The 233,321-nt window shown below is 34.8% G+C and overlaps 9 protein-coding genes and 1 long non-coding RNA gene across 18 annotated transcripts; 5 read left to right on the forward strand and 5 right to left on the reverse strand.

Annotated features, from left to right (window-relative positions):
* Positions 1-7,744: 7,744 nt before the first annotated feature.
* Positions 7,745-14,914, reverse strand: LOC128200704 (uncharacterized). Its single transcript, XM_052894959.1, has 5 exons — positions 14,683-14,914; positions 12,873-12,899; positions 11,889-12,020; positions 11,130-11,329; positions 7,745-10,435 (listed from the first exon to the last, which is right to left on the reverse strand). The coding sequence occupies exons 1-5, from the start codon at positions 14,759-14,761 to the stop codon at positions 10,067-10,069; spliced, it is 807 nt and encodes a 268-aa protein (XP_052750919.1). The 5' UTR covers positions 14,762-14,914; the 3' UTR covers positions 7,745-10,066.
* A 2,615-nt stretch (positions 14,915-17,529) lies between these two features.
* On the forward strand, positions 17,530-23,356 carry LOC128200705 (uncharacterized). The gene is made up of 2 exons (XR_008252847.1): positions 17,530-17,802; positions 22,335-23,356. It is a non-coding gene; the product is annotated as an uncharacterized LOC128200705 (long non-coding RNA).
* LOC113514587 (protein C19orf12 homolog) lies at positions 18,087-23,377 on the reverse strand. Its single transcript, XM_026898685.3, has 4 exons — positions 23,166-23,377; positions 22,384-22,542; positions 20,916-21,144; positions 18,087-20,792 (listed from the first exon to the last, which is right to left on the reverse strand). Exons 1-3 carry the CDS (start codon positions 23,251-23,253, stop codon positions 20,918-20,920), a joined length of 474 nt encoding a protein of 157 aa, XP_026754486.1. The 5' UTR covers positions 23,254-23,377; the 3' UTR covers positions 18,087-20,792; positions 20,916-20,917.
* A 450-nt stretch (positions 23,378-23,827) lies between these two features.
* LOC113514588 (uncharacterized) lies at positions 23,828-26,869 on the forward strand. Its single transcript, XM_026898686.3, has 3 exons — positions 23,828-24,204; positions 25,005-25,245; positions 25,737-26,869. The coding sequence occupies exons 1-3, from the start codon at positions 24,079-24,081 to the stop codon at positions 25,844-25,846; spliced, it is 477 nt and encodes a 158-aa protein (XP_026754487.1). The 5' UTR covers positions 23,828-24,078; the 3' UTR covers positions 25,847-26,869.
* Positions 26,870-27,697: 828 nt separating this feature from the next.
* LOC113519293 (synapse-associated protein of 47 kDa) lies at positions 27,698-134,723 on the reverse strand. 6 transcript variants are annotated; one of them, XM_052894951.1, is made up of 10 exons: positions 134,295-134,720; positions 133,248-133,448; positions 125,999-126,078; positions 125,360-125,416; positions 123,886-124,007; positions 38,010-38,150; positions 37,529-37,668; positions 36,823-36,935; positions 35,065-35,181; positions 27,698-30,308 (listed from the first exon to the last, which is right to left on the reverse strand). In XM_052894951.1, the coding sequence occupies exons 1-10, from the start codon at positions 134,429-134,431 to the stop codon at positions 30,184-30,186; spliced, it is 1,233 nt and encodes a 410-aa protein (XP_052750911.1). In that variant the 5' UTR covers positions 134,432-134,720; the 3' UTR covers positions 27,698-30,183. The 6 variants fall into 6 exon arrangements, with proteins under 6 accessions (XP_052750911.1, XP_052750913.1, XP_052750916.1 ...); XM_052894953.1 differs by having other exon boundaries at positions 133,257-133,448; positions 134,295-134,712; XM_052894956.1 differs by lacking the exon at positions 35,065-35,181 and having other exon boundaries at positions 134,295-134,723.
* Positions 42,059-69,407, forward strand: LOC113512377 (organic cation transporter protein-like). 2 transcript variants are annotated; one of them, XM_052894949.1, is made up of 6 exons: positions 42,059-42,139; positions 44,386-44,951; positions 62,993-63,400; positions 64,469-64,724; positions 66,051-66,235; positions 66,452-69,407. In XM_052894949.1, the coding sequence occupies exons 2-6, from the start codon at positions 44,494-44,496 to the stop codon at positions 66,684-66,686; spliced, it is 1,542 nt and encodes a 513-aa protein (XP_052750909.1). In that variant the 5' UTR covers positions 42,059-42,139; positions 44,386-44,493; the 3' UTR covers positions 66,687-69,407. The 2 variants fall into 2 exon arrangements, with proteins under 2 accessions (XP_052750909.1, XP_052750910.1); XM_052894950.1 differs by having other exon boundaries at positions 42,082-42,139; positions 44,447-44,951.
* A 1,277-nt stretch (positions 134,724-136,000) lies between the features above and the next one.
* LOC113510305 (ubiquitin carboxyl-terminal hydrolase 8) lies at positions 136,001-185,916 on the forward strand. Of its 3 annotated transcripts, none has more exons than XM_052894936.1 (19): positions 136,001-136,316; positions 136,973-137,203; positions 137,697-137,836; positions 139,227-139,389; positions 143,380-143,536; positions 151,665-151,806; positions 155,253-155,362; positions 156,335-156,451; positions 157,676-157,801; positions 158,364-158,481; positions 161,006-161,175; positions 166,506-166,598; positions 167,829-167,948; positions 178,137-178,267; positions 179,408-179,507; positions 179,882-180,010; positions 181,709-181,903; positions 182,656-183,035; positions 184,242-185,916. In XM_052894936.1, exons 1-19 carry the CDS (start codon positions 136,216-136,218, stop codon positions 184,351-184,353), a joined length of 2,835 nt encoding a protein of 944 aa, XP_052750896.1. In that variant the 5' UTR covers positions 136,001-136,215; the 3' UTR covers positions 184,354-185,916. The 3 variants fall into 3 exon arrangements, with proteins under 3 accessions (XP_052750896.1, XP_052750897.1, XP_052750898.1); XM_052894937.1 differs by having other exon boundaries at positions 166,509-166,598; XM_052894938.1 differs by lacking the exon at positions 166,506-166,598.
* A 1,713-nt stretch (positions 185,917-187,629) lies between these two features.
* On the reverse strand, positions 187,630-193,525 carry LOC128200708 (uncharacterized). Its single transcript, XM_052894963.1, has 5 exons — positions 193,502-193,525; positions 189,951-190,106; positions 188,776-188,922; positions 188,465-188,469; positions 187,630-188,190 (listed from the first exon to the last, which is right to left on the reverse strand). The coding sequence occupies exons 1-5, from the start codon at positions 193,523-193,525 to the stop codon at positions 187,986-187,988; spliced, it is 537 nt and encodes a 178-aa protein (XP_052750923.1). The 3' UTR covers positions 187,630-187,985.
* A 3,094-nt stretch (positions 193,526-196,619) lies between these two features.
* On the forward strand, positions 196,620-206,548 carry LOC113513842 (pancreatic lipase-related protein 2-like). The gene is made up of 9 exons (XM_052894940.1): positions 196,620-196,777; positions 198,301-198,384; positions 199,827-199,878; positions 201,661-201,765; positions 203,193-203,334; positions 203,814-203,962; positions 204,224-204,438; positions 205,457-205,610; positions 206,145-206,548. The coding sequence occupies exons 1-9, from the start codon at positions 196,732-196,734 to the stop codon at positions 206,215-206,217; spliced, it is 1,020 nt and encodes a 339-aa protein (XP_052750900.1). The 5' UTR covers positions 196,620-196,731; the 3' UTR covers positions 206,218-206,548.
* Positions 206,549-206,599: 51 nt separating this feature from the next.
* LOC113513841 (organic cation transporter protein-like) lies at positions 206,600-228,179 on the reverse strand. The gene is made up of 5 exons (XM_052894939.1): positions 228,004-228,179; positions 218,533-219,153; positions 210,263-210,670; positions 208,106-208,349; positions 206,600-207,427 (listed from the first exon to the last, which is right to left on the reverse strand). The coding sequence occupies exons 2-5, from the start codon at positions 218,940-218,942 to the stop codon at positions 206,999-207,001; spliced, it is 1,491 nt and encodes a 496-aa protein (XP_052750899.1). The 5' UTR covers positions 218,943-219,153; positions 228,004-228,179; the 3' UTR covers positions 206,600-206,998.
* Positions 228,180-233,321: the final 5,142 nt, after the last annotated feature.

The following is a 233,321-nucleotide window of genomic DNA, read 5'->3' on the forward strand; positions in this document are numbered from 1 at the left end:
AAAATCATCACTACTAGTATTGTCTCAAATTCCTACGCCTCGAGAAATGACAAACGAAGCTCATTATAGAAACGTTTACGCTACCACATCCACACACATGAGGTAGAACGAGACGGCAACATTTGGCGTCTCGTTCTGTCAACAAACAGTTTCATTTGTCATTTGATTAGCTTGGGAGATATGTCATATATGTATTGCAAACGATTCTAACTTTAAAATTATGTATTATAAATTTTGTTGATGCAGCGCCATCTGTTTTTTGTTCGAGGAAATACCAAATAAATTTGGGAGTGGTATAATGTTTATTGCTAAAATAATACATTTAAATAAATAGTTATTAGATATCTGATGTAACGGAAACAAATCGTGCGGACAATAGAAAAATAATAAATAATTCAAATGTTCCTACAACAGTGGCTGTTCGCGGTTCCGTGCGCGTGCGCGTGTGAAAATATTGCATTTATTTTTAACGTTTAGTGATTTAATTTTAACGTTTACTTTATTAATATAATTGACAGATTATTATGTAGGTTATTTTTTACTGGATGATAATGGAATGGTAACCCCGCGCGCTAACGGTATACGCTAGCGGGCAACCAGTGAGGGATGATGCTCATCGTGAAGAATTCTACTGGAATTCACGTGGAGGTCGACCTGATTGGGTATATTGCTAGCAATGGGGTTGGTAATTCGCATTACTAACAATCCCCCCCCCCCCCCTCCTTACTAGGATATTAGAACGCCAGTGTTACATCAACCATATGAATTAGTTTACATAACTCGTCGAGTTTAATAGGTTTCTTTTGGGGGAGAAGCAATTGTTTGTTAATAAAGAGGATTAATAGTCCATTGCTAACAGTATACCTTGTCAGGTCGACCTCCTCGTGGTTCCCCCTGGAGATCATCGTGATTGATCTATTATTAGATTCTTTACGGTGGGCGCACTGACTTGCTTCATCCTCACCTATCATCCCTCACTGATGCCCCGCCAGTGTACACCGATAGCGCGGGTGGGGTTCTTTTATCGCCTATTAAAAAAAATGGGTTTTTTCGCGGTACGGTCTTAATATTAACAGATGGATATATCATGGGTTTCATCGATGGATTATATGCAATTTGTTAAGATGATTTGTTAATTAAGGTTTCCTAAACCTTCTAGGAGAGATAGGAGGCCTCGGGCGTACCACTTTGTCAAAACATCAACTCTGGGGCAACTACCGGGTCACTGGGTCCAAACCTCTTCTGATGGTGAGGCGTGAATTCTGGTCCATTTTTGTGTGTTGGTGGTATGGTAACGGGAGCTCATCTTCTCTCTTGTGGATTTTTTAAGGTGATGGTCACTAAACGAAATCGGACACGTAATACTAGATGGCGTTGGAGTCGAGATTTGTGGTTTGTTGTTTAATTTGTAATTACAGATAATTTCAAGGAAATTTTTAAATTGGCGAGTATTTTTATTTATTTTTTACCGATACAGTAATAATTTATCATCATTTTTGTCTTTATTTAATTGTATTCTACAATTTTGTAAAAAAAAACTGCAAGAAACATTGCGATTGTCTGAGTTATAATTTATTTAGGAAAAGATCGCGTATTCATGCATACATATCACTTCACATACATACATAATAATAAAATACGTCCGCCAATTTACAAATTTTACTTCAAATTAACTTTAATTACAAAATAATCGACAAAAGTCACATGTCTCGATTCCAACGCCATCTAGTGTTCCTTGTCTAATTTTGTTTCATGAACAACCACCACCAAAATCGATTTTTTTTTCACTGTATCAATTTATCAATTCCTTTTAAATTGATACAGAAGTTCGTACATTTTTTTTTAAATATTTATGTATAAAACTAAAAATCTGTGGAATCCACAGGTAACATTTAGATTTATAAAACATTATATATGTGTAATTATTGATAACATATCAGTATTCAATGTGTCGACGTAACCGCCAACAGTTACAAACCTTATGTACGGTCAGCATCAAAAGTCTATGGACACGTTAAACTTTCAATCCTACAATTTTATACATTCTTAAAAAAAAAAACTAGATATTTGTCTAGTTTGTTTCTACCAGTTATTTATAGCTTGTGTCCAAATATTGCGAGCTCATAATTTGAATTTACTTACTATTTACTGAATTTACTGGTTACAGAGGAATAACACCTGAGTCCTCAGGAATTGATTTATGCGAACAAAGCCTTATGAAACAAACTAGTATTCAACTAATTTTGAACCTCATCTGACCGAGCCTCGCAGTCAGGTTCGTGCTCTCATCCCAGCCGCTCATGATTAAGGGTCACGAATTGATCACAAAACCAGTCGAGCTTTTCGATCTAATTACACGTAAGGAAAACCAGTAAATATTACATTAAAATATAATTTTGTACCTGTACAATGTTCAGCCAATTCTGGTTGCTTATAGAAATTTTAAGGTGCTTGTCGACTTTTGATGCTGACTGTACAAAATAAGTACTTAATCGAGCCTGTATAATATAATTTTTAATGTTGTGACCAGTGAATTTTATTTATAGAAAGTTATTTACTTTTTTTTTTCTTTTTTTTTTTGTTTTTACTTTACTTATCTGTTGTAATATTGTTTTGTTTTACAATGTATGTACAATTCTTAAGATTACGTACATAGATCATCGAGTATAGAGTTGTCAAAATTTAGTCAGCAAAAGTGACGTTTGGCTGACTACATGTCTCCCATATATTGTGTAATAAATGTACATTATGGGAAACTTGGGAAACTCATACATGGGTTGAAAGTCGACCTGTTTTTTGCGAAGCATTTGTAAGAAGGTATTTCTAAGATACAAATTTCCATTCCCGAATGTAAAGTGCTGCCACAGTGTAATGAACTACCAGCTGACCAACGCAGCGATATATCCTAACGTCCTCAAATATTCATATAAACTGATTTAATAATAAAATTCTTTTACAAATCCTACTTTAACTATTACACTGTTTTGTCACTATCATTCAAATTGAGAATTTAGTACACAAGAAAGAGACAAAACAGTTCAATAGTTTAAACTGGTTTATGAGAGAAGTTTGACGTTCTTATGAATAAGACTTTGTACAAAAGTCGATTGCTTGGGTACCTCTGTCCCATTCGTGTTTCAACCGTGAAGCAGTTGTGTTTGCACGGCTGTGTTTCGGTTTGAAGGGTGGGATATAGCGTGAATTTACTAGGTACAGAGGAATAACACCTCACCTTTAGAATGGCAAATAAGCTGATGGAAAGTGGTAACCGTCGCCTATAGACATGAGCAGTACCATGGACATAACAGAGTATACTGTTTCGCCCATGATACCCCTCATGCGTTGCCATTCCTGAGGACTCGGGTGTTATTTCTCTGTACCCAGTAAATTCACTGTCACATCCCACCCTTCAAACCGAAACACAGCCATGTGAACGAACACTAATTGTCATGTAATCGTTAGTGCTTAGACTACTGGTTGTACCTTACACTGTGGTGGAACTTTTAAATAATATTGTTTTTTTTTTTCTGGAAAATGGTGTTTTATTGTTTTAGATAGTAGTATTTTATTTTTATCCATTTTGACAAGTGTTGTTTTATTTTATTTTTTTATAATGTTTTTTTTTTTATTGGTTCTAGTAAATGATAGTGTTTATTATTAAATTATTTAACCAATACGTTCCTTTTTGTAACAGAAGTAATCTCAGTTTATATATCATGACATTTTACAATATATACAAAATATGTATATACAATTAAATTGTTGTGATCGAATCCAGTTTTAGTAATGTATTAGTTGATCACGGGTAAACGGTAGAGATGTTTAGTTCTAAGCAAAACTTAATTAAGCATATAAATTATTTATTAAATAAATATAAGTGCTTATTTACAAGAGGATTTTAAATATCTTTATGACACTAGTATATAGGGTTGGAATGTCAAGCTTGTTTATATGTAATTAAGACTTAAATTGTAATGTACACGATTAACAATATTTCACAGTAAAAATAAGTACACAAATTGAATTAAACACAGCGTAACTTAGTCTGCCACATATATGTACATACATACACACACATACATACACACACATACATACACACACACATATACATACACACACATACATACACACACATACATACATACATATACATACATACACATACATATATACATATACATTCTATAGAATCATATATCCTATTATAATATAATAAATGCGAAAATTTGTAACGGTGGATGTATGAATGTTTGAATTTTTACTCTTTTCATCGAAAAAAACAATCAAAAACTTGATTTTTTTGTTCGTGGTTCCCCGGATGTCTTATCGAATTAGATCGGCAAAAACGGATTCTTGCCGAGTTTCGAGAGAAAACACGGGCTCCATGCCGACGGGGTTTCGTTAAGAGGTAACTTCACAGATGGCGTGACAAGCCAGTTCGCACCGCACGGCGGTCAGACCAGAACTGAAGCATTGTTAGGGACATAAGGAAGGGGTCCTGCGCTTACCTGGCCTCCCCACTCCTCTTTCTCGCATTCCAGAACACTTTTATTCGTATACATATACATTCTATAGAATCATATATCCTATTATAATATAATAAATGCGAAAATTTGTAACGGTGGATGTATGAATGTTTGTTACTCTTTCACGCAAAAACTACTAAACACATTCGAATGAAATTTGGTACACGGGTAGGTTATATTCTAATTTAGTAACATAAGATATTTTATGCAATTATTCACGTAGACGGTGTCGCGGGATACAACTAGTGATTACATAAAAATAAGACAGTGGCGAGATTGATTTTGGTATGGAAGATATAAATTATAGATGTTTATTTAATTTATTTATTTATGGCAACAAACAGTCATTTACAAAATAATTAACAACAATATACATTACAGTTTTAGAACAGTGGCAATAACAGTATTTTAAAAACATAGAGATATTATTCATGAAGTCCCATGGAAACACGCGTGAAATTTAGCAACAAATTCAAGGTACTAATATATATGTTATGTTATGTTTCTTGGGAAAAGAATAATAATGTAAATTTTTGAAGTAAATATATTTTAAGCATATTCAATCGACTTCAATAACTCGACGTTTTAGTCGAACATTCTTAATTCGATCGTATTTTTTTTTCTGTTTGTTTCACAACTCCGTTATTTGTAAACCGATTTGGTATTTTTTTTTTTTCACTAACTTGCATTACAACCAATCCCTCACCATGTGTTACTTTTTAAAATAACTGTTTAATCAAATCATCATCGGATATCATCACATGCACATATAAGAAAAGATGGATGACTTGTATGAAAGGTCATATGCATGGGTAATGACAAAACATGGTTGATGAAGGGGAAATCGCTGAAAAAGATGTTCTGCGTGCACCGTGAATAATACGATAAATGTAAGATACAACATTCACGATAACAACACATAAGATTTTTTTTTCTTTTTTACGATATTGTTGCCCATATATACATATACATATACATACATATATATATATATATATATATATAATTTTTTTGTAAAAGTTTGTAAAATCTGCATATACACTACACTTTACAAATATACCTCTCTACACACTTAGACATTCCCACTAAATTTAGAATGTAAATTAAGGCCAGCAGAGCACACCTGCAATGCCGTAGGTGTTGTTGGTGATCATGGGCGGCGGTAGTCACTTACCATCAGGTGAGCCGCACGCTCGTTTGCCCGCTGTGTTGTAAAAAAACCAACTCCCCTTATTCACAAGAACGTCACACGTCTTTCATAAATCTTATTTTAGTTGTTAGTGTTTTGTCTCTTTTCTTTCTTTCTTCTGTGCTAATATATAAATTTGAAAGACAATGATAAAGCACTGTAATTTTAGTTTTGATTTTCATCAATAAGGGGGGTGGGGTGAGGGGGGGGTTAGAATTTATTGTATTTATTTAAAAATTGTTTATTGTACGAAAATACTTGACGTCTGTGACAATTCTGATTATGTTCTGTTGGATTATTATGTATAATAACTGGACGGGTAAAGCAATAGTTTGTTTCAATAGAAATTTATAAAAAAAAAGCCGGTCAAGTGAGAATCGGACTCGCGCGACGAGGGTTCCGTACACAGTCATCAAGAAGCAATAAACTGAGTTGTGGCCATTTTGTATTGCTATGGCTGTTTTTGTTCAAATTATCACAGAAATAGACCTTGAATGATATTTGTGACAAATGGAAACGTTGACTTATAGCCACTCCCCTCCATCCAAAGGTTGCCTGGAAGAGATCGTTTTTAAGCGATAAGGTCGCCCATTGTTTTCTCACTGTGATTATTTCTTGTAATTGTTTATATTTATAAATTTATAATAAGTTTACTACTGTAATCTTTTAGAGGAAACAATAAAGAATATCTATCTATCGATTTGATTAATCTTTTTTTTTTATATTAATACTGATATTTGACGTCAGCAGACAGTCGCATTGTAGGAAGAATTATTGCATTACACTTTCATTAAGATAGATAGATAGATAGATAATTTATTTGCATTACTTACTTACAGCACACAAATTACAACATACATATACAAAAAAAAAGCGAGATAACATAAATGATTAAAAAGAAAAAAAATACACAAAGCTAAATACAATTTTCGTTTGTGAGTGTGCCATAGCAATACAAGAAAAAAAGATCTATTGAAACCGACTATTATATGAGTCTACTACTCATAGCTTAACTTAGCAACAAGTTTTTATTTATTAATTTATTTATCTATTGTATAAATGGTAGGGATACCGTTTAATATTATTTCCAAATTGATTCAAGTAATGTAACGAGACATACATAAAAACACTATCGGGACTTAAAGCGATGAAAAAATTACTATTACAACTAAATACTAACTCTATACTTGCTTCTTCATTGGCGACGTTCCGACGTGGATATCACCACGTCGTGGTCACGACACGACTGAAGTGAGCGACGTGGTGCAATCCACGTCGAAATGTCGACAATAAAGAGGCAGGTATGTAGGTAATATTTGCCTGCAAAAATATTTATTTATACTTCATTGTACACAAAAAATACTTTGTTATAATTTATTTCAAATGAAGATTTTGATTTTTAGACTTTGTACAAAAGTCGATTGCTTGGGTACCTCTGTCCCATTCGTGTTTCTACCGTGAAGCAGTTGTGTTTGCATGGCTGTGTTTCGGTTTGAAGGGTGGGATATGGCAGTGAATTTACTGGGTACAGAGGAATAACACCTGAGTCCTCAGGAATGGCAACGCTTGGACGGTATCATGGGTGAAACAGTATACTCTGTTATGTCCATGCTACTGCTCATGTGTATAGGCGACGGTGACCACTTTCCATCAGGTGGGCCGTCAGCTTGTTTGCCATTCTAAGTTGTAAAAAATAAAGATGTACAACAGGCGAACTTAACTCTGTAAGAGTTCTCTACCAGCAAACACTGAGTGGAATAGAGCGTTAATTATTAAATTTTTCATCGTAATAAAATCCTGATAGTGTATTTAAATATGTGTAAAGTTTAAAATTAACTAATGCAATGAGATACCCAAATAATTGTGATAGAATAATATTCGCCTTGTGGTCTGATTAGCCGAACACAGTATAGCGTGAAAATGTTCCTTCTTTAACTGTGCACGTGAATAAAAATATATTTTACGTCATTACTGCCTTTTATTTTCTATACTTCAAAAACTTGCGCAGACGAACTGTTTTTGTCCGCGCAAAATAATTCCCTATTTTGTTTTTTTTTTTTTTTTAATGGGTGTTTGATATAACATTAATAAATAATCCGGTTGGTGCAGTAATAGTCTTTAATAATAGTCTTTAGTATTAAAGATGCTGGCCACTCAGCTTTTAAGATAATCGGTAAATCAACTTATAATAGTCTGACAACTGATTGACGACATAAACAGAAAAAAATAATAATTTAAGATTAAAAAATAAATTCATTTCATACTAAAAATAACTTTATTCATCTGTTACAAATTACCGACAGAATACAGAGCTTTGTTTCGATCCGGAAAAAAAAAAACTATTTAAATATTACAATAAAAAAGTTATTAAAAAATGGCTCCGGAAAAAAGGAACAGGATTAATACGTGGTTTTATTTTATAAAATTTCCCGAAGTAATATTATCCAACTAAAAACCTACGGAGAAAAATTAACTTTCTTCTCGAACTGTCCAGTAGATTTTGGTCCTTCGACTGACAGACAAAAAATATAATGAGAAACTTAACAATTAGCTTACTAAGAAATGTCTCTATTCACTCGACACTTTCCATTCCAAGCCTTTTTTCTTTTTATTCCACCAGCTCCACGCTAAAATTGTGTTCTTTAACTTTTAGGGGTTTTTTCGTATTTTGTAAATAAAATTGTATTTTTTCTTATATGATAAACTTTATTTTAAGAGTAATTACAGGATAATATATTATAATTCTTAATTCTAATCTTTATAATCCCTTTTGGTATGGTAAAAGAAGTATTACACTATGTCGAGTGTCACTCGACAGTGGAGCTGGTGGAATAAAACTAATGTCGAGTGTCACTCGACAGTGGAGCTGGTGGAATAAAACTAATGTCGAGTGTCACTCGACAGTGGAGCTGGTGGAATAAAACTAATGTCGAGTGTCACTCGACAGTGGAGCTGGTGGAATAAAACATGTTGAGTGACACTCGATAGTGGAGTGGAAAGGGTTAAAGACTATTTTAATGTACCACATAAAAGAATATTGATTAAATTAATTAAGAGTCATTAAAAAAAAAAAGAGAAAAAAAATAGTAATTATATACTTGACATTAACACAATGTTAACCTTACCAGAGGGAGACTTTGTACAAAAGTCGATTGCTTGGGTACCTCTGTTCCATTCGTGTTTCAACCGTGAAGCAGTTGTGTTTGCATGGCTGTGTTTCGGTTTGAAGGGCGGCATATGGCGTGAATTTACTGGGTACAGAGGAATAACACCTGAGCCCTAAGGAATGGCAACGCATTGGGGGTTATCATGGGCGAAACAGTATGTGTGTGTACTGTTATGTCCATGGTACTGCTCATGTCTATAAGCGACGGTTACCACTTTCCATCAGGTGGGCCGTTAGCTTGTTTGCCATTCTAAGTTGTATAAAAAAAAAATACAATATACAAATCTCAAAAAATTCATATCTCATAATGTAAATTTTTGTGAACGGTATGTTCATTTATTTATTAATTCTTTATTTCACAATAAAACTTTGTAAAAATGGCGAGCTTAATGCCATATGGCATTCTCTACCAGCTAACCGTTGGGTAAAAACGGAAAGCGTATGAAGAGCAGATGTGGTGAGAAATATGTGACAATCGTAGCAACACATTGAAATAATCATACGTTAACCCTTAAATACCTGAAGTTTCAAATTTAATACCGGGGTTATAAATCACATTGGGCACCTACAAACGATTTTATTTTAATATTTGGCTGTTTACATGTTACCAAATGTTTTTTTCAAAATAAATATATAAAAATATCGTTTTGATTTTTTTTTACTATTTTTCCCCATTAGTAAACTCAGTAAAGGGTACACTTATATATTTTTTAATTTGATTAAAAAAATCAGGCTTTTAAGAGTTAATACATAAGAAATGCTCATATCTTATATATAAAATTCTCGTGTCGCGGTGTTTGTTACCAAACTTCTCCGAAACGGCTTTACCGATTTTTATGAAATTTGGTGTGCATATCGGGTAGGTCTGAGAATCGGCCAACATCTATTTTTCATAACTCTCAATGATAAGGGTGACCCTCCCCAAAAACAATTTGTTTTATTTTTTTAACAAATTTTTCCATTTTTATTTTATTATGATTTAGCATTGAAAAATACACACAACTTTAAATTTTCACCGTTTTACGATCAACCGCTGTATTTTAATCGCGATTTTTATATTTCTCAATAAGTGGTAAAACAACGTTTACGGGGTCAGCTAGTATTTAAATAAAAATCTGATTAGGGGAATGTTCTTAGATCTTGACCTTAGTAATTAAGACGTTATTGAAGCTTATATCCGTACTACTGAGTTGGTATTGTACTATTTACTGTATTTGCAGTACTTGGCGATTCGTCGAACAAACCCATGTCGGCTTCAAACAAAATGTTATGTATCCTATGTTCTACTATAGCTTTAGTTCGAGGCGAGTACTGTTTATATTTAACAGCGACAAGGGCCAAAAATGGCTCCGTTTTATCATTTAATGATTGCGTTTCACGAGTGTTTTTTAAACTGGACGCGTCTGGTGCATGACTCCCTTTCAATTTATCCTTTTCTGTCGACCCTGGCGCCCTCTGTGGCTTAACTTTATGGATTGGTTTCGCGTTTGACTGTGTTGCCTGATCTTCACCGGAACCCAAATCATTTATATCTGGCATCTTAATACAAGTCTGTAAGCAGAATTAACATTTATTGGAAATAATTTTCAGAGAAGGCAACAGTTTACTAAGTTTTCGGCCAGGAAGTAGATGTGGCAGTTAATTTACAGGGTAGAAGAATAACACCTGAATCCTCAGGAATGGCAACGCATGGGGGGTATCATGAGCGAAAAAGTATATATATATATATATATATATATATATATATATATACTTAGAATATCAAGCTGACGGCTCACCTGATGGAAAGTGGTAACCGTCGCCTATAGACATGAGCAGTACCATAGACATAACAGAGTATACTGTTTCGCCCATGATACCCCCATGCGTTGCCATTCCTTGAGGACTCGGGTGTTATTCATTCGTACCTTGTAAATTCACAAATCTAATCGTATTATATGTATGTAGATAGTCGGTTCTTTAATCTAATCTAAATTATCTTAAATCTTAAATATAATCTAAATAATTTATTTATATTACTTACAGCACACAAATTACAATACAAACATACACATAATACACAGCAAAAGAGACAAAAGAATGAAAATAAAAAAGCACAAATAAAAAAAACAAAATGTATAAAATAACAATCTCCCTTCTTTCCCTTCCTTCATGCGTGTGCCATAGTAACACAAAATGGTCACAGCTCAGTTTATTGCTTTGCCCTTAAAACAGTAAAACACTGATATTCTACTGTGTACATTACCTTGCGTCTTAATATATGAGCAATGAAGTCAATTACTAAGTAAACACACTGCTGTCGACTTTCTGTGCACGCCATTACAAGTTTGAATGCTTGTATGTAGTCATCAGGGTGCAACTCACGCAGGTAGTTGTATACTATGTATAGTAAAGCTTTTAACTCCTCCTTCACGGTCTCCCAGATCTCTCTCAGCGGTATTAATGCTGTAATTGGTTAATTACAATCTATTTCAATAAAACTTAATGATAAAGGAACGAAGTTCTTGTTTATTTTTTTTTTTTATACAACTTAGAATGGCAAACAAGCTGACGGCCCACTCGATGGGAAGTGGTAACCGTCGCCTATAGACATGAGCACTGCCATGGACATAACAGAGTATACTGTTTCGCCCATGATACCCCCCATGCTTTGCCAAGACTATTGTACCTTTTAATATGTGGATAAATCTTTAAAATCGGTTAAGTATTTTTTATTTTATTTATTTTAAACAAAAAATTAAATCTTTCTTATTACTAGATCTACACTTTGGAAATCACGATAACCCGAGTATCATGGGCGAAACAGTATACTCTGTTATGTTCATGGTACTGCTCATGTCTATAGGCGACGGTTACCACTTTCCATCAGGTGGACAACGCTTGTTTACCATTCTAAGTTGCATAAAAAAAACATAATTATATTTTATTAATATTATTAATTTTAATAAAAAAATTGTGCGAACCCGGGACTGGTCGCTAGCAAATAAAGAAGCAACAAAGTCACTGTAGGCGGCAAAGCCAGCGGCGCCTCCAACGCCGGCGCCGAGAACTCCAGCCATCGTCCCCCCTGCATACGCACCGATGACTCCTCCAACTATTGTGCATACTGTAGTTACTATTGCAGCGTTCTTGTCCCATACTTTTACCTTTACCTAAATGCCGTCTGCACAAAATCAGTAATTCATTCTATGGTAATTGCATAAGATTTTATAATAAACTGCCGGAATCTGCATTAAATCTGACAGAGAGGCAATTCAAATCTTATATTAAACAATTTTTATGTAAGAAAGCCTATTACAGGATAGACGAATTCATAGATGACAACATATCAAGTAAATAATTAGTTTATTAGCATACAACGTTATAATTTTATTTTCTCATTGCTTTCTTGATTTAATTGATTAATTTTAGAAATATGAAAGCGTAGCGGTTTTTTGTATTAATTGCCGCATGCATTCTTATGTAAAATGTGAATACTATAACTATCAGATGGCAATTGTGAGTAGCTTTGACGTGGTCTAGTGTTTTGAGTAGTCATGCTCACTAAAATGTCCAGACTTGTGGCGGCGTGGTGGGCCGGGTCATTGGGCTCCCTAAAATATGGTCGAGCGCAGTGATGGCTGGCTCATCCGTCATACTCGTGAACGGGTGCTGCTTGTAGGGACTGGTCTGCTCTAATCACTATGACTGATTTCCTCTTATTAATTGTTTAACCAGTTGGTTATGTATTCAATTTTTTTTTTTCTTTTTGAGTATTTAATTGAATTAGTGCTAATTGGTGGTTTGTATTCACACAATTAAACTTAAAAATGTAAAATAATAATAAAATTATTTAAAAGAGCATCACGCAAGTTTCTTGCTCGTTCTTCTTGTGATGAGACAGCTTTCCGAACGAGCGGTAAATTAAAAAAAATGTAATGACTTTTCAAAAGTGCTTCAATGTAAGTTTATTTGAATAAATGATAAAAAAAAAAAAAAAAAAAAAAAAATACTATGCGGATATCAAAGAATTCCGCTGAAAGTAATATTTTATTATCGTTTTTGTTTATAAGTAAACTTTAAATATTACACCTGCACCGTCTTCACTGGGTAATTTAGGGCAACAGATCGCAGAATGAAAATTTAATGCCAGGATTGCTTTATGCAGTAGCAGCAACATTATTTGTTTGTTAATGCATATTAGCAAATAGGAAACATGTAAAAAATGGTATCATGACTATTTCCTTATATTCCTAGTAATTCTAGTTCCTAAAAAAGAGAAAAATAAAATAAAAGACAAAGTTAATTAAATTATTTAACTTAAATTACCAAATTAATTCAATTAAATAACTAAGTCATTTAAATTAAATAACTAAATTAATTAAATTATTTTTCTATTATTATATATATATATATATATATATATATATATATATATATATATATATATATATATATATATATATATATATATATATATATGGCAGATGTGGCAGTTAATTTACAGGGTAGAAGATATATATATATATATATATATATATATATATATATATATATATATATATATATTTAAACTTTAATACACAGTTTGTCGGACTTATCACTGGGCGGTGTTCTCTACCAGTCAACCATTGGGCAAACTAAGAAATATGTGGGTGGTGCATTTTTGAATAGAGGGAAAATAAAGCAACACTTTTATCAAGTATTATTATTCATATAATATAAACATACACATAATATATTACATAAAAAAGTAAATATATACATACATACATAAACAAATACATAAAATATTACTATATAAAACAAATAAATAAAACAACTGCGTGGTGTGATAAAGTAATAAATATCTATGTACATATAGATATAGTTTTAAATGTTATTTACTTATGCTGTGCTTATATTTAGTGCGTGTGAGTTTGTTTGTTACCTCTTATCACCTTAATGGCTTAACTAGTTGCTATAAGTACTTACATCTTAGACTATATAGATAGAGAATCGAGCCTCAAAAAAGAGTCAACTTTTTGTCAGCTAATTGTTAAAATTGCTGACTCCGTTTTTTTTTAAGAGTTCTATATACATACGCACATAATATATCTTGATGTATATTTAAATATTTAATAAAAAAAAAATTACATATTAAAAATATGCAATAATTATAACACAAAATAAATAAAGAAGTTATAAAGGACATACTCATAACTATTTATCACACAAAATTGTATGAATAAGTTGACCCCCATTTCTAGAAGCATTTGTATGGAAGCACTCTATATAATCTAAGACTTACACATAGTACAGGGCACGGAAGGGAACGTAGGCTACCGATCAATGATAATATCCAAGTCATATAGATCAAGTTGCGGTTAAAAGTTAGTAAAATACATACACACTAGTAAATAGAAAATGCCCAAAACAAATTCATTAAAAACATGTATAATTACATCCGTCAGTTTGGAGAGGCGACCATTTTGAATTTAATGTAATATCACTAACTTTGTTTGATGATACATCGATACCAATATCAATAGGGTTGAAACAAATAGAGTTGGTCCGCAAAGAAAAGAAAACAATTGTTTTAACTTAAAAATTAATCTACTAAACCGATTTTGATAAACATTTATAAAGGGCCAATCTGAATATTCTTACAGATCAAAAAATCCTTCAAATCGGTAGGTATATAAATGACATGAAGTTCTGAGGTAACATACGTAAAAAAAAATACAAGCGAATTGTGAACCTAATTCAGATTCAGCAAGCAAATTTTGATATAATCGAAACAAACTAACTAAATATGTATATTAAAAATAAATACATACCCAATTCCAGTATCATTTTCTCGATCGTCAGCAAGTCAAAGGGACAATTAGAAGCAACGCTTTGGTTTTGGAAAGTCATATTAATTATTTATTTTAATATAAACAATAAAAACAGATATAGATTCGGATTTATTTTCTATTCCAGAATATGAATGAAATAACAAGCAAAATAAAATAAGAAAACACACTGAGACAGACCAAACCGCCACACTCGTTGCCACACCTTTGATATAATTTTACAATCTTCACTAGTGTTGTGCCGAGTGAGATGTAGCTCAATACCTAATTTATATTTATAACTTCAATGCCTGGTATTTTAAAACATGTTTTTGAGTACAGGCGTATTCAAAAGAGGAAGGAGCGAAGATAGGGGGGGGGGGGGGGGTTTGAAAATTTAAATCCTTGATCATTTATCTTCTTTATTAGAAGTAAGTTTCAGAAACCATCGAAAGAATATTCTAGTCAAATAGAGTAATTGTATACCCATACAAGTACTCAAGTACTTATCCGAGTCCTAAGACTCGATTCGATTATTTTTAACGATTAAGGAAATACTCGAATACGAAAAAAACACATTTCCTACCCTGCAGTATTACTTCAAACTGGTTAAACTAACCACACAATAACTTATTTATATTTTTTACTATCTTTTGTGAAAAGTAAAATAAATCATTCATACACATTTACTATTTACATAACAAATGTGATCGTAATTATCTAAATTATCTCACTAAATACACAATATTATGTACCAATGATAAGCTGAGACAGAATGACTCAAATACCTGACAAATACTCGAGTACTCAACATACAGAATTGGGATAAACAACATTAAAATACAGGTGTCCAAATACTAATCACGTATTTATTGTAAGATTTTATATTTCTATTTCATCATACATATTTTTTTTTCTTAATTAGCAAAGTAAAGTTTATTAAAATGATTAAACTTGAATCTCAAGCCAGGATTCGACTTTTTTTAGTAGTACCAATATACATGAATATAATTAAGGATCGACTCGGTACATCACTATCGTATATGGCTTACTCACTATGGGAAAGAACCCGAAACAATAGCCGATGTTGCCACATGTGAATTCTTTTTTCTCCTAAACTTTTTTTCATAATCTTACAATTTTTGTATTGCCGAACCGTTTTAAATATATTTTTTTGTTAAGTAATTACTACAATGACGATGGGACAAAACATACTCCCTATCTAATGTTAACTCACACTATGTCTGCATTATATTAAACGATTTACAACTGTCAAGACTTTCGAATAAATTGTCCACAAACAACATATATAGGTTGTTTTTCTTTAATTTTTTTCCAACTATCCCATAATACATCTCTATGGAACAAATTTTTATTCCTACTTACAAAAAATACTAAAATGATAATACACTGACAATAGGACGATTATTTTTTTGTAGTAGGTTTTACGGCTCTGGATACTGATTTGCAGAATGTAAAAAAATGGCACCATAGATAATAATACAATCCCTACTACCTCTTCTCCTATTACTAATATATATAATTTTTTTTTGATGGATGATAATGGAATGGTGACCCCACCCGCACTATCGGTATACACCGGCGGGGCAACAGTGAAAGATGATAGGTGAAGAGATGAAGTAGGTCAGTTAGCCCATCGTGACGAATTCAACAAGAATTGTTCACGATGGTTTCCAGGGGGAACCACGTGGAGGTCGACCTAATAAGGCATTTTGCTAGCAATGGGGCTGTCAAACTCCATTACTAATAATCCCTTCCCCGCCCCCTATTACTAATATTATGTGAACTTGTTACTTCTTAGAGCCGTAACAGACTGTTATGGTCAACTGTTACTAACAGTTGACCAATCACTATGAAATTTGGTACATACATATATACTATATAGGATTAAAGATATAAGCCACTTTTTATCTCAATCAGTGAGCATATCATGCTCAAGTTGTGATATACTACATTAATTCTAACAAAATCCTAACAATGATATTTCCAGGCTTTTTAATAAATGAACTGCATTGTAGAATTTTTATATGGATATTTCTTCAAGATTTAGTATACAAACGAACGTATCGAGTGCGAGGATTTCCCCCCATAAACGCCAAGGCTGTGAAATGAACTCCCTGCTGAGTATTTACCTAGAGAGTATGTATTAGTATGTGGTTCTTCAGAGACGGCAGCGACCATGTGACACGCCTAGCGTCACAGGCGTCCATGCTTGTTTGCGAGACACCACGCCGGCATACACAGACCATGCCGGCTGAAGAACCCAGTGTATTCCGGCTGAAGAACCCAGCGATCCGGAGGTCGTCGCCTCCGGAGTTGAAGCCGGGGTAGTGGGGTATACCCCGAGGCCCCTACCTCGCCCGCCCACACATCATCTGGCCGGCATGAGATGTCCCTATTGATTAATTGTTTGCTACCTTCGTGGTATAAAAAAAAAAAACTTTTTTTTGTCTATGGAGAATAATAAAATTTCCCTTAAAAATTGTAATTCTACTATTATAAACATGTAAGTTTTATTGTTACACGAGTAGATCATATAGATGAAGAATGTAAATAAAAAAAATAGGATTTTCCATTTGAATAGACCTTTAATGATGGACATGATAAAAAAAATAATCAATAAAATAGATATTTTATTTAACAAAAAAATCCAACACATGACTTAGCTACTATGAAATACTAAAATTACAAAAATAAAACTTTTTTTTAATTTTTTTTATATATATCACACAACTTACATCTTAGATTATGGATATAGAGGATCGAGTTACAAAAACAGGTCAACTTTTTGTCAGCTAATTGTCAAATTAGCTGACTCGTATTTTTTATCAGTGTTCTATATATTTAGGCATACAATGTATCTTGATGTATTATTTAATAAATAAAAGAAGTGTTTACACATTAGAAACATGCAGAAATTATAAGACAAAATAAATATAGACGTTATAAAGGAATCACTCATAACGATTTATCACGCAAAATTGTATGAAAAAGTTGAGCCGTTTTTCTCGAAGTATTTCTGTGGAGACTGTCTATCTAATAATCTGAGCTCTATACCTACATTTAAAACTTCAATATCACAGCGAAATCTATTATTATATTGTAAGTACCAATATTAACTATTTCTCTGATTAAGTAAACAAATATTATATTTTTTTTTTATGACGGTTCATAAAACAGTAATTAGCCCAAATTATCAGTTTAAACTATTAATAGGTTAAAAGTTCATTTTTTTTTATTTCTTGGCAATATACTTTGTACAACATTATTAATTAATAACACCTGAGTCCTCAAGAATGGCAACGCATATATATATATATATATATATATATATATATATATATATATATATATTGATGGCGAAAACAAAAAAAACCGAATTAGAAGCCAAAACCGATCAGAAACCTGTATTCATTTTGACCAGGTTCTTCATTTAGATAATAAGAGAACAATCAGTATTTAATATATTCGTTTTTGTACCAATACATAGATATTGTAATTACAGACAATATATATAGATATATTTATCATATATTTACTCTTTACACTAAACAGAAATTGTCTGTGCAAGAGAGGAGTGGATTCAGCCGCTTAATCTAACATTAGATCAATTGCATCGTCGTACAAATCGGTGACAATTTTAAATTAATTTTATTACAACAAATATTTACATTGAGCAATTAATTTATAGTGTTATAGCGGGCGCGCATAGTAAGACAACGGTAGGTGCCTATCGCTCCCCGCATACTTCTTCGCCCGCGCCTCGACACTCCCAGCGCAGGGCCAGACGCGAGCAGTCGGCACTAACCACCGTCCCGTACTTACGCGTGTCGAGGTCGCGAGCGAGACCGCCGTTACGATATACCTAACCTATAGTGTAGTTCTTAGAGAAGGATCACATAAATTCCTATTATATGTTAAAACCAATAGTTGAATCTATATTGGATTGGACGCTAGTTCATTATTCATGGGGCCGGCGGACACCGCCATGTTCGGGGTTCACATGAAAGAGGATTGCGTCGTGTAAACTTACATTTTGACGCGGTTTCGTGCGCTTCATGCCTACTGATTGTTACATAAATAATTGTCGAATTGTCGAGTCATTTATCAGACGTTTCAAGGCATATCCTGAACATCATTTATAACATTGGTGAATTTGAGATTAAATATAAAAAAAAAAACTAAATTAAAAAAATAAACGGCCAGTCTTTAAATTTTGCAATTAAATGGGATACTGTCAGACTTGATATTATTCCTAGCTGTATTTATATATGTAGATATTTACATAAGATCCTTATTAAAACATTATGAACGCATTCCCTGTAAAATTTTATCAACTACGTTACATTTTAAAATCACAAATAAGTTAGGTGAATAAATATCACACAGAGAAAAATATCTATTTTATAAATAGTCACAAACCTTATTTCGCTATTTGATATGTATTAAACATTAACTACCTACTTATTGTTAAGTTTCATAAGCACACATTATGTTTTAATGTAACCCACTACCAGTTTAACTTACGTGTAATTAGATCGAGAAATCTCGACTAGTTTCGGTATCGATTCGCGACCCTTAATCATGAGCGACTGTAATGCGCGCCTCGGCCTGCTAAACGCGAGATAAACCGGTATTAGTAAATTAAACCGTTAGTTATTACATGAAAACACTAACTACCTAATTTATTTACTAATTAAAACCCATTGTATGGTGCGTTGTGACGACAGAATTAGCGTGAATATAATTTTAATAATAGAGCAGTAGTGTTACTCTGTAAATTCACCTTCTTTTTTTTTTAATTAAAAAAACAAAAACGTGAATGTCGACTTAGAATTTTATTAGCCGATCCGCGAGTGATAAAAAAGTAAAATTGATTACAGCACTACTTTTTAGAAAATAAATAGTAAATAAGTGGATGTTTACAGAATAGCACAGCGGATAAGAATAAGAAATATATATTTATATTATTACATGTATCACATCTCCATATTTAGAACTAACAGAATTTTTCATCGTGCCTCCCACCAAATTATTTATAATTACTCCTCTCCATCCAAAGGTTGCCTGCAAGAGATCGCTCTTAGCGATAATTGCCACTGTGATTATTTCTTGTAATTGTTTATATTTATAATAAGTTTACTATTGTAATAAAGAGTAAACAATAAAGAGTATCTATCTATCTATAAGTGACAGTTACAATTAGCATAAAACATTTATTATTTTACTGGTGCATTTGGACAGCATTCAGACAAAACTTGTGACGTACTGCTTCTTAATATGTAAAAAATATTCTACGATAGTGATTTATCCAGTTGCCATTTATAAAATCTAGTTATGTCAAAGGGTTATTTTTTTTTTTAATTTTAAAAATCTCCTACCACAGTTACTAAGTATGATCACACAATACTATTTGAAACACTGGTTTCCCGTCAAAGATGTACCTTGTCCATTTTATTATTTTCTAGATATATTAAGTGGTACATTATTTACTAACAAATAAATATATAAATGATATTTATTTATTAATATAACAACTGTTAATTGTCCACAGCTGGACATAGGCACTTGGCAGGTGGGTTGGCAACCCCAGATGGGTTTTAATGATGTTTTAAAAGGGATTCTGCTGTCCATTCTTCAACCATTACATTGTCTTAGTCGCCTCTTACAACAGCAATGGGACAGAAATGGATAGCACATCCAATGCAGGGACCACACAGCACAAGTGACATAGTTCACCAGAATTAATAGTAAACATATAATTAGACCGTCATGTAGTCATGGCACAGAATGGGTCACTTTTTTTTTAATACCACTTAGGTGGCAATCAAGCATACAGCCCACTTGATGGTAAGTGGTAAAATTTTACTTTCTCGACGTAAGAAGCAATCAAAGGAACTTAACAGTCGAGGAATGAGCAGCAGCTACCCTCTTAAAATATCTCTAAAGCCTTACTACAGTTGCCAGTCCGCCTGCCAACCGTGGCTACTACTGGCCAAACCCCCCAGAGGGGGAGGCTTATGTTCAGCAGTGGATGATGATGTATTTGAAGTTGCCATTTTATAAGAATCTACATCGCGTGAAAGTTCTGCCTGTAAAAAAAATACAGTCATTTGATTATTTATGTTCACTTACATACTTATGTAGATTTAAAATTATGAAAAAATAATAAAATAGACAACGTTGAGAAGAGCAATAATTAAATTTCCCTGTACCTTTACGCTGCAGTTATGCTTGAAATTACTTCGCGTCCTAACTTATCTGTGATAAAATCAAGAATTGTGATGACCAGCTCTCGTCGACTTGATGTGCACGCCATTAGAATTTCGAATGCCCGAACGTAGTCCACAGGGTCCAGCCGACGTAGGTAGTTGTATACTATGTAGAGTAACTCCTTTAGTTTCTCCTTCACCGTCTCCCAAATCTCTCTCAGTGATACTAATGCTGGAATTTGGACAGTATTGATTTTAAACAGAAATATGATATGTAAGGTGGTGAAACAGTTAAAATGAAGATCCTGTTGCATCCATTTTAGTTCTAAACAGAAACCAGTTCCACTGCCCCGTTCTAAAATAACATAATGTTATATCAAAAACCCATTTCAACATAGTCGATTGCTTGGGTACCTCTGTCCCATTCGTGTTTCAACCGTGAAGCAGTTGTGTTTGCATGGCTGTGTTTCGGTTTGAAGGGTGGGATATGGCGTGAATTTACTGGGTACAGAGGAATAACACCTGAGTCCTCAGGAATGGCAACGCATGGGGGGTATCATGGGCGAAACAGTATACTCTGTTATGTCCATGGTACTGCTCATGTCTATAGGCGACGGTTACCACTTTCCATCAGGTGGGCCGTCAGCTTGTTTGCCATTCTAAGTTTTATAAAAAAAAAAAAAATACTTTTCTAGAGCTGAGAACTGATGCTATCTCTTTCTAACATAGGATAACTTCATAAGTTAGATACGAGAAAAGCATGTTACGTCTAATACATCAGGTAGGGGGGAAGGGATTGTTAGTAATCGGGAGGTTAGTCCCCATTGCTATAAATATACCTTATCAGGTCGACCTTCATGCAGTTCCCCCTGGAAACCATCGTGACTAATTTATCGTTAAATTCGTCATGATGGGCTAATTGACCTGCCTTTTCATCCTTACCAATCATCTATCACTGGTGCCCCGCTAGTGTATACCGATAGCACAGGCAGGGATACCCTTCCATTATCACCCATTAAAAAAATGTACATCATTTAGAGAATAGCTGCTATCCCTTTCTTATACAGGTTAACACCATATCTGTTGTGTAATGTAAACGCGAGGTCAAGATGGCAACTGCATTATTTATCGAAGTACCGTCAACATAGTAATAAGCACACTACCCACAACAACATCGATCTGGCATACCATAAACACCATGTCGATGTCATGTGTTGTAGAACTGGAAGAGGTATTACGGTTTCAATTTAACAACACTGAGTTGTTATTACTTTAACCTATTTTGTTTGACTGTTCAGATATATATGCCTCACCACTAATGCAAGTAGAGCAATTCCTCGAGATAAAATTAATAAGTGAAACAGAGAGATATTATAAATCATAAACTAGTCAAGATAAAAATAAATAAAAAAATTCATTCAGCATACAATCCTTAATAAAGCAGAAATGTTTATACGATAAAAGCACTCACTGTAGACTCCGAGGCCAGTGGCGCCCCCAATGCCGGCACCAAGGGCCGCCCCCAGTCTTCCTCCTGCATATCCACCAATGACTCCTCCAGCTAATGTGCAGACTGCTGTCACTACTGCAGTATCCTTGTCCCATACTATGCGGATATCAAAGTGATCAGCTAAAAATAACAATTGCATATTATTGTTTTTATTTAATACTATACTTAATATTGTACTACAGGCTAATTTTGTTTAAGTAAATAAAGTTATTATTTTTTTTTTTAAATTTTACAAAAATTCTCATCTCCCCTCTTAAGGAGAGGAGTTGGCAACTAACCCCCGGCAGAAGCACAGTCAGCCGGGGTTCAGGGCCCCAGGGAGAGAAACCGGCGTACAATGCGGGCAGAATCTAAGAGCACCGCTTTCTGCAGCTTTCGCGGGAGTGAGCTGACGTCAGATAGACAATCAAAAACCTTGGGGGTATTACGTACAAAAATATATCATGCAAACGTCAAAATTTATACAATTGGGATAAAGGCAGGAAGGTGATAATTAATACTATACTATTGCATGCAAAAACTACTGAACAGATTTAAATGGAATTTAATACACAGGTTACATCCTATCGCAGGACTAGTCAGTTTATATACTGATTTACTCTAGTGAGGCAGCGAGGCATAGGTAAATAGATAATCTCAATAAAAACCATTACAAATAAACAATCTTATAGCTGTTACTATTTGTCTACGTATTAGCACAGTGTTACTAAATAACACAATAATTAAATACAAAATAATCAAACCAAGTTCCAGTAGAATTTGCTCAATCCAATTTGAGTTGAAGCCAAGTTCATGGCCTACATATGATTGTTCCTGCAAAGCTATCTCCATTAGGTATTTTATTGAATTTCAAATAAAAACAATTTATTCCAATTTCAGACGAATAATGAAATAATAATAAAGCAAAGTTCAATTTCAGAAAACACAACAAAAACAGATAATTATTTTTTTAAATCAGAGTTACCAGATGCGATATTTAATGTTTACCCAAATGTCAAATATTTTTTCTACAATTCTACCCGATTCCTTCACCTTTACCCAGTTTATATACTTGTTTGTACTAATTTTTAGTGCATTTTGCTGTATACTCCAAAGCAAACGAAGAAACAAAACCCTTCACTGTGTTCATACGTTTATATTCTTTTAGGCACAACTTGCTGTTACCTTTATCGATATATTTTATTGTATTTATGTACGATACACAAATACCAATACTTTAAAAAATAATTGTGTAATTTTTTCCAAATGCATTTTACTTTTCATCATATATTTCATTTTTTAAAAATTTTGTGAATAGAATTTTTTTACCCAAAAATACGAAAAAGGCTAATTTGACAACACCACAGAAATGTCTAGTATTTGCGCCATAAAATCAAAGTAAAATCTACTAGAAAAAAAAATTGGCACTGGCAACCATATTCCTCCTACTGTTAAGTACTGTTAGTGACGATTACAATTTGGAATTGGTACTGTTGGCGAATTTTTCCTATTACTACTATTATATTTATAACTAATTTTACATTTGATAATTTAAAATACAACGAAGGTTATTGAGTACGTGTATATATCTATAAATATCGGTTATTTCGTTTTTTAGTTATTTCATTTCTTCCTTAATTATTTCATTTTATATATGCAATTACGATTTTAATAACAATGAGTCGTTTATATACAACACCGACATTGCGAGTTCGTATCGCTAGAGAGGCTCAACTGTATGCCGAAAAGAAATGGATTCTTGAGGCTCTGAAGAAAATTAAAACTCAAAGGAATTCTCTGCAGGTCCGTTAGTTTATATTATTACTTTTACTCGTAACTCCAGAGATGTCTCCTCCCACGAACGTTCAGGTTATGGAATTAGCTCCCTTTAGAGGTTTTTTCAGGGTCGGCAACGCCCGTGCAATGTCTCTGGTATTGCAGGCGTTCATAGGCTACGATAATCGCTTACGATCAGGTGGGTCGTGAGCTTCTTTGCCATCTCGGTGGTATAAAAAGAAACAGTCTATGTGACCGGAATGTTTACTTACAGGGTTAAGAAGGAGCTTATATTCTATTCCATTCCATGTAATATGTATATACAAAGTTTCTTAGGGTTAAGCACTGTAAGAAATTCACTTTCACATTTATAGAATTAATGTAAGGATTAATATTAGTAAGTATTAATATTCTGAGAGATATTTTACTAAGTGTGCCAAGTGAAGAAAAACAGTTTTTAAAACAATGTTTTCTAGACATGATTTACATTTAATAATAATAGAGTAGTTTTTGACTTTATAAATTAGAGACAAACAATCAATTAAAAAATAGCACATTATTAAATTATTATAGATTGTGTTTATTGAAACATTCATGTTTTTGCAGTAGCTGTATGATTTTGATTACATTACAGTAAATCATCATTTGTATTTATAAATTTTTTTTCCATGATTATGGGGACTCATAGATATGTCTTTATAAAGCTTCACTCCCGTCTTGAGATGGGCAACTGACAGTTCAGTATCCAAGTGTATGGACAGACTATACCATTTTCCATTAATGCTAATTCATGTTACAATAACCATTTATAATATTGTATATTTCAGATAGAACGTCTACAACTTGAGGGTATGAAAGTGAGTTTGAAACAAGAGATTCAAATGGAGAAGCAGAAAGGGAAAAAAGTGGAAACAGGCGAGTCCAGCTCATCAGCCACATTGCTGCAGAAGACTCCGAATATAACGAGTACACAGATAATAGAGTATGAGCACACACAAAACATTGAGGACTTAGAAGCACTGTGCAACGAAGAGGAGCTCAATTTAGTTGTGCACGGTACTGGTTCAAGTAAGTCCTTAATAATTCATTCATTCATTAATATCACCAGAGGGAGACTACAAAAGTCGATTGCTTGGGTACCTCTGTCCCATTCGTGTTTCAACCGTAAAGCAGTTGTGTTTGCATAGCTGTGTTTCGGTTTGAAGGGTGGGATATGGTGTGAATTTACTGGGTACAGAGGAATAACACCTGAGTCCTCAGGAATGGCAACGCATGGGGGATATCATGGGCGAAACAGTATACTCTGTTATGTCCATGGTACAGCTCATGTCTATAGGCGACGGTTACCACTTTCCATCAGCTGGGCCGTGTACCTTGTTTTCCATTCTAAATTGTATAAAATAAAATATTTTTTATTTTTCTTTAAATTTTGCATGCATAATTATGGTGAAATATGTGGACTTGAATTGTTAACATGTATATACTTAACATGTCTCTTGCAAATAAATATTCATTCATTCATTCGTAAATATTCATTCATTCATTCTTTATATTTTCAGGTAACATTAACAATTCAGATTTCTGCATAGAGGAGGATGAGGAGGATAACGAAGACAATTGTGACGATGTCCTCATTGATATGAATATGTTTATGAACGGCCAGTTATGAAATTGTCACAAATAGACAATAATGTGATTATAAATACTGAAATGTATATGAAATTTCAGATTTCGCTCGATGATAATCATCAGGCCATGTACGAATCAGTTTATTCTTACGTGAACCGCACCGTGACAACATGGAATGCCTTACCTGTGAAATGGCAACTCATGGGGGGTATCATGGGCGAAACAGTATACTCTGTTATGTCCATGATACTGCTTATGTCTATAGGCGACGGTTACCACTTTCCATCAGGTGGGGCGTCAGCTTGTTTGCCATTCTAGTTGTATTAATAAAAAGGTGTTTCATTCGTACTATAACCTTGGAACCTTCAAACGCAATGTGTAGCAAGCCAACATAATGCGGTCTACTATTGAGAGCAAATCATTCTCTTCTCGATTGACCGTATTTATGGACCATATTGTCTTTGGATTCTCTCACGACGTTGTGGTCACGTCGTGTTATAATAAAAAAAAATGTTGACAAAAACTAAGAATTCTTATGAAACTGCTCTAGCCGTATCTTGATCTACTAATAGGTGCATTATTGGGAATTTTTAAATTTTTAAATTGGTATATTCTCTTGGTGTAAGATAGCCTATTCCAAATTTGAAATCATAAAAAAGTTTAAAATATTATTATAAAATAATATTATTATAATAGTTGAAATCATAAAAAAATATCTTAGAAACAATGTTAAAAGTAAAATTAGTTTCTGAAAACTTGTAATATTAAATAACAGGATTCTGTATGTCTGTCTGATATATTAATGTAAAGAATTGATTGCTTGCAATGCATTGTATTGTGTTTGGATTTGAAGATACGGCCTCGTTTCAAGTGGATTCTCATCAATCATCCATCAGTCAAGATCCTTCAATCAACTCGAAGATCTTTGTCACAGAGTTGGCAACACTCCATTGCCTCTGGTGTTGCAACTACATGGACTATGGTGTTTTATATGAATACCATCATATAAAAAATATGAGAATTGTATTGCCATGAGAGTAATAAAATATTTTTAAATTTATAATTTGTCAATTTCATTTAAATATGTAGGTATATATTTTTATTGAGAGAGAATTTTCTGCGCAAAAACTAATTATTCCATCTTTAGTTACAAAAATTTTGTACGCAAAATTATCTATCTATTATATTTTTTTTTTTTTTTTTTTTTTTTTTTTTTTTTTTTTTTTTTTTTATAGAACTTAGAATGGCAAACAAGCTGACGGCCCACCTGATGGAAAGTGGTAACCGTCGCCTATAGACATGAGCAGTACCATGGACATAACAGAGTATACTGTTTCGCCCATGATACCCCCCATGCGTTGCCATTCCTGAGGACTCAGGTGTTATTCCTCTGTACCCAGTAAATTCACGCCATATCCCATCCTTCAAACCGAAACGCAGCCATGCAAACACAACTGCTTCACGGTTGAAACACGAATGGGACAGAGGTACCCAAGCAATCGACTTTTGTACAAAGTCTCCCTCTGGTAGGTATTATATACGAACAAAAACAGGCCAAGTGCAATTCGGAATATTGCATCGAGGATTCCGTACAATTTAAAAAAGGAATTGGAAAGGAATACTCCCGTTTCTTACATTCTTCTTACTCTGGCAATTTACTATTAACGGAAATTTACCAGTAGTCGCCACGTTTGGCAGGCAGATTGGCAACCGCTGTTTGGCTTTGGTGATGTTCTAAAAGGGACGCTGCTGCCCATTCCTCGACCATCAAGTTTCCTTGGTCGCCTCTTACGACACTCACGGGAAAGGAAGGTATGGCTCATTCTATGCCGGGACCGACACGGCAATTGGCATATTATAATAGCTTACTTTGTAGAATAAAAGACAAAGAACAAGGATCAACTTTTATTAATGACAATAATACAGGAATGTTACAGAACTTATCTACATTACGCTATTTAATAATAAAAATGTAGTATAGACTGAATGAGATGTGATCCCAAGGTTTTATTAGTAAGTATATTACGTATTTGCCTTTAACTTGCTGGAGTTACGTCTAATGACCACAGAGTATTTATGTACAGATATTAAAAAAGAAAATTGTTATGTAGTTATATTTTTTTAAATTTAAGTTGTAAAGTATACGTTATTATACTGATGCTTTCCTGTGTGAGTGTGTCAGGATACTCACAAGATTAGGATACACAGTTGATCAAATAATTAATAGACAATAATAAAAAAAAATCTGAGAGAGATCAATTCGCAGGTAAAAACATTTCTGCCAAGTATTTTGGCGTCGAATTTTAGTTCAATTTCGAATATTTAAAAACAAAATGTCTACCATGAAATGAAATGTCAAATTTCCGACTCAATTTCATGTTTTTGTTCATAGCGAAATCGGCCCAGTAAATGGTGCTTAACACATCGTTCACCATAAATTCTACCATAATAGTCCAAAGGAACGATATTTTAATATTTTTAGACGGTATGTGTTATGTAATTTTAACATGAAAATTGTTTAAATGCAATCGTATTTTTTGAAAAATATTTCATGGTAGGCCCTCTGATTGCTGGGGTCTCGCGGCCCTATCATTACCAATATACCGTCAGGTTGACCTGCCCATAGCTCCCTCTGGAAACCATCGTGGTTAATTCTTGCAATATTTCTCGCGATGGGTTATCAGACTTCATCCTCACCTATCATCCCTTATTGGTGCCCCGCCAGCGTATAGTGACACACACATAGGTCGAGTTACCGTTATATTTTAAAAAATGTTATGTCTCATTCAGTCCAAAGAAAACAGTAAATAGGTATAAGAGTGTACACATTCGGAAAACATTTTGAAATTATATCCAAAACGTAAAATAACGTTCGGGATACATCTACATTTTTTTTTTTAATACCACGAATGTGGCAAATAAGCATACAGCCTGATGGTAAACGGTCAGGGTAGCCTATAGACGGCTGCAACACTAGGGTTGTCACGTGCGCGTTGCCGACCCTGAGGAAACCTTAATACAGCCTTTTATATATAAATAATTTATACGCATAACTTATAAATATGTATATCTTACATGTATTTACAAAGCAATAATATTAAAAATATTATTATTCACTAGATTAATACAAGAAAAACAAATGTCCTTTTAAAATAAAAAAAGCACTTTTTCATATAACTACCTTTTTAAAAAATGCACCGCGTGACGCGAATAACTATTGAATCTTGCATTTAAATTTAGGCCTTTTATGGGCATATTTCTGATATGAGACGTTTTAAGCATTATTAATGTATAAATAATCTTAATATGGTTTCCACAAATGCAACGAAGTATATCTAAACATTGCTCCCTCGTAACAGCATCCAGTTTGCTTTGCTAGTGTACTGTAACGATCAAATTGATCAGTCAAGTTACATCATTATTAATCAACCCCCCCCCCCCTTTCTATCCATATATAACGAACCTCTCTTATTTGTATTTTATTTCTGAATCTATAATTGTTCTTTTTTTTTTAATGTGAAAACATTCCTCGTTTTTCTAATATTAAATTACTTATATAAAAGTTTCAAATCAGAAATTGTCAGCGTGTAACGAGAAAACTTAAATTTCGAAAGCTATATAACGGATTTATAATTTTCATAAAACTAATTAAGCCTCGCTGGCACAAATATTTTATTACTGTTTGCAGGGATTTGCAGGGACCTTATTTTACAAGTACCCACAGACAGAACAAAAAAAAAATATACAAAACTATAATTTGGCAAATTAAAAGACTAACTATATTTCATTACAAATCTAATGAAGTCTGCCTTATCTATCACTTTTCAGAGACAATCAATAATAAAATAAAATAAAAAAAAACTAAAACATTAATATTAGAAGAAATTGCACATAAATTTACCTTAATTTTTTTCCAACCACTATACATTTGAAATATCTAGACTTGACCCATTTGTTACAACTTTTAAAAAATTACGCGGCAAACAACTTAAACAAACCACAGATAATATTGTCTCGAGTTTTGTTTAAATTGTTAATTCAAGTTTGCGCAATGTATCTATTTGACCACAATTGCTGCTCAAGTTATTGGCCAGTATATTTATACCATAAAATGTAAATAGAAATTAAGTTTATGATCTACAGAAAGAAGGATATTTTATTATAAAATCTTTTGTTTTTAATTATATATTAAAATTAATACATATGTATTTCATTAAATTTTTGACTCTCAATTATATATGAACAAAGAATTGTTTACGGAAAGACAGAAGAACAAAGATAAGCATGTTGGCATACTTCTTACCGTAAATAGGTTATCTTAACATAATTTTTTATTATCAATGAGAATGGATTAAAAAGTTTCTGGGTTACTCTGGTCTACTTGAGGTCCACGTCTTCTCCTAACAGATCCTCGCATTCTTTCTCCCATTTGTCATCACCAGTCTTCTCGGCTACCACTTCGTACTCCTTCAGTTCAGCTTCTAGTTCTTTCTCCCATTGCTCTGAAAATGTTCAAGTGTAAGTATTTACCAGAGGGACACTTTGTATTAGTCATCTGGATGAGTAGTACCTTTATTCTATTCAAGTTTTGCCGCCAAGAGGGTGTGCTTGCATGACAGTGTTTCGGTTTTTCTTTTATGCAACTTAGAATGGCATAACAAGCTGACGGCTCACTTCATGGAAAGTGGTAACCGTCGCCTATAGACATGAGCAGTACCATGGACATAACAGAGTATACTGTTTTGTCCATGATACCCCCCATGCGTTGCCATTCCTGAAAACTCAGGTGTTATTCCTCTGTACCCAGTAAATTCACTGCCATATCCCATCCTTCAAATCATAATGTATAGTGACAATGAAATTTCACCCACACTGTCACTGTGACAGTGATCTTACAGGGTACAGAGAAATAAAACATGATGAGGAGTAGCTTATAAAATTGCTTCTGGTAGATGCCCATTTTTAGATAGCACTGTTCATGTCTATAGGTGACGATATATAACATACACCTTTTCTATTGATAATTGTTTTTTTTATACAACTTAGAATGGCAAACAAGCTGACGGCCCACTTGATGGAAAGTGGTAACCGTCGCCTATACACATGAGCAGTATCATGGACGTAACAGAGTATATTGTTTCGATTATTTATTTACTAAATTGTATAGAAATATCATTCTGATAGGCATTTATTCAAAGTACTCGTAAAATTTTTAATTTGAGATTAAATACGACCAAGTAGTCATATGTATATGGGCACTAACTTAATCGTTTTACTTATAGAGAGAACTTACAGTATTCTTTCGCAAGTAATTATAAATCAATTATAACAATAACATAATATTGTTTACTTGCAACAAACAATTGAACACTTAGAACGAACAAGGTCTTCTAACACTAGTGAAATAACAACGCTAATGTTATTTTAGAATAATATAATTATTTCAATTCATAATAACTAACTATAAATGCCAATTCATTTAATAACCATACGTTGTAATTCGCTAAACAATGTTTCAAATATTGACAATGAATGTGAATACAGCCAGTGAGACGCGAGGCGCGTACGTCACCGTTAGAAACCAAAGAGGTCTACTTTTTGTCTTGTAGTTAATTTTGAAAACAGTACAGAATATATGATAAATCTTTATGAACTTGGAAATAAAACATGCGATGGAGTAAAAGCCAGCCAAACATTAGGACACACTATAGCCAAATTATTTAGTTTAAAATGATCAAGACACATCGTTACATATTCGTTCTATTCATTATCAGGACACAAATAGTAAGTGGGGCCATTCAGCCAGATTCAGAAACAATCACACGTCCAATTATTGCTGCGTTACGGTCCAAGCTAAATATATTTAACAAAATATCTGTGACTAACGCAATGTGGTAATCAGCGAGTGTGCTAGGCCTGTTTATATCACTTGTCGTTACAACTCACCCAAATATCTATATGTGTTTACGTCATTACCAACTATAAGTCTACACAACTTTATAACATTGGATTACTTTTCCTCAGATTATAATATTAACTCTCTAATCTAATTGTAAATAATTACAAAAGAAACGGGAAGATTGTGTTGCCAGCGTAAATATTCCAAATTTCCCCTGAGTTACCAGACGGCAGTTGTCTATTTAATTGACTGACACCCATAAGTGATATGTCGCGGCTATTCGTTATTGGAAACATGTTACATTCCAGACAATACGGGAGGCGATTTAAAATAACCTTCAAGGAAGGCTTTTAGAAAATCTGACAACACGTTTATGTACAAAAGGGAAGTTTCAACATTGCTACGCGACGGAATCGATACATAGACAGTTCGAAGAGAACACCGTGGGTAATAATAACCAACTTTGAGAAATATGCAAGCCAAGAAGGTAAAGTAAACGCACGGACGCTGCAAGCAAATAACACAAGAACCAAAGCGGAAGGAGAAAAGTTCGAAATCGTAGTAGCAATGTCAAAACCTGAACAATAGATACTTACATTTAAACTACTGAGCCGAATCGTAATGAACTGTGTGACGTTATAGCTATATAACCTTAATTAATACTTAGACATTTATATAACATTCAGTAGACATTAAAATAGGTTCCATTGAGAAAAATTGATCAAAGATAAGTAAGTATACAGTTCAACCTTAGTGGACTATTCTTCAATAGCGAGTGATATTATTTTTATTAATATCGTAAGATCTAATATTGAATATAGAGACAAAGTATTCTTGTCTCAGAATGATAAGGTACATAAAAATGCTATTGAATTACAGACCGATGGATTATTATCAGTGGCAGACAACAGGTCAAACAAGGAGGCGATATATACAATTCATATTATATACTTCCATTTCGGGACAAAAAAGCTATATTGTCATAACATTCAATGTATTTATATACGACACACGATATAACAACAAGGAGGAAGATATGATATAGTGATATATATATATATATATATATATTATAAACTTTCAAGTTAAATAAACAAGTAACGAACAGCAATAAACTTTTATATATTATAACGCTCAAAATGATAAGATGTGTGGAGGATTAACAGTGACATAGTGATATTGCTTGACGAAATAATATCATCGATGTATGTTACCGTATATGTTACCATAACATAAATAAACACAAAAAAATGGACAACACATCTATATATAAGAATACAAACAATATAAAACCAAAATATTCAATAAATTTAATTGTAAATACATTACATTTAATTAATTGCCAATTAAACATATATATAATGCTTAACTGGAATATGCCAATATGTATTAATAATATCCAATGACATTATCTCATCAAGCAAGAAACAATACCGCCTGAGATTCCTTAAATAGCGTAACACATACTGCTGAACGCAAGCTTTGTATTGAATATATATTTATTATAATCCTATACACTATCCACGTTTCATAAAATCGTATTTCAATATCCTCGAACAATTATAACTATTTCTATATATGCGTTACCAAGATGAAACTTCTAAGTTTTTCTAAATTGTATACTTTTGCTGAGAAATGATCCGTGTCATTTAGAAATTAGAACTCATGTTTGATTATAAAATGTGGATAATGTTTAGATATGTAGAACCATGGTGTTATCGTAATGATAGCAGATGCCCTCGGTTGTCCGTGCGTCTTGCTTAAGCTGCATTCCGGAAGGAAAACATTTACATTTAGCAATATTATCACTAATTGAATAATCGAGTGAATCCAAAGGACTAATAACATTCACAGTTGGCCCATTACGTCCTTCTATTACTGTTGGTTTGTACGCAATATTAACTTTAATTAACCTTTCATTAACCTGAATCAGTTGGACCCTCTTTATGGGCAGGCAAACAGCCTAAATTAGAAATTGCAATGAAATAAAGATATATATCATCAATACGAGTTATCATTGCTAGAAAATGATTAAATATTAAACTCTATATAGCTATTTTTATTTATCGTATGTTCATTTAATATGTTTATTTAATAAACAGAATATCTATTTCGACTTAAATAATGTGCCATATGCTGACATTGCGGAATTTTTTGAATATTTTATAGAAAAATATTACTAAAATTAAAATATGTAAATTTTATTCAAGAATTATTCGTATGCTTGAAAGAATTTTGAAGTGGACGGGTTGAGTTTATTATGTTTATTAACTAGTTACTTTCTGATACGACTAGTACAGTCAATTAGCAACACTTTATAGACAGAGAACTGTGGTTAGAGTTTCAAGTTTATTATAAATTTATTTTCAATAATTTCGCCTCTTGATTTTAATTAAAATGAATCCGGCTCTAGTTAACTCAAATCAAACTGTGTTAACTCAACTTTATTAATAATCTAAACAACATGCAAAACAAAACTGATATTCCTCAAAGTTGGTTAGGTATTTGTGATGGAAATTTACATTGGCGTGTGTGACATTTCTGCGTTACTATATTGTGTGAGAAATGAAGCGAATAACAAACAAAACGAAATAATATGGCTATGTGTACAAAGCTAAACGATAATGAAAACATCACCACGGTCAGTTAAACTTAACCAAAACGTAAACTAAATATTTTAATTCCATTAAACAATTCCACCATACTGTCTTAATGATGATAATATGGAACGTATTAGTTTGTGAAATATATCATCAATCATTTCCTATTTACCAACCCTTTTTAATAATAAAAAGAAGTGTTTTTGCTTCATCAAAATGGGTTATTTAAAAATTAGAGAGACAAAAGTGAAATCAGTGTCGTAGCTTCAGATTTGAAACTGCGATATATGCTGAGTTAGGTCCTTTGCATAAAAACTCCTCCATTTATTTTGTTTTTTATACGTTTTTCTTTTTATTCTAAATTAAAAAAAAAAATTGAAAAGTTATAATTTATAAATAAGACATAATCTGTTCATATAAATATCTTCTAGTGATTTATTCATTGTATGAACTGTTAATTCAATAAAAAGAGATGCTGGAAGATCTTACATAAGATATGATATCCGAGTAAGAAAAAAAAAAATTAGGCCTAATAATATTTTATGCCTATTTTTACATCAACTTATATACTGCAAAGACTGTGTTAATACGAGTATAAATTGGAAAATACCATGTGTTCACCCTTTGACAGTTTGAAACCAAATATGCTCGGTGGTATGAAGGCATGCCTATTGTTACGTTCACCATAACGATGGAAAGAAGCAATTTCTTTCCCCATAAGCAACTAAAGCCGTGATCATTAACATGTTACATTCTTACCGTCGTCGTTCTCTCTATCGACTTTCAATGACTTTATTCGCTTCTTGACGTCATCAATTGAGTCCTGTGACGCTTTCTCTTTGGTTACCACACCCTGGTTTCCCGATTTATCATCATCTGATTGAGGTTCGAAACAAAAATAAAACTTAAAAAAAAAAACAAAATAAAAATGATTATGCAAAAAAAAAATTAAATTGCATGTAAATGTTACATTATCAAAGAGTTGTTTACACTATCAAATAATATAAATCAATATTCGAAGTAATATGACGTACTTTAAACGTCATAAAAAGTACCTACCTATAAGTTCGAAAATAATCACCAAGAGAGATCTTTTCAGTGGCGTTACAGGGGTGTCTGTAGTATGAAACTGCTATGATTATAAACTTATATTACCATATGTCCTAAAGAGACTTCAGTAATATAAAAAATTTACAAGGCTTTTGTTACAAGATAATTATTTAAAAAAAATGTTTTTAGTATATGATGTGAAAGATATAACTCTAGTTTGGACTTTATTAGTAAAATTTTGAGGGATGCCTTTAAACAAAAAAAACCTACTTCCATTGCAGTAAACTCAATTATTTTGATTTCAAAACAAAACTATTAAACCGATCTTGATAGAATTTCTATGGAACTAATCTGTAAGTATATCCTTTCAGATGAAAAAAGAATTTTTCAAATCAGTTTACAACTGACGGAGTAATGAAGTAACAAACATAAAAAAAAATACAACCGAATTGACAATTTAATTTTTTAAGTCAACTGAATCTTCAAAATCATCAAAAGACATATTATTTTTATACTATCTTGTTACATAAGTTTATAATAATAGTAGTTCATGCCACAATCCATAACATGTATTTATGACTATGTCAGAAAGTATAATTATATTAATACAATAAGTGGGTAGAAGAAAAAACTTCCGCCTCGGAAGCGGAGACATGAGAGCGCTACATCAGTCTACTCGTGACCGCGGCCGGTGTAATATGTTCGAAATGTCAAGATAACCTATACGTTGAAATAAATTATATATAATTTATTTCGCGTTAATACCCGTATTATAATCCATAAAATGCACAGTGCGTAAAATTTAAAATATGTTTATTATTTCTATTTGATAGTGCAATATATCTCATAATGTAACATTACTGAGATGGGAATGATTAATGAAATGCCGGGAGCAAAGATATCCGATAAATGATACTCCAATGTGGATCATCATCATCATCATCATATGAATGTCTGCTAAATATAGCCACAGGAGAGTTTTGCCAGTACATGTCACGCTTGGCGTGCGGGTTGGCAACCGCAGTTAGGCTTTGATGGTGTTTTAAGAGGGACGCTGCTGCCCATCCTTCGTCTCTTACGATACCCATGGGAATGGATTGGTGTGAATGTGTAGCATATTATTTTATTATTATGGATGTTTGATTTTTTTTTTTACTTTTAAAGGGTTTGCTAGTAGCTGCAGAAAAGAAAATTTCTTTACAAGAATTATGAAAAAAGACGAAAAAGTCTTTTGGTAAGAAGAAGAGATGTGTTTAAAGACAGAGGCCTTTATCGCTAAGCAAAATTAGCGTAAATATGAATGTGCCTTTGGCACTTAGACCTTACTCAGTTAACGGTTCTCCTTGAAGATAAACATATCGGATAATTACGAATTATATTTTTAGCGCGGGCGGCCTTATCTTTGCTCCCAGGACCGTGGCCTGGCGCGTACTACATGATGCGAGGAGGGGTCAATAGTTATCGTACCCTGCGAATCGTCAGCGCTCTGCTGGCGGCTGGCGGCCGCGTCGGCCTCGTTGGCTTGGCAGATCAGCGACAGGCGGTAGAAGTAGTTTCGCCAGAAGTTCTCCTCTGTGATACTGGAATTGTGATGCGATGCAAAATATTAATAAGAGTATTTGTGTTGCATGGTTGTGTTAGTTTCTCTTTTCTTATTTAGGTAATATAGTTCTTCGTCTAATTTAGGTAATATTTTGCTATTTTAATCTTTACGATATATTGGGCATATCGCACGCACGCACTTTAATTTATAATAATTGAAACAAGCCAGTACGAAGTGACGTTTTATTTTATTATATTGGTATATAGGTTATACATTAAAATACATGAAATAAGAATAGAAATATTTTTTTTTTACAAACAATAATTTTTATTTATTTTATCGTTGTCTACTATCTCTTTCTCCTTCATATTTAGAGTGTGGATAAAATAAATATTATCCGCCATCTTGAGCGGCGGCCATTTTGGGAATAATACAATATTGAATATTGCATATTGTATTGTCAACAGACCAAACGGTATTTAAAATTGCAAAAAAAAAATGGTTAGAAATATTTTAAAAGAGATAGTTTGCAAGGTTTGGTACCTTGCAAACTAACTCTCTCCTAAAATATTTTCCAAGGTTTGGTTTAATCAATTATTATATGTTAAATAAAAGCTTTCAAAAACTTACACTTTTGGCACGAGATCGAAGCGCATCTTCTCGAGGTTGGGGTCCTCGGCCATGATCGCGACTGCCACCGGGTACATTTTGTCGTAGTCGAAGTCGAATTCCACGCCGGCAGGGGGCGCGCGCACGAAGTTCCGTCGGTCCTACGAGCACATCACCGAGCAATCATATAAACAACAAGTTGATCCGACACGTTGTTTTGTCATTTGCCGGGTCCATTTGCGAGAAGAGAGGAATTGTCAGTAATGGGAGGTTAGTCCTTATTGCTAGCAATTTATCAGATCGACCTCCACGCGATTTTGATTAATTCGTTATGATGGGGCAAGTGGCATGCTTTCACCGTCACATATCATCCTTCACTCACCATGTATTTGGGATTATATTAAATTAAAAAAAAAAAATATGGATCTTCATAAAACACAATGCAAAAATATATAAAACTACAAATAAAAAATGGAAATATCTGTGACTGCTGTGTACTCACAGTGGAAAGTGAGAGGCACTCGTCCTTCAGGGCCGCCTCGTTGGGGGCGCCGATCCAGGGCGCGACGGCGGCCGCGCCACCGCGCCCCTCCTGGCCCTTGATGAAAGCGTCCTGCTCGCGGTTGAACTCGCCCAGGATGCTCTGTGGACAATGTTTACTATTAGAAATAACATATATTTACTAATTTTGTATGACAATCGTTACATCCGATTACTTTCTTTTGTTTTTATACCACTGAGGTGACAAGCATACGGCTTACTTGATTATAAGCGGTTACCGTAGCCTATGAACGCCTGCAATACCAGGGGTATATCGCGCGCATTGCCGACCCTCGCAACTTCACCCTTGTTTTAAGAAGCCTTTGCTATAGTCTCTTAGAAAAACCTCGACAGGGAGCTCATTCCATAACCTGAGCGTTCGTGGGAGGAAACATCTCCGAAACCGCGCTGTAAAAGAAGGGGTGGCCTATTCTATTCTGGGACCATACTCCAATTATTATGTAGTTAATTAATACCAACATAAGAGATCAGATGGAAATGTACGGAGCAAATTACAAGTGAACTTCATAGCACATAAATATAATTAGATTTTGCAAATTTATCATTCCCTTTGTTAATTCGGAAATGATTTTCTTAAATAGAAAACCTTTTGATATCATTTCACGGTATTCTCATTTATTATGTAATTTTTGGTAAAATTAATATTCATACAGCATATTTCAGTTTAAATATCAATTAGTCCTGAAGAATGAACGAGAAAAGAACATTAATTAAAATAACAGAGAATAGAAGAGGCAAAATGCTGGGCCACCTTATACGACATGACGATTTTTTTAAGAATATAGTAAAAGGAAAAATAGAGGGCAAAAGAGAAAGAGGAAGACCGAGGAATAACTACATGGAACAGATAAAAGAAACACTAGGTGTCATGTCGTATAGGGAGGTCAAAGATATGGCCCGGTATAGAGCTGGCTGGAAGAAGATGCATGAATTAGTTGCACCGACAAGAGAAAACTCTTAAATGAAAAAGAAGAATCAATTTGGAATGGCAAAGTCCTGATATACCCGCAAGAAAAAAAGGTATAGATTGTCTACAATAAAATGTCACGCCCTTCCAAAATCCCAAGAATTAAAAATGTGTGAGTAAAAATGTTTACAAGGTTTCAATCAAGGAACAATACTCTTAAGGCCGGACCGCTCCTGAAGACGTTACCTTACAAACACAGACAGAGCACCACGTCTGTATATAGGCACACGCATTGAAGTATGAAGTTGGAGGGGCATCCCGAGTTAAATTAGACAGCTAGATAGTTAAATTAGATAGCTCTTTATCGTTTCCTCCGTAAGATTACAATAGTAAACTTATTATAAATACAAACAATTACAAGGAAATATTACACTGAGAAAACAATGGGCGGCCTTATCGTTAAGAGCGATCTCCTCCAGGCAACCTTTGGACGGAGAAGAGTAATTATAAACAGTTTGACCGGAGGCACGGAACTCTGTTCATTTTATAAATACATATAGAGATACGTATAATAATGTGAATATATAAATGTATATTCATATATGAGTTAGTTGGGTTCCTAAGAACATTGATGGCAGAAAAAATGGTCATCAGTTACGTGCTTCACCTTTAAACGAGGCATCTTCAGGTAAACAATTAGATCGCTGATCGGATCCTAGTGTTGATCGCGTCTAAACTGCGAAATAACTTTCGCAATGACATTTGTCGCAAAAGTTGCGTGAACATAATGGCAGTCGGAGATTGATGGCCAATATGGAAGGTTTTTGAACATCTGTTAGTAATAGTGGTGGTCCCCTGGAAATTATCGTGACTAATTTATCATTGCATTCGTTACGATGGGCTAATTGACTTGCCTTTCCATTCTCACCTATCAGCTCTCACTGGTGCCCCGCCAGTGTATACCATTTCATTTTCACCCATAAAAAAAAGGTCTTCCACAAGACAACACTTAGTACAGTAAAATATTCTGTGAAATAGGTCCGTCCTCACCATGAATATACCATGCCATCAATTCTGAGTTAGTATCCATTAAAACAATAAAAGATTACTTGGCGCGCTGCTTAGCGCGGGGCGTTGGCTTCCATCCAAGGTGGATTACTAACCTGATATAACCTACTGACGGTGTCCCTGCATTGCGCTTTATTCATCACTGACTATACACCGCGGATTCACAAGCGTAAAACAAGATATAAAGCATCCTATATGCTAAGTAAGGGGGGGGGGGGGGATTTTTAGTAATTGAGCCTACCAGTCCCACTGCTAGCAATATATTCAATCAGGTCGACCTCCAGGCTTCCCTCCCTGGAAACCTTCTCGCTTAATTCCAGTAGAATTTGTCACGATGGGCAATGACTTGCCTTTTCGTTCCCACCTGTCCTCCCTCACTGGTGACTCGCTAGCGTATTCCGTTAACACAGGCGTAGTTACCATTCCATTATCAACTATTAAAAAAAAAAAACAGGATATAATCTACCCGTGTACCAAATTTTATTCAAATCCGTTCAGTAGATTTTGAGTAAAAGAGTAATAAACATCTATCCAATTTTACTATCCTTTACTCGTTTTACTGACCGGGATAAAAATCTTCCAACTCATATAATACGTATATACCAAATATTTTAGTAATTGGTTAAGCCGTTAACGAGTTGGTTATTTTGATCACATCATTTTAGCTTTTAACTGTCTACTGCTGGACACAAGTCCGGGTTAGAGGGTTTTGCCAGTAGTAGTAACGTTTGGAGATATTTTAAGCGGAACGCTGCTGCCCATCCCTCGCCCTCCCTTAGTCGTCTCTTAAGACACCCAGGGGAAAGGAAGGGGGTGGCCTATTCTATGCTGGGATCACACGGTCATGTGTAGATAGTAGATAGTTAGATTTAGTAGTTTTGGTGCGTTTGATAGTCAGTCAAACTTTAAGGTGGCTCAGGACCGTTCTTTATGGCAGTCTATGGGGGAGGCTTATGTCCAGCAGTGGACGGGTAATGGCTGAATTGATGATGATGATGAGACACTAATGATTTTATAGATTAGTAAAATAATCGTGTAACTTGCAAAAAAAAAAAAACATAGATGAATGGTAAAACATGGAAATTTATTTTTAAAATTGTGTAAAATAGAGTCTCACATTTGTGCCAAAGCTGTCTAGTCAGATAGACATTTGTTTGCCAGATATGAACACCTAATATGTAAACGAAATGCTCTCTCGTTCCATTTAGAAATTAGACTTGTAAAACCGCGGCGCAAAGTCAGAGAAACTAACAAAGGGCACGGAGGACGAAAGTTTTTGTATCTGTGTTGTGGGCTTTTAAGCTTGAAAGCTTTTTGGGGACAAACAAACATGTTTTTAGTTTTAATTGGCATCTGCTTATAAAACAAGTACATTTTGCATCGTCAAATGGTGATATATTAGTTTAAAAATATTTCAATTTAAAACCAAAATCCTAAGTAGATTTTGACATTTTTAGGGTTCCGTGTCTCCAAAGGAAAAAAACGGAACCCTTATAGGATCACTTCGTTGTCCGTCCTTCTGTCCGTCTGTCAAGAATCTTTTTCTTAGGAACGCGTGGTTGAAATTAATACCATATACTCAGGTCTACAATAACATAAAGTAGTAAAAAAAATTGGCAAACATCCGCAATTTTTTAGATAATACATAGAAAATTCTTTCACCAATAATTTTTTTTTAAATCGTTAAAATAGTTTTTGCGTTTATCTATCACAAATAAACAAACAAATCTTTCCTCTGTATAACATTAGCATGTAGCTTTAAGTCATAATAGATTGGAAAATTTAGAATTATATTTATTCCAAAAATACTAGTGTTTCTTATACAAACTCAAGGATTTATGAATTCTCACAATAAGACAGGGGCTGCTTTGTGGACGGTTCACGCCACTTACTGTTTCTATTGCGTGCGTCATCCACTTCTATTATCCGCAAATCTGTTGCTTACAATGAAAATAAGTCACGAAATGTACATTTACAGTTAAAATAATTACTGCAACAACATTTCACATAACAATCGTAAGTAAAAATCAGTTTGTACAAGAATACAGTTGGATATTGACGTGTATAAAGCCAAATATTACAACGTTTCAAAACAGGTGAAGAACTTTATCCTATAAAATAAAACGGGCTATGTTTATTTAACTAGAAAATAGACTTATTTTTCTTACGTTATCTTAGCGATTTTGTGATAAATTGTACATATATATTAGTGCTGTTTAAGACTCCTATAATCGTTTTATTAGATAGGTGTTAAGTATAATATATGTCATACAATCTTTAGGCAAATTTACTATTAAAAGTCGTGTTTAAATAAAACCTTCCGCAATGTGGTTTAGCTTACATAGGTCAATTTTTTTTTTGTTTAATGTAATTTAGAATGGCAAACAAGTTAATGGCTGGTTAATTGCTGGAAAATTGATGTATTTTTTTAACATTTTTGTTATCTCGCTTTTTTTTTTGTATATGTATGTTGTAATTTGTGTGCTGTAAGTAAATTATCTATCTAACAGAGTATTTTGTATCGCCCATGATACCCCTCATGCGTTGCCATTCCAGAGGACTAACGTATTATGCTTCTATGGCCTGTAATTTCACTGTCAAATCCCACCCTTCAAACCGAAACACAGCCATGCAAACACATCTGCTTCACGGTTGAAACACGAATGGGACAGAGGTAATCAAGCAAACGACTTTTATACAAAGTTTCCCTCTGGTTAGAATCATCCGTATCTTTATACAAGTGAAACTGAGTATTTTCCAATGAAACAGGGATAGCAAAATAAAAATTAAAAAAAATAATTAGCCTCTCATCACACAAATGGCGCGTCTAGCTGCGAAGGTTGTGCAAAAGATTTAAAATTGTTTATTACTGTTAATCCCGTCTTTTTTTTGGAAAAACTCAACCTGAGTTTTACTTTTTTTTTACACAACTTAGAATGGCAAACAAGCTGACGGCCCACCTGATGGAAAGTGGTAACCGTCGCCTATACACATGAGCAGTACCATGGACATAACAGAGTATACTGTTTCGCCCATGATACCCTCCATGAGTTGCCATTCCTGAGGACTCAGGTGTTATTCCTCTGTACCCTGTAAATTCACGCCATATCCCACCCTTCAAACCGAAACACAGCCATGCAAACACAACTGCTTCACGGTTGAAACACGAATGGAACAGATTTTTCAAGCAATCGACTTTTGTACAAAGTCTCCCTCTGGTACTTATCAGTAATACTCAACCTTACCAGGAGTACTCCAAGGAGTACCTTATCAGGTACTCCTTATAATCAAGATTGTGTTACCCAAAAAACCGACTTCATCACTACATAGTATAAAACAAAGTCGCTGTCGCTGTCTATCCGTCCCTATGTATGCTTAAATCTTTTAAATTGGAGTAACTTCTCCCGTTTCCCCAACATTTCCCTTCACTGCTCTACTCCTATTGATCGTAGCGTGATGGAAAGTATACTATAACCTGCCCAGGAGTATGAAGAATTATTGTATCAAGTTTCGTTAAAATCCATCGTGTAGTTTTTGTTTCTATAACGAACATACAGACAGACAGACAAAAATTTTACTGATTGAATTTTTGGCATCAGTATCGATCACTAATCACCCCCTGATAGTTATTTTGGAAATATATTTCATGTACAGAATTGACCTCTCTACAGATTTATTATAAGTATAGATTACTCATTTAATGATCTTCTTTTGATTTCACCTCGGAAAGAAGCTGTGTTAAAATGAGCTCTCATTTACGTCAATTGCGCCTTAGATAAACCGACAAGTTATATTGGGAGGCTGAACAATTTTTTATACTGTTTCTGTGACGCTATACAATGATACACGACGTATCTGATACGTTTTTTCTGTACAAGCAATTCTATACTTAATTATCAATTTAATAAAATACAATAAATATTATGTGTGTATGTGAATATAGATATAATGAGTAGGAATATATATTTACATTATTACATGTAATACGTTTCCATATTTAGAAATAATATGATCTTCATCGTGCCTCCGATCAAACTGTTTATTACTCCCTCTCCATCCAAAGGTTGCCTGCAAGAGATCGCTTTTAGCGATAAGGTCGCCCATTGTTTTCTCACTGTGATTATTTCTTGTAATTGTTTATATTTATAATAAGTTTACTATTGTAATCTTTTAAAGGAAACAATAAAGAGTATCTATCTATTTATACTAAAATGAGCTTTCTCTGTACAAGACTTAATGATCAATTATAATAATAATGTAATACAATGAAATGATGTAAACGTGTAGATATTGCATGATGACGTATCACACATGTGTATATACTTGTATATTCCATTTACAGTAAATACATTATCAAAAGAGATAACAGCGTATAGTATAGTTCCCGTTTAATTATTTTAAAGTGAGAATTACTGAGTACAACACGCGTCACACAACAAGAGAACCAAATATGGACAATAGCAACGATAATGTTAAAGTATACACTGTGAATAACAGATTTAACGTGACAAAACACGAGAGCAATGCTGATGAACCGGAAAAAACGGTGGACGAGGGCGACAAGCTGGCTAAAGCGATAGGAAGCTTCGGATTATGGCAAATATTGATATTCTTGTTGGCAACTGTACCGTCCAAGATATCGGGAATTTGGGCACAACTCAGCATCATATATCTGGCGCCGAAGACGACTTTCGTTTGCGTCGAACGAGGGAACACCACGGAGGGTATATTGAACTCGACGTGTTACGATGACTGTGTCAAATATGAGTATTTCTCGATTTTCGAGAGTAGCATAATCTCGGAATGGGGTTTAATTTGCGAGAGGGCCTGGCTCGCGAATTTCACACAAACTATGTACATGTTTGGTGTCCTCGTTGGCAGTGTTATGTTTGGATTTATCGCTGACCGGTAAGCTTGTTTTTTATTCACATGTTTTTTTCTAAATCGTAGTATTTGTATTATAATCTAGTCTAGAGATTATTCAGTAATTTTTTTTTATACAACTTAGAATGGCAAACAAGCTGACGGCCCACCTGATGGAAAGTGGTAACCGTCGCCTATAGACATGAGCAGTACCATGGACATAACAGAGTATACTGTTTCGCCCATGATACCCCCTATGCGTTGCCATTCCTGAGGACTCAGGTGTTATTCCACTGTACCCAGTAAATTCACGCCATATCCCACCCTTCAAACCGAAACACAGCCATGCAAACATAACTGCTTCACGGTTGAAACACTAATGGGGCAGAGGTACCCAAGCAATCGACTTCTGTACAAAGTCTCCCTCTGATAACTGTGTTATGTTCTTCTTACAGTTGAAAATCTTAAGATACTAACTCGACAGCTAGACCGTCTGTGTTAGAGTGGGAGGCTCATTTTTTTTTTTATTTTTGCCTTTAGAACAAGTCAAACAATATGTCCAATAACAAAATCAAGGTTTGCTGGTAGAGAACTCTTACAGAGTTAAGCTCGCCTGTTTTACATCATCATTTAATGTAAATTATAATAATTTGTGTACAATTTGTGTACAAAGTATAAATACAATAAAATGTACTATCGTTTTCAACATGAAACGGTGTTAGTGCAGTGGTAGTAACACCATACACCATAGAGAACATAAAATAATAATGAAATTAAAACAATACATGAATTATTTTCAGTAATTCAGTATATTTAAAACGTAAACAAAGATTTTTTAATTTTATTTCTCTAATTGTGTCTTTTGGGTTTTATACTAGTGTTTCACGTAAGAAATAATTGTGACAAAATATTAAAACTGGGTCTAAAGGTTACAATAGGTCATGAAAAGTTAAAAAAATTAATCAAAAGGACTTAAATTGTTCTTTTTAGGCCAAGTATTGTGTCTCTATTAGACAATGTGTAAAAAGTAAATATAATTTTGATTTCATGTTGTTATATTAGTCGTTAACTGTCTACACATAGGTGTCCCCCATTATGGGGGCCCCATAAGAGGGGGTTTTGCCAGTAGTTGCTAGTAATTGTATTTGATTTTATGTATGTTAAAATAAAGTATAAGTAAACGTGAAGTAAAAACCGAGTCACAGGCGAAGCTGGTAGTGTAAAATATTATTTGCACAATTCAAAACGTTTTATTTTGTCTTCCTACTTATTAAAACATCTATTGTTATGTTGATGCATGAAATTGTTAATGGCGACGTGTTTTTCAGAAATGAAGCTGTTGTCATTTTTAAATGCTGCTTCATGTCTAATTTTGATTCGTTTTGTCTCGACTAGAACTAAGAATATATTATTATTCTGCTAACATATCAAAGCATGTTATTGTATAAATTTATTTTTAACTGACTTTGTGATGGTCCCCCCCTTGCCTATGTGTCACCCCTTATATAAAATAACTACCTTCTAAACTAACCTACACATGGAAAACCTACAAAGCCTAAGAAAAGCCTACGAAGGCTTAACCTAATGAAATCTATGAAAATCTAATGAAAACCTACCCTAAAGAATGGCCTAACACTCTCAATATAACCCCATACCTATATTGTCTTATACACCCCAAACAACCTATGAATCATATAAACCCTTACAATAAATACATAATATTGAACAGATCTTATAATAGAACACTTGATCATTTGGCCAAATAAATAAATGTGTGATCGTCTAGTAATGTAGGACCCGTTGTGTGTGTAATAACCAAAAGGTTCTTTAATTGGTATATGATAGGAGTTAAAAAATGAAGATGATTGATAAGTCTTTAAGGATTAAGAATAATTAATGAATTATACTCATAATTCATGTAACTAGGAAGTTATGTTAATTTAATAGTAAATTACAGAATAACTGTAATAATAAAAAAAATGGGGGAGCGGTCGGGCCCCTCACACGCCCGGACCAGTGGAAGACTTTCCAACTATCTATAACTCTTCCTCCTAAAAGGTAGGGAAGGGTATTACTATTTATTAATGCACTCTGATGGTAATAAGGGCATGAGTATTCTCAGTTCCAAACCAAACATAAGTACATTTACTTCAACATTACAGTGGCTCCACCAGCCCCACGATGCTTCCAGTATAAATTGGTGTTTGCCAGAGGCAAAAGGATCGGAACTGAAATCCCAGGATCACTCCGACACGAGAGCTTACTCATGGGCGATGACCCTTTCAGTCCTATATGGCGACATAGAGATCACCCACTAACAGTACGAAACTGTTTCCCAGCGTCACCCTGTTACGAGCTTACTCAATGGGGGTTTCCCTTCGGCTCCACAAGAGATCAGACCAAGAAGCGAGATCACCCAGACACCAGAACTTACTTTGTTGGGACATAACCCTTCGGCCCTATAATGTGACATTAGAGATCACCTGTGAAGACAGTCCGATAGAGATGAAGATTTGTGTGATAGGGGATACCTTCCACACCCTGGAATTGGCCAAGCCATATAATGTTGATAATTGCTATATCATAACATAGCATTGTCAATTTAATATTATTTACTTAATACCAAGAATACTCAAGGTTCAAGTTAAATCTGTTGATTAGGCCGGAGCCTAAGAACGAGTAGTCCAACCCATAGGTCGAGAGCTACTAAAAGTAATGAGTGCTATTGAATGAACTATAAGTCCAGTCAATTATATATAATATTATTGTTGATTAACCACATTGTGAATTAACCAATTATTTATTCAGAGAGATATATCTAAAGGAACTATAAGTCCTTTAAAAGACACTGATTAATCACAAGTTAACAACGTCTCGTGAAATAACCAGTTGGGTTTTCTATAAGTTTGAGGACACTAAGTCCAACAAGCTATTATTGTGTTGATAGTAATAGAGATCTTTTGTAATATTTGTAGAGGTTTGATTAATCACATTGTGAAATAATCAGATTAAATAATTATGTAGCTTTATAGAGAGGACTATAAGTCCTAATTGGTTATTGTCATAAGTACTGATAAATTACACATTAAAGTGCCAGGTCAATTATTATATATAGGTATATAGGAAGGACAATAAGTCCTATTTGTGTATGTTGTAGTAGTAGAGGCAATATATTGCATAATTATAATGTGAAAGATATAGATTAAATATATATTTGTATAGAAAGGACAGTAAGTCCCATACAATTATTGTAGCTGTACTATAGTTATACTATATCTACTTCCTTTTAGTGTCTTAGTAAACCTATTTACTAAGAGGATTTCTCAGATAAACAAGTGTTTTAGTGTTTAAATCATCATGATTAAATCCCTAAGAAATTAGGTCTTTAAATAATTATCATATCATTTAAGTGAAATTTCTCATATAAATAATTCCAATATTTCCCCTACAGTTATTATAAAATAACAGAAAATTATATAAATTTTCTATAGACTTAGATATAGAATCATAACGTGTATAATCTCCTTTTGTTTGACATCTGTCATATTAATGACGTATTGAATGACGTATTGATGTATTGAATTGAATTTTGATTATTCCAGACAAATTATCTTTTTGAAGACTAGGCAGCATGGTCTCCGACCTTAGCCTGTTCCAAACGGAACAAACGTACTAAAAAAAAAATGAATTTTGATTATCTATCACAACTGTCAACGTAACAAATACTAGCAAGTTTGTTTATTTGTATTTGTTTAATATAATTAAATATAAAATCATCATATATCAACCGTAATATACAACTAAATTATCAGTGACATAAATAATCATGGTTTACACCAGAAATAATTAATAGTATCCAGTAATGCTGCAGTTTTATATTCATATCAGTAGCCAAGCTTACTTTCCAATTCAAGAATGAACAGAAGATTAGAAGTTTAACATTCCCATTGCAATTGTACTTGCAATAATATATACATACAGTACTAATTATCAAGAACATTCCTCAAATACAAGTGTGATGAACATTTCCCAATATGCTATCTATTTGATTCCTAACCTCTAATGTAAATTTATTAAAGAAGTGAATAATCAGTGTTAGTGTTTGCTTTATTAATATTTAAAGTAATTGTCCTAACTTGATATTAATAGGTTCATATCTCCTTGGGTACGGCCCAACATATACAACTAACTCGATAATGAAATTTATAAAATACTAATATTACATTTTACTACTTGCATATCTCCATTCTATTCCCATAAATATTCAAAATATGTATATTAAATATAAATCCAATAAAGATTCACTAATTTTAACCCTGTCTGAACTTGTCTAGTCAATATAGCATGAACAAACAACACACATACAAACCTTATCGACATGACAACTTTCTTCCTAAATATGAGTAAAATAATATAATAAATAATAAATAACTCACACTTGTCATTTAGTACTAATTTTATACTGTACCTCATACCTAGTTAAGAGTAACTATAGTCAGAGAATCCTTTAGTACATTTATTACCATTAGGAAATAATCCACACCTATAATATCAATATAATTAAATATTATTAAAAGCAGTAATATACAAAGAGTTGTTATTGTCAGCTTGCTCACTACAATAAAATCAATATTAAAGTTTATAATAAATCAAGACAAAATATCTATTTAAACAATACAGGCTTGTTTACCATAAACACCCCACAGTCACATAAATTTATCTAATAACACAATTAATAATGTATTAAAAGTATTACATTCACATAATATCACTTGCAACAGTTAAGCTGTCTCTTTGTACATCTGGTATAAAACAAATCCCCACATGTAGTCATGGATAATCAAATATAGACTAAGAATCATTAATCTGGTCGACCGAGTAATGGTATAAAAACACTTCACCATGAAGCGTTAAGTATGAACAGATATTCTAAACCAACACTGTAGTAGTGTAATAAATACAAATATTTCATCATCATCATCGTCTCAACCATCACCAACCCACGACTGAACACAGGCAATTTCCACCGACTGACACAAGGAACGGCCCCACAATACACATAAAACAGTCACTCCAAACAATGGAGGTAGCCCACACCGCTCTTGCATCCACAGGGTCGCCACTCAACAACCCCTCTCCCTCATCAATGGCTGTTTCCCCAGCAATGAGACCAGACCATAGTCACTTTAGTCTATTATCCTCAATAAATAAATACTTTATAATAACTAGATATGAAACTAGTTCAATAGTTGATTCAATAAGAATTTTCCAAACTAGACAATTAGAACATTGAATCAAATTAATGAAGTTCTATCAAACGACCATATAATTGGATTTTGTATATGAGTAGAATAACGTAAGTACGTAAATTATATTGATGTAAACTTTGTTCAAATGTGATTGCATTTAACGATATACGCATTACCTAAAGGTATATGGACTCGACTAAATACGTATTTTAATAGTTGTTGGGAAAAATATTAAGTATAGACTTTGCCTGCGATCACAGTCAAAAATCTAACTACGTAGTAATAAATGGAACAAGCTCACCGGATTCTCCAGTCTTCTATTGATTAATTTCACACACTTAATCGATAGTGATACACTAAGATCTCAAACCCCTTCATCGATCCAGTCCCTCCTAGATGTATATCCCAGTTATTTTTTTATTTTATTGCGCAATCCCTAAAACACGACTCCCGCGCCATTTGCCGTCCTTTCTTTTTCTTTTCTTTCTTTTTCTTTCATTGCGCAATTCCTAAAAAGCGACTCCCGCGCGCCCGCCGATCTGCCGTCTCTCTTTTTTTCTTTATTTCTTTCTATTCTTTCTCTAATAACGTCATAGATTATGTCACCGAAGGGTAGATATTTCAATAATCAGATTTAGCCTATTATTCGAACTGTACTTTTCTTCAAATTCAATTTAATTATATGTTAACGTATTTTGGTATTTTCTATTAATTTTATTATCGAATTTATAAAACTTTAAAGGCTCTCATAAACCTTATTAAACTGTGTTGTATGCATCCTTTTTACACTTGATGATAAAAGGTAAACTATAATTTGGTTATATATAAAATATAATATATTTTTGTTTAATTTATTTAATTTTCTTGTGACATCTACTACACTTTGGAAACACATCAAAAGGAGTTTCCCTTCTGTGTCAATATTTCATATATGGTAACGTCTTCTCTGTACACTATTGTGAACCTTGACTTTAAAGTTTGTTTATATTAAATAGCTCAGCTTTCGCAGCGGTCACCCATAGGAACCCCTGTTTCTTTTCTATGTACTTATGGTATTAAACCTATTGTACTATAGGCGAACCGTCACATCCGGCCCCCTAATTATCAAGGAGTTTACCGGATTGATAATTACAACAAGATAAGTTTATTGTTACAATTTTTTTTTTCCACCCCTAAAAATGTACTTCACATATGTGTATATAATTTAACTTTACAGAGCTTAAGATCATCATTTAAATTTTTCATTGATTCATCGATACTAGCATAACACTCTGACATTCTTAAGACTCAAAACAATAAAAGTATCAAAAGGATCTTTAAAACCGAAGTTATGTGTTGTTGAATATTATGTGTATGAATAGCCTTAAAATTTCTACTCAATATATTAATAATTAAGCATAATATTTATTTATGAATAGATTTGTAAATAATTATTTATAATTAATTTGCATACGCTGTAATGATAGAGTGAATCCATTAAATTTTATAATTAAAATTTTTATACTCGTTTATTTATATGTAATAAATTCAATGCATGTAATTACAATGTCATAAACAGCATAAATGAATACAATCCTAAATGTGTGTAAAGGAATCTATAAAACCTAAATGTATGAAAAGCCTAAGTATGTGAGGAGTCTAAATGTATAAAACCTAAATATGTGAAGAGCTTCAAGTAAAAAACCTAATAAGTACGTTATTTGTATCAGTAAATTTAGATAAAGTATCTATTTAAAAGATACGAGTTAAAACATCTAAATGGAAGTTCATAATTAAAAGCTTAAATGTATGAGTATAACATATCAACAAGCGAAAGAGCCTAAGTAAAAAACCTAAAGCGAAATGAAGTGAAATAATTTAAGCATTAAAATGTAATAAATGCAAAAAGGAATCCTAAAATAATTGTCTAAGTGTAAATAAATGATTAGATAAAATCCCAAGTTAATTAAATATTAAAATGAAGATGTTCAAATAAATTTGTTAAAATAAATTTAAATAATACGAATAAAACTTTATGAAGCGTCTAAGTAACCACAAATACATATTTCATCTAAGAAATAACATAGTGTTCATTGAATAAAAAATAATAGTCCCTAACAAAATTCAAATAAATTTAATTTTTATTTATTAATTTTAATCATAGAAGTAAAGCTTATATAAATATTAATTTATCACCACCGGCCCCCCTGTCTGACAAATTTTGCACGGCCCCCCAATTTTAAGACTCCTATAAATATGTTGCATAAAATAATACAAACGGCCCCCATAGTTAAAACTCTTATTATAAGAAATTCCTTTAATATACTTAAATTACCAATGACTATTTCTTAATACTCTCAGAAATAACATGATCAATAAGTTTTATAATAAAATATTATGTAACCCCATTAAATAGGTAGATAGACACCCCCTATCGCCCCCTCCAAAAGATCACAACAGCAAACCCAACATAAATACAACCAACTATATTAGATACATCAATTAATTTATTTTGTACAATAAATTATCATTTAAAAAGATACAAATGTCTTGTGTTATGTGCAATTACAAAGAGCAAAATAAACTAAGTGTGCGCAACATCTAAGTATGTAAAATGCTTAGGCATGTAAAGAGTGTATATGTATAAATAACACAAAATCTCCCTCTGATATAAGTATAAAGTTTTTTTTTTTTTTTTTTTTTTTTTATAATAAGTGTCTAAGTCAAAATAAGCGAATAATCAAATAAAATCTGAAATATAATTGTAAAGTGGAATAAAGAAATTATGTATAGAACCATAAATAAATATTATAATAGCATCCTAATAAATTGTTGGGATTAAATTTAACAACATGAAAACACCTAATTAAATTTTCAAATTTAGGTAATCAAATAAAGTAACTAAAGGCCCTAACTAACCTTAATGATATTTTATGAAACGTCTAACTTTCAATTTGAAACCCCCTATAAAACATTATATAAGCTATTTAAACATCTTAGGATGATCAAAATCAAATCATAATTATTTAATATTTTTTTTTTTTTATATATACTCGTATAATCAATGTCACTGCATCATAAAAGTTTATGAAATAAAAGTCAATTGGATATTTCCTCAGAAATAAATAATGTCATTAATTCATCTTAAATCATTTCTTTCACAATAAAAGAATTTAATAAATTTTATGTATAAGTCATTATAGCATAATTATTGTTTATAAAATTTATATAATGTTAAATTAATAGTTCAGTAAGTATTGAGAATTAATGAAGCAAAAGAATAATAAATGTGTCCTATAGCATAAAATTAGATCAATGTGAACTGAATATAACCTAGTAAGCTATCCTCACTACTATTGTTATGTACCTATTAGTGTAATACTTAATATTATTTACTCAATTGATATAGAGTAAAATAAAATATAAACCAAATCATGTAAATTTGTTATATAATTGACTCCAATAGGTAACCACTGCATGAATTTGATAAATTAAATCCTAAGAACATGAGATAACAGTAAAATAGGCTATTTACCTATAGACATAGAGCTCATGAAATTAGGTCCAAATCCTAGATCTATATTAAATATAAATGAATGGATTTCCCTATACCTAACCTAATAAGATAATTAAATAATTCAGAGTAAAAGAATTATTAATATATGATTATTTACCATAAGGTAAGCCCCATAAATCTTTAATTTTATAATAATTATGACAGTATATTTATTTAGTCATAATCATCAAAGTTGATTTTGATTTTGACTATTAGCAGATATTACTGTTTAACTTTATAACTCCTTCATATTTCAATAACCAATCCCTAAGTCACAAGCTCCAATTGTGACCAAGTGTTTTTATTGATCTGATATGTAAATAGCCATGAACCAATTATATCCTGGTCACGGCACCAATTGTGATGGTCCCCCCCTTGCCTATGTGTCACCCCTTATATAAAATAACTACCTTCTAAACTAACCTACACATGGAAAACCTACAAAGCCTAAGAAAAGCCTACGAAGGCTTAACCTAATGAAATCTATGAAAATCTAATGAAAACCTACCCTAAAGAATGGCCTAACACTCTCAATATAACCCCATACCTATATTGTCTTATACACCCCAAACAACCTATGAATCATATAAACCCTTACAATAAATACATAATATTGAACAGATCTTATAATAGAACACTTGATCATTTGGCCAAATAAATAAATGTGTGATCGTCTAGTAATGTAGGACCCGTTGTGTGTGTAATAACCAAAAGGTTCTTTAATTGGTATATGATAGGAGTTAAAAAATGAAGATGATTGATAAGTCTTTAAGGATTAAGAATAATTAATGAATTATACTCATAATTCATGTAACTAGGAAGTTATGTTAATTTAATAGTAAATTACAGAATAACTGTAATAATAAAAAAAATGGGGGAGCGGTCGGGCCCCTCACACGCCCGGACCAGTGGAAGACTTTCCAACTATCTATAACTCTTCCTCCTAAAAGGTAGGGAAGGGTATTACTATTTATTAATGCACTCTGATGGTAATAAGGGCATGAGTATTCTCAGTTCCAAACCAAACATAAGTACATTTACTTCAACATTACAGTGGCTCCACCAGCCCCACGATGCTTCCAGTATAAATTGGTGTTTGCCAGAGGCAAAAGGATCGGAACTGAAATCCCAGGATCACTCCGACACGAGAGCTTACTCATGGGCGATGACCCTTTCAGTCCTATATGGCGACATAGAGATCACCCACTAACAGTACGAAACTGTTTCCCAGCGTCACCCTGTTACGAGCTTACTCAATGGGGGTTTCCCTTCGGCTCCACAAGAGATCAGACCAAGAAGCGAGATCACCCAGACACCAGAACTTACTTTGTTGGGACATAACCCTTCGGCCCTATAATGTGACATTAGAGATCACCTGTGAAGACAGTCCGATAGAGATGAAGATTTGTGTGATAGGGGATACCTTCCACACCCTGGAATTGGCCAAGCCATATAATGTTGATAATTGCTATATCATAACATAGCATTGTCAATTTAATATTATTTACTTAATACCAAGAATACTCAAGGTTCAAGTTAAATCTGTTGATTAGGCCGGAGCCTAAGAACGAGTAGTCCAACCCATAGGTCGAGAGCTACTAAAAGTAATGAGTGCTATTGAATGAACTATAAGTCCAGTCAATTATATATAATATTATTGTTGATTAACCACATTGTGAATTAACCAATTATTTATTCAGAGAGATATATCTAAAGGAACTATAAGTCCTTTAAAAGACACTGATTAATCACAAGTTAACAACGTCTCGTGAAATAACCAGTTGGGTTTTCTATAAGTTTGAGGACACTAAGTCCAACAAGCTATTATTGTGTTGATAGTAATAGAGATCTTTTGTAATATTTGTAGAGGTTTGATTAATCACATTGTGAAATAATCAGATTAAATAATTATGTAGCTTTATAGAGAGGACTATAAGTCCTAATTGGTTATTGTCATAAGTACTGATAAATTACACATTAAAGTGCCAGGTCAATTATTATATATAGGTATATAGGAAGGACAATAAGTCCTATTTGTGTATGTTGTAGTAGTAGAGGCAATATATTGCATAATTATAATGTGAAAGATATAGATTAAATATATATTTGTATAGAAAGGACAGTAAGTCCCATACAATTATTGTAGCTGTACTATAGTTATACTATATCTACTTCCTTTTAGTGTCTTAGTAAACCTATTTACTAAGAGGATTTCTCAGATAAACAAGTGTTTTAGTGTTTAAATCATCATGATTAAATCCCTAAGAAATTAGGTCTTTAAATAATTATCATATCATTTAAGTGAAATTTCTCATATAAATAATTCCAATATTTCCCCTACAGTTATTATAAAATAACAGAAAATTATATAAATTTTCTATAGACTTAGATATAGAATCATAACGTGTATAATCTCCTTTTGTTTGACATCTGTCATATTAATGACGTATTGAATGACGTATTGATGTATTGAATTGAATTTTGATTATTCCAGACAAATTATCTTTTTGAAGACTAGGCAGCATGGTCTCCGACCTTAGCCTGTTCCAAACGGAACAAACGTACTAAAAAAAAAATGAATTTTGATTATCTATCACAACTGTCAACGTAACAAATACTAGCAAGTTTGTTTATTTGTATTTGTTTAATATAATTAAATATAAAATCATCATATATCAACCGTAATATACAACTAAATTATCAGTGACATAAATAATCATGGTTTACACCAGAAATAATTAATAGTATCCAGTAATGCTGCAGTTTTATATTCATATCAGTAGCCAAGCTTACTTTCCAATTCAAGAATGAACAGAAGATTAGAAGTTTAACATTCCCATTGCAATTGTACTTGCAATAATATATACATACAGTACTAATTATCAAGAACATTCCTCAAATACAAGTGTGATGAACATTTCCCAATATGCTATCTATTTGATTCCTAACCTCTAATGTAAATTTATTAAAGAAGTGAATAATCAGTGTTAGTGTTTGCTTTATTAATATTTAAAGTAATTGTCCTAACTTGATATTAATAGGTTCATATCTCCTTGGGTACGGCCCAACATATACAACTAACTCGATAATGAAATTTATAAAATACTAATATTACATTTTACTACTTGCATATCTCCATTCTATTCCCATAAATATTCAAAATATGTATATTAAATATAAATCCAATAAAGATTCACTAATTTTAACCCTGTCTGAACTTGTCTAGTCAATATAGCATGAACAAACAACACACATACAAACCTTATCGACATGACAACTTTCTTCCTAAATATGAGTAAAATAATATAATAAATAATAAATAACTCACACTTGTCATTTAGTACTAATTTTATACTGTACCTCATACCTAGTTAAGAGTAACTATAGTCAGAGAATCCTTTAGTACATTTATTACCATTAGGAAATAATCCACACCTATAATATCAATATAATTAAATATTATTAAAAGCAGTAATATACAAAGAGTTGTTATTGTCAGCTTGCTCACTACAATAAAATCAATATTAAAGTTTATAATAAATCAAGACAAAATATCTATTTAAACAATACAGGCTTGTTTACCATAAACACCCCACAGTCACATAAATTTATCTAATAACACAATTAATAATGTATTAAAAGTATTACATTCACATAATATCACTTGCAACAGTTAAGCTGTCTCTTTGTACATCTGGTATAAAACAAATCCCCACATGTAGTCATGGATAATCAAATATAGACTAAGAATCATTAATCTGGTCGACCGAGTAATGGTATAAAAACACTTCACCATGAAGCGTTAAGTATGAACAGATATTCTAAACCAACACTGTAGTAGTGTAATAAATACAAATATTTCATCATCATCATCGTCTCAACCATCACCAACCCACGACTGAACACAGGCAATTTCCACCGACTGACACAAGGAACGGCCCCACAATACACATAAAACAGTCACTCCAAACAATGGAGGTAGCCCACACCGCTCTTGCATCCACAGGGTCGCCACTCAACAACCCCTCTCCCTCATCAATGGCTGTTTCCCCAGCAATGAGACCAGACCATAGTCACTTTAGTCTATTATCCTCAATAAATAAATACTTTATAATAACTAGATATGAAACTAGTTCAATAGTTGATTCAATAAGAATTTTCCAAACTAGACAATTAGAACATTGAATCAAATTAATGAAGTTCTATCAAACGACCATATAATTGGATTTTGTATATGAGTAGAATAACGTAAGTACGTAAATTATATTGATGTAAACTTTGTTCAAATGTGATTGCATTTAACGATATACGCATTACCTAAAGGTATATGGACTCGACTAAATACGTATTTTAATAGTTGTTGGGAAAAATATTAAGTATAGACTTTGCCTGCGATCACAGTCAAAAATCTAACTACGTAGTAATAAATGGAACAAGCTCACCGGATTCTCCAGTCTTCTATTGATTAATTTCACACACTTAATCGATAGTGATACACTAAGATCTCAAACCCCTTCATCGATCCAGTCCCTCCTAGATGTATATCCCAGTTATTTTTTTATTTTATTGCGCAATCCCTAAAACACGACTCCCGCGCCATTTGCCGTCCTTTCTTTTTCTTTTCTTTCTTTTTCTTTCATTGCGCAATTCCTAAAAAGCGACTCCCGCGCGCCCGCCGATCTGCCGTCTCTCTTTTTTTTTTTATTTCTTTCTATTCTTTCTCTAATAACGTCATAGATTATGTCACCGAAGGGTAGATATTTCAATAATCAGATTTAGCCTATTATTCGAACTGTACTTTTCTTCAAATTCAATTTAATTATATGTTAACGTATTTTGGTATTTTCTATTAATTTTATTATCGAATTTATAAAACTTTAAAGGCTCTCATAAACCTTATTAAACTGTGTTGTATGCATCCTTTTTACACTTGATGATAAAAGGTAAACTATAATTTGGTTATATATAAAATATAATATATTTTTGTTTAATTTATTTAATTTTCTTGTGACATCTACTACACTTTGGAAACACATCAAAAGGAGTTTCCCTTCTGTGTCAATATTTCATATATGGTAACGTCTTCTCTGTACACTATTGTGAACCTTGACTTTAAAGTTTGTTTATATTAAATAGCTCAGCTTTCGCAGCGGTCACCCATAGGAACCCCTGTTTCTTTTCTATGTACTTATGGTATTAAACCTATTGTACTATAGGCGAACCGTCACAACTTGAAATAGAAGGAGGCCCCCAGTTTGGTTGTATTTCCTTATGTTTGTTACCTCATAACTCCGTCAGTTGTAAATCGATTTGGAAAATTCTTTTTTTTTATCTGAAAGGATGTACTTACAGATTGATCTCATAGAAATTTTATTAAAATCGGTTCAGTAGTTTAGTTTTTAAATCAAAATAACTGGATTTACTAAAATTTAAGTAGGTTTTTTCTTGTTACTAATTAATAGTAATTTAACCATATATATATATATGGTTAAATTACTATATATATATATACATAATCGAATTATCTAAAGTTTATTTACTAGTTAACCCAAAATACATTCTTTTGCCCCTTATTGCTACCTACCGAGACAATTTTTTCTTATCTGGATACATAGTTACTGGACTACATATACACATAGGTACTACACTAGTTTTCAAATTGCAACAAACATAGCTTTATAAATTTTTTTATTAAATTCAGGTATCAGAGATTAGCATGACTGTACATTACGACACGCGATTTTTATATATTTTTTTATTTTTATTTTTTTATACCACTAAGGTGGTAAACAAGCATACGGTACCCACCTGACGGTAAGTGGTTACCGTAGTCACTTTACGAATTAAAGCAAACAAACAGTTATGTCGCTGTATAATAATCATAAAATTCCATACCAGTATTACACTAATAAAGTTTACACAGATGTTTAATAATAACGAGTTATGAAAGAAAATAGGAGTATACAAAAAGAAAAAAAACAGACACAAGTTAATTATACCAGAAGGAGACTTTGTGCAAAAGTTGTTTGCTTGGGCACATCTGTCCCATTCGTGTTTCTACCGTGAAGCAGTTGTGTTTGCATGGCTGTGTTTCGGTTTGAAGGGTGGGATATGGCGTGAATTTACTGGGTACAGAGGAATAACACCTGAGTCCTCAGGAATGGCCGTCAGTTTGTTTGCCATTCTAAATTGCATAAAAAAAGTGCATTCGTAGGATTGCTATCTCTAAAATTTGGCAACAAGGACAAGACGCGAGAAAACCCCGGATTTTAGAGCCCAGAACATGGTTATATCAACAGGTTTTTTAAACATAGTCAGTATATAAAAAACAGTTGAAAATGTCACAAATAACATTTTTATTTATTTCCAGACCTTAAAATTAAATTTAGTCATCTTTTATCATCATTTTAAATGTACCTAATAAAAAAAATTTTATTACAGTTTACTACAAATTATTTTAATAAACAATTAGAATTTTTTGTCATGAAAACAAAACCTTATTAAAATATTAAACGTATGCGTGTCGCGAGCGGTACAAGACTTTAAATTTTCAAACCCGGAATAGCCCCGTCAAGATGCTTCCCGGAAGCCCTTTAAACTAGGACAAATCCGGGAAAACCCGGACGGACATACCTCTGGTATGGCAGGCGTTCATAGGCTACGGTAACCGCTTACCATCAGGTGGGCCGTATGCTTGTTTGCCACCTCAGTGGTATAAAAAAAAAAGAAACGGACAACCCTATGCATTTGATAGGAGGGAAAAGTACTGTTAGCAATGGAGTTTGACAGCCCCATTGCTAGCAATATGCCTTATTAGGTCGACCTCGACGTGGTTCTCCCCGGAAACCATCACTTCACGTGCTTCATCCTCACCTATCATTCTTCACTGGTGCCCCGCCGGTGTATACCGATAGTGCGGGCGGGGTTACCATTCCATTATCACCCACATGCATTTGATACATATCGAGAAAACAAACATTTTGATATTGCCAAACGAACCGGAATATAGCAGTAAGAAATCTAACGCCACGACCTTTAGCACCGGGATAAGTAACAGGTCATTCCTCTTACGACGGAAAATTTCAAACAATAGATAGTAGTCGCACTGCTGAAATACGAGTACATTGTTTATTGAACAATTATAATAATATGTTTTGTGATAATAATAATTGGCCGACATGTTATCAACTCATTAAGAAGTACAAGTCTCCGGTTTACCAGTGCAAATGGGTTCCAAGAGATACTGTATCAATATATAAACAAACTAACTCTCCAATATATAAACAAACTAACTCTCCAATATATAAACAAAACTATACTCTGTTATGTCCATGGTACTGCTCATGTCTATAGGCGACGGTTACCACTTTTCATCAAATGGCCCGTCAGCTTGTTTCCCATTCTAAGTTGTATAAAAAAAAATACTTCCTATTTTATAAAATCCTTGTCAATAAGAAGGCTTCTTATCACTCGAATAATAAAATTCTGTGTGCACGCATCACCACTAAGCCATGTCATTAAAATCTGTCTTGTAAGTTCATTAAATGGCTTAATGTATTTTTTTTAATGTATAAAAATAGAATGGTAACCCCGCCTGCACTATTGGTTTACGCTGGCAGGGCTGGAAGGATGACAGGTGACGATGAAGCAGGTCAGTTGGCCCATCATGACAAATTTAACAATTATTAACCACGATGGTCTCCAGGGGAAACCGTGTGGAGGTCCACCTGATAGAGTATATTGCTGTTTTATATGAACGTTACGTTTTATTCAAAGAAAAATGGATCAAGGAACGGCAAAATATGATGATTTCCGATATTAACACGACGCGTTCAGGTGCCGAGTTAGTATTGATAGCTCTATATTGTTTGTCGTAATCCGTAGTACAGTAAAATATCGATTATCCGAAAATCCATTATCCGAATATTCGATTATCCGGACAAGACACGACTAATCCAATCCCATACAGTTGGTACAACTGAAGCGCATCAGAGACTTGGCCGCAATAAAAAGATGTGATTCTAGACGTCAAAGATTAATAACCAATTATTTCCAAATAAAATTTTAAATTATATAGGTATTAAATAATCCATTATCTTTATAGTTTATATTTTTTTTTATACTGCTTTGTCTAAATAACGTATGTAGGAACCCTTTACATAATAAAAAAATATTAAGTTTCAATTATTGTTTAATTTTACTTTGAAATCGATTATCCGGAATAATCGAAAATCCGGATAATCAATTAGTTTTATTTGATTCGGATAATCAAAATTAACTGTACTTGTATTATAAACTAGATATTCCCCGCCGCATTGTCCGCGTAAATCATATAAACCATATGTTAAGTCACTAGGTTATAACCTAGTTGTGTACCATATTTTATACAATCCATCCGGACTTTTTTTTTTACTTTTAATTAGCAAACAAATATCTAAACATTCAAACATACAACATTTACACAAACTTTAACGATTATAATATTGGTAGGAATTTGTGTTAACAATGTAAATAGGAGGGTAATTGCAGTTGTTTATTTAATATTCACATGATTACTCTTATCATACAAATTGCATACAAGTACATTACAAAGCACGTGTTACGTCGTAGGAACTATATTTGCCTGGCAACATTTCCATTCACTTATCTTTTATTCCAGTAGTGAACGTGGAATGATAACACTGTTTGCGCTAATGATTTACGCTGGCGGAGTACCAGTGAAGAATGATAGGTGATGATAAAGATGGAGGAAATATGTGAGATGAAAATCCACTCTTACCTCCCAGTGGGAAAACGTTAGTAGAGTTAAGTGAAATTGGTCGATTAATTGGCCCATTACGATGATGACACTGGGAACAAACCACGATGGTTCCTACAGGAGAAGGTTAAGACGACCTTATAGCAAAGATTTTATTACAATTATTTCTGTATTTTAAAGAATATTTCTCTATGAACTACTAGCTTTTATCCGCTTCTCCGTACACGTGATTTTAGAAGTAGGAACATCAATGAAATATACTACTTTTAGATGGCGTATCAATAGGAAACATAACATTAGATAGATTTTAAATTAGACTTTTAGGAAGACAACTGTAAAAACCGCCTCCAATTTGGTGCAGTTTTTGCATGATTCCGGAAAATACAGACGAATTTCTAAAAATTTTTTTAAGGACCACTATTAGTCTTATTAAGACACTCATATTATTATTTTTTCTTAAACATTATACACGTACAGACATGATCTAGTTACAATTTTATTATATAAGTAAATTTTTATAAGAATACTATATATTACATTACAGATATGGTCGACGTCCAGGCATAACAACTGCCGCGTTACTCCAGCTTTGCTGCAGCGCTGCTGTACCTTTCTGCCCCAACTATTGGACCTTCACTGCGATCAGATTTATCTTGGGCACCGCTACAGCAGGCCTTCTGGTTATCTCATTTGTCCTTGTGGTAGAAATAGTCGGGCCCAGTAAGAGGGAATTGGTGGCTTCTGTGTACCACATACCGTTATCGATTGGAGAAATGTTAATGCCAGTATTCGCTTACTATTTAAGACGATGGAACACATACAGCATTGGATTAGCTATACCCAATTGTATTTTCCTGACGTATATATTCTTGATGCCAGAGTCACCGAAATGGCTAATATCCGTGGGCAGGTACGATGAAGCGAGCGAAACCATGATCAAAGCAGCTGCAAGGTGAGTTCTTGTAGTAAATATCATAGGTATATGAATAGAAGCATCTACTTTCTCATATCTCATGTCGCGATAATGAGGATTTAAAGATGAATGAAGGAAATATGTATATCTTAGGCCAGTTTCATACTTTTTAATAATTGCTATGTAATATTTGGCCGTGTAGTCCCGGCATAGAATAGGCCACCCCTTCTTTTCCTGTGGGTGTCGTAAGAGGTGACCAAGCGAGGTCGAGAGATTGGAAACAGCGTCCCTCTTAAAACATCTCTAAAGCCTGACTGTGATTAGCAATCCGCCTGCCAAGCGTAACAACTACTGGCATAACCCTTCAAGGGAAGGCTTATGTTTAGCAGACAATTAAATCTGAAATACCTTTGGTCGGAGGAAAGAAGACAATCATATAGATAGACGCAATGAGAGGATGTAAGTCTCTGATATAGATAAAAATGCAGACAAAGATAATGCCCGAATAGAACTACTTTAGTATACTGTGAAGGAACATACATAGGTTTACGCGAAAGACTAAATAAATATCTGCTAAGCATTATAATGAAATACGATTATAAGTTTTTTGTATCTCATAAAATCCATGGCCTTCATATGTAATATAATGGTATTAATTTCTTATGAATCACATACTGAGATGTAATTTACAGCACGTAGTAAGACAAACTAACTTGACAGATGACATAAAAGAATGAAAATTGAAATTAACTTAGATTCTTTCCCAATAAATTTTGATGATTGTTTATAAATACTTCTCTTTATCCAAAGGTCGACTGGAAGATGTCACTTTTAGCGATAAGGTCGCCCATTCTCAATGTAATCTTTTAATTGCTTGTATTTATAATGAGTTTACTATTGTAATCTTTTGCAGGAAACGAAAAAGAGTATGTTTTTCGTTTTGTTTATTGGTATTTTGGTGGAATTTGGAATTCATCTCGATAATTGAGAATGTTTAATTAATATTAGAGTTATTAATAAAAATCATGAACCCCTGTAGTAACTAAGAGAAGCTTTTGTCCAATAACAGGATATAATAGAAAATGAATCAAATATTTTTCCTTTTAGAAATAAACTACCAACAGAGGGCATGAGAGACGTAGTTGACAGTATAGACTACGAATGTAACGTAGACCGAGCGAGGAGGGAGGAGGAGAAAGCATCATACTGGGATTTGATCAGTGTGGCGTCTTTGAGGATGAAGAACATTTACTCTTGTGTCTCCTGGTTCATCCTGGGAGTGAGCTTCTATGGCGGTAATCAGTACGTGGGCCAGACCAGTTCTGATCCATTTCTGAGTGTCGGCCTGGCGGCTGGGTTTCAAGTAAGAATATTCATACATTCATATGTGTTATGATGTTTGATAGAATAAAACTCTATAAGTCATGTGCATGGATGCCTATTTTTCTCTGGAAACATTATAGGTGAATTTTTAATATGTTTATTGTAATATTTCAACTGTAATCTGGCTAGGATTGACTTACGTATATTTTAATCGAGAATATTCGACTAGTTTCGGGCCCATCCGGGGACTTCATCTTAAAATACACGTAAGTCAATCCGGTTAGAATTACAGCTCAAATATTATAATATAATTATAGATTTAGCGATGATGAAGTAATACAATATGTAATAAATATAAGTACATTTGAACCGACTTCAAATAATTTTAAGATGTGTTTCATAAAAATATCCGACTTCAATTGTAACCAAAGCAGTTACTTTAATAAATAAACTATAGAATCAATATAATAAAATTTCTATGGAACCAATCTGTAAGTATATCCTTCTTCGTTCTTCGTTCGTAAAAAAACTATAAACCGAATTGAGAATCTCCTTCTTGAAGTCGGTTCAAAAGGTTACTTATAACACAGTTATATCAGCTGTTAACTGTCCACTGTTATATATATATATATATATATATATATATATATATATATATATATATATATATATATATATATATATATATATATATATATATATATATATATATATATAAATATTGACTATTATACTTAATACTTATAATTATTTTCCTTAATGTTTTATTCTGTTAAATTTTTTAATTATACAATACCTACTTGTACAATAATTAGTCCATTACCCTAAGGTTGTCTTGTAAAGATTGCTCTCAGCAATAAGACCGCCTTACTGTACTTATACAATTGTATCGTTATATTTATTGTCTTATTTTTTTCCCTATATTGTACAATGCAAATAAAGTATACCCATTCATTCATTCATATAGGCCTTTTCCATAAGGGGAGTTTTGTCAGTAGTTGCCACGCTTGGCAGGCGGTTGATAACCGTTTTAGGCTATGTTGATATTTTAAAAGGAACGCTGTTGCCCATTGACCATTGAGTTCCAATAGGTGCCTCTTACACACCTACAGGAAGAGAAAGAATGGCCCATTCTATGCCGGGACCACACGGCAAGTACAAGTGTAATAGATTTAATACTATGTGATCAATGCGATTTGCGAAGCAAAAAACTTCTGGATGTGAAACATAATTTGTATGTAAACACGCAATATTTAGGATGGGGCGTATTCTAACAAACATCTCATTGTTTATCAATGCGTTCATGATTGACACGGGCCCTTTCAACTTTGCTTGTTTACAAATTACATTTTCTTTGTTGTTCCAGATACCAGGAATAATAATAAGTGGTTACAGCTACAAGAGATTCGGTAGACGCAGCACGTCTATTGTTTTCTTCTGCGTGTGCGCTCTCAGCAACGCTGTGCTGGCGCTGCCCGAGAGCTGGCATTACGTAAAGCTGGTCTGCGGTGCTATAGCCGTAGCCTGCGCCGCTGGCGCTTTTAGTACCATGTAAGTACAAAAATACATATAATTGTATGTATTTATTATTATATTATTGAAAGACGGGCTTTTTCAGGCAGAAGAACCTGTGACACTGCAACCTTTCCATGATCTTTTGTCTTTTTTTCCGTCCCTTCTAATTCCTATCAGTAACAGGAATTTTAAGATTTTTTAAATTGTTGTATTTTTTTTTGCAAGAATATCAAATTATTATTTTGTCCCCAGGTACATATTCACATCGGAATTATTCCCGACTGTGGCGCGCAACATGGCTATGGGTGCATCGTCCACTTGTTCCAGACTCGGCTCTATGATCGCTCCGTTCATCGCTGGTTACCGGGGCGCCGTCTGGCTCCCCCCCACTGTCTTCAGCCTTGCACCGCTGCTGGCCGTTGTAGCATGCATATGCCTCCCAGAAACAAAGGGGAGGAAAATGGCCGACCATATAGATCAATGCTAGCGTTTATTCTTGTCTGTGCTAGTTTTAATATTTTTTTTTTACCCAACTGACAAAGAAACGTGGGTAATGTTGTTCGAGCCTATGTATGTATGGTTCACATGTAGTTTACATGGTTTAATGTATTTTATTTAATAATTGCGACACGATTTGTTATGAGTATGGAAGTACTATAGGCTACATGACGATATTATAGTTTATGAATGTTCCATACAAATGTATTCGTTAGGAAAAAACTCATCAAAATTTGTGGATTGGCGTGTATGTTTCCTAATTCGTAATACACCTAAGCCTTCGAATTGAAAAGATTTTATTTTGAAAATTTGGTGGTTATGCGTTATAAAAGAAAAAAGCGGAAAATGTAACAGAAATTAAATGTTCAGTACACATTGCGTAGAGGCTCTGTACCTCCACATTCCAATATAAAAACCTTCCTCTTTATAATTTTACTTTGATATCTGGCACAAAATTAATTTAGAATTCATATTTTCAACGTTGAGAGTACGTGGCAAGATCGCTAAATAACTGTCAAACATGTTCGATTTCCCAATTGTATTGCTTTCGTTTACACGCGTACTTCATACAATTTATTGATAAACGTCTCAACCTAAGAGCAAGGAATTACATAGAAGGAATGATAAAATAAAAACTGTAAATAATATAATTGCCTCCTTTCTTCTTATGCAAATATAATTAGTAAAAAGAGAACGAAAAATACACCATCAGTTGCTATTTTGTTTGCTAAAATGTTTGATAAGTCAATAATTTGTTAATGACAAATTTTACATTACTAGATTATATATTCGACACAGTTTATGTAGAAAGTATGCAAGCAGATTGTATCTAAATTTGGTAGGGTTATACGGCCGTATAACATTTTCTATACACTAGCCTGCTATGAATTGACAATTTTATCACTCCTTCTATGGAATTCCTTGTTCTTAAATCTTAAAAATCACTATGAATGGTAATTTCTTATTTTACAGCTTTTGCAGTATTTTACACACTTTTACACCGTTTTTTCATGCTCGTTTTTACATTTACGTCACGTGTGATGATGTAACGTGACACGTAAAGGAGAACCGAAAACATTTTTGCGCCAATAAAATACTTTTATATTCGCATTATTTCTTCTTCTATTTTAACACAATCTTTTATATTGTCTTTTTCCATTTTTTTTTAAACAAAACTTAACAGCATCTCGCAGTCATGTTGAATGAATCTAAAAATTTTTGTCGCTTTTTGACCCATATTTTTCGTTGTGAAAAATGTTCAGTTTCTTTAATAAAAGACTTCCTTTAAAAAAAAAAGTTAATTACCCGTATTCCCATTTCAGCGTGTAGTGCTCGAGGCATTTACAAGTGCTGCTGGCACAATGGGTGCTTCACTTGCTTTATACGGTACCGAGTTATAAATTTTGTTTTGATTCATGTGGTTGTGTTTTATTATTTGTGGTGCAATGGTGGACACATTGTCTTGTATAAAGGAGGTTTCGGGTTCGATTCCCGGTCTAATTTAGGAAATGAACTTTCTGAATTTGTACGAGTGTGGGTATTCTGAGTTGTGGCCTCAGTTTTTGTTGTCCGATTCCCCATAACACAAAGTATCCTGGCTTGAGGAGCAGGTGATTGGTGAAGTTGTTTGGTACTGATTGATGAGCAAGAGGTCATAGCCTCTTGCTTTTTATAAGGTTTGGAGTCATACATTTTATTTTGAACCATATGGTTGTGTTTTGTGATATAGTAATTTACGCCAATCTTTTTACAAATTTTCAAAAACTTGACAGGATTGTGTCATATGATTACACCGGTCTATTTTGTCTATGCTTTTAATGCCAAATTACAGGGCAGCTCAATTTAATGTGTAAAATTGTCAGGTTTTAAACCATTATAATCAATCTCCAGTTGGACGATTGGATTCGAATGTTCCCAAAAAAATCCTTAAAAAGGTTTGAAATTCTAGAACTATATTGACTACTGATCTTCTACAGGACAGGTGACTGGTTAAAAACCAGTGAATTTTTTTGTAATCTCCATTATATATATAGAGAGAGATGTTTCTCATAACACAGGGTATCAAGATACGAACTGTTCGTATTTTCTATACTTTTTTAAAATGGCGTCACTGTATTGCATTATTTTATATGACTATAAATCTAGCAATTCTGTCTTTCAATAAATTGGAAAGAAATTTTGGGTTTTTTTTTTTATTATGATTGTATTTAAACATAAAAAAATAGTTACGTTTACTTAATGGTCCTTCGAGCCGGATTTATAGTGATATTTTATAAAATAACGCAACACAGTTATTAATATAATAAGAAAAAATATATTAAGATATTATCTAAGTATTTAACGCACGGTTGTCTAGTTTAAAGGCCAATAGTGCAATTGTGTGAAGTAGCGAGGAAGGGTGAACACGTCCTTCTCATAGGAAGGATCCTGCCTTAGCAATGTATTTGCGTCTTATTTCTTAGCACTGGTCTCTTCCCATAGGAGTAGGGTATTAGTCCTTAATAAAAGATAATTGTCCTTATTCAATTATAGTTAATAAAAAATAGCATAATTAATAAAAAAAATAAAATAACGAAAGAGCACCATATATGTATGTTACTGTGAGTTCTGAAGAATGATAATTATACGCAATCAACTTGTTCATGCCCAAAAACAAGATGAATCCCAAAAACAATGTATAATAAGACGAATAAAATAATTATTTTACAAATGTATTTTCTTTTTAATATAGGAAATGGATGGAAAAACTCATTTTAACATTTACGTTATTAGTAAGAATTGTGATCATTTTTATGGCTCCAGGTAGTAAACCGCTACCTCACTTCCATAATTACTAATAGTGATTTGCAGCCATGACAACAAACACACACATACACACATAATACACATTCACAAACGTTCATAAACACAGACATACTGATACACACTGGCACAAAATGGTGTCTTCTGAAGAGCGATTAACTTGTTTTTATGTTCATATATTTTAGAGTGACACATAAATAGGGCTAAACATAAACTAAGGCAATAAAGTCACCTGGAAAAGTAATTAATTGGACTTATAAGGAAACGTTCATTATGAGATTTGATAGGCGATAAACTGGACTGAATAGCTGCTAGTGTGGGTGTGAAGGACTCAGGAGATGGTCGTAATGTTTTACAGCTGCGGTAATTTCTATTGCTGAGGATAACTATAGGCAGGTAAATTAGTTACCAACTCTTAGACTAGAAGATTCTGTTTCACACAAACAAACACTAACTTCAATTGTGCCATAACAAGTATTAAATACCTCAGTATTCTTATTTCAAATTGAATAAAACGCACAGATGGAGGATAAATGTTGGACGAATAGAAACGCGATGTTTCGTTGACAAATTAAAAAAAAAAATTGAATTTAGAACGTGGAGTTATATAATTCCGCGTTCTGAATTCGAATTCGTAGAAAAGCTACTTTTAAGTCTAAGTTCTGTAACAAGCAAGATTTTATTTCGCAACGAAAAAACTGGCATCCATAAATCATCGACCTAAGTCAGTATTAGCAACAATGCGTTATCATGATCACCATTTCAGCCGTTAACTGTCCACTGCTGAATATAGGCCTCCCTCTTGAGGGTATTGGCAGTAGTGGTAGAAATATATACATACATACACAAAATATACAACACAATTCTGCTACATCAAACTATCTTAAGAATCCATTAACGAAGGTCCCAAATAGCTAAATAAATTCAGTCCCAGTTGGCCCAGTTTGAGTCTCTGGTCATGCGAATCCAAGCTTAGGAAGCTTGGATTTGTCACGATGAGTCAATTGGCCTGACTTCATCTTCACCTATCACCTGCAAGTATCCCTCAAGTGTGTAACGATAACACATTAAAAGATTGTACATTTACAATCGGACATTAAATAAAGTACAAACAATTTCAAAATCCAATGTTATAAGCAACAGAATAAAAGTCGACCACTTTATACATGATTTCAGACAATAAAGTGTCGGGCAAATATTTACGTAACAAACACAACCCCATTTGGACCCTTTTAGCAACGGGATCAATTGCTGAAGTTTGGCCGGAACCGGCAAACGAGGTTATTGCCTTGGCCTGACTTAATGCAAGTTTTAAATTGTAAACGGAAAAACATCGCTTGACATAACATACTGCTATATATATTGTGCCAAGCTTTTATGGCACAATAACAATGGTTAATAGGCATTTTTATATCCCACATAAATTGAGCGAAGATACAACAATTTAAGAGCTGTATACCGAAGTATGGCTACGTGTGTATTATCTATTAATCCCCAAAAACAACTGAACAATTTTAATTATTTTATTAAAAAAAAAAGTTCTATGTTAGGGAACAGAAATACAACAAATTGTGCAAATGTATCACTAAAAATGTCTCCCATACTTCACATTAGAAAATTGATTAGTGGTTTTCCAAAACTGACATTATTTGTCAGTTTTTGAAACGAAGTTACGAAGGTGTTACAGTTCTGTATATACTTGTAGTTTGTTAGTACAGGCAAAGTGCTTAGGGATAAAGAGAATGTATCACGTAAATGTATAATAATGTGAACGGATAAAAGAGTAAAGGAATAGAATATTTATTTGCTTTGAATAGGCGATAAGAGGTTCTTGTTCAATAGGTGAACAACTCCAGCTGTATATTCAGCTAAAAACATATATTGATGTGTGGACTACATGAAAGATAAAACAACAAGGAAAGTAACTAAAATAAATAAAAATATAAATATACATATTATTTATATTTTTATAAATAAAAATATACATATTACATTTACCCTAAATAATATAGGCTAAGGGTAGGAAATGATTTACGTGAGGGAAGCTACAGGTGTATTAATAAAAAGATAAAACAAAATTGACGATACGTTAGTTGGTAGCATGCTAAAAAAAGAAAGATAATACGACGAAATTCCAATTTTTCCCAAAGCACAAGTATTAGAAATAATATTATATAATAACAATTAACGCAGTTTCATCAAGAACTTAAGTTTGTATTTTGATTTGCCCATAATAACAAGTTGCTTTAGAAAAATAAATCCGTTTCAATAGTAGAACTCTTCAAAAGGATAGAAACGATTTGGATTTGGATCTTGAATAAACATTTATAGATCTTAGTATACACTATCGTCTGCCTTTTGTAGTATTTGTATCTACGTATGAGACACTAGAGCACCTACACAAATTATCTAGTGAATAGATAATGGCTTCTGTAGAGCATATCCAAATGTTCACATACTTGAACTGCGGGGATCGGAATTATTCAGCAGCTATTGGAACAAGTGTCAGTAGTCTTTATGCAGTGAAGAAAGAAACGTTTAAATTCAAGGGAATTGCAGTTAAAGTAGTAATAATTATGAGTGATATTTGGAATTCTGATATTAGAACAAATTTATGGAGCAGGGCAAAATCCTACTTATTACGGAGTAAATCTTTTTGTAGACACATGATTGTGCTCCGTTCTAAGATCAGATCAGCTCTAAGATTTAAATCACAACTAACCTTAATAATGATGACAGAGTAGCAAGTAGTGCTCGTAGGATTGATAAAAAAATAAACTGTGTATTAATGGAATATATTACTGAATATAAAAGTTAACTTCCGATTATGATTACAAAACTCATAAACGACGAGATGTTTGTTAGACATCTACAAGATTATACCGAAAATATTTTAACTTATAACGCAAAATCGCGGGTTCACAAATAGATTTGGCTTCGTAACAAAAAATTTTTGCTCCTCAAAGAAAAAACGCTTCAATCATAAAAATATTAGAAAGTCGATACAGAATTGGCAACGTAATCGAGTAATAGTGTTTATATTATGCGACTTGTCCTGGCTTTACACGATAAAAAGATAAATTTGAATTTTATATTAAACTTAATATTTCGTAGGTATCTCTTATTTTTATTTTAAAAATAATATGTAGCCCATGTTGCTAATAATATGGCTTTCTATAAGTGAAATAATTTTATAAATCAGTTAAGTAGGTTTTGAGGTTATTCATTACAAACAAACAAATATACAAGGAAACAAACCCTTTATGATGATGAGTCAATTATTTAAAATACATTCGTAAATTTTAGAATGAATACTAAGATGAAGAGAATGTCTATGGAAGTATATCTTTAAAGTTCCCACTTGGCAGTGCTTGGAAGGTCGATGACCCGAGTTGTGAGATTCGCGAGCTGAAGTTAGTTCGATAAAATCCGTTTCTTCGTAAATGGGTCACAGGAGACGGCGACGTCTCGCCGGCTCGCCGCCGGCGGTGATTGCCAGAGACACATTACGTTACTTTGTCTCAGAAACTGCTTCAATGGCAAACTAGAGCATGGGATATAAAAAGTATAGATAAGTAATATCGGTGCCAGTCCGATATCTACATATTGGGTCCGCATGTCAGAGACATGCGGTGGATGGCGGAAAAAAGGTCATCACCCATTTTGATATCGCCCATACCGATTGGATATATATATTCATTTCCATACTTTTTTTTTACAACACAGGGGGCAAACGAGCATGCGGCCCACCTGATGGTAAGTGACTACCGCCGCCCATGAGCACCCACAACACCTACGGCATTGCAGGTGTGCTGCCGGCCTTTTAAAAAGGAATATACTCTTTTCTTGAGGTTTTTCTTTTAGGTTGTCGTATCGGTTCGGAAATACTGCTGCTGGAAGTTGATTCCAAAGAATGGTTGTGCGAGGAAGAAAGTGCCTTGAAAATCGCACGGTGGAAGACCGCCACTCGTCCAGATGATTGGGATGAAACTATAGTTTGTGGCGGGTTGTACGGTGGTACTACTTATTAGATTACAGATATTTAATATATTCGTTATTATTTACATGACGGATATAGGTATAGTAATTCCAATACATAGATATTAAAGTACCTCAATGGTGAACCTAATAACACCTATGGGATGTGACATATCAGTTTACATAGAGGTGATTTTTCGATAGGTTTTTTAAGTGATTTAAAAAAGGGAATTCTAAAATACTCCGTATATTTATCGTATCTATTTTACGCGATTACGTTACCAATTTTATATCAATTTTCACAATTCGTTTTGTAATTGAATGGGTTTACTCCCAAATTATCGCCTTGTGGTCCCAGCATAGAATGAACCACCCCTTCCTTTCCCGTGGGCGTCGTAAGAGGCGACTAAGGGAACTTAGTGCTCGAGAGAGAGGCCGCAGCGTCCCTCTTAAAGCATCACCAAAGCCTAACCGCAGTTGCCAACCAGCTTGCCAAGTGTAACTAAAACCTCCCAAGGAGGCTTATGTCCAGCAGTGGGCAATTAACGGCTGATATGTTCATATGATGACTCTCATATTAGATTCATTTTTTTTTCTGTTCACCAAAATCCTTGTTATTGCAAAATGTACCTTGTATTGTAAACATATGATTATGTTTTCAATTCAAATATTTTCACACTTTTTATGTGTTTATATTAAACGCTACAGAAGCGAATTTTGTATATATTTTAAGAAGTTTAAATAAATTTAATTTAGGTAAATACAATATTAATTAATTAAATTATTTATAGTTACTCTTCTCCATCTAAACGTTGCCTGGAAGAGATCGCTCTTAACGATAAGGTCGCCCATTGTTTTCTCACTGTGATTATTTCTTGTAATTGTTTGTATCTATAATAAGTTTACTATTGTAATCTTTTGGAGGAAACAATGGAACATATATCTATCTATTAATGAAAATATACTACATACTTACAAATCTTGAGCAGTTTTGAGAGTTGAGACATTTTATGATTTAGGTATTACTTACCTGAAAAAAAAAACAAAATAATTATTAGACATGAATCGACATAAAAATATATTACCAGTGGGAAACTTTGTACAAATGTCGTTTGCTTGGGTACCTCTGTCCCATTCGTGTTTCAACCGTAAAGCAGTTGTGTCTGCATGGCTGTGTTTCAGTCTGAGGGTGGGATATTATATTTGAGGTGGGAATTTACAGGGTACAGAGGAATAACAACTGAGTCCTCAGGAATAGCAACGCATGGGGGGGTATCATGGGCGAAACAGTATACTATGTTATGTGCATGGTACTGCTCATGTCTATAGGCGACAGTTAACACTTTCCATCAAGTGGGCCGTCAGCTTGTTTGCCATTCTAAGTTGTATAAAAAAAAATCACAGTTGTTTACAACTTTGCAAATTTTATAAACGTGATCTTCACCATGATTATATTGTATTTTTGAGCTTCCAATATTTCGATGCTATATATAGAATACACTCATATAATATATAATAATGGGCCGTCAGCTTGTTTGCCATTCTAAGTTGTATAAAAAAAAAAAAAAAATATCAGAATTATATTGTTAGAATATAATGTTTTCAGGGTTTATTTATTTTTATTATTTTTTATTTTTTTATGCAACTTAGAATGGCAAACAAGCTGACGGTCCACCTGATGGAAAGTGGTAACCGTCGTCTATAGACATGAGCAGTACCATGCACATAACATAGTATACTGTTTCGTGCATGATACCCCCCATGCGTTGCCATTCCTGAGGACTCGGGTGTCATTCCTCTGTACCCAATAAATTCACGTCATATCCTACCCTTCAAACCGAAACACAGCCATGAAAACACAACTGCTTTACGGTTCAAACACGAATGGGACAGAGGTACCCAAGCAATCGACTTTTATACAAAGTCTCCCACTTTAGTTGTTTGACAGAAGGATATATTTATAGAGTGGTCCTATAGATTTTTTTTTATATTGTTTCAGTAGTTTAGTTCAATTTTAAATTAAAATAACTGTTTTTATCACAATTGAAGTCGGTCTTAATTATTCTTAAATATATGAATAGACATACACAATACATTTACAATTTTATATATATGTAATCTATATAAATATTAATTATTGTAATTACATCCATTTTGTGCGCAATAAAGAGTTTACGTTATTACTAAGGACAGCATTGTAACAGATACCGGTATTAATCCAGAGAGATCCCTTTTAAAGAATCTATTATAGCTTTACAAAAAAACTGAATCAGCGATTCCATTGAAGATCTACCGACGGCGTATTCAGAGATCTTATAAAGCGACGTCTGATGGATTTACCTCATAATACCTATATTGAAAGACCTCCCCACTCATCCCAATCCGAGGGGTAATGTGGGACAGTGTTATGGGATGGGAGACTTGTATGGATGTCGTTTTAATGACGAATATAGATATTTTTTTTATTTATTTCAAGTAAACAGTTACATAGACAGTATATATACTTAGTGCTGCGAAACTGCATTGCAGTTTGTCTGCAGCTTTGCGCTCATTGTACATACAGCTTTTTAATGTAATAATATTTTATCTGAACCATTTCGTTCGTGTGGACATTATGATTATTCTGAATTTATTAGTTATTAATAGTAAAAATATAAATTTAATTTACGTGAATTTACAGGGTACAGAGGCATAACACCTAAGTCTTCAGGAATAACAACGTATGGGGGGTATCATGGGCGAAACAGTATACTCTGTCATGTCTATAGGCGACGGTTACCACTTTCCATCAGGTGGACTGTCAGCTTGTTTGCCATTCTAAGCTGTATAAAAAAAATACATCGCAAAGTGTTGAAGAGGTAATTAAAAAAAAAAGATTAATTCATAGTAAACAACTCCATTTCATTCAATATTAAGAAAAAAATATTTTTATTCAAGTAAAGTTAGATTTAACCCTTTGCATAATGGTAGAAATTTCCACCATAACATTGAATGCCCGAAAATTATATAAAACACCAAGTTCACTTTAAGTTGATCGTGCCTGGATACCTTTTTAATGTCCATTGCAGAAAAAAAAACATAGCTGTCAACTTTACTTTTTTTAACCATTTTTCCTTTAATTTTGAACATGAGTATTGAGAATCACCTTGATGTATGACACCAATAAAATCATGCAAAGGGTTTTTGAATAGCAATATTTTCATTACCGCCCATTAGAAATTCATTCGCCATTTCAGCCAAGAGGAACGGGCAAAAAACTCAACTGTTGCTTTTTTCAAAAAGTTTAATTATATTATTAGACAATTGCTGATAAAATGGACTGTCCCATCCTAAAATATTGGGTGGGACAGGTTATCAATGTAAGAGCGTTATCACCGCTCATTTACTAACATAGGTTAAGTCAATTTGTAACTAACAAAATGGGCCTTATGTAGTCTAATTAAATAAATATTATTATTATTATTATATAAATAATTAATTTGTGTGAATACAAACTAAGCAGTATCAGATCGTTATTACAAATCCAACTGACTTCAAAAAAGCAAAACGTTCTCAGTTCGGCTTTATTTACGTTTGTTACCTCATAACTCCATCATTTATAAACCGATTTGGGTAATTCATTACACTAGTAAACTAGTAAAAAAGTCGTCCGCTTAGGTACCTCTATCGCACCCGTTTTTTTGCTATAAAGCAGCTATGCTTGTATGATTGTGCTTTGGTTTAAAATCTGGGATAAGGCAGAGAAATTATACGGTACCTAAGCAAAAGACCATGACCGTCAACGAAGGAATGGCAATGCTGTTTTTTTTTATACCAATGAGTTGGCAAACAAGCATACGGCCCACCTGATGGTAAGTGGTTACCATAGCCTATGAACACCTGCAATACCAGAGGTATTACGCGTGTGTTGCCGACCCTGAAGAAACCTTTTTGCTTGAGGGTTCATTGTAACCATGGCCAGGGTTCACAGCTATCGACCATCACAGTGCATTCTATCTGTGATAACCATGGAGCTGCAACGGTTTTTTTTAATAGGTAAAGATGAAATGGTAACCCCGCCTGCGCTATCGGTACACACTGGCGGGACACCAGTGAAAGATGACAGGTGCGGATGAAAGCAGGTCGTTAGCACATTCTGACGAATTCCACAAGAATTAATTACGATAGTTTCCAGGGGGAACCGCGTGGAGTTCGACCTGATAGCGTATATCGCTAGCAATGGAGCTGTTACATCCACATTACTCACTATCCCTTTTCCAGGATGAAAGCAGGTCATGACGGACTGCACAAGAATTAATTACGATGGTTTCCAGGGGGAACCGCATAGAGGTCGACCTGATAGCTCATTACTAACAATCCCTTCCCTATAAGCTACGATTACCATTTTCCATCATGTGGATCATTATTTTATATGCTAATCTAGGACAGAATAAAAATAGATGTTCTTGCCTCACCTCTACGAGGATTTTGTCCAAATTTAAACAAACATAAAGTATTAATTACGTAAATATAGCAGGTACTTACACATCCAACGAAATACCGATAAAAGCTTTATAAACCATTAAATATGGGGACCGTTGTTAATCAATTATGTAATCTACTGTTTGAAATAAAGATTATTATTATTATTATTATTATTATTAAATATTAATTCAGGACAATCGATTTAATGTGTTATCTGTGGGTAATTGTCAATATTTAATGTGGCTATGTGACGGGCTTTGGGTATGTCGTTTACAAATATATATGAACGGGAATCGAACCTACGATCTCATTTAAGCAAAGCGACCGATTTTCGCAGTTCCTATAAATTCTCAAAATCGCTTAAAAATTGTCGTAGTTACCAACTAACATAAAATACAGGTGAATTTTGTCGAAAATAATAAGCTCAGTTCGATAGTAAAATGTCTGTATTTTTTTTAATTTTAGAAGAGAATAGAAAACTGTCAGGTAAATTATTATATTGTTATATTTCTGTATTTTATATTTTGATTATATAACATTAATAAAAATGACTATTGAATTTTTACAACAAATTTACGATCCGATACGAATCCGAAATGAAGAGATCAGACGAGAGAACCAAAGTACTCGACGAATCCTCAAAGTCTGCAAGCTAAAGTGGCAATGGGCCAGTCACATCTGTCGAAGGGACGGAGACAATGGAGATCACCTACCGAAAAACGCCCCTTGGGTCAACCTACCTCCAGATGGACTGATGATCTAAGCACGATACGGGGAAGAAAATGTATGCAAATTGCAGAAAACTCCATTCGTTGAAGGCATTGAAGACAGACGATATTCAGCAGCGGAAACACGTGAATTTAGAATCTACTTCTGGAAAGTACTTGATAATTTAAGACTTTATTAAAAATAATATAAATCTTATAAGGAATAAATCTTACCTTTGCAAAAATGTAATTGATGGCAAAAAGAATCATAGACAATACAACTGAATTAAAGTCAATTAAAAATTGTTTGCGTTTCCAAGAATATTACAAATCAAAATGGCGGGCGTGGCGCCATCTTGTCGAAAGTTGAAAGTCATCGACCTATTGTGCTAAAATGTCTTCATAATAATTTATTTACGGGCTTCGTGCTATAGCGTCATTCACTTGATTACACTAACTACAAAGAATACTGAGTTTTTTATAACATTACATATTTTTTTTATTATGGTAGATCTTATAAGTTACGATACTGAATTCCTTAATACATTTTATCTTGCACTCATTTTAAGACGTTAATAACTTAAAAGAAATCCGTAAAACTATAAAAATTTACAGTTGGAGTACAGTATTATATGGGTATGAAAAATGAACGAAGATACAAAAGGAAAATAAGATACTTGAAGTAGAGGAATAGAGATATGAGGAGGAGGAGAATGGAAAAGATAAATAGTACTAAAAAAGTAATGAACAAGTAAATCTTGAATGAAGGAAACGAGAGAAGAACATTAATTAAAACAATAGAGGATAGATAAGGTAGAATACAGAGCTACCTTATAATATATGACAAAATCATATAGACATATTGGAAAGAAAAACAGAAGCTGGAAGAGTGCGTATGGAAGTTACATATTTTTTTTCTGTTGCGAATTCCCAAGACTTATTGAATATTTCAATCTTTTACCACATAATACATTCATCTGAACATGTTTATTATTTTTTAAGTTACAAAGCAATTGCTGTTAACAAATTTCATACATCAAACAGTCTATATCAAAAACAATCTTCGTAACTAATCTATTTCATGTCAAGAACACGCGTACCGATCAACTATAATAGCGCTATATGAAATAGTATAAAACCCTTTTATTCTAGCTGACATAAAGAAAATTATTTCGCATATTAAAATCGTGGCCGACTGTACATAATACGGACTGTCCCAAGGCAGCCGACTCGGGTGTTACGTAACTAGACGCGTATTGATCGCGGGCGCGGCGCGCGTCACCGCACCCCCTCCCCCCGGCTCCTCGATGTTCCACGGCCAATCACGCTACGAGGTTTAATTTTAATTTGATAGCCGTTTCGAACAACCGCCCTTCTGATTTGTCAAACTGTTACGTCAAACTTCAAGTATTCCAAACATAGCACGTGTCTTTGCTCTTCTAGTGGTTTTAGCGTCAATCCTTGTTGATCCTGACAGACTGTACGTCGAAAATATGTAGGAAATATAAGTGCAAGAGATATTTTAGAAGAAATTACAATGATTTCGGAATTGTCTGCTTGCATGCAAATTTATTATAGGCCGTGTGCTCCCGGGATAGAAAAGGCTACCCCTTCCTTTCCCGTGGATGTCGTAAGAGGCGACTAAGGGAGGGCGAGGGATAGGCATCAGCGTCTCTCATAAAACATTTCCAAAGCCTGACTGCGGTTGACAATTCGCCTGCCAAGCGTGGCAACTACTGGCAAAATCCCTCAACAGGGGGAGGCTTACGTTCAGCAGTGGACAGTTAAAGGCCGATATGATGATAATGCTAATTTATTCAAGACTCTATAAAATTGCACCCAATTTTCCTAAAAAAACTGATGAATGTTGCATTGTACTAGATTACGTAGAAAGGGCGTTCTCTAGCGCTATTACTACTATAATTCTAACGAAGGTATCGCCCTCTAGTGTCATTAGTTTCTAGGCCACCTTCTTTATACACATGGAAGATATCACGCCGGCATACACAGACTATCAGAGTATGCCGGCTGAAGAAACCCAGTGACCCGGAGGTCGTCGCCTCCGGAGTAGAAGCTGGGGTGGTGGGGTACACCCCGAGGCCCCTACCTCGCCCGCCCACACATCATCCGGCGGGCAAGAGATGCCCATGTTGTTGTTGTATACATATGGCTCACTTCGGACGAGAGTTATACATGCCCTTTGAAGTACAAAGCAAGAGACAATCTATCAACTAATTTATAATCATAATTCATTACCATTTAAAGGTTAAGGCTGGGATTCGATCTTGGACGTCCTCTCATGGCCTTGTTAAGCGTTATCAGCTCGTGATAAAATAGTACTTAGAAATATATTGATTCTAGTATTCAGTAGTGTCGACTGCTTAACATAGGCCTCCCCTAAAGACGACTATAAGAAACGGTCGCGAGCTAAAGGACTTAGAGCCATTTCCTCCTGGTATTTGCCATTGGGGATTTTGCCAATAGTTGCCACGCTTGGTAGGCAGGTTGGCAACCGCAGTTAGGCTTTAGAGATATTTTAAGATGAACGCTGCTGCCCAATACCCGACCATTAAATTTACTTAATCGCCTCTTATGACTTCCACGGAAAAGGAAGAAATGGGTCTTTCTGTGTCGAGACCATACGGGAATTTAGTAATCATACCGGTTGACAGTTAATAAAATTGTAAAGAAAATCTCGTTCGAAGTCGCGGGCAGACGCTAGTCGGCTTTATAAATGAGTTTATAAACCAAGAGCCTCGGTGGAATTCGCCCCAATTGAATTGTAAGCTTGGCGCCCCTTAGTCTTCCGTCGCCTGTTGGTAGGCACTTAGAGAGTCTCATAGCTGTGATACGAATGCAATAATAATATCATATTCCCCTATAATTTTCAATGTATTGGAGAGATTGGAAAGAGAGATTTATATTTGTCATTCATTATATATATACATATGTATATATATTTTGACGTGTGGTCCCCAGCACAGAATAGGCCACCCCTTCTTTTCCCGTGAGTATCTTAAGAAGCGACAAATGAAGAGCGATGGATGGGCAGCAGCGTCCCTCTTAAAATATTTTTAAATCCTAGCTGCGGTTGCCAATCCGCCTGCCAAGCGTGGCAACTACTGGCAAACTCGCCCTAGGAGGAGTCTTATGTTCAGCAGTGGACAGTTAAAGGCTGGTATGAGGATAATATAATATATATTTTTATACAACTTAGAATGACCAACAAGCTGAGGGCCTACCTGATGGATAGTGATAACCATTGCCTATAGACATAAATAGTACCCATTATATACCATCATGTGTTGCCATTCCTGAGGACTATAGTATTATGCTCTCTCTGTAATTTTTTTGTCATATCCCATCCTTCAAAGCTAAGCACAGCTATGTAAAAAGAATTGCTTCACAGTATAAACACGAATGGAACAGAGATACCCAAGCAGAAGACTTTTGCACAAAGTCATCCTGTGGTAAATGAATGATAAATATAAATATTCCTCTCCAATGTCTAAAGTGTCTACATTGAAATATATCGTAGAATATCAAAATATTATTACAGTCTTTGGCAAAAAGGAACATTAATCAATAAATTAGATTTGCATGCCTACAATATTAAGGCAATTAAACAGATGCCAAAAAGTTTTGTCACAAGGCCCTTATAATGTCAAATGTATGTTTAAAGCAAATAAATATTTCATTTCATTAAAATAATGGTAATGATTTCAATTCAATTTTGTATAAAAATAAAATACACAATGTATTGAACATTTTCTGTTGCAAACATGGAGTGTGCACTTTGAAATTGCAAATATATGCAACCACTTAGCGGGTTGCATTCATCATGGCGTGTACTTCCTCTAGTTCTATGTTAATTTTATGCACATAAAATACATTTAAACCCTTCTGATTCAACGAAAAGCCATAATTGTTACAAGAAATATCAATAATACTACTATTATTAATGCGATTGTTAGTGCAGATGGAAGGATGTTTGTTGTTCTTTGACGTTTAAACGACTAAATGGATATAAATGAAATTTAATTGGTACACGGGTAGCTTATATCCTAACTTACAACATGGGCTATTTATACTCTTTCACAAGAAAAGGAGCCGGAGGATAAAGCTAGTACTAGGTAACATAAAGAATATTGTAAATTGGAAAATGTTTGGACTTTATAATTGTAATATAATGTAGACTAAACACAGTTTAACATTTGCATAGCTCTGCGGGGTGCTACATGTTATGTTCCTGTATATGTAACTTCTTATTGTACCATGTAGCAAGCGAATAAATATGATTTGATTTGATTTGATTTGATAACTTGACAATTGACAACTATTAGTTTGTAAATCATTCACTTACAAAATTGGCATGTTTGGTGTTAGTTGATTGTGGACGGGATTTGAAATGTTTAATTTACATGTTGAACATATTTCAATAAATGCATATAATGTTAACAGAGATTTACAAACTGTGACCATTAACGTCTCTTCACAACAGACAACAATTTTTTGATATTACATTAGAATCATGATAAAAAATGACGACTTAAAAGTGTTCTTGTATAAACCTACTTAAAGTTTATTTTGACTTTGACTTTAGGATAAGCGTCTAAAAAAATATAGCTCCATAATTCGCTAAAAAATAAACTTATAGGCTATAAGGAATTTAATATCGGGAACACTAGCAATTCGGGATTAGTGCGGTAGACTGAGGTCGTCAGAGATCAATACAGATCAATCGCGTGTGATCGCACAACTGGGTCTTGGCTTAATGAGATACCTTGTTATAAAGAAAAATGTAAGAACGGCCATACATTTCATAGTTATTGGCGTACTATATCATATATGTTAGTATCTGTAGCTATAACGTTTTGTAAGGATAAGTTCATTATGTATAAGATTATTATCTGGTATACTCTTAAATGTATTTTTTATACCACTGAGGTGGAAAACAAGCACACGGTAAGCTACCCACCTGATGGTAAGCTATAACCGTAGCCTATAAACCTCTTTATCCCCCATTTGAAGAACCATATGCTGTAGTATCGTGGGAAAACTTCGTCAGGTAGCTCATTCAAAACATCTCTGAAATCGCGCCGTACTCGATCATTTAGGCTGTAGGGTATCTAACAGTGATATCAGTCTAATCTATCGCCAATAATAATTTTGTACTAAATTCATGAAACAACAATTAGAAATTAAATATTCTGCGGAAGTCCATATCACTGGTTATTTGATTAGAATTATTTTGTTTAATTCCGTTACCAACAAAATCATCATCATCGTATTAGCAATGAACAACTGCACAACCTAGACCTCCCCCATACAAGCGATTATGACAGTAGTTGCTACGGTTGGCAGATAGATAGACATATGAGTTTATCCAGCCATTTGGCTTTGATGACATTTTAAGTGGAACGCGAAACAAACTAATGAAATAACCAGTAATTACGACAAAATTAGAGTCAATTTGCAATAGTTTGTATTGGCAACAGTAACCCTACAGTACCCCCATTAATCAGCGCTTTTTGCATGCAAATATGAGATTAGTTTAATACTGGTAGATTCATACAATCCAATTTTGAACGGTAACCCACTGTCAAGGCTTTTTAATGCAACTTTGAAACCCACAAACTAAACCCAATCTCCATACACTGAATCACAACGCGCTCAAAGTTATATTGGCAAAGATACGCGTGAATATACTCATAAAAACAGTAGAATAAAAATTTTCTTTTGAGGAAAGCTGATTAAAAAGAGAGGTTGTGGGCAACAAAGGAAATCAAGAACGGAAATTGGATATACATGTATATTAATCAAAGAAGCTTAGAAAACTAAGGCCGTGAAGGGGAAGCAAAAGGGAACAATAGAAAGATGTCTCAATTTTGAATTTAGTAGATGATAATATTGAAATTATAGTCAATATAATGACCACAGATATATGTGAGTTTCCCACAGAGTATTATAAAATAAGTAATCTGTATTTTCAGCATTTTTGAATAGTCCCATTTCCTGTAAAATAATTATAACAGACTCTCTTAATAATGAACAATGCATATCAGAAATGAGACGCATAGAAACCATAGAACACCTGGTATTTGATGTCAGTGTTTACATAAAATACAAATAAACATTTTAATATTGTCACAAAAAGATGCAAATCAGAATAAAAATAACCGAAAAACATTATACAAATGAATAATGTAACGGACCCTCTGTCATATAGGAAGATGTACACCATGAAATCGAAATTTACGATCGAGAGCATCATAAGTACACAGTAAACACGGATCCGGAGATGTAACTGTGTCGTAAGTTGAAATTGACAATTCTTCAGGCGAAAGTTCATAAGGTTACGAGGTGACGACTTCGGTAGCATTGAGGTTGAATATTGCTTCTCGGAAAACGGTCCCGGCTTCGCTGATTTTGGCTTTGAATTTTTTCTTTGAACTTTCCTTTGACCAGAGTTTTAATCCCCGACGCAAAAGAGATTATAAGTTTGAAGTTTTTGTATATGTTTGCGTATATACATACACACAGTACATACAGTATTTTAGATAGAGGACATATAAGTTACTTTTTATTCTGGCCAATCACAAGGATGCAAGATCGTTGACGATTGATTTTAAATATTCACACCGTAACGGATCTGGTGTAGACATGAAGTTCCAAAGTCTCAAAGTATATTGTATAACGGTAAACGGTGTTTTGTCATTAAATCCAATATTCACGAAGTAAACGACTCGGGGTTTTATCTTGCAAACTTTGAAGCTTCATCACTTTGTATTTTGAAGTAATTAATATCGCCAGGGGACCGGGCTTGTTTCGGAACTCTCTCGATTACAAAAACCTTAATTTCAGCACTGAACTTGTGTATTTAACAAACATCCCGGGGTAAGCCGCAGTCATAAAGTGCTAGTATAATTTATTTATCTACACTTTTAATTACAGTAGCTTCAACAAAGAGGTTTACTGCCGCCATTGGACTCACATTAATTTAGTCCCAATCGAAACAGCTTTTTTTTTCTTTTCGGATCAATATCCGTTTACTGGTTGTTACACATGATTCTGCGCTCTTAATTCAAATGTTTTAAATACAGTCTATAGAACGTTTCATTTGAAAAAAAAAAGAAACTTCTAAAAACGTGTGTGCATGCGCGTGTTTGCGTATGCATATGTGAGCGTGTCTTGGCCAGTTAGTCTCATCAGATAGTCGGATTTTGATGTATCTTCTTTGGTTTTTTCCTTTCTACTTCGTATTTTTACTACCATTATTTTAGTATTAATAGTATTTGTACTATCATTACCAATTTTCAGATTTTTATCGTTAACAGTAAACCAATATGGGACACTAAGCATATATTACTTAATAGTTACTATGTAAACATTAACCTTAATTGTGTGACCTGACAGTGCGGAATCACTATCATTATTCAAGGCACGGCCTGGAAGATATCATCTGATTAATATTTGATTTACGAGCTTGTATACAGTAAATTAATGATCTTATTTATTTCGCAGTACACGATAAAACACCTTGTTTTAATGGTTTGACAGGAATGGTTGGAAAATTAGAAGCTATTTAAACAGATTTTGCGACTTTGTATTCGATTAGAAATAAGTACATTTTACTTGGCAAACAACGGCAATAAATATTTTTCTTCACAATAAGCAGAATTTTATTTCAAAAAGAGTAACGACTGCCCAAACTGTTGCAAAATGAATATGGTCTCATATTTATAATGAGTAAATCCTATCAATTGTAAAAATAATTTTTCAAAATCGGTTCAGAACTGGAGATGTTTTAACACAAAAACCAAGCTTTTATTTTAGAAAATCGCTTAATAACGGACAAAGAACTCTTCAATTCTCAGCAATAGTGATTTAATGAGGAGACCATAGGCGTGACAGTATTAAAACTGTTTTTATTGGCGTCGGTTACTCCTTCTCGTCAGTTTGTCAACTTGTCAGTCAGTCATTTGTCAACTTGTTCGTGAATACCAATTTTGACCTATATTATACAAATAGACTTTATTTAAACAAATAAGTCATTAATAGTCTATATATATATATATATATATATATATATATATATATATATATATATATATATATATATATATATATATATAATAACAATAATTAAATACATGAATGTATGGACAATTATTGCTTCCATAATGAATTTACTATTAATGACTTATTTGTTTACAGTTCCAGTGATTTAAATCATTACCATCATCATCTTCATTATATCAGTCGTTAATTGTCCACCGCTGAACAGAACCGAGCCTCCACCATTAGGGAGGTTTAGCTCCAAAATACAATTACAAAGATGAAAAATATTTTTTTTTTTATAAAAACGACCTGCAAAAGTTTGAGAGCCACTGTCACACGCATTACATCTGAGCCGTACTAGTGCAAGGGGATTGTCGGAATATTTTCCGCGCAAATGTACTCCATTCATCCTTTTATCGTATTCCTCTTTCATTCATATTTATTGAGTTAACATCGGGTCACGGCGTTTTCCGAGAGGCCTTTCGTTTCCTTCGTTACATTTCCATACAATATTAAATTATTATTGTACAGACATTTATAGGATATATATACAGAAACACTAGGTGTCCTGTCGTATATCAAGGATCGTCGTCGGAGATCAAGGATATGGCCTGGGATAGAGCTGGCTGGAAGAAGATGCATGAATTAGTTGCACCGACAAGAGGAAACTCTTAAATGAAAAGAGAGAGATATTTATAACAAAACTAGCTGACTCGGCAAACGTTGTTTTACCATATATATTATTTTTAGAAATATACATGAAAATTTATCGTATTAGAATTATTATATTCGATTGACATCTTGCAGCCCTATTGCGGAATATAAAAATCGCACTTAAAAAACAGGGGTTGATCGTAAAAAGTTGAAAATTTGAAGTCGTATGTATTTTTCAATGCTAAATCATATTTAAATAAAAATAAAAAAAATTGTCAAAAAAATAAAAAATAAAATTTTAGAGGTGAGTCACCCTTATCATTGAGGGGTATAAAAAATAGATGTTGGCCGATTCTCAGACCTACCGAATATGCACACAAAAATTCATGAAAATCGGTAAAGCTGTTTCGGAGGAGTTTGGTAACAAACACCGTGACACGAGAATTTTATATATTAGATAATATTTACGAGCGCTTTATATAAAGCTTTATAAAAACAAAATTTCAAATTATTCTCTCTAATCTCTCTAGAGAATAATTTGAAATTTTGTTTTTATCGTCTTAACGCAAACAAATAGATTTTGTTCTACGGAAAAAAAACCTATTGGCGGAAAGACTAGATATTTTGATTTAAAATATAAATTACTAGCGACCCGCCCCGGCTTCGCACGGGCGCAATGCTAATATTAAATAGCGCCGCCGGGTCTATATTACATTAGAAACCTCTAAAATTATCAGTGTTCTTCTACTATATTATGCATGTATTATACATATAAACCTTCCTCTTGAATCGCTCTATCTATTAAAGAAAACCGCTTCAAAATCTGTTGCGTAGTTTTAAAGATTTAAGCATACATAGGGACGTACAGACAGCGACAGCGACTTTGTTTTATACTATGTAGTGATTGAACCAATTATGACAATATTTCTATGAAACTAATTCGAAAGTATATTTTATTAGATAAATAAATATTTTTCCAAATTGGTTTATACTTAACGGCATTATAAGTGATTTGAGAATCCCCTTTTTTGAAGTCAATCGAAAAACATCATTATATCAGCCTTTAAATGTCCACTGCTGAACATAAGACTCCCCTTTGGGGGGTTTTACCAGTAGTTGCCACGCTTGGCAGCCGGATTGGCAACCGCAGTTAGGCTTATACAGATATTTTAAGAGGGACGCTGCTGTCCATTCCTCGCTCTCCCTTAGTCGCCTCTCACGACACCCACGGGAAAGGAATAGGTGGCCTATGTCGGGACCACACGGTGTTATAGTCGAAAAACATAACAGCGACTTTTTAATTGCCTGAAGATGTCTCTTTTAAAGCTGAAACACGTGCCGCAACATGTGCGTGGACAGAATAACGGTCAGGGATTGATGACTAATAGGAAAGGTCGTAGAGCCTTTGCTAATACTAGTTAATCTTCAAATGTCAGTCTCATGCATACAAACATTAATTATTATTACAATTTACATAATACAGAAGAAGGGCCAAATTAAAAGTACCCGTAACCGGCGAGCGTGTATGAAAAGATTGATGAATGTGGAGGAAGCGAAAGAGGTTTGTTTGAATCGAAGCATTTGGCGTTCCATTGTTTCTGCCTACCCTAATGGGAGACAGGCGTGACAGATATGTATGTATGAATGTATTTACATAATACATTTATTTATTTTTTAAATTTGAATTATACATTTATTTTTGTATCGTTCCATATTTTCTCTGAACTGTAGCAAAGGCGTACGAGTATAAATACAAGTAAGTAAATGTTTTATAATGTTTTCGCGTGTTCAGTACACAACAGCTGCCATACAAACATCCGATGCATTTTATGCAAGCGTGGAACTATTTTCAGAACTTTGAAATTCTATTGCGCTAGAAATGTATGCAGGCGGCATTTTATAATCTATTATACGTTAATAATAACTTGAATAAGCGATGCCGTGTAACCTATATTAGTATAATTAATTTAATGATAATAAATAAGAGGTAGACTGTACAAAAGTCGATTGCTTGGGTACCTCTGTCCCATTCGTGTTTCTACCGTGAAGCAGTTGTGATTGCATGGCTGTGTTTCGGTTTGAAGGGTGGGATATGGCGTGAATTTACTGGGTACAGAGGAGTAACACCTGAGTCCTCAGGAATGGCAACGCATGGGGGGTATCATGGGCGAAACAGTATACTCTGTCATGTCCACGGTACTGCTCATGTCTATAGGCGACGGTTACCACTTTCCATCAGGTGGACCGTCAGCTTGTTTGCCATTCCAAGCTGTATAAAAAAAATTGACTTTTTTGTAGTCCTAATAAAGATGGACAATTCCATCATACATTGTTTTGTTATATTTCAGCTCGACGAAAGCTCTCAGTCGGCTTGATTTCTACTGACATTTTGAACAATTATCAATAACACAAAATAATATTAAACTATATTATGTATAAACCTTCCTCTTGAGTCTCTCTATCTATTGATGGAAACCGCATTAAAATCCGTTGCGTAGTTTAAAAGATCTAAGCGTACAGACGGCGGAAAGAGACTTTATTTCATATACTTTTTATTGTTTCCTCCAAAAGGCTTCAATAGTAAACTTATTATAGATATAAACAATTACAAGAAATAATCACAATGAGAAAACAATGGGCGACCTTATGGCTAAAAGTGATATATCTTTCAGGTATGTAGAGAGATCTACCTGATTTGAATTTGTTTTGTCACATTTATATAAACGTTTTGTTAAGTAGAGCTCGTGAAAAAGCTAATATAAATAACCCGTGGTAACTTGAAATTGCTTTTGGTTACCAACTAATGTTAAACGGTCTCATTCCGATGGCACAAACGCAATAAATTCTTCATTAACCACCCGCTCGCCGTCGGCTGCCAATTACGCACGGTTGATGTTAATTTAAAAATAATTTAGATTCTAATTTTAAAAATAATTTAAATTCTAATTTTAAAAATAATTTAAATTCTAATTTTAAAAATAATTTAGAATCTAATTTTAAAAATAATTATTGAACCTTAAATTTTACTAGCACATAAATAATAAAACGAAATGTTTTTCAAAAATTCTTATGGCTAAGATTACTTGATAAAACATATTTTTTATTTATAATAATAATAATACCCGTGCTACGCCAGGATGAATCACTAGTTTTATATAAATCTGTTAATAAAATAAATACAATCAAACAAATGAGGGGGGGAAAGGGATTGTTAGCAATGGAGTTCGACATTGCTAGCAATATACCCTATTAGGTCGACCTCCACGTGGTTCCCCCTGGAAACCATCGTGAACAATTCTTATTGAATTCGTCACGATGGGCTAACTGACCTGCTTCATCCTCACCTATCATTCTTCACTGGTGCCCCGCCGGTGTATACCAATAGCGCGGGTGGGGTTACCATTCCATTATCACCCATTAAGAAAAAAATCAAACAAATGAAAACTATAAAAAAAAAATTGTATTAGAAAATTTATTAACGGTTAGTTTGTTGCAGTTTCTTTCCTGCAGAATAACGTAACAGACGTAAAAACATAATAAAAATAATAATAATACATCAGAGTGCATTTTAATATTAACTGCAACTTAATTGAAATAATTTGTTTTGACTTGAGTTATTCAGGCAGATCGTAACATCAGAAGTACTCATATAAGAATCAAAAGTGTATGATAAACGTTGATTTATTGTTCCGCTGGAGTTCTAGTAACAAAACGTGTGATGTGTTGTGTTGTGTGTGTAGTGAATTTCCAAGTCTGTCTATTTAAATGATTTATTGTATTTGTACCTCTATATATTTACATCTAGACAACAACAAATGGACCAACTTATCCCGTTTACGAAACAGAACTTCTAACGTTCCGAAGGAGTCAAGAACTATCCACGTACAAAGTAAGGTCTGGCTGTAGCATTAACATATAAATATCATGTTCAAGCCTGATTTACATTGTGAAAGCTCGATGCATCATGCCTGAAACTAGTTTCATAGATTAAATTAACTTTGTGAAACTAGTTTTGAAAGTTAGTTAATCTTTAGTTAAATCTACAATATCGCTGCAATCTTGGCTACGTCAGCGTTTAAAGCTTTCTTTATGCTGGAATTGCATATATATATATATATATATATATATATATATATATATATATATATATCATATATATATATATATATATGTACCATAGACATAACCGAGTATACTGTTTCGCCCATGATACCCCCCATGTGTTGCCGTTCCTAAGGACTCGGGTGTTATTCCTCTGTACCCAGTAAATTCACGCCATATCCCACCCTTCAAACCGAAACACAGCCATGCAAACACAACTGCTTTACGGTTGATACATGAATGGGACAGAGGTACCCAAGCAATCGACTTTTGTACAAAGTGTCCCTCTGGCAATATATGTACATATATATTGCCAGAGGGCAGAGGCTATAGCAATATATGTAGATATTGCTATATATTATTCACTCCTACCAATATGGGTACCGTCACAAAAAACGGTCCCAATTCACTTGCATCCAATGATTCGCTATGACACATTTTAGCGAGTTTGTCTTACGCCGCATTTATTTATGCGGAGTCCCCATTCGAAAACCTCTGCTTCATATCGTTTATCGATTTATCAATGGTCGAAATCGTATTTACAATAGAAATATAATTTAATGTACAGACAAATAAATATCTAAGTACCATCAGTAATTCAGACGAAAAAGTATCATTAGTAATTCGAGCTTCCGTTATAATAAAATGACAAATACATATTATCTACTCTACGTCTCTTCAAATAAAAAAAAGTAATAAAAGACGAAGCATCCGAAGACTTATAAGTATTGATTTCTCTGTCCGCTGTCCAATCTAGTTGAAACTTCCCTACAAAGAGATTGATTAGTTTTCCTATCGGCTTTAAAAGAGGTTTTCCTTCCGAATTTTATTTCAGAACTTCGATAAAAGATTAAAGTCCGGCGAGAGAGAGTGGACCTCGCGTAATCCGTAAAAAAATGTTAGTTTAAAAGGGGTAGGGTACGTAGGAAGTTTACTTTTGCTAACTATAAATATAAACTTTGATTTACTATGCACGTTACATCTTGTAGCATATATTGGAGTTTTACAACTGATTATAAATTATCCTTGGCTAAAAACTTTTAAGACTTTTAAGACATTATCAGCGTGTCTACCATGAAGTAAAATTCCGAAATTGCGGATTCAATTTCGTGTTTTTGTTTATACCAAAATCGGACCAATAAATGGAGTTTAACATTTCGTTCGTCATACATCCTATCACAAATGTGCAAAGGAACAATATTTTAACATTTTCAATATTTCCAAACGGCATGTATTATGTAATTTTAACATCAAATTTCTATTTCGTTTGGCTCCAAAATTTCGGAAAACATTTCATGGTAGGCCCTCTGGTGTCGAGTTTTTTTATTCGATTTTCGAAAAAAGGGGACAATGTTTGTTTGACAAAATCCTGTCTCATTTCAACATTTAATTGTCTACTGTTATTTATCTCTCGCATACTTTCCACAGACAGCCATAAAGGTGTCATAAGCCAACTGTATCCACTGATTCTGCAACACATTTGACAGGTTTCAATCTATCTAGTTAGGGGTATAAGCAGTGTAAGGAAAAATCAGTGGTCCCAAAAACACCTCTAGTATGTCTCGAATAATTATATGCCAATTCGGGACGCATAACTTAATCTGCTTTTGACCGAGTGGTCCAACGCCTCTGGCATGTCCCAAATGATTACATAACATTTCGGGGCGCATTGCTCTGTCTAGATGTCTAGATAATTACAAGACCATTTGGGACGCATTGCTCTGTGTAAATGTATCAGATAGATTCAACTCTTCTGGCCCGTATCGAACAATCACGTAACTATTCGGGACACATTGCTCTGTCTAAATTTGTCCGATGGATGTATGGCAGTGAAGAATTCCTTATACTGTGATTATAAATTTGCAGGGATATGTAGCGCACCCCAAACAGTGTGACGGATTAAACAAATGGGATAGATGGGGTGGGAGGTCGTTAGATACGTCTTAATAGTGGGTGTGCTAGTGTCATCAAACGCACGGTGCGATGTTGTTTGTATTCTTAGAAGCGTGACCTTTTAAGGTAGGTATTTTCATACCTAAACACGCTAAAAAGGAAATCAAGTTCAAGTAAAGAAAAGGGTCCTCGCCTCAATATAGCGCGAAAATACTTTGTTCCTAATCTCAGCGGTAAGAGCGCTCTAAAGATGAAGGGAAACGGGTCGGTTCAACCTTTCCTGAAGGGCATCCTGATGTGACGTGTTGATTCAGACGAATTGCTCTTCTATTGAAAATCAGGATCGTTCGAAAGTGAAAGGTTATCTAATGTCGGCAGACACTATTATGTTTCGGGTTCCGTGCATTCGGTGTCCGTAAAAATAAAGAAATGACAAGGGAACACATTAAAAAACAAGTAAAACATAACAAGAGGGTTCTTACCGCAGTTATTTAGTTTGAACGCACTGATATTTTAACTTTGTTGGTTATAGTTAGGGTCGAAATATCATTGCACTTAAAACAAATAAATAATCGTGGTTAGAATTCATTAATTATACACATCAAGTGTAAAGACAAAATATCTCAAAAAATAATACGTAATTCATATTATCGGCCATCTTGATGTCAACACAAAATGGCTGCCAGCAAAGGTTCTTTTCAAGATATTTAATCAAAAAATCACTCGGATGAATAATTGCATTTATCCAATATATCTGAAGAAATACATTGAAATTCGAAATAAAAGAAATATAGAAAAGGATTAAAACAGATTATGATTCTAAAAACAGAATTAATTTATCTGACAATTTTTAATTCAATACTAAAAACAATGTTGCATCAAAACACCGGAGAAGACTAAAACGGTAATGTAAAAAGAGTTTAAGATGTATGGTATGATAATACAAGCTGCCAGTACGACAGAAACAGGCACCAAAGAATTTAACTGCATTTATAAACTCTCGATACAATATCAAAAACAATATCACAATTTAATATAAATGATAACAATGTAATTTTTGTGTACAGTAAAGTATTAATAAATAAATATCAAAACGCCGGTAACGAACACAAAGGTAACCTGGCAAACCAAATAGTGAGTTCAACGTAGGTTCTAAAGTCGAGACGTGGTAAAAGACAATTGAGAGCAACAAAGGACGTTTATTGCTGCTAGCCGAGTTTACGAGTAATTGGATCGGCGACTTGGGAGCCCAACGCCTCGTTAGTAGCTTTCTTTTAGAATAACGCCTTTGGAAATACTAAAGTTGAATTGTCTCGCACTAGGTAAATGTTACAGTCTTATATGTTGTGATACTGTTCTACATAAAAACTAAGCTTTTCGCCCTACTTCATACGTGTATTTCGGAAATAGAAAACCCAATGAAATAAACTACTTCTAGATGGTGTATCACGACAAAACATATATCAATTTTACTTGAAAATGTCTCGTTTAGGTGAAATACGTATCACAAAATGTGCGTGGACGAAATGGCTGTCAGAGTTTGTTAATATGGAAGGTTGTTGAACTTCTGGCAGTAATCATAGTAGTTAATCTTCGAGTGTTAGTAGTCGCACACATACTATGGTAACGAAATAAAATAATCCTAATTTAATAACCAGAGTAGGTATACTGTGTTGCCCATGATACCCTTTATGCCATGCCATCCCTTAGGGCTAAGGTGTTAAACTTCTGCACCTTGTCATAAAATAATTTCATAAATTCAATTTTATTAGACATATCTTTTACAAGGGGAGCAGATAATAATAATAATAATAATAATAAAGATTTATTGCACATAAAAAATATACAGTCATGGGCTTACAGAAATTTCAACTTTAGCTATATGTATATAAAGAGTAGCATTATGCCCAGCACATTAGTGTCTAAACTAGGCCTAGCCTGTATCTTAGACACTAATGCCTTCTATTAGATACATATTTTCGTGGAGTTTCGCTAAATTAAAATAGTACATGATTCAGTAAACAACATGTATATATTACTAAAATAGGGTATCTGAAAATAAACTACAATGTTGCATCAAGAAATGTGCCATTATAAGTAAAAATAGTTGTCATGCTCTGCATTGTTCAGCTGGTCATTAGTGCGATGAAAAAATGAGTCAGGTGAGACCATACAAACTATGAACATTTGCAATTATGAATGGATTTCAATTTATTATTTTTTTTTTTCTTTTTCTTTTTTTCTTTTTTCCTTCCTTCTTCCCTTATTCTTTCCCCTTGTTTATTTTTCTCTGCCCCGTAAATGATCCTTTTAAAAAATACGCATTATGTACTCTCAAACATATATTTTCGGATAGCTGAAACTTCTGCCCGGATCCCGAAAAGGGTACCAGACAATACTGTGAATTCATGAATTTAATAACTGCCTATATAAATTATATAATAATATATAATTTATATAGGCAGTTGTACCTTATTAATGGACGATAATGGCATAGGTAACCCCATTGGTTTTTTTTTCTTTTTATTGTTGATTTTTTATTATATTATACCTGGTAATAAAGATTATCTATCTATATATCTGCTATATCGGTACACGCTAGTGGAATGAGTGTTAATAGGTGAGGACGAAGTTATGTTATTTAACCCATTAAGACGAATTCTTAAAGAATTAACTACGATGGTTTCTAGACAGCTTGAAGATTAATCCAACAGGTTTATTACCAGCAATGGGACCTGTAGTCCCCGTTATTAATCATTCCCTCCCTATCCGGTTATTTAGTACCATTTTATTCGTCACCGTTCGTAACGTAATCTAAGGCCTCGTGCTAAGCCGTAAAGCAATTACGGCCGGGGTGCGCTATAGCAACTAATATGCTTTTAGAAGGAAAATAAGATTTTCACATTGATTTTTCGATGTGGAATGTATTCTTGAGCTTTCTGAGATTTAACAAGTACATTTCAATTCATAAAAAGCAATCTGTAGTAACTGAACGCACTGATCAACTACGAGATGTTTCGTAATATAATAATATAACTACAGCATGGGGTTCTTCAAAAGGGGGGTAAAGAGGTTTCTTCAGGGTCGGCAACGCGCGCGTAATACCTCTGGTATTGCAGGTTTTCATAGGCTATGGTAACCACTTACCATCAGGTGGGCCGTATGCTTGTTTGCCACCTCAGTGCCACCAATGGTTTGGTCCTCGAGCTAGAATACATTGTATTATGTCCTTATAATATGTTGGATTGTTATTTTCCTCAGATGTTCATTGTCTGACTCCTGTTATGTTACAGATATAACCCAGAACATCCGGGGGGAAAGGGATTTTTAGTAATGGAGACTGAGAATCCCATTGCTAGCAATATACCCAAGCAGGTCGACCTCCTAGCGGTTCAAACAAGGTAGTAAATATAAACCGTAAACAGTTTCGACTGCAAAAAGAGTTAAGAGAATCGGTTCAGAATTCAATTTAATTTATTCATAGTAATGTTACGTCATCTTGAAGGTTTTTTTATGGTAGAATTTATAAAATGACATCATAAAAAAATTTTACTGTACACAGAAAAAATAGGAAGGAATAAAATAATAAAAAAATAATTGGCACAGTATATACAGTACATATTATTCTGGACTGAAAGACGATGTAGTGACAAAAATCGAAAAAGGAATGTTGCGTTGGTGTGGTCATTTGGAGAGGATGGATGAAAGAAGAATTACGAAAGAGATTTATCAAGCAAGAATGAATGGAGATGTCGGTAGGGGCCGCCCTAGACGGACGTATGTTGACCAAATAGGCGACGTGCTGAACAAGGGCCAAATTAAAAGTATCCGTAACCGGCGAGCGTGTATGAAAAGATTGGGGAATGTTGAAGAAGCGAAAGAGGTTTGTTTGAATCGAAGCACTTGGCGTTCCATTTTTTCTGCCTACCCTAATGAGAGATAGGCGTGACAGATATGTATGTATGTATGTATTTGGTAACGTAAAACAATTTTCAATCTCAATTAACTAGAAACTCAAATGTATAATGCAAATGGTATAACATGCATCTTAATCTACGGACTGTAATTACTTCGCAAACGGATTAACATTTGCCGTTGTGAGGCGCAATTTGTGCATAGCCTGTCATTTGTCAGCGATAAATTATTTGTAACGACTGTATATAAATTAATGCGGCCATATGATGCCAATAATTATATCAACCATAAAAAAATATCATGTTTCATAAGAAAAATGCGACTTAATTTATGGCAAAACAAGTTATTTTAGTTTTTAAAACAAAAGTATTGAACTGCTTTTGAATAAATTTCTATGGGGCCAATCTGCAAGTACTCGAATATACTTTGAGATAAAAAAAAAAAAAATTTGAAACTGGTGGAGTTATTAAGTAGCAAACATAAAAAAATATATATCCGAATGAAAATATCCTTCTTTTTGAAGACGGTTGAAAGTTACGTTTTATTTTTAAAACCGAATTTGACCCGAAGTTATAAAATATGGCGACAAATATAGAGAAACCCTTATTTTGTCCAAAGCTTTTAAAACGATAAAAGAATAATGTAGACCTTTAAATAATTAGTACCGACGCGTCTCGGTATCGCATGGATTTTTTGAATATAGAATACAGCCCATATCACTCTCTAATAATATAGTTTCCTATAAGTGAAAGAGTTTGGAAAACCGGGTAAGTATTTTTGAGTTTATCCATCACAGACAAAAAAAGTCGAAACCTTCCTCATTATACTAATTATGAACAAAGATGAACTATTGACTTTTATTGTAAGACAATTTATATATATCTTAAGTATAGCTTCATGCAACTGTCGAACGGGAAGCCAAAGCCGAAACATCCATATTTTTAATATGTCAGTAGAATAAATGACAGATTTGGAAAAAAGGCGGGAAACTCGAATAAGAACAAGCGGGTTTTTTAAATTTTTTTTATTAATTTATAAAAACTATCTCTATCAATTCTTATTATTGAATAAAATATTATATTTTCACTAAATTCAGTGACAGTAATATAATTAGCATTCATGGGGAAGCGCAGTTGTAGGAAAAGGAAAAAAAAAAGATGACGATTCAGGTGATGTAGACCATGAACCTTGTAATGACAAGGATATATATTCGGAAGATACTTCTACTGACTCAGAATCTGAAATTGATAAGGCCGATAAGTATAAACCTTACTACGTCACAGATTATATTAGAAGATATCCCGAGGAATCCCCTGGGACAGAATTTGTTGTCTTTGTAGAATCCTCAGATAGTCAGAAAACCATTGGATCCAGAGACTTGCTCTCACTCTCCTCCTGTTTAAAACGTTTTAATAAAGGGGTAACTTATCTTAGATCTATAAATAAATTCAAAATCGGAGTATACTTTCAAAAGCCAGACTTAGCCAATGCTTTTTTAAATAATAAAACTTTTTTAAATGACTACCATTTTAAGGCCAGTATTCCTGCTTCTTCAACAGAAGTTACAGGCGTTATTAGAAATGTACCTACAAATATATCTAATAAAAAAATATATACTATGATATCGAGTTCTAAGAAAATTATTGCTATTAAAAGAATTTTAAGAAAAAATACCTTGACTCATGGATATGTGTTACAGCCAACTCTAACCGTGACAATTACTTTTGCTGCATCTGTATTACCTGAATATCTGGATATTGGAGGTTGGCGCCACAATGTCACTCCATATATACCACCAGTTAAACAATGCTACCGGTGCTTGAGGTATGGACATTTAGCTAAATTCTGTAAGAATTCTGAGCGTTGCAGCATCTGCAAAGGTGAGCATAATTATAAAACTTGTACAACTGGAATGGAAAACGCTATTTGTGTACACTGCAATGGAAATCACACAAGTGTATCACCGCAATGCCCTGTTAAACAAAAGAAAATTGCTGAAAATAGATCTAAATTCAGACCTGCTTCTTTTGGAGATATACTTAGCACTGAAATATTTCCTAAACTGGGTAACAAACCTAAAAAAAATGTAGACCTAATTTCAATTCTAAATTCTGATAACAAGAGTTTATCACTTTTAATAGAAAGCATAATCAAACTTATTTCACTACATAACACAAAGAACACATCTATTAACACTAAAAGTGTTTTGAATGTGTTATATGATACTTTTGGTAATACACCTATTTCACAAAATTCAATCGAGACCAATTAACTATCATACAGTGGAACGCTCAGAGCCTACTGAGCAATCGACTTATTTTTACACAATTTTTAAATGAACATCATATTCACATTGCTCTCATCTCAGAAACTTGGCTAAAACCACATTACAAATTAAAAATTAAAGATTATTGTATAGAACGAAATGATTGTGGTAATAACCACAATGGAGTAGCGATTATTATACATAATAGTATTAGATATAAAAAACTTCACTCTTTTTTCGACAATTCTTTGCAAACTATAGCTATTAGTATTGAAGTTAATAATTCTTGGTATTCAGTTGCCAGTATTTACTGTCCTACCAATAGTACACCTAGTTTTACTAAAGCCAAATTTAAGTTCTTTTTGGAGTCTCTTCCTAAACCCACTATCATATCTGGAGATTTAAATGCACATCATACTATGTGGGGTTGTACCTCCACTAATACAAGAGGTAAAGACATTCTTGATTGTTTAGATGAATGTAATTTGGTACTATTAAATGATAAGCAAGTTACTACTGTTGGCTCTCATATTTGGAGACCCAATGGCCTTGATTTAACTATGGTATCCCCATCCATATCATTAAAATGCGAGTGGTCGGTTCATGATGATCCGTTAGGAAGTTATCACCTGCCGACTTTTACTAAAATAAACACAAAGAACTCTTCATCAACTCCGTCAGGTGAACAACATGCTCCTATAGATGAAGTTAATAAACTTTTGTTAAATCGTATAAACCTACGTCTCGTTAATTGGGATCTTTATTCTGAAACTGTTAATCAATTACTTTTGGATTTCGAGTATGATGTCAATGAACCCTTAAACAATTACAATAGGTTCTGTAAAATTATTTTGACAGCTGTGGAACGTTCCGTTCCACGTAGGAACTTATCAAATAGCGGTGCAAATACTTCAAAGAGGCACAAACATATTGCAGTACCTTGGTGGAATAACAGGTGTGCGACAGCTGTCAATGATAGTAAAGCGGCTTACCTTAGGTTTAAACAAAATCCAACTCTCGATAATTACATAAATTTTAAAAGAGTTCAAGCTGTTAAAAAGTTAGTAATTAAGCAAGTAAGACAACAGGGGTGGCAGGAATTTTGTTCCAAATTTAATAGATTAACACCAATTTCCACTGTTTGGCAAAATATGAGAAAACTAAATTCAAAACATCGTCAAAATCATTTTAAAGATATATCATGGGTCAATGATTTTTTACGCAAATATACTCCTGATTTTGTACACTCACCTTTTGATGACAAACAGTTTAATTCTGTTAATTCATGCCCAAAATTTCTCACTGACCCATTCTCAATTGATGAAATATCCAGTGCAGTAAAATCTAGAAAAGATACAGCTAGTGGCCTTGATCGCTTAACATACAATATGTTTCGATTGCTGAATAAAATAAACCTTACTAAACTCTTACAAATTTTTAACGATTTATGGAAGGACTGTATTATCCCACCAGAATGGAAAATGGATTGTTTGATTCCAGTAATTAAACCCGGTAAAGATCCTACAAATTTCGACTCCTATAGACCTATAACATTGACGTCCTGTGCAGGCAAATTATTCGAACAATTAATTAAACAGCGTTTAGAGTTCTTTATTGAAAGTAATAGTATATTACCATCGAATCAATTTGGTTTTCGCCGTGGATATTCAGCGCGCGAAAGTTTAGCGAACTTCTATGTCGACCTTAGTACTGCTTTGAATAACGATGAATATGTTCTATCTGTTTTTTTAGATGTCGTAGGAGCTTTTAACAATGTAAATTTAACAGTTCTATCTTCGATTCTATCCTCATTTCTTCCAATGAAACTTATCGAATGGATTTATAATTTTCTTAGTAATAGAGAAGTGTATGTTAAAGTAAATAGTAAATTAATAGGACCTAGGTTAAGCTCTAAAGGAGTATGTCAAGGTGGTATTTTAAGCCCGCTACTATATATTTTATATATCTATAAACTTAATTTAGTTTTAGGAAACAGTGTGAACAACTTGCAATTTGCCGATGATTTATTAATTTATATAAAAGGAAAGAATATTATTGATATGCAATTAGTGTTAAATGAGTCATTAAAAAGACTTGAGAAATATTTTTCTCTTCTTTCCCTCGATATTAGTTTAACCAAAAGTAAAGTAGTTGTTTTTCATCAAGTTCATAAATATGTTCCATTAATGAATATTATATATAATAATCAAACTCTTCCAACAGACTGTAGCGTTAAATTTCTGGGGGTAATTATTCATCAAAATTTAAAATGGGATCTATACGTTGATTGCTTAGTAGATCGTGCTTTAAGAGCCACTAATATAATAAGATCTGTAATTGGTCGTAACTGGGGAGCTGATCCTAAAATTATCCTTTTACTTTACAAATCTCTTGTTAGAAGTAATTTTGATTACGCTTTCTTTTGTTATGCCTCAGAACATAAATTAGTAGAAAAACTCGAAAAAATTCAAAATATGAATTTAAGACTTATTTTAGGTGCTATGTATACTTCTCCAATTATCTCAATGCAAGTAGAATGTAATTTGCCTCCTATCCTTCTTCGTTTCGAATACCTAAAACTCAAATTTCTCTTCAAAGTTTTTTCAGTTTCCAATAACCCACTCATACTCAAATTATTAAATTGCCCCATTTCTATGTTTTTGAATAAAACTATTGTCAATGATTTGAATTTACGAGATGAATATAACATCTATAGTAGTAAGATACTTCCTTGTTATAATGGCCTTTATGAGAGTAAGTTCTGTAAGATCAAAATTGTTATACGTAAAGACATAAAAGAAAAGCACGATATGTATGAGACTTTATCAGAATTTATTGACTACAGGCAGATATATACAGATGGTTCCAAAAATGCACTTAGCACTTCAGTGGCTTTTTACGATTTGTCAAATAGATTTGGTCACGGTTATAAAATTTCAACTTTGGCTAGTATTTACACAGCAGAAGCAAAAGCTATATTTTTAGCATTAGAATACATAGAAAAACAGGTACTATATTCGAAATGGATTATAATTACAGATAGTATGAGTGTTCTTATGGCATTAAAAAATAACACATTCATTTCATCATCAAACTACTTAATTCAAGAAATTCGTAATAAATATTATCATCTCTGTACTATATATGGAAAAGATATTATCTTCATCTGGACCCCTTCACATATTGGAGTGTTTGGGAATGAACAAGTAGACACTTTGGCTAAAATTATTAATTCAAGTGCTGCTCGTGTTCAAGATTTACCCCTTTGTTACTCAGATTGTAGTATTGGAATACATAAAATCGTTACAACTAAATGGGAGGAGCATTGGACTCAAATATTACAGACTAAAGGCAAATGGTACCGCAAAATTAATTGGCGTATTGGAAAACCGTGGTACTGCAAAGGAAAGGACACAAACAGAAAATTTTACACCAATATTTGTAGATTACGAATCGGCCACGGACATTTCAACGAACACCTGCACCGAATGGGCATGATCGCTTCCCCATCATGCACATGGTGTAACTCAAATACAGCCCAATCTCTACATCACCTTTTTTTGATTGCTCTGAATTTGTCATTCAAAGACACATTATGTTTGACGAACTTAGGATTATCTTCAAAAAACCCGAAAATATCCCGCACTCAATCCCGCTTCTCTTAAGATTTCCTTCTTGTTTCAAAGCTATTTTCACTTATATTATTACAACATTCAAGGAGCTATAAGAATACTTTTATTGAATTGCAAGACAATGATTTTTTATAATTATTTATTTTTAATTTGATAAATCCACTGGTTTAAGAAAACTCAAGAAAAGATATTTATGAAAATGTACTTACCGGATTTGACAAATGAAATATTGAAGATTATGACAATAATTGAAGCGACATTAGAAAAATAAAATTCCAGACAAATTATCTTTTTGAAGACTAGGCAGCATGGTCTCCGACCTTAGCCTGTTCCAAACGGAACAAACGTACTAAAAAAAAAAAAAATGACAGATTTGACAGCTGTCATTAGTTCGATGACAATCGAATTGCTACTGATTATTGTTATCGATGTTTCCTTGACAAATTGTTTTCGCGGTATTTTATAGTAGATAAAGTATTTTATTATCTTATTATTAAAGTATTAAAGTTGTAAATAGTGTTGGCGCATTTTACTTGTGACCCCATTAAAAATACTGACAACTGGAAGACTTTCATTGACTAATACGAGTATTTTTATTACGAAACGAAGAGATTGTGAATCTCTTATCTTCATCCGACTTCGAAAAAGGAGGAGGTTCCAATTCGGCTGTTTTTTTTATGTTTAATACCTCAGAACTTGGATATTGAAAATCATTTTTTTATCTGAAAGGATATACGAGTACTCATATTGGAATTTTATCAGGATCAGGTTAACAGTTTAATTTTTAAATCAAAATAATTGATTCCGCCATGATTAATATCGATTTTTTTTTGACAAAAATTAAAAATAATCCTTAAATTATACAATTTAAAATGGCGAACAAGCTGACGGTACACCTGATGTAAAGTGGTAATCGTCGCCTATAGACATGAGCAGTACAATGCACATAACACAATATACTGTGTCGTTTACAATTAGCCTTAAGTAATAGATATCTTAGGTAGACATTTATCAAACTCTTCCTTTCCCTGTGGTCCCGGCATAGAATGGGCCACCCCTTCCTTTCCCGTTGGTATCGTAAGTGCCGACTAAAGGAACTTAATGGACGAGGGATGAGAAGCAGCGTCTCTGTTAAAATATTACAAAAGCTAACAAAAGGCGGTTGTCAATCCGCCTGCCAAGCGTGGCAACTATTAGCAAAACCCCCTCTTTATGGAGTAGGCCTACGTTCAGCAGTGTACAGTTTTTTTTATACCACTGAGGTGGCAAATAAGCATACGGCCCACCTGATGGTAAGCGGTTACCGTAGTCAATGAACGCCTGCAGTCCCAGAGGTATTACGCGCGCGTTGCCGACCCTGAAGGAAACTTCTTTACCCCCTTTTGAAGAACCCCATGCTTTAGTCTCTTGGGAAAACCTCGGAGCTCATTCCACAACCTGAGTGTTCGTGGGAGGAAACGCCTAATATAACGATTTTGATGATAAAACAGTAAATATAGCCTATTAATCCTTAGACTCACTGCTGATTTCAAAGCTTTATCGATTTCATTCTTGGAAGTACGAATAATGTTATTGCAGGCAATGAGAAAACTGTCTTCCAATACAATCCACAATCTAAATTTAGCAACGTTACCCTAACGCAACTCGTTACGTTTTGCCCAATTAAATTGACTTCTGAGTCGTTTTATTCCGAAACGGGTAACGAATCAAGGAACGGTCCATAAAAGATTTTATTTTCAGCAAAAATCATTCGTGTGTGGTGAAGGAATTAATTGAAATACCAAAGTGCGTAATAAATGGACTCTAAAACAAGTTTGCCAGGGCCCGGAGGGCGGTCGATATTTACGTTTCCTAAATAATTACTTTTGCAAAATAGGAAAGGCAACGTCCTATTTAATTATGTTCAATCAACTTGTAAAATTATATCTTTTTTTACTTATTTCTCACTGTACGATTTTTTCCAGTTTTTAATCATATTTGTTCTTTTTTTTTCTTGAAGCTACGATACGCGACGTGATTACGTTTCGAGATCCAAACCTATTTTGGTATATCTTTTTGAAATCACTAACCTAGCGTTTATTTCCGCGTCGATTTGTTGATCTCATACAATTTTCTCGTCAAATTGGACGTTTTTTGTTTGTTACCTCGTAACTCCGTCATTTTTAAACCGAATTGGATTTGTTTTTTATTTGAATGGATATACTTTCAGATTGTTAGAACAAAATCTTAAATTACTTACATTTGAAGGCGCCGTTGTTTGTTCACGAACCGAAAAATTGCTAGTGGCGAAGCAAAATTTACTCTACTTATACGTAGACACGATTCCGTGTTCTAAATTGAAATATTTATAATCTAATTAGCTGACCCCGTAAACGTTTTACCACTTATTGCGAAATATAAAAATCGCAATTAAAATACAGGGGTTGATCGTAAAACGATGAAAATTTAAAGTTGTATGTATTTTTCAATGCTAAATCATAATAAAGAAAAAATGGACCTATCCAATATGCACACAAAATTTCATAAAAATCGGTAAAGCCGTTTCGGAACAAACACCGTTTTGGTAACAAACACCGTGACACGAGAATTTTATATATAAGATGTATCTATCAAACATATCGTCGTTTATCGGAGTGATTTGTCACGTTCATAGACGTAGTGTAACGTACTACGCACTGGCAGACTGGCAATGCAATAAAAAAAAAATGAGACGTAAACAGTTACACTAGTGTGCGTATACTGTAAATGTGTGCACATGACAATTCAAAAGTGTATATGAAATTGAAGTTGAAAATAGTAAAAATTTTGGGTTAAATTTGATATGTTTTTCATTAATTTTTGTACAATAATACATTTCTGATTGTTCTATAATATTACATTTAAGGAGATAAATGTTTAAAATGTTATTATTTGAATAATGTGCAATTTTATCCATTTTTTTTTAAATTTCTGTTTAATTCAGGTACAACACAGTTAATTTTAACCAACTACCATCATTTAAAACTAATTTCACTTCAAAACATAAAAATATTTAGAACTTGTTTAGTTCATACTCATGACAAATCAGCTTCGAGCTTATATTGCGTAGGTGAGTGTCCTACTCGTCTGTCTTGCTTTAACATATATTTGTCTTTTTCATTACCAATATAATCACCGTGTAGTTTTCGGCATAGAATCGGTCACCCTTTTCTTTCCTGTGGATGTCGTAAGAGACGACTATGGGAGCTTATGATCAAGGGCTCGGCAGTAGCGTCTCTCTTAAAGAACTGCGGTTGTCAACCCGCCTGTCAAGCGTGGCAACTATTGGCAAAACCCCCTTTATGGGGGAGGCTATGTTTAGTAATGGATAGTTAACAGCTAATACAACAACATTCCTAGTATATATACTTATTGGAATCACCACTTTTTGCGTGACAATTGCAAATGTCGCCATTGTTAGAAAGAGATAGAACAAAAGTCAATTTCTAAATGTTCCTCGAAGGCGGAGGCGTTTACTGTTACAAGTATTTTTGTACGATTGAAACGAGAAATAGATCCCGTATCGAAAGCTTTTAAGATCCCCTCACGTTCGAGCGTGACAGATTTCGCTGACGCAACAGGGAATATGGCACTGAATTATATATAAAGTATATTGAAATATCAAATTATTTTGTACCCGCGACTCGGTCCGATTTCGTATTTTTTTTTAATTAAGATTGTGGAAGTTTTTATAGAAAAACGACAAATATATGAAATATATATATATATATATATATATATATATATATATATATATATATATATATATATATATATATATATATATATATATATATATAAGCCATATATATAATTTATACTAACACAGCAAATAAAAACTTGTTCTCTTTCTTATGTTCAACAGTTACGTTAGTGTGGAAAGCTGTATATATTTTGCACTTTTTCGAGCCTTGAAAAAAAAAACATTTTTAAGAGGATGACATTAGTTCCAATTTCAATTTGTACAATTTTTTTTTTCGAATATGTTAATTAACAAAATTTCCGGTTAAAAAGTTACTTTATAAACGAATATTGCCAGAAAGTAAGGGGAAAGAATGAGCCACCTTTAAGATAAGATACCCCAACGATAGGGAAAAGTTAAAGAGGCGGATTATAGAGGAATCGTACATAAGGAAAACAAAGACCGCCTACCGGCCACTATTGTAGACGATAATAGACCGAGGATAAGCAAGTGTTTACAGTAAATGTCGTTTATCCGAATAGGGGATTCTTTTTAGGCCTTATTTACTTTCCGCTTACCAGGGGACTTATATATAAAAATCCCGTGTCACGATGTTTGTTCACGATAATCTCCGAGATCGCTAAACCGTTTTTAATAAAATTTCGTAAACGTATCATCATATAGGTATACTGTTTGCTCCAACTTGAGGTTTTTTCCATTTATTAAGTGTATAAATAGAATGGTAGAAACGGCTCACCTGATGGTAAGTGACTACCGCCGCCCATGATCACAAACAACACCAGCAGCATTGCAGATGTGCTGGCGGTTTTTTAAAAAATAATATACTCTTTTCTTGAAGGTTATGATAACGTATCGATTCGGAAAACCCAAAACAATGTAACAAAACTCCGTTTTGGAGTTTAAAGTCACTGTCCGAACAAATATATCTCGCACAGTCCTGACATAATATGGGCCACCTCTTTCTTTCTCGTTAGAGTCGTAAGAGGCGACTAAGGGAACTCAATAGTCGAGGGATAGGTAGCAGTGTCCCTTACCAAACATCACCAAAATCTAACTGCGGTTGCCAGTCTGCCAGCCGAGCGTGGCAACTATTGGCAAAACCTCCCAATAGGAAGAAGGCATATGTTCATCAGTGGACAGTTATTAGCTGATATGAAGATAATGTATATAGGCGACGGTGACCACTTTCCATCAGGTGGGCCGTCAGCTTGTTTGCCATTCTAAGTTGTATAAAAAAAAAAAATCTGATATTTTTGTGCATTATAGGTTTTTGTATTTTATGCATGAAAAAATATTAATTCACTCTTGCGCCACCTGCCCACTTCTATCTGCTCTCCTTTAACCAAAGATTGTCTGTAAGAGATTGCCCTAGCGATACGACCGCCTTTTGTACCTTTATGTGTATATTTCAATCTGTATTTATGTTACTGTATTTCACTTGAATTATTCACTTGTCATTGTATATTTTTGTTTATGGTGCAATAAAGAGTTAAATAAATAAATAAATTAATGAATGGTAGGTGGCGATATTAGGGGGGGGGGGGACAACGTTTATAACAATTATTTATTTATCCTTACTAATGTTACATTACGATGAAACTGAGTTTGTTTGTTTGTAACCTTATAGCGCCTTACTGGCTTAGCCAATTACTATAAAATTTGGTACACACGTACTACTCGTATGTGGGATAGGGATGGATATAGACCTTACTTTATATTGGTCACTTACGGGACAAAGTCGCGGAAAAAAGCAAGTACTTATAGTAACCTATTGTAGTAATCTAGGTTCAAAATTGCACAGATTTTCCAATACATGCATTTGAAGAACAGGACGCAAAAGATACGAGCAAAGCAATGGGTTAAAGCTACTATACTATTATCTATTTATTGTGCAGTGCCTTTAGTATTGTAGGCGTTCAGAAGCAACGGTAACCACTTACCATTAGGTGAGTCGTATGCTTGTTTGCCACAACAGTAGTATAAAAAAAAATGTTTAGTAACAATAATACTTCAACCTTTACAAAATAGAATAACACAAGTTGAATTGATTCAATACGAAAGTTCCGAATTACCATGTACGGTAGCTTTATATTGCAAAGTAATACAAAATCCGGGATGTTATTTTGTAGCCGTGTATCAAAAACTTTTGCAATATGTAGTTAAGTGATTGAGCAGTTCCAACCGATGTCGACAAAGAGTCCGTTTTTAACTTTAAATGGTTCTGAAAAGTGTTATTTATTTTATTTCTCTTTCATGAAACTTAACTATAGCAAACAAACTAATTGCCCCCCTTATGAAATTGCTTGGGTACCTCTGTCCTATTCGTGGTCCAACTGTAAAGCAGTTGTGTTTGCATGGCTTTGTTTAGGTTTGAAGGGTGGGATATGGCGTGAATTTACAGGGTACAGAGGAATAACACCTGAGTCCTCAGGAATGGCAACGCATGGGGGGTATCATGGGTGAAACAGTATACTCTGTTATGTCCATGGTACTGCTCATGTCTATAGGCGACGGTTACCACTTTCCATCAGGTTTATAATGATAAGGTTATCATTATCATTATTAATTTTGCCACAACTTAAATTAAGTTTTTGCTGGGCAAAATCTAATTTGTAAACTAATGAAGACATACAACCTTATTTCTGACAGCACAAAATATTCCAGCTAGCAACGTGGCATTTTAAAAATTCAGCCAGTCTGTCCCTAGAGTACACAACCCTCCGACACATGTACTCAGCCATTGTCGAGCACTTCTATTTTAACACACCGGGCCCTAGGCCGGTACTTAACCCGGTTTCCACTTTAATCCCCGGCACACAAAGAATATTTAAAACAGAGTTTGCACAATTAGCAACGACAGACAGTTTAAGAGCATTTATATCTAAGCATTGTATCTTTCTTTGAGGGGAATGATAAAGAGTTTTTATTCATTCATAGCAAGTCTTATTGATTTATTTACTTTTTTTTCAACATTGAATGGCTAACAAGCTAACTACTTAGTAACAGGATTACCACTTTCCATCTGAAGGCCCTCTTAAGGTAACCGTGGCCTATAAACGTGATCAGTACCAAAAAATCACAGGATACATTGTGATGTCTTAAACATAGCTATTCCACTGATATATTACATTTTTCAAACCTTATTTCACGGTAAAAAGGGCGATAATCCAGTGATTGTATACAATCTCCAAAAAGTAATATATGTTCCTTAATCTGGATTAAATATATATTTTTTAAATATCCATACCTCCGATTATATTAATATTATAAAGAGGAAAGATTAGATTTTTTCTTTGTACTATTACAATTATCTATATAATCCCAAAAATTACTCAAACAATTTCAAAAATTCTTTCATCTATAGAAAGTCAAATTATTAGCGAGTAAAATAAGCCATATATGTGTAGATACGTGTACATAATTAAAAAAAAAACAGATCTTTAAGAAAATTAAAATAATGTAACCCAACATCCTAAACCTTTGCCCATTTTTGTTCATAAGAGATGTTTTGTCAATTGTTGCCACGTTTGACAAACAAGTTGGCTACCGCAGTTTGGCTTTTGATGATGTATTAAAAGGACACTGCTGCTCAACACTCGACCATAATCTTTGTCCATTAAAGCTAATATAAAATACTACACTAGGTATCCATCCGTACAAAGACGGGTGAATTTTTTTATTTTTATTTTATTTTTTATTGGCACATAAAACAGATTACAACCATAAGAAACTTAAGTAATAATTACATTTGTGATTCGGCTAGGTTATAATCCGATTATATTATGTGCACAGCTTGAGTAATTCATTAAAAGCAAACACATAATATAAAAAGAAATAATTAAAATGTTATATAAATATATAAAAGATAAAACTATATATATAAAAAAAAAAACATATTTTCAATCGTGTTCTACATAATAGAAATCAAGTTCTTCCTAAATATCAAATATTTTGTACCGAATATGTCGATGGATTTGTGGTCGAGCAGTAAGTCATTATAATGACGACACAGTCTTACCACAGGATTGTAATAAGAGGTGTTATTTTTGTAGACTTGCAATGTAAACAATTTATGAGTAGGATTACGTGCTTTGTACCTCGTATTAAAATTTAAATTAAGCAGTAGAGATGGAGAATCTATGACGTTATGGATGATTTTGTACAGATACAGTATGTCACTACGCTGACGACGCCTCTCTAAAGATGTAATATGAAAGTGTTCAAGCTTGTTTTCATAAGAGCTCAGTTTGCGAAGCAAGCCCGTTCGAAACGCGAGTATATTAAGGCATTTTCGCTGAACACTCTCAATACGATCACAATGTACTTTATAAAATGGAGACCAGATAACCGAGCCATACTCTAGAATACTTCTCACCAGTGATTGATATAGAAAAAGAAAACTGCTAGGATTTTTAAAATTTTTAGTTAATCTAGTAATAAATCCCAGCAGTTGGTTGCTTCTGTTTATAATACATTCATAGTGTGGTTTAAAAGAAAGTTGGTCGTCAAAAATAATACCCAGATCATTAGCGACATTTCTGCGTTCTAATATTTGTCCATTAATAGTGTAATTATAAATTAATTTTTGTGATCTGCGAGTGAAAGACAACACAAAACATTTACGTACATTTAGACCCATTAAATTATTAATGCACCACTCGGATATTGTATCTAAATCGTATTGAAGCAATTGTGAATCATTGAAATCTCTTATAGTACAAAAAACCTTTAAATCATCGGCATATAATAGCGATGGACACCTTAGTTTTTCTACGAGGTCATTAATGAAGATAATAAATAAGAGAGGACCAATATGAGAACCTTGAGGAATTCCTGAGGTTACAGGAACAGGTGAGGATAAGTGTCCATTGAGCGTAACTAATTGGCTTCTGTTAGCGAGGTATGACTCGAACCATCGAAGAAGACTACCATGAATACCGAAGTGTCTAAGTTTATTACAGAGAGTCAAATGGTGAACCCTGTCAAATGCCTTGGAGAAGTCCGTGTAGATAGAGTCAACTTGAGTTCGGGTAGCAAATGCTCTACAAAGGAAATCTTTATATTCAAGGAGATTGCTTATTGTAGACTTTTTTGGTATAAAACCGTGCTGGTTAGGTGTTATAAATTGTGAGACGTGATAGTAGAGTTCATCGTAAATTAGACTTTCAAATAGTTTGGCAAAGCTACACAATTTACTAATCGGTCTATAATTCTCACACATAGTAATATCACCAGACTTGTGAATCGGTACAATGTGTGCAATTTTCCAACAAGTAGGAAAAGTACCAGATTCTAATGATTTATTAAAAATAATACAAAGGGGTACAGCAAGTTCTTTAAAGCAGGAGATAATGAAGAAAGGTGGTATGCGGTCTGGTCCAGCTCCCTTGTTGGGATCTAGTTTTTTTATTGTACTCCTTATATCAGATTCAGTGAAAGAAATTATGTGAATTGGGTAGTTCGGTACAGTAGCTTTATAAGAGTTCGAGTTCGTTACGCTATAAGGATTGACAAATACAGAGCTGAAATAACTGGAAAATAATTCACTAGCTTCATTATAATTAGTAGATGTAGAACCGTTAAATTTAAGTGTAGGCGGTACGGCATAATAAGATTTTCTATTATGAACATATCTCCAAAAGTGCTTGACATCAGACATAAGAGATTCCTCTACTGATGATAAATAGTTCTTATGACACTCATTAATAAGTCTTTTGCATCGAGTTCTAAGAAGAGCGAAAGAATCATAGTCCCGGGGATTGCCAAATTTTTTATATCGTTTATGGTACTTATGTTTTTCAGACAGACACTTCCTTAACGAGCGACTAAACCAACAAGGGTACGAATGTGAACCAACTACTGTTAACGGTATATGTTTACTTATTAAATTTTCAAGTATTTTATAAAATGTCTCAGTTGCACTATTAACGTCTGCATATGACAGTACATTTGACCATTCGATGCACCCAAGCTCAGCTCTAATTTTTTCATAGTTACCTTTACGGAAATTCGGACGCTGGCATATTTTAGATTTGGGATGATTGAAACTATTTGAAGTGTGTATATCTATACAAAGACAGGGATGGTGTTCATCGATTCGAATAAGAGGACTCGCTGCATAAACCTGTAGGGTTGGCAAATTAGAAAGTACAAGATCTAAGTAACGGTTGTTTTTATTTGGTATATTATTGAATTGGTTTAGGCCACACAAAGATATAATATCAATAAGAAGGCTAGCTTTACGATCTTGGGGATCACTCGGTGTCATTGCCGCGTAATTAGGTGATCCAGACCATACGATACCGGGCGTATTAAAATCACCAATACACAAAAAATCACTCAATTCGTTAGAGCGTAACATTATATTCTGAATGTTATTATAAAATTCTTGCAACATTGTTGTTATTAAGTCAGGAGGTAAATAGCACAGACATAAATTTATCACCTTATTTTTTGAATTATTAGGAAAAATACTTAACCACAAATCCTCGACTCCACTTTCCCAACAAACCTGACGGACACATCTGAGATTCTTTTTTACTGCAATTGCGATTCCACCCCCTTCAGTTTTATTGATAAGAGTTGTGGAACGATCTCTGCGAAAGACATTGTACCGAGTATCGAGAAATTCAGCATCAAATACAGAGCTATTCAGATTAGTCTCCGTCAAGCAGATAACATCATAATTAGAATTTAAAATATTAATATACAATTCGTCCAGCTTAGATCTAATCCTATTGACATTTTGGTAGTACACAAACATAGATAATTAAAATAAGAAATAAAACAGAATTACAATATGCTAATATGACAAAAAAAAAAATACAAAAGTTTATAAAAAATAACGATATAATAATTATAGAATAAACGTGGAGGAGTGACCGAATTACAACCTGGCCAATGAATCTTCGTTTTTAATCGAAATACAGTTTGAGTTGTCGTCTTTACGCACATAAATGCGACCGTATTTCACCCAGACATACTTATATTTCTTTTCCTTTGCGACGTTTCTAGTTTTAGTATGCAGAGACTTGCATTCAGGCGACAGGTGTTCAGCGATATATATTCTACGTGTCTCACCAGAAACTCCTAAGTGAGTAGAGCTAAGCGGCTCATTTGCGTTGGTCTTATTAAATCGTGATACCGAGGATAGTATGATGTCTCGCAGGCGGGGTGTGGAGAGGGTTAATAATATATTTCTCGGGCGATTCGATGATGAGCTAATCTTAGCGACCCTTCGACAAGCAACAATACTCGACTCAATGAGCGGAACTTTTATTGTGTCGCATAAGTTTTTCGCAATATTTAAAACGTTTTCGTTTGGGGATTCAGGGACACACTGAAGCTCAACATTATGGCTGCGTGAAATCCTTTCTATAACTGAAACTCGGCCGCCCAGAATGCGTATTTCATTTTTTAATTTTAAATTATCAGTCTCCAGCGCTTTAATAACACTACATTTTTCTTCTAGTTGAATTTTCAAAGTATTATGCTCCTTATTTACAAACTCAAAAGAAGTATTAAAGTCACATTTCAACTCTTGTACTACGGTTTTCATTTCAGATCTGACCATTTTGTTTACATCATCCCTTAGTGCGGCACGAAAATCATTCATGAAACTCGATAAGGAAGATTGCAACTTGCTATCAAGAAGGTCACTAATTTTCTTCATTGTGACGGATTCTGATTGAATTATAGTGGGGTCAGATGATTCGGCTAGGGAATTTGAATATGTAGTGCTATTACGCTCAAAATTATCCAGAGACATGTTCATAGAAATGTCTGGAGATGGTACGTGATGCTGCCTAACGGGTGTGTTTGAATTAGATTTCTTACGTCGAGAAACATTACTGCATGAAGGGCACAACCAAGAAGTCAAATAGTCAAGACTCAGTGACAAAAAATGATCTTTGTTTATATTGAGACACTGGTGGTGGTATTTACCTTTGCACTGATGACATTGCATAAGACTGTCTCTTGTAATTTTCGTGTTACATGCATTGCAAATCATTATGAGATATTTACAAAAAAAAAAAAAAAAAATGTAAATAAATATATACGCAATGTTCTCTATCAAAGACCTCCGTGCAATATCTTAATTATGATATCTTTCAGCCAACCGCCCAAGCCGCAACATCAATATGCGTAAACGCAATCCAGGTTGATGGCTTAATCAATCTTATAGCTCCCGGATGACGCTGTATATATTTCTAATAATGTTCACAGTTATTTATATACTGTATATATATTGAAATGAGACTCGGCAACAAGGAGCAAGCACACACAGTTGCAATCCGGTCACTATTAACAACTTTCAACACATTTTAATGTTGAATAAAATTTTATTTATTTGGTTCACTACCCTACACATTTGAAATGACACTGCACTTACACTAGATATCTAAGTTTCCACTCAATTCGAGTTTACAGTCACTGTTTTATATTAAATTTTATATGAACAATATTATAGTTATAACTTAATACACTTTAAATAGAACGAGAGTTATGAAAACTAATTAAAAATAAATATTACTTAGAGAGCAAAAATACTGAATTACTAGTTAATAAACAAATTCAATGATAATGTACGAGGGCTACACTGAAAATGTTTAGAACTAGCTACTTGAAAGCAACATGATAAAAAAAATTGTTAAAATTTTGAAAATAAATAGAAATTGCAATCGCAAATAAAAGAAAACTTAGAGGAAAACATTTTATGGACGCCGAGGAATTGTGGCTACGTTTCAGAAGGCCGTCGAAGAGATCCCTAAGGACGAGTGGACAAAGTGCTTTTCTCAGTGGTTCTATCGGATGCAGCGATGTATTGACGTGAATGGACACTATTTTGAAAAGATAAAATCAACGTAAAAACTTGCTAATTTAATCAGTTTTTGATTTTCTAAGGACATTAAGTTTGACCCTCGTTGTACAAAATTGATTAGAATTTAAATACCATTTCGTTTACATGGAAATTTATAGATGGTATCATGAAACTTGAAAATATTAAGGAACAAAGAGAATGGAACACCATCTATTTTGTATTGACAATAACAAAGTTCAAGGTAAATGTATTATTATACGGTAGGTTTACAGGAAACTCTCTAAATGAAGGTGATGAACGCTCGAAAGCGCTGGAGCGCTGAAAGGTCAGCGGTTGGGGGTCGCCTGAACTGGGTCATACATGTGGGTCATTTATTGTAAAGCGAAATATTGAGCTCCATTCATCGGTTTTTAATTTATTAACGCTGCCTCGTATGTTGTTGAATTAATTAACATCCGATATTGATGTGCGTACCTGACAGTAGGGGTAAGTATTTTATAGCAATATTTATATATTTTAGTTACTATATACTGTCCCATGTAGTTAATCCTCGGTCTTCCTCTTCCTCTTTTGCCCTCTATCTTTCCTTCTATTATGCTCTTAAAAAAATCGTCATGTCGTATAAGGTGGCCGGCAAGGCAGATAAAGGAAACACTAGGCGTCATGTCGTATAGGGAGATAAAGGATATGGCCTGGGATAGAGCTGGCTGGAGGAAGATGCATGAATTAGTTGCACCGACAAGAGGAAACTCTTAAATGAAAATGAACTATATACTGATCCCAAGCGTATGCCCCACCTAAGCTTATGCCATAAGGGTTTGTACTGCCATAAAGTTTTGTCAGAATGAGGAAGAAACGCCGCAGCACTTAATTTGTAGCTGTAGCCCACTCATACATAAATGATATATCTCTATTGGAAAATACACTCTATATCCTAAAGAGATAAGAAACATCGCTACAAAAAACATCTTAAAATTCCTATCACTGATAGGAATTAGCAGTGACCTTAAAAAAAAAGGGCGAGCACAAAAGATCATGGAAAGGTCGCAGTGTCACAGGTTTGCCTGATAAAGCCCGTCTTTCAATAACATTAATAATCTTTACTATGATGTTTGTAGGTACTCGACACGAGTGTTTTTTTTTAATGGATGATAATGGAATGGTAACCCCACCTGTGCTATCGGTATACACCGGCGGGGCACCAGTACGAGATGATAGGTGAGGATGAAAGCAAGTTAGTTAGCCCTTCGTGGAGAATTCCAAGAGAAATAACCACGATGGTTTCCAGGGGGAACCGCGTGGAGCTCGACCTCATAGGGTACATTGCTAGCAATGAAGTTGCTAGATCCCATTACTAACAATCCCCCCCCCTCCCCCCTCCCCGACACGAGTGTGTAATTGTTATTGGAAACGTGTAGCTACCTCTTAAATATTATTATCAGTATATTGCTGACATTAAAGACGTAAAGTGATAATCCTATTTTATTTATTTATTCATTAGTACAAATATGTGTACATGGCGGACTTAATGCTAAAAGCATTCTCTCCCAGTCAACCATAGGGAAGTGTCGGAATACTCGAATGCGGTACTAGTAATTATTGATATACGTACATACTAAAATTACATATATAAACGAATATATATATATATATATATATATAATTAACAAATATACTTACACATATATAATATACACATTATTGAAACAACGTTTCTAACCAGGATATTTAGATTCGCCAGTCTGTCTATATAAAACGGAAATAGAAGACCGGAAGTGCCGTTGGCGGGGCGGAAGCCCTCATCTTAGTTCAATCAAACCCCATTAGGGTGTATATTACCACCCTTGAAGGCGAAGGTATGGTATTTACTTTGGGGAGACTGCACATTATATAATGAAGCGATGGACTAGGAAACGAAATTATAATATTATCAATGTAAGAGCGTCATGACCGCTCATTTACTATTATATACTATTATACCGTCGCCTATAGACATGAGCAGTGCCATGGACATAACAGAGTATACTGTTTCGCCCATGATACCCCCCCATGCGTTGCCATTCCTGAGGACTCAGGTGTTATTCCTCTGTACCCAGTAAATTCACGCCATATCCCACCCTTCAAACCGAAACACAGCCATGCAAACACAACTGCTTCACGGTTGAAACACGAATGAGACGGAGGTACCCAAGCAATCGACTTTTGTACAGAGTCTCCCTCTGGTAAATATTATATAATAATATTTATATATATATATATATATATATATATATATATATATATATATAGCCTATTTCACTCGCTGATAATGTAAATTTCTATACGTAAAAGAATTTTTGAAATCGGTCGAGTAGTTTTTGAGTTTCAATTTTTCAATTCAAATCAAATAAAGAAATCTTTTTTTTTCTCTAGTGGCACACAACCCGATATTTTTTTTTAATTGTTGATAATAGAATGTAAAATAGAATGGAGGATAAAAAGCCAGTTAGCCCAACGTGACGAATTCAACGATAAATTGGTCACGATATTTTCCAGGAGGAATCGCGTTGAGGTCGACCCGATAAGGTACATTATTATCGATGGTGACTTACCTGCCCATCAGTAACAATCTCTTCCCCCCACCCCGATATTAGGGTATATTTCCAAAAATCAAATCGAACAGACACGACAGTAATAATCAAAATACCTCTTTTCTCGTTTTATTTAAGAGCTTCAGTTAATTCATGCATTCTCTTCCAGCCAGCTCTATCCCAGGCCATATTTTTGACCTCCCCATATGACATTACACCTAGTGTTTCCTTTATCTGTCCCATGTAGTTATTTCTCAGTCTTTCCCTTCCTCTTTTGGCCTCTACTTTCCCTTCTACTATGCTCTGTATAAAATCTGCATATAAAAAAGTGAGTGCGACAAAAGACAATAGGGAATCTTCAAAAATATTAACAGAATTGACAAATAAGGGAATCTTTGGTAATAATTTGATAACACCTGTGCGAATCCGGGACGAATACTAGTAAACTTTAACATAAACATATAAAAAGAAGTTCTTAGCTGCCAGTCGCCACCAGTCAGTGTAGAAATGGGATCGAGAGAAGAAAATTGTTAATAACAGGACTAGCAACCCGAATACTAACAACAAATACCAAGTCGGTCTCGACGCGGATACCCTGGAAACCATCGTGATTAATTCCTGGTGAATTCACCACGATGTCCCAACTGACTTAACTTCATTGTTACCTATCATCCTTCACTAGTATACCAGTGCAACTCAGAAGCAGAGTTACTAATCCATTTACATTAAGAAAAAAACTTCCTACCTATTAGCTCTACTTAATCTAGGTATCACATTTTTGGTTCTAAAATGAACGCAATATTCCGGATACAATTCGGAACGTACACATACAGAAGATGCGAGTTTCAACGGGTTTCCTAGTTACAAGAGATAATTGCCCGTTGCCAAGGGGACTTCGTGAACAATGGGGCCCCCTGATAAATTTTCAGTGTAGTTATCCGAAACGATCTTATTCCATACTGAGCCTCTAATCTTGGAGAACGTGAATGTAATCTACAATTATAGTGATTGTACGGCACTTGTTATTTATTATTTTAATTAATTTTTTTTGCTTTTCAAAAAAAAAAGCTTGGATTCCAATAGTTATATAATTAATATGAGGTCAACACAAGTGTGCTGAACGTTGGCCTCCCCTGTTCAGGGGTTTTGCCAGTAGTTGTCACGCTTCAAAGGTGGGTTGGCAACTTCAGTTAGGATTTAGAGATGTTTTAAGAGGGACGCTGCTGCCCATCCCTCTACTATTAAATTCCCTTAGTCGCTTCGTACGACACCCAAGGGAAAAGATGGGGTGGTCCATTCTATACCGGGAGCACACGGGGACACAAGAGTAAACCCTATTAATTGCAACATAGAATTGTAAAAATCTGTTCAGAATTAGTAACATAATTGCAAAAAATATTAAAAAAATTCAAACGAATTGAGAATCTTTATTTCTTTTGGATGTTGCTTAAAAATTAATTACTTTATTTCCATAAAAAAAAAAAAAAAAAAAAACAAAAATTGCACCAAACAGATAAGAACCAAAAACAAAAAAAGATACTTATTCTATGTAATACACTACTGGAGTAAGGGGTGGCGCCCTCTTCAGCAAATGTTTGGGATCTAAGATACATCTACGAGTATATACACAAAGGCTTTTAACTTATAACATACCTGGTTTCATTGAATTCGAAAAACGAAGCACATGTGATTTAAAAAAAAAAAAATATTTCAGCTCTGCAAAATGCAAAAGCAATATTCCATTTGGTAAATTGAAAATGTCCCGTTATCTGGCACTCAGCCAGAAATAAGCCAGACATGCCACTGCAGGTGTGAGTAGTCAGATTACTGCAGCCATTTTAATACGTAGGATTTCATGTTTCTAGAACGTGAGGCTTATTATTTAGATTTTTTGGATCATAATGAAATGGCAACCCCACCTGAGTTGGTGATACCAATAATAAATAGATGAGGATGAAATTAGGTCAATTTCTTCGTGATGAATTCACAAGGAATTAACTACGATAGTTACTAGAGGAGTGGGCGTGGAGGTTGACCCAACAAGGTACATATATTGCAAGCAATGAGTCTACTAGTGTCCGTTACTAACAAAACCCAATACCCCATTCTGGTTGTACTTAGTCGGTATTGCTTATATAACGCCAATTAATTTTATCAGTAAACAAAACTGCAACTCTTCGAAACTGCAGTATCCCTTCATTCTTTTTCTACCGAATTCCTCACTCACTCTTTACTCACTCTCAAATCCTCCCTCCCTTTTCTTAGACACTTGTAAAACTAAAAGCCAATACCTTGGGTAATATGGATAAAAAACATATTAAGCTGATCCCAAATAATTGGGATAAGGGCAAGAAGATGATGATGAATTCTATAAGTAAAATATGTTGAAATTAAAACAAAAGCAATCTCACATTTGGTAAATAGAAACATTCCGTTATCTGGCACTCAGTCAGAAATAAGCCAGGCACGTCATTGTAGAATTGAGAAGTGGGGTTACTATAGCAATGGATATAAGCCAGCTTTTACATTTCAAGCCCCTATCAGATTCATCTCTCAGGTTCCTTAAAAACTTTCTAAATTAAGGAGAACTTTTATATTAAATAATCATGTCTGCATTTAATTTCACAAAGTTTCTCTCGGATTTGCTTTTTACGACTTCAAATAAACTGAAGTTCTAAATTTGCTCATAATTTTTTTCCATATGTTACTCGATATCCTCGCCAATGCAAAACCGATTTAATAATTCGTTTTACAAGCAATATTGTTTACTTCTATATTAAACCCATAATAATTTAGTAACTATTTAAATGGCCGTATTTTTACATTTTGTTAAAATAATCCTGTCTTTTGATTTACATCTTAACGCCTATGTTTTCTACATGTAATTAAGGGCAAAAAATATTTTTCTTCTTCTACTTGTTTGCTATTCGAAATCATAAATATAATCATAACATCCTGGCATCGATATCCATTCGAGTGCCTTTTAATTATGCTTAAGCACGTCGTAGGAACTTTTTGCATGTTCCGTTGAGAAGAACAGAGCTAGCAAAACACTTCCTCTTCCACTGGCATTGATTCCATTCAATGGTGTCAAAAGTCAATACCTGGACTAGGGGGTAAAACGGATTGTTAGTAATGGGGATTAGCAGCCTTATTGCTAACAAAAAAACCCTATCAGGTCGACCTGCTCTCGATTCTCCCTGGAAACCATGATGATAAATCAATCACGATGGTTTTCAAGGGGAACTGTTGATTTTTCACTATGGGCTAATTGACCTGTTTCATCCGCACCTATCATCCCTCACTGGTACCCAGGCAGTGTATACCGATAGCGTAGGCGTGGTTACCATTTCATTATTGTCAAGTAAAAAAAAGTATCCGGACTTGCATATATTGACTTATAAACTTGTCGAGTTTCACAGAATGGTAATAAATTATTTAGAAAGTGTCCAGCAATTAAATTTAATTGTTTCGTACATTGTTAAGCGAGCGAATTAGGAAACTGTGAAGCACCCTTCGATACGAGATACTCTCACTGCACTGTCCTCAATAAAACTGTATAGGTTAAAGGTAAATGTACTATATACTGTATAAAGTTACATTTTATATACTTCCATTAGCCCTCACAATGGCGCTAATGAAACGGACGCGTCAAAGTATACATCATTAGTCGAATTGCCCGGGGTATGTTTGATCGTTACATTTTATGGTCGCAGCTTTACCAGAGTATCGGTACGTGACCGTAGTCCTAAAGTGCCTCGGATGATTGGTATCCTTGTATTATTAAAAGAAATAGGGTTTTACGCTTTGGTCTGGTCCTGATTGAAACTTTGCAATTGATTTGGCAGGAAAAACAAATTGGCTGAATATCTTTTATTATGACGAAATGGTTAACAAGCAGACGGTCCAACTGATGGTAAGTGGTAACCATCTTTTTTTTAAGTTAGAGATGCATTTATTTAGGCATCTTGGCCTCGCTATTTGATACGGATTGAGAGATGCCCATCATATTCACTAGCAGAGCACTTTTTAAATAATCATTTAGAAACATTGAAAAAATTTATTTGTTTTTTTTATTGTCAAATAATTGCGACTTTGAACACTTCGGAAAGCAAAGTTTCAAAGATACAGCTTGATGCAATGCAAAATATAGTTGTAAACACGATTACAGGTTTGAAATCCAAAAAAATATTTTTTTCTAATGTCTTCTAAACATTTCAAAGTTCATTAATATGATTTGTCACGACATTTCTTCAGTATATTTATGAAAATCTACTCGGTCTGTTTACGAAAATATACTTGTATTATTTATTTTTGTGTAAGGGGAAAAGAGAAAATTGATATTTATTCGTTTTCAACAGGATTATATCGTGAGTGACGATGAATAATCGGTTTTGTTTCGCGCGAACACCGTCGCGCGCCCTCTTTTACGGCTCTGGCCTAAATCTATAGCAATACCCGCTCTAATCCTTTTCATTCATAACAGTTCAAAGCGGTTTAATCCATTTACCGTGCCAGGAATACATTAGACATAAATTATAGAACATCATAATCGTGGGTCACGCCGCGAAACGTGACGGGTCGGGGATATATCGGGACTGATATTTTTGGGTACGATATTTAATTAATGTTCAAGCGACACCCGATTTTTTCGGTTTTCCATTCGTCTGAATTGTTTTTATATATTTATCACGCAGTACATTGTTAATTCTGAATCTGTTTTAGATTTTTAAAATCTATAATGTTTCCTGGGTAGGAGTTACTCATCATATTTTCAATCACTGACTCTAAAACGATTTAAAACTGACGTCCTATTTGAGTCGCAGACGTCACTATGCTACCTGGTCTATCGCCATGTTTGCTCCACATCAATTCGTTTACCTCATTATTTGTTCATTACAAAACCAGTTTTTGAAATAATAAATCAGAAATAATAAAAATTGTTCAATTTCGGTACCGCACACGTGATATCCATAGGGCAAACGGCCATAGGCTACGGTAACCCCGTTAACGATCATTCGGTTCATATGCTTATCTGCCACCATAGTAGTAAATTCTAATCTTCTTTATTCAATAGACTTGTTTACAAGCACATTTAAATTGTCTTTTTTTTATGAATACAAGGTTATAAAAAAAATGTTTTTGGAAACCAACAGATAATTGCGACTTCATCACACTTCGATAAGCTAAAGTACTCGTATGAGAGATTTTAAGGGTAAATAAGGGTGCCCTAATAGTAAAACTTTTTTTTTATACCACTGAGGTGGCAAACAAGCATACGGCCCACCTGATGGTAAGTGGTTACCGTAGCCTATGAACACCTGCAATACTAGAGGTATTACGCGTGCGTTGCCGACCCTGAAGAAACCTCTTTACCCCCCTTTTGAAGAATCCCATACTGTAGTCTCTTGGGAAAATCTCGGCAGGGAACTCATTCCACAACCTGAGTGTTCGTGGGAGGAAACATCTCTGAAACCGCGCAGTACGCGACCATTGAGGCTGTAACTTAATCAATACATTCCATTGCTTCTCTATAGAACGGATAAGTTATATTGAGTGAAGACAACCGGATTTACAAGAGCTAAGTTCAAGAATGTACTCACGTTCTCCTCGACGGTCTTCTTGATCTTGGCGCTCGCCTCGCTGACCTTGGCGCCGGCCTTGTTCACCGCCGAGTATAGGAAGTTGCCCAGCGACTTGGCGCCGGCCACAGCTTTCGTGGTCACTGTAACAATACCATATATAAACGTAAGGATAGACAAACTTGGGCAGGAGAAGTACTCGTATACTTTCCTTTGTACATGCGGCAATGCTGTTAAATGTAGCCTGCTTCCCTTATATAAGTTGGTAGGGTTGTCACAAACTTATTCGCATTTAAATTGATAAGTCATTAAACAAAATTAGACAAGAAATACTAGATGGCGCTGCAATCGAGACTTATGGTTTTTGTTGATTATTTTGTAATTAAAATTAATTTGAAGTAAAATTTCTAAATTCGTGAGTGATCTGTATTATTATGTACGAATGTGAAGTGCCAAATAATACGCAATATTTTCCTGAATGAATTATAATTTACATAAACGCTGTCTCAGGCTAGTATGTATTTTTTTACAAAGTTGTACAATACAAGAGAATAATGACAAAAGTTATAATAAACTATTACTATATCGGTAAAAAATAAGTAACACCATTCGCCAATTTGAAAATTTTACCTCAAATTATATTTACTTACAAAATAATCAACAAAAATCACAAGTTTCGATTCCAGCGCCATCTAGTATTTCGTGTCCAAACTTGTTTAGTGATCAACCACCATAACAAATAATTTTAGATATAACCCACAACACATGTATGAATGAGTGTCTGTTGCTTAAAAGACTTGACTGGTTAAGCTCTTAAAATGAGATTAGGTTCTTTATACAGGGTGAAATCAAAATCGTTAGCAGGAGGTTAAACTAAGAATCTACACATATTACATCATATACTATATCAGCCGTTAACTGTCCACTGCTGAACATTGATCTTCCCCAAAAGAGCAGTTTTGCCAGTAGTTGCCACGCTTAGCAGGTAAGTTGGCAATCGCAGTTAGGCTTGGTGATTTTTAAAGAGAGACTACTGCTCATTTCTCGACCATTAAATTTCCTTAGTCGCCTCTTATAAGACCCACGGGAAAGGAAGGGGTGGCCCATTCTATGCCGGAACCATATAGCGTCTATTGTACATATACTATAGGACATAATAAGATAAAAATTTCGGGAATCGAACATTCAAAAACGTCAAATATTTTGAGTGTTCCATACAAATTTAACAACACGCCGTGTTACTATGAGAGACTCAACATCTCTTGTATTTTTTTTTTGTTATTTTTTAATAAAAATATTCCATTTCGCTGGTAGAAAACCGCTTTCAAAGGATGCTAATGATTTAGATTTTATCCTGATGATGATGATTTAAACAAAGTAGATAGATACCTTCCAGGACACAAGCAAAGATTTAAAAAAATAAGTAATTGGGAAATAATAGAAAAAAAAAACAAAATATTAGAAAAGAAGAAAAAATAAAAACAAAAATACTAACGTTCTTGCATATCCGGAACCTCAATAGCGTCTACTGAGAATATTCTACTCTGATGACCTGGAATTTGGGGAAAAATAAAAAAATAATATCTAGCAAGCATATAACAAACACATAATAAAGAGAAAATAAAGGACTAGGTAAAAGAAAAAAAAAGCTAAGGAAATGAAAGGAACCGATTCGACTATGTAAATCCTTAAAAAACATATTTAAGAGGAAATTTGGTTCATCAAGCTACATATTTTATATACATATTTGTAAAATTTTTCAAATTGACTTAGTAGATTTTAAAATACAATTTTGCACAAATCCGACAATAATAACAACAAAAAAATTTTATAATAAATATTTAACTAAAGTACATACTAAGTAGCAATAATATGATCGAGGGCGGGAAAAAAAAACAACTCGAGTTCACTTCTCCATACAAAGGTATTAAAACTCCTAGAGTTAGTACCTGTTTAAGATCGAAGAGTTATCCAGACTGCTTCCAACAGCAGATCAGTATCAGATAGGGGAGACAGCACCATTTCATCTACCGTCCAGTTTGTTAACTCTTTTTCCTAATTCGCCTAATAATATTAGGCGAATCTAATAGCCTAGTTATGAGTTCAACAAAGCGGTACATACAAATGTCCTTACCATTGCCAACGCCAGCAGGCTGGTCCTCGGTCGGGGTCCCGCCGGTGGATGCTGGTCTGCTGTCCGCACCACCAGTTGCGCTACACACATACCGAAGCATTGATAAGGTTCATGAAGTCACAGAGAGATGTCCAGTGACATCTCTTATATCATAATATAAACATTATGTAAAAAAATTTTTGGTGGTTTCGACAGTTTGTTACCGTATTAAGTATTACCCACTTAGACAAGTGTCAAATGATAGGTAATTTTTTGTTAGAATTAGGCATGGGTATTGATACCGCTCCAATATCTATACAGGGTGAAAGGAACAGGTTTTTTTTTAATGGATAATAATGGAATGGTAACCCCACCCGCGCTATCGGTATACACTAGCGAGGCACCAGTGAAGGATGTTAGGTGAGAATGAAACAGGTCAGTCAGCCTGTCGTGACGAGTTCAACAAGAATTGTTCACGATGGTTTCCAGGGGGAACCACGTGGAGGTCGACCTAATAAGGCATATTGCTAGCAATGGGGCTGTCAAACTCTGTTGCTAACAATCCCTTCCCCCCACCCCCGAAAGGAACAGATTGGCCAAAACGAAAACACCTGTATCAGATGAATGGTCTGAATAAGATGCCGCGCTTCTTCAAAGGTACTTTTCGTACGCTTGTGGCTTTGACCTCAAACAGCTGATTCCACGCGTCGCAGTAGAATTTTAATACGAATACATTACTGTTTTTTACTATTTCATAGTATTTCACTATAAAATGTTATTATTTCTTTATGACATAATATCATCAGATTACATGATTTTAAATGAAAAAAAATTTGATATTTTCCGGAAAGAATTTTGACTGGTTTTCAATTCAGAATCAAAATCGGAATTTACTGTTTTAGTTTTACCAAACTTTCGCTTACAGGGTATTTTTTTTATACAACTTAGAATGGCAAACAAGCTGACGGCCCACCTGATGGAAAGTGGTAACCGTCGCCTATATATATAGACATGAGCAGTACATAACAGAGTATACTGTTTCGCCCATGATACCTCCCATGCGTTGCCATTCCTGAGGACTCAGATGTTATTCCTCTGTACCCTGTAAATTCACGCCATATCCTACCCTTCAAACCGAAACACAGCCAAACACAGCTGCTTCACGGTTGAAACACGAATGGCACAGAGGTACCCAAGCGATCGACTTTTGTATAAAGTCTCCCTCTGGTATATTGGGTTCTTTTGGACATTGATGACCGAATGAATGGATGACATTTCTATAATAATTTCGATCGGATTCTTAATTTCTACATTAGGTATAGAATAACAGATATCTAACATATTCGTTGTTGGAGACGTACATAGATATTGCAACTAAAATACATAGATATTAGTGTATATTACCGACCCCTAGTTAGTACAGAATTTTATTGCTAACTGTGTATAAATATTGCATTGGATTTAACCATAGTATTAACTGTTATAACTACTATTGGGGATTGTAATAATTTTAGTGTAGATAATTAGCGATTATACAAGCAGTTAGCGATCGAATAATAAAGAGTAAGGCAGCGCATGTCACCATCTCATTCTATCTCAACGACTCGGTAGCGATAACGAATCTGTCGATAGATTCGTCTGCCAGTCGTCTAAGGGCGGTAAGAGTAATGTTTATTCGCAAAATATTGTTATTTATTTTACCAAGTACAATATTGAATTTAATATAATACAGTATACACATTTCCTGGAAAGTACGAATTCAATTAATTAACTTGTAGCCGAGCTTGTACTCTGTTACCTGTGTACTTAATTAGGTAACAGACTGTATCAACTAATTAGATTGTGGTCTGGGCCCATAACTAGGTATAGTTTTACTATTAGAGAGAGATAAATGATAGAAATATATAAACGTAATCAAAATAAAGACAATATCATTACTGTTTTAAAGAAACACAGGAATTTTATTTAAAAGTAAGTAGATATTCTAGATTATACATTTAAGTTTTTAGTGGAATATTATAAAAATTAAAATTTTTAATGAAATTGATGGCAATACTAAAGAGAATAATATATTAGTATAAATGTATTATAATTTATTTAAAAACATCTATATATAAATTGACATATATCGGCAAGCCGATGTTATAAAAATGTCGCCATATATACTTTTCTCTTTCTATAGTATGTAATCTAACAAAGACAGTATTTATCATAGACAAGATATATCAACGTCACCGATATTTAATAAGATAACGGAAAAACTTTCGGACAAAACTAGTAAGTTGCATTGTCTTTGGTTACTTGAATTGGTAATGTCGCGATATATATATATTATATATATATATTATTATTATTATTAATAGTTTGAAAAAATAATATTGTTTCCATAGTGTAACCGGTAACACACTCAGATAGAATAAATCCAGAATCCAGACATATGGATTCGAATTTCATTAGAGAGATTCGTCGAAAGATATTTTTGCAACCTATTAAAAATTTAGGATTCCTAAATGCAAGATTACGCATTAAAAATATTTTCAAATAGATATAACAACTTATCTAAAACGGGTATATGTATCATCTGTGACAATTATTTTTTAAACAACTTAGAATAGCAAACAAGCTGACGGCCCACCTGATGGAAAGTGGTAACCGTCGCCTATAGACATGAGCAAGTATCATGGAAATAACAGAGTATACTGTTCCGATCGATCGAAAATCCGTCGTTGCTTCGGTAACCATCTGTAAACATTATAAACTTCGGAGATGCTGGAACTTGACAGGTGCATCCATCTCTAATGTCCAGGAAATATAGGAGCACTCAATTAAAACACCCTTAGTTGATACTCCAGTTTTTCTACCTTCCGATCTTGTATTACAAAAATACCTTTACTACACCATCCAAATCCATATCAGCCGTTAATTGTCCACTGCTGAACACAGATCTCCTCCCATTTGGGGAGGGGGGAGGGGGGAAGGGTTCTTAGCAGTAATTGCCATGGTTGGCAGACAGGTCGGGAACCGCAGCTAGGTTTTGGGGGTCTTAAGAGTGACGCTGCTGTCCACCCCATTAAGATTGGCAAATACGCGATTATTATTCTACAATTCAGACAATTGCTCATTAAATTGTATGTATTCAATCAAAACCTGTACGTGAATACTTAATACGGTAACAGATTGTACGAGTGCATACACATATTTTAGTTCAGCCAAATGCATCGAATACGTTCATAATCACAGCCTAAATTAGTGATTCTTATCCGGACTCCAGGGACCACCAGTAGTTCGAACGAAGCCATCCGAAAAATTTAATGACGAAGCGCAGCGTAAGTTGCGCTACTCTATGTTACTAATTATGTGTGTTTTGTTTACAGGATTGATGGAAGATCCCTTTATTTATTTGGGCCCAAACAGTTTTTTTTTTTTAATGGATGATAATGGAATTCTACACGATGAGCTAACTGACCTACACTTATCATCCGTCACTGGCAGAGTTACCGGCGCTAACGGTATAATACACTGGCGGGATACCAGTAAGGAATCATATGTGTGTGATAAGTGAGAATGAAAGGGCAGGTCAATTAGCCCATCGTGATGAATACACGTAGAATTCAATACGCGGGACCAAATAATGGTCCATGGCAAAAGAGAAACTTTATCAAATGGTCTCTCCACGAGGTTAGATCGATGGTTCGACCTCAACAGTCGCATAGAAAAAACAATTAGGCAAGAACCTTATTGGGGCATAAAATAAAATACATAAGATTTAATTCATAAGCGATTTCCCTACCTAACCATTAAAGCAGGGGGAAAGGGATTGTTAGTAATGGAGACTAAGAATCCCATTGCTAGCAATATGCTAGCGACCCAGCCAGGTCGACCCCCTCGCAGTTTTCCCTGGAAACTATCATAGTTAATTTCTTATGAATTGATCATGATGGGCTAACTGGCCTGTTTTCATTCTCATCGATCACTCTTCACTGGTGCTCCGCCAGCATATCCCGTTATCGCAGGCGGGGTTACCATTCCATTTTCACCCATCAAAAAAAAAGTCCTATATGTACATGTGTGTATCTGTAAGGTGTAATGTTATTACTACCTATCAGCTGGTCCGCCAAGTTATTCGCTATTCTATCGCTATAAAAACTTAAGACCAAAGTAAAAATGTCCACCCGTGCGAAGCCGGGACGGGTCGCTAGTATATAATAAAATACTCCTCTATATTTTCCTTTCTACCTATCTACCCGTGCGAACCTGGAAAGGAGCACTAGTAGCTTACAAATTAGCAATTACGCGCAATCATTTTCGAGGTAGATTAATTTACAAAAATGTAATTTGTAACTCCTAAATCATTCTGCTGATGCAGGATCAAAATGATTAACGCTGATGGTTCGCTAATCGCTTTTACGAAAATATAAACATAAAATAAGACACGTAATCAGGGAGTCGAGTCAGTTTAGAAAAGTGAGTTCCCTAAAGTCCTTAAAGTGTCAATTAAAAATCGAACCCGGACCTTGGACACGCAAAGCGACGCGTCTACCACAGTACCACGGAGATTGTTACCTCGATCTACGAAATTTAATTACTATACAAACCCCTTTGTTAGTAAAGTTCCTCCCCTTGAGATACAACTGTCAATGAATAGGCAAATAGATGCGTAGTTTTAGACAAATAGTTCTCTACACACACGCACACACAAATGTTTGCGTTTCCACCAACTGGGGACAAAGAGTTAATTATTCCTTTATGATGTTCACGGGCTGGATGCGAAACAAACGGGCGCATCGTGTTGGAAGTTTCGGGCATCATATAGAGTTTAAAGCAATTATTTCAAAAGGATTTAAACAAAGTATTTATTATTTGAAGGTTCAACTTCTCTGTACGCGACGGTTATCATTTGGATTGTTAACTTGTTGCCATTTATAGTAAACAGCAAAGTGTCATCCTAAGAAAATTTTTGTGTGATTACTGACTAACAAGTATTAAGAGTTATCGACATACTAGCGCCATCTCTTACTTGGTACTAGCATATACCCATAATCAGCTGAAATAAAAAACAATCAATACAATGACTAAGCAATAAAAATTAATATGATAAAACAAATGGGAAAAGACATTAAAATTTTTTCCACGGCTGATTCAATCTGATGCATGTGACTGTACCGAAAAGATTAAAAAACATACAATACAATAGGATGCACAACAATGATAAATAAAAAATGGGGTTTGAGCAGAATAAATGAGTTTATAAAACTCGGTGTGTGCTTCTAGAAGGCCGTTAAAATGATTAAGACGGTTACACACAATAAAAGAATTAAAAACTGGTGATTATATGACATTTATTTGCACTTCGGACAACTATGTGTAAGCGGCTTAATTCATTCATTCAACTGAATTAAAAACTTTTATGTTATTTCCATTGCCTTGGTAAAAAAAAGTAAGTCAAGTAAAATAACTATTAATTGAAGTTGTCTATCGCTAATGACTGAGTAGAAATGAGTGGAAAAATGTATTACAAAGTACTTGTAACAGCAACATAGTCAATTTATTCTTTTATCTACAAAAAAAAAAAAAAAAATTATAATATTAAAAATCTGTGAAAAGCAAACCCCATGCAGACATAGGTGAAAAAACATAATACAATTAAAAAAAATAAAACTGCGTTTCGTTTATTCATTTATGCACTATGTTACGAAAAAAATTATGTAATCAATAATTGAATTCCAGGGGTTTGCCCACGTGATTTAAAATAAAAAGTACTCTGTGTAAATTCAAGTTCGTTAAAGCGCCAAATTTTAATTAAATAAACGTTATAAAGTATTTTGTGGAAAGTAGTTGACTCGTTTCACCAATCATCATATATATCACAGATAGGGAATATCAAGAAAATGTTGGATGAAAAACTTGCATCACTTATTCATCCAACTTTTTTTTTTATTTTACTATTATAAAAAAAAATTGAAAATGCGTGTTGTGGTGACTGAAGCAGTGATTATTACTAAAATAATTATTTAAAAAAAAGTTAAAGCAACTTTATAATAACTACAGCATAATTTCCGAATTCAGTGCTTGTGTGACTCACTTGTGAAAAGCATTGAATATTGCTTGTGTTATTTAAAAAAAAATATAATGAAATTGCATTAATTAATACAAAAGTGGCCATATTTAAGTTGGCTTTATTCTTTATTATTTAATTTGTAAATTACATTTTATGTATAAAAATTTATTACTTTAAAATTAGATATCATAGCTTTATATTATTACAATTAATATATTGTTAAAAGTCACAGAATCCTGTTTTCCCTCTGTAATATAATGGCTTTTTCACATTTTCTTTTAAATATTTTGAAAAAAGTCCAAATTCAACATTGGCCTGTGTTTTATATTATCAATAACTTTTATTGATTTTTAAAAATTCTTTATGATATTCCTTAGTACCATATTTTATAATAAACTAAATTATAATTATTTTTTTTTGTAAGGGTAATCTTTAATTGTATGTGTAAAGAAGTTGAAAAAGAATAATGAGAATCTATCATAATCTCTTAAAATGCTGGTGTATTTAATTTTTGAGAATTATAAAAGCTTGCAATTTGGGGTTAGTGCTTCTAAGGGTCAACACTGACCTACAGGATGGCACTAGATAAGCAATTGAAAATTCATAAGGTAAGGTTTTATTCACATATTATATTTAATATATGTTATTTATACATCTGTTTGTTAAAATACTAAATTCATATTTTTCTTACATATTAGATCCTTATAAACCTTTAAGAGCTCTTTCTTAAACTTCTGTGGTAAGAAAATCACAACATGTAATAACAAAAATTGGATCCAAGTCATAAATCTCGCATGAGTATTGATGACTTCAACTGACAAATTCAAATATGAGAAATGTTAATTTTGTACAACAATTATTATATTTGTTATTTTGGACGAGTCCAACAAATGATTTAAAAATTACACAAGGGCTTTAAAGCCCTTGTGTAATTTTTAAATCATTTGTTTTTAAATCATTTGTTTTAAAGTTTTAAAACTTTATGTTTATAAGTAAAATATTTATTAGTTCTAAAATTAATCAATAAAAAATTTATCCAGACCATCCTGTCAGGGAGAGCCAAGCCTTAATATTTTCGAAGCGAATTTCATGAGCAGGCAATTAAGAGTGGTTAATTGTTCTTTCATTGATGTATAGGCTGTGCAATGTTATTTCAATTAGAAAAACACACCAACTGCAAAGCGAACTCATTGCATCTGCCACCCCTCGTACCTATTATACCTAGAGTTATCATCATCGTCTTTTCCTTCTGGTTTTGGTTCTTCTACCGGTTCTACGGGTGCTGGCTCAGGTTCTGGAGGTGGAGCTTCGTTTTTCCTCAGCCCAGGGATAGGGATACCCGACCCCAGCCACCCAGTCATCTGTGATTTGACATTGGTGATGAGGTCCAGTTTACTGCCCCCTTTTGTAGGACTGCAACAAAAATAATATATTATAGGTGTAAGTTAGATCTATAAATCTAATTTAGTTATTGCAGTCGAGCTGCATTTTGACTATATTCCATTATAAATTACTTTTTTTTACAGTAATAAAATTTAAGACCTTTACACAAACAGAAATATAAATGTAATGTTTAGCTAATTTTACTCACAATGCCTCTGTATTTTTTTACATCTGTATTTTTTTTTATTTATTTAAAAAAGTAATATAATCTGTATCTGTGGGTAAAAGAGCGACACATAAAAGATAATGATGTCCTTCAATCCTCTAGACTATTTTTCACATTAGTGTAAGAACCCCTTATCCAATGTTACATTATATAAGAACCTCTCATCTATTTTCCATTACTCAACATCTCGTTCATAAATTATTGCAATGGTTTAAACAGAAATGTTTCTAACCATCTAGAATTATTACTCTATTATTGTAAAAATACAAACCATAATATATTTAACATTAAATTTAATATATTAATAACTTATAAATAAGTTTTATAAAAATTAAGTTCTTTAGTTTAAAGCAATAAAACAACTTTAAGTAAAATTCTAATAAGATTCTTACATAAAAAGAAAATTGCGAAACAGTGTCTGAATTGGTGACCTAATTAAAACAGTCACCATGAGAAATCAATACCAGATTTCGTAAGGATGTAACTTTAAAATTTCTGAGAATATACTTAGAAATACGCATAAACGGCATTTGTTAGTATATTTTAGACTAAGGTGAATATTTATGACTACCTATCAACGAGAATATTGTAAAATATGTTGAAAATAGGTAGGTAAGAAAAATGTAAACAAAGAATCGATAAGCATGTACCTCTGTTTTTCACCTTCCGCCGAAGTTTCTCCGGCTGCTGTCGCATCCTTGGTTGGGGTGGGCACTTCCTCATCTTGAGGCTCGCCCTTCGCGGCGCCCATCCACGAGCTGACCTGATTCGTAAGCCCTGAAAACATTATCACTGACACTAGCTAATAAACTACACAACACAATCACTCAGCGATTTCACTACGCTGCGACAGTTTCGCACATGACCCACGGCGCGGACAGTCTGCGATGCGGCTACAGAAAGCGTGATCAGCTGAAAAACTAAATGGAAAACCACAATCGACCAGGAAGCTGAAGAGTTCACTGCGCATGAAAACTTGCGCTCATGCGTTATTTGCTTCGATACGTCTATACACAATTTTCGTCGTATTTGTTAGTTAGTCATAAGAATATGCACTTTATTACAATGCAATAGGAATTATTTTTGAGCACCGCTCGTAAACAAAAGTCACACAATCGGGAGGACAGAGATGACAAACTTCAAAATCGAACGAAAAGTCGCAGTTCTACATGGTAGCTGTCAAATTCGTTTTGTTACAACAAAATTTTATTAATTGAAGCGGTTTTCTCCAAAACAACACAACAGCGCCACTAGCAATCTAGTGTCAAAAAAAAAGATAACTAATTCACAATAGTAATTTTTGTTCATAAGTCGCCTGTTGATGAAAAGAACGAACATTCGCATGCTAACCGCTTCACAAAACATCTCAGTAACGAAGGTTGACAACGAGTATTGTGGAACTTTTCGCTATTGCTATACACAGGAAATAATTAGCAGTATTTTTACAGACAAACTAAATACCGAAAAAAGTACTAAATCTATTTAATGACCTTTTATCATTATCTATTTTATATTATATTTATTATCTATGGGGCTAATGAATGAATGATTTGTGGTTAACACAGTGTTACTTGTATCTGTGTGCTTATTCGAACGATATCTTTATTTATATAATTAGTAATTACTAATATAATTCAATTGCAAAATTAATAATATACGAATTTTCATATTTAAATTATTTTCCTAATTAGTAACTTGATCTAAACGAATAATAATGAAAATATAAATATTTGTTTTAAATACCTACAGCTACTTAATAGATAGAACTAGGCACCTATACATTTACATTTATCTTTACAATAAATTCACATATTTCTTTTCTCATAAAAAATATAATAAATATAAAATAACATGGTTGATGGTATTTAATTGGTTCAACGAGTTCTTATTGTCTAGCTAGAAATAAAGCTATGAAGCTTTATTCAGAGGGCTTGTGTATGTGAATGAAATAAATTGATGGATGGATTGACTAACAAATGAACACGATAACAAAAAATATAGTTATTAATTACTAAATTCAACTAATTTTTTAAATATGTTTAAGTAGAGAAAGGGTATCTTCACAGATAGGTTCCATAGAAATTTTATCAAAATTGGTTTAGTGCTTTAGTTTTTTTAAATCAAAATAACTAGCTTAGCCACAATTAAAGTTGGTTTTTTGTGGAACACATTTAAAGTTATTTACAGACACGTTACGTGCTGAGGGTTTGGGGAAAGTTTGAGGGGTTTTAGGCTATATAGCAATAAAAAAATGTAAACGATTTTTAGTTACTTAGATAAATTTTTAGCGAATACCGATCTATTTTATTTGGCAACACTGCTATATTAAATTACGTCTAATCACAGACAATAATATAAAGTCTGTGGCTCTAATGAATTCATGAATGAAAACATGACATTTTCCTTGCATTCATTAACTTTGTGAATTTTTGTTTGCTTTCTGTGAATTTTTACTATATTTCCGTTGTCAAACTAGCAACAAAACAAATGTAGCGGTACGTTGTGCAAGTGACTGATGTGTTACATTTTAATCGATCTTTTAAAATATAAAGGCATAATTTAAATAGCAAGATGACGGAAACTCATCGACAACAACTTCGCCTTGGGAAGTGTATAGAGGATTTGGACAAATTACACAATGTACCTGAACTCAAGACGAAAAGAGCCACAATGTAAGCCATATGCCATTATTTTTACTCTCTCAAATTATAATATATCAAGTGTTTTATGGTCACTAACGTCTAATGACAAGTGGTACCTGGTATGCTCTGGTGTACACAAACATTGATTGGAAATTTTACAATTAATGTTGTGGTGTACACTATTTAGCTTTATTTAAATGTTTAAAAAACAATAGGTCATTATTGAAATGCATGTGTATAAAATACACATGGTTGTGATTAATTATGCTCTTCTCTTTGTCCACCTCTTAAGGGACTGGCAAGAAGATAGACGGACTAACAAATCTATAGTTTATTGGTTAAGATAATTAAATTTCATCTTTTCAGCTGTTTAAGATGTAAACATGATGTAAGTATGATGATGTAAAAATTAAAAAATAAACAATATTTATTTTATTATAATAATACCATGGTATTAGTAGGAATTTGTTGAAATGAAATGAAATATTTATTTGCTTTAAATAGACATTTAATATAATAAAGTCCATGTGACAAAGCTTTTTGGCATCTGTTTAATTGCCTTAAAATTGTAGGCGTGAAAATATAATTTATTGATTAAATAAAGATATCATCAGAATTGTTATTAAAAAAAATGTCTGATACAGGTCATTAAATATGTTATATAATTACATTTTAATATTTTTCAGGTTATGTAAAACTGCACAGAAACTATTTGAAAACGCAGAGGAGGCCCGATTGAATGGTGATGAGGAGTCTTCGTATGTTTATTACATGAAGTATCTCCGAATTATTGCATACATAAGCAAGGACAAGGAGTATTTGAAGGAAAAGTCGTATTTTAACAACATGCTCGGCACGAAAAATCCAAACAAAGCCCTTGATGCTGCTGAAAAACTGAAGAGCAGCTTAATTGACAGGTAGTGTATTAATTTTTAACCTATATTTATAAATGGTGGCACTGAATGACTGACAAAACAGTGCATGAATGGCATTCTAGACCCATTATATAGTGATATATATTGAGATGGATCTAGAATGTCATTCTTCTGCAGGTAGACAGTTGATTTGTTTTATAATATATATTTTATATTCCGAGTTATGTAAAAAAGCACTATATAGCATTTTGTTAATGGGTTCCTTATCATAAGTCACTATAAAGATGGACATTCTCATTATTGGCATGTTCCTGAATGAGAAATTATGGGTCCATGTGAGGAACAAAAAATCATAGTGTACATTTTTAACAGTTTTCAAAAAATTCATTCTGTATATTGGCAAGGTCTTGATTGACTTTATTGGCAATGTGCCAACAATTCAGAAGTATAAGTCTCAGGTGTCATCATATATTCCATGCAATAATGAATCAATAATTTGATAAAACTATAGTTTTAAAATTTTCAACTCTTTCAGATATGCCAAAGAGCAGAAAGCGAAGCGATTGAATGATATAAAAGAGAGTGAGTTGTTTAAACAGAAAATTGATGAAAGCAGAAAGAAACAGATGGAAATAGTGCCAATTATTGAAGCACCAACACCTTTAGGATTGCCAGGTTAATTTTTTTTTCTAGTATTCATGTGAATTCTAGTATTTTTAGTATTCTCCCTTGTGGCAAAAGTTTTTAGCTTGGCCATCTCAAAAAAACATAAAAAAAACTTATATACGGTTTCATAGTTTTATAATTTATATGCTTGCTCTCAGCTTTTTTATTATGTGTACTTAAAGCTAAAAGTTCTCTCCCAATTCTCTTCTCTCCCAGTCAACCAGTCCCAGTTTACCAGTATTCTGTATTTCACCAAAGTTTAAAGTAACATAATATTTATATATATCCATATATATTATCATATATATATCTTTGTAATGAAAGATGAAAGTCATGAACTTATGGGAATGAGGATATTATATGTACAATGGATTTATTAAAAAAAATTCTATCGGTTGCCAATGTAATCTAGTAAAACATGTATTAATATGTAATAACATGCTTTGTTAGTTTAGTAGTTTTTTTTTTAATGGGTGATGATGGAATAGTAACCCCGCCTGCGCTATCGGTATACGCTGGTGGGGCACCAGTGAGTGATTTATAGATGAGAATGAAAAGACAGGTCAGTTAGCCCATTGTGTTGAATACACTTGGAATTCAGCACGATGGTTTCCAGGGGGGACCACCTATTTGGGTATATTGCTAGCAATGGGGTCCTTAGTCTCCATTATTAACAATCCCTCCCCCCCCTTAGTTTAGTAGTTGGCTTAGTTAGGTAGTTAGAAAGACCTGAACGCCTTCTCAGAAAATTAAGAAATTATTGAGTAAAAATAATACGTGTGTATTAACAAGGGCTCTTACTGCACACTGCAAGCTAAGCAAGCATATGACTCAGCTAGAATTATGCCCAAAAAGTGTTTACAGATTTTGTCACGATGAGGAAAAAACGCCGCAGCACTAAATTTGTGGCTGTAGCCCACTCATACATAAACGATATATCTCCTTTGGAAAATACACTTTATGTCCCTAAGGAGATAAGAAACATAGTTTCGAAAAAAAAATCTAAAAATTCCTATCAAGGGTAGGAATTAACAGCGAATTTTAAAAAGAAAGGGAGAGCACAAAAGATCATGGACAGGTCGCATTGTCACAGGTTTTTCTGCCTGAAAAAGCCCTCTTAATAATAAATTATAATAGTTTAGTGCCATCTATCTTAGGTTATTTAATTTGTAAATGTTAGGTCTAGGTACAGTTTCGGTTTTTTCCACTTATCCCTATCTTGAACTATTCTTGAATAATTTAAATTTATCCATAGAACAATACACAATATGAAAGAAAACAATGCATCTTACATAAATGTATTTTATTAGGGTTAAAAATAAACCTTTGTAAAAAGGTTATAAACAAATAAAGTGTAATGTAATTGTTGATAATCACTATTTGTATGCTGTTTCACCAGGTCCAGACGAGGTGACCATCAAGAGCGAGCAGTTGTACTCCATATTGAAGAGTGGCAAGTTGAAAGTAATGATACTGGACGTGAGACCGGGCAGTGCATATGTAGAGTCCCACATAGCGTATCACATGTGCATTAGTGTACCAGAGGAATGCATATCTCCAGGGTGAGGTTTTTTTTTAATGGGTGATAATAAAATGGTAACCCCACCCGCGCTATCGGTATACACCGGCGGGGCACCAGTTAGGGATGACAGGTGAGGATGAAGCAGGTCAGTTAGCCCACCGTGATGAATCTAACAATAAATTAATCACGATGGTTTCCAGGGGGAACCATGAGCAGATTGACCTGACAGAGTATATTGCTAGTAATGGGGCTACTAATCCCCATTACTAACAATCCCTTCTCCCCTGTTGAAATCTATTAGATCTACAGTGGACCATATGAACATCCCCCACAGTGGACAGTTAACTCTGATATGGTGATAATGATAATACATACAATAGAAAACTAAAGAGAAACTTGAAGTTCTATGCTCTATACCAGTTGATTAAATTTAGGTACTGTTTTATATAGTTAGTCACTTACCATCATAAGTGACTAACTGTCTAACAAGTGTGGCACATTATTATAAAAATTTCAACATTTCATAATGATTCTAAAAATGTACAATACTGTGATTAAAAAATAAATACAAATGTCACTGTAAAATTACATTTCTAAAATGAGAGAAAACATGACGATAAGTACAGATTAATTTGCCCATGTTTTAATAATGAAACACATGTGATTAGTATTAAATTTTCTTTTTTTATACAGCTCAGAATGGCAAACAAGCTGACGGCCCACCTGATGGAAAGTGGTAACCGTCGCATACAGACATGAGCAGTACCATGTACATAACAGAGTATACTGTTTCGCCCATGATACCCCCCATGCGTTGCCATTCCTGAGGACTCAGGTGTTATTCCTCTGTAAATTCACGCCATATCCCACCCTTCAAACCGAAACACAGCCATGCAAACACAACTGCTTATTTTTACAATAAATATTCAAAATGTCTTCCACCAACTCCAATACAAAATCGTCAACGTCGTTTATCGACAGTTTAGAAGTTTGATAAAAGATGCATAGAGACATTGCATTTGAGGAATTGTTCGATTTGATACTTGCTGTTGATTTTTACCATCGTACAACCAGCCTCAAGTTAAAAATTCCATCCCAACCATTTGGATGAGTGGCGGTCCTTCGTGCGTTAGCAGCTCAAAAGGACCAACTATTTTCCCATTTAATATTCCGGTTTACGTGTTCATTTTAAACTGTGATCTATCTTGTCTCATCAAATTTAAGGTTACTAAATTTCACTTTATGCAGTATAATTTATGCAGGTTCATGTAACCATTTTTTTTTTAAATGTTGACTCATCCGACCATAAAGTTTTCTCAAAGAATTATGAATCTTCCCGATGTCTTCGTAGCCGCGGGTACATTTGAACAATTTTTAAGTAAATAAGAAAAAATTGTACAAAACTGGTTTTTATTGAAAAAATTGTTTGCAATGTAAGAAATAAATTAGCACGTGTCACAGCATTTAGGAATCCTTATTAATTGGCGCCATTTTTTAAAGTCACTTGACAAACTCGCCTAGTACATTTTTTTTAAATATAGTCAATAAAAACTAAAAAAAGGTTTTATTTAAATTTCGAATTGGCTTGCAAATAGAAAGCTATATATTGGAAAAAAAAAACAAAGGAACATTATGGCGCCTGAAAAATTATTATTGTTCGTTATTAGTCATTGAACTTAAAAAGTAAAATTATGTTTTTGATTTCCGCGCATTGTTTGAGAAAAGTACTATATAAGCCTTGGCCAGAACTAGGTATTGATGGACTCACGTATGTGTGCCTCGGCTACACCTCGACCCACATTTGCACGTTCGTCCATCTGGTTTTTAGCCAGTCCCTCTCTTAACAAAACATAACCAAAGTGCAGGGTACCACTGTACCACTGTACATTACTTTATTTGCACTTATTACTGTAGTTATAGTCCTTTAATGATTATTTAATGTATTCACTAGTATACATTAAAAAAAAGTCCCTCCCAGAGTCGGTTAATGATTCATTAGGGACCATTAACGGTAATTACTATGTTTACATTAATATGTCTTTAGTTCTCGTTACACCATAATAATACGATATATATATATATATATATATATATATATATATATATATATATATATATATATATATATATATAACAAAGTTGCTGTCGTTGTCTGTCCGTCCCTATGTATGTTTAAATCTTTAAAACTGCGCAACGGATTTTGAAGCGGTTTTTTAAATAGATAGAGTAATTCAAGAGGAAGGTTTATATGTATAATACATGCATAATATTGTAGAGGAACACTGATAATTTTAGAGGTTTCTAATGCGATGTAATGTGCACCCGTGCGAAGCCGGGGCGGGTCGCTAGTAGTGTAAAATAAAAATAACATAAATCAATTACAATGCAGTTTTATATCGGTAATGATGATTACAAGCGTGAATTTACTGGGTACAGAGGAATAACACCTGAGTCCTCAGGAATGGCAACGCATGGGGGGTGTCATGGGCGAAACAGTATACTCTGTCATGTCCATGGTACTGCTCATGTCTATAGGCGACGGTTACCACTTTCCATCAGGTGGGCCGTCAGCTTTTTTGCCATTCTAAGTTGTATAAAAAAAAAAGTTTGTGAGTATTAATATCGTTATACCGTCAATTAACAATTTTAGTTATCTTCGACTAATATCTCATTTAATGAGCTTCTCTAAGTTGGACAGTTAGTGGTTTTTACCATTCTAATTATTTGAAAGAAAGAAAGAAGAAAAACAATTATTGCCAACAACAAAAAAGTTACATAAATTATCCATAGAAAAAAAAAACTTTACATTTGTTATTGCCAACGTGGCCGCCACTCGGAATGTGCTGCAGCAATTTAATTGCTACAGCGCTGATATTGGGCACCACGCCCATGCGTGACATCACGAACAATGACAGCAAAAAAAAAATTCCGTCTGTCCCTTGAACATTTAAATAAAAAATTTTTAAATATACATTTCAGCCATTATCCGTCCACCGCTGGACATAGGCCTCCCCCATAGACTGTCATAAAGAACGGTCCTGAGCCACCTGCATCCACTGATTGCCTGCAATGCATTTGAGGTCGTCGCTCCATCTAGTGGGGATCGTCCTACACTAAAAATTATACGAACTCTAATCTGACATCTTGACGTATGATCTCCGTACAATCCTTACTAATATTATATTATAAATTGTTTATTTGTATTTGTTCTTTTAATTGTTTTTTTTTTTATATATATACTTATTCTTTATAGCACTTGTAAGTTACATATAAAATAATGTATTTATAAATGTTGTGAGCAAGGGTGGACTTATCTCTGACAGAGATCTCTTCCAGTCAACCCAGTACAGTGAGAAAGCATTTCGTTAGCGGGCAGCTGAAGTGCTACAACTATTAATACATAAACAAACATACAGTTAAAAAAAATATTAAAATATATAATAAAATATTACATAAATACATACATTTAATACATCATGAGGCTATAAAGATGTTAATACATTAATTAATTGTCCTCTACATGAACCCTGCTTTTTTTAATGGATGATAATGGAATGGTAATCCCGCCTGCGTTATCGGTATACGCTGGCGGGGCACCAGTGAGGGATGATAGGTGACGACGAAAAGGCAGGTCAGTTAGCCCATCGTGACGAATTCCATTAGAATTAACCACGACGGTTTCCAGGGGGAACCGCGTGGAGGTCGACCTGATAGGGTATATTGCTATCAATGAGTCATTTAGACCCCATTACTAACAATCCTTCTTCCTCCAAAATTTGTAAAGAAAGAGTTTTTATACGTCAAAATAGTTTTTCACCGCGTGTGGTCCCGGCATAGAATAGGCCACCGCTTCCTTTCCCGTGAGTATTCAGAAGTGGACGATAAACGGTTGATGTAATAAATAGTTTTTCAGTCGTATTATTTAGTCGTAGTTTTTTAGTCGGTTACCATTCCATTATTAAAAAAAAATTGTTATTATTAGTTTCACGTAAGATGGCGCTGTTCAATATTTATATGGACATATTTTTAGTCAATCAGCCAACGTTTTGGAGCAAAACCTACCGGCGGCGTCCAAGGAGGTGTGGGCTGAACGCGCCAGCATGGAGCTGATCGTGATCCTGGACTGGAACAGCACAGAAGTTATACCGGGGAAAACGTTGCATCTCCTTAAGACGATATTGCTCAAGGTAAATAAGTAGTAAGTGATAGTGGCAATGACGTAATAGTAATATTTTCCTTTCATCTTGTAAATAAGCATACGGCCCGCCTGATGGCCAGTGTTTAATAAGTTAAATAATGATGGTAGACAAGCATACGGCCCGCCTGCTGGTCAATGTGAAATAATTCAAATAATGGTGGTGAACAAGCATACGGCCCGCCTGATGGTAAATGTTAAATAATGGTGGTAAACAAGCATATAGGGAACCAATTTCATAATGTGAGCGTTCATGGGAGAAAACATTTCTGAAATCGCATTGTACGCGATCATCTAGGCTCTAGGGTATGAGGGTGAACTTCCTGTCGATGGCGAACTGTATGATGGTAGAAATTGGCCGTGGGCATCATATTGCATAATTACTCTGAGCACAATCCGTTGTACAAGCGGTAGAATACACAGAGTGAGGCAAAATCACTCCAAAAGTTAAGGGTTCGATACCGTTTGTAAGCCTGAGATCATCGACAATTCTCATAGCTCGTCGTTGCACTGAGTCGAAGGGTTCAGACTGGTATCTAGTTGCTTGCTCCCGTTCGGATTTTAGATTTGTAGAACTCTTATAATGAAACGCGATGGAATAAGACTAGGTACTGCCTCTCCTTTACATCTTCGGGCTATCGTAAAGGGTAACTAGGGGAGCGTAATACAGTAAACGAGTACAAAAGAACTAAAAATAAAAAATATACTAATGAGTTTACCCTAATGCGGTTGTCTAAAAGATATGTTTTTTTTATAGAACTTAAGATGGCAAACAAGCTGACGGTCCACCTGATGGAAAGTGGTAATCGTCGCTATGGACATAACAGAGTATACTGTTTCGCCCATGATACCCCCTATGCGTTGCCATTCCTGAGGACTCGGGTGTTATTCCTCTGTGCCCTGTAAATTCACGCCATATCCCACCCTTCAAACCGAAACACAGCCATGCAAACACAATTGCTTCACGGTTGAAACACGATTGGGACAGAGGTTATATATATATTTATATATAACATAAAAACCACAATAAGGAGCAACATTTTGCTAATAAATATAATAGGAAAATACAATAATATGCGACTATAAATAATTTTACCTGCTCAGTAATATTCCAGAACTGCCAACTGCGCAGTAACGTTGTGTTGCCATGCGTAAACGTCACTAGTCGCTACAGCAGTATATAGGCATGGTATAGCTGATTTAAATGGAAATAAACGATATTGTAATTCGGCAACAATATGCGACCATATGCTAGCATTGTAACAGAATATAAATCGCGGACACTCATTGGTTAGAATTAATAATATAATAATAATTGTTAGAATATGACGTGGCAAGGGTATAGAGTTTATAAAATTTTTCCCATAAAACTAGGAATGTCTATATTCGGAAATTTCTTTAATCAGTATCCAAATTCTCATATTATATTCTTCCATAAAAGGGAAAAATCCTCATTTGTTATTTAAGTAACATTTAGTACTAAAATGTAAAATATGTTTTTTTTTTTTTATATAACTTAGAATGGCAAACAAGCTGATGGAAAGTGGTAACCGTCGCTTATAGATATGAGCAGTACCATGTACATAACAGAGTATACTGTTTCGCCCATGATACCTCCCATGCGTTGCCATTCCTGAGGACTCAGGTGTTATTCCTCTGTACCCAGTAAATTCACGCCATATCCCACCCTTCAAACCGAAACAAAATCATGCAAATAGCTGCTTCACGGTAGAAACACGAATGGGACAGAGATATCCAAGCAATGGACTTTTGTACAAAGTCTTCCTGTGGTAAACAGTGACAAGAAATTTATCCTACAAATATTGAGATCTATTGACAGTGCGCATCACGAGTGTGAGTGACGCACGGACCATCATTCGCTTTAGGGCTTTTCTCTGAAATGCATACATAATGTATGTATGTATAACAAATATATATGTAAGTATATTTGTTATTTATTTATATCTATTCGTTTATATATGTGGAAAGGGGTTCTTAGTAATGCGGACTACCAGTCCTGTTGCTAACAATATACCCTGTCAGGTCGAGCTCCACGTGGTTCCCCCTGGAAACCATCGTGCTGTATTCCAGGTGTATCTATCACGGTGGGCTAACTGACCTGCCTTTTCATTCTCATCTATCAACCCTCACTGGTTCCCCGCCCACGTATACCGTTAACGCAAGCAGGGTAATCATTCCATTATCATACATAAAAAAAAAACATCAAAGCGTTGTGCCGCATCTTGAGTGCTTGACGTAGGATTCAATTTCGAAAAACATAAAAATTTTATCTTTAACTTCCACTGCCAATCTCTGCGCACTATCTCAGCTAAAATCGTCCAACGTTTGGGTACAGATAGTTGTATTATGCCCTAATTTTATAAACGCGGTATACTCGCAAAGATCAGTACGTAGAGCACTTCTCTTCTCTTTCTCTTCCTTGAAATCCATAAGTCGAGTGGGCCCGATGGCATTCCTCAAAGGCCGGCAGCACATCTGCAATACCGTTGGTATTGTGGGTAATCATGGGCGGCGGTAGTCACTTACCATCAGGTAAGCCATGCGCTCGTTTGCCCCCTGTGTTGTAAAAAAAATACTCTCAACTTCGTACCGTTTTTTGCGTTTTACCGCTTAAAATGTAGTTACGTACCATCTCTTATTATTTACGATGTGACTACACTGTAACAGGTTTTTGTGCCCAAAAAAAAAATGCGCCGAAGTAAATAATGCGCCTGTAACTAACAAAAGATAAAGGTAATTAGCGTGGCGATAAGAGGAGGGGTACTTTGTTCCCGCCAGGTAGTCGACCGTTGTAGTCGATGCGTTGGCTTGCATGATCCCGCTCTACCCGCGCATCTTTCCCTTACTCTATCAGTTTCCATCAAAAAACTGCTATGCCTACTTTTTTTATATTTAAAATCTAGTAAATTACTCGCGTGTGGATTTGTGATAGATACTCTACAATAAATATTGTATAGTATACATGCAGTTTACATACATACCATACAAAATAATTAAAGACTACTTTTTAACTTTTGACTTCAAATACTGTTGGACAGGGAATGGTACAATATATGTTCTTAAACTTACAGGTAATTCTGCTATCCATATTGCTACATACAATGACCTGCTTTGCAAATGCCCAATCTACTTTCGGGCAAAAGAAACTTCTACCGCTAGCTACTGCCGACCAATTTACAGCTAAACTAAACTAACGCTCCTGTGCTTTTACGCTACGCTTGTCATCTTGTTTATGCCCGATTAGCTTTATGTTTTTTGCATGGAAAACTATTTGACGTTTTCGAGCATACTATGCTACCGCTAAAATTTTTGTTGCATATATTTGCTTTTGCTATTTCTTATAATATTTGTAATTGCAGCTTATTTTTTAATTGTCTACTCATTGCTAAACACTCGAAAATATTACGTCACAGCTCGCACACAAATACTGTTTCAAAAATCTTACACACAAACCAGCACACATATTTTACCGCTGCTTGCATTGTTACCGTTGCTTGCATTATTACCGCTGCTTGTATTGTTTAGAGATGTAACACTGACATTAAAAAAAGGTATTCATTATTCTTCGAATTATTGAAAGGAAAAATATATCATGTAACTTTGACAAAGCATATTGTAAAAAAATGTACCATAGCCATAGTGGCAAGTAATTTCAAAATGTTGGTGCTCGTATTTATAATTCCAAAATGATGTAACTTCCCACATTTTACAGAAAAATATCAAAGCGCGTGTGTGTGAACGAGACAGAGAGCGACGCCGCTTGTTAAAGTAAGAGGGAGATAGAAAGTGGCGTCTTTCATCTTAAATGGCTGTTTTCCGGTATAAGAAACAAATAAATTTTAATGGTTTTAATAATTTTATTCTATTAAAGTAAATTCTCAAATTGTTTTCTATCTGCATCAATACATGCATGACAATGCTTTAAAAAAAATCTTTTGACTAGACGGAAGTAACTTTGGGAATTTATTTGTACTCTTTGGCGAAGCCCGGCGATATAACGGATTGGCTTGCAATACGATTTATCATTCAGGCACCCCCAAAAAAGAAATCTTAATGGATTAGGTCCGGAGAGCGTGGAAGCTATGTAATTGATCCAAGGCGTCCAATCCATCGGTTAGAAAATTCCTCATTGAAGTACTCTCGCATGGGACAAGCATAATGTACAAGGCAGCCGTTGTTTTGGTACCACATATCCCTCAAAATATTAAATGACACATCTTATTTTTTAAAAAAGATGGCCGTCTACGAGTTTATTAAAAAAATACTGATTTTAAGAGTATGATGTGGGTTTTCGATACTTAAACAATGAAAAATGTGCTGATTGAACTTACATTTACACGTGGTTTCATGAGTCCACAAAATTGTGTCTAAAAATTGTCGATCTCCATTATTTTTTTGTTACTCTATTTCACGAAATTTAACGCGATTATAATAATCATGGGGTAAAAGAAGACGACATGATCTCAGAATGTAATTTTGAAAAATATTACAAAATTGAAAATGGAAATGAAAAGAGACAAATGGAATAAAGATTACCTATTGTCTCACTTGGACCATAACCTAGTTTGCTTCATACATAAATTCAAAACAGAAGAGTGTGGAATATGGTATCTATGGTATTAGACCAATAGTCCACAGCTGTTTAGACTTGGGCAAGTATTTTACAATCGTTCAGGCAGAAACTATGGCAATAAGATGTGTAGAACTAAATCTAAGTTTTAACTACATAAATAATAATATATTTATTTCCTCGGATAGTTAAGCGGCATTACTTGCACTTGACTAATACGAAATTACAACTGCATAAATGAAATGACTTAGGCAGGAGAAATAACATTATCTTGAGATGGATCCCTGGTCAATCAAATATTCATGAAAAAGAAATAACTAATCAATAGCAAAGGAAGGGGCAAAGAATGCCCAAATAGGACCAGAACCATTTTGTGGCATACCTCGAAGCTTTAGGCTCAGACATCTTAAATTTGAAAACTTAGAAGGAGCAAATAACAGCATGCTCTTGTTACCAGGATTAAATCATTCGAAAGCCCTAATTCAGAGGTATTCAGAAAATTATTTTAAAGAAATTAATTCTTTTGAGTAAAAATAATATGTCAGTACTAACAAGGGTTCTCATTGGATACTGTAAACTAAACTAAGCACATGGCCCAACTAGGCTTTTGCCCAAAAATGTTTGCAGATTTTGTCACAATGAGAAAGAAACGCCGCAGCACTAAATTTGTGGCTGTAACTCACTCATACATAAACGATATATCTCTTTTGGAAAATACAATTTATATCCCTAAGGAGATAAAAAACAGTTACAAAAAAAGTCTCAAAATTCCTATTACTGATAGGAATTAGGAGCAAACTTTAGAAAAGGGCGAGCACAAAAGATCATGAAAAGGTCGCAGTGTCACAGGTTTTTTTTTTTGCCTGGAAAAAGCCCTTAATTACTCTTAAAATTTCTATCATGAGTAGGAATTAGCAGCAAATTTTAAAAAGGGCGAGCATAAAAGATCATAGAAAGGTCGCTTTTTATGATCTTTTGTGCCACGGTCTTTTCTGCCTGAAAAAAGCCCCTCTTTCAATAATAAAAATAGTGTATTTTAATGCTGTGTAAGAAAAAGGCGTCGTAGTCACTCAAGTCACTTGTTAAAAAGTCTTGAAAATCTAAAGGCATGAAATCCAAAATAAAATCAAAGTCGTTATTATAAGCGTAACATGAATATAAAAGATGCGCATTATGAACAGTTTGGCCACATGCCACATGGAACAAGCAACGCAATTAAAATGGCGAATCGATAATGTCCGTCTCACTCTTACTTTACTACTACTATATGTTTCATTCCTATACAAATAAATAGGGTCACTATCTGTCTCGCTCTTACTACGGCGTCACCCTGTGTCTCGCTCACACATTTGCGCTTTGACATTTTTTTAGCCTACTAAAGTACAACATAAAGTCATTTTTGGTGCGAAACAACATTTAATATAAACTTACCTGTATTTAATTTTTTTAATTACTGTAAAATGTGTGAATACTATACTATTTTGGAATTATGAATACTAGCGCCAACCTTTGAAATTATCTGCTATTATGACTATGGTACATTTTTTATAGTATGATTTGTCAAAGCCAACCACTTGTGTGGTTTAATACGTACCTAATGAACAGAAAACAGTGCATTAAAGTACATGACCATACAAATAATCTAGAGAATATTTACTTTCGAGTTTCGCAGGGTATTATTTTGGGTCCAATACTTTCTTTGTTACATAGATGACTTACTGTCAAACCCATTAATCGATGCAGAATTTACTTGTACTGATGACACAGCTATTATATTTCACGGTAATATTTCGAATGAGTGTTATCAGAACATTGAGGCTTCGCTTTAGCGACTACATGGTTAAGTAAAAATTTACTGACAATATGTACCTTAGAAATGAAATAAGTATGCTTTTATGAAATTAAAGCATCTAGGCCGATCTTTTTTCAGATATCAAGATACACAAGTGTATGAATCTAAGTCCTATATACTGTATACATTACCAATACATGCTCTTGTGAAACTACCATGAATGCTTCTGCTATAAAACATCTGATGAAATAGAATGAGAAGCAATAAATTATTTTATTTATTCATTAGTACAAATATGTGTACATGGCGGGCTTAATGCTAAGAGCATTCTCTCCCAGTCAACCATAGGGAAGTGTCAGAATACTCGAATGCGGTACTACTAATTATTGATATACATACATACTAAAATTACATATATAAACGAATAAATATATATAAATAATAAATATACTTACACATATATGATATATACTATATTATACACGAAATTACAATTTTACATACCTAATTTTTTTTTATGTACACTATAAGCGTTAAATAATATTACCACAAAATTTGGATTGGAAACTGATTAAGAAATAAACTTGATTATATGTATATATATATTATTAAACAGGATTCTAAAATTAGAAGTAAATAACGTTATATCTAACGGCTCACTTGTGTGTTGTGTGGGTACACACAGTACTTAAAGGGTATATTCTGGGGCCATTCCTATTTTTAGTTTATAATAAAGATTTAGTTTTTGCCATGCAGGATAGATATGGCATAGTTCGCAGATGATTTTTAAAGTTGACAGATCTACCAAAAATTATGTCAATGTAAATAATGCTTTGTGGCATCTCTTGTTTTTGTGGCATGTCTTGTTTGTTAGTTTACAAATAATAATTTAATGTTGAACGCTAAAAAAATAAGAATCATAATTCCAATTGTAATGTAAAATTAAAGAACGAACTTCTCGATTTTATAGATTCTATTATCTTGGGATCACCCTTGATATTAAAACTCAGTGAGGTCCGTCAGTCCTTATGTTCGAAACTTTGGAACTAAATTATTTTCTCTGGTGTATGCTGTACGCAGGGTCAAACAGTATACTAATATTGAGACTGCTAGATTAGTTTTAGTTACTTTCATTGTATACTGTCCTATGGAATATTATTATGGGGTAAAACAGCCAACTCTTAAAAATGACGATTTAAAAGTGCTTGTAAACAAGTCTATTTGAATAAAGATGATTAGAATTTTAATTTGAATTATATGTATAACAAAATTTTATGATCCAAATTTCCATCTTATATTTTAATATTTTCAAATTAGGTCGAAAGAGCTAGACTTCTAGACCATTCGGGACCCTTAATCGCGAGTGGCTGAGATGCCTGATTGTGCGTCTTGGGCTACAGAACGCAAGCTGCAGGTATTCCCGGGTACCGGCACAGATTTTCCGTCAATTGTTTCGGCTTCATCCGGAAGTCTTATTCAGTCTCTTTTCGAAGTTCGCAGAGCCTATAAATGATATGATTTATTCAATGGAAAGTTATAGATAGATTCTTAATTTCGTTACTGATCTTATGCAATTATTATGTGCATGTAGTTATATTGTTTTATGTAATATTCATTAATGAGATTGCTGTGCCCTTCCAGGATTCATGTTGATTCTTTACTTTTAATAGCTTAAGACCTATATTGTTACAACATGAAATAGCAATAAATGATTAAATTGAATTATTATTTTCTCAGTGGGATGTAAAAGTGCATTACGCCCGGCCTCCAGTGGCCCTCAAAGGCGGTTACGAAGACTGGTTACTCAAGTATCCGGCCTTCACCACGAACCCTCAAGCTGTACCGCCCAGGCAGGAGGAGTTCCTTGACGACATGCTCAGTGAGTTATAGTTTTTTAATCGTCATTATTATAATAGCCCACATTTGCTGAGTAGCCATTATTTATTTATTTAATTGATTATGTAATTTTACAATTTTCCAAAACATTATATTTCCATCATCATCATCGGTTATGATGATATGTATTCGTATGGCGGCGAGGTCGGCCAGATTGTTGGGCTGCCTATAATATGGTTGAACACAAAGAACACTCGTGAACGAGTATGACGGATGAGCCAGCCATCCGGTCGGGGTTCAGGGCCCCAGGAAGAAAAAGCGGCGTATAATACGGGCAGAATCTAAGAGCACTGCTTTCTACATCTTTCCTGGGAGTGAGCCGCCTCGGAATTCCAATCGTTTGAGATGTTGTTCCAGACTGGTTGGAATAAGACCGTTCACCGACAAAACGATTGGAATGATTTCGGTGGACGTCACCCCCCACATTTCGGTCACCTCGTGAGCCAGGTCGAGATATTTTCTCTTTTTCTCGGTTTCGGCTTTCACGAAGTTCTCGTCATGCGGTATGATGACCACCAAAAACACCCTCGAGAGTCCCCGATCCATCACCACGATCCCAGTAGAGCCTGACGCTGTCACTTTCGAGGACCGGCAGGGGTCCGTACTTATAGTACGGCAACCTCTTATTCGCGAAGCCGTACTTCAGAGTTAGTTCTTGATGGAGTATTTTGGCTACCTGGTTGTCTGTGCAAGTACTCAGTGTTGGCAAGAACTGAACAACCCGAAAGCACATGTCTGAGTGACTCTCCGGGATGGCGACATGCCCGACAGATGTCCTTAGTGCCATCCTTCAGAATGTGCTTTCGGTAATTGTTCGTCTTAACCACCTGAGCCTGTATTGCACAGACAAAACCCTCGGTCTCTCCGAAGAGATCAAAAAAAAAGAAGAGAGAGAGAGAAGAATTGTAGCCAGTTCACGGAGGTCTTCGTGTTGACGTACGGCCCTTGAAGGGCTTTTTTTTTTTTACAACACAGGGGGCAAACGAGCATGCGGCTCACCTGATGGTAAGTGACTACCGCCGCACATGGTCACCCACAACACCTACGGCATTGCAGGTGTGCTGCCGGCCTTTTAAAAAGGAATATGCTCTTTTCTTGATTTATGTTGTCGTATCGGTTCGGGAATACTGCTGCTGGAAGTTGATTCCAAAGAGTGGTTGTGCGTGGGAGAAAGTGCCTTGAAAAACGCACGGTGGAGGACCGCCACTCGTCCAGATGGTTGGGATGAAATTTTAGTTTATGGCGGGTTGTACGATGGTGAAAATCTGCAGCAGGTATCAATCCGAACAATTCTTCAGAGCACTCCCCATGATAAATTCGGTAGAAGATGCCCAGAGATGCAACATCTCTACGCAGTTTCAGTGGGTCGAGCCGGACAGTAAGACGCCGATCGTCGACAATTCGAGCTGCCCGACCTTGAATGCGGTCTAACGGAAGGAGTTGGTACTGTGGCGCTCCTGCCCACAGGTGAGAACAGTATTCCATGTGTGGTCTCACTTGAGCTTTATATAGTTTCAGGCGGTTTTCTGGCGTGAAATACCGTCTCACCCTATTGAGCACCCCCAACTTTTTGGAAGCTATCTTAGCTTTTTCCTCCAGATGACCGCAAAACTGGACGTCGCTAGATATATCGACGCCAAGAATCCCCAGACTCGACTTATTATCGAGGGAAGTGCCCTGAAAGTGAGGAGATACGACAAACGGTGTCTTTTTTGCGGTGAACGCGCAGACTTGTGTCTTCTTAGGGTTAAAGTGAACAAGATTGCGTTCACCCCAGATCGAAACTTTGTCGAGCGAAGTTTCGATTTCAGACACAAGTCTGTTCCGGAGCTCATCGGTATGTGCCCGCGAGATCTTTGCATGACCGGTGTATAATGCTTTGAAGAATCTTCCGTGCAACGCCTCTTTCCATGCGGCTTGCCACTGAGAGGTACCCAGGACTTCGGGTTTTTGCCAGTCCTCTTTAGCCAGAGAGAGAGGCGTGAATCCTTTGTCACATTCTATGACCTCTCTATGCATACCCCCGTCTCTTTTTTGTAGAAAATATGTCCTAAGGCTGTCGATTTCGCGGTTGTGCATGGTCTTAACGCTTAACAAGCCTTGATCACCAGCCTTCCGCGGGATATACAGCCTCATGACTAACGATTTCGGGTGATGCATTCTATGGAGGGTCATAGTTGTGCGGACTTTCCGATCCAGGGCTTCGAGATCAGTTTTAGACTATCTGAGCACGCCAAAAGTATAAAGGAGTACGGGTATGACCCAGCCGTTATAAGCTCGGATTTTATTGGCGCCCGACAAGGAACTTTCAGTACTCTTGTAAGGTGTGCAAAATAATTCCTCGCGAACTGACTGTTTCATATCCGTCTCCCTCACTCATGTGTTTTGTGACATGTCCAGATATCGGTATATTTCAGCCTCGGGGAGAGTTTTTTTATTATTATTAATTATTTATTGATGCACCTCGCCATTATGTTTTATTTATTTTTAATTTAATTTAAATACAATTGAAACGATTTAACTATAAATTTAATCACATGTGTATATTATTAATATCTTTATCATTCATATCATTTGATGATATTTAATAGTTTAATTCTATATGAATATTTCTCAAACGCAAAGCATGCTGTGGTTGCTTCTAAATGTAAGAACAGTTAGCTCTAATTCACTAGTGTATTGTATTGAAATGCTTCACTGTATCTTATGTTGGTGATCCTATAAATAAATAAATAAATTATTTTAGAAAAAATCAACTCTTTAGTTGTACATTCATTGTTTGAACAACGGTTGTGTTTCGCATACCACGATCAATGTTTGTCTAAATACTTCTTCACATACCTTAGTGGGCGAGGGATGGGCAGCAGCGTCCGTCTTATAACATCTCCAAAGCCTAACTGCGGTTGCTAATCCGCTTGCCAAGGAAGAGGCTTATGTCCAGCAGTGGACAGTTAAAGGCTGATGTGATGATGATGACGAGCAATGATATCTTCGTGTACTATACCAAATCCTTTTCCATTCAGGCTGTGCGCCTATGGAACTTACTGCCAAGGGGGAAAAGGGATTGTTAGTAATCGGGTCTAACTGACTCATTGCCAGCAATACACCCTATCAGGTCGACCTTCATACGGTTCTCCCTGGAAACCATCGTGGTTAATTCTAGTGGAATTCGTCTTGATGGGCTAACCGATCTGCTTTCATCATCACCTGTCGTGCCTCACTTGTGCTCCGCCAGCGTATACCGATAGCGCAGGCGGGGTTACTATTCCATTAATACCCATTTTAAAAAAAGCCACTCCCTATACGAAGTGCCCAGTTCTTAAATTCATTTAAACGGCAAATCAAATCGCATTTTCTTTCATCGTAGTTGCCTTTTTCCTTTCTTCTGTAATATATACATAAGAAAATATATGGTTTGAACATTTACAGGCGAGATTGACTACCCCAACTGGTCTGACCTGGCCCCAGTGACTCCACCGTCGAGGCCCAAACCTCACCAACTCAAGCCTGGCGAGCCGATCATTGACCGCGCTAGTAAGGTAACTGTATAAATCATTATCATTTCAGCCATTATATGTCTACTAATGAACACAGGCCTCCCCCATAGACGGCCATAAGAAACGGTCCTGAGCCATGTCCCTACACTGTATAAATGATTTATATTTATGTATATACTTTATTGCACATGTTGATTTTGATGCAACAGTTTTCTAAACCCATGTCTAATAATATTGCAGTTTTCTATAATATCACAGCGAATCTTGATTCTAAAGATCAATATGAAGTATGTTTCTGATAGATTTATAGCAAAAATTATTTAAAAATTAGTTTATGATGGTATATGAAACAGTACTTTTGTGAAACTATTTAATTAAAACAAATGGCGGTCAGAATCGACTCCACTGTGGTTCCATATCACAGGAATTCTCACTCATGCAATATCAATTTCTATAATTTAAAGATTTAGTCACAGGATTCAGTAATTCCACTAGCATATCTTATTTTTTTAAGATTTATATATTACGACCGAAATAAATAGAATTTCTATGGGATCAATCTGTAAGTGTCTTCGTTAAGATTAAAAAAGAGTTTTCCAAATCGGTCTAGAACTGTCGGAGTCATGAGTTAATTCAATACCACTGACATATCTTATTTTTTCAGTATATATTGTCATAGTCGTAGAATACTGACGGATCTATATATGTAATATTCGTCAGATCCGTCAGTATTCTACCACTATGACGATGTCGCACTCGAATGGATTTTGATAAAATTTCTATGCGACCAAACTGTAAGTATATTTATTTAGATTAAAAAAGAATTTTCCATCCAACCAATAACAACTAACAGGTTAAGAACTGTCAGAGACAGGTGTTAACAAACATAAAGGAAAAGAAAAAAACAATGCAACCGAATTGAGAACGCCCTTCTCAAAGTCCTTCTTCTTCTTTTCTTTTTGAAGTCCGTTGAAAAGGTCTTTTAGTCTAAAATTGTAAAATGTATTATTACAGGCGGTAGCAGTGCAGATATATGAGGAGAGAGCGCGGATGCAGTTGATCCTGGAGCAGCAGGAGCGCCTCGCAGACACCTCGCTCACGCTCGAGATGCAGCGCATCGAGGCTGAGCAGGTCAGCATTTTTAGTCTTTTTTTTAGATTCATTCGTTCGTTCATTCGATGATTTTGGTGATGTAGCTGTTCATACATTGCCTCACTGTCTGGTATTTTTTTATAACACTTATTATAGCAAACAAGCAGACGGCCCACCTGACGGAGAATGGTAACTGTCACCTATAAACATGAGTAGTACTATGGACATCACCGAATACACCGAGATGGTACTTCTCATATATTTTCATTCCTGTGAACCATGGTGTTGTGTCTCTTTACTCTGTAATGTCACTGCCATATCTCACCCTTCAAACTCACCTCTCTCCTTCATGGCAGAAACTTGTATTGGATAGAGATTTCCATACAGACAATTTTTGTACAAAATCTCCCGATGGTCACAATACAGACATTTGTGTTCATGAGTATGTCTGTTTGTATTCTATGTTTAATATGTTGTCTATGTGTATGTATGTTTAATATATAATGTCTAATAGTACTCTATTTTTAATATGTGTGTAAAAAAACTTAAGTATTCCTATCCTTCTTTCTTACTCTGTTGAGATTCTTCTTTTTTTTTTTAATAGTTGACTTTTCGAAACTATAGTAGAATCACAAAGAAATACTATTGCATATACTTTTGTGTAAGTTCACATAAATACAGTTTGTTTTGATTTCATCAGTTTTCTAGTGCCCATAGTACATGTTTTACTTAATTTGGAATTAGATGGATAGGTTATATATGGCAACATCTGTACATTTATTTATTATTATATCAACCATTAACTATCCACTATTGAACATAGGCCTCCCCATAAGGGGGGAATTTGCCAGTAGTTATCATGCTTGGCTTGCTGGCAATTGTAGTTAGGGTTTGGTGATATTTTAAGAGAGACCCTGCTGTCTATCCCTCTGCCATGAAGTTACCTCAGTTTAGTCCCTTAGAGGGGATGATTTTTGAGATATTTTAAGAGAGACGCTGCTGTCTATCCCTCTGTCATTAAGTTCCCTCTGTTTAGTCCCTTAAAAGGGATAGCCCATTCTAGGCTGGGACCACAAAGTGTACATTGTAATGTACAATATTTCCCCGAAAACGGATATATTCAATATCGGAATGGATGGTTTTTTTTCCACCATCTATGTCCAGCGGAACTTATTATATAGATATGGGATATATTGAAACTATTCATGCTTAATTGATGACGCTTTATTATATTGACGAGTGGTATTTATACATTCATTCAAGGACTGGGAGAAGGTCCGAGTCCAACGCGAGAGTGAGCAGCATGATGAGGTGCGAGCGATGTTCCTTCTGCGCGAGCAGGAGATCATATCGCAACTTATGCAGCTTGAGAACAAGCAGTATGATATGGTGAGTATTTTTATTCTGTGACACTTGATATAGAATATAGCAATATCTGTGTGTTGGTAACGCCGCAGTGATGCCAGTATAGATTTTTTTTCTTAATTTTTGGTACAATTTGTCTTTGGATTTTTATGGAGAATTTTCTTTTTATTTTCTAATGTGGACACAAATTGAATAAAAAACATAGTGGAATTTGGTCTACCTCTCAATTTTTTCAACAATAAAATAAAATATTACATTTGGTAATATACTAAGTTAAGGTACTAGATCCAGAATGGCAACATTGCACAATCGTTCGGATCGCCCAAGAGAAATGGGTTAGATGATAGTATCTTCGCGGACGGCTTTGAGTACAGTCGATTTCGTAGTTATATTAAAAATAAAATCAGATATTGCGCGTGCGACTAGTGGAAACTCAAAGACGTAGACTTGTAACCATTTTGCGCACCTACAGTGTGTTTCGTGGTGTAGAAACGATAACAGCAGAGCTTGCGCGTGCGACTAGTGGACAATCAAACACTTGAACTTGTAACCATTTTGCGTATCTACAGTGTGTTTCGTGATATAGGAACAAGAAAACCTAAGTTTACGCGAGCAACTTGAGGAATACCAAAGGCGTGAACGTGAGGACGCAGCCCGACTTGCGGACTCTATTGCCAGCGCGGCCCACGACAAGGAGGCAGAAGGTACGTCTTAATTTAATATTTAAACTTAGTTATTTATTAATTTTAAAATTTTCACGTCTAATTGGGGCGAAATATGTGGACTTTATATATTTCTTGTAAATAAATATTTATTAATTTATTTAAAAATGCATAAATTTAAGTTTATGTGTGTAGGTGAATTTATATAAAAAAAAAATGTTATGGTATGTTGGAACAATTCCTTATTGGGTTTCCCGATGTCTTTTGTCACACAAAAACGTTATGGTTTTATTCGAAGCACAAATGAAGCCGGCCAGGGCCGGGGTGTTGTATATATTTTAATAGGTTCAAATGAAATAGCGACCCCCCCCCCCCCCTGCACTATAGGTATACACTGGCGGGACACCAGTGATCTTTATTATATGTAGCACTGGGGTTTTGTATTTGAACGTTTTTGTTGTAATTAAATGTAACACTAGCCGGCAATATCAAAATCGACCAATTTTAAACCTCGAATTTGACTGAAATATAAAATTTTGAATATAGAATGTACTTATACTACGCAGTATAGAATATATATTTATTTTATACTGCGTAGTAAATAAATGCAAGAGATTATTTATAAAGGTACATTTAAATGCAGGTGGTACAGGACCGTTCTTTATGGCAGTCTATGAAGGGGGGGGGGGCTTATGTCCAGCAGTGGACGGATAATGGCTGAAATTATGATGATGATATGAATATTACAGGAAAAATAAAAGTATGATTTTAACTAGCACCGTTTTTGAGAAATTAGCAAAAAACTTCCAATCAAATCTACATTTACAACTTATTTTTTTTATACAACTTAGAATGGCAAACAAGCTGACTGCCCACCTGATGGAAAGTGGTAACCGTCGCCTATAGACATGAGCAGTACCATGGACGTAACAGAGTATACTGTTTCGCCCATGATACCCCCCATGCGTTGCCATTCCCGAGGACTCAGGTGTTATTCCTCTGTACCCAGTAAATTCACGCCATATCCCACCCTTCAAACCGAAACACAGCCATGCAAACACAGCTGCTTCACGGTTGAAACACGAATGGGACAGAGGTACTCAAGCAATCGACTTTTGTACAAAGTCTCCCTCTTATATTAGGTCTGATCGCTAGTTACTCATATCATCATTATTTCAACCATTATCCGTACACTGCTGGACATTGACCCCTCCCACCCCCCCATAGACCACGGTAAGCACCGGCCCATAATTATGACTAAATTCAACGATATTTTCCATTAGTCAAAATTCTTATTTGTTCTAAAAACATGTTTACCTGATTGTGTAATTAGCTAATTGCTGTCCTATCCACACGTTTAGCACACATTTAAATGTCATTAGGACATAATTAGTGTAAAATTATAACTCCAAATAACAATGAGTTAATTGCACGGTATTGGTCGATGAATGGGGGTGTGTAACACGTAAATATCTTATCACCTTACTGTAACAATAATTTGCCATTTGTCTCTTGTGTGATATTATAATTGCCAGGTTAACAATGCGTTCATTATGTATTTATTAATTAGTTCAACTTCTTATTAAAATTGGTCGATGAATGGGGATGTGTTAGATAACACGTAAATATCTTATTACTAACAATTCCTTCCCCCTGTCTCCTATTAGGTTAGGTAGAAACAATGGAACGCCAAATGCTTCGGTTTAAACAGCCCTCTTTCGCTTCCTTTGCATTTTTCCCGTGGGTGTCGTTAGAGGGGACAAAGGGAGGGCGAGGGATGGGCAGCAGTGTCCCTCTTAAAACATATCTAAAGTCTAAACTGCGGTTGTCAATTCTCCGGTCAAACGTGGTAACTACTGACAAAACCTTCCAAGGGGGAGGCTTATTTATTTATTCATTAAAAATAATTACAACATTATGACAGCAAAAGCCAAATCAATGTTATAAACCTAGTGTGCTAACATACAAATTTATAATAAAGGTATTTAACTGGACTCCAGATATGTCTGAACCGCTTCTAATATCTTTGGCAGACTACTACTAGAAATATCAATGTAGTTTATAATATTTATTAATAACCGTACCGCGTGAGTTAAGGGAGCGCGCTGAAGTAGGTTAGTTCTTACTGGCGGGACATTAAACGTAACCGGATGACGGCTTATGTACAGCAGTGGTCAGTTAAAGGCGATCTGATGATGATGTTAAAATGTTTTGTGTGTAAAGGGGCTAAAACTAGAAACAGTTTGTGTACGGAACCGACGGCGAGGGACTCACATTTCATTTTGATTTTACTGAATGACAATAGAATGGTAACTCCGCCTGCACTAACGGTGTACACTAGCGGGGCACCAGTAAGGGTTGATAGGTGAGAATGAAAAGGCAGGTCAGGTAGCCTATCGGGATGAATACGTTTGGAATTCAGCACGATGGTTCCCAGTGAGGTTACGGGAAGGTCGACCTGGTTGGGCATATTGCTAGTGTCCTTTAGTCCTTGTTACTAATAATCCCCCCCCCCCCTCCCGCCCTTCTCATTCGCTTCGATTGACACGAGCGTGTATTTGATCAGCGGAACGAGCGCGCCTAGCCAGCGAGCAAGCGGCTGCTGAACGTGAATTGGAAGCGAAGAGAGCTCGCATCGCAGACATGCAAGCACAGCGCGTGCAGCTCGACCAGCACCGCGAGCAGCTGCAGCAGCAGCGCCTGCGCAAGCAGCACGCCTCGCGCCGCGCACGCAGGGTGAGTGCATACACTACACATATACTGTGCCTCCGTACACGTGCCTCGAGGGAAACGGATCAACTTTTTCATACAGTTTCGCGTGATTCCTTCATGACTTCTATATTTATTTTGTCTTACAATTTCTGCATATTTTTAATGCGTAAACATTAATTTTAACATTTTATTAAATACAGTGAAAGCTAATAAATAAGCAACTCATTTGAACCAATTTCAGTAAAAAAAATCGTATTTGGAAAAGTCGCTTATAGGGGAAAAAGGAGTATAAATATATGTACTTACCGTCTGGAAAATATTTTTACTTATTTCTTTGACTAACTGAGCTGTGTAGAATAAATAAAATGTAAAGAATTTTGCTTATAGAGAGATTGGTTATATAAAGCGTTCACTGTATATAGGATACTGATAAAAAAAAAAAAAAACATATTAGCTAATTTGACTAACTGTCAAATTAGCTGACAAAAAGTTGACCCGTTTTTGAGGCTCGATGCTCTATCTATATAATCTAAGACCTATTTTATATCGCTGCAAACGAACATGCGGCTCACCTGATGGTACGTGACTACCGCTGCCCGTGACAGTACACTTGCAATACTAAAGGCATTGCAGGTGTGCTGCCGGCCTATATGTTTAAATATATATGTAAAACTGAATGGATTTTAATTCGTAACAGTAAATATACTTAGCGTCATATAAATATTGGATTAGGTTAAATCCCTCTTTATACATTACCGCTCAAAAGTATTTCTTTGAACTAGCAACCCGCCCCGACTTCGCACAGGTGTAAATCCAAAAGAACATTCGATGTTTTATTATTATGCGGTAGGAAAATGTATTGTATTTCGGGAGCTTCAACTTGTGATAAGCCATCATACAGGTTTTTTTCAATGGATGATAATGGAATGGTAACCCCACCTGCGCTAACGGTATACGCTGGCGAGGCACCAGTGAGGGGTGATAGGTGAGAATGAAAAGACAGGTCAGTCAGACCATCGTGATTAATACACTTGAAATGCAGCGTGGTTTTCAGTGGGGACCACGTGGTGGTCGACCTGATAGGGTATTTCGCTAGCAATAGGACTGGGAGTACGCATTACTGAACAAATGAGTTTTTTATTAGTTTATCCTTACTAGGGTGAAAGTTTTGCTTTAGGACTTATTAATTGTTCAAGCGAACGATGATTTCAAAGGAAATTGAAGGCGTTTGAAAGGTATTGACAAATCGGTAGGGATTATAGGTATCCTGGGTATGTGCGCTATTCGTGTTTCTACCGTGAAGCAGTTATTTGCATGGCTGTGTTTCGGTTTGAAGAGTGGGATATGGCGTGAATTTACTGGGTACAGAGGAATAACACCTGAGTCCTCAAGAATGGCAACGCATGGGGGGTATCATGGGCGAAACAGTATACTCTGTTATTTCCATGGTACTGCTCACGTCTATAGGCGACGGTTACCACTTTCCATCAGGTGGGCCGTCAGCTTGATTGCCATTCTAAGTTGTATAAAAAAAAAATGTCTGGAAATACTGGACCAAACTTAACAAATGACGTGTCGTTCTCACTCTTTGTCTTAGGTCAAAATGACTTTACTTAAGTAGGTTGTGTACTTAAGCTGTATAAGTTACTATAGTTTTTAACTATCCCGGAAACGGAAACTCTTTAATTTTTCGTGTTATTTATTTTAGTTTATTTTATGTGTTTGCTTTACATGAACTACTCAGGCTGTGCACATAATGTGATTGGATTATAACCTAGCCGAATCACAAATGTAACTATTATATATATATATATATATATATATATATATATATATATATATATATATATTCAGGGATGATCCAAAACATTTACGGACATTAGCCCGTACAGGTAAACAGAGAGAGAAACGAAAAATTTTAACGTAATCTGGATGTGTTCTCTTTCACTTCTAATATCTCCTTGACTCGGTTTTTAGCGTTTTTTTTTTCTATGTACAGACATTCGACCTCTACAGTTTTATTATATGTAATGATTTTTTTTCATGATTTCTAACTTTTTGAGAGTATATAATAATAACATAGGCTATGTTACTAAGAAAAGATATAGCTTTCTAATGGTTAAACAATTTATAAAGTCGGCTGAGTCGTTTTTTTGAGTTAAGCCATATAAGTCTTTCCTCTAAATAAATACTAAAAGTTTAAATATTGAAAATAATAATAGATAAATAGATAAATAGTTTTTATTACCACTAATAATATTAAAAAATAAAAAAAGAAAAAAACAATTCATTTTGCTGGCTATAAATGATGAAGTAGTTTCATCTAAACTAATATTAGAAAGAGGAAAGATTTGATTGTTTGTCTGATTGTTTGTTATGATTCAACTCAAAAACCTACTAGACTGATTTTGATAATTGTTTCGTCGTTAGAAAGTTACATCTTTGGCGAGTAAAATAGACTATTATACAACTATTATATTATAAAATATAATATAAAAATAGCTGGAATATTATAAAAGCTTTTCGTGGGGTATATGTTCCGTAAATATACCGCGAATACAGAAACCGTGAATATAGAAAGCTGAACCACTTATACAGCGGCGATAGCATTCGACAACATGCTTTAGGCGTAGTTGTAATAAGGTTTTGTTTTACTTTTTTATTAATCCATTTGCCGACGCGTTTATAAAGGATACCTAATCCTTTTAAATAATCTGTACCGATTATAACCGCGAATATAGGAATTGGGTAGCATTTTTTTTATCCGCAAATAGTGAAAACGTGAATAAAGGAAGCGTGAATAAAGAGCTTTAACTGTATTCTCAAAAAGTTACGAAATCTCTATCTAAATTGGAACAGTGTAACCCAAGGTATCAAAATGTAGCCTATATATGTTAGTCATTATTTTGCGCGCGCTGCAAAAACTGTTGAGGATATATAAATATATATACATTAATAAAACTCAGGAGTACTTATAAACAAATTCGCGATGGTATATGGTTAACTGTTATAGTTAAGCCACAGTAACGGGTTTTGTTTCAATTATTAAGTTTAACTATGGGTGGGTTCGAATATGTTTGATATTGGTATTTTGATATTAATCCTCATCCATTTAAATGGTTTGATTACTAAGACTAATTATATACGTGTAAATATTTTTTTATACAACTTGGAATGGCAAACAAGCTGACGGCACACCTGATGGAAAGTGGTCACTGTCGCCTATAGACATGAGCATGGACATCCGTTTCGCCCATGATACCCCCCATGCGTTGCCATTCCTGAGGACTCAGGTGTTATTCCTCTGTACCCTGTAAATTCATTGCCATACCCCACCCTTTTATCACTTTAAAATATTCAGGTCGGATTTTTCGTTTAGAAGTTATGTCGGGCAAAATTGCGACTTCAAAGAAATGCCGACAATAACATTGTTTTCGTTTTATGACCAACGGTTGACAAGTAATAATAGGCAGTTTATGACTTGACTATAGACAAATAGTTTGTGGTGTTGTATAGGCAATGAAAGCTATTTTAAATGTTTTGAATGAATAAATATAACACTATAGTTCCCTTTAATAAATTTTACAAATTATAAAAATTTATCTGGTATTTCTACACACAGTACGATTGTTTAATTACGTTAAAGCAAAATGGAGAGAGAGCGATCTTTTTCAGGCATCCTGTAATTAAAATCTTGCTTTTTATGCAACTTAGAATGACAATTAAGTTGACGGCACACCTGATGGAAAGTAGTAACCGTCGCCTATAGACATGTCCGGGTCTGTTTTGTTTGCAACAAAATGCAGGTGGCCAATTAATTTTGAGCGGTAGTGTATATTATATAGTAAGAATAACTTAGATTCTATAGATAGTGTCTCCATAGGAATGTTTCGAGAAAAGCAAGTCAACTTTTTTTTATATAATTTTGCGTGACAAATAGTTATGAGTTAATTCTTTATAACTTCTATATTTACTTTATTTTATAACTTTTGCATCTTTTTAATGTGTGAACATTAATTTTAATTATTAAATAATACGTCAAGATATATTGTATGCGTAAATATATAGAATACTGACAAAAAATCGAGTCAGCCAATTTGACAATTAGCTGACAAAAAGTGGACCTGTTTTTGAGACTCGATGCTCTATTTATATAATCTAAAAGTATAAATTAATCAATATAAATCATCCCATGTGTCATAAATTACAGTATTTATTTCTGTCTACCCTAATGGGAGATAGGCGTGACTGATATGTATGTATGTATGACTCTAAACTCGAATGGAAGCAGAAAATATTAATATCAAATCAAGTAAATAAACTGCAAATTTATCATTACGCCTAGTGTCCCGTTAGTGTAGTGTAATTAGTTCCAAACATTTATTTTATTTCTAACGGTATTTCCTAAAAAAAAGATACACATTCAGGGATTTTTAAAGGATTTTCATTTTCTCCATTTTTTTTTATCTATAAACAGACTGCAAACGAATGCTATTAAATGTCTGTCATAAAAAAAAAATTATTTGTATTTGGCTTTTAATTTTGAAGTGATTTTTTTATGGGTAGTAGTGAGATGAAGTCCAGCGATGGTTTTATTAAATATTTATATTGTGTCGGTTAAGGAATCCTGTTTTACTTATATAATAATATAAATAATAAAAATTGTAACCAGGTGGTGTCTGTACATGGGAGGTAGTTAAGGGAAATTACTATAAGGGGTCCTTATAAGAGATATAGATAATAAAATAGTAATTTATAGAATTTTGTTTGTCTGTTTTTCTCTCTGTATGTCTGCTGTATGTTTGTTCCGGTATCACTCAAAAACTACTGCACTAAATGCGATGCGATTTTCACAGTTGTTCTCCTGATGATGTAATTTAAAAACTGGTGTATGTTTTATCGATACAACATCTAGAAGTGGTTTATTTCATTGGTTTTCTTATTTCTGAAATCAATGCGGACCGAGTCACGGGCTAAATGCTAGTTAATTATAAAATTTGCCACTGATGACTTATGGAACCGAAACATGGCCCTACATGATTGCCTGTATGCAAAAGTTTCAAACTACTCAGCGGGTTATGGAGAGGGTTACGCTCGGAGTCTCCTTGCGTGATAGAATCCGAAACGAGGATAGCCGCAAAAAAAAAAAAAAAACAACGTAACCTACATAGCCTGAAGGATAAGCAAGCTGAAATGGTAATAGACTAGTCACATAGCTCGAAGAATCAATAACTGATGGAGAATAAAAACGCGTTCCTGGTGTTACGGGTTATGTTAACCCCGTTTATCATCAGACGGGCCGTATCCTTGTTTGTAACCATAGTTAGTATAAAAAGAGTAATATTTTCCGGCAGCAGGACGATGACAGTGACTCGTACATGGCGTCCCCGGACAGTCCCGGGGCGACCGGCCTCAACCGGTCGCATTCCTCACCGAATATACCGAAAGTGAGTTTGGTTTTCATCACCGTCATTACGTCATTTATCTAGAATCATCCGTACAAACTAGTTTTGTAGTTTTTCTAATAGAATATTAGCTATGATGATGAGATGAGGTCCTGATTGTTTTCGCTCACTGCGATCGCATCGACTTCACTATTATTTCTACTAGCTATGCCACACAGCGTCGTCTAGTTTGGAACTAGCGTGGATTTCTACTACAGTTAAAGCTCCTTATTCACGCTTCCTTTATTCGCGTTCTCACTATTCGCGGATTAAGAAATTGCGACCCAATTCCTATATTCGCGGCTGAAGATTTCTATATTCGCGGATCTAATCGGTATATATTATTATTAAAAAGGATTATGCATCCTTTGTAAACGCATTGGCAAATGGACTATTAAAAAGTAAAACAGACTTTATTACAACTACGCTTATAGTATGTTGTCAAATGCTAACGCCGCTGTATAAGTGGTTCAGTTTTCTATATTCACAGTCTGTATTCGCGGTATATTTACGGAACATATACCCTACGAATAAAGAGCTTTTACTGTACAAGTAATTCCCATATGCGCAGGTGGAGTACCAGTGGCTGATGATTTATGATAAATGAGACTTGATAGAGAGAATGAGGTCAGTTAGCCTATCGTGATGAATTCAGCAGGCCGGTTTCCAGAGAGAACCTCGTGGAGGTCGACCTAGTAGGGTATATTGCTAGCAATGGGGGCTGTTAGACTCCATTACTAGCAATCTCTTCTCCCTTAAGATGGGGATATAAGACAATTGATAGAAATTACAATTTGACATACATTAAAATTCTTATATTTGGGACACATGTGGGGGAGGGAAGGGGGAGGATTGACTGGCCCCTAAGTCCTATTGGTAGTAATAATAGATCTACCAATAACTCTAATTCCGTAATTTAACACTCGAATTTCGTGCTGAAGGAAATACGTTCATATAGATAGAAAACTAGACGCTGAGTGGTGTTTTGTCGTCGTAAACCCAACATCCATCCATGAAGTTGTCCAATGATGAAAATCCTAGTATTTTGAGAACATTTCGTTGATTTTGTATTGAGTTAAAAGTTTGATAATTATAATAAAATAGCCCACAATTTAAACTGAAACAAAGCCATGCGTGCAGAACTGTTTGGCGATAGAAGACATAAGGCACTAAAGATATAATTAAAAACAATACTATTTGTTATTAACATTGACAATAATTTGTTAAAAATAGATGCAGTCCGTAGAAGAGGACATGATAATACCGATTGTGGATCGTAGCACGAAACCGGCAAAAGTGGCTCCCTCCAGTGACATGTATCAGCGTGATTTCCAGCCAGTGTGGGGACGCGTGGTGAGTACTCTTTTAATGTCTTACATTCATACAATTTTAAATACATATAATGGTAAAAGCTAAATCTTTTACCATTATATGTATTTAAAATTGTTTACTTATTATGTCAGGTATATGTTGTCTACGATACCAGGGCACGACCCAAATCTAAAGCTAGCTGCAAGTTGGAATCAATTTCATTGGGTTTCTTTCCTATGGAATCCACGTATATTTAGTGGGCAATAAGCTAATATGTATTGTTTTATTGTAAGTTGAAGGGGCGTGCCATGTTAACGTAGGCAATTTATACAGAAAAATCTAATATACTATAGATAGAAAGCTCCATTTTTTTTTAATATAATTCTAGTTTGTAAACATATTCGGATATCTCTGTACATATTTAGATAGATAAGACTTAGTCGGTAGAGAATGCCTACAGCTTTGCGTCCGCCTTTAGCACATTTTATTGGTGCAATAAAGTCTAATAACAAATAATAAAACTTCACTTTAAGCCCTTCTTTGTATTTAGGTCCAATGAATAGTTACAAAATATTTCTTTTTAAATTACGGTATGCGTAGATGCAATAAAATGAATTATGTAACTAAAAACTATAGTTACATTTAAGAGTTACCCGAAAAACATTTTTACGAAAGTAAAAGTGTTTATTAGATGTCCATATTTTATTATTGTATCCATTCATAAGTCGGTTACCACAATGTTCAGCAATGCTTCTGTTTAGTTTAGTTTTAAATGGAGTTAAAAGTGTAGGACGAATTAAAAATGAATTTCTTTTATTTTCTTTTTAACTTTTTAAATGGACAAATCATTACAAGCAAATACCTAATTGAATTGAGGTGTGCATGAGGCAGTGTGGGGGTACCGTTTATGTTGTTTTATTAAAATTATTGATAGATACCAACATCAGAAGTGGGTGTTTTTTTCTCTGATTCAATTAATGTAGGTACATATCATATAGGTACATTATCTTTGTTTTGTAGCCTATGTGTCTATTAGAATTCAATAATTGTACATTTAGTAATTTGCTTAAAAACCAAAGAGGTTAATTTTCCACTATGTCTGGTGTTTGTGGACTGTGAGAAAGCCTTTGATTCGGTCGAGACATGGGCGGTACTGCAGTTCCTCCAGCGGTGCCAGATTGATTATAGGTATATCGAAGTGTTGAAGTGTATGTACAGTAAGGCTACGCTGTTTATCCGAGTACGGAATCAGAGTACGAAACCTATCTCAGTGCAGAAAGGTGTAAGACAGGGTCACGTCTTATCTCTGAAACTCTTCACAGCTGTATTGGATAAATGTTTTCAAACTCTTGGACTGGAAAAGATGTGGTATAAACATCAATGGCGAATACATAATTCACCTTCGATTTGCCGATGACGTAGTAATCATGGCGGAATACCTGGAGAATTTAAATACTATGCTCAGTGACCTCAATGGTGTTTCTCAATAGATAGGTCTTAAGGTGAACATGGACAAGACTAGGATCATGTCTAACGTCCATTTCTCACCTATACCGGTTACAATTGAGAACACTACGCTTGAAGTTGTCGATGAGTATGTATACCTGGGACAAGTTGTCCAAATGGGTAAGTCCAACTCCGACCGAGAGGTCAACTGACGAATCCAACTCGGCTGGGCAGCGTTCGTAAAACTACGCCACATCTTTTCATCCAAAATACCTCAGAGTTTGAAGACGAAGATCTTTAACAAGTGCGTGTTGCCAGTGATGACTTATGGAACCGAAACATGGTCCTACACGATTGCCTGTATGCAAAAACTTCAAATTACTCTGCGGGATGTGGAGAGGGCTATGCCTGGAGTCACTTTGCGTGATAGAATCCGAAACGAGGATAGCCGCAAAAGAACCAAAGTAACCGACATAACCCGAAGGATAAACAAGGTGGAGTGGCAATGGGCTGGTCACATAGCTCGAAGAACCGACAACCGATGAGGAAGAAAGATTCTTGACAGGCGACCTCGTATAGGCTAACGCAGTGTTCTTTTTTTAATGGATGATAATGAAATGGTGAACCTGCCCGCGCTATTTCAGTTATATAAATAAAAAAAAAAATTATGATCGCTCTTAAGTCGATATTAAATCAATGCGTACCTCATAGACGTCGCCCGCGCGGCATGCGTGACGTCCACGCGAGTCAAGGCCCGGAATCCCCACCGGTGCTAATCCGGCGAGCGTGCGCTATTACTCACTAATCACCCGTACATTGTTCAGCGTAATTATAAACCGCTAGCTGTTGCACGTGGCTTCGTCCACTTGTCGTTTTAGTACATTTTATCGGATTTTTTTTTTATACCACTGAGGTGGCAAACTAGCATACGGCCCACTTGATGGTAAGTGGTTACCGTAGCCTATGAACGCCTGCAATACCAAAGTTATTACGTGCGCGGTGCCGACCCTGAAGAAATCTCTTTACCCCCCTTTTGACATATTGCGTAATTTATTAAAAAGAAATGCAGTCGAATTTGGAACCTTTTTAAAGTGTATAAATTGACGCAGAGTACGCATTTGTGTTTTAAAAGAACGTGACAAAATAAATAAACGATTAAAGAGTCCAAACATATGACAGTCTACTGATGTCTAGTTTTTTTTTAATGGACGATATTGGAATGATAACCCCACCTGTGCTATTGGTATACGCTGGCGGGACACCAGTGAGGGATGATAGGTGAGAATGAATTAGTCCATCGTGATGAATACACTTGGAATTCAGCACGATGGGACCATGTCGAACATATATATATATATATATATATATATATATATATATATATATATATATATATATATATATATATATATATATATATATATATTATCGATCGATCCCTTTAGGTATTCTATCGTGTTATACCGCCTTGTATGCACCGGGCCAGACAGTGCGACGACATCGTCACACCCAAACAAATATTTGATATAAACAAGTCTGGAACATTCTGAAAGAAGATATGAATGTTTGATAAATTAGGATCGCAAAGGGAAACTAAACATGCTTTCTATTTTCAACCGACGTCTAAAAAAAGAGGTTCTTAATTCGATTGTATTTTTTATGTCATTTATTAAGTAATTTGAAAAATTCTTTATTTTTTATATCTGAAAGGATGTAGTTACAGATTAGTTTTATATTATTAATGTTATTGAAAGACGGGCTTTTTCAGGCAAACCTGTGACACTGCGATCTTTCCATGATCTTTTGTGCTCGCCCTTTTTTAATGTTCGCTTCTAATTTTTATCAGTGATAGGAATTTTAAGATATTTTTTGTAGCGATGTTTCTTATCTCCTCAGAATATAGTATATTTTCCAAAGGAGTTATATGTATGAGTGGGCTACAGCCATAAATTAAGTGCTGCGGCGTTTCTTACTCATTGTGACAAAATCTGCAAACATTTTTCTGCAAACAATTTGCAAATAAAGCCTAGTTGGGCCATGTGCTTGTTTAGTTTGCAGTGTCTAGTGAGAGGCCTTTTTAATACACACATATTATTTATACTCAAAAGAATTAATTTCTTAGAGTAATTTTCTGAAGCCGCTTAATCAAGGCTTTCTAGTGACTTAATCCTGGCAACAGGAACCAGCTATTATTTGCTGCTTCTAAGTTTTCAAGTTTGAGATGTTCGAACTTTAGGCTTCGAGGTATGCCACAAAAAGGTTCTGGTCCTATTTGGCCATTCTTTGCCCCTTCCTTTGCTAATTGATCAGCTGTTTTATTAACATGAATATTTGAGTGAACGGCATTTCTCACACGAACGGCAATAATATAAAGGCAGTGTTAGATATTTTACTACCGCCCAGTAAATTACAATTTCCTTACGGTTAATACAGAAATAGCACGGGCGCGGTGGGCGAGTGACCTCGACCGCCGCAACTTGGATTCTAAAATTGTGCACGGCGATCAATTAATATTATTGTACAATATTGATTTATATATTAATAAATTATTGTTTACTGATGATTTATTAAACAAGATAGAAGATCGGCAGTGACCGCCCTACACGGACGTGTGTCGTTCAAATAGGCGACGTGCTGAAGAAGGGCCGAATTAAAAGTACTCGTAAACGGAGAGAGTGTATGAAAAGATTGATGAATGTGGAGCAAGCGAAAGAGGCTTGTTTGAATCGAAGCATTTCACGTTTTATTGTTTCTGCCTACCCCGATAGAAGACAGTGTGTCGGATGTTACATTATATGCTAGGAAATTGAATGATTAAAATTTATTTTTAATAAGTAATAGTAATACATGGTCGCACCAATAATTTGCTCTATAGACTAGGACACCGTGTGTTAAGAGGCAATTTAAATCTAGGTACGAAGTTTTAATGTTAGTAAATTATATATATATATATATATATATATATATATATATATATATATATATATAGGCATAGAATGGACCACCTCTTCTTTCCCGTGGGTGTTGTACGAGGTGATGAAAGGAATTTAATTATTATAAGCTTAGTGATGGGCAGCAGTGTTTCTCTTAATTCATCACCAAAACCTAACTGCGGTTGCCAACCCGCCTGCCAAGCGAGGCAAATATTGGCAAAACCCCCTTATAGGGAAGGTCTATCTTCAGCAGTGGATAATTGACGGTTGATGCTATAATCATGATGATGAAATTACATATTATTTCACATGTATATATATTTACTGGGTACAGAGGTATAACACCTGAGTCCTCAGGAATGACAATGCATGGAAGGTATTATGGGCGAAACAGTATACTCTATTATGTCCATGGTACTGCTCATGTCTATAGGCGACTGTTACCACTTTCCATCAGGTGGGCCATCAGGTTGTTTGCCATTCTAAGTTGTATAAAAAAAAATTCTCAATATTTGAAAATTAACTAAATTCAAGTATAACGGTCGAAGTATAAAGAACTATTTTGCAAAACACTGCTTGTTTATATCATGTGAAATCCTGAAATCAAAATAAAGTAGTTTTTTTACGGAGGGCACGCGTTTTGTATTAATAAATCGCTATCAATCAAACAATAGCGGGCATTTTCCTCCGGTTGGCGTGGCATTGACGCCTTTCAGTCGAACACCACTCTGTCGGGAAAAGTGTGGACAAATAATACGAATCCTGTTTCCTATAGGACAGGCTCAGCCTAGTGTAGGAATCAATAATAAATTGTGTGCTTATACAAACATACTTTGTTAAATAAATATATCTTTATCCTATCTTATCTTATATATATTATAAAAGAGTTTAAATAAATATATATATATATATATATATATATATATATATATATATATATATATATATATATATATATATATATATATATATTCTGGCGAAGCACCAGTGCAAGATGATAAGTGAGGATAAAAGCGTATCAACTAGCCATCGTTATGAATTCCACAAGAATTAACCACGATGATTTCCAGGGGGCACCGTGTGGAGGTCGACCCGTTATGGCATTTTGCTAGCAATAGGGCTGTTAGATCCCGTTACTAACTGTCCCTTTCCCCTCTCTTAATATGTATTACATATATTAAAGATCTTAATGGCGCAATGTTAGGCATGTTCATCAGCATCATCCGATATGATATCAGCCTTTAACTGTCCACTGCTGAACATAGGCCTTACCCTTGCGCAGTTTTGTCATTAGTTGCCACGCTTAGTAGGCGTTAGTTAGTTAGGCTTTGGAGATATTTAAAGAGGGACGCTGCTGCCCATCCCTCGCCCTCACTAAGTCGCCTCTTACGACACCCACGGGAAAGGAAGTGGCCTATTCTATTGCTTTGCCTACATTCTAAGTTGTATAAAACAAAACAAGAATTCGTTTTATATTTTGTATATAGGTAACATATATCCCTATACTTTTATCGTGAGTCACTCGTACAAAGCCGTGAGTTACAGCTAGTGTTCCGTTACAATTTCCACGGAGAAATAGTAATTTACGTAGTACCTAGTATGCCAAAGGTTTACATACTAGATTTGTGAGTGCGATTACAAATTTTATATAAATTTGGTAATTTCTCTTACACGCAAACCAACGGATGTACTATAAATCATATAAGGCGAGGTATTAAAGCAGAAATCTCCAAATACCTATAAGTGATATGTGAGGAGAGAGGTTCTTGTCCAACAGTGGGACGTAGTTGATTCGGACGACGATAAGATGTATTTGTTTGTATCTTTTAGTAGTTTTGAGTTCCGTGGATAATATTAGGCCAATGAAAGGACGACGTTCTGAATTCATCTGTATCTTTGTACGTTTTACATGATAACATCACCGATTCTAAACTGATTTTGATATTTTTTTTGCAATCGCTAGAGTTTATTCTCGTTATGGTCCCATATTGATATTGTGAAGATGGAGACTGCCTTTTTTTAACATAAACAAATTGTTGCAAAGTGCAATATAAAGTGTAGATCGTACTTCGTACAGATTCTACATGTGGACATTAGATTCTGCATTTTTAAGTAAAATTTAAAATATTTTTTAAAATAACATCCAATTTACATGAAAAGGTTTTGCTGGAAGAAATCTCTTAGTCGAGATAAGCTCGCCTTTGTACATTATGTTTATAATGAATTGTGGTTAACATTATATTTTGTGTACAATAAAGAATAAAATATTTATCTCAAATAGTAACTTTTTGCGTCTAAAAATATACTCGTTAAAAATACGTGATATAGTACAAAATGTTGATTTAAGAAATATAAAAAAAATACTCTAATACCTCCTATTTGACTATTATAAATTACTACACGATTAATAAAACGAATTAATTTCACCACTGTTATTGTCCGCCTCAAAACACTGACACCCTACTCACCCCCAAGCCGTGCCACCCGCGGGGTTCAGACGGGCCACGTGAAACTCAGTAATGCCACAACGATGCCCACGACGGCCCGTTCGCGGGCTCGCAGGCTGACAACATTGTTTATGGATAATCAAAGATCGAGAGAACACGTTTATTTCATAATAAAACAACAAAAAAGCAATTTTCAAATTCACCCCCAAGCGTATAAAGTTTAAAATCGTAAAATTAATGTTAGAACGCTTAGCTAGCATATTGTCTATTTGTTTTCTTTTGTATTTAGTTACCTTAATAGTGTTGTGGTTTCCGTTGTCGAAATACAAACATATTGCCTTTTGAAAATTATCTCCAACGGAATATTATATCTGAGTCACATAGAATGTATAACTTTACAAACATATTTTTCTATAACAAATAACAGTTGGAGTACAATAAAAAGTGTTGTGATTAAAGTAAATAGACTAAACTTTAGTAAGCAAAGACTTTTGTAAGTGCCTGAATAAGTATCACGTATAATACGATACATACAAACATATACATAGAGTAAAGATATTACAAAGTGTGTAAGACATATATAAATGTACGCAGAGTAATGAAGTGAAATAAAAAATAAGAAGGACCAACCGTATTGTAATAAATAAAAAGTGGAAAATCATTTCATGCGTTAAAGAATGAACCGTATGTACTTTCTATAAGAGTTAATTTGTGTTGACAGACCAATTATTAAAATAAAGTTTGCGGTAAATGTAAAAGGCAACAAAATCGAAAACAAAGCAAGAAAATCGAGCAAAATTTGCAAGAATAATTCGCAAGAATCAACAAAGAAAACTGTATGCGGCGAACACAAAGGGAAGTACAATCAAATAGAAAATTGTCTACGATTTGAACAAATAAATAAAGCAAAATTCTACGGTACGAGCAAAGATGTATACCGCTGGACACGGCTAACATGGTGCTGAAGGTCAAGGTCAGGCTCAAGTACTCCCAGAATCACATTGTTTGCCTGTTCCGCCGAGTGAGTATTGACACCCTGAATTCGTAGTGACCATTTTGAATAACCATCTTACATTTCTAATATAGATTTACATAATTATTTAGATTTAAATATAAAGATTTTACGTGTTAATTTAACAAGTAAAAAAGAAAATAGTATGTACTCAAATTAGATTTTTGTTTTCTTGTAAAAAGTGTGTTATCTTCGCTATTTGTAAATAGAGTTTAGTGAGTTTATTATTTGAAAGATTTTATATTAGAACTAGTTTATACTAGTTACTTGGTTACTTTTACCACAGGGAGACTTTGTACAAAAGTCGATTGCTTGGGTACCTCTGTCCCATTCGTGTTTCAACCGTAAAGCAGTTGTGTTTGCATGGCTGTGTTTCGGTTTGAAGGGTGGGATATGGCGTGAATTTACAGGGTACAGAGGAATAACACCTGAATCCTCAGGAATGGCAACGCATAGTGGGGTATCATGGGCGAAACAGTATACTCTGTTATGTCCATGGTACTGCTCATGTCTATAGGCGACGGTTACAACTTTCCATCAGGTGGGCCGTCAGCTTGTTTGCCATTCTAAAATGTATAAAAAAAAAATAACTTGGTACACGTGGATATCAGAAGTGGAGAAATTATCTTTTTTTTTTTTTTATACAACTAATACCTAAATAGAGTATCGAGTATCAAACACAAGATTTTAAGTTACATAGGTCTTCAGAACTGTGAAACTAGCATCCAATTTGGTGCATTAATTGCGTGATACCGGAACATATATATATATATATATATATATATATATATATATATATATATATATATATATATATATATATATATATATATATATATATATATATATATATATATATATATATATATATATAGACAGGCATATATTGGTCTTATTAAAATCTCTTATATTAATTTCTCTTAAATATCTCTATATATCTTATATATAAAATTCTCGTGTCACGGTGTTTGTTACCAAACTCCTCCGAAACGGCTTTACCGATTTTTATAAAATTTTGTGTGCATATTGGATAGGTCTGAGAATCGGCCAACATCTATTTTTCATACCCCTCAATGATAAGGATGACCCTCCGCAATTTTTTTTTAATTTTTTTAACAAATTTTTCCATTTTTATTTTATTATGATTTAGCATTGAAAAATACACACAACTTTAAATTTTCATTGTTTTACTATCAACCCCTGTCTTTTAATAGCGATTTTTATATTTCGCAATAAGTGGTAAAACAACGTTTACGGGGTCAGCTAGTAACTTATAATTTTGTTATATTTATTTATTTATTTATTGGAAAACCAACAGCTTATAATTTATAGCTTAAAACAATATTGATAAGATAGTCATGTGCAATGTATGTACTTATACATTTTTGAACGGTGTCTCATGAATGTATATTGTAACTATACGTTGTGTCGTACTTGACGTACCTCAGGTTCAAATCCCGGATTTAATGAGTTTAGTAAAATGGATAAATCGTTTTAACTTATTAATGTGTTAATTGAAAATTAATGAATTCAAATAATATACCATTTTAAGCAGATTTTCTTCAAGTATATTCTTAATTGTTAAATCTAACCAACTTGGTAGTTATTTTCGTCTATGCAGGAAATAAAAGAAATATTTAGTATTTATGTAAACGTTTAATATTGTATAGTAATGGCGGACATAATAACTTATCGACGGTTAACCACCAATACCTCTTAACTGGCATTATTTAGCAATAGAATTTTTTTCTAACTTACTTATTTCATTTCCCATGTTATTATAAATAAATAATAAATACATCGGTATATTGAGAATTTATATTAAAACCAATTATCTTTTTGGTTTCATCGAGTTTGGAATAAAATCAGAATTAGGATGTTTTCTGCGGCACCCGTCGATTGTTATCCATGTAAGGAGTTATTGGCATTTAACCGTCGTAATGGCATTCTCTACCAGTTATTTCGGCATATCAGACATAATTTTGTCGTACAGAGAGTATCTATTACTAGGGGCATGATTGGAATAGAATAATTTCACTAACAAAATACGAGTATGACGTATTAGATATACATTTGGTTGAAATGCTTCAATTGGTATCTAGGAACAGTTTGTTTGGAAAAAGAAAAAATGGGGATTTAAAATTTTTCCGGGTAATTGTTCTAATTGAAACTTAATAAAAAACATTCTTTGGACTTAAACGAATATTGGACAAAAGAAAAGAAAATAAGAAAATAGTTTTAGTCCAGTCGCTGTTAAGTTTTACGCTCAGCAACGCATGTAGTTATTCAATTTTACATAGTTAGTAGGTAAATAACAATAGGTCAGGATTGCTTCGTTATCGTATATAGATAAGTATTCTTCGTGCAATTCTAAAACCAATCATTATGCTAGGAACGCGGCCTTACTGGATTGAAGAACCTCGGCAACACCTGTTACATGAACTCTATTGTTCAGTGTCTGAACAATACCAATATGTTGGTCACATACTTCTGCAGTGGAGAGTACCTGGGACATGTCAACAGGTAAATAGTTTTAGATTTTTTTTTTAAAGATAAACTCTTGGTCGTTTTAAAAATAATAATTACGTTGGCTGGAGGAGAGCTCTTTCAGAGATATGTTCACCCTTGTTTATAATATTTATAACTATGTGATTTATAAGTGCAATAAAGAATATAGTCTCGTCATAAAATGGGTCACTCCTTCCTTTCCCGTGGGTGTCGTAAGAGGTGACTGAGGACTTAATGGACGAGGAATGGGCAGCAGCGCCCATTCCTCTTAAAACGTCATCAAAAGTTATACTGCGTTTGTCATTCCATCTGGCATGTCTATAGGATGGCCTGTGTTCAGCATTGGATAGATAACAGCTTAAATGATGATGATGATGATGATATAATTATATATAAAAATACTAACGACAATTTCGTTTGTAATTTATATGGTAAAAAAATGTATCGCAAATCACTTGTAATTTCGTAGGCAAATAATTTTGTTGTCAGTTATAGTGTTATGCCTCCGTACCCTGTAATTTCACTACCATATCTCACTTTTTAATTCGAAACACAGCCATGCAAGGACAGCTGCTTAATGGCAGAAATATGAATAGACCATTTTGTTGTTTTACAAATTTTTCGTATAATTTTTCCGGTGATTTATTTAAATATGGAATAAGTCTATTTATGAATTTGGATAGTAGGTTAAAATAATATTGCTTAGAAGCAGCCACTTACCACCAGATGAGCACATGCTCCTTTGATCCCAGTGTTTGATCCTAAAGCTAGGATACCCTATCTTACACAGCCAAAAACATGTACATCCTGAGAACATTCAGAAAACCTAATTTCTTAAATTGTCTCGACCTTATATTTATTGGGATATAGCGTGAATTTACTGGGTACAGAGGAATAACACCTCAGTCCTCAGGAATGGCAACGCATGGGGGGTATCATGGGCGAAACAGTCTACTCTGTTATGTTCATGGTACTACTCATGTCTATAGGCGACCGTTACCACTTTCCATCAGGTGGACCGTCAGCTTGTTTGCCCTTCTAAGTAGTATAAAAAAAGCCTGAAATCGAACTTGGGACCTTAATTAACCAAAATAACGTGTCTATAGCTACAAATACGATTATTGCAATTGGTTAACTTGGTAACTTTGCTTGTAGGTCTCATAGCACACGCGGTGCTATCGCCGAGGAACTGGCCGCGGTAGTACGGGCGCTCTGGTCAGGGCAGTACCGTTTTATTGCCATCAAGGATCTCAAGGTGAGTTTTTAACGCAGCCCAACACTAGTAATCAGTTTCTTGTAATTTGACTATGATAAATTCCATTTAAATATGATAGATTCCTGTTTAGACTAAAATTTTTTTACTTAAGTTGTATTGTGTATGTTAGCTGTGTGATCTTGCCCTATGGCAATAACACCTGAGTTCTCAGGAATGGCAACGCATGGGGGGGGGGGGGGGTTATCATTAACGAAACAGTATACTCTGTTATGTTCATGGTACTGCTCATGTCTATAGGCGACGGTTACCACTTTCCATCAGGTGGGCCGTCAGCTTGTTTGCTATTCTAAGTAAAATAAAAAAAAGACTCCATTATTAACAACCTAATTATAATAAATCGTGTTATCTCGCAGAACGTGGTGGCCAAACATCAGCGTACGTTCCGCGGTTGCGAGCAGCAGGACTCTCACGAGTTCCTGACCATCTTAATGGACTGGCTCCATCTTGATCTGCAGTTCACCATAAGCGTGCCGTCCAACAAGGTAAGATCCCATACATATAGTGCCAGATATATTGTATTGTGTACTAGCTATTGGTTCGTTGCTTCGTACACGTGGATTTCAGATGTGGGAAAGTGTTCTGACACTCCTGGAATTAAGCACTATGGTTACCAGGGGGGACCACCGGGAGGTCGATCTGATAGTGTACATTGTTAACATTGGGACTAGTAGGCTGCATTACCAACAATCCCTTCCCCCCATTTAGACTGTTTAGGCATATATTTGCGCAATAATTTACATACTAATAACTAGCTAATTAGCATACAGACCGACGAACGATATCCGAAGCTGTAAAACCTAACCCTCCGATATATTTTTATTTCGCCAAAGGTGAAGGTCAAATTACTGGGTCGTCCTGACCTCCGCGTTTATTGCGTTTTAAATGTTCAATAACGAAAGGTTGGGGTGTTAAATCTCTCCAGTTTTTTAATTTATACACACTTTGTTAAGTTCGTTGTGCTCTGTGGCTAAGTTGCTTTCAATAAATAGAGTTGGAGTTCGACTCTTGATTGGGTCAATTTATTAAGTGTATTAAACATTTAGTCTAAAGGGTGGTCTTAACATCATATGGTGTTATCTACCAGTCGACTGTAGACAGGAATAACAGAGAATATAATTTATTTAGTATTTTTTTTGGGCAAGTTGATATGGTGGTCCACAGATGGAAAGTGTAAATAGTATACAAAAACACAAAACAAGATGACTTCAATTGTAGCAAAACCAATAAAAAATAAAAAAAAAATACCAAGCAAAAATGTGTTTTTTTTTTTTTATTTTTTTATACAACTTAGAGTGGCAAACAAGCTAACGACCAACCTGATGGAAAGTGGTAACCGTCGCCTATAGACATGAGCAGTACCATGGACATAACAGAGTATACTGTTTCGCCCATGACACCCCTCATGCGTTGCCATTCCTGAGGACTCGGGTGTTATTCCTCTGTACTCAGTAAATTCACGCCATATCCCACCCTTCAGACCGAAACACAGCCATGCACACAACTGCTTCACGGTAGAAACACGAATGGGACAGAGGTACTCAAGCAATCGACTTTTGTACAAAGTCTCCCTCTGGTAACTTTAACTAAACTGCATATCACTCGTGTTGTCTTAACTCTTCTTTGCATTATTTTTTTATTGATGAAATAAATCAAAGTGATATAATTCATGTTCAAAATTAAAGGAAAAATGGTTAAAAAAATAAATTTGACAGCTATGTTTTTTTTTCTGCAATGAACATTAAAAAGGTATCCAGACACGATCAACTTAAAGTGAACTTGGCGTTTTATATAATTTTTGGGCATTCAATGTTATGATGGAAATTTCCACCATTATGCAAAGAAGGGTTAAGGGTACGTTTTAAGGGTATCAATCTTGTCCAATGTCTTATGTATCTATAATTAACTATATATATTTCGGATTGTTATCTGTTGTGTTTTCCAAATAAAATAAATGAATAAAACCAGTTCTTTTAATTTCATAACCAAACTACTGATGGTTTAATGCTCCTTTCCACTCAGGGTTTGCTGTAAAAGAACTCTCACAGAGTTAAGCTCGCCTGTACATTTTCATTTAATACATACTTTAACTATGTAATTTTTGTGTATTGATAAAGCAAAAATAAATAAATAAATATTTTGTTCTGTAACTCCGTCTGATTCCGATTTTCTTCCGCAATCAGGACGATCTGCCCGCGTCGGAGAAGGCGTGGTACGAATATACGAAGTCGAAGGAGAGCATGATCCTACAGTTGTTCTACGGACAAATAAAGTCCACGGTGATGTGTACCGTGTGCGGAAAACAGAGTGTGACGTATGAGTCGTTCTCAAACCTCTCGCTCGAGATGCCGGCCAACTCCAACCGCTGCTCGCTAAGTGTAAGTCTTACATATATATACAATGAATACACACGGCCACCTACACACTACCACACACACACACACACACACACACATACACACTACACACAAAGAGGTACGCAAACGTCGACACATACAAAAATACATTTACACATACTCATACAACCTCTATACAGCTTTAACTGCTTTCCAATTCTAACTACTGTTTAGTGTAAGTCTCATATACAATACATATATACACACATACACACCACTGGCTATACACAAAGAAGTACGTAGACGTAAAACACACAAACATACATTAACACATACTCATACAACCTCTATCCAGCTCTATCTGCCTGCCAATTTTAACTACTGCTCGGTTAGTGTGAGTCTCATATACAATACATACATACATACACACATACACACCACTCACTATACACAATACACAACTCTTTGTGTCTCTTTATACGCACACACACAAACATACATTACATACAATAAAATACTATAATGGTTAAAATAGGTTATTAATTTTCATAAATAACGAGGATGTTTGTATGAACATTGTCGTGGGTTTCAACATAGAATGAGCCGCTCAGTGCGACTGAGAACTGCAAATTTATACATTTATTTATAATAATATAAAACAAATTGTATTGAACTTGTTGTATTGGCTTGTCGTCGCGGATGACCGGCCCAATGTAGTACAAGGTCAAGAGAGCCGCACACAAAGTTAAATAATTCTAAGAAATGATTATTAACGCTATAAAACTCACTTGCAGGACTGCCTCAAATTGTACCTCAACGGCGAGACGATACCCGGCTGGAACTGTCCGAGCTGTAAAGAGAAACGGGACGCACTCAAGAAGTTAGACATATCGCGTCTCCCGCCAATATTGGTTATTCATTTTAAACGGTTCTACGTTGACCCACAAGAGTATATGTGCAATACATATCGTAAAAAGCAAACGTTCATAGACTTTCCTCTAGAGGACTTGGATATGAGCGAGTTCTCATTGAATTGCTCGAACAAGAATATGTACGATTTATACGCTGTGTCGAATCATTATGGGTCCATGGAGGGCGGACACTACACCGCGGCCTGCAGGAATACAGTGACTTCCAAGAATGTAGCGTGCAATAAACACAACGGCTATGGCAAGTAAGTGTCTATTTAAATATTATTAACTTTTACCGTGTTTTTTTTTTTTTATACCACTGAGGTGGCAAACAAGCATACTGCCCACCTGATGGTAAGCGGTTACCGTAGCCTATGAACGCCTGCAATACCAGAGGTATTACGCGCGCGTTGCCGACCCTGAAGAAACCTCTTTACCCCCCTTTTGAAGAACCCCATGCTGTAGTCTCTCGGGAAAACCTCGTGTACTCCCAGTATAGACTAGGCCACCCATTTCCTTTCCCGTGGGTGTCGTAAGAGGCGGCAACTATAGGAGGGCGAGGAATGGACACCAGTGAAGAATGATAGGTGAGGATGAAAAGGCAGGTCAGTTAGTCATTCCAGGTGAATTCATCACGATGGTTTCCAGAGGGACTGTGAGGAGATCTGACAGGGTGTATTGCTAGCAATGGGACTGATAATTTTTCCCCCTATAGATGATAGTTTTTTTTTAATGGATGATAATGGAATGGTAACCCCAGCCGCGCTATCGGTATACACCGGCGGGGCACCAGTGAAGGATGATAGGTGAGGATGAAGTAGGTCAGTTAGCTCATCGTGACGAATTCAACAAAATCGTTCACGATGGTTTCCAGGGGGAACCACATGGAGGTCGACCTAATAAGGCATATTGCTAGCAATGGGGCTGTCAAACTCTATTACTAACAATCCCTTGCCCCCAATAGATGATAGTTAGGTGAATGTAGGTAATTTGGACCATTGTTTTTTTTTATAAAACTTATAATGCAAACAAGCTGACGGTCCACCTGATGGAAAGTGGTAACCGTCGCCTATAGACATGAGCAGTACTATGGACATAACAGAGTACACTGTCTCGCCCATGACACCCCCCATGCGTTGCCATTCCTGAGGACTTGGGTGTTATTCCTCTGTACCCAGTAAATTCACGCCATATCCCACCGTTCAAACCGAAACATAGCCATGCAAACACAACGTTTCACGGATGAAACACGAATGGGACAGAGTTACCCAGGCAATCGACTTTTGTACAAACTCATTTTTTTTCCTCCCAGCACAATGGTACTATATTATACCCTATAATAACACTGCTATATCTTACACTTCTGAAACTGAAACACTGCCATGTGGGACACAAACAAAGGGGACAAAGGTACCCATGCAAACGTCTTTTGTACAAACGGTAAATAACCAATATATATTTTCTTCCAGATGGCATAAATTCGACGATCACCTAGTAACAGTGATATCGTCGGCCGAAGTGAGGTCGAGCGCCGCGTACATTTTGTTCTACGCGTGCCACGACCCGGCGTCCCTGTCGTGATGGCGGCGGCCTCGCCCGCGCCCGCAGCGCCCCCGTGCGGCCGCCACGTACCTCGCGGCGCCCTACGGCAGCCAACACTTGAATAAGCCTGTTCCACACTATACTGACAACCTATTTTCACCGAAATACACGACGGTCGCGAATAACTTCCATTTAACATAGTTTTTTTTTAATGGGTGATAATGGAATGGTAACCCCACCCACGCTATCGGTATACACCGGCGGGGCACCAATGAGGGATGATAGGTGAGGATGAAGCAGCTCAGTTAGTCCATCGTGACGAATTCAACAAGAATTGTTCACGATGGTTTCCAGGGGGAACCACGTGGAGGTCGACCTGATAGGGCATATTGCTAGCAATGTCGAACTCCATTGCTAACAATCCCTTTCCCCATTCCATTTAACATAGTTGAGTTTAACTAAAAAAAAATACAAGTAAACCTTACAGGTTACTAAAAATACAATAAATAAATAAATGTTTTTTTTTCCAACTCAGGGTTTGCTCGCCCTTTTTTGTATATAACAAAGAATAAATAAACAAATTAATTAAGGAACAGGTGTGTAGGTACGATTTTCCTGCAAAGGTCATTCATCGCATTCCTATATATTTTATTGGTGGTAATGGTTGTTAGAACTAGTCCAACAGTGGGCTCTTTGGAATTCATCCCGCGATCGTTGCAAAGAATTCTACCTTGAAACACCCAGTGCGGTCGTCCGGGACTTTCTCATGTGTAAAAATCTATACTAGTGAATTTAAATAGTATTACCTACTTATCTATTTTTACCAGAGGCAGACTTTGTACAAAAGTCGATTGCTTGGGTAGTTCTGTCCCATTCGTGTTTCTACCGTGAAGCAGTTGTGTTTGCATGGCTGTGTTTGAAGGGTGGGAATATGGCGTGAATTTACTGGGTACAGAGGAATAACACCTGAGTCCTCAGGAATGGCAACGCATGGAGGGGGTATCATGGGCGAAACAGTATAATCTGTTATGTCCATGCTACTGCTCATGTCTGTAGGCGACGGTTACCACTTTCCATCAGGTGGACCGTCAGCTTGTTTGCCATTCTGAGTTGTATAAAAAAAAAATCTAAAAACAAATTAGTGTTTAAAAAACTGTATGGAACAGGCTTGTTATTTTTATACATATATATAAAATGTCATAATTTGTATAAAATGTATAATGCGTGTAAAAAGGCTTATAATTATATTGAAATAGTGTTAATTTATAATTTGTCTTGTTTCGAGATATGTTTGTTGTGATCCTGTAAGTTGATAGTCGTGGGCGTCTATGGTGGTATGGTGTTTATAGTTCACTATAGACTTGCCACGTTATCGGACATTGATTTTGGAAAAATTGGATTGGAGCAAAATGTATCCAAAATGTAAGAGGACAATTTTTAACTCTTGTGACAGTATTGTGAACAATTATAATTTATAAGCGACCTCAAAAATTTGAAGTGATTATCGAATCGATTGCTGTAAACAAATGTATATAGGATACATAAATAGATTGTAAATTTAAGTGTAAGGCAAACTTTATTAAATTTTTTGTTAATATAATACATATTTGTTTAAATTAATATTCCCTTGAACATCTTGCCAAGTCGACCCAGTAGGGATAGGGAGAGTAGGGGGGAAAGGGATTGTTAGTAATGGAGACTAAGAATCCCATTGCTAGCAATATACCCAACCAGGTCGATCTCCTCGCAGTTCCCCCTGGAAACTATCATGATTAATTCCTGATGAATTCATCATGACGGGCTAACTGGCCTGTTTTCATTCTCATCTATCACCCTTCACTGGTGCTCCGCCAGCGTATCCCGTTAGCACAGCATTACATACACATAGCATACCATTTTCATCCAATAAAAAAAAAAATTGGGAGCGTATTTTTAATTTATTCAAACGGGAGTGTCATTTCCTCATTATACATTAGGTTCTACAACAAACCGACTTTAATTGTAGTAAAACCTTGAGTTTTGATTTAAAAACTATATTACTGAACCGATTTTGATGAGATTTCTATGAGACTAATATGTTAGCTGTATGCTTTACAGATAAATAAAAAATTCCAAATCTGTTTATAACTGATAGAGATATGAGGTAACAATCATAAAATACTGTGGCAGGAGATTGTAGGAGCTCCCCAGGCTTCAAGACTTTATAAACACTCGGAAACCAAATTGGTCTGTTGAAAAAGCCAGACGGTACCTATACGAGCTCACAGAAATATAAATATTATTATAAAATTTATTAAAAAAAAAAATCATACAAAGACATGATACAGTGGAGTCTACACTAGGCGAACCTGTAACGTGGGCACCCGACAAATACATAGTGTGCGGGTATTAATATGTTTTTTTTTATACAACTTAGAATGGCAAACAAGCTGACGGTCCACCCGATGAAAAGTGGTAACCGTTGCCTATACTCGTAAACGTGAGCAGTACTGTGGACATAACAGAGTATACTGTTTCGCCCATGATACCCCCCATGCGTTGCCATTCCTGAGGACTCAAGTGTTATTCCTCTGTACCCTGTAAATTTACTGCCATATCCCACAATTCAAACCGAAACACAGCCATGCAAACTGCTTCACGGGGGGAAAGGTAACAATACCATATCAGGTCGACTTACGTGGTTCCCCCTGGAAACCATCGTGAACAATTCTTGTTGAATTCGTCACGATGGACTAACTGACCTACTTCATCCTCATCTATCATCCTTCACTGGTGCCCCGCCGGTGTATACCGATAGCGCGGGATAATTACTCGATTTATTTAATTGATTTTGTAATAAATAAAAAATGTTGTACTGTTATGTAAATATTTTTAATGAGAAACTTTTTCTGTCATTTTTGGTCACCATGGCAACGCGTGGGTTTCTCAGTTGCCAGTATTATTATCTATTTATTTATCCGAATAATTGAACTAAACAAAGCTCTCTCTATATATATATATATATATATATATATATATATATATATATATATATATATATATATATATATATATATATATATATATATATATATATAGTATATATATATATATATATATATATATATATATATATATATATATATATATATATATATATATATATATATATATATATATATATATATATATATATATATATATATATATATGATAACATGTTTGTATGTATGAAATGGACATATAACAGTGGGATATTTAACAATAGTTATTCTATGTTTATATATATTTATATTTATATGTGTCTCTATACGTATACATATTATATTATAAATATATAGTCCGCCTGTATACATTTTGGTATAACCTAATATTTATAAGTGAATGCACAAAACCATATAAATAAATAGATAGATAGATAGATAAACTTTTTATTTGAGCCATTTATGACACACGTAAATTAACGAATGAGTTTATACAATCAGATTATTTACATTTTTTCAAATATAAAACAAAAGATGAAAAGATGAAGTATGGAGATATGTTTTCACCAAGTGTGTCGTAGTGACCCAAATAAATAAATGTAATATTAAATTTTAACATACAATATTTTATATTAAACTAAAAATGGCCCCCACCACAGATGTAGACTAAAGGCCCACAGACCCTAAATGCGTCGCTGCTAATACATATCACTTAGTTTTCATTTTGTACAGTTTTTTTCGATCTACAAATTTGCCATTGAGATATCCTGAGCCTATGGATTCGCCTGTTGACGTCATGGCGAACTCGACGTTCACGCCCCCTTTCTCGAACGGCCACACGTTGGGAAAGTTGTCCGTCTGAATTGACAGGTTCCCGAAGCGATACACGCCCTGGTGATGAGATTTATTATTGCTAATTTTTTTTTAATACGATCGTGTCTCCGATCAATATGTTTATAATTACTCCTCTCCATCCAAAGGTTGCCTGGAAGAAATCGCTTTTAGCAATAAGGTCACCCATTGTTTTCTCATTGTGATTATTTCTTGTAATTGTTTATATTTATAATAAGTTTACTATTGTAATCTTTTGAAGGAAACAATAAAGAGTATCTATCTATCTATCTAATACAACTTAGAACGGAAAACAACAAAACAAGCTGACAGCCCACTTGATGGAAAGTGGTGACCGTCGCTAGACATGAACAGGTTCATCATCATCAACATTTTAACAATCGTTAACTGTCCACTATTAAACATAGACCTCCCCCATAAAGGACAGTTGTGACAATAGTTGCCACGCTTGGCAGGCGGATGGCAACCGCAGTTGGGCTTTAGCGATGTTTTTATTATTATAAATGTGAAAGTGAGTATGTTTATTTGTTACCTTATAGCGCTTGTTAATAAATAATCCCTTCTCTTCTATTCTTTTTCATTCTTCTCCCTTCTCTATCATTCTCATCCATTCCCTCACATTCTCTGCAATTCTATTCTATTCTACCTTGTGTAGAGGACACGTGTAGCCAGTTTTCACCAGGATGCCGCCAATCATTCCATCCTTGTCGAGCAGGTCGCACAGCTTGTAGTGGAACTCAATGAAGGAACGCCGGTATTCGTTGTGCAGGTATTCGGTAAAAACGAGGTGCACCTAAACAAGATTTAGAACACCATAATGGAATGGTTACCCCGCCTGCGCTTGATATACGTTGGCGGGGCACCAGTGAGGGACTATCATGCCTCACTGTTGCCTTGCAATTAACTCAAATTCAAATTATATTTATACAAGTAGACTTATTTACAAACATTTTTGAAACACCTTTATTTATGAATCAACCGATTGGTGAGGATGTAAAGCAGGCCTACGGTATGGGGTCTTTCAAAAAGTGTAAGTGTAAAGATTTCTTCAAGGTCGGTAACGCGCACATCTCTAGTGTTGCAGCCGTCTATGGGCTACAGTGACTGTTTACCATCAGACAGGCTATATGTTTTGATTGCCACCTTTGTGGTATAAAAAAAGCCAATTGGCCAATCATGTCGAATTTAAGGAAACCAGTTACTAGGTGCCATCGCGTAAACGTCGATTTGACAGTATATTGTACGCCCTGTCAGGTCTACCTCCACGTAGTCCCTTCTGGAAATCATCGTGCTGAATCCCAGGTGTACTCATCACGATGGGCTAACTGACCTGCCTTTTCATCCTCACCTATCATCCCTCACTGGTGCCCTGCCAGCGTATACCGTCAGCGCAGGCGGCGTTACCATTCCATTATCACTTATTGACTGTCCAATGGTCGGAAGATTTATTTGTTTGTTTCTATTTTCATTAAGTTGTAACAGATTACAGGTAGTTTAAAGGCGATAGGACCAGAAGGAGACTTTGTACAAAAGTCGTTTGCTTGGGCACCTCTGTCCCATTCGTGTTTCTACCGTGAAGCAGCTATGTTTGTATGACTGTGTTTCGGTTTTAAGGGATATGACAGTGAACTTACAGGGTACAGAGGAATAACACCTGAGTCTTCAGGAATGGCAACGCATGGAGGGTATCATTGGCGAAACAGTATACTCTGTTATGTCCATGGTACTGCTCATGTCTATAGGCGACGGTTACCACTTTCCATCAGGCGAGCTGTCAGCTAGTTTGCCATTCTAAGTCTGTATTAAAACAAGGGCACTGACCGAAACGTTGTTCACCCAGGTGTCTAGTGTCTTGGCTTCACCGTTTAGATAATAATCACCACCTCTGCGGTAGCGTCTGATATTCGCCTTGGCATATTCGACGTATTTATGGTTGAGGTACGATATATACACACGTTCAGGAATTATTTTCAGACACTGTTGGGAAATAAGTGCGTTAGATTATTATATATGGGAAGGATGAACTATACAAACAAAAGATTTATTTATTTTCCATATAATTATAAACCTGCCGAGGTTTTCCCAAGAGACTACAGCATGGGGTTCTTCAAAAGGGGGGTAAAGAGGTTTCTTTAGGGTCGGCAACGCGCGTGTAGTGCGTCTGGTATTGCAGGCGTTCATAGGCTACGGTAAGCGCCACCTCAGTGGTATAAAAAAAATTATATTTATTTATTTATATATACACTGTTTTTGCAGTTACATAATCCTAATGCAATAGTGTTATATATATATATATATATATATATATATATATATATATATATATATAGTTTGTTTGTTACCAGGCGAATTGGCAACCGCAGTTAGATTTTGGAGATGTTTTAAGAGGGACGCTGCTGCCTATCCCTTGTCTTCTTTTAGTCGCCTCTTATGACACCCACGGGATAGGACGGAGTGGCCTATTCTATGCCGGGACCATACGGCCCTATTGTTTGTCATCATAGTAGTATTTAAAAAAAAACAAGATAATTAAAGATTTTATTTCACAAAAAGAAAAACACCTTCAATTGTTTTCAAACCAGTTATTTTGATTTGTGAAAACTAAATTGAGGTACCGATTTTAATAAAATTACTGTGAGACCAATTTGAAAGCATATTATTTAAGATAAAAAAAAAAACAAATCAGTTTACAAATGAATAATTTATAAATATATATGTATACTAAGAACTTCCTTCTTCTTTGAAGTCGTCTGAAAAGTCGTTTGAATGGGTATCTCTGTACTAGAATTTTTTAAAATATTTTACTCACCCACACAGTTCCAATTGATAAGAAAACAGTTATATAAATAATTTGTTTTATCATTATTTTCACAAAAATTATGCAAAGTTTTAATTTTTCAAATATATCTTCATGTATCGAAACAATACACGCAATCCTATAAAATATTAAAAGCAGACTGATTCTATTCAATTTCAGGAAATACTTTATATATATATAATATATAATAATTATCCGATATTATATTCTAATTTACTGGTGGTATTAGATTTATATATATATATATATATATATATATATAAATCTAATATTTGCATGTTATACATACTTATTAAATGAGTAAATATATAATACAATAATATATATTTAACAATATATATTTGCGGCGTTTGGAGTTGAAACTCTGGGTCCGTGGGGCCCCGAGGCCATGAATCTTTTCAAAGAGATATCACGCCGGCTGGTGGAAACCTCTGGCGACCAGAAGGCTGGCCTATACTTTGGTCAACGCATTTTCATATCTATTCAGCGTGGAAATGCAGCAAGTATCCTAGGCACTATACCAGCTGGCAATGATCTCAAAGAAATTTTTTATCTTTAAATAATATATATATATATATATATCTAGATTAACTATCTCTTCTATTTAGATATTTATAGTTTATGGTTACTAAAATATAGCATTATGATGTACATATATAATAAATAATCGAATACAGTAGTTGTTAGCCATCATTTTTCTTTAATTTTTTATATATTTTTCTATATTTTTAAATATTGACCGTGTGATCTCGGCATAGAGATCTATCACCCCTCTTTTCCTGTGGGTGACGTAAAAGTCGACTAAGAGAGGGCGACGTATGGGCAGCAGCGTCCCTCTTAAAATATCTCTAAATCCTAACTGCATTTGCCATTCCGCCTGCCAAGCGTGGCAACTACTGGCAAAACCTTAAGGGGAGACTTATGTTCAGCAGTGGACAGTTAAAGGCTGATATGATAATGATGGTGACTGTACATAAAAAATTGTAAGATCAATAAATCAACAAGAAAAAAACAAACATTATTTATTTATTTAACTCTTTATTGCACCAAAAACATAAAAATAAACAATGACATATAAACAATGCAAATTTAATACATTAGCATGAAGTACAGATTAAAATATACATATAAAGGTACAAAAGGCGGTCTTATCACTAGGGAAATCTCTTACAGACAATTTACTTATTTACAGATTATATTAGTACGGAACCCTAAAAATCAGAATCAGAAGCCGAACGAACGGAAAACCAGAAAGTTCACAAAATTATGTTATTATCGTATAATCTATCTTTGGGTTTCCGTCATTAGTGCCGGTTGTTTAATACTAAATAAATGCATAAATAAAATAAAATATTTTTGCATTTTTTTGTTTGCATAATAATTATGGATGATACAGAATGAACTGTTCCTTATCAGTGGCCATAAATCGTAGTGCCGCAGTCATTACAGCGGGCTGATTACCTGTTAATTAGCAATTAATCTTCATTTGGTGATCGATTACTAATTGTCAAAAGAATGTTAACAAAATCGTTTGCTAATTGCTTAGATACTTAGAAGGCCACCATGTTAATAAAATATTTACATTTGATTTTTACATTGTATTTCATTCATTATTATTGCTACTTTTTCTTTTTCATTCCTTTTGTTTATGAAATAAAAAGAAATGAAATGAAATGAGATTTATTCGTAAAAAACATAACTGTAGTTTCTTCACTAATATTATTATTATAGTTTTATAAGGGTTTTTTTTTTTTATACAACTTAGAATGGCAAACAAGCTGACGGCCCACCTGATGGAAAGTGGTAACCGTCGCCTATAGACATGAGCAGTGCCATGGACATAACAGAGTATACTGTTTCGACCAAGATACCCCTCATGCGTTGCCATTCCTGAGGACTCAGGTGTTATTCCTCTGTACCCAGTAAGTTCACGCCATATCCCACGCTTCAAACTGAAACACAGTCATGCAAACACAACAGCTTCACGGTTGAAACACGAATGGGACAGAGGTACCCAAGCAATCGACTTTTGTACAAAGTTTCCCTGTACAAAGTCTAGTAAGTAAATGGTATGGTAACCCCGCCTGCGCTAACGGGATACGCTGGCGGAGTACCAGTGAAGGGTGATAGATGAGAATGAAAACAGGCCAGTTAGCCCATCATGATGAATACATCAGGAATTAACCATGATAGTTTCCAGGGGGAACTGCGAGGAGGTCGACCTGGTTGGGTATATTGCTAGCAATAGGATTCTCAGTCTCCATTATATATATATATATATATATATATATATATATATATATATATATATATATATATATATATATATATATATATATATATATATATATATATATATATATATATATATATATATATATATATATATATATATATATTCCTAGATATATATTAAGCCCCATAGAAATTTCATCAAAATCGATTTAGTTATTTTGGTTTTTAAATCACAATAATTGGCTTTGTTACGAAGTCGATGTTTTTTTATGGGACAAAACCTACTTTTGCTCTAAGAATTTAATTTCTCAAAAATTACGCCAACATAAAATTTCTTACTCATAATTACGAAAACCCCATCTGGCAACACTGCCTGTAGATACAGGTTTTAAATGTAACAGCTGTTTGTTGCTTTTATTTTTTTAACTTGTACCAAAACCTGGTATTTTCCTGCTTTGCCTTACAGAACCCGTACTAATTGCATATAGGCTGCAAAACGACGTTGAAATAATATACATACACACACACACACACACACACATATATATATATATATATATATATATATATATATATATATATATATATATATATATATATATATATATATATTGTGTGTAGTTTCGTTATTATAATTCTTAATAAATGTGTGGATGTAGTCGAATATTTCTGTTAAATTAAGTTTCTTTCTTTCTTTCTATACAAAAAACAAACTCTCGAATAATTCAGTACAAAAATTGTCTGTGGCAGTAATGAAGTTATGTACATGTACGCAGTTTCTTTATGTACCATCATATCTTTCAATAGATGATAATGGAATGGTAATCCCGTCAGCTTAAACGGTATACGCTGGCGGGGCACCACTGAGGGGTGATAGGTGAGAATGAAAAGGTAAGTCAGTTAGCCTATCGTGGTGAATACACCTGGAATTTAGCACAATGGTTTCCAGGGGCATCACGTAGAGGTTGACTTGATGGTATATTGATAGCATTGGGACTGGTAGTCCATACTAACAATCCCTTTCCCTCCTGTATCATCATATGTTATGCTCATAAGGGAAGTTTTATCAGTGTTGTCACGCTTGGCGGGCGGTTTGGCAACCGCGGTTAGGCTTTTCATGTTTTAAGAGGAATGCTGTGGCCATTCTCTCTACTGTTAAGTTACCTTAGTCGCCTCTTACGACGCCCACGGGAAAGGAAGGGGTGGCACATTCTATGCCGGGACCACACGGTGAAACTTCACTTAACGATAATTAATTAAATGTAGCAATAATTACTATGAAAAAGAGAATATAAGACACAACCATAGGTAGGGGGTGAGCAGCAGCGGTAGTTTGTGTGTGCTATGAAGGAAGCTGGCGTGATGATATGGTGATATTTTAAATAAAATATAAAATTTGTTCTCAGCACTGTATTGTCTCCAATGTAGCGGGGAGAAGAAAGAATGTTGCCATATTACATAAAATATAAATTTTGTTTTAGTGTTGCAATATAAAAGATTGCAACAGGGGGGGAAAGGGATTGTTAGCAATGGAGTTTGACAGCCCCATTGCTAGCATTATACCCTATTAGGTTGACCTCCACGTTGTTCCACCTGGAAACCATCGTGAACAATTCTTTTTTAATTCGTCACGATGGGCTAACTGACCTGCTTCATCTTCATCTATCATCCTTCGCTGGTGCCCCGCCGGTGTATACCGATAGCGCGGGTATGGAAATATACAGTAGATATTATTCTTAAAATCATTTATATGTATAACATGGGAGTAAACTTCATCAGTAGCAAATAGAATCATTGAAACATAATACGGAAATGACGTCATCAATATAAGTTATAAATAAATTCAAAGGAATTATTATTTTGGAAATAAGAGTCATAAAGTCAAAGTCAGTGTTACCAACGTAACACGTAAACTTGGCAATGAACCTCCGACCCGTCGATCAAGGAAACTAGCTATGTCGCGTGAAAATGAGTATACCAGGAATTTAGTGAAATACCTAGGGGTACGACGAAATATTTGCAAATGCCAATCTGTTGAATGAATAGAATAAGAATAGAATAGAATAGAAATCATTTATTCAAATAAACTTACATTGAAGCACTTTTGAAAAGTCATTACATTTTTTTTTAATTTACCGCTCGTTCGGAAAGCTGTCTCATCACAAGAAGAACGAGCAAGAAACTTGCGTGATGCTCTTTTAAATAATTTTATTATTATTTTACATTTTTAAGTTTAATTGTGTGAATACAAACCACCAATTAGCACTAATTCAATTAAATACTTAAAAAGAAAAAAAAATATTGAATACATAACCAACTGGTTAAACAATTAATAAGAGGAAATCAGTCATAGTGATTAGAGCAGACCAGTCCCTACAAGCAGCACCCGTTCACGAGTATGACGGATGAGCCAGCCATCACTGCGCTCGACCATATTTTAGGGAGCCCAATGACCCGGCCCACCACGCCGCCACAAGTCTGGACATTTTAGTGAGCATGACTACTCAAAACACTAGACCACGTCAAAGCTACTCACAATTGCCATCTGATAGTTATAGTATTCACATTTTACATAAGAATGCATGCGGCAATTAATACAAAAAACCGCTACGCTTTCATATTTCTAAAATTAATCAATTAAATCAAGAAAGCAATGAGAAAATAAAATTATAACGTTGTATGCTAATAAACTAATTATTTACTTGATATGTTGTCATCTATGAATTCGTCTATCCTGTAATAGGCTTTCTTACATAAAAATTGTTTAATATAAGATTTGAATTGCCTCTCTGTCAGATTTAATGCAGATTCCGGCAGTTTATTATAAAATAGCATGCCAAATTACATATTGTTTATAATGTATTTAGTAATTAATAATAATAATAATAATAAACTCTTTATTGCGCACAGTAGAGATGTATACAAGGAGTATTTATACAGAATGTGCATATACGAAAGGCGGCCTTATCGCTAAAAGCAATCCCTTACAGACAACCTGGTTACACAACAAAATTAAGTAAATAGGTAATGTTATTTTATTTAATTAAATACAGTAAACGAGTGAAAGTGAATTTATTTTTTACTTCTTGGCGTTTTAAATGGTTCAAACATAATTTATTACTATTTTTCTCTGCCAATAAACATATCACGGTCACACGGACAAAGTCGCGGGTAAAACAAATATTATATAGTACGAAAAGGGAATATTTTGGCCATTTTAGTGGAATTCATTTAGTTAAACGACTTATCATTTATATAATTTAATTTTTTAGCAAGTAATTGTACTAAATTGTGTTTGTGTAATGTGCATAGAAATCTGGTATTCGTAATTTTCAGTGTTTCCATGAGGATTCCAAGGATTCTAGAGATATCTCTAGACAATTTAGAGAATCCTTAATATTTTAATTTCCCCACAACATATACATATTTATGTAAACCTATGTACCTGTGCCTACTGCAGATAGACCTCAAAATATGTTTAACACCATTACTGTATTGTAGTTGTTGAGAAGTGCTTGTGTGTGTGTGTAAATTTAATTAATTTACGTCATGGTAGATACACGGAATATTGTATTGTTTACTTGTTTTGTTCTCAGTAAGTAGCTTTATTTTTTTTTAATTTAATAAATAGATAGATACAATTTATTGTTTCCTCCAAAAGATTACAATAGCAAACTTATTATAAATATAAATAATTACAAGAAATAATCACAATGAGAAAACAACGGGCGACCTTATCGCTAAGAGCGATCTCTTGCAGGCAACATTTGGATGGAGATTAGATATGTAATGGTAACCTGGCCTGCGTTAACAGTATACCTTTACCGTTACCGTCCTGGCGGGGGACCAGTGAGGAATGATAGGTGAGAATGAAAAGGCAGTTCATTTAGTCCATCGTGCCATGGCACGTAATCCCAGGAGGGATTACGTGGAGGGGTCAACCTGACAGGGTATATTGCTAGCAATGGGAGTCCGTATTATTATTAATTCACATACATTGTAATAACATTTATCAATTAAGAATTTTTTTAATTTATATTTAAATACATTAGTTGGTGCATCCTTTATAGATTTTGGTATTTTATTATAGATTTTTGGTGCCATACATAATATACTATCGTGCATAAGTTTTGTACTAGATTTTTTTAGATATAACTTATCATTATCACGTCGATTGCGTTTAACAATTTCTGAAAGTCGTGGAAATAAATTCTTATTAGTTTTAACAAATACACACACTTCAAATATGTACAATGAAGGTACTGTCAATATATTATATTGTTTGAAATACGGCATACAACTATCAGTATTTTTAAGATTAAACATGGCTCTTATGCACCTTTTTTGAGCTTTAAATACAAATTCTTTCTTCGTTGAATTTCCCCAAAATATTATGCCATACCGTAAATTTGAAGCCGTAATACCATGATACGCTGTAATGAGTTACATACATAAAGGAAAAAAATATTTTTAATGTAGTCTATGCATAATACCTAGATAGTTCATAAGCATAGAGAAATATTTATAGGATTTATATACCGGCAGCACACCTACAATGCCTCTGGTGTTGTGGGTAATTATGGGCAGCGGTAGTCACTTACCATCAGGTGAGCCGCATGCTCGTTTGCCCCCTGCGTTGTAAAAAAAAAAAAAAAGGATTATTATAGGTAAATACGAGAGTCAAACCTTGTTGAAATAATAAATCCGAATGTGAGTTTTGTTTGTTTTGTTTACTTTCAAATATTCACAAAATAATGTTGGCAGTCTTATGTATACACTTAATAGTAGTGGAATTAAACAAAATAATTCTAAACGAGTCATCAGGGGGAAAGGGATTTGTTAGCAATGGAGTTTACAGCCCGATTGCTAGCAATATGCCTGATTAGGTCGACCTCCACGCGGTTCCCCCTGGAAACCATCGTGAACAATTCTTGTTGAATTCGTCACGATGGGCTAACTGACTTACTTCATCCTCACCTATCATCCTTCACCGGTGCCCCGCCGGTGTATACCGATAGCGCGGCTGGGGTTACCATTCCATTATCATTTATTAAAAAGAAAAATCGAGTAATCATAAATAATTGTTGTGTTATTATAATTGTTTTATATTTTTAAAAGTTTTAGGTTGTAAAGGACAAAGGGACCCGTCTTTTCCGATATCGAAAAGCAGTTTCAGACCAATATTGCGGACTGCAATCAGCGGTAAGTGATGTAACAATTAGGTATAATTAGTACATTTTTTATTTTTTTTACAACTCAGAATGGCAAACAAGCTGACGGCCCACCTGATGGAAAGTGGTAACTGTCGCCTGTAGACATGAGCAGTACCGTGGACATAACAGAGTATACTGTTTCGCCCATGATACCCCCCATACGTTGCCATTTCTGAGGACTCAGGTGTTATTCTTCTGTACCCAGTAAATTCACGCCATATCTCACCCTTCAAATCGAAACACAGCCATGCAAACACAACTGTTCTCTTACAAGTTTCTATTTTTTATTTCTAATTATGATTTTATAAAATACAGATGGTAAAAAAGCATACAGCCCGTCTGATGGTAAACGGTCACCGTAGCCTATGGACGCCTGCAACACTAATGATGTCACGTTCATTATCCTGACGTTGAAGAAATTTTAATAAGCCCTTTTTGAAGGACTTATTCATAAATGAAATAGAATGGCATTCCCGCGTACTCTTCATTCCCGGTTCATGCTGAAGGGAATCCTTTTTTTTATGGTTTGCCGTACAGTATTTAAGGCATCCCGTCCTCGCTATTGGATACGGGTGACGGAATGCCTATACAGGGTATATGGTGGGCGCAGTTTAAACGCAATATTTAAGAAGCATTAGGAAGGTATGCTGAAGGGAATCAATGAAGTGTGAAAGACGATACTAGTAAGTGAGGAGGGAAGGGGATGGTTAATAATTAGGACTAACAGCTTCATTGTTAGTAAAATACCTTATCAGGTCAACCTACACGCGATTCCCCCTGGAAACCATCGTGGTTAATTCTTGTGGAATCGTCACGATGGGCTAACTGACTTGCTTTCATCTTCACCTATCATCCCTCATTGGTGCTTCGCCTGCGTATACTGATAGCGTAGGCGAGGTTACCATGTCATCTACACTCGATAAAAAAACTAGTAGGTAAGAAAGAACTATGCAATCAGGCCAGCGCTCTTCATGAATTCGCCAGGAATTATCACGATGGTTTCCAAGGAAACCGCGAGGAGGTCGTCCTGATAGGTTTATAGTTTTTTTTTATGGTTGAAAATGGAATGGGAACCTCGCCTGCGCTTACGGGATACGCTGGCGGAGCACCAGTAAAGGGTGATAGATGAGAATGAAAACAGGCCAGTTAGCCCATCATGATGAATTCATCAGGAATTAACCATGATAGTTTCCAGGGGGAACCGCGAGGAGGTCGACCTGGTTGGGTATATTGCTAGCAATGGAATTCTCAGTCTCCATTACTAACAATCCCTTTCCTCCCGATAGGTTTACAGTTAGTAATTGGGTTTGAGACTAGTATCCTTATTTGAAGAGATAAAATAAAGTCTTAATAGAGTCCATAAATTCTAAATAATGTTCCTCATGACTGTGGTAATATAATAAAATATGTTTTATTTTTATTTCATTTCAGTACCAAAAGGCAGATCCGTTTCTCTGGACGACATCATTATTAGACATTTCAGGTAAGATATATAATATTTATAATTAAAATTTAATATTTTATTTTATTATAAAACCGATTTTAATTGCGACAAAAATACTCAGTATAAACCGAAATATCAGCGAAGTTTTCGATAAAAAAATCAAACATTATATCTTTAACTTACGCTAACACACAAACAACAGTGGCTTCATTTACGATAAAATTAAATGTAAAAATATTGCAAAAAGGATTATTAAAATTGTTTTTTTTTTTTAATGGATGATAATGGAATGATGACCCCGCCTGTGCTATCGGTATACACTAGCGGGGCACCAGTGAGAGATGATTGGTGAAGATGAATAGGCAGGTCAGTTAGCCCATCGTGACGAATTCAACGATAAATTAGTTACGATGGTTTCCAGGGGGAACCGCGTGGAGCTCGACCTGGTAGGGTATATTGATAGCAATGAGGACTAACCTCCCCATTACCAACAATCCCTTCCTTCCCCCCTATTAAAATTGGTTAGGAATTATTTTTTACATTGTGTATTTACGTAACTATATAACACACACAAATAAAAGTGGAGATCTTTTATTTGTGTGTGAAAAATTAAGCCATTTATATGGCTGGCCAGGATTTGTACGTCATAGAATGAAATTAATGCCAAATTACTTACCTAGAAATTAATATAATGCATTATAGTTCCAATTCATACAGGAATAAATTGCTGAAACACTTTGTACAATGATTTAGTAACAAGTAACTATATTACTATATATATTTTAATATTTATTAGTTTAATTCACTTATAATCGTATTTTCTGATATTGCTCACAACTCAGGTTACATGTATATTTCTATAACTAATAACGCAACTTTGAAAATATTTGTAGTCTAGTGTTATTTAATTCATTACAATTGTTACTTCATTGTCTCGCACTGTATAATTATGTTCAAGCAAATGCTGTGAATACCTATAATAGGCGTGTGCATTAATATTGTATTGTATTTAATGTTTGTTATATGTGTTATAATGCAATATGCTGTTGGTGTTCCTTTAAATAAATAAATAAGTCATAACATTTAAGTTGTACAAAACAAAACGACAGATTGACAATGGATGTAATTTTTTGACCGTCAAAACGAAGAATATTACGAGATACGATTATTAAGAATTTTACGAGATTTCTGTAGTGATAACTCAAGATTTTATCTACAAATAAAAAACAATAAATTCTACCGTGAATATAAAAATGTGTATATATGTATATATATGTATTTATGTGTGTAAGTTTTTACTTATGTATTAATGTTATATTATTATTCATGTACTTTTATTATTTACATATATAGGTATATAGAGTTGTTTTTATTGTATTATATATTCAATTTTTTTACTGGGTATTATTTAGTTTATCTTTAATTGCACGGTTATTACCCTTATACATTATATAGTTTTCTTTCAGCTTGACTTTAAGACGTAAGAGATGGCTTGACTGTAAGAGATCCCTTTATGGGATAAGTCCGCCATTGTATATTAAATCATTTATCAGTGTTCAATTTAAATTATGTACAATAAAGATTTTAAAATACAATACAATATTAATGTGGAAGAAAATAAAGCTTACAAAAAAAAATAAATTAAATAATAAAAGTTACGGTATAAGAAAAAAAAAAAGTCATGCACATAAGAAAATACCGTCGAATTGAAAACCTTTTTGATTTATGAAATCTTCTAAAAATTGTTCCTTTTCTGTCCAGAATTTTATAAAGAAATCTTGCAAAGCACTTTTTTAAATAGTTATTTGGATTTATTCGCAGCTCTAACAGTTCAGACAGTACTGCGTATCGAATTAAGGCCATTACAAGATTGCTCTCGGATCCTAGTTTCGATCCTCGGCGACCGACAGTCCTGTACGCGCATGGGTATGTTAATTTCTCTTCTCTCGTTATTCTCATCTTATATTTTACGAAATGTTTAGTATAAGACTAGCTAATAAGCTGTTAAAGTACAATAGTATAAGGATCCTAACGATAATAACGCCAGGATTATCACGAGTGTGTTGTTGATAATACACAAAAAAATTTCATGCCAAAAAATCCATATAAGAATGTGAAAAATGCATGTATGGATTAAGGTCTTGATGTGCAACTGTGATTCGTTGGCAAGTATGCGTATGAGTCTACTGGGAACGGCTTATCCAAAGCCAGGGGACTACAGATATCTTAAACCGCGGGATATCGTTAAGGTAACACAAAGGATCTATGAAATGATGGTATAAGGCAGGGAGAAGCACAAAAGATCCGTATGGGTCGACGTGCAACAGCTTAGCTGACCCCATATGCGAATTTAGGATAAGATAAGGTCTTGGGTATTTGATTCTCTCTACTAATCTCTTTAAGAATCCGATGTAAATATGTATATGATATAGATATATGAGCATAAAGCATAAAGATTTTCTCGTCTTCAGAATTGATGGTAGATTCTTGTCAGTTTGAGATTTAAAGGATTCCTTAGATTACATAGATAGTGCCTCGAGCCTCAAAAATGGATCAACCTTTTGTCAGCTAATTATAGTGTTCGATAATGTAAGATTGTTACGTTCCTTTAAAAATTCTCAAAATAAAAGTCCCATATCTGCTACTTCTGAGAACTAAAGTGAGTGTTTACAATGTAACATTAAGAAAATACCGCATCTTGTGCTGAAAATTTGCGCTGTAGCTCTTCGGCTGCAGCATAACGGTGAGCGGGGACCATTTCGATAAACATTGCGTAACACTTTCACCTGCTATACATGTTATTTTACTCTGTATGAACCTTTTTTTATAGTGTTCGACCGAAACAGGTTTTACAGCCGAAACCGAAACCGAACTTTCGGTCTTGGTCTCAGCTTCGGCTGAAGCCGAAACTTACTGAAACATATTTAAAATTTCTCTTCTATACTGAAATTTAGTGTATTTTTACACAATTATTTACACAAACACACAGATAGTTAAAGGGTAATAATAAACACTAATTAAAATATGTAACAAATATGTCATATATATGTATTTGTATGTAAAAACATGTTAAAATTATGACTTACTCGAAAATTTACTCGTTTTTTTTTAAGTTTACTTATGGAAGTAAACTTATAAGAAACAACTTTCACTTAGACACACATACAACACAAACACACACACAGAGTTTTGGCGCGGCCGAAAGTTTGGGCAAATTTTTGGCCGAAACCGAAACTAAGGCCAAAAGTAGAATTTCTAGCCGAAACCGAAACCGAAAGTTCGGTCGGACACTACTTTTTTATAAGTGTAACAATGTATGCTGAATAAATTATTATTTATTTATTAAATTACAGATACATTGAGTTGACAGAGGATGATAGTGTGCTGACAATTGTAAAGGCATACAGGCAGAACGGTAGATACAACATCCTGATTTTGGACTGGTCAAATCTAGCTTTTGGTTCTTATGTACTCGTGGCCCTGGATCTGAAGCCTGTTAGTAAGCATAACAACATGTATTATTCTATTACCAATTTTGTGTTTAGAGAGTAATATATTTTGATCGATGTTTACCATCTTAGTTGTATTTAGTATTAACATTGGAAATAAGCATACGGTCAGCTCGATGGTAAACGGTTACTGAAATCTACAGGGGTTTGCAATACTCATTACCAGAGGGAGACTTTGTACAAAAGTCGATTGCTTGAGTACCTCTGTCCCATTCGTGTTTCAACCGTGAAGTAGTTGTGTTTGCATGGCTGTGTTTCGGTTTGAAGGGTGGGATATGGCGTAAATTTACAGGGTATAGAGGAATAATATCTGAGTCCTCAGGAATGGCAACACATAGAGGGTATCATGGGCGAAACAGTATACTCTATTATGTCCATGGTATTGTAAAAGAGAATTTAAAAATATTGTCGCGAGCAATAATAAGCTGATCTTCGTAATAAGTAAAAAGATAATATCGTTTTCAGGCAGCTGTTGAAATAAGTAATGCTTTGGTGAAGCTCCTGAAGGAAGGGCTCAATGTAAAAGGGCTACATTTCGTAGGACATTCACTGGGCGTACATCTGTTGGGGGCGGTCGCTAGGAATTTATCCACGAGAGGATACGTCGTGCCAAGGTCAGTCTTTACAAATTCTGTCAAAGCAAATTGGAATATAAAACTGAAGAATTTAAGTTGAAAATTGTAGAATATTCGGCATAAAAATCTAACGAATTAGAGCAACGACAGATATTGTGATGTTTTTAAAGTAAAAAATGAGGAATTTGAATTCCAAGAGTTATTTTTTAATTGGGAAGTAGAAAAAGAAATAAAAGGTAAGAAAGGTACAGCTTTTATTATATTGCTCAATAAGCTAACATAGTAAAAAATTCGTTACAGACTTACAGGCTTGGACGCAGCTTACCCTGGCTTCTACCCACCGATCCTGTCAACTCCAGCGTCACCATCAGACGCATCCTTCGTAGATATGGTGCATACAGATGGCGGCGGGTATGGGGCACCGCAATCCTGTGGCCATGTGGATTTCTGGCCTAATGGCGGTACAGCTAAGCAACCTGGCTGTTTGCCCGCTACCTTACTTTTGACTTCCGAGGGTATGTAGATACGGGGTTATAGCGAAGTTATTTTAGCCAAATTAATGTGAGAAATAACATCAAGCTTGATAGTCTGCGGTTCTATTTTTAAAAAAATGACGTTCATACATCATCATTGTCATATGATGTTATTTTTTTTTTTTTTTTTTATACAACTTAGAATGGCAAACAAGCTAAAAGGCCCACCTGATGGAAAGTGGTAACCGTCGCCTATAGACATGAGCAGCACCATGAACATAACAGAGCACACCGTTTCGCTCATGATACCCCCTGCGTTGCCATTCCTGAGGACTCAGATGTTATTCCTCTGTACCCTGTAAATTCACGCCATATCCCACCCTTCAAACCGAAACACAGCTATGTAAACACAACTGCTTCACGGTTGAAACACGAATGGGACAGAGGTACCCATGCAATTATTATAACTGTTATTAATTATGATAACTGTCCAGTGCTGAATGTTGGCCTCTCTCATAAGAGGGATTATACAAACAGTTGCCACGCATGGCATGGTATAATGTTTTGAGAGGGACGCTGCTGCCCATCCTTTGACCATTCATTTTACCAGGGGGAAACTTTGTACAAAAGTCGATTGCTTGGGTACCTCTGTCCCATTCGTGTTTCTACCGTGAAGCAGTTGTGTTTGCATGGCTGTGTTTCAGTTTGAAAGGTGGGATATGGCGTGAATTTACAGGGTACAGAGGAATAACACCTGAGTCCTCAGGAATGGCAACGCATAGGGGGGTATCATGGGCGAGACGGTGTACTCAGATGTGTCCATGGTACTGCTCATGTCTATGGGCGACGGTTGCCACTTTCCATCCACTGAGGACTCAGGTGTTATTACTCTGTACCCTGTAAATTCACTGCCATATCCCATTCTTCAAACTGAAGCACAGCCATGCAAACACAACTGCTTCACGCTAGAAACATAAATGGGACAGAGGTGGCCAAGCAAACAACTTTTGTACAAAGTCTCCTATTGGTGAAACTTCCTACAAAATATGGTTATTTGCAGATTTGTGTAGCCACTGGTGGTCGTGGGAGTTTTGGTCTGAAGCAGTGGCTGGCGAGCAGTTTTTGGGGCGCAAATGTCAGTCTTACGATAGCTTCTTACGCGGACAATGCACTAACACACAGCTGGCTACATTGGGACCCAGTATAGATGTCAGGTAATTATTTCTTATCATCATCATATCAGCCGTTATTTGTCCACTGCTGGGCATAGGCCTCCCCATAGACCGCTATAAGGAACGGTCCTGAGCCACTTGCATCCACTCATTCTCAGTAATACATTTGAGATCGTCACTCCATCTAGCACCATGATTGTGTACCAGATTTCATTCTTTTTTTTTATACTACTTAGAATGGCAAACAAGCTGACGGCCCACCTGATGGAAAGTGGTAACCGTCGCCTATAGACATGAGCAGTACCATGGACATAACAGAGTATACTGTTTCGCCCATGATACCCCCCATGCGTTGCCATTCCTGAGAACTCAGGTGTTATTCCTCTGTACCCAGTAAATTCTAATCCGTTTAGTAGTTTTTGGGTGAAAAAGTAACAAATATACATTCATCCATCGTAACAAACTTTCGCATTTATTATAATAATAGAATTATGCACATAAAGATTCAGTCTATCGCCTACGAATACTAATGTAATACGTTATTTTGTTATTGAAATATTTATGTTTTATTTTCAGATTACGTGGAAATTTTTATCTTAGGACCGCAGCACAGAGACCGTACTCTTTGGGTGTGAGAGGGATAGACTGATATTAGCATACTTACGTAGTTATAACTTCTTACCATATGGAGGGGAAAGGGATTGTTAGTAACGGAGACTGAGAATCCCATTGCTAGCAATATACCTAACCAGGTCGACCTCCACGCGGTTCCCCCTGGAAACTATCATGGTTAATTTCTGATGAATTCATCATGATGGGCTAACTGGCTTGTTTTCATTTTCATCGATCACCCTTCACAGGTCCTGTCACAGGCCTCCAGGTCACAGGCCCTGCCAGCGTATACCATTAGCGCAGGCGGGGTTACCATTCTATTTTCACCCATCAAAAATTTGTTACCATAATATGTGTGATCGTTAATAATAAATTATTAGTTGAATATAATTTTTTAGTATTTTTATATTAATCTAATGTGAAATAAAAATAACCACAGATTATATTTTATTGCAAAACAATCAAAATTGAATCACAATATAACGATAGAATACGTAAAAAAGTTCAGAAATTTATTGCTCACTGTTGAACATAAGTTTCGCCCATAGATTGCCATAAGGATCGCTGTTGATCATATGATACTCACGCCATCTAGTGCAACTTTAGTGTACTTTGAGTACGTTCTATTGATGACTTGAGGGATAGGTGAGGTGATTGCTTGAAATAATCAATTTTGGAATGTATCTCCTTTTATTCTTCCTTCATTGGTTGTTAGATCAATACCCTGGTAGTTTTCTGTCACTGTTTATATAAATTATTTCAGTAATTTCAATATAAGAATATAAACAGACACACAGATTCGTATTAGTTTAATAATATCATGATTTAATATCGTCTATGGTATCAGGCAACACTTTTCCCTTTGTCTCTGGTAGTAGAAGCACGATCAATCCCGCGCAAATCGACGATATGCCAAAAATGACAGTTGGCAGCCATGGAGTAGTAATAGACAAGTTGGAGACGAAAGGCGCGAACATAGAGCCAATTCTCATGAATGTAGAACAGGCGCCCATACCCATATTTCTCACAACTGTTGGGAATAATTCTGTAGTGTAAACGTACAAGGTCGTCGCTGCTGCGCCGGCGCAACTGACCCCTAAAGAACCCAAAAGTAGTGTCAGCCAGTATATCTTGGGCACAAACCCTAGAGCGATGATGAATGCTCCTCCGAGAATGAAAACGCTCGTCATTGTTTTCTTCCTACCGAGTATCTTTATAAGCCATATTGACATTAAATTTGATGGTATCTGCAATGGAAATTTAGATTTGAATTCTTTTGATGTAAAATCATTGACAAATATAATCCATATCCGATATTTTGTTATTGATGTCGGGTATCAAGGTCAATGAAAATTGTGGCTGCTTCATATTGATAAAGCAAAGATAAAGTTTGGGGAACACCAACAAAAAGATATGAAGATAAAAGAGGAAGGTTGTGATAAAATTTTAAGAGAAAGGTCATATATATATTGATATTTATTTAAGTTCAGAAGGAGATTGTACAAATTCGAATAGGTATCTCTCTTTTATTACTCTTACTGCTAAGTTTTTCTTTCCTTGCTATGTTCAGTTTATAACAATTAACTATTGGGTACGGAAGTATAGTCCTCAGGAGTGCCAACGTAGAAGTATATATTAAATAATAATCTGTCATATCCTTGATGCAGTTCAGGTTTACAGAAGAAGGTTACCATTTTCCATCAAGTAGAAAGTTAACTTGTTTGTCATTTTGAATTACATTAAAAACATTATCTGGAACACCATTGTAAAGGTTGACTGGAAGAGATCGCTGTTTGCGGTACGGCATTTTTTTAGTATGCTCTTTTCCCTTGTAATTTTTGTTTTTGCTAAGTTTATTCAGCAAAAAAGGTCGATGCAATAACTCTTTAAAGGAAAGAAGAACAATGAACTTTTATTTAATTTACCTGGATCGAAGCGGATACAGCTATGCTAACAAAAGTATCCGAGCTGGTCTGACTGATGTACTGATTAAACCCGTAGTACATGGTTCCGGTGATCAGCCACATGGCACAACAGCAGACGGATCTGATCCTCAATGTGCTTTGGAACAGATCTGAATAGTTTAGTTTGGATTCGTCGGTTTTTGTGAGCCTGTCTTGGGAGAGGTTTGCGAGGACTTCTCCTATTTTCTCTGTTGGGAGATTGTTCCTGAAAATTTTACATGAATTTATTTACACTAATTTATCGTCAAAAATGTGTTTTTCTGATCGGAACTAAAAGAAAAACAATATTTTTCATTATGAAGGCTACAATGTAAAATTTTTTCGGTGTAAAAAATAAGTTACAGTAAAGTATACTTTTTGAAAACAATTTTAACTCTTTATTTCTCCCTTTACATGATCTCAATTACTCTAGAATGTGTTTCGTAAATGGTAATGATTTTTTTTTATTATAAACCAGCTGTATCTTTTTATTTTACATTTGTGTCGGTTATAACTTTTCATCGGTTATAACTTGAAAATTATTATCTCTTCAAATAGACTTCTTTACGATCCTGGTGGATGTGCTTATATACCGGCGCATCCTCCCAGTGGTAGGGTGAGCACGCCATCCACCCTATCTTGAGAGAGGAGACCTGCTCTTACCATCAGGGGGCGGGTCGCTGCCGTCGGAGATGTGGTGAGTGCGAAAGCGAACCCATGTCTCCGACATATGGCACCTCGAGGGTATATCGTCTGGTTTTTGGTGGGTACACCCCCACCTTACGGGGGGATTCCCACAGTACCCATTCACCTCCCACAAAATGTATTGGTCTGCATAAAGCATTTTCTAGACGTTAAAAAAAAAATACTTCTTTACTAGCATTTTTAAACCGTTATTTTTTATTATTCTACTCTCGGGTTCGGAATATTATTATAATACTGAGAAGAATTTGCAAGAAACTCAACAATTACTCTTTTAAATAAATGCTAACATTATGTGGAGTTATTTAAATGTATTATTTTTTATCTAAAATTACAATATTGCGAATCATGCGATAACATCGAGATCTGTTTGTTGTTAAAATTCAAATTTATCATTGTTAAATAATATGTTATGTAATGTAATGTAATGTTAAATAATTCAGTATTACATAACACTCGTATTATTGTGCAACGAGTGTAATATGTCCTTATAGTTTTTATCTTTATCCACAGAGTAAATATAATTTCAACATTTGTATATTAAATATTGTAGTATGCAATGCGTATGTTATTTTTTACTTCCGCATTCGTGTTAAAATTTGAGTCGGAGAGAATGCTTTTATTTTTTGCATTTATCTATATTTTTTTTCTAGTGGATAATTAAATGGTAACGTTTTCTCCTCACTATCTCGATCGTTCGCCTTGCATAATCCTTGTTTTAAAATTACTATTTTTCTATTTCATTGTTTTGTATGTTTCCTATTATAAATACCTTATATATTATATGTTTATATATATAAACAAAGCAATAGTAAAAGTGACAAAACTACGTGTTCCAAAAGTAAGATAACATAAGTATTTTAATATATATTTGATATTTTGTGCAATATAGGTTTTAGTATTTTATGTAAGTAAAAATTTTTAATTCACTCTTGCACCACCTACCCACTTCTATCGGTTCTCCTTTAACCATAGGTTGTCTGTACGACACTGCCATAACTATAAGACCGCCTTTTGTAACTTTATATATATTTAAATTTAATTGTAATAGGCACAAATAAAGACTTCTTTCCTTTTTCATAATTAGTATATTTGAGAAATAATTCTAGTAAGAAGCAATTTACAGTGGTACCCTGCACTTTGTTTATGTTTTGTTAAGAGAGGGACTGGCTGAAAACCAGCGCTGTGCAGCTGTTCACATTGCGCTGGGACACTCACAGCATCAGCTGAACCCGTTCCTTTTGCCGAGTATGGGACACTTTTTGTATATGTTATTTATATTTTATATTGTAATTGTATGTTTACTGGCAATAGATGTTTCTATTCTATTCTATATTTTTATGATTTTGGTGCAATAAAGAGTTAAATAAATAAATAAATAAATAATTATTTACCTCGAACGACTACAGGCCTACAATCAATAGTGGACAAACTTACATAATTGCAGCTTGTGTCACTATCTCCGTCGCTTCTTTCACTTTTCCAACACTTATCAGCCATCTCGGGGACTCGCTTAACAGGAAGAAATACCCAAGATATATAACTTGTGGCACAGCTATGGATAAAGAGAAGGTGTCCCAAGATCTGAAATAGTACGCGAACAGGGGCGTTGTCATGTGTCCAAGTATGAATGGAATTTGGAATAAGCAACCGAACAATTCCCTATATCTCGGTCCAATGGTTTCCATAATGATGACGAAGGATATAACCATGGTGCCAGCAGTTCCGAAGCCCATGAAGAAGCGGAGGATGGTGAACGTTGTGTAGTTTGGTGAGTAGGGAATGCCGAATGAGAATGCAATGAGGATCACTATTGACATCAGAAATGTGTTTTTCCGGCCGTATCTGAAAAGAAAAAAAAATAAAATAAATCGCGAAATAAGCCTATGGGAAATACTTATTTAAAATAATGTAATAAAAAATCTGCCTACCCTAATGGAAGACAGGCGTTTGTATGTATATATGTATGTATGTAAAATAGGTTAAGTTACTTGCATTCTTAAAACTAAATTACTCAGTATGACCCTTTAACCCGTTTTAAAAAATATATAATATTTCTCTTATGTTTTTAAGACGGATAGAATAAAAGAATAATCTTAATTAACTTTTATATTTGTTTAATTATATAATAAACTGATTAAAAATTAAAACTGAGAGAGAATATTAAAAGAAATTTAACACTATACATAATTTAAAAGTACAAATATAAAACTATCGTTTTCACTTTAGGATTACTACCATACACTTTTTTACTAACCTGGAACAGCGCAAAACGTGTTGGCATTGAATATTATATCTACTGATAACATATGCAACGGTGGGTACACACACATTGATGTCTTGTCTCGTAAAATACCACTTGTTTAGGAATGCATTAATATTCATATATAAAAATAAATGAAACCTTCAAATTGACTAGAGGGACTTGTACAAAACCCCCTGGACTTATGTTCAGCAGTGTACATGTAAAAATTGGTATGATGTTTTTTTTTTATACAACTTAGAATGGCAAACAAGCTGACGGCCCACCTGATGGAAAGTGGTAACCGTCGCCTATGAGCGTTACCATGGACATGACAGAGTATACTGTTTCACCCACGATACCCCCCATGCGTTACCATTCCTGAGGACTCAGGTGTTATTCCTCTGTACCCTGTAAATTAACTGCCATATCCCACCCTTCGAACCGAAACACAGCCATGCAAACACAACTGCTTCACGGTAGAAACACGAATGGGACAGAGGTGCTCAAGCAAACGATTTTTGTACAAAGTCTCCCTCTGGTGGAGGGAGACAAACTGTCTTCTGCGTGGGCATTTCTGTCCCATTTGTGTATCTGCCTCTAAAAAACTGTACTTGTATGGCTATGGTATTATTTATTAAGCTACCTAAGAAGTTAAAGTTGAAAGATTTAAATATCTTAGGAGAAAATTAAAGTCATTACTGATGGAGAGGTGTCTGTACTCCCTTTACGAATTCAAACTAACAGTAACTAAAGGTTATATATAAAAGAAAATAACAACTAATAAACGTGTAATAAATATCATATCGTAACTCTGTAACATATATATATATATATATATATATACGAATAAAGATGTTTTAATTGATTGATTGATAATACAACATGCAGGGGGGAAAGGGGTTGTTAGCAATTGAATTTGACAGCCCCATTGCTAGCAATATGCCTTATTAGGTCGACCTCCACGTGGTTCCCCCTGGAAACCATCAAACAATTCTTGTTGAATTCATCACGATGGGCTAATTGATCTACTTCATCCTCATCTATCATTCTTCACTGGTGCCCCGCATGTGTATACCGATAGCGCGGGTAGGGTTACCATTCCATTATCACCGATTAAAAAAAAATACAACATGCAAATTGAAATATTATAGGAAATAACGTTTCAAAATAAAATTACTATCAATATTGGAAACATTTATAGATCCTTAGTATTGCGTTTTGATAATTCTTGTTAAATTTATAACACATACTACAATTAAAATATTTAAGTTTAAATTTAAAGGATCGTATGACATGGTTATGTTATATATAAAAGGATAGCAGGCATTATATGGAGAAGGTGGACGCAAGATCGCATTTTGTGGCAAGCTTTAGGGGAAGCTTATGCTGGGAAACTACAATGTTCGCGACAATCGTGTTTAAAGGACAAGTCTAATCTCATTTTCTTTCACTGTAGTTACTCTTTTCCTTCCTTATTTCATTTCTTTATTTCGTTTTACTAAATTCGTCATATATCTTAGTGTGTGCTTTGTATATATGTATATGTAGTATATATTATTTGTTATAATAAGTAGTCTAATAAAAAAAAAATATTTGATGTTTTTGTGCATTATACGTAAAAAATATTAATTCAATCTTGAGTCACATGTCCACTTCTATATGTTCTCCTTTAACCAAAGGTTGTCTGTAAGAGATTGCCCTAGCGATAAGACCGCCTTTTGTACCTTTATATGTATATTTTGATCTGTACTCCATGCTACTGTATAGCAGTTGCACTGTTTATATGTCATTGTTTATTTTTATGTTTTTGGTCCAATAAATAAATGGCGTTTAAATAAAAAAAAAAATATAGCATTTAAGTAAAATTAATTTAATGTTGGCCTTATTCAATCTATATTAGCTGAACCTAAACCAGAAATTTTTGAACATCTTTGTAAATTATTGATGCCCATTAATTCTTCTCTCTCCGTGTCTAGGGAAAGTAGATAAAGCTTTATTTGAGAAATCAGGGTACGATAGGGCTGACATACCTGAAGAAGGTAAAAGCCCTTAAAATAATAATAAAAAAAATATATAAAAGTAAGTAATGTGGATAATGTAAGATTGTTAAATAAAGGCTAATTAATTTATTATTATAATGACACATGCTATCAGGTGCTGTTTCGTGTTTGCGGTTTGTCTGTGAATATTTTTCCTTAAAGAATATCAGGCTTTTAAGTCCGTATTGTCGACATTCACGAGTTTAAGGAGCTAGCACTTGCTTAACAGGAAAATAATTCTCGAAACAGAAATTGCATGTGTTTAAGATTTTATTAGTTTATGGTCAGGATTGTTCTCGGATGGAGTAATTCATCATATCGGCCCTTAACCGTCTACTGCTGGACATAAGCCTCCCCCTTGAGGGTGTGGCGTCTGTAAATTAATATTGTAAATATTCATCTCATAGCCATTTATCAACATCATTACTTTCTTCTCCATCAAGTAGGTTAATTTAATTGTACATAGATGTTTCACCTCTTTCTATCTTTCGCACTGGACATACAGACATGACAGCGACATTTACTTCTCACATTCATTTCTGCTGTCATTCTCTCATTATATAAAAATCAATAATATAATCAAGTTGGTTGTTACTTATTTCCTCCAAACAACTACATTGGTGACCTACCGACCGCAACACGGATAAAAAAAAATGGAACAACAGACTAGCGGAACCGACACATACCGAGTAGGCGTCAAGATTCCACCATTCTGGCCTGAAGAACCGGAGGTATGGTTTGCGCAAATTGAAGGTCAATTTATTTTGTCAAACATTACGGCCGACAATACAAAATTTTATTACGTGATTAGTCAACTTGATCATCAGTATGCAGCCGAGGTGAAAGACATTATCGTATCGCCACCATCTTCAGACAAATATGATAAATTGAAATCGGAACTTATTAAGCGCCTTACCACATCTAAGGAACGTAGAATTAAGCAGTTGCTGATGCATGAAGAGCTCGGTGATCGGAAGCCTTCACAATTCTTGCGTCACCTGCAGAGTCTCGCCGGTCAAGCTGTAAGTGAAGATCTGATGCGTACTATTTGGTCGAGTCGTCTGCCGGCCAACCTTCAAGCTATTGTCGCCATGCACAAGGACAGCCCGCTCGAAACCATTGCAGACCTCGTGGATCACGTGCACGACATTGCACCACCCACCATTGCTCAGGTAACATCAACAGTGCCGGAATCTGCCTTCAATACTATGTGCCGTAGAGTAGAGGAGTTAACAAACCAAGTAGAGACGCTGATTTTACAACAACAGGAGCAGTCTCGGTCAAGATCGAGAGACCGACCGAACTATCGACGTACTAATTCACGATCCCGCTCGCGATCTACAACACGTAACAACAGTGTCTGCTGGTATCATCGGAAGTTCGGGGCTACAGCCAAACGGTGTACGACTCCATGCACGTTCAAGTCGGAAAACTGCATAGGCAGCCAATAGTGGCGGCAAATGACTGCCTAGTGTGTAATGGCCGCCTCTTCGTCACTAATAGAAAAACGAAGACGCAGTTCCTGGTAGACACAGGATCTGATTTATGCGTATTCCCAAAATCAGCGACCAGAGGACAGCGACCTAAAACCAGGTACGAGTTATACGCAGCTAATAATTCCGTTATAGCTACATATGGCTACACCCAACTTCACCTCGATTTTGGCCTAAGAAGGAACTTCAGCTGGAGATTCATCGTGGCCGACGTTACCAAGCCGATAATAGGGGTTGATTTTATAAGTCATTATAATTTATTAATCGACTGCCGTAACCATCGACTTATAGACGGACTCACCACTCTCTCTGTGTCAGTTCCTCACTGTCACGATACCTCACTAGAGACAGTTGCCATTAAAGCAGTTGTGGGAGACTCGCCATTTCACGACTTGCTGCGTAGGTATCCAGAAATCACTAGACCAGCTGGTGCACCAGTCGAACCGAAGCATAACACGCGTCATCACATCCGAACCACACCCGGACCTCCAGTCGCATCTCAGCCTCGCCGACTAGCACCTGACCGATTGCTCATTGCTAAAAAGGAATTTGAGGACATGTTACAGAATGGGACCGCTCGTCGATCGGAGAGTTCCTGGTCTTCACCACTTCATCTCGCCCGTAAAAAGGATGATGGTTGGCGTCCCTGCGGAGACTACCGAGCACTCAACGCAAGAACGATTCCAGACAGATATCCCATCAGACACCTCCAGGACTTCAGCTATCAAATATCAGGTTCAAAAATACTGTCAAAAATTGATTTAATCAAGGCCTACAATCAAATTCCCGTTCACAAAGCCGATATTCCGAAAACTGCTATTACCACACCGTTTGGGTTGTTTGAATTTCCTTATATGACCTTTGGGTTACGAAACGCAGCCCAAACTTTTCAACGATTTATCGACGAAGTACTGCAAGGACTTGATTTTGTTTTCGGTTATCTCGATGACATCCTCATCTTCTCCAAGAATCAGGAAGAGCATCTTAACCACCTTAAGATCCTGTTCGAGAGGTTCAAAGATTACGGCGTACTAATTAACACCGCAAAGTGTGTCTGGGGCGTTAGTGAGCTGACATTCTTAGGGTACCACGTTTCTGTAGACGGTACTCGTCCCCTCCAAGAGAAGGTGACAGCAATACAGAATTACCCTGTGCCCAAAACTGCCAAAGAGTTAAGGAGATTCTTGGGAATGCTGAATTACTATCGGCGATTTATTCCTAATGCAGCACAAATTCAAGATCCCCTCAATACCCAACTCACAGGAAACATCAAGGGTTCAGCTCCTATTAATATCACAAAGGAATTTGAAACAGCATTTAACCAATGCAAATCTAGTCTATCTCAGGCAACCCTTTTGTCACATCCAGATATTCATGCCGAACTTGCTTTATTCACTGATGCATCCGATGAAGCTATTGGCGCAGTTCTCCAGCAAAGGCGTAATAACGAATGGTCACCGTTAGGATTCTTCTCGCGAAAGCTGTCATCATCGCAAAAGAAGTACAGCCCTTATGATCGAGAACTTCTCGCCATATATGAAGGGATAAAATACTTCAGATTCATGTTGGAAGCCAGAATCTTCATAGTATTCACCGATCATAAGCCTATCACGTATGCATTTAAAACCAACGAGACAAATGTTCGCCACGTCAATTTCGATATTTAGACTTTATTTCCCAGTTCACAACAGATTTACGTCACATTGCTGGTAACGACAACATTGTAGCTGATGCATTGTCTCGCATTGAGGACATCACATCGGACATTAATTACGAAGATCTTGCACATGATCAGGCTCAAGATCCTGAACTACAAGATCTCCTCAAAACAGGTTCAGCACTTGTCTTGGAAAAGGTTGACGGAAATATATATTGCGACCTTTCCACGGAATATCCACGACCATACTTGACACCATCATTTCGACGACTGGCGTTCGAAAAGTTGCATAATCTCAGTCATCCTGGAGCAGCAGCATCGGCCAAACTAATTTCTCATAGATATGTATGGCCTGGTATACAACGTGACTGCAGAACGTGGGCTCAACAATGCACAGATTGCCAACGCAACAAAGTCACCCGTCATTCATTGTCACCTTTCACCACATTTCCCATTCCATCTGAACGCTTTTCTCATGTCCATCTCGACATAATTGGTCCTCTGCCACATTCATCTGGTTACAGGTACTGCCTCACCGTCATCGATAGGTTCACTCGTTGGCCTGAAGCTTACCCACTGGTGGACATCACGGCCGAATCCTGTGCGAGCGCCTTCATGTCTGGCTGGGTGGCCCGCTTTGGTTGTCCTCACTCCATAACTACAGATCGGGGTCAGCAGTTCCAGTCCCGCCTCTTCCAGAGTATCTCACAACTAATAGGTGCCAAACACAATCCCACCACTGCTTACCATCCACAGTGCAATGGCATGGTGGAGAGACTGCACCGGCAACTCAAAGCAGCTATCATGTGCCACAATAACCCGCAGTGGACTGAAGTATTGCCGCTGGTTTTATTGGGTATCAGGAGTGCCTGGAAGGAAGACCTGAAGACCTCAGCAGCAGAGCTTGTCTTCGGCGAGACACTTCGATTGCCTGGCCAGTTCTTCACTCCAGCTGCTAACACCATATACGATCCCACAGACTTCGTTGCTCGCCTACGTCGACATATGGCCAAGTTGACACCAACACCTGCATCGTGTCACAGTAAGCCGACATTTTACTTACCCAAAGATCTCGCCAATGCAGAATATGTTTTCTTACGCCGAGGTCATCTCAAGAAAGCCTTTGAATCACCCTACACGGGGCCACATAAGGTTCTAGAAAGAGAATCAAAAACATTCAAGATCGACGTTCAAGGAAAAGAGCTTACCGTCTCATTAGATCGCTTGAAACCGGCGTATATGGCATGGGACAACAATAACACCAGCCCAGAAGCATCCACATCACCGCTACTCCCGCACACTTCAGTAGAGAGGCCACCTGAAAAAAACACACGCAGCGGAAGAACTGTTCGGTTCCCGAACTACTATCGCCCGTGAAACGGTCTCGGCAGGGGAGTGTTGTGGCGTCTGTAAATTAATATTGTAAATATTCATCTCATAGCCATTTATCAACATCATTACTTTCTTCTCCATCAAGTAGGTTAATTTAATTGTACATAGATGTTTCACCTCTTTCTATCTTTCGCACTGGACATACAGACATGACAGCGACATTTACTTCTCACATTCATTTCTGCTGTCATTCTCTCATTATATAAAAATCAATAATATAATCAAGTTGGTTGTTACTTATTTCCTCCAAACAACTACAAGGGTTTTGCCAGTAGTTGCCACGCTTGGCAGGCGGATTGACAACCGCAGTTAGGCTTTAGAGACGTTTTAAAAAAGACGCTGCTGCCCATCCCTCGCCGTGCCATAGTCGACTTTTACGACACCCACGGGAAGGGAAGGGTCGGCCTATTCTATGCTAGATCACAGGGCTAATAGCCAGATGGAGTAATTAATAGAATTGAATTTCTGCTAAATTAGTCACGATGTGTCAACTGACCTGAATCCAGCTTTATCTATCATTCTTCACTATAGCTACAACGTCTTTCTTGACATTACCATTCTATTTTCATCCATATCGACACAATATCTTCTTGTCCTATCTAGTTAACTTCCTCGTGGTTAACTTTAGTAACCGTCATGGTTTGGACACTGGTACGATCATGGGGAATTTGTTACGCTCTGATTGACTTGATCTCACCCTCACCTATCATCCTTTACTGGTAGCCTGCTAGTATACCTTTACTGGTAGGCTGGTCACCCAAAAAGACTCCGAGTATAGCCCTCTCTGAGTAATCTGAAGCTTTTGCAAACAAGCAATCGTGCAGGACCATGTTTGGATGAAATCTTCTAAAAAATATAAATTAATATAAATAAGGACTCACCTATCAGACAGGAAACCAAATACAATGCTGCCAATCAATATTCCCAGCTGCAACATCATCTGCGTAAAGCTCGCCAGCCAGTTCCTCTCGCAAACTAAATCCCATTCTGATATAATCGTGTTAACAAACGGACTCGTGTCGTATGCATACTTCAAGCAGTTCTTGTAACACGTCGAATTTTTTACCTCAATTTTGGTATTGCCGTCGAATTCACTGCACCAGTACGTGTAGCTGGGTGTCAGGAATAGTATGGCCATTTGTACCCATCCAGATGACAGTTTGACCAGGAACACCGAGGAAAACACGATGAATTGCCATTTTCCAAAATGGCCGACGAGTTTTGCGAATTTGTCTTCTTTCTGGGTGGGTGCGGATTCTGTTGTTGACTTTATTGCAGTATTGTGAACCATTTTCAGTCGTTTCCTGTCTTTCTGTCTTCTTTTTCAATGATAAGCGTTTATAGTTAAGGTTTAAACGATTTCTTTTCCTTAACTTGTTCCATTAGTTTAAGGCTGGATAAAGTTTCACCTGTAGCTGTATATTTTTATCAAATTTATTATTAAACTGCATGTTTATTCAAGTAAAATTCTCATCGGATCATCTCTTCACCATTAGAAGTATCTGAAACAAAAAGTAATAAATAATCACCAAAGGGAGACTTTGTACAAAAGTCGTTTGCCTGGGCACCTCTGTCCCATTCATGTTTTTTATGGGTAAAAATGGTATGGTAACCTCGCCTGCGCTAACAGGATACGCTGGCGGAGCAGCAGTGAAGGGTGATAGATGAGAATTAAAAAAAGGCCAGTTAGCCCATCATGATGAATTCATCAGGAATTAACCATGATAGTTTCCGGGGAGAAACGCGAGGAGGTCGACTTGTTTGGGTATATTGTTAGCAATATGATTCTCAGTCTCCATTACTAACAATCCCTTTATCCCCGTCCCATTCGTGTTCCTACCGTGAAGCAGTTGTGTTTGCATGGCTGTGTTTCGGTTTGAAGGGTGGGATATGGCAGTGAATTTAAAGGGTACAGAGGAATAACACCCGAGACCTCAAGAATGGCAACGCATGAGGGGTATCATGGGCGAAACAATATACTCTGTTATGTCCATGGTAATGCTCATATCTATAGGTGACGGTTACCACTTTCCATCAGGTGGGCTGTCAGCTTGTTTGCCATTCTAAGTTGCATAAAAAAATATTAATATCGCAATCGACTAATGTATTTTCAATTCATCTCTAAAAGACTTTAGAGGTCTTGGGTTCGAATCGGATCGGTACAAGCTTTTCTTGCTAGCTGTTGGTAAATATTTTAGTGAGAGAGCAGCCTGTTTTTAACACGCACAGACGCGAGGTGGCTCGTCAATGGGGCAGGGATTCTAGAAGGTACATGAGGCAGGCAGGGCAGCTGCTGCCCATTATTGACTTTTTTTATACAACTTAGAATGGCAAGCAAGCTGACGGCCCACCTGATGGAAAGTGGTAACCGTAGCCTATAGAAATAAACAGTACCATGGACATAACAGAGTATACTGTTTCGCCCATGATACCCCCCATGCGTGGCCATTCCTGAGGACTCAGGTGTTATTCTTCTGTACCCCGTAAATTCACGCCATATCCCACCCGTCAAACCGAAACACAGCCATGCAAACAACTGCTTCACGGTTGAAACACGAATGGGACAGAGGTACCCAAGCAATCGACTTTTGTACAAAGTCTCCCTCTGTCTAAGAGTCTAAGAGGTGGACGCTCTATGTATGTTTACATAAAACATAATGGATTATATATTACAACATAAGGTAATATTTAAAAACTCTTTAGGTTACCTTGACCAAATTTACATATAGTATATATGCAATTTATAAATTACAAAACTAAACATATATTTTTATTTATCCTTCCTAAGGTTATAAATGTGAAAGTGACCTAGGGGGAGAAGGGATTGTTAGCAATGGGGATTACCAATCCCATTGCTACCAATAAACTTTCTCAGGTCGGCCTCCTCGCGGTTCCCCCTGGAAACCATCTTGATTGGTTTAATGCTGAATTCGTCATGATGGGCTAACTGACCTGCTTTCATCCTCATCAGTCATCTATCACTGGTGCCCCGCCAGTGTATACCGATAGCGCAAGCGGGGTTACCAAACCATTATCACCTATTTAAAAAAAATGTGAAAGTAAGTTTGTTTGTTACTTCTTAGCGTCTTAATGGCTTAACCGATTATTATAAAATTTGATATACAAGTACAGAGAACGTACGCGGACGTAGTTATTATTAAAGGCTAACCATATAAATATGTACGTAGTTTAATTAGTTCTTCGTAAAAGAAATAAAATAATTAAGATTCGATTAAAAAAACATCACCAAAATCACACCAGCTGGGGGGAAAGGGATTGTTAGTAATGGGGTCTAACAACCTCCTTTCTAGTAATGTACCTTATTAGGTCGACCTCCACGCGGTTCTCCCTGGAAACCATCGTGAACAATTCTTGTTGAATTCGTCACGATGGGCTAACTGACCTACTTCATCCTCACCTATCATCTCTCACTGGTATATATATATATATATATATATATATATATATATATATATATATATATATATATATATATATATATATATATATATATATATATATATATATATATATATATATATATATATATATATATATATAAATATTTTTTAATTTGTGATAATGTAATGGTAACCCCGCCTGCGCTATCAGTATACACTGGCCGAGCACCAGTGGGGGATGAAGGAGAATAGGTAGATATAGGGAGTTAGGTAAGGAAGAAATAATTGGATCATAGTGAAAAATTAATAAAGAATTAACCACGATGGTTTCCAGGGGGAATCGCGTAAAGGTCGACCTGATAAGGTATATTGATAACAATGGGGCTGTTAGGTCTGAAATACTTGTAATAGTTTTAGTCCCTTTACACTAATATTATAAACTCAAAAACGATTTAATCGATTCAAAAATTCTTTCATTTATAAAAAAACTATATTTATGTTATTATGTTATTGGTTAATACCAATAACATAAGCTATATTTTCATAAAGTACAGTATTTTTATAAAAAAATGTGGTTCCAAGGAATACTGATATTCTCATTAGCTATCTCTCTAATTTGTCTTGATGTTTACTAACTGTGATTCACCTTGATCTATTTAATATATTTATATATTATTTACATTATATATGTATGTTTATGTAATTTAGACTTAATATTATATAAATGAATATGCATGCTGAAGTGGCGAAGGGCTGGACACATAGCTCGAAGAACCTGAAATGCATTACAGAGAGTCAATGAATGCAGGTTGCTCGGGTTCGTTCTTTATGGCAGTCTATGGGGGAGGCTTATGTCCAACAGTGGACGGATAATGGCTGAAATTATGACGATGATGATATAAATGATATTTAGAATATTATGCATTTTATTAGTTTTCTTTTTTGTATTTACTGTGTCTAGCTGGCGCCATCTACCTTTATTTATTTATTTATTTACTATTTATACCAGGTTGTCTGTAAGAGATTGCTTTTAGCGATAAGGCCGCCTCTTGTATATGCACATTCTGTATAAATACTCCTTGTATACATCTCTACTGTGCACAATAAAGAGTTTATTATTATTAGAAATATTACAAAATAGTACATTACTGCAGCGGCCAGCAACTGAGGCATTGAACGTGCAAATGTGGGCCGAGGCGTAGCCGAGGCACAAATACGTGAGTCCATCAATGCCTAGTTGTGGCCAAGGCTTGTATAGTACTTTTCTCAAACAATGCGCGGAAATCAAAAATAATTTTAATTTTTAAGTTCCATGACGAATAAAGAACAATAATAATTTTTCACGCACCATAATGTTCTTTTGTTTTTTTCAATAAACAGCTTTCTATTTGCAAGCTAGGTCACAAATTTAAATAAAACCTATTAGTTACCTCCTTGGTAGCCATGTTTCGAAGTAAAAGTTCATTCCATTTTTAAATTACAGGACAGATATGAGTTTACATAGTAATTTATCCGGCCGTAAAACACGACAGATATGGATTTTCATACAACTTTTGCCGGCCGCTGCCCGCATGTATCTAGCCAGTACGGCAATTGTGATTTATTTCGAAGAAGATTGTCAAAATAATGTTCACATTTCCAAGCATGTTTGAGAAAAGTATATTTTAAATAGTTTATTATCGTAATCTTAGAATTAAATGCTCGTTGTTTGCTCCACTTTTGAATTATTGATATACCTAGTTCAAGCTCTCGTAACATAATCTTACCATATAAATATATACATAAAACTTAAAAATAGATATTGTTGTGTCAGCCGTTAACTGTTGAACATAGCCTCCCCCATAAGTGGGGTTTGGGGTTATGCCAGTAGTTGCCACGCTTAGCAGGCGTATTGGTAACCGCGGTTTGGTTTTTCGTGATGTTTTAAGAGTGATCCCTTCAAAAATATATTAAATAAATAAAGTAAATTGTTTGGGTACATCTGTCCCATTCGTGTTTCAACCGTGAAGCAGTTGTGTTTGCATGGCTGTGTTTCGGTTTGAAAGGTGGGATATGGTGTGAATTTACTGGGTACAGAGGAATAACACCTGAGTTTTCAGGAATGGCCACGCATGGGGTGTATCATGTACGAAACAGTATACTCTGTTATGTCCATGGTACTGCTCATGTCTATAGGCGACGGTTACCACTTTCCATCAGGTGGGCCGTCAGCTTGCTTGCCATTCTAAGTTGCATTAAAAAAATTATACATTATACTAAACCGTCTTTCAAAAAAAACGTTCACGATCACTTTTTTATTTTATCCGAGCAGTAAGTGCTTTATATTATTCTCAATTTCGTGTATAATATAGTATATGTCATATATGTGTAAGTATATTTGTTATTTATATATGTTTATTCGTTTATATATGTAATTTTAGTATGTATGTATATCAATAATTAGTAGTACCGCATTCGAGTATTCTGACACTTGCCTATGGTTGACTGGGAGAGAATGCTTTTAGCATTAAGTCCGCCATGTACACATATTTGTACTAATGAATAAATAAATAAATAAAATAAAATATTAAGAGGAGACATCTTCGCGTTGTGAGATCTCGGCCTAACATAATACGTGCGACAGTATATTTGCAAATAAAAGATAAGGATCAATGAACTGTCTGAGTATCACTATCTTGTTTGGTTTATTTTTAATTCCTTGTTATAGTATTTTTAATGAGGCCCTTAATATTTTTTTTTTTAATTTTTATAATACATACTTTTTGAACTTTAAAAGCGACTCCTTTCTTTCCTGAGGGTGTCGTAAGAGACAACTAAGCGAACATCATCAAAGCCTAACTACGGTTGCCAATTTGTTTGCCAAACATGGCAACTACTGGCAACGGCCTCAAGAGGGAGTCATTTGTTCAGTAGCAGGACAATTAACGGTTGCTATCATCATTGTACTTAATTTTTTTTTAATGGGTGGTAATGGAATGGTAACCCCACTCGCGCTATCGGTATACACTAGCGAGGCACCAGTGAGGGATGATAGGTGAGGATGAAGCAGGTCCGTTAGCCCGTCGTGACGAATTCAACAAGAACTGTTCACGATGGTTTCCAGGGGGAAACACGTGGAGGTCGACCTAATAGGGCATATTGCTAGCAATGGGGCTGTCAAACTCCATTGCTAATAATCCCTTTCCCCTCCCGTACTCGTATTTTTCCATCGTTCGTATAAACATTTGTTGCTGTTCACAAATTATTCGTTTTTATTGTCCGACCTCGATCAAGCGAACGCGAGGTGAAAAGAAATAAACAATATTTGTAAATAAACCTCTGCAAATGGCGTCCGTGTGGGGACAAACCGGCCAGGGAATTTAAACATGGTCACAATATGTGTAATGGAGAAAAAATTGAATTTTGTGCGTATTTGTATCAGCCTTAATCCTTCTTTGCATAATGGTGGAAATTTCCATCATAACATTGAATGCCCAAAAATTATATAAAAGAACACGTTCACTTTAAGTTGATCGTCTCTGGATACCTTTTTAATGTCCATTGCAGAAAAAAAAACATAACTGTCAATTGTTAGTAATAAGACCTGACATATTGTTAGCAATGCACCCTATCTGGTTGACTTCCACGCGGTTCCCCTGGAAACCATCGTGATTAATTCTTCTGGAATTGGCCACAATGGGATAATTGGTCTGCTTTCTTGTTTACCTACCGTCTCTCACTGGTGTCTCGCCAGTGTATGGTATACCGAAAGCGTAGATGGGTTTACCATTCCATTTTCACTCATAAAAAAAAATTAGGTATATTTTCTTAACAGTAACTAAATATATTTTGTTGTCTATATCGAGTACTAAGTTTTTAATACTGAAATTTGGCTAGTTTAGTTTATATATATTTTTCAGTTTTTTTTTTATTATTTCCTCATTCCCTAAACGGATTGGCATTTACTGATTCCTAGCATTTAGATTAGAAATCGTCGTTTTGTGTAGTCTTACACAGCGTTTGCTTATACAGGATCGCTACTTAAAAATTATTATTTATAAAAAATAGGAAATGTTTATTACCAATAACAAAATAACAACAAAATAACTTGTTGACTAATAAAAAAAACAAGAAATACGCTTCAAGTTTGTTGTTGCCAACGTGATCGCCAATAAGTGTATGCAAATTAATTACCAGCAGTACTGATGTTCTAGTTCTAGTAGTAGGCATGTATGATAACACAAGTGACGACAATAGAAGAAAGAAATTAAAATAAAACGAAACATAAAACCTTGAAGTTGCCCAGAATACAACGCATATTCAAATAATATACTATATACATGCTTACACACACCCATACGTCTTTCACACATACACATGAATACACACGAATGTATATCTATCTATACATATGTGTACATACCACATGCATATACATATATACACATGCAAACATACACACGTATACACAATACAATTATGTATGAATAGATTAACTGTAGCATAAATTAGTATTGAAAATATGTATATTATACAATGTAATGGCAGTGTCATACAATACATTCCCATTTACATGCTCTTTTGTGAACTTAAATAATAAATTTTTGTAATATTTTATTACAGTTAGACCTGTGGTTGGATTAAGTGTAGGTACATAGTTTAAATATTTTTTAAACGACTTCAAAAAAGGAGTTACTTCTTAATTCGTCGGATTCTTTAATTTTTTTTTTTTGAAATAGACGCCTGCATTATTTCGGAAAAATCTTTTTATCTAAAAGGATATACTTTCAAATTAGTTACATATTATATTTAATTAAAATCATTCCAGTTAGTTTAAAACCAAAATAACTGGATTTTTTTAAATTAAAATATAGAAAGATCACTCCCGGGAATGATGCAGTGAGCGGTGCTCTTAGACACTGCCCGCATTGTACGCTAGTTTCTCTCCCTGGGGCCCTGAACGCCGGCCGACTGTGCTTCTGCCGGGGGTTAGTTGCCATCTCCTCTCCTTAAGAGGTGTGAATTTTTTTACTAAATCTAAATAATATCCTTTATATACGTCACTTTGGTATTTCTATATATATTATATCATAGATTATGAATATTTTTTTTTAAATATATTTTTCTTCTTTTATTCTAATTTCAATTAAAATAAAATAATAATGTATTGTAAAATCTTTATTGTACATTACTATTTTACCATAAGGAGATTTTGTACAAAACTCGATTATTTGGGTACCTCTGTCCCATTCGTGTTTCAACCGTGAAGCAGTTGTGTTTGCACGGCTGTGTTTCGGTTTGAAGGGTGGGATATGGCGTAAAATTACTGGGTACAGAGGAGTAACAACTGAGTCCTCAGAAATGGCAACGCATGGGGGGTATCATGGGCGAAACAGTATACTCTGTTATGTCCATGGTACTGCTCATGTCTATAGGCGACGGTTGCCACTTTCCATCAGGTGGGCCGTCAGCTTGTTTGCCATTCTAAGTTGTATAAAAAAATATACTTAATTTCTATGTTGTTTTGTCATATGTAACATGTTTAATTTATATTTATTTCTTAAATTAAGACATACAGAAGTATCTAATGAATGATATTAATTAAGTGAAATGTTTGTTCAGTGTATGTGTAAATAAATAAATAAATAAATAAATAAATAACAGCTGCGGTTTTCTATGTACGGTGGCCAGGCGATGAATAGATAAAACTTGCGAAATATATAAAACAAGTATTATATTGTCGCCTTCATTTACTAATGATTTAACCTTTTAAATACATTTCCTTTGATATAATATTAAACTTAGATTGCTTTTAGCAATGATACCGCCTTATTGCATTTATACAGGTTTTACGTTGAGTACATTTGTTTTAATGTATGTATCAGGCACATCGGGAAGTCAGTACCCTTAGCCAGTTTTTAATGTAGTATTTTATTAGTGAAATTGAATATTTTTCTAAAAGAAACATGGGTCAAAAATTAAAAAAAATACCATCCCATTCAACATTTAGAACTGGTAGTGAACTTGGTAAATTTTTGTTTATTTTGTCTACTGCTAAACACAGGTCTTCACCTACAGGGAGAGTTTTGCTAGTAGTTGCTACACTTGGCAGGTGATTTGGTAACCGCAGTTAGTCTTTGATGTTTTAAGAGGGACGCTGCTGTCCATCTCGCACCATTAAGTTCTCATAGTCGCTTCTTACGACATCCACGGGGAGGGGTCTTCAAGCTGGAATACCCTGTGATATGAGGAATCAGATCACGATCACCCTTGGAAATATTTAGACCCGAGCCAACTCTGAAAAGTTTGTTTCCCAAATTGGCCCGACCGGGGATCGAAGCCGTTGTCACATTTACGCAAAGCAACATGCCTACAACTGCGTCTGAGAGCTCGTTGTCGTTGTTCTTCGAAATGGAAATATACGTGCTTTAGATTTTAATGTGTCTATTGAAAATAAAGCATATTCTATTTATTTATTTACTTTTTTGTCTCTATATATTTTATTTTAATTTATAATTTCTATAATTTTTATTTTATTTATAAGAACAAACTTTTAAAAACAATTCACCGAGCGTTCTTACAAGTAATCTTAGATAAGCATATGTTTTTTTTGCTACAAAATGGCCAACAAGCTGACAGTCCACTTTATTTGAAGTGGTAACGGTGAATTATAAAAAAAAATAACATTACAAATACAGGATATATCATGAGTACGGTACCCTTAATGCATTGCAATGGGATTAAGGCATTAATACCCCATGCTCTGGTAAGTTGCAATAGTTGAAAAAGTTCTTGAATAATTTGTCTATCCAGTTGACCTTAAGAGAATCGAACCCTATACCTAATTTACAAAACAATACGTCTACTTACTAGTTTATTACCATCAATCGAGCCGTATATTTATGTAGCACTTTTTTTTTTAATATAAATACATATAATTATTTATTAAAAAAACAAACACTTATTACTTACCATTGACTATTAAATTATAAATAAATTTAATTAAACACAAATTTAAAAGCCACTTTACAAAACAAAAATAAAAGAAAACAATTTTGTTTAATTTTAGTTACAATATTGTAAATATTATAAAAATGTAACGTTCCGAGCGTCTGATGTGACAGCTAAATAAACACTGAGAGGAAAATGCTTCTTGTAACGTATGCTGCGGGAAACTGCGGACAAATCCGATATGATAAAATACAACATAGTTTATTTTTATAGTGTTGATTAATAATAATGTATAAATAGAAACAATTCTATTAATGTATTAATTTGTATTTATTTTAATTTATTTTTATACAACATAGAACGGCAAACAAGCTGACGGCCCACCTGATAGAAAGTGGTAACCGTCGCCTATAGACATGAGCAGTGCCATGGACATAACAGAGTATACTGTTTCGCCCATGATACCCCCCATGCGTTGTCATTCCTGAGGACTCAGGTGTTATTCCTCTGTACCCAGTAAATTGACGCCATATCCCACCCTTCAAACCGAAACACAGCCATGCAAACACTACTGCTTCACGGTTGAAACACGAATGGGACAGAGGTACCCAAGCAATCGATTTTTGTACAAAGTCTCCCTCTAATTGCCTCGTTGAATTGCGATAGACATCTGTCAATCTAGATTTAGATTAGTTATCTAGTCGCTAGAAGTTTCTGTCTGTCGGATAGATAATCCTTGTTAATGGAAACGCTAGTCCTTATTGCTAACAGTATTGTCAGATCAACCCGCCACAAACTAAAGTTTCATCCCAATCATCTGGACGAGTGGCGGTCTTCCACCGTGCGTTTTTCAAGGCACTTTCTTCCACGCACAACCATTCTTTGGAATCAACTTCCAGCAGCAGTATTTCCGAACCGATACGACAACATAACCTTCAAGAAAAGAGTATATTCCTTTTTAAAAGGCCGGCAGCACACCTGCAATGCCGCTGGTGTTGTGGGTGATCATGGGCGGCGGTAGTCACTTACCATCAGGTGAGCCGCATGCTCGTTTGCCCCCTGTGTTGTAAAAAAAAAAAGATCGACTTCCATGCGGTACTCCCTGGAAACCATCGTGAACAGTTGATTAGCATCTCTCTATCCGACTGGTTCTTTATTAGATATATTGGCCTTCTTTTTTTATGTATTTATATGGTTGTTTATTTTACGTTAATTTTGTTTTTTTTTTTGTGCCTGTAATTATATATTTTGTTCTAGTATTAGGTACATATTTATTTATTTATAGGATCACCAACATAAGATGCAGCGAAGCATTTCAATACAATACACTGGTGGATTAGGACTATCTGATCTTACATTTTTTTTATGGGTGAAAATGGTAAGGTAACCCCGCCTGCGCTAACGGGATATGCTGGCGGATCACCAGTGAACGGTGATAGATGAGAATGAAAACAGGCCAGTTGGCCCATCATGATGAATTCATCAGGAATTAACCATGATAGTTTCCAGGGGGAACCGCGAGGAGGTCGACCTGGTTGGGTATATTGCTAGCAATGGGATTCTCAGTCTCCATTACTAACAATCCCTTTCCCCCTGTTCTTACATTTAGAAGCAACCACAGCATGCTTCGTGTTTTTATTTAATATACATATTTAATAATAAGCATCAAATAAAATTAATTGTTTGTTTGTTTATTAATTATTATTTTTATTATTTCTTTTTATTTTAGACTTTAATTGAACTGAATTTAATTTAATTGCTTTCTATTTGTATGCATTTTTTTTATACAACTTAGAATGACAAACAAGCTGACGGCCCACCTGATGGAAAGTGGTAACCGTCGCTTATAGATATGAGCAGTACCATGGACATAACGGAGTATACTGTTTCGCCCATGATACCCCCCATGCGTTGCCATTCCTGAGGACTCAGGTGTTATTCCTCTGTACCCAGTAAATTCACGCCATATCCCACCCTTCCAACCGAAACACAGCCATGTTTTGTTTTGTTTGTTTTGGTTTCTTTTGTTCTTGTTTTGTGCGCTACTGTATTGACCATATGCTTCTTCGATTAAATTCTTTTTTTCTTTCTAATACTTAATATATGAGATTATCCAAACAATAAGATCGCCTTTTATAAATTGTTTTCTTTTTGTAAATTGTAACGTATTTATTTCTGCGTTGATTTATCGTAGTATATTGTTATGTTAGGTATATGTATTTATTATATTTTACATGTTTAACACTACTTTAATTTAAGATAAACGCGACTTTATTATCCGGATGATAATAACGTTATCTTTATAGATGCATGATAATATCTGGCAGACAGCAAGTTTTTGAGATATATACAATATAATATAAATAAAAGTGACTGGCAAATTTTTTTGTCTTAAATAAATTTGGTATAACACTATTCATAAAATGTTTAACACAAGAAATTAGATTAAAATTGATTAAAACTAGTGTTTTTTTCCCGCTTCTTCCTGCGTGGATTTCAGAAGTAGGAGAATAAATTAAATAAACCATTTTTACTTTTTTTTTTAATATAGGTAAAACTCTGCTCCCTAAATAGGTAAATCCTGTACTTTAGGATAAGCAGTGCTCTTCCCTATACGGCATAATGACACAAAATATATATAAAAGAGACCAGAGGAAGACTTTGTACAAAAGTCGATTGCTTGGATACCTCTGTTCCATTCGTGTTTCTAACGTGAAGCAGTTGTGTTTGCATGGCTGTGTTTCGGTTTGAAGGGTGGGATATGGCGTGAATTTACAGGGTACAGAGGAATAATACCCGAGTCCTCAGGAATGGCAACGCATGGGGGGTGTAATGGGCGAAACAGTATACTCTGTTATGTCCACGGTACTGCTCATGTCTATAGGCGACGGTTACCACTTTGGGCCGTCAGCTTGTTTGCCATTCTAAGTTGTATAAAAAAAAGAAACAATAAAACTTAAGGTACTAATACAATAATAATTTAATTTGTCCAAATAATCTCTACTACTCCCAATACTTGACTATGCCGACGTCTGTTTTTTGGATGTGACTGAGGAGCTTCTAAACAAGCTGGAACGATTACAAAATCTGGCCATTAGGTTCATCTTTGGTCTTCGTAAATATGATCACGTTTCTGCCTTTCGCAACCAGTTAAAGTGGCTTCCTATCCGACTTCGACGTGATATGCACATCCTTTCTTTCCTTTATAACATACTTAATAACCCCAATTCTCCTTCGTACCTCCGCTCTCGATTTAAATTATTACCACCACCAATCCGTCCTAATGGGCAACTCTTTCTCGTATCGAGCTGCTCAATTATGGAACAAACTCCCTTCCCACATACAAGAGAGCCCTTCAATTACCTCTTTCAAGAAAAGGTTGAAGTTACATTTTCTTTCCTTTGAGTCATAATTTATTTATTTTTATAATTGAACTGTCAAACTTTGAAATCATTGAACTAAATTTCTATTCTAGGTAGTATATTCATTTATTTTAACATCCACTGTATAAGTAAGTAGATATTATATTTATTTATAGTATATGTATTTATGTAATATTTTATTATGTATCTTAATATTTTATTTAACTGTATATTTGTTTATGTATACTAAATATTAATAGTTGTAGCACTTCAGCTGCCCGCTAGCAACATGTTTTCTAACTGCATTGGGTTGACTGGAAGAGATCTCTGTCAGAGATAAGTCCACCCTTGCTCACAATATTTATAAATGCATTAACATTGTAATTTACAAGTGCAATAAAGAATATATAATAGTAATATAATAATAATATTTTGTAAGTGAATCTTGACTGTCTAAGTTGTGAGTGTATGGAATGGATGTGTTATTGTAAAATGGCGGACATAACCTAATAATAAATACTCAGTTTCAACATATGTCTTACTTAATAGCCGTAATATTTTAGATGGCATATTAAGATAAAACTGTCACTAGTTTTTAAGTTAGAGCTTCAAGAACACTAGTGCTTATAGTGTATGTTGTACACTATATCTGCGGGGTGAAAATTAAGTTAAATAATTAATAATAAATATTAATTATTTAAAATAATTAATTCGCCTACGGTGTTGTAAGTGTCTATGGATTGCGCTGACCGGTTATTATCAGGCGGACCGTATGCTTAATTGATTCGACCGTATGCTTTGTTGCATAAATAAAAAAAAAATAAAAAAATTTAACTGGCAAAACCAGTTAGTTTAAGTTAAAAACGAAACTACAGTGCCGATTTTGAAAAAAAAAAACAGTTTTATTTCAGTATAACAAACAAAAAATATTGTGCAAATCGGTTTATAAATGACGCATTTTTGAACAACAAATAAAGAAGAATACAAACGAATTGAAAATCATCTACATTTTTTGAAGTCAGCTTGAGAATGACACTTTCGGTTTTAGTTCCAAGAAAGAAATATGACATTTCCAAATTTAGTCCTAAAAAAAAAAGAAATACGTGGAAATTTCGCTAAATGTCCGATCGAACATCTGTACCGTAACAAAACATGTACAATGTCACCGTTTAAGGTCACGTGTAAACGCTCTATTGAATATATAAAATATAAAGGCCTGTATGTATTTTCGTTGATAAAATTTGCTCGGAGTACTTGTCTACAAACAGATGTTTTTTTTTGGAGGTTACAATTTGCTAAATAGTTATAAATCAATGACATTACTACTTGCAGTTGTGTCCCGGCATAGATTTTTTTTTTGATGGCTGTAAATGGTATGGTAACCCCGCCTGCGCTAACGGGATACGCTGGCGGAGCACCAGTGAAGGGTGATAGATGAGAAAGAAAGAAACACTAAAGACAAAAAGCCAATTATAGTATTCACAAATAAAAACAAGATTTAACTAAATGCACATCGCTAATACTTACAATCAGCTAAGTTAAACCTAGAATAACAACATTATAATAATACCCACATTATAAGTAGGCAGTTATGCAAAATAAAAAGTTGAATACACACGTTCAAAGATGAAATATCTTGTGCATGACGCACCTTTATTTTCACGCTTCCTTTTTAATTTTATTAAAAAGATGTTTTGTTTGTAATTTGATGTTACTGTCAGTTTAGTTTTGTTTTCGTTCGCCGTTGGTTTTTTTTTTATGGGTGAAAATGGTATGGTAACGGGATACGCTGGCGGAGCACCAGTGAAGGGTGATAGATGAGAATGAAAACAGGCCAGTTAGCCCATCATGATGAATTCATCAGGAATTAACCATGATAGTTTCCAGGGGGAACCGCGAGCAGGTCGACCTGGTTGGGTATATTGCTAGCAATGGGATTCTCAGTCTCCATTACTAACAATCTCTTTTCTGCACCCT

The sequence above is a fragment of the Galleria mellonella genome, unplaced genomic scaffold (assembly GCF_026898425.1).
Source record: "Galleria mellonella isolate WM207_F2 unplaced genomic scaffold, CSIRO_AGI_GalMel_v1 utg257, whole genome shotgun sequence".
Lineage (NCBI taxonomy): Eukaryota > Metazoa > Arthropoda > Insecta > Lepidoptera > Pyralidae > Galleria > Galleria mellonella.

Excerpts from the sequence above, each read along its gene's own strand:
- LOC113512377 (XM_052894949.1), top strand. The coding sequence starts at position 44,494 with ATGGACAATAGCAACGATAATGTTAAAGTATACACTGTGAATAACAGA. Across the intron at positions 64,725-66,050 it reads GCCTGGCGGCTGGGTTTCAA|ATACCAGGAATAATAATAAG; the intron begins GTAAGAATATTC and ends TTGTTGTTCCAG. Across the intron at positions 66,236-66,451 it reads GCTGGCGCTTTTAGTACCAT|GTACATATTCACATCGGAAT; the intron begins GTAAGTACAAAA and ends TTTTGTCCCCAG.
- LOC128200704 (XM_052894959.1), bottom strand. The coding sequence starts at position 14,761 with ATGACTTTCCAAAACCAAAGCGTTGCTTCTAATTGTCCCTTTGACTTG. Across the intron at positions 11,330-11,888 it reads CGCTGGCTTTGCCGCCTACA|CATTAATACCGCTGAGAGAG; the intron begins GTGACTTTGTTG and ends AACCAATTACAG. Across the intron at positions 10,436-11,129 it reads CTCATATATTAAGACGCAAG|ACTTGTATTAAGATGCCAGA; the intron begins GTAATGTACACA and ends TTCTGCTTACAG.
- LOC113514588 (XM_026898686.3), top strand. The coding sequence starts at position 24,079 with ATGAGTCGTTTATATACAACACCGACATTGCGAGTTCGTATCGCTAGA. Across the intron at positions 24,205-25,004 it reads CTCAAAGGAATTCTCTGCAG|ATAGAACGTCTACAACTTGA; the intron begins GTCCGTTAGTTT and ends TGTATATTTCAG. Across the intron at positions 25,246-25,736 it reads TGTGCACGGTACTGGTTCAA|GTAACATTAACAATTCAGAT; the intron begins GTAAGTCCTTAA and ends TTATATTTTCAG.
- LOC113513841 (XM_052894939.1), bottom strand. The coding sequence starts at position 218,942 with ATGGTTCACAATACTGCAATAAAGTCAACAACAGAATCCGCACCCACC. Across the intron at positions 210,671-218,532 it reads TTTGGTTTCCTGTCTGATAG|ATACGGCCGGAAAAACACAT; the intron begins GTGAGTCCTTAT and ends TTTTCTTTTCAG. Across the intron at positions 208,350-210,262 it reads GTGACACAAGCTGCAATTAT|GAACAATCTCCCAACAGAGA; the intron begins GTAAGTTTGTCC and ends TAAAATTTTCAG.
- LOC113510305 (XM_052894936.1), top strand. The coding sequence starts at position 136,216 with ATGACGGAAACTCATCGACAACAACTTCGCCTTGGGAAGTGTATAGAG. Across the intron at positions 143,537-151,664 it reads TTAAGACGATATTGCTCAAG|TGGGATGTAAAAGTGCATTA; the intron begins GTAAATAAGTAG and ends TTATTTTCTCAG. Across the intron at positions 178,268-179,407 it reads TACCTGGGACATGTCAACAG|GTCTCATAGCACACGCGGTG; the intron begins GTAAATAGTTTT and ends CTTTGCTTGTAG.
- LOC113513842 (XM_052894940.1), top strand. The coding sequence starts at position 196,732 with ATGGTAGATACACGGAATATTGTATTGTTTACTTGTTTTGTTCTCA. Across the intron at positions 196,778-198,300 it reads GTTTACTTGTTTTGTTCTCA|TTTTAGGTTGTAAAGGACAA; the intron begins GTAAGTAGCTTT and ends TATTTTTAAAAG. Across the intron at positions 203,963-204,223 it reads AGAGGATACGTCGTGCCAAG|ACTTACAGGCTTGGACGCAG; the intron begins GTCAGTCTTTAC and ends AATTCGTTACAG.
- LOC113519293 (XM_052894951.1), bottom strand. The coding sequence starts at position 134,431 with ATGTTTTCAGGGCTTACGAATCAGGTCAGCTCGTGGATGGGCGCCGCG. Across the intron at positions 133,449-134,294 it reads GCGGAAGGTGAAAAACAGAG|TCCTACAAAAGGGGGCAGTA; the intron begins GTACATGCTTAT and ends TTTTTGTTGCAG. Across the intron at positions 36,936-37,528 it reads TTCGATCTCGTGCCAAAAGT|TATCACAGAGGAGAACTTCT; the intron begins GTAAGTTTTTGA and ends TCACAATTCCAG.
- LOC113514587 (XM_026898685.3), bottom strand. The coding sequence starts at position 23,253 with ATGGAGATAGCTTTGCAGGAACAATCATATGTAGGCCATGAACTTGGC. Across the intron at positions 22,543-23,165 it reads GCAAATTCTACTGGAACTTG|CTGATCACTTTGATATCCGC; the intron begins GTTTGATTATTT and ends TGTTATTTTTAG. Across the intron at positions 21,145-22,383 it reads CACTGGCCTCGGAGTCTACA|CATTAGTATCACTGAGAGAG; the intron begins GTGAGTGCTTTT and ends TCCAAATTCCAG.
- LOC128200708 (XM_052894963.1), bottom strand. The coding sequence starts at position 193,525 with ATGAGTAAGAAATTTTATGTTGGC. Across the intron at positions 190,107-193,501 it reads GTAAGAAATTTTATGTTGGC|TGTCTGAAAATAATTCCTGA; the intron begins GTAATTTTTGAG and ends ATTTCCCAACAG. Across the intron at positions 188,923-189,950 it reads CCTGGGTGAACAACGTTTCG|GTGCACCTCGTTTTTACCGA; the intron begins GTCAGTGCCCTT and ends AATCTTGTTTAG.